This window comes from Embiotoca jacksoni, unplaced genomic scaffold, assembly GCF_022577435.1.
Source record: "Embiotoca jacksoni isolate LCO1_2020_lvr unplaced genomic scaffold, fEmbJac1.0.p SCAF_4, whole genome shotgun sequence".
Taxonomy (NCBI): Eukaryota; Metazoa; Chordata; class Actinopteri; family Embiotocidae; genus Embiotoca; species Embiotoca jacksoni.
The window spans coordinates 16,806,307-17,092,832 of NW_027185392.1; the positions used below are offsets into that span (position 1 = coordinate 16,806,307).

General features: G+C 41.8%; 15 protein-coding genes, 1 long non-coding RNA gene and 4 other non-coding genes across 29 annotated transcripts; 12 read left to right on the forward strand and 8 right to left on the reverse strand.

Moving 5' to 3' along the window:
- Positions 1–2,879: 2,879 nt before the first annotated feature.
- LOC138208629 (E3 ubiquitin-protein ligase RBBP6-like) lies at positions 2,880–16,606 on the reverse strand. Of its 2 annotated transcripts, none has more exons than XM_069166655.1 (20): positions 15,425–16,606; positions 14,714–14,813; positions 14,476–14,515; positions 11,863–11,904; positions 11,625–11,713; positions 11,394–11,490; positions 11,128–11,270; positions 10,760–10,932; positions 10,272–10,375; positions 9,833–10,173; positions 9,681–9,744; positions 9,316–9,373; positions 9,176–9,224; positions 8,758–9,081; positions 8,525–8,620; positions 6,801–8,403; positions 6,011–6,615; positions 5,809–5,879; positions 5,613–5,700; positions 2,880–5,047 (listed from the first exon to the last, which is right to left on the reverse strand). In XM_069166655.1, exons 1-20 carry the CDS (start codon positions 15,588–15,590, stop codon positions 4,057–4,059), a joined length of 5,244 nt encoding a protein of 1,747 aa, XP_069022756.1. In that variant the 5' UTR covers positions 15,591–16,606; the 3' UTR covers positions 2,880–4,056. The 2 variants fall into 2 exon arrangements, with proteins under 2 accessions (XP_069022756.1, XP_069022755.1); XM_069166654.1 differs by having other exon boundaries at positions 2,880–5,050.
- A 4,918-nt stretch (positions 16,607–21,524) lies between these two features.
- Positions 21,525–27,298, reverse strand: cacng3a (calcium channel, voltage-dependent, gamma subunit 3a). Its single transcript, XM_069167605.1, has 4 exons — positions 27,088–27,298; positions 22,833–22,916; positions 22,596–22,736; positions 21,525–22,107 (listed from the first exon to the last, which is right to left on the reverse strand). The coding sequence occupies exons 1-4, from the start codon at positions 27,296–27,298 to the stop codon at positions 21,536–21,538; spliced, it is 1,008 nt and encodes a 335-aa protein (XP_069023706.1). The 3' UTR covers positions 21,525–21,535.
- Positions 27,299–29,838: 2,540 nt separating this feature from the next.
- LOC138208596 (protein kinase C beta type) lies at positions 29,839–65,498 on the reverse strand. Of its 2 annotated transcripts, none has more exons than XM_069166592.1 (17): positions 65,047–65,498; positions 64,519–64,550; positions 46,757–46,839; positions 45,226–45,337; positions 42,455–42,583; positions 41,792–41,948; positions 41,287–41,421; positions 41,017–41,113; positions 40,778–40,921; positions 40,505–40,678; positions 40,178–40,269; positions 39,134–39,196; positions 38,350–38,488; positions 38,169–38,249; positions 37,971–38,078; positions 36,436–36,576; positions 29,839–31,620 (listed from the first exon to the last, which is right to left on the reverse strand). In XM_069166592.1, the coding sequence occupies exons 1-17, from the start codon at positions 65,208–65,210 to the stop codon at positions 31,468–31,470; spliced, it is 2,004 nt and encodes a 667-aa protein (XP_069022693.1). In that variant the 5' UTR covers positions 65,211–65,498; the 3' UTR covers positions 29,839–31,467. The 2 variants fall into 2 exon arrangements, with proteins under 2 accessions (XP_069022693.1, XP_069022691.1); XM_069166590.1 differs by lacking the exon at positions 29,839–31,620 and adding an exon at positions 34,176–35,830 and having other exon boundaries at positions 65,047–65,497.
- An 11,351-nt stretch (positions 65,499–76,849) lies between these two features.
- Positions 76,850–84,020, forward strand: socs1b (suppressor of cytokine signaling 1b). The gene is made up of 4 exons (XM_069167749.1): positions 76,850–77,234; positions 79,262–79,711; positions 81,873–82,060; positions 82,570–84,020. Exons 2-4 carry the CDS (start codon positions 79,487–79,489, stop codon positions 82,892–82,894), a joined length of 738 nt encoding a protein of 245 aa, XP_069023850.1. The 5' UTR covers positions 76,850–77,234; positions 79,262–79,486; the 3' UTR covers positions 82,895–84,020.
- A 1,297-nt stretch (positions 84,021–85,317) lies between these two features.
- LOC138208603 (caskin-1) lies at positions 85,318–125,630 on the forward strand. 5 transcript variants are annotated; one of them, XM_069166607.1, is made up of 22 exons: positions 85,318–85,915; positions 94,057–94,108; positions 95,743–95,840; positions 99,124–99,269; positions 99,490–99,585; positions 101,243–101,364; positions 102,908–103,016; positions 103,465–103,573; positions 104,203–104,297; positions 105,803–105,917; positions 106,510–106,821; positions 107,578–107,676; positions 107,785–107,969; positions 110,221–110,302; positions 112,623–112,690; positions 114,799–114,906; positions 115,460–115,561; positions 115,755–115,893; positions 116,397–117,202; positions 117,282–117,939; positions 119,363–120,023; positions 123,660–125,630. In XM_069166607.1, exons 1-22 carry the CDS (start codon positions 85,822–85,824, stop codon positions 123,754–123,756), a joined length of 4,353 nt encoding a protein of 1,450 aa, XP_069022708.1. In that variant the 5' UTR covers positions 85,318–85,821; the 3' UTR covers positions 123,757–125,630. The 5 variants fall into 5 exon arrangements, with proteins under 5 accessions (XP_069022708.1, XP_069022709.1, XP_069022710.1 ...); XM_069166608.1 differs by having other exon boundaries at positions 114,802–114,906; XM_069166609.1 differs by lacking the exon at positions 114,799–114,906.
- A 999-nt stretch (positions 125,631–126,629) lies between these two features.
- On the forward strand, positions 126,630–129,438 carry LOC138209008 (uncharacterized). The gene is made up of 5 exons (XR_011179132.1): positions 126,630–126,750; positions 127,850–127,989; positions 128,720–128,810; positions 129,021–129,084; positions 129,280–129,438. It is a non-coding gene; the product is annotated as an uncharacterized lncRNA (long non-coding RNA).
- On the forward strand, positions 128,853–128,941 carry LOC138209722 (small nucleolar RNA SNORD60). Its single transcript, XR_011179192.1, has one exon. It is a non-coding gene; the product is annotated as a small nucleolar RNA SNORD60 (small nucleolar RNA).
- Positions 129,123–129,206, forward strand: LOC138209723 (small nucleolar RNA SNORD60). Its single transcript, XR_011179193.1, has one exon. It is a non-coding gene; the product is annotated as a small nucleolar RNA SNORD60 (small nucleolar RNA).
- Positions 129,439–130,321: 883 nt separating the features above from the next.
- LOC138209007 (guanine nucleotide-binding protein G(I)/G(S)/G(O) subunit gamma-13-like) lies at positions 130,322–133,446 on the forward strand. Its single transcript, XM_069167309.1, has 3 exons — positions 130,322–130,566; positions 132,705–132,809; positions 132,889–133,446. The coding sequence occupies exons 2-3, from the start codon at positions 132,712–132,714 to the stop codon at positions 132,992–132,994; spliced, it is 204 nt and encodes a 67-aa protein (XP_069023410.1). The 5' UTR covers positions 130,322–130,566; positions 132,705–132,711; the 3' UTR covers positions 132,995–133,446.
- On the reverse strand, positions 133,372–147,125 carry chtf18 (CTF18, chromosome transmission fidelity factor 18 homolog (S. cerevisiae)). The gene is made up of 22 exons (XM_069167308.1): positions 146,910–147,125; positions 146,293–146,382; positions 146,067–146,217; positions 145,123–145,312; positions 144,931–145,023; positions 144,083–144,135; positions 143,832–143,973; positions 143,481–143,705; positions 143,306–143,403; positions 143,079–143,202; positions 142,856–142,992; positions 142,653–142,746; positions 142,470–142,568; positions 142,248–142,378; positions 141,340–141,454; positions 140,938–141,162; positions 140,660–140,809; positions 139,892–140,022; positions 137,936–138,080; positions 137,702–137,797; positions 136,210–136,279; positions 133,372–133,631 (listed from the first exon to the last, which is right to left on the reverse strand). Exons 1-22 carry the CDS (start codon positions 146,995–146,997, stop codon positions 133,510–133,512), a joined length of 2,769 nt encoding a protein of 922 aa, XP_069023409.1. The 5' UTR covers positions 146,998–147,125; the 3' UTR covers positions 133,372–133,509.
- A 3,185-nt stretch (positions 147,126–150,310) lies between these two features.
- slc5a10 (solute carrier family 5 member 10) lies at positions 150,311–171,538 on the forward strand. Of its 2 annotated transcripts, none has more exons than XM_069167973.1 (15): positions 150,311–150,484; positions 150,572–150,643; positions 151,126–151,230; positions 151,771–151,830; positions 152,313–152,417; positions 152,530–152,635; positions 153,023–153,103; positions 153,215–153,420; positions 156,896–157,031; positions 164,914–165,021; positions 165,181–165,331; positions 165,454–165,622; positions 167,960–168,175; positions 169,397–169,496; positions 169,681–171,538. In XM_069167973.1, exons 1-15 carry the CDS (start codon positions 150,377–150,379, stop codon positions 169,872–169,874), a joined length of 1,917 nt encoding a protein of 638 aa, XP_069024074.1. In that variant the 5' UTR covers positions 150,311–150,376; the 3' UTR covers positions 169,875–171,538. The 2 variants fall into 2 exon arrangements, with proteins under 2 accessions (XP_069024074.1, XP_069024073.1); XM_069167972.1 differs by having other exon boundaries at positions 169,397–169,490.
- Positions 154,588–164,155, reverse strand: fam83gb (family with sequence similarity 83 member Gb). Its single transcript, XM_069167970.1, has 5 exons — positions 162,923–164,155; positions 161,078–161,245; positions 159,963–160,087; positions 157,806–159,150; positions 154,588–155,664 (listed from the first exon to the last, which is right to left on the reverse strand). The coding sequence occupies exons 1-5, from the start codon at positions 163,412–163,414 to the stop codon at positions 155,293–155,295; spliced, it is 2,502 nt and encodes an 833-aa protein (XP_069024071.1). The 5' UTR covers positions 163,415–164,155; the 3' UTR covers positions 154,588–155,292.
- Positions 171,539–171,598: 60 nt separating the features above from the next.
- LOC138209410 (GRB2-related adapter protein-like) lies at positions 171,599–176,765 on the reverse strand. Its single transcript, XM_069167974.1, has 5 exons — positions 176,583–176,765; positions 176,394–176,491; positions 175,720–175,839; positions 172,773–173,082; positions 171,599–172,675 (listed from the first exon to the last, which is right to left on the reverse strand). Exons 1-5 carry the CDS (start codon positions 176,658–176,660, stop codon positions 172,496–172,498), a joined length of 786 nt encoding a protein of 261 aa, XP_069024075.1. The 5' UTR covers positions 176,661–176,765; the 3' UTR covers positions 171,599–172,495.
- Positions 176,766–176,916: 151 nt separating this feature from the next.
- Positions 176,917–186,063, reverse strand: brat1 (BRCA1-associated ATM activator 1). Of its 2 annotated transcripts, XM_069167968.1 has the most exons (12): positions 185,713–186,063; positions 184,820–184,968; positions 184,592–184,739; positions 183,941–184,394; positions 182,449–182,559; positions 182,199–182,290; positions 182,017–182,120; positions 181,718–181,925; positions 181,000–181,079; positions 180,256–180,340; positions 179,878–180,164; positions 176,917–179,271 (listed from the first exon to the last, which is right to left on the reverse strand). In XM_069167968.1, the coding sequence occupies exons 1-12, from the start codon at positions 185,837–185,839 to the stop codon at positions 178,345–178,347; spliced, it is 2,772 nt and encodes a 923-aa protein (XP_069024069.1). In that variant the 5' UTR covers positions 185,840–186,063; the 3' UTR covers positions 176,917–178,344. The 2 variants fall into 2 exon arrangements, with proteins under 2 accessions (XP_069024069.1, XP_069024068.1); XM_069167967.1 differs by having other exon boundaries at positions 177,125–179,271; positions 182,017–182,290.
- A 211-nt stretch (positions 186,064–186,274) lies between these two features.
- LOC138209407 (eukaryotic translation initiation factor 3 subunit B) lies at positions 186,275–194,069 on the forward strand. Its single transcript, XM_069167971.1, has 19 exons — positions 186,275–186,485; positions 187,694–187,886; positions 188,003–188,122; positions 188,224–188,281; positions 188,389–188,517; positions 188,626–188,783; positions 189,563–189,694; positions 189,826–189,892; positions 189,981–190,027; positions 190,135–190,345; positions 190,434–190,506; positions 191,022–191,144; positions 191,244–191,322; positions 191,562–191,700; positions 191,798–191,923; positions 192,172–192,249; positions 192,626–192,734; positions 192,826–192,938; positions 193,494–194,069. The coding sequence occupies exons 1-18, from the start codon at positions 186,386–186,388 to the stop codon at positions 192,924–192,926; spliced, it is 2,043 nt and encodes a 680-aa protein (XP_069024072.1). The 5' UTR covers positions 186,275–186,385; the 3' UTR covers positions 192,927–192,938; positions 193,494–194,069.
- LOC138209721 (small nucleolar RNA SNORD60) lies at positions 191,397–191,479 on the forward strand. The gene has a single exon (XR_011179191.1). It is a non-coding gene; the product is annotated as a small nucleolar RNA SNORD60 (small nucleolar RNA).
- Positions 191,969–192,054, forward strand: LOC138209720 (small nucleolar RNA SNORD60). The gene has a single exon (XR_011179190.1). It is a non-coding gene; the product is annotated as a small nucleolar RNA SNORD60 (small nucleolar RNA).
- Positions 194,070–196,778: 2,709 nt separating the features above from the next.
- On the forward strand, positions 196,779–205,701 carry LOC138209329 (carbohydrate sulfotransferase 12-like). Of its 2 annotated transcripts, none has more exons than XM_069167833.1 (6): positions 196,779–196,886; positions 199,841–200,470; positions 200,690–200,832; positions 202,991–203,119; positions 203,242–203,434; positions 205,071–205,701. In XM_069167833.1, the coding sequence occupies exons 2-6, from the start codon at positions 199,952–199,954 to the stop codon at positions 205,338–205,340; spliced, it is 1,254 nt and encodes a 417-aa protein (XP_069023934.1). In that variant the 5' UTR covers positions 196,779–196,886; positions 199,841–199,951; the 3' UTR covers positions 205,341–205,701. The 2 variants fall into 2 exon arrangements, with proteins under 2 accessions (XP_069023934.1, XP_069023935.1); XM_069167834.1 differs by having other exon boundaries at positions 203,988–205,161.
- A 946-nt stretch (positions 205,702–206,647) lies between these two features.
- On the forward strand, positions 206,648–224,164 carry ern2 (endoplasmic reticulum to nucleus signaling 2). The gene is made up of 24 exons (XM_069167653.1): positions 206,648–206,955; positions 208,568–208,685; positions 208,775–208,808; positions 210,092–210,164; positions 210,249–210,321; positions 210,581–210,703; positions 210,844–210,945; positions 212,179–212,238; positions 212,370–212,586; positions 213,415–213,493; positions 213,697–213,847; positions 214,178–214,329; positions 216,030–216,218; positions 217,488–217,641; positions 217,903–218,007; positions 218,246–218,336; positions 220,313–220,502; positions 220,596–220,692; positions 220,864–221,063; positions 221,313–221,460; positions 221,634–221,761; positions 222,026–222,149; positions 222,230–222,297; positions 222,425–224,164. Exons 1-24 carry the CDS (start codon positions 206,875–206,877, stop codon positions 222,605–222,607), a joined length of 2,940 nt encoding a protein of 979 aa, XP_069023754.1. The 5' UTR covers positions 206,648–206,874; the 3' UTR covers positions 222,608–224,164.
- A 3,744-nt stretch (positions 224,165–227,908) lies between these two features.
- Positions 227,909–250,211, reverse strand: LOC138209143 (guanine nucleotide-binding protein subunit alpha-12-like). The gene is made up of 6 exons (XM_069167525.1): positions 249,484–250,211; positions 243,631–243,849; positions 232,481–232,531; positions 232,189–232,389; positions 231,727–231,933; positions 227,909–231,167 (listed from the first exon to the last, which is right to left on the reverse strand). The coding sequence occupies exons 1-6, from the start codon at positions 249,799–249,801 to the stop codon at positions 231,006–231,008; spliced, it is 1,158 nt and encodes a 385-aa protein (XP_069023626.1). The 5' UTR covers positions 249,802–250,211; the 3' UTR covers positions 227,909–231,005.
- Positions 250,212–286,526: the final 36,315 nt, after the last annotated feature.

The window sequence follows — 286,526 nt, forward strand, 5'->3', positions numbered from 1 at the left end:
CGGCCTCTTCCTGTTGAAAGAACATTTACCAGTTTATTAGGTCACACTTTGTCACTACTAACACAGCCCTGCAACAGATCTAACCTGAATGAAGATGATACAGTTGTTGAAACTGCTTTAAAGAGGCAGTGACCACCTTTAAAGTTATTTTGAAAGCTGGAGATTTGGGTGCTTTGATCACATTAGGTTAAGTTTTTGTAATATTTAGTCTTCCCTTACTGACTTAAATGGTCTTTTCACCCTGAAACCACCAAGGGATCACTGATATGTAGTGTATAATTTACACTACATGGAGTGTAAGTTTGAAGTCCCTGTTAAACAGTTTTTATCCTGACTGCAAGTCGTTTTTTCAGACCTCTCCAAAGCATCACTTTGCATGCATTTGTAAACACAGTAAGACAAAGTAAAAAAATGTGTTTGAGTCATAAATCAAAGTTGAACGTAACTTCTTTTTTTTTACCAGTATAATAGGCTGCTCAATCACATTTGCTTTACTGTGTTATCGGCCCAGTTGGGAGGATTCTATCATGCAGCAACATTACTGACTCATCCTTTTTATTAACTCGAGAAATAAGGAAAATACATTTCCACTCTCCACTCCCTCTCTCTACCCTTTCACAGCGCTCTATACAAACACTTGGGCAGTCATGCTCACACAGCCTGCATCATCCCTCTGCTTTACATTGATGACGGAAGACGAGACAGAGTTCGGTTGTAAGCGAGTCGGTGAGAGGCATCTTTTCTGACAATCGGCAGAAAAGAAGTTGCTTAGCAACCTTTGGCCTTGATGACAGGAAATTATGTCATGCCTTTGGGAGAAAACACAAGCAGACACACCAATACACAGGCATGGAACAGGTGCACGCAGACGCACACATGCAGGGTGAACATGGCAGGATGGCAGACGGGAGGAATAATGAGTTCTGGTGATAATCTGGGCAATACAACAATATATTCATCTTCTCGAATGGTCTCACTGATCTCTGCATCCATAAAGAAGGACCATACTTATTTATTTGTATAAATAAATATATATATACACACACACACAGCGCATGGACTAATCTGAGGATGTGCTTTTATGTTCTGCTGTTTGATGAAAAATATATCTGCTGCTCTTCTGTTTCTCAGTGTTCCCTCAACTCATCTGTGAACCCATCTCAGCCTCCTGCCTGTTTTCTGTGATTCAGCGGTCACGCCAGCCCTCCAACAAGGTACACACTGACAACATACACACACACACTGACAACATACACACACACACTGACAACATACGCACTGACAACATACGCACTGACTCACAACAAAGCTTATTGCCGTGTGCTGTGGGAAGGAGAGGCAGTGACATGTGGAGTTGTGTTTTGGAGATGAGGCATATGAGAAGATTTTTTTTATTGCTAATCTGTTTCCCTCCCGTGTTCGAAGCTGTAGGACTTAGAGCGCCACAGTGTGTTCAGTATGTCTCACTACACGTCTCTGTGTGGGAAGTTTCACTTTAATTATTCATGTCCGTAAAGGAATGAGCTGCCAAAGACCCTGAAACTCACTATTGTGTCTGACAAGCTGCTTTTGAGGACATACTCCATCTTCTCTGAAAAATGAAGTTATTTCTAAATATATCCGAAATACATCTGATACTCCAGTGCTGCAGTATATCACATACTGTATATCATATTTAGACTTACTGTAGCAAATAACACGACTCAAATTTAAAAAGGTCTCGTGTTATAATTGTTATCATGCCCATGCAGCTGTAACTGCATTCAAAATTATTATCAACATCAAAGTCATACAAAACAAAAAATAAATTGAAACGGAAAAAATGTATACTTCAATATAATTTTATGCATCATCTTAATTCTAGCTTTTTATATAGTTGGCTGAAATACATTTATTTATAATTCCACCATCGGTCCATCGACAATTTTGTTTAAATTGATCAATATTAGTTTAATTTAGGTTGAAAGGATAATCTACCATTCTACTGAACTATAATCAATAATAATGACTTTTTTTTCTTAGAGTAAGAATGCTAATTATTTTTTAAATACATATAAATTAGCACAAGTTAAAATAAAACAAGAAAAAAGCTGCACATGGCTCATCTCAGGTCGAGTAACTTCAACTTTCTATCGTTTCTGTTTTTTTTTAAATCCATTTTCGATGACCATAAATGTAGACGTTTGATCTTAATTAAGCCAGATGTATTATAAAACATTTCCATTCAGGAAGTTTAAATGTGGTTACACCTCGTTAAGACGTCGGGAGCTCGGGAGGAATAAAATCTGCACTGGAAAAAAAACAGTAAAGTAACGTAAGGTCTGCACATGAATGATAGCCCAACTAATTAAACTTACACAAGAAATGTTATGTAAAGCATTCAGTAAACAGTCTGGATAGATGCTTATACACCATTAGCAGCATATTAGTGCGTTTTCTATCCTGGTGAAACTACTGCACCCTTTACATATAGTTTACATTATCTACCTTGTTGAAGCTCCATAATATATGGATGGATATTCTATCTTTTATGTGTAACATTTGTTGCTGCCACTGTTGACAGTTGTGAACGTAACATTGTCAAGTCTAAAGAGTCTCAGGTGTTCGTCCACAGCCCAGACAGAGCACCGTAAACTCCAGTGTTTGTACATTAAAGTTAACAGCACCGCAAGTTGTTACTGAATATTTGATTTTGTTAGCGGTGTCAGTGGCTGACGTTTCCACATAACCTCGTACTTTGAACTCGTTTTTATCTCTAGTTTTGAGTCCTAATTTCATTATTAAAATCGAATTAGTTGGTGAAAGCGCAAATGTCGTCCAGAAACGGCGTAGAAAACCGAGATTTCAAACAGCGATAAAATACAACTCAGACATTTTCATGAGGTCAAAACATTTTAATTAAAAAAAAAGAGGGAACAACTCATTTCTAAGAACACCTTACCTATAATTTGTTCCAGTTCCATCACATTTCACTTTCGCACCGGCACACACACTCACTCACTTGACACAATGGCAGATAGCTACTGCACCTTTGGAACAAAATACATGCAGACTGATTTGTCATTATTAATAAACAATTCCTAGATGTATACAATCCAGTGTAGCATGACTGCATAAAGGTCTGCTTTTACTTCAAGGACGATACGAGCAATTCTGTTAGTTTTAGCCCATAAATCACATATGTTGGGAAGTGACTGGATTTCCTTTATGTTGCGTTGCGTCGAGTAAGAAAATCTGAGATTTAACCTTGTTTAGTTAGGTTGTCAATCTAATATATACATACATATATATATTCAAATATTATGAACTCGAACAAAAAAGAAAACCTGTACTGGCAGGAACTCACCCAACAGCTGACTAAAAAGAAAAAATTCTCAATGTTGAAAGTGGTTTGAAATAATAGAAAATATACAATTCGCTGTTCATTGGCTAAAACGTGCAAAACTGCAGGTACAGTCCTTCGAAAAGCGCTTCCAACGGCCCTCATAGCAATGAAGGGTATTCAATATCTAAGCCTTGAACAGCACACAGGGATGTGAGCAAAACAAACTGAAGAGAAATTATTATGTGAAGCAAGAGTTCATCTCTATTTACAAATGAATCACGAGGCAGAGAGACAGCAATTCCTCCTCTACAAAGAAGCAATCACATCCCTGAGTACAGTGTCGGTTATACCTATCATTGAGATTCACTGCTGTGTGATCAGCTATTATCATCGTGTTCTTTCTGGTCAGCTCTAAATTGATCACAATAGTGCAGTACTGCATCACTCCCCCATTTTTCCTGACCCAGACTCAGCAAAGAGGTTGACATTAAACATTAAAGAGGCCTCAGCAGCTGTCATAATGCTGCAAGTCAGGCACAACAAAGTACCGTGTGGGTTTGGAGAGCTGCAGTGACAGTGAGTGGTAGAAGAACAGCCAGACAGCTCTCCATCAGCATCGCAGAGTGGTACATGGAGCAGAATGCCAGCGTTAGCCACCATTTCCAGATGCGTTCTCATGTCCTTATTAACAGAGAAAGTTGCAGCTTTCAGACATCAATCTCAAGTCTTTGTTAGCATGGAGCCTCTTCCTCTGCTTTCTCCGTCTTATTCTCTTCCTCCCCATCTTTGTTTTTGTTCTTCTTGTGTTTCTTCTTCTTGTGTTTGTGCTTATGCTCCTTCTGCTCCTTCTGCTCCCCCTCTTTGTCCTGGCTGCTCTGTTTCTTGTGCTTTTTGTGTTTTTTGTGTTTCTTGTGTTTCTTCTTCTTCTTGTCCGCCGTGGTGTTGCCCGAGCCGCTGTGGTTGCTCGCGGAGGGGCTTTGGGAGCCTTGGCTGAGGGACGGATCGGCGCTGCCGCTCCTGCCTCTCTCCGTCTCCGAGCCTTCGCCCTCACTGTAGTCGGGCACAAAGGCCGCCTCGTCTGTCTCGCGAGCCAGGTCGGAGCACAAGCGCTGTCTCCTGGGCTCTGGTCCACGACTCTCCTCTCGTCCTCCTCCGCCTCTGCCTTCTGTGACCCTGTCCTCCTTCCCCGTCACTCCTCGCCCCTCCTCTCTGCCTCCACCTCTTCTCTCCTCATCTCTCGCTGCAGCTCTGCCTTCCTCTCGTCCCCCTCGCCCCTCCTCCCTCACCGTTTTTGTTTTGGTTGGTTTGTCAGAATTGGTCTGTGATGTTCTGCCACCTTTGCCCTCTTCCCTCGGTGCTCTCCCTTTCTTCTCCTCCCTCACCCCTCCCCTCCTCTCCTCCCTTGTGGCATCGCGGCCTTCGCTCCTGATCGGTTTGGGTGCTTCCGGCTGCGCCTCTCTGACTCGGCTCCTCTGCGGCACTGGCGAGGGCTCCTTGGGGGCAATAATTTCACTTTCCTGGCCTTCTTCGTCATCTTCTCTCTCCCACTTGGAGCGAGGAGGAGGCTGAATGAGCGGCTCCTCTACGGCCGGGCTCGGCGTTGGACTGACACTGGGGCTGCGAGCACGGCTGGTCACGGGGCTGGACGGCGGCTGCTCTGCAGGTTTAGAGGAGACACTCTTCTGCTCTTTTTCTGAGTCCGGCTTCGTCTCTTGAGTTGACCTGCTGTTTAGGGAAACACATTTTCACATGACGAACACGAATGGTGATGTACAGCCAAACAATAACCAATAGGACTGGGAATAATTTGACATATTTTAAAACACCTCAGTTTGTTAGTTGGGAAATGACTTGTATGTTAAGAGTGACATGAGAGGATCAATACCAGTTCGCAAAAGGACCAAAAGAGAAGGAGACTCTTACACTGTCCAAAAATGACATTTAAAATATAGAAGACTATACTAGATTGTGATTTTGACTGGACAGTCAATGTCAGTGTTTGGTACTGAACAACTTTAAATACTCATTTTGGTCAGCACCATAAAATAACCAACTATCGACCATTTCATCTTTTCAAATGTAACCATTATTCACTATTGTTATCCTAAAGGAAATGGCTTGCAGCAAGCGATTTAGCACACATCACAAGGCACAAAAAAAACAAAACAAAAAAAACACAACCAAAATTATAAAAGAAATAGAATATAAAACATTAAAAAAAACCATTAGCCTTGTGAAAAATGAAAACCCAAAAGGTGGATAGGAAACACGGGCTCGACAGACTCACCTCGAGGAGCTCCCAGTGTGGCTCGTCAGAGCCTTTCGACTGATCTTGGGTTTGCTCTTCACAGAACTGTCCTGACCATCTTTGACCACTGTCAGGAAGGGAGGGAACAGGAAACGGGTTTAATGCTTAATTGGACAGCACAAGACAAAACCAAAATTAGCCTCAGTTGCTTTGCTTTTACAGTGCTTCCAATTACCTTCTCTGTGAGCAGCAACGGGTTTGTCTCCTGAGGGGACACTTTTCTCCGTTCTGTCCTTGGAGACACTCCTGGGAAACAAGAGGATATAATTACACCTATTAACAACTGTGTTTACAGATAGATACAAACCACTGTCATGGTTTCAGTCATTGATATGGACGCTGGTTTGACAAGTAGCACAAAAACAAAATGTATCAACCTGTCCGATTTAGCAGCTCTTTCGGACCCCTCCCCTCTTTCTTTGGAGGATGAGCTTGGTTTCTCCTGATGGCCTGTCACTTTCTTGGTGACGGCGGATTTCTCTGCGATGGTCATTTTATCCAGACAGACAGACCTCGCTCCTCCACTTCCACCGTTGGAGCTCTTCCGTTCTGTCCTCGTCGACCTCTCTCCCTCGCTGTCCCGCTCCACTGCTACCTTCTGCGAGCCTGAACCTGAGCCGGAGACCCTGTCCTTCTCTCGGTCAGACCCAGGACCTCTGTCGGAACCAGAGGGTCTATCTCGCTCTCTGTCCTGTCCGGAGCTTCTGTCCTGCTCTCTGTCTGAGCCGTGTTGTCTGTCTCCAGCACTGCCTGGTCTCTCCCTGGAGACTCCCCTTTCCACAGACGCCGATCGCTCCTTTCGCCCGGATCCTTCTGCGGTACTACTGGGACGGTCTCCCTCAGAGCTGTTGGCAGCAGCTGATCGATCTGAGGTGGAGGTCGTCTTCTCAGAACCTGACGGCGGTCTGTCGGAGGCTGCTGTCTCAGTGCTGCCTTTTCTCCCCAGATCTCTGTTCAACTTGATCCTCCTCAGTGGCTTCACCTGCACATGGACAAAAACACAAACAATGTTTCAAGAAAATTCAACCCGTTCATGGGATTGATTAAGTTCTGAAACTCTTGAACCAACGTGATCACATCATAAATTCACTGAGCTGAAAAAAAATTCTTTAAATATCATTAGTTGAAACAAATCAGTATTTCCAAGGACTTAAACAATAGACCCACCTGAAGGTCCATTAGAGGTCTAATAGATCCTCGATCGGCTTCTACCCGGCCCATCTCACGGCTCCCTGGTAAGGGAAGAAAACCCGGCCTGTCGGAAGGGGGTGGGAGTCTGTGGAGTGGAGGCTGATGAGACGGGTGGGAGTGGGAGATGACGTCACCTCCAACTCCGTCTATTCTCCTCAGCTTTCCAGGAGGATGTCCGAGCAACGAGCGGCCCTCCTCTCCCATCCTCCTCCGACTGTCCGCTGGGGATGGAGGTCGGTGGAGGAGTGGGAGTCCGTGTGGATGCGGGAGGGGAAGGAGGCCTCCACCTTGTGGAAGATCTCTTCTTCCCCGCATGTCGTGGCCGGATCGATGGCCATCATGAAGAGAAGGATGAGGCAAAGGCAGGTTCTGGGGGGGCAGTGGAGGAGTCTTCAGCAGGGCAGGCCTCATGGTAGAGCTTTTACCCTTTTCCTTTTTAGGAGTAGTCGAGTTGGGGGCATCTTCTGGTTTGGTTTTAATGGTCTTTAACGGTTTAGCAACAGAAGAGGAGGATGAGGAAGATTCTTTCTTTTTGGCCACCACTGTTTCTATCGTCTTTTTCTTTACCTTGTCACTCTTTCCCTTCACAGTCTCCGTCTTTACTTTGGCTTTTACCTTCTGACCCTTGTCTTTCTTTGTTTTATCAGACGGTGTCTTCGATGACGACTTGGTTGAGGGTCTAACGGGTGCAGCAGTGCTTTTAGAGGCCGGAGCTTTAGAGGTTGTTGACCCAAGTGAAGGCCGTGAGGAGATGGGAGGAGTTTTATTTTGTGATGGCATCTCGTCCATTGGTTCATCTCTGACTGGAGTAGCATCACCTCTGTCCACTGAGTGTTGTGATGACTCTGGTTCGTCTCCAGTCTTCTTCCTTTTCACTTTCTTTGTCTTCAGGAGTTTAGTGCTGGACTTGGTCCCTGATGAGGAAGAGGACGGGGGATGGTGAGGTGGACCACCTCTGTCTTCTCTCCCTCTTCTTCCTCTGCCCTGGGGTGAGTAATCTCTGGATAACGGGGACATTCTGTCCCTCTCCCTGTCTCTGCTGCCATGACCTCTGTGATGCATTGGAGGATGTTGATTGTCATAGTCTTTGTAGTACTTGTTGTACCAGTCAGCATACTCCTTCTCCCACTGTCGATACCTTTCTCTTTCCCAGCGATCATGGCCTCCAGGACTTGGACCCTTCAGTTCATACGGCGGAAGCTCCCGTGGAGGTGGCTTTCGTCCACCAGGGCTGCGGCTCCGGAAGCCACCAGGAGAGCGAGACCGTGACCTAGACCTGTAGGGTCCTGCTGCTTCTGCTCCCTCCCAGCCTGGTCCTGCCCTGTAAGGGGGAGGGGACCGTGGTGTGCCAGAGCGCCGGTATCCATAAGACCTTGAACGAGAGCGGGACCTTGTCCGTGAGCGTCCATAACTGCGTCCGTTACGTCTAGAATAAGGGGAGCGGGGATAAGACCGGCCATGGGAACGTGACCGGGAGCGAGATCGACTGGGGGAATAAGAGTAAGACCGGGATCTTGATCTGGATCTAGAGCGAGAGTAAGGGGAGCGGCTGAAGGGAGAGCGGCTGTATGACCGGGACCTACAAAAGGAAATGGTTGAGAAGAAAAGGATGAAATAAGAGGAGAAAGAAAGAAGACTGTACAAAACAAAAAAAATATTGAACTATAACCAATTCTGATCCGCCTTCCTAATGAAAGTACCTGGAATAAGATGGTCTTCGTCTCTTTGGTGCATTTCTGTACTTCATAAGCTCTTTGTGGAAGTCTTTCGTAAATTCATCCAGTTTGGATGTAACACTGTGGATACAAAGACAAAAATTCAGAAACCTTTTAAGTATGAAATCACAGCCCTGTGATGTTTAGTAATATTCTAATTTGGCACAGATGCTGCTGTACCTTCTTGAAGACTTAAAACACAAAAAGTAAGGACTCACTTGTCCTGTCGGTGGTGCCTCTGTCTGTAGAAATCTTCCTTAGAAAGAGGGGGCTGGGAGAGAGATGGCGGAAGAGGGACGAGAGGGGGCTGGCCACCAGGAGTGACCCAGGGAAGGTTGAGCCCTGGTGGTCCAGGGGCATAAACAGGCTGTGGCTGGTAATTAATGGCAGGCGGAGGAATGAGGCCGGGGCCAGAGGTGTACGGAGGAGGGTAGGGCTGAGGTGGGGGTGGGTACAGGGATGGAGATGGGTAAACGGGAGGACCAGGTGCAGGAGGTGGAGCCGTCTGGAGGTGAGCAGAGGGGTGCTCTCTACCTCTGTACCTAGTAGAGAGAGAGGAGCATAAAGCATTATGAAACTGGCACATATACAACACAAACATTTAATAGATCAGACAGTCCCATAGTCAGGTCTTACCAGTGTCTGCCTCCTCCTCTGTGAGAGGGGTTGGGCCGGGACGGGTGACCTAATAGAGGAGAGAAACGGCTTATTAGTTGTTGAATGTCTTTCCTTTATGTTCACCAAATCTCCTTCAGCTAATAAATAGAGCCTCTGACCTGATGGGTGAGGTGGCCTTGGAGGTAGCGGATGACCGATACCCAGAAAACTGTAGTTCTGTGGGAGAAAATACAGTGAAACAATTTAATTACCTTCAAGAGAGGTTACAGTTGCTTGTTTACAGGGATAAATTTCTACTAAAGATGTGCGTGTACAGTAATAACAATAAATAGTATCAATTTAAAGCTCTCTTAGCCTTTAAGTCTGCCCTAACAACATAAACACTCACCATTAGTTATTGCATTTACATTATACATTGTGATTAAGTTTAGTAATCAGTGACCCAGGGTTATCTGCAGTCATGTAGAGTCACTTGTAGAAACTGCTTTTGAAAGTCATCAATCCAACACATTATTGTACCCACCTTTGATCCACCTTCTGAGCTTCCTGATGTGTCTGGTGTCACCGCAGGTTCTGGATCCGATTCCCTAAAACATAAACCGAGGCCCATGATGACGGATAAAAATGGCTTCTCGAGTATGCATTTTAATGAGGACTATCTTGGACTAAACTTACCCCGGTGGAGGTGGTTCACCCTGACTGGTTGAGTGGACAGGAGAATGGTGGTCGACAACAGGTGGAGGGGTTTGTGAAGCGTCTTGTCCTTCATCGGCGGCCGCAACAGGAGGAGGAGTGGGAGCAGAGGGAGCAGGCGCAGGAGGTGGAGCCTGTGCTTGAGGAGTGGAGGTGGGAACGCTTGTAGATGGCGGGTGACTAACGTTGACCAGCAGCGGGTCCTGCTGTCTGGAGTGTAGCGGCCTGACCAACTGTGGGCGCGGTGGAGGCGGGGCTGCATGCTGGACCTGCTTGCGCACGTGTTTGGTGTATCCCGTCTCATTTTTGAAGTTGTTCACAGCCTTGAGGAAGACAAATAAATGATTCATCGTTCAAATCAAACAGTTCAAATTCGATTTACCGACATGAACATGAAGATCGATGCATTTGAAGGGGTTACCTGTCGCAGAAACTTGTTGGCAATGAGATTATCAGGTGAAACATCTGACTGTTTGCACGTGTAGCAGATGTGTTCCTCTGAGTCCAACAAGGCCGTCCTGATACCTGAAGAGACAGTCTTAGTTAGGCAAAGTGTCACATTCATTGTGCAGATAATCTACATGTTTAATGTAAAGAACATCCCCTCAAACTCTTTTTCATAATGAACTTCAATAATCACAGTTCACTGGTAGAGCTTCAGAAAATGACAACCATCAAAACAGAGAAGGAACAACCACAGAAACTAAACCATGTCGTGGGGCAGCATTTCTCTCGAGGCCATTCTTTGTTACATTTTTATTTTTTATTTTAATGTAATGATTGTTAAGTGTGACCCATACAGAAACAGGAATACATTTCAGTTAATTATGTGATTGGCAAAGATTACTTTTACATTAAGGGAGCAAATTCAGATTTTTGATTTCTCCTGCACAACGAGTAAGGACTCACAGTCATCACAGTAGCTGTTTCCACAGCAGGGTATAACTACGGCGTCGGTCATCAGGTCGTTGCAGATCGGACACAGGAGCTCATCGGGGATTGGGTCTGTATCATCCTCAGATGACGACTGGTCGTGTGGAACAAATGGAGGACGCTCCTTCTTTCCCTGGGCGTACGCCTCCCTGTAAATAGAGATTTGGTTTAAAATTTTGAGGAGCAAAAAGGAAGCAGCAGTAATAAATAATGAATGGAAATGCTTTCTTCGAGAGGATACAGACACAAAATGGGCTATGACAAAGATAAATATGACACTAGTCAATGTGCTTCACATGTACACTAAACAGTGTGTATTTGTGCTGTTGTTGGTTGACACATACGCATCGATAGCAGGTATAGCGTATTCTCCAGTGCTGGTTAACATGGCTCCCTTGGTGCCCGGCTCTGCTTTCACCATGAAGCTCTGCGGTATGCCCTTACTAATTCTTACTGGTTTGGGAGCCTCCACACTCTTATCCTGCACCTAAAACATTTTAAAAAGAAAAAAATCATCACCCTCCAAAATGCGAAGAGTACTTTTGAAGAAATTACATGGCAACAAACTAAAAATTGATAGCAGACAATGAAAACGAGACATGATAATTACCATCAGCATGGGGCACTGTCGAATGTAGTGACCAGCCTTTCCACAGCGGTAGCAGGTATAATGAGCAGGTGGCGGTCCGACTGCCTTCTTGGAGTAACTACAAAGACAAGTTCAACTTATTGAATCAATCTACAGTTAATGGAATAACGTTGAGTACAGATTAACAAGATGAAAATGCAGAAAGGTCTGGCTTTAATCAGGTGTAAAAATGAGGTTTGTGTGTGTACTAACTGTATTGGATCATATTCATGGTTTGACTGAGACATCATGGCTTTAATCTTGTCCTCCTCTGATGCATTTGCGTCAACCAGGTTAGCGGTCTAAACGACATCACGGAGAAGGGGGAAATAAGAGAAGGGAGGATGTCAACCTCTCAAGAAATACAAAGAAAAAAAAAAAGAAAAAAAACATGTATTCAACTTGGGGTAATCTTTTCCTGAAGTACAGGAAGCATGCATGGAAACAGTACCTTGGCAAGTTGGGCGAGTGACAAAGAAGGAGAAGAATCCGTCTGCAGGAGAATCAGAGTACATATATTAAAGGTGTTAACATAATATCATGTCGACATACAGTGGGAGATTAGAAGCCCCGATAAGAGTCCCCCACCACATCTGTGTCCAGTCCCTCAAGAGTCGGCGTCTAAATCTTCACAACAGAATTAGGGCCTTTGTTGAGTGCTGACAGTGCATGAAATAATGCAGGTATACAAGAGTGGGCATCTAAATCAAGACACGGATTACGAGTCGTATGCGCAATGTTCATTCCTCTACTGACTGTCATAGTTCTTTAAATAAAAAAAAAAAATACAAATAAAAAAACGTAACTGTTGTGAAAGCGTCTCTATGCTTGTCTTTTCTGACATGTTTACATGGAAGAGCTCGTTTGTTTGGAGAAGAAAGTTAAAAATCCAACAAACAGCAATGTCACAATCAAAAAAGGTGGTTTTTAAGAGCAAAGAGTCCATACTGAATATTATCTATTCCCTTGCCAAGTGATATACAAGGAGTTATTACAGCCAACATACAAAATACAATTTATGTGCATTTAGTTGCATATTTTAGAGAGATTTACTAAAGCCAACTTATGGATAATTTGAATGAATACATTTATGACTGTCAAAGTGTGGAAGTCATTCAGCACTGATAAGCTGCAAGAAGTTCTAAAAGGTCCAAGAGCTGCTGCTTAAACATTTCAAGCCTTCCTAACTATTTGGGCTTATCAGCAAATTCAAAACGGGGCACTTCCCTCTATATCCTAAAGCTGCTTCTGCTACGCAGAGGGCAATTTTCTCAAAGGAATACTTGACATTTCATTTTAGTGTGCAGTTTCTCTTCACCAGGCCACAGTGATTTACGTTTTTGCACCGCCTTGTCAAAAGCGGTTGACACGATTGTTAGAAAGTCATCAAAAACAGTTCAAGATTGTTTTCTGTGAATTAATGAGCCAGCATGGAGAGGTGCCAACCCGTTTAAAAAAAATGTAAAGAGAAATCTGTCAGATATTTGGGGCTGATAAGACACAAGTGTAAAGATTTTTCTCAAAAAATATGGCCTGATAAAGAAAAATGGAAAGTCAAAATTGTTGTCAAGTGTTCCTTCAAGCGGTTCCCTACAACAGCCCGACACCACTACAGAGTGAAGGGTGAAAGCAAGAGGAGGGATGTCTCTGTGATGCACGTCAGGCGTCAATGGACCACGAGAGTTAAGCTCAAAGCACAAGTCACGTTTTACACTGACAAAAATTAAACGCCACTCAGCCTAATTCTTCGGATAAAGGTCTGTTAGTAAATAAACAAGCGTGCAGGGTGGGGTGTCCATCATGAAATGCAGGGCTCGGAGGAAACACCGGGATTGCAGAAAGCTGCGGAGGGAACACACAGGGATCTGGTGCAAGCGGTTCTGACACTGAACCACTGAACAACTTTATTGACAGGTTCTGCAGCTTACAGCTTACAGGACACACTACACCAGTTCACTTCTCACTGCAGCAACCATGGAAGGTCTCCAGAGATTGACAGGATATTTAGTTTACTGATTATGCGTCTGTGCGATCATGTCACAACATTAAACGTCAGTGGCCAAGTCACAGCGTCTCACTTATCAAAACGAGCTTCTTTCTGATCCCCCAAACCACAGTTGTAACAATACGCTTCAAACGAGGACCCGCTTCTTTGCAAAACAGGCACTTAGGAATCGGAATGTATTCAGTGGAACTTAGCAGGGTAAAATATGTGAGCCTTTGAGGTTTAAGGGTTATGTGGAGTCCATACTCAAAGTAGAACACAAAATCTTCATGATGAAAGTGTACAAGACAAAACAATTGACATTGGTAAGTGTTATTAAACAGGTCGGAGGAAATTTAAGAGCAGCGTAAGCTGGTGAAATAAAAATCACTGGCAAATCTATTCCACTCACACAACTTTAGTTTTGCAATTGTAATCAAAGTTAATTACAATCAATCCCAGCCATACTTTACTTCTTTGGGTTCAGAAACCATATAATAAATCAGATATTTTCACAGAAAATAAATGACAATGGATTATTAATACAAAAATACCATATTTTACTTTTACAAACCCCTTTAAAAAAAACACATTTGCCTGGCCTGAAGCAGGCTACAAACCATTTCATTATGAAATACAGTCATTAACAGATTAAATTATTACCCAGTCAATTATACGTGGCAACAGTTTAACAGTTGGTCAGTTCAAAGCATTAAAAAAACAATGGTGGCTAGTCTGTTGTTTCTCTTAACAACCTCATCTTGTTCAGCCACAATGTGTTTTAATCTGCTAATTTTGAAAAAGAAACAGAAAAGCAGGCTTTTTAGAGAGAAACAACAAACTATTCTAACTGTGGTGCCTCAAGGAAACCCTCCCCAAAAAGACATCAAATAACATATAGAGGTCAAGATCTCAACACAAAAATGTAGCCAATACACAGTGAACAGAAGGTACAACTTGATCTTTGTTGACAGAATGTTCTTGAGAAAGGTGACTAAAGAGAGAAAGAGGGGGAGAGAGAGAGAGCGAGAAGTGAGGAGGAGGAGGAGAGTGTGTTGTTTTTGGGTTTGTTTTACATACGGGTCTTGATGATCCCACCACAGCTGTGTCAGAACGATCTCTGCAGGATCAAACACAGAAAGAAACCATCAGTTACCGACATTATTCGACAGCCAACGACAGGATCGGTTATCAACTGCAAATGTATCAGAAGACATATTTTCTTTAAGAGAAAAACCTCTTAATAATTCTGTATCGTGAGTGAACGTCCAGCTCAATCATGACTCGGGTACTGATAGCGTATTTTTAGGATACATACACAATGAACGTCCTGCCAGCAGGTTTTACTCCACCGATCGGAGTCCGGCGGACGATCACAGACGAGTGTTTCGGGATGTGGGCTTCATCATCCGTGTATTCTGTGAAAAAAAAAGAAAAAGAACAAAAAAAACAAAACAAAAAAAGACATAAAACATTATTCCATTTGATTAATATCACAGACGTTGGTTCATCAGAATGCAAAGCATTTTTGGATTAAGACAACAACAAAATGTGCAGAAAATAATAAAAAATGTGTTTCTAAATAAGAACACAAGAATTTCTGTCATTTTTCTTAGTCAAAGCCTGTGGGTGAATTTGCAGCAGCTTTTATTACCTCACAACTTAAACTAAAGCTCTGAAACTAATAGAAAGAACAGCTCAATTGATGCAATGCAGTTTAAATGTATAATTTCTCTACAAATCCTGTCAGTATTAGGCCTCAAGTCAACAGACTTAAATCTGCAAATTGACTAAAATTGGGAGAAGTCAATTAGTATTGAAGAAAATATTCCAGAAATTTACAAGTTCCAACTTGAGAAGTTGCATCTCAAACCTAAAACACATCCTCCCTAATATCTTCATCGTTGTAAACTACATAATCAACTGTCAAAACAAATCAGGTGGTTGCAATTTCCTGCACATCACTCACTGTTACGGCACAAAATATCAAATATAATGTTTGGTCGTGTGTGTTGCCCTGGTAACGTACCTTCCCGAGTCTGCGCATTGGTGATCTGCAGGTCGCAGTCTGTGGCCTTGAGGCGCTCCCTCGCCATAATCTGCCTTTTAAGCTCGTTGAGGGTGATATGCAGCCCATCGAAAGTGACTGTGTTGTAGTCCAGTTTGGAAGAAAACTTATAGTGAACACACGACATTTTTTTTGTTGTTGTTGTTGTTTTTTTGTTTTTTTTTTACAGGTCTAAGCACTTATCAAGTCAATCAAGCACAAGGAAGGAAAAAAAAAACACAGGCCTGGTATAAGAAAATGAAACAGCGTCAACACTGAACACAGGAGGCTAAATCTGGTGACTTTAATAAGGAAACCTTCTTTATATTCGCTGCAACACTGTGGACAAAGAAAGGACTAAAATGTGGTGGTGGTGGTGGGGAGGAGGGAGGTGGGGAGGGAGGGGGGGGGGGAAAGGTTCAGCTCGCAGATGATTGCCAAAGAAAAATAATCGCGGTACGAGGCCGGAGCGCCATTGAGCGGCCAAGTTCTTTAAAGTCCGACAAAACACAACAAGGTGCCGCCAAATCCAAGGAAGTCCATGCAGCACGGTGGGAAACCTATCACCTGGGTGTAAACGAGGCCAAGTCCGTCGTTAATTGTCCTTCGACGGGAAGCCCAGACCGCCGCGTCGCTAGCAGCGGGCCCGGGGTTCCCCCAGCATCAAGTCCTTGTGTGATGGTTTATTTATCGAAGTGACAAACACGACCGAGGCTCCACAAAGAGTCCACACAACAACAAACAAAAAAAAATAATAATAAAAAAAAACCTTCCGCAAACGAAGTCCACGAGTTGTTTTTTGTTTTTGTTTTTTTTTTACGTTACCGCCTCAAAAATAATCTCTGTGAAACCGAGTCGCTCCGTGTGAACGTCGGGTTAGCTGGCGGCCGAGCTAACATGCTACATGCTACCTCCTCGAGACGAGCTAACGGCTGGTCGTTAACGGCGCTAAGCTAACAACGTTGCTGTCGAACAACCGGACGGAAAAAAAAAATCCAACCAGTTACGTAGTCAAGACGCGAAGCTCCTCTTCGATCCGCGATTATTTTCCCATCGCGGAAAAACTTGGGGGGGGGGAGGAAAAAAAACTGTGAATCCGGATAAATCTTCTGTTTTAATCCATTAAATCCATCGCGGCGATCCAAAGCTGCTTCTCGTCCTCGCTGTTTCATCAAAATGGCGGAAGGAAGGAACCGGATGTACCCGTGGTTCCACCGGAGAGTCCACGTGACGTCACGAGGTTCGTCTCCGGAAGAGAAACGAAACGCGTTGAAACGGTTGCATGTGCAGTGACTTCAAATTGCAGAGACACTGAGACAAAATTTGGGATTACAAAGTAAAAAAAAAAATTAAAAAAAAAAAAAAAAAAAAAAAAAAAGGATCCCTTATGGTTTATATTAACAAGACGTTAAATGGTTCTGTGAGAGATGGTGATTATTGGAGATTTATCACACAACTCCCCAGTTTCCTTCGGCTCTATGAAGCATGTTAGTGACTTTTGTCTCTGTGTTAGTTTTGTAACCCAATTTTATTTAACCTCGTTTCCAGCAGCAGCAAGTCAGTTTACATTGAAAAAAAAAAAACCTGTACAAACTGTAATCTGTGCCAAACTACAGAGAGTTAGCAACTATTAATCCTAAAGGGTAGAGGAGAGGCTGTGTTTGTGAATGAAGGTGTAGATGAGAGGCTGTGTTTGTGAATGAAGGTGTAGATGAGAGGCTGTGTTTGTGAATGAAGGTGTAGACAAAAGGCTGTGTTTGTGAATAAAGGTGTAGACAAAAGGCTGTGTTTGTGAATGAGAGTGAAAGTACTTGGCCAAACCAAAAGGTCACAGGAGGGGGTCGACAACCTGTGGGGTCACATACTGTTGTTCTTTGAGGCATAAACAGGAACCCTGTTCCTGAGAACTCCAGGGTGTGAAGGAAGACAACCACCACCTCCACCAACCAACAAAGGACACAACAACACACATGACTTTTTGTTTTTAGTACTATAGGAAGACTGGGTGAGGGAAAGTCAGGAGGTCAGACTTCGTGAACAGACACATACTCTGTTGCGGTCAGGGAAACATAGTCTGGACCCAGAGCTCTGTAAACTGATTATTCTACGGCTGTTAAATAAATATCTTGAAGCCTGACATCTTCTCCTATTGCCTCATTAAAGAACACGCAGGACTGGGGGCTGACACATACTGGCTTTATACTAGCAGCAGCCCAAGTCCAACAATACCTGTGTCAAATATGTCTCTCAGAAGTTGGGGAAAGCTGGTAAAAGTTTCTTGCATAGCTAATTTAATTGCGGTAAAGGTTCCAGGTGTTGAACGAGGATCTGAAGGCATGTCACATTACATTACATTTCATTTAGCTGACGCTTTTATCCAAAGCGACTTACAATAAGTACATTTTAATTATGAGGGTACAAAACCCAGAACAACAGGAATCCAGAAAATACAATTTCTTCAAGAAATCCAAACTACAAAGTTCTATCAGTAAGTTGTCATTTTAAGTGCTACTAAAGTTCTCCTATTCAAGGTAAAGTCTGAAGAGGTGTGTTTTTAGTTTGTGGCGGAAGATGTACAGAGTTTCTGCTGTCCTGATGTCGTTGGGGAGCTCATTACACCATTTAGGAGCCAGGACAGCAAACAGTCATGATTTTGTAGAGTGTTTAACTCAGTGAGGAGCAACAAGCCGATTGGTAAAAGCAGAGTGGAGGGAGCGAGCTGGGATGTAAGGTTGGACCATGTCCTGGATGTAGACTGGACCTCTTGAGAGAGATGTCACAAAACAGGGACCCCTGTGCCAGAGCCTCCGTGTAAACGCCAATGTCAAGTCCATCAGCCCTCAGAGGCACAGGAAGTGTATTTCTTAGTTGGAAGTGGTAGGCAGAGGGTGGTCTGTACTGGAGCGAGGCCCAGACAACGGGGGTAACTGCCATTCACAGCTGGTCACAACCAACACCGGAGAGAGGTCTGCAGATGTAGACGGCAGCTACAAGAGGCCCAGACAGACAGCGTTGGAGACCCGAAACTAAACCATGGGGAGAAGGGTAAAGGGTAAATAGCCAAGAACCCTCCCTTTCTGACCTGAAAGAGGAGACGGCCAAACAACACCTCCGTCGTACCCGGCCGAAACCGGACCGGGCAAAATACCTTCAGCAGTCTGGGATGAAGGCAGGCAGGTAACAATGTGCATTGATAGGACAATAGAAGCAACATTTAAAATACCACAAAAGCCACTTTCACCATTAACTAATCCCAATTACAATTTACTAACATGGCCACCAAGCATTATAAGGTCATATTTAGGCCCTTTGGGTTTGTGTTTTGATCATTTAGCAAAAAAATCAACTAAAGTTGGATTTGATTTATAATAGGTTTGAATTATTGATAATTTTGAGTTCATAAGATAAGATAGTAATTCTAATATTACATTATCTTTTTAAAAAAAATACTAAACTTGTTTTCTGTTATAGCAGGTGCTTACTTAGCACGTGCAAAGTGTCTAGTACATTTAATTAATATAAATGTAATTCATAAATTAATTGATCCAGCTACTTTATGTGGCTTTGCCTAGTTTCCATACTTAATGTATCTCTCTTTGTACCAGCACATTCAATGCTAGCCTTACTGCTGACAAGACAAGGGTTAACAGTTGAATATTTCTGTACTATTGGTTTCCTGGTGCTCTTTGGTTGTTACATTTATCTCATTAGTAAACAAGTTACTCAATTGGTGCAGCTACAATCTTTAGCCCTGGTAGTTTTCATTCTTCAATTATGTATATGTACCTCCTACATTCTTTTATCTTCCTATAATATATTCTACTTTATAATAATTTGTCACTTCCTACAGACTGACTGGAATATCAAATCCCTCATGAGGTACTGTTGGCAGCATGGCGGAACTGTCTCCTTGGGGCGGTGGGTTTGATTCCCACTGTTGCCGGGATTTTGTCATGAATATTTCCAAAACAATACTAAAGTATAAGGATGTCTTAGTGGTGTTTTCTATATCTCAAGGATGCAGCCATGGTAGGTTGCATGGGAAGCAATTTGATCATATCTTGCAAATCACTAAGACGTATGCAGCTTTTAAACAGGGTCGAAATTATTGTGTCATGAGAGGAGTCGATTTGAACGCTGCTCTCTTGTGGTACAGACTCCACCGTTTCACAGCCACAACAGTAGTGATGGCTGTAGCTAGTCCAGAGTAGGCTACAGTGGACCAAAGATCTTTAATAGCCTGATAACAGTTCAGAGACATTTAAAAAAAAAAAAAAAAAAAAAAGACCCTACTGATCTGTAGCTCGGCTATAACGGCCTAATGTCCAGTGTCACTCAGGCAGTGACGCAGGGATTGTGACGATTCCCTCTGACTAATAGTGGTCTGCAGTGTTTTTACGTCACCTTTTAGTATTGGCTTAGCTGGCTTGGGACCCTTAGTAGAGCAGAGCCAAGCTGAGCCAAGCCGAGCTGATACTGCCAATGGAGAAGGGGCTGAAAGAGGTAAACATCTGTCAACATCATTTTTGTAATTACTCTCACTGCCAGAAGAGGGAGACAAACGTTTTAATGTTAATCTGTAGTTTTAATGGTGGTGTCATCAGGTAATAAATATACTGTGTGGTCATTGCAAACAATCACAACTATAAGATACTGAGAAAAAAAAAAGATATATTAAAGCAGGTTCAATCAATAGCTTATATAATAACAGATTCTGGCTTAGCATGTGACAAGTGTACACTGTCATTTGTGAATTTTGTGAACCCATTTTGTAGGTAGCATGGCCGAGCGGTCCAAGGCGCTGGATTAAGGCTCCAGTCTCTTCGGGGGTGTGTGTTTGAATCCCACAGCTGCCAGGATTTTTTTCATGAATTGCTTTCATACAGCAAAGTGCATGTACTTGTAAAGGCAGAGGGAGTGGACTCTCAGCTCAGTAAGTGTGCCGTCCTCCTGGGAAAATAGGTAATAAATGTTGGGTCGTACAAAGAGTCTATAGGTTAACTGAGGTAAGCGTGACGCCGTTGTCAAGGTAATCTCTTGTGTGAGCATATTCATTACAACTTCCTTGAACGTTAGCCTGAATGCATCTGCTGCCATGGTAACGATTATGATTTCTCAGCCTGCCTGCTGCTCTGCTGATGTCTGTTTGTGAAACTGTTTGTACCACTCTAATTCTGTAACACAGCTCATTCATGCATGTTCACACACATGAATAACTTCATATTTATCAGTACAGCGGGGTCAATTATATTTGATAAACTGTTTGTGCCTTTGTTTGTATATTTGTACTTGGTTTGGACATTCGATTCAGTGTTCACTTATGCACTGACAGATATGAATATTCTCTCCCTCCCATTGATTCACACAAAGAGACCTGAGATACCCTGTGCAACACAAAAGCAGCAGCACTACACCTTGAACCACACTTATTTCTCTCTGAAGCACAGTTTTTCAGATTCTCTTGATTTCTAAGTTTTATTTGATGTAAACAGAGACTCTGTGACATAACAGTAAGGACAGAACCTTTTGTTACACTTATGGATGCTCATATGCTTCTGAAATACACACTCAATCTGTCACAGTCATTCTCAGATGTATGTCGCATTCATTCGCACACAAACAACAGATATAGCTACAGTAATAGCATAGCAGAACCAAAAACAACAAAAACAACAAATATTAGATCTCAAAATTGTGTTTTTGTTTACTTCTGTGCTGGAGTGATTAGCCAATTGACAGAAACCTAATCTCCAACTACCTTGATGACTGATTGATTAATTTTGACATTTTTCAAACAAAAATGCCATCCATTCTTTGATTCCAGCATTATTTCTTTGCTTTATATTCCATTATATTTTGGGTTTTGCACTGTTGGCCAGGCTCCAAGATATTGTTATTCCACTTTTTTTTTTTTTTCCACAATTTTTGACCAAATAATTCACTGAAAAGATATCTGACAGAGCGATTTAGTCCTTCTGTGGTCTCCAAAGTCTTTCCTCTTTGTCTACCAAGAAAGTAAGAGGACATCTCCTCATTAAATCTCGTCCTGTCACTTAAGTTCTGTCCTGTGCTTTATATCCTCCATCTCTCTCCTCAAACAGGTGTTGTCCTTCTGTTGGAGGCACAGTTTCCAGGCAGCATCTCTGTGTTGTTGTGAGCAGCTGCAGTTGTTAAATTATCCACGGCCATGTCGATATCACCGTCTTTGAGAGGCGAGGTAAACGTGTAAAGCATGAAATCTGAGCCCACTGTCACTGCTGGTGGCAAACCTGCCATGGCGTTGACTTTGGATTCAGCTGAGATGGATGGCTCTCGGTCACGCAACAAAGTCGCTCGAAAGGAGTGTGGGGTGGAGTCCCCCAAACTGTGGTTGCTCCTGTAACTGTATCGGCGGCTGCGGTTCTGGTAGTAGCGGTTGCGGTAGTAAGATGAGCTGCGGGAAATGGGCGGCTTAATGAGTGAAGGCCGTCCTTTAGTGCGCAGCTGTCTGTGCTTTTCTATAAACACATGCACCGCCAGGACGCCCACCATCTCAGCCAGCACGAAGGACAGGGCTCCAAAATAAAAGGACCAGCCGTAGGAGTAGCTCTTCTTGTTGTCACTCTGGCTCGGGTCACCTGAGTTGGCTGATATGTACACAATGATGCCAATAATGTTACTGAGACCTGGAGAAGAGTTCAGACAGTCAATCAGATATCTGTTTGTACGGCAACTTTTACAGATGACTGACAAGCAATACGGTACAAAGAGTAAAATAATTAGACACTAATGCACACAAGAGAAAGAAATTTGAAAAAAAATCTGAAATCTCAACGACAAGAAAAACAAAGACAAACAAACAAACACAACAAAACATTTAAATCTCAGGGACTACTACAATTAAAATAAAAAAGTGTAAAGTTTGAAGTTTGCATTTAGTTATATCATCATTTTGGTCTCAGGTGCTTTGGCAGACTATTCCATCAACACAAAAACTGAAACATGCCCCACTAATGGTTTGAATCCCAGACTTTAAAAAAAACAATGACACTGATGTTTTTGTTTAATGATGCATATACTGTAATTATATGTGCTGTTGAGGTCTGTCTGTGTGTGTGTGTGTGTGTGTGTGTGTGTGTGTGTGTGTGTGTGTGTGTGTGTGTGTGTGTCTGACCTGCAGAGACGAAGAGTATACCCGCACAGAGAATGACATTGTAGCGTGACTTGTAGAACTCGCTGGCAGCCACACACAAGCCGCCGAGAAACAGTAACCCCACACTGAGGATGGGGAAGAGGGAGGAGGCTCGTACTGCTCCTGAGGAGAGGCGAGGAGAATCGTTACGTTTAACTAGCTGACACTTCCATCACTGTTGTTATGTCCCGTGGTTACGTGTTCTCATGTGTTACCCACGTAGTAAATACTCTGCGGCATCCTGCTCGTAGTCTCCATCTTCAGCAAAGTGATCGATGTCTTTGCAAACACCCCGAAATGTCCCTGCGGAGAAAGGGAAAACGTTGACATTTAATCAGTCATTTGACTCTGCAACACTCTGCTCTGTATAATTTTACAACATGACATATTGTACATACAGGATCACTTATAAAACTCACAGTATCTTTGAGCCAGTACATTTGCATACATTCATACACACAGTGGTTCACATATAGGGGTGCTTGTAAGTTTCTCTCGACATTCAGTTCACCGACAGTTGTCCTTAAAGTATAATTCAGATTTCACTGTTCCATCAATGATGACAAGTCTCTAAGATGGAGAAAAACATGCCCAAACCACGATACTACCATCAGATGTAATATGATCCTTATGCTGCAGTGGTTTCCTTTATCCAAACATAACAATTGTCATTGAAGCAAAAAAAAGTTATATTTTTGTTTTCATCTGTCCAAAAATTATTTTTCCAACAGCCCTCTGGCTTGTCCATCTGACCTTTAGCAAACTGCAGATGGTCAGCAGTGTTCTTCTTGGAGAGCAGTGGCTTCCTCCTTGTAACCTTTGTTGTTCAAAGTTCTCCTAATGGAGGATTTATGAACATTAACATGAACCAATGTCAAAAAGGTCTTTAGTTGCTTAGAAGTTACCCTTGGCGGCACAGTGGTGCAATGGTTAGCATTGTCGCCTCTCAGCAAAAAGGTTCCGGGTTCGATTCCGGGCCTTTCTGTGTGGAGTGTGCATGTTCTCCCTGTGCCTGCGTGGGTACTCCCGCTTCCTCCCACCATCCAAAGACATGTGTCTCATTGGTGGTTCTACAAATTGCCCTTAGGTGTGGATGGTCTTTGTTTCTGTGTGGCCCTGTGATAGACTGGCAACCTGTCCAAGTCGGACCCTGCCTTCGCCCTAAGCTCCAGCCCCCCTGTGACCCTGTTCAGGATAAAGTGGGTATAGATAATGGATGGATGGAAGTTACCCTTGGTTCTTTTGTGACCACAGGGAGTATTGCAGGCCTTGTTGTAGAAGTGATCGTTGTTGGTCGACCACTCCTGGGGAGGATTACAGTGCTCTTTAATTTCAACTGTGGATTGCTGGAGTCCAAACTCAGACATGGTTTTGTAACCTTTTCCAGTCTGCCGAGCATCAACAACTCTCTTTCTGAGGTCTACAACAATCTCCTCTGTTCATATCATGATAAACTGCTATAAAATGTGTTGTGAAGATCCGATTTTGATAGATCCCTGGGCTTAAAATAAAAAAGGTTGCCCAGTGACACCTGATTTTAATTTCACTTTCAAATGAACAGCCAATCCAAAAGGTTCATATGTTTTTGCCACCAACAGATACAGTATGTAATATTGGATCATTTTCCTCAATAGATAAATGACTAAGTAAAGACATGTTTTTTGTTTGTTTTGTCTCATTTGGTTAATTGGGTTCTCTTTATCTACATTTAGGACATGTGATTATGTTTCAAGTCAAAATCATGTGAAAACATAGCAACAAACTTTCATGCATCGCTGTAATGTTAAATGTGATGCCGTCTTTCTGTGGGGCTGTTTTGTATTTATTTTTGCCTGCATTTGATACATTTCAGTCCTAAACCCAAACTAGCAAACAATATTCTGTGGATTTTATGCAGAAGTCAGAGGACAGACTATAATATCTGTTTGAACTGTGACATCTTTTACAGAGATGAAACAAAAAGTATCATAAATTATAAGAGAAGCACTGGCTTATTCTCAGATTTGTTTATGCTTGATTTTAAATTAATGGTTCCCAATTTATTTGCCTTCTGACCATTTAACATGAACCAATGCCACTTCTCACCTTTCATCACAGGTATATTGCACATGCTTGAAGAATTATTTTGTTTAAATTGAAGTATTTTCAAATTGAAGTGGTGAAAATATTCAGTATGACACCTTTAAAAAGCAAATATTGAATAAGAGTTGTAACAAGGATTCAAATCAAATCTCAAACCAGTCCAAAGTGATTCTATGCAGGTGCTTGCTGCATCATTTAGCTGAAGCACAACATGTGAAAGGCTTCAATATGTTTTTGCTTCACAAAGCAGCATGAACTCTTTTCAAGTTCCAAAGAGCAGCGGGGCCTCAAAAAGCTGTCAATAATGCATTCAGTTATTTACTGGCCTTATAACAAGACCACAAAACATGGAAGCAACCATGCCCCATGTTCTGTGGTAACCAGAGCCGGTCAGGAAAGATTCTGTAGAGTTATGTGCTGGTTTACAACTGGACTTTTACCATCAGTAATGATCACCATCCCTTTATGCTACACTAGCAGCTCTGCACTAGAAGCCTGTATAATTTGGATTGAGGGTCCCAAATATTATTTTTGAGACAGTTGAGTTTCAGAACAATCTATATTTTTGTTGAGTTTAACACCATAATTTCTTCATAAACAATGAAAGACAGGGGAAACTGAATAATGCTGCAGCCTGAGAATAATTACCATCTCTAAATGTACTGCAATCCAGAGGAGCTGCTGATCCAAGCCTTTTCAGCCAATAACTGTCTGTAGTAATTTACCTATTTATCTTAAATATTCTCACTTTGTTTAACTTGACATCTGTGCTGGCTGTTATCTGATGTTTCCCACTGTTTTTTTTTATCTTGATTAACAAACATCCTATTGTGCACTATATCTTAACACTATACGACAAGGTCAGACAATCACTATGATGACGTGTGAGTGCTCATGTATTTTTGCGTGCATTTCATCCTGTTAAAATTCAAAGATCAGCTGAACTCATGCTTGCTGCTCTCAGTAACCTTTGGCCCAGCAGCCACATTCAACATTTGCACACCCACATTGATTGATGTCCCTCTATGTGCCACACTGATTGACCAGTATTGACGGTGTGACTCAGTCGCCATGGTTACCAAAACCAAACTCATTCAGTATCCACAACTCGGCCACGGAGAACAGGTCAGAGAGAACGGAACAGCATGTAGAAATCATCATGTAGAAATCATCATGTCAGCATACGAAAAGAAAAGTAACCACATGTGAAACTGAGTTCTCTTTAATCTCAAAATTAGATCTGTATCTGAACACTTGGATCATATTTTTCCGCCAGCTCAGTGCTTTCAGTTTTTTATATTGACTGTTTGATCTAGTTGTGGCTTGACATGAAAATACTCATCACTAAGCAGTGCCTTGACTTTTTAGTGCAGATTTTAAATAGTTTAAATATGCACGTAGCCGTATAAACCGGTGACTTTCAGCCAGTCCTCATTTATTTTCATTTTTTATGTCTCATTTGTTTAATCAGTTTGCACTGATACGAAACATTTTTATGGTGAATTATAAAAACCTCGTATAAAGATATGAAAAAGGTGCACACAACCCTCATCCTATAATAATGTATTGCACACAATGCCCAGTCAGCCACCAGGTTCAGATCTTCGAGGCTGTTTGGGGCTTTTTTTTGTGATGCAGACTGACACACACACAGACATTGTTTAAGCAATGGTGACCTCTGCATGCTTTGTTGCCTCTCCATTAAACCATTCTGGAAATGGGAGATAGTAGGGCAGCGGCAGAGGGAGATGCCGAGAGGAACAGAAGGATGAATGTGTAGTATATAATGAAGAAATAAGATAGCTGAACATATTCTAGCCTTGGAAAAAAAAAACTATCAGAACAAACAGAGGACAGGGAGAAAAATTGTGCTTGTAAAAAACAATGAATAATTCAACATGTCATTTCCATCACATATCCCAGACTTAATCTCTTCTGTATTTCTCTTTGAGCTGCATCTTCATGAATACTGCCAACAGTCAAAATCTAATCATAAAGGCATCTAAGACAAACTCTAGGAAAAGTAAAGCACTTTTGGCCTGAAGCCTTTCTGTGCTTAACAGAACCGTTTTTCCTCTGGCATTAACAGACAAAAACAAACCTCAAATGTATGTTTAACTGACTGTTCTCTCTGCAAGTGATGGCCATTAGAGGTTCGTTAAGGTCTGGTTTAGATCAAATATTTAAGAGGCTTACTTGAATGGCATTTCAATGGCCAAACCTGCAGCGATTTTTTATTTTTCTTTTATTTTTAATTTATTTCTCAATGTTTCATCATCCCCTGAAACTGAATTGTATCAGTTTACTGTGCAGAGTTTTTATGTGCACTTCATATGGTTTGTGCAATAGAAGTAGAGAAAGAATGCTAACTTATTTGCGATGTGTTTCTCACCCTCAGTGCAACAGGTCCTCCACAGACCGGAGTGGGTCAGGACCTCTTCGTTCTTGCGGACCGTCTCGTTGTCGTTCTGGCTCTTGGAGCGGCACATCCCACGGGAGTACAGCCAGTAGTCCGTGCCCACGGCGATGGTCATGAGGCTGAAGGCGCAGAAAGCCCCCGCCGTGGTCAGAAGCATCAACACACCCCGGTTACACAGCCTCATCCTCCTCCTCCTCCTCCTCCTCCTCCTGCAGACAGGAGTCCTCCGGTGGAAGGACACTAGCAGGGTTTAGAAACAGTCCAAAACTTCTCCCCGGTGTCCTCTCTTTGTGCGGATCCAGTCGGCTGAAGGAAGATCCGATTTTGAGCACATCTTCTGCAGACCGCGCTGAACTCGTTTTGTTGGAGAACAGGTTTTCGGACGGGTCATTTATCCCAAATAAAACTTGGTTGACAAAGTTTAGATTTTTCCATGTCAAAGGCGCAGAAGAGGACTGCGGGATGGTGCAGTTTTCTCGGTGGTACAATTTAGGAATCAAACAGGGAAGTAGGAGGAAAGCCTAAACTCTCAGTAATGTAGCTTGGAGACAACACCATCAGCAGCACTTCTCTGGACACACTCTAATGTAATAGCTCAACTCTGCATCTGCAGGATAACCCCGCCTGCCAGTGTGTGTGTGTGTGTGTGTGTGTGTGTGTGTGTGTGTATGTGTGTATGTGTGTGTGTGTGTCACTGAGCATAAAGGGCCTTTGGTCACAGAAACCAGTGCGTGGTGTCCTCAGTTCAGCACCACGGAGAGCAGCACAGTAGTAATATAACGTTGACACATAGTAGTCAGCAAAAAACAGAAAAGTAGAGCACATTATTTTACTGAGTGATGTTGAAATTATACATTCATCTACATACACAGGAAGGAAACAAAGAAGGAATTTATATTTTGTTTGGGATTTTGTTCACTTTGTTTCTTAAATTCACTGGTTTTTCATCTGCTTATAACCAACTGGATCCAAAACCTGAGCAGCATGTGGGCAATATCTACTTCCTACCTTGTAAAGTTTTTGCTTAACTTAAAAAAAAGACTAGAACTAGAATTACTGCCTCGTGGTTATCTGGCTCCAACCAACCAGTCAAGTTACAGTTTACGTCAATATCAGAAAATTTGAATTAGTGCCTCTTTGAGTCCAAGTGGAAATTGTTTGCCATATTAGAAAGAATTCCCTAAAGAGTTTCCTGAGATATTGTGTTTACAATTATGGAGTGGACATGAGTTCACAGCTATCTTTGACCACCAAAATCTTATCAGTTAAACCTTGAGTCCAAGTGAACATTTGTGCTAAATTTGAAAAAAATTCCATCAAGGCCTTCTTACTATATTGCATTCACAATAATAGGGTTTAGGGATAGACCAGACATGAGATCACAGTAATCTTGACCTTTGACCTCCAAAATCTATTCAGTTCATCCCTGGGACCAAGAAAACATTTGCACTGAACTTGCTTCCGTTGATACATACGTCCCACGTTTGTGAAACTGATATCGCAGTATTGTTTTGAGGGACTTTCTTCAGATTTGTCACAAACATTGTCTTGGTCCCAGGAATGAACTGATTAGATTTTGGGAGTCAAAGGTCAAAGGTTAAGGTCACAGTAACCTCACTTTGCTTCTTTCTCGTGAACATGATATCTCAGGAGCCCCTGAGGAAATTCCTTCAAATTTGGCACAAATGTTCACTCATAAATTGATTCAATTCTGGTGGTCAAAGGTCAAACGTCACTGTGACCTCACATCGGGAACGCCTTGAGTCTGGACAAACATGGATGTAAACTGCAACTTAAAAGGTTTATGAAAGCATACAACAGCGAGGCGGTGAATTTTAGTTCTTGTGTGTTTTCAATATTATAGCTACAAATATCAGCTGATGAGTATGACATCCCTCTGAGTTGCGTTTATACTTATATTTGACATTTAATTATTTTGCAAGAGTAATGGACGATCAAGACTTGTCTGACTACATCATATTGTAAAGTTTCTCTTGTATTGTATTTGTAAATCAGTTTAAAAAAACATTCTATTTAAAGCTTTGCAAAGCTGTGCAGAGGTAAAAGCAATCAACCTATAAGGTGCCTCATAGTAGCTGTAAGCTGAGCCAAATCTTAAAAGAATTACCGAACATTTAAGAAGTGTATCTCCGTACCACACGCCAACATAAGCCGTGATTTACTTTCAGACAGATCCTTCTTACATGGATCCCGTTATTGCTTTAGCCAATATAATCTGGGACACAGTTGGACATCCTCAGGCTTTGGACCATCACAAACAATGGCCAAACTGACATTGTCAGTTCACGAGCTCGGATTTGAAAAGTTTCATGTCCAGGTTAAAGACTAGTCCTAAAGGGACAATCATTAAATTTGTAGTTGTTGCTCATTGTATTTTAGTTTTATTTGAATAAGTGAAATACATTTATCAGCCACTTGATGCTGAGCAGGGAGTGAACGTTGGGATTTTATCATTTTATTTTACTCAAAACAGCTGTGGCCCGAAAGGACATTGTTAGAGCAGTGAGCATGAACCAAAAGAGCAAAGCTGAAACTCACCATTAAACCATGACGAGCTGAAGATTGAGGTGATAATTCTCCAGAGCCTCATCAATACAACACAGTACAAATGCTGCGTGATCAGAAGATGATATTTTATGTTTTAGTGTTTCCAAACGAAGACGGAAACACACGGGGAGAACACAAGAACCAGAGTTACAGAAATACTTGTATGATACTTCATTTTAATGTAGGTATCATTCTGTAGGTGTCTCTCACGCGCAGGTAAATACAGCGCATGCAACACATGTATACTGTCCTTTCACACAATATCCTCAGGTTGCTTAATAAAAGTTGCCCTCTTCTCCTCACCCTCTCCCTCTGCCTTTTGCATAGTAAACACTTAATTCTCCCCCCCCCCTCTTGTCTTATTATCTAATTTCTTTAAAGTGTGCTGATGTGGATGTTATCTGGGGAAGGGGAGAAGGAAAAAGAACGGAGATCATATGAAGATTTAAGGGAAGGAGAAGAGAAGATAGGAGGAGAGAAAAGTTGGAAAACAAAATTGGCAACTAAAAGTTCTGGCAGGGGTAAAGCGCAGACAGAAAAGGTATGGGGCAGTGAAGTATAGTAGAGAAGTGTACGATAACATGAAAAACACTTCTAGCTCTAGATCCCATTCCTATTTACACATACATTGAAACACAAGTCATACAGAAGTATTACATTTACTTTATATGTTCATTTCACAGAATTTGGATATCTTCTCGTCGAGTACAGCCAAACAGTCTTTGCCCCGTGCTTCGTAAACCTAACTCTTCAGCCACCCAGTTGTCAGCGGCGACGGCGTGGGCGGCATTCAGAGTGGAAACGAAAACTGGATTTGAGCGTGGATACTTCAAAACTGACTTGCATCCATAAACTCACGACACCTCTCGGGAGGGTTTTCGTCCTCCGTGATCTCAAAAGCAAATCTTAACAAACTACTGTACCAACAGATATGGCATGCATAGAGGAGCTGCACCACACAGACTGTACAGGCTTACACAGCACTAACCCACACTGCGTACACAGTGCCATAGAGAAAGGAGAAAGAGAGATTAAGCAAGAGAAAGAGACATTTTTAAATATCAGTGCCAAAGAGGCATTTGGGGCGGGGGTTCTCTTTTTTTTTTTTTTTTTTTTTTTTTTTTTTTGCATCAGTTTGGAAGACAAGACGTGCTTAAGACTAAGTTGAGGACTAACTTAGACATGAGGTTATAAATCAGGACTTTTACAATTCAAAATCTTCCCTTCCATCCAAACCGCAGCTTGCACAGACACACATACGTGTGTGTCTGTGTGTGTGTGTGTGTGTGTGTGTGTGTGTGTGTGTGTGTGTGTGTGTGTGTGTGTGTGTGTGCACGTGCATGACATATTGATCATGGAATGTTCATGACGCAACTTTTACAGGCTGAAGAGAAATAAATCAAGTAAACAAACACACTGTTGTAGATCGGTAGAGCACAAACACACAGCTACACATTCACTGGGACTCCTGGTCGCCGCCCGGTTTATGGATACTAACCAAGCCTGGAGTTTTTCTGGAAGCTGTAACCATGCGGTCACTGGTCAAACTCAGTCCCACTGTAAACGAAGCCATCTGCAGGTTTTACTCTGCTGCTCGTGTGTTCGTAGATGTGATCATGGAGCATGAACTGTGCCGTTTCGATGCTGGCGTGTGTGGAGTTTAAGGATTTGTATGTGTGTAAATGAGAGTCCCGGTCATGCAATGAGATGCTGGATGAGTCTTTCATGAAATGTTACTGTGCGGGTTAAGTCTTGTCCTGTCTGCGACGAACCAACGGGAACTCCTCAGACTTGTATGATATATTCAGGGTTGGTGTAAGAGAAGCCTTGAAACTCGTTCTGGTCCAGGTTCATGATGAAGAGCTTGTCTGTCGGCGTCAGCTCCACCGCCATCTTTGTGAACTCCTTGTCAAAGTTGCCGACATCTCGCCGAGATTTCTGCCACAGAGATGAGAAGGAGAAAGAAAGAGTTAGTAAAAGGCAGTTTGTGTGAACTTGTTCAGCGAAAACTAAAAGGCTGTTTCGAAGTATGACAACAGGCAAAGAGAACAATGAAAAGCACAAAGATGAATGATTGAAAAGGAGGCAAAAACTTGTAGCACACGCAAAGCCACATCTTAATAGTCTGCAGAGGTGGAACAGTCATTGTTTTTAAAACACAAGTCTTAAGTCTGTGGAGTGCAGTCGAGTCCCAAGTAATGTGTTTTGAGTCCAAACTCAGTCCAATCTTCATCAACCTGAATGTCAGTTTTAAAATAAACATGAATTGAAATACTGGATTTGAAATGCAAATATAACTTTTGTTTCTTTCCAAGTAATCTTAAGAAGTCCTCTTCAGGTTGCGTAAAACCTGGAAATTTACATTAACAATAAAGGACGTGACCTTAATGTGCTCAGTGGTGCGGAGGCTACTGCTCTGTTTGCATGTGTTTGCATACATTGTTTTGTTTACCACGTCAGACTCTGCTGTTCTGCACGAACAAACATACCTCTTCTTCCTGCTTTTGCAACATGATTGGCCACTGATTGACTCAAGAGTGTATCCATTGTCAGAAAAATTAAGTTGACTCCCTGCATTAACACATCTTTGTAAAGCTTTCAGTGAGATTATAAAAGCTTTTCACTAAAAGCAGCTGCCTGCTGCAGCTGGAAATGAGGTTGATGGCATCAGAAAATAAAACCGTAAAACCAAAACAGTGAGCTGAGAAATGCTGAAATATTTTGTAGAGGCAAGTCAAGTGATAATTGTGTGTTTACTACTACGTGACCCCTCTCAAGTAGTTATTTGACTTAATAACATATTGATGAGAGCCGCTTTAATCTTTGGATTCAGGAGCCTAATAAGTCATTCCAAGTCAAAAGGCTTAAAGGACAGTTTCAGTTTTTTCAAGGTTGTTTTTACACTATGATCCGGTGCTCAGATGAACATTGAAACAGGTTTTGTCTCCTGTAATCATCCTTTCTCTTTATACTGGCCTTTAAGATTTCCTGTATTAATGCATGTTCGATGTAACTGATTTTGCTGAAATGTATTCAAAAGCTCATCTGAAGCTCACAAGTTTAATTCTTTTAGTCCAGCGTTCGCTTTTTTTCTCCAACTCATTTCAGTGCTCAGCTTCAGTAGAGCGATCACAACAAATGGAGGGAATTTTATAATCAAAATAATACTGCTACTGAATTTGACTCTGAAGTATATTAACTTTAAATCTGAATTTATTTTTGCATAAAAGGACGACATTGTGTCCCAACATCCTTTAAAATGGATCCCTTAATGTCCACTTTGAACAGGAGGAATAGTTACAGCAGAGTTTGAGCCCCTTGGTGTTGTTGTAAGTCAGACTTGGAAAAGGGTGAAACTATCCTTTAAGTCCAAGTGATGTCATGAGTCAGTGGTGTCACGTTACGTGCGCGTTTTGATTTTGTGGAGTCAAAGTCGAGAGTAATCCGCACCTCTGATCACCTGTGAACGGAAGCACCACAAGGAGTCTAGACTCAGCAAAACACACAACTGATTCCATACAGGACTGGGGGACGCAAGTCGACAAAGAACAAACACACCCTGCCGACGAACCCAGAAACGACAGTCAAAAGACGGAAAAGACCCACCCAGACCACTTCAACAGCACAGATGCAGAAAGATCCAAGACAAACTTCCAAAGCCAGAGAGAGAGGACACAGTTTCCAGTGCAGAACAGACAAGGATCGATCAAACAGACCAGCTGCAGACCAAACCACAACCGGAAAGGATTTCACACAGGGAAGTGAAGCAGTGAGCCCCAGGCAAGACACGTATATCACACACACACACACACACACACACACACACACACACACACACACACACACACACACACACAGACACACACACACACACACACACACACAGTGTTTGGTTTCCTACCTCCTCCTTTTGTCTCATCACAGGGCTTCCAGCTGAAATGAGGAGCGGCTGCAACCTTTCCCATCTCTACCACTGGTCCACGTATTCACCACTAGTCAGCTCATAGTTGTGCACGAAGCAGGTGTGATGTTGCAAGTTTTATCCCTACAGTGTTTGTTGCTTCGTGGATAACACTTCATTTTAAGCCCCGATATGTAGCACTCGTGAGCACTGGATATGTGGTCATATCACCTGCACCCTTGCTGCAGCTCTTTCCTTAGCTCAAACTTTCCTTTTCTTTTGTTCAGAAGCTCGACAAATAAAATGACATCATCACTGGCGCAAAACAAAACTAAAAAAAAAATGCGAAGGATTGGATTATTTTGTTTCGGATTTGGTGTGTTGTTTCTGGGTGAAATTCGCAGGCACAAATTTCTCATATCTGATGTTTGGTTCGGACCCCCCGAGTCCAGCAAATTTGACTGCTGACAAATGTATCAATGAACACTTAGAACTACATTGTTCGATACTGTATGTAGCTTATAAATAAAAAGTATGTATTTGCCATGTTGGGTGGATAGCAGCAGCAACAAAGCAGAGGCAGCAGAAGAAGTCTGGTAGGCACCAGCGAGTATATTATCAGTTTCCAGTCATACAGGACAATTACACAATCCACAGAAGCATCTCTCCCATCCAGAGACAGTTTATCCACATGTCTCTCTGATATAGAACTCGATACATATTTTATATCTCAACATTTCACCATCATCACAATAAGCGCTTACTTTTCCCCCCCTGGTGGAGTCCTCGTGTGTTTCAGAGAGCATCAAATGCTCCATATAACCTTTTTGATACGAGGTCAAAGAACAAGATTTGACACATTTTTACTACCCTGCATCGTTACACAGTTACAAAAGTATAATACAACTCAGACAAATTTTTGTATATATGAAAGTGATGTTCCAAAGGTATCATATGGTACTGTTGGTGAACAGATAAGCTATACTGCATTTCATAATAACTATACATGTACTGCAAAATGGCACAAGATGGCTGCCCTTCATCACAGTTGTTAAGGACAATCGTTTCCCGCATCCTCATGATTCTGAACCTTATTTTGGCACTTTTGGACATCCTGTTTCTAAAAGCTAACAAACTACCAGCTGCACGAGATTCTAAACGGCTCGATCATATGTGAAATCCTCTAAAAATGGTTGTTTACAAGCGAGGAGATATGTCGTTAGAAACACAGTGTTAGGTGGGGAATGTTTTCAGAAATGAAAAGTCACGAGCTTCCAGTCAAAAAAAAAATCACTAAATTGACACAGACTCAAACTGACGGCAGGTCTAAAGATTTCTATCCTCTGACTGGTTACAAATTAGATCGGCAGATAAGCTCACCACAACACTGACTGAACAGAAAGTGGATAAGTAGTTGGTCCTAGAGACAAAAGTGAAGTCAACATGAGGAAACTAATTAGTACTCAAACAATCATAGCAAAGCAATTGGTCAGTTTTCACTTACAGCTTATGAATTACCAACATGTAATCATAGTACACTCATCAATATCAACGATAAGCTGTCATAGTCAATATGCAATTACAGGGAGGGCGACACAGAGACAGAGCAGGTTCAGGTCATTAACCTGCTGGTGTGAGCAGCTGGGAGGCATTCAGGAGCGAGAACACATTTCCGCCACTAAAGATAGAAATACAGCCGGTAGAGCTTTTTCAGGAGCAGCAGCGTAACGTGAAGTGCTAAACTACAGTAAACTGAGAACAGTGTCGCCGCTGGAAACAAGACCAGCTTCCTCCTGGCACCTTGACACATAATTATTTTCGCATGATTGTTATTATTTGAGCACCTGTCTGCATTTCCATCCGAACATTATCTAAATAGTTTGGCATTTTGGGAGACGCGCTTAGACGCTCGATTCTACTCGTCACACTTTGAGAAATAAAGCGAATGAGCGTAGTTCCTAAAATGTCAAGATATGCTGAATGCAGCCTGAATATGACATCATGGTGATTTTTTTTTAAATTGTATTTTTTTCTGAACTGTATGCGTGTGAGGTGTTGGGATTTATTAATGCAGCCCAGCGATATGTGGCATGGTCAGTGAGTTGTGTGAGTGTACTCAGGGTTAACAAATGAGAAGCCTTGGAATTCTTCTTGGTCCAGGTTGGCTATAAGCTCCTGATCTGGGGGGGTCAGCTCTGGGAGGTGGCGCGTGAAAAAGCGATCAAAGTTCTCCGCATCACGCCCACACTGCCATGGAGAGGAAGAGGAAGAGGAGAGGAAGAGGGAGAGGAGAGGAGAGGAGAGGAAAGGAGAGGAGAGGAGAGGAGAGGAGAGGAGAGGAGAGGAGAGGAGAGGAGAGGAGAGGAGAGGAGAGGAGAGGAGAGGAGAGGAGAGGAGAGGAGAGGAGAGGAGAGGAGGGATGGAGTGAGTTTGATGAAGGATGGGGAAAAAAAGGACAACAACAAACGACAAAGAGAAAAAAGAGAAATACAACTAAAACATGGTGTCAACCAATCAAATCACTCACAGCCGAAACTGTGGATTTCCATTGGTCCGTATGTGAGCCAGTGACATCTCAGCTTTATCATTAGTGACTGCTCTCACAAATCTCAGCTTGGCATTTGTCTGAGCAGTGACCAATGGCAGCGTGATGGTTGGGTTTCGGGGATGAGCCATCAAATCGTTTCTATAACTTACCGTGACAGTTCGTATGAATCAATGGCAGTGACGATAGGATAATATAAACAGCTGAGGAGTGTGTGTGTGTGTGTGTGTGTGTGTGTGTGTGTGTGTGTGTGTGTGTGTGTGTGTGTGTGTGTGTGTGTGTGTGTGTGTGTGTGTAATAGACTCACAGCCTTCGGTTTGAAAGGTGGCTGGACCTCTTTGTTCTCCAGTTTTTCCCAGTCTATGTAGCGGAAGAAGGCGTGTTCCTTGATGTCTCTCTCCCCCTCAGGACCGCAGCCCAGACGCTTACCTGGGTGTTTGGTCATCAGCTGGAATCACACACACACACACACACACACACACACACACACACACACACACACACACACACACACACACACACACACACACACACACACACACACAAGAGGTGAGCTCAGATGTGTCTGTGTGTGTTTGTGTATAAATTCCAAAGTGATTCATCCTCACTTCACAATGTCTGTTTGCCGTGTTTCGATTACAATAATGCAGCATATAAAACTCTTTATAAATGATTAGTAGTCTATGACATGTTTGATCTTTTGTTTTTCAATGTTTTAATTTGAATCATACATAAAGTAGTAATGTTTACTAATGCGTACTGATCCTGTTACATAAACAGGTAAACATATAAAATAAATTACTGATGAAGAGGCAGAGGGTAATAAGCAGGTAATGTAAACGGTCTGACACAGTCACTGCTTCCAGTCATGAAAAACAAATATTTGTTGCGGCTGGACGATAAATGCAATTTATTAAATTATGCATCACAGTATTAAATTAATCTGTGTTAGAGAATATTGGCGACAGCAACCATCAGCTAATATACCAATATTTTAAAAGGTTTTACACATCGATGTCGGGTCAGAGGTGTTGGTGAGCCGCGTTGTGTCTAAAAGATCTCTGATGAAAACATTTGGGGTTGTGGAGTTTGAAAGGTTACCAGAGCAGTAGTCTCTCCTCAGGCTGCATAACACATCTGAATCTCCTACCTAAGTGTTAGTGGTGGAGTTGCATTGTGGGTAAGGTAGGCGCAAAATATTTAACAAGGAATAGGAATGAAATATGATAAAAGAAGACTATATTACTGGTTCTGCATTGATGTTGCAATTTTTTTTTGACAGTCTACATTGAGTCCAACAATGTTATGTTATGGAAGTGCCATGTTAAGTTTGTGGAGCAGTGCACTTTAACAGTACAAACATTTCAACCAATGGAAGAACAAATACAAATTAGATAATTTATCTTGATATGAATTTCAGTTCATATCATCAAGCCCTAACATCTGTCACCATTGGCCGCCGAGTTATCGAATATCATGTATTTTTGGAGGCTATTATTTCTCTTATTATATAACGGGATGAGGTTCTGGGCCAGTATTGACACACAGGAGGGCGGTTCAGTTTTTACATGATTCACTGGACCTTTGAGGATTTCAAATCAACCACGAAAAGGCAGCGTTAAGACAGCGCAGCTTTAGGTTTATGTGCTTTAAATTTTTTTTGAAAAAGTAGCAAGCTGCAACTTAAATCCACATGATGTTTCTGTCAGTATCCGGCATCCACAGTTAGAGGTGGTGGGGGATTAAGTCAGCTCCGGTGTCGCGGACGGGCGGCGTTCAAAACTAACAGCCGTTAACATGATGTGGATAGGCAGAGGAGAAAGTGTAAGTATGTGTTCTCACCCCCTTGCAGATAGCAACAGCTTCTTTGGACATGGATTTAGGGTAAGAGACATGATGCTCCATGATTGACTGGAACAGCTCATCTTCATCCTCCCCATCAAAAGGCGGCTGGAGAAGCACAAATACACTTCATCATCTCCAATTCTCGTGTTCATTTTTTTTTTTAGTTAAAAAAAAAAAAGGGGAATATAAACTAACCTGTCCAGCAAGCATTTCATAAAGCAGTACTCCAAAGGCCCACCAGTCTACGGACTTCCCATAAGGCTGATAGGCTATGATCTACAAAGGAGAGAACAGAATCCCATTCAGAAGGTAAAAGATGTTGGGGAAAAAAGAAAAGAAAAGCAGCAATAAGCTACAGAACAACATGTGAACACACCTCTGGAGCAATGTAGTCTGGTGTTCCACAAAAAGTCTTTGTGGTGATGCCGTCGAGCATGTTCTCTTTGCACATGCCGAAGTCTGCGATCTTTATATGGCCTTCGGAGTCCAGCATCACATTGTCCAGCTTCAGATCTCTGCAAACACACACAATTCAGGCCGTTTAGACCAAATGTTTTCCCTCAGATGCCTCCGAACGCCACAGTAGAACTCTGTGTTGATAGTCTGACCCCGAGGAATAAATTCACAGTGCACAACCCTGCAAATGTCAAAGGAAACCAGCAGCATACCAGGAGCGCTTCTGAAATGACGCTTTCTTTGTCTTAGTGAGTGACGTTTTGCCCTTTATGAAATGTAAATGCCAGTCAAAACACCTCGCCCAACTCATCGCATCATCGTCATTAACTTTCTGAAGCTTCTCAAGGGTCTCCATTTGAAATATTATTCTATTTCTACTCTACAACACAAATATACTTTGAAATGACTGGTTAACTTTGAACCACGTTAGAGGTCTTCAGTATACGCCGTTTCCACAGTCCTGAAATTTTTACTTTACTAAGCTTTTTGAGACTTCGACATTGTTTCTTACCTGGTTATGAGGGTAATAGTGTAAGTTTGTGTTTTCACACACAAACACACACACACACACACACACACACACACACACACACACACACACACACACACACACACACACACACACACACACTCCTCACACCTGTACACTGAAATTATTATAAACTGTACATTTAGAGTCGAGCCGATTAAAAAAACGGACTCACCGATACACGATGCCTTTGGAGTGAAGGAAGAAAAGGCCGATGGCAATCTCAGCAGCATAAAACCTAAAACACACACAAACACCAGTTAGTACCAATGCCTGTATTTACGTAGATAAACACTGTAAGGTGTGTTAGGGGTCGACACTACTGAAATATGTTATGTATTTTTCAGCTTTTATAAAGTCTACAGGACGTTTGTGTCAGTCTTATGCTAATATCACCTTTTTTTTTTAATTTTTTTTATTTTAATCACCATGAATAGGATAAACAGAAGAAACACTTCTGCATAAAAATACACGATTCGAGTTACATGCAAAGTTCAAGAAAGAATAACCTAGATCTAAATTTTGCAGAGGAACAAATCTTTCTTGTGGGTACAAAGTCCAGCAAAGATCAACAAATCAGAAGACATTTTTTACTCTGTGTAAGAAAGTAAGAACAGAAAAGAAACAACAAACTTTAAAGTGGACGTCCACTCAAGAATGTGTTTTTTCTCTGGTTCTCATAGTTGCATTTTTGTGTGCATAATGATTCATGTGGAGAGTTTAAAACTAAAGAGCTCTTTTCACATTCATCTTCTGAATGAGGAAAGTTTCTCTGTGCTCCTTAAAAAGTCTGATTTGAAGCCTAGCAGGATTTCTGACATCACAACTCGTTGAAGCTTCAAGCCTCCAGTGCACAAACACTCAGAATGGACTTCACATTGAGGTGAGACATCTTGTGTCGAGCAGATAAACCTTAGAAATGAAATAATCTTGCCTATGTATAGATTCTGGGATTTTTAATTAGGGAGAAAGAGTGGATGTCTTTTTGTTTTGGTGAAAAAAAACATATCAGACTCACGTCACTGTTCCGAGAAGAGTATTTTTATGTGTTAATAGACGTCTGGGGGGGATCTTTAAGTGCCTGACGACCCGAAATAAAATTTAAGGAAGCCGAAGTCTGGATCACGTTTTGAGAATCAATGACTGATTATTTTAGTGGAAGATGTTTTTGATGAAATCAAAACTCGATTAATTTGTCAGGGTACGTAAGTGTACTCACACAGCATGAGGCTCCTTGAACTTGCCGACCTGCTGGATTTGGTACATGAGGTCTCCTCCATTAATATACTCCATGACAAAATACAATCGGTCCTAGGAGACAAAGATGAAGAGGCAGGAGATGAAAATGAAGGAATAAATCAATCAGTAATAATCAATCAAACTTTTGTACAGGTTAGTGCAGTGAGGTGCTTTACAGGAGATTGACAAACTGATCACACGGTTCAAATGTAAACACGATAACATTTCAGATGAAACATGGTGAGAAAGTAATAATAAAACCAAAATAAGAGATAAATAAGAAGCCATGTTTCTGCATGTGCCCTACCATGGTTTGGAAACATGAGTGCAGTTGAGTGAGAAAAGGTGGTTTTCCAGAGAGAGCGAGGACCCTCTTCTCCACCATGGTGCACTCCACATCGTCGTCCTGGATCACCACATCTTTTTTCAGGATTTTGATGGCGTACAGCTCATCTGTACCTTTCCTCTCAGCCAGCATCACCTGAAGGGAGTCAAAGAAAGGATGTAAAGCAACTTCAGACTGATTTGATGATGTTTTACACCCACTGTGCAACATCACGTGCCTACTAATGTGCCTCACCTTGCCGAAGCTGCCTTTGCCCAGAACCATGATGAAGTTGAAGTCCGAGAGCTTCACACGGTCCTGATTCCCATTGCTGTCGTACTTGCACACAGAGGAGGAGGAAGAGGAGTCGGTGGGCTTCCCTGGACCCACTCTCGCCCTCTGGACAGACAAGGAATTACAGGAAAAGATGAATAAATGAGCAGGAGCACAAATGAAAGCTGTTGTCACGTCGCTTCTGTTTCTGTTCATTTCACCTCAAACTTTTGTCGTAGCTCCTCATTACCATCCTCTCCTTCTGGCTGCACGGGAACATTAAAGTATTCTCCTTCCTCCTGAGACAGCAGCTTAAACCTAAACCATGAATGAAAACATAACAATGTCAGATATGTCAATATCCAGGATTATCACCAGACTATGACAACAAAGCCGTTAAATATTCATGCCCCTCCCTGTACCTTCTTCCTTTGTTATTTCTGCCAACACCTCTGTGATTTCCCTAATTCTCCTTCATCTTGACATCTCACCATCCATCTATCCCTTGTTTCTGTAGCTCTGAGATCCCAAAGGACAGCGATCCCATGAAGTCGTTCCTGCTGGTCAAATCCCAGTCCCAGATCTCCACCGACAGACGGCGGTCCTTGTCACTTTCTTTGAGGTTGCTGAGAAATGAGAACAAAGTGGAGGGCGGTCACATGAAAGATATAACAAAGGATGTTCTTAAAATAGGTAAAAGTGAAAACCGAGATCACAGTCCTCTCCTCTCTCGCTATTTAAACTTGTAAACATCGACGCAAATGACACTTTTTCATGCCTGTGCCTTTTCCAAGCACTCGCAGTAACCCAGAATAGCTTGAATAACAAACAGGAAAAAGAATGAGGACAGGGTCACTTGCATGAGCTCCAGTTAGCTTTGTGCTTATGTGACCGAAAATGGGGCCAAAGAGTAAAACTGAGCCAGTTACATTCAACAATGCCTGGAAATGAGTTTGTTCATCTAAAACTCATGGCACAGAAAGAAAGATGTCTCACAAAGTGAAGGTCTCGTTCCAGGTGGGGTTGAGGCAACATTTGATGGTCTTCGTCTTCTGCTTGCTCTCACTCTTGGGGTCTGGGATCAGCTTGAGCTTGACGTAGGGGTCTGAGAGGCCGTTGGGGTCCATGGGCACCAGGTTCCTAGCCTCTTTGACTGTGAGGGGTGGAGGACTTGGATTAAACATATGCGCCAGTGGGAGAAAACATCCCAAGATATAACACACTTTTAGACTGTTTAGTTTGGGCACTGTCCTTTCCAGAGGACAGCGGGAGGTGAACCTGCGAGTGTTACCGCACCACATCCACATCTAACGCTTTGAGTCCCGTTCCGATGTGCCCTAAATAACTCTGGCTACATTTGACAACACTTAACAACAGTTTAGTTTCTGTTCCATAATCAATCCACAGCTGTCTGACAGAGAGAGAGCTGGCACATGGATGCATGTCCCAGTGGCAATGTGGGTCAATCGTTGGATCATTGATTGACTAATGGACTTTCCAGTTTTAGTCTTGGACTGATAGAGAGCTTTGAGAGGTGCTTAGTGTGTGTGTGTGTGTGTGTGTGTGTGCGTGCGTGCGTGCGTGTGTGTGTGTGTGCGTGTGTGCGTGCGTGTGTGCCTGTCTGTCAGAGAAGAGAGGTAACAGACAGCGAGCCCTCACTGGTGACGGTGAGAGAGTCCACTGTAATCTGGGCGGTGATCTGGATGCGTCCTCTCCTTTCTGTGTGATCTGTCCCGCACAGGCTCGGGACGTTGGCCACACATCGCTTGTGGATGTTCATCATACAGTCTGAACACCGAAAGACAAAAAAAAAAGCACAAGTTAATTTGTCTTTCAAATCACAAATCCACCTCAAAGCCTCACAATCTAAAACCCTGTATGCTTAAAGCCACAATTAATTATTAGTAGGCTTCACATTATTGCCATATTAAAGGTATTTAGTGTTTTAGGGTTGCACTTAAACATGGGGGGGGCTAATAAGAGAGCATTGAAAAAGAAGGGTCAAAAAACAAATCATTAAAGGCGGCGATATTCAAACATCAAGTAAAAGAAATACAGGCTCTTATAAAGTATATATACGATGCAGTTAAGTAGCATCTTTTTGTTAGGTCCTCCCATCTGATACAAAAAAAAACGTTATTTTGAACTCCATAACAACAGTTTTAACACAGGCTTTCCTTAAAGTCGCACTCAGATTACAAGATGTTAGCTGCGATGTTCTTGTCCAACACCAACCTTTGCGAAATGAGACAAAAACTCCAGCTCGTGGCCACATCTCACTGTCGCTCGTTCAATCAGAGCAACCAGAGACGCATCCTCACCTGCTCCGAGAGCCATCATGGAGGCTCTGATATTATAAGATGCTCTTGTATACAGTTGCTCTTCTAATTAGAACCGAATACCTGACCATGAACATCACAGCTTCAATTTGAAGTGACTTTACACTTCTTATGCGAGTTACACGAGTACAGATTTCAGAAATCTGAGACCAAAAAAAACAAGTCACTCCTGTGATAAGTGCATCTAGTCTGAACTCAGTTTTGCAGTGTGCGCATCAAAATGCCAACAAGACAGAAGATAAAGTAGAGACGGTTGTGTAGTGAGAGCAGTGATTTTAGTATTTTTGAAGTCTTACAGCCTGAGCTTGGCATCACAGTCACTCCCTGATGGTATCACTGGGTTATCTCGTCAGATTTTTAAGAAGTCCCTCCAGAGATACAGAAGCCATTACAAAATACGCTGTACTTCCTCTGACTGCTAAACAACTTGTATATGTCTAACTGGTAGAACTGATATTTTCCATCCCTGACTCTTCAGGCAGTATTTGTTGCAAGATTACTCAAGATGGAAAAGTCTGCAGTGGGAGCAAATGTGACAATCAATGAAAAATATGTAAAGCGTGCTGGAAATGACACCTCGGTTGTTTACCAGCTTGTCATGACACTCGGTCAGAGTTTAATGAGCCTCCATCTCCAGTGCCTCTTGTGTCCCCACAATCCACTGAACACTAGTATATATTTTGTCCCTCTTTGTAGCCATGATGTTCATTTTGTTTTCTCCTCTCTTCCAATGATGCAACACTTTGACCTGCCTTGTTTTTTATTATCTTTCAAATACAATTTTAATTTCATCTTATTTTAATGTTTATATACCCTACTGTAAAGCATTTTGAATTTCCTTTTGTCTCAAAAGGTGCCAAATAAATACACTTCCCTTTCCATGTCTGGTCTGCACCGGCTCTAACTGGCACACAGTTAGTGTATTGTGTATTTTTTTCAGAGAGCACTTAATAACTACTCTTTTTTTTAAAAAGGTACACTTAAAGATGAAGTGAAAATAAAAATACAGCTACACAAGCAAACACAGCGAAAGGTGTATTTTCTAATGATAAGGAGTAATAAAAGATCGTATGCTGTTGCCAAGTCTGTCCACTAGATGGCAGACCGCCCTGCTGTACAAAGCTCCACTCTCAGATCAGGGGGTGTTGTAGTTCTGAAGAGGTGGAGAGTGAGAAGTTACTCCATTGCTTCTGTATGTTTTTGTATGTTTTCCGTTCAATGAGAATAAATCTTTTCATATGATAATTTCTTCTGGTGAATTTGACTTCACATCCTCCAGCAGGCTGAACACGCCTTTCATTTATGTAACTTCATCTGGTTGCTCTCAGCTCCGCTAACCATTAAAACTTTATACACTCTGAGGAGAGATGGAACAGAAAGAACAAGTAGCACAGCTTAAATTGTTTTAGGGGACAATTTCTAGAAGAAATATAAAATAAAAGTTCCTAAAGGACAAATTCACATTTTGTCAAGTATGTACCGTATTTTTCGGACTATAAGGCGCACCGGATTATAAGGCGCACTGTGAATTAACGTGTCTATGTTCACACATAAACTGCACCGGATTATAAGGCGCATTAAGCAAAACAACACAGTCCGGTAAATCAAACTCAGGGCGTGGGCTGCCTTACATGAATGCACTTTTAGTTTAGACATTACATTCCTGTTACGGGCCGATCAGGTAGTGACACAGCGTACCGTAATGCTCCGAATATCCATTGAGCGGAGCGGCTTCGTTGCTTACCAAAGTCGTACTTACACATTTCGACAGATTTTTGAGCGCATTGTACCACATAAAATCGATCAATAAGCACAACAAGTAACCATACATAAGGCGCGCTGGATTATAAGGCGTACTGTCAATTTTTGAGAAAATTTAAGGATTTTAAGTGCACCTTATAGTCCGAAAAATACGGTAGTTAAACAATAGCCGGCGGTCTATATAACCACTGAGACAGGTCTCACTCAACACGTCTCATGGTACAAACCTTCCACTATTTGTGTAACAAGCTTAAACACACACACACACACACACACACACACACACACACACACACACACACACACACACACACACATTTGTGTACGTACGGTCGCATTTCATGCCCTGGTGTAACAGCCCGTAGAGGAGAGAGCCACAGTGGTCACAAAAGGTGGGGCTGGAGTAAGTGTGCACCTTAAACTTGTGTTTACTACGAGGATCCTGCAGAAAAAGAGAGGAGAGAGGAGACTATTAATTAGAGTAATCCTGGTGGTTCCAGGCGTGTTCCTGCATCTGCATGGAGTCTGCAAAAGATGTAAAACGGCAGCTTCAGATACTCTCAGTTGTCATTTTAGGTGATTTTTAAAATCATGACTCTCCCAAATTACAAGAAAACATGTTCTCACGTACCTCTAGGGGTGTTAAACCATGCAGAGTATACAGACAGCAGATCATTTCAGCCATCTTTGATCGCTCAACATCTTATTTCAAAACCACCTGAATTATTATGATGCCAAAACCTTGTAACATTCATTTCTCTGGGGCTGCTTTTCATATCACTGAGAAACTGGCAGCAGCGATTGGCTCCCCTCCCAGGTAGAAGTGTATTGGTGAGGTCAGCCACTGATGTTGGGTGATGAGGGCTGTGGTCATACCACAGATGAGGTTGATGTCAGTGCTCCCTGAGGGTCAGCTAAATTCTTTAAAACCGAGGAAATCATTTCTTTCCATATGGACGTGGCTTTGTTCAGAATGAAATCATCACTCCACTTTTCCCTTTTCAGTGCTTCTGTCTGAGACTTGTGATGCCTCCCCAGCACAACAAAGGTAAAAGGAATTCACGATTTTCTCCTATTAGCATTAACCGATCTTTTAATTATTGCCTCCTTTATAACAGAGAGCAACAATAACACTATTGAGAGAGAAAGCAAATGGAGAATTGACTGATTTTGGACGATGCACAAAAATAGGAAATAACAAAACAGCTTTGGTGATATATTAAAAACAACAGAAGGCCGAGGAGTTAGAGATTAACACACATCAGTCACATGACTACAAAATCCATGCTGACTCATAAACGGTGTGCAAGTGAATGAGACATATTGGCTCATTAACCTGAGGCAGCCAGGGAGAATATTTTCCCTTTACGGACACGTCTTAATGGTATTCGGGGGGCTGAAGTCAGCAGGAGAAAGGGCAAGAGGTTGGGGAAGTGTGTGTGTGTGTGTGTGTGTGTGTGTGTGTGTGTGTGTGTGTGTGTGTGTGTGTGTGTGTGTCAATTGCTGACCTCGCTCATTTTCTCAATAACCATCATTCAACAGCAGAACAACCACATGCATAACCAAATATTTAACTTGGAAACAAGTGGAGCGAGTCGCTTCATTGAACACCAACCCCACACCCCCCATCCCCAACACACACACACACACACACACACACACACACACACACACACACACACACACATCCCCCCATAAAAGACTCCTTTTTCCGAAGGATTAAATGAAGCGATCTGTGTAGATCTTTTCTAAATGTGAGTAAGCATGTGTGTGTGTGTGTGTGTGTGTGTGTGTGTGTGTGTGTGTGTGTGTGTGTGTGTGTGTGTGTGTGTGTGTGTGGTTGTACATTTTCTTTACTTACATCGGAGGCAGGTCCCTTGTCGGCCCCCGGACAGGAAAAGGTGACGAATTCATGACAGCGTTTATGGACCACAAAACAGCACACTGCCAAAGGAGGAGAGAAAAAATTAAAATATCAACTCCAGCTTCTTGGCGGTGCCAAATGAAGCAAAACAATAGCAACACGGAGATGAATCAATACATCAATTATTTGGAATTAGTCATTGCACAATAGGCTCTTCATATTTCAGCATTTTGTTCATCTTGCTGTGGACGTCTATATTTAGTGTTGTTGCTTCATTTTAGATGGTTTTCAGTTGCATCGTAGCATGGTGGGACGTCTCACAATCACACCCCATAACATTAAAGCTGTGACAGGAAACTTCCCACGTTAGCGGCTTCAAATGGCAGCAGGCTCCAAACCTGGTGATTTGACTGCAAGTTCCTGCTCGCTGCCTGAAATCATTCAGGGAAACGAGTTCATACTCTCAGCCTGAAACAGCACATGGTTACAGAGCCCCTTTTTGTAAGATAACGAATCATTTCATAGGGAAATGGAAGACAGTAGTAATTCTTGAGCTCTGTAGACGCTCACTTGATGGTTAAACAAAAACAAAAATTGGATTTATTCGTGTGACAAATTCAATTAAACATCTGATAAAATGTCAAAATAGTAGTAAACGTTTATCACAGTTTTTCAAGCTAACAGTCGAGTCTCTTGTTCTGTCCAACCAGAGAGAAAAAAAATAATACCAGAAAATATTCACATTTCAGAAGCTGCAGACCAGGACAGTTTTAATATTTTTAGATTACTTGATCATTAAAAAACTGATGTCAATTAATTTTCTGTCAGTTAACTGATTAATAGACAAATCGTCTCAGATCTATACTTCTCTGTAGTGTAAAAGGAATAAAAGCAATCTCATGATTACAGGCACAATTTATACATTAAAATACATTAATAGGCACAAAAAAAGACACAATGACAAGAAAAAATGACTGTAGTTGTATTTCTGATCTTTTGACTAAAAATCAATAAATGATACTGCTAGTTGTTCACCCCACAATGTTAGGACCTCGTATGCTCTTAAGAGGAAAGTGAGTGAGCCACTTAGTCAGTCAACAGAAAATCAATCAGCAGCCCTCAGGTGATCAATAAATACTCTGGTTTAAGTCATTTTCAAGTAAAAATGCAGAACACTCTCTGGTCACAGCTTCTCAGTTGTTTATCGTTTTATATTATTGTAAATTGAATATTTTGACGTTTTAGAGCTGCTTAAACAGAACAAGAGATTTTAATATCACATGAAGGTCTGAGAAATTTCAGGAGATTTTTCTTTATTTCTGACAATTTATAGACCAAATACATGAAGAAAATAAAGTAAAAATAATTGCTAATTAAAACTGCAAGCAGTGATATGCAGGCCCTCGCACGGTGCACGTTGGGCAGCCGGTGGGTCGGGGCCAGTATGAAAAGTGTCATTTCCAGTTGCCACCAGGGGGCGCTATGACTATGAGCGAATATTACCATGCAGGTATCTTCAGGGCAGGGCTGTTATCAAAGATGTAATGTTTGGAGAAGGTCGGTCCACGTACATAAGATTTAAAGAAAGTTGTACTTTCATGGCGAGACGCTCAAAATGGCCGCCACGCCACGGGCACACCCATCGACGAAAACAAATTCTTTTGATAACTTTTCATCCCAAACATGTGAACTGACTTAATTTCAAGTCGGTCTGACAAAATCTCTAGGAGGAGTTCGACAAAGTACAAGTGTGAATCGCCAAAAATGGCGACTAAATTCAAAATGGCGGACTTCCTGTTGCGTTGACGTAATGGTGCAATGCAACTTTTTTGTACATCTCGGTGTGATACATGTGTCCACCGAATTTCGTGCATGTACGTAAATGGAGCCGCCGGGGCATCTGTGTAGGGGGTGCTAGCGAGCCATTTGGCCACGCCCACTCGCGACTCCACTAAAATAAAAAACATTTCGCCAGGAGACACGCGTTTACCAACTTTCATGAGTTTTTGAATATGATAAAACCTTCAAAATTGTTGTTCTTTGAGGAGAAAAATAAGGAATGAAAAGAATTACAATTCCTTGGATAACAATAGGGCTTTCGCACCATCGGTGTTCGAGCCCTAATTAGATTAATTTGTGATTATCTCCATCTTTGACCAGAGATCCTCCTGATTCAATTAGGGATGGATCTTAATTTAAAAAAATTGTTGAATAACTATTTAAAAAGGTAAAGAATCTAAGAGTTTATGCGACTATTGTCTTGTCCTATTTCCCTTGTTTTACCAGCGCCTGGTCGCAAAGCATTACTACTGCCAGAAGGTGGCGGTGATGCACCTACAAGCTGTTTGTCAATTGCTATTGTGCAACAAAAGGTGGAGAACGTTACTACCAGGCTTCAGAGTTTTATCAGCTAAAACGTAAGCAGCACTGGGAGATTAGATGCTACGGTACAAACAGAAGAAATATGCAATGACTTCTACAGCCGTCAAAATGTTCTGTGGAACTACTTTGAAAAAAATAAATAAAAATAAGGTGCAGTAAAAACCCTGCCAGGTAAAGCTATTATATCATGAATTTACCACATCTATGCAAAGTCAGTTGAGCGGAAAGCACCGAGCAGACGGGCCATACACAGCTCAATAATCAATGACTAGCTTTGTCCACCAGACGAAGTCAGTTTGAGGTTCGACGAGCAGAGCAGACAACAGCCCCCCATCTCAAAGGACCTTTGAATAACAGTCAAATAGTTCCCAGCAAAAATCTAACAGTAGTTTTGCTTGAAATGCCCATCCACTGCACATAAGAAACACATCCATGAGCTTGTCTCAATCTGGGTCAGATGTAAAAATTTATTTATATAGCACATTTAAAAACACAACAAACTTTGACCAAAGCACAGTGAATTAAACAGTCCAATTGATTCAATAAAAACAATTCAAATCAAAAGCCAGATCAAACCAACACGAAGTACACAATCATGTAGGAGCAGTAAATAAAAATGTAAATACTGCTTAATGTGGAGAAGCCAGTGAAAATAAATAGTTCTTTAAACAGCGTTTGAATGCTGGTATGGAGGTAGAAGGCCTGCTGTGCAGGGGAAGGTTGTTCCAGGGCTGCAACAGAGGAGGCTCGGTGGGCGCATGGAGTCAGTTTGGATCGAGGAACAGCTAATAGCTGCTCGTCAAGGAGCTGAGTGAGCAACATGAGGTATCGGGCTGCAACAGGTCAGACAGACAGGCAGGGGCTGCTGCATTTAGACACTTAGATACGAACAGTAAAAGTTTAAATTGAATCCTATATTGAACAGGTAGCCAATGTAGTGATTCCAAGATTGGTGAAATCTGTCATAAGTCATAAACCTCGCTGCAACAATCTGCACAACTGAAGCCGGGATATTAGAGTCTGCCCTATTCCAACATACAAAGAATTACAATAGTTCAACCTTTAAGTGAAACTCATGAACGACCTTTTCATGGTTTTTTTTAAGGAGAGAAAGGGTTTGACCTTAAAGCTCTTAGTTGAAAGAAACTGGCTTCAACAACAGATATAATTCGGAGATCTAAGTTGAAAGAGGACTCAAAAATAACACCCCGATTCTTTATATGAGGTTTACAGTAGGTTGCCATAGAGCCAAGACTAGATATAAATAAAGGACAATCCATCCCCTTAAATTTTAATCAATCACCTCCTACAGACAAAGACGTGAACAGGACCAACACTAGAACTCCATTTGGATAAATAGGGCAGATCAGTGTGGGACAATCTTCTCTACAGAAGCTTGACTTTGTGGTTTAACCTCATATCACTGCTGTAGTTTTACAGACAATCTTGTGTGGTGCTGATTTAAACCACTTCCACTTTACAGTGACTTGCAGTGTTTCCTAAAAATGCAATTGAGACGTTAATATACTTCTACCAAACTGACAAACATGATCAAAACAATATTAATATGCTGCAACAGTAGTCAGTCCCTAATAAAAATACACACACACACACACACACACACACGCACGCACGCACGCACACACACACACACACACACACACACACACGCACACACACACACACGCGCGCTGTGACATTACGCTCTGCTTTAATCTTAATTATTCACCTTCTCATTACATTTTCATGAGGCACCGTGGCAACGGAGGCACTTTCCACAGGTCTCCAGCAGTTAAGCAACAGAGTGCTCATATTTGTGTGCACGTGTGAGAGTGCGTGTTCATTTGTGCAGAAGTGAGGCCGAGTCACATCAGTCTGATTTTAACTCAAACAGATACCATTTGTGAGGACCAATTTGAGTTTTAGGCCCCGGGAGTGGGGACATTTTTTGGAAAGCGAGACTAGTAGGTAGGTATTTACTTTATTAATCCCCGAGGGGAAATTTTTTCACTACAGCAGCATACATACAGAAGCAATAAGACAATAATAGAAACAATAGAATAAAATAATAGAATAGAATAGAATAATATAATAATAGAAAAGCAATAAAATAAAATAGCAGTAAATAGCAGTAAAAAATATAAATATAAAATATAAAATGCACAGTATATACAGTACATTATATATCTATATATATTATATACAACAAACCAAGAAACACAGTCAACATATATATATATATATATATATATATATATATATATATATACACCTTCTTAACCAGTTTGTTAAGTCTGTTGGTGTCACCGGCTCCAATGCTGCTCCCCCAGCAGACCCCAGCGAAGTACAAAGCACTGGCCACAACAGACTGATAGAACATCTCCAACATCTCGCTGCACACATTGAAGGATTGAAGTTTCCTCAAGAAAACGAGTCGACTCATCCCCTTCTTGTAGACAGCATTGATGTTGGTCTTCCAGTTCAGTCTGTTGTCGATGGACACACCAGGTACTTGTACTCCTCCACCATGTCCACCTCCTCTCCCAGAACTCTCAGCGGTTGTGGAGCCGTCGCCTTCCTCCTGAAGTCGACCACCATCTCTCTGGTCTTGGCCACGTTCAGGAGCAGGTGATTTCTTCCCGCCCACTCCACAAAGTCCTCCACTACTGCCCTGTACTCATCCTCCCGTCCATCCCTTATACATCCTACCACTGCAGAGTCATCAGAGAACTTCTGCAGATGGCAGGACTCTGAGTTGTACTGGAAGTCAGTTGTGTATAAGGTGAACAGGAAGGGAGACAGAACAGTTCCCTGTAAAGCTCCAGTACCACCGACCACCGTATCAGACAGCACACTGCCCAGACGGACAAACTGTGGTCTGCCTGTCAGGTAGTCATTGATCCAGGAGACGGTGGGCGCGTCCACCCCCACCACCCGCAGCTTCTCACTCAGCAGCAGTGGCTGGATGGTGTTGAATGCACTGGAGAAATCAAAGAAAGTGATTCTCATAGATTCACCGGTTCCATCCAGGTGAGACTGAGCTCGTTGCAGCAGGTAGATGATGGCGTCGTCCACTCCCACACGAGGCTGGTATGCAAATTGCAGAGGGTCCAGAGAAGATTTCACCAGCGGCCTGAGGTGGGCCAAGACCAGCCTCTCCAGCACCTTCATCACATGAGATGTGAGGGCAACCGGTCGGTAGTCGTTGAGGTCAGATGGAGTCGTCTTCTTGGGGACAGGAACCAGACAGGACGTCTTCCACAGCACCGGGACCTCCTCCTGCTTCAGGCTCAGGTTGAAGAGGTGTTGTAGGACCTCAGCCAGCTGGACGGCGCAGGTCTTCAGGACCACGGGGCTGATGCCGTCAGGTCCTGCAGCCTTGCGCTGGTGGAGTCTCTCCAGCTGTCTCCTAACCTGGCCAGTCGTCACAGAGAGGGGGGTGAGGGGTGTGTGTGTGTGTGGGAGGGGGGGGTCGAGGTGTCGATGGAGGAAGAGCCCTTTGAGATTGAGGGCTCTATGCAGTTCACCAGGGGGCGCAGAGGGGGGAGGGGGGGAGGCAGCAGAGGTGTTTGGGAGGTGTGAGGTGTGGAGGAGACAGATGAGGGCGGTGAACTAAACCTGTTGAAGAAACAGTTTAGTTCATTTGACCTCTCCAGGGAGCCCCCTGGTTGTCTCTCTCTCCAGGTTCCCCCTGGTTGTCTCTCTCTCTCCAGGTTCCCCCTGGTTGTCTCTCTCTCTCCAGGTTCCCCCTGGTTGTCTCTCTCTCCCCTTGAACCCAGTAATCTCCTTCATACCGGTCCACACCTCCCTCACGTTGTTCTGCTGGAGTTTGGCCTCCAGCTTCCTCCTGTAGGAGTCCTTGCACTCCTTGAGCTTCTCCTTCAGGTGGCGCTGCACTCTCCTGAGCTCGTCCCTGTCCCCAGACCTGAAGGCTGCTTTCTTCTTATTAAGAAGAACTTTCAGGTCACTGATGATCCACGGCTTATTGTTGGGGAAGCATTTTACAGTCCGGGATGGTACGGTGGTGTGTTCACAGAATTTGACGTATTCTGTGATACAGTCCGTCATGCTGTTGATGTCCTCCCCATGTGGTCCAAACAGCACATCCCAGTCCGTGGACCCAAAGCAGTCCTGCAGGGCATCTTTAGCCTCCTGTGTCCACCTCCTCACAGTCCTGGTGGTCACAGGCTGCCTCTGCACCAGGGGGACATACCTGGGAGTCAGCAGGACCAGGTTGTGGTCTGATCTACCGAAGTTCAACGGGGATCTCAGGCCTCGCTCCGGGCAGCAGCAGTAGAGGGCTACTCAGCGCGATCAGCTGATCACGAGAGTAAACAATAACAGTGCCCCCATCCAGAAACGTGGAAAAATTACGGTCCATTACGGACCGTTAACTTAACACACGAGAGAAAGAAAAAAACAACAACTCCGAAGAGAGGAGAAAGGCTTAAAAAATACTAATAATACTAATAACAAGGGGAGGGGAGCTGCTGCAACAGGCTGCCGCTAGCGCGGCGCCATCTTGAAAGAGACTATTCTGATCAGAAAGAGCTTCGGAGGGCGGTTTGAGGGTTCAGGTTAGGACCAGGTTTAAGTCTGGGTTGGGACACGAGTTGGCGTTCTGTGAAGGTTGAGGTTAAGGTTAAGGGATTTGGGATTATGCCAATGAGGGTCCTCACAAAGACAGAAGTAGAAATGTGTGTGTGTGGGCAGGAAGGGATGGGGGCACAGCTGGGTTTGAAACAACGTGAGGGGGTGGAGATTCATTTGTGTGTTTGCAGCTTGTCAGAACGACAGAAACAGAGAAGTGGAGCAGCAGCAAACACTGAAGACTGTGGTCGCGCTTTAAAGCTTTTTGTTCATAAATCTGCTCTGTCACCCTGCGCATCTGCACATGGACACGCACATGGACACACGACTGAAAGACAGGCCTAGTGACCTGGCGAGGAGGTCTTTGCTCTGTTACTTAGCAACCAAGATGGGCCTTATCGTCGGGTCTTCACACACCGCCCCATTTCATCTGACTGACGGCTTCACCAGCCAATCAGAGCCGATCCCAAAAAGATTCCTGTGATGGACTGCCAGGCTGACAGCGGGCCGACACTTTCAACAGGAGGAGCGCTGGGCAATTCCTCCATGTTGAATGGTTAGCAGTTCACAAACCACAGACAGGGACACTTCATAATCATCACGCAGGCCTCAACATGCCTGAATAAACTAAAGCAAAGAGATAAAACTATGCGACTGAATGGCTGTCTTAAGATTCTGGCTCATGCCGCATTCATGTCAGACCGAAATTAAGAGCAGGCGGGTCAGAAAAAAGGTTCACGTCAACTTCACCTGTAATTAAGAGTTGGAAATATCAGGAATCTAAGTAACGATCTCTCCCAATATTAGACAATATGGCTGCTAAACCTCCTGCAGTTACACCAAACTAAAAGCCAATAATGTCACTAAACAATTTACTCAGCTGAATTAAAGAGGAGTTATACCCATTGTTTTTTGTATTTGCTTCTAAGTTTAAACAAACTACACGCAAGCAGCCCTAAAAGAGAAGACAATGTCTGGTTATTCAAATATAACATAATATCCTGGTTTTGTTTGTTTGTAGGGTTTTGGCCACTTGGGATAAGCAGCTCAACATTATCATTGTGTTTCTGTCCACTTGGAGAATGTAAGTACAACTTTCAGTTTAAGCTCTGTTTTTGGTCTCCACCAACTCCTGAGGCAAATATAAGGCTAAATGGTCAATTATGTTCACTAGCTACTCTCTGATTAAGCCTGTCGTAAGTCTGTAAGTGTTCAACAGTGGGTCTTTGGAGCTTTTGACTGAAAACAGGGCAATGACAGCAAGAAGACCAAAGCAAAACAGTCGGGTCACAGGTTCGCCAGTTAAACATGAGCAGAAACTCTGAAGCTAAAACAGACAATCCACATTTCCCTAATTGAGTCACAATCTAACCCCATGTTTCCTGTCGTCACGGCCCACTCTCCATTAAGGCAAAACTACCCAAAAAATCTTTTCACATGAACATGAGTTGTGAAGGAATTTCCCGGCTAGTAGGTGGACTAGAGGTCTTCAAAGGTCCGCTCGGTTCTGAGGAATTGAGACCTGACCCATTAACAGAGTTATTCCGGTCCAAGTTCAACTCAGTCTAATCAGGTCTTGTTTTACTACAGCAATACTCAGGTCGCCTGGTACATCACAATCACTGCAGGAGAAAATGGTGTGTACTATTAAGTGAAGAAAAAAAAAAATGGAGGTGTACTTTGTGGACGGTAGGAACAAGTTGAAGAAATAGGAGTACCAGGATGTTAGCTGGTACATCAACTGGTTGCTGCTGCTGCAGGTGTTTGTATTCTCTCTCTCTGTTCGGGTCTGTATGGGTCGACCACATTTTAGATCAGGTCTAATTACCCTCGGGTTTATTTGGGTCAAGTGCGGCTATAATCGTGTCCCCCTGGGATCTGCACTGGACAAAGTAACTGTTTGTTTTCACAGCCGCAGCCACGGCACCACCAGCGTATCGCACAATCAATATCTTAGAGTGGCTAGCATGTCATCCAATCAATAACAAAGACACTATTTCAACTGCTTGTTGGTGAGTGATCAGGATTAAAAAATCAACCACAGCCTTGATGCAATTTAAACCAATAGAGGCAAATTATCCTCAAGATTTTCACATTTCATCTTCCTTATGTCTCTTGACTGATGGACAACTTTATTTGGTCACCATAACGAAATAACAGTGGATACACAAGTCAGGCAGCTCACGGCAGATAACACAAACACACAAACTAGCTCACATTCATAGTTCATGTTAGAGCAGTTCAGGGGTCCACCTGACCTCCAACTATGAAAAACATAACACAACTTCAAACAATCAGTGACATTAATAAGTAAGATGAATATACCGAAACCAGCAATGCAGTCAATACGGCTTGAGATAAAACCTATAAATTAAATTTTTATTAAAGAACGCTCGTGAAAATATCACTCATCATTCGGAGTTTCCCAGCAGTAAGCACTAAAGACCCTTTAATCATTCTGTGAAGCATCTTAATGAACTGGTCACTCGCACCAACCAACAAACAGGTAAATTACCTTTAAACTCAACTATTGTTTGGACTCTCCTTCTGAGCTCTAAAACAGTCTAATGAATGAGGAGTCAGCACAATGAATAGAACCAGCCTTCTGAATGAACTTAAACAGAAAGGACTGTTCTTGTCATTGGCAGCGATGCTGCTGCCCCAACACACAGCAGCACAAAACAAGGCCCCGGCAGTTCAACTCTGATAAGCAGACCGAGGAGCAGATCGTATCGGCTGCCAAAATGTAGAGGCCGGTGGGGCGTGAGGTGGCCGGATCGGTGGAAAATCATAGGCTCCCTCGGGAAAGGCACAGACGATGTTTCACTTTTTGGTTGAATTACGAGAACAAATATGAGTCAGTAACAGTAGACCTGAAAACACACGATAAGAACATACTGAATAATGAAATACTGATTGCTTTCAATGCAGTTTAAGTTGCAACATGTTCAATTTCAACTGTGCGGTCCATCTGTTTTGGTATGTCCCCGTATGACCGGTCAGAAAAACAACACATGGATCAGATCCTTTGGTCCACACGGGAATATCTGACCTACTGGAAGGATTACAGGCGACAGTATGACTGACTTTGGTGATCTCCTCTCGTTTGGTTTATGACTTAATACCAGAAAAACAAACACGATAAACATCTTACCTGATAACCATCAGCGTATTAGAATTGTCATTTCAATTGCATCATAGTCATATGCGATTTAGATTACATTTTAGAGTTGTACTTTCATACATGCATCTGTCAGCCAGATCACAAATCTGACTGCGATGCAGATTTGTTTCCTGAGCTACAAGCAAACCAGGCCGTCCTGCAGTCTCGAAGGAGGAGGCAATGCAGCTGAAGCTGTTTGCCAGAAGAACAACTTATGCACTTAAGCAGTTTAGCTACAACCATTGCTAGTGTGTACACGCACACAGAAACCTCATCCGGCTTGTCAGATGTCTTTTTGCTACCATTATACTGCAGCAGGTTTGTGGTCAGTTGAAATAATGGAAAATGTCTGAGTATTGTTTCTGCTTTTGGATGTTGTGATAAAAGAAATCCCAAAACCTAGTAAAAGGGAACACGTACAATATTTGATTGTTCTGAACGTGCAGAATTTGCTGAAAGAAACAAGTAATGCTTTTGTTATGAAAGTGTCTGTTGATGCTACATTAAGTAAAGCTAATGTTTTTCTTTACCTTTCATTGACATTTCATTTTCACAATGTTTTTATTTGTAATTGTACAAAACCGTAAGATTGTTGTGTTCCTCTGCCGCTGTGCAAAACTCTGCTGATAGACCGTATGTGCAGTTCTTGTAAGTGATGTGTAAAAAAAGTTGCACTTTACATCTATGCCTGTCCATATATTAATAATAATATTGAGAATTAAAGCTGTTAAACGCAATAAAAAAGATCAATTAAATATTCACCAGGTTTCTTTTGCCCATAAATGGGAGTTTTTCTTCATCCGAGTCGAGGTTTGTATGATAGAGGACGTTCTTTACTGTATAGATTGTGAAGCCCCTTGAGGCAAATTTTTGATTCGTGATATAAATATTAAATTGATTTGACTTAACTTTGTCAAGCTTCTGCTGTATTTTTTTTACTGCATTAGTATGGGAATTCAGTGAGTGACATTTCTTGTGAGTACAAATGTTTGACCAATAAAGCTGATCGACAGCAGACGACGCTTCAAATGTGGATGTTGTGGCAAAAAAAGCGCCGCGTAGACGCTTCACACACTCGTTCAATCCAGAAGATCTGTACAATCAGCAGTTTCAAGATTAGCGTCACCAATTCAGGATCCGACCACATGTGAAATAACAGCAACAGGAAAGTTTTCAACAGCATAGTTAAACTCAAAATATCTTCCTGCAAGAAATCTAAAAATGTCAATAAAATAAATAATATACCTGACATCAAAACACTGAGTGAGGTTTAGAAAAAAAAGAACGCAGACATTATTCTTCCTGCCGTCCTCTGTCCTCCCCCCTCTGCTGCAGGTCGACGGGGTGAGGCTGGTGTGGGAGGAAGGTGCCGTCTCAGCCATCAGCTAACTTTACAAGAGTTTGACGAGCTCTAATAAATGTTGCAAACCAAGCTGAACTCAGGTCACACAGGTCTCTGCTCTCTGTCCGGCCAAGAGGGTCATTAAAATGAGACTAGATGGTCCACGTTAATGGTCGGTCCACCTTAAGTGAGCCTGGACAGGTAAGCCCCTTTACTTTAAACGGCGTCTTGAGGATTTTTAGCATTTATTCACTGACAAATACTTTAAACGGCACACACACAGCACTGCTAAATTTACAAAGCTCTGCACTGAAATCGTTTTTTGGGTTCATTCGACTCAGGCGCTGTAGAAAAGAAATAATTTGGGTGTTGCACCTAAGTGATTTAATTGTAGGAAAAACCCTGATTTGTGTAAAAAAAAAAAAAAAAATCACAAAAAGCGAATGAATTCTGGTGTTATGGCTACAAACATGTTTTTTTCAGGACAAAGTAACCTTGACCTTTGAAAATCATAATCTAAACTGTTCATCCTGGAGTCAAAGGGATGTTTGTACCAAATTCCCTCAAAGCATTCCTGAAATAACGCACTCGCTCGCATTGGACGAGCAGACCTGAAAACATCACGCCTCCAGCTGAAGCTGTCATTGGAGCGGAGCAGAGAAATTTACTTTGAAAATTATTATAAAATAGGAGCTTTTTAATAATGCAGTAAAAAAAAACGAATAAAAATCTTAAGTATGATACAAATAGTAATGTTAGTCATCAGAAAACAGTCATTTGACATTTTTATTCATACCGTATAACTGATACAAATCTGTTGTTGAACAAACAACTTTAACATTTATTGAAAATTGAGCGAGTTGTGATTGTTTTAATGGGGGACAGACCTCCTGTCCTGATAGACATACAGTACATCAGTAGGAGACGCGACTTTCCAAAAGCCAAACGGCGACCACACTAATGCATCACTGCGCTGAACAGCAGCGGCCGATGAGGCGTGTTTAAATGTACGAGTTACACCAATAACAGTTTATCTAGCGTCCTGTGCACAAACAAACACATGAATGAATGGTATTCATGAACAACATTTGGACGTTTTTTGTTTTTTTTGTTCTCGCAGCCTCGAACTCTCGCTGTCCCTCTACAGATTAATGCTCAGATGGCAATCCAATCTGCCCAAGTCTTGTTCCCAGTGTCTGAAAAAATGTGCAGTGGCCCGAGTTCTTTTATGTTCTGAGCTGCTGTCTTTCAAAAGTATTGGACGATGTAAACGATTTCAGCCCTGGTGCAAAGACGACACTGCGAGGCAACAAGCCTTTTACACTGGAGACATTTTGACATGTCACACTAGGATAAGCAAAAGATGTAAATAATGGAATTAGTAATGGCTGAATTCCATTTAGCTGCGTCTATTTCAAGGCCCTGGTACAGTTTTATATATGCTGGCTCAGTGTCAGTCACCAGAATTCTTGAACAGAACGGAGACATCGTACAGCACCACCTGTGCTTCTCCTACTATGACAATGTGTGCTGTGAAAAGGGCCTTTATAAAGACGTGATCATACCAACCACGACCAGAGCTTGTTTCCAAACGAATCTAAATATCTTCAGGTTCTATTAAATACTTAAGATGATCCTTTTATAACCGCTTTGCTGCATTTCAAATTTGTCTAATGTGTTAGTGTGGTTTTCGTGCCTCTGTGCTGGTAACAGAGGCATTGTTTTTTTTTGTCTGTCTGTCAGTGTGTCCGTTTGTCTGTCTGTTCGTTCCCATCCATGGGTACACAATATCTCAGGAATGCCTTGAGAAAATGTCTATAAATTTGGCACAAATGTTCAAACAGACTCAGCAATTAACTGATTAGATTTTGACGGTCAAAGGTCAAAATCTAATCAGTTAATTGCTGAGTCTGTTTGACGGTCAAAGGTCAAAGGTCACTGGGTCATCCAAAAACACGTTTGTGGCTGTAACTCCAGAATGTATATGCTAATTATGACATAATTTCACACTAATAGGGGAAAAAAAGATATGGAAAAGGTATACTGCAAAATGACTGGTTGATGGAGGCAAACAACCAGGAGGCCGTACTTCTAGTCATGGATGAATCTTTCCCTCGAGTCGCCTGGTCTGAAAACTAAAAGGAAATTGACCTTTAAACACTCAGTCCAAACTCAGATCACTCATTTGGGTGCCTTGCCAGCAGGAAATGACAAGAGAGTAACTTCCTCTTTTTGCTGTCAGCACACACAGGTGTGCAGACACCCTCCAACAAACATCAGTAAAACGATTAAAAAAAAAAAAAAAAAAAAAAAAAAAAAAGCTAAAGGCAAGAAAAAAAGCAAAGAAAAAGCAAAGAAATCTTTGACTATCTGATGAACAAGTATCTAAACACGCCCACAATGCGTGGAAGACATCTTTGTCACTCACACAATCCAAAAAGGCCTCTTTGCACAAGCACACACTCGGCCCTGCACGTCAGAACAGGTCTACACCACATCTCTGACATTCCTCTGAACCAAGTGGACATTTTTGATGATTTGTTTGTGTGTGTGTGTGTGTGTGTGTGTGTGTGTGTGTGTGTGTGTGTGTATGTGTGTGTGTGCTTGTGCAACTCCCATTCACACTGAACTGCATCTGCACCCTGCTTCTTCTTCTTCTACGGCTCCTTAAGCATCACCTTTCACAGTCTTCACCATTTCTTGTTTAGGAATCTCCTTCTTTTCTCTCATGTTAGTTTAGATAAAAGAAAGAGAAAGTCCACTCAATCTACACCTAAAGTAAAAGGACTCTGGAGGACAAAAGACATCGGAGTAAAAAACAGGTTAAAAAACATCTGTACATCATATAACCATTGTATCTATAGGATTTAAATGACTGTTTATCACTATTAAACAGGTCTTAACTACACTCATCGTATGTGGAACAACACATACAAAAGACTTTCCAACCAAAGTTTCCACAGTTTTAGCACCTTATGACATGCAATTCACCAAAACCTGAAATTCACAACAGGAACGTCAAAACGTCCCCAAAATGCAGACCCCAGTGGAGACAAATCTTCACCACATCTTCATCCTTTGTACTTGTCTCTGCACAGACTCTCACATTAAGTTTAATCAAAGGACAGAAAATCTAATAAATAAAAAAGAACTTTAAAAAGTTGTTTTTTTCCAGTTTTCTAACCGTCATAACAGTGGGATCCCTAAAAGATTAGGTTTGTACAGTATTTAAATGCTAGATGTCAATACTTATAGGTGAGGTAGGGTTGCAGTTAATGATTCATCCATCCATCATCTATACCTGCTTTGTCTTGAGCGGGGTCACGGGGGGCTGGAGCCTATCCCAGCTCACTTAGGGTGAAGGCAGGGTCCACCTTGGACAGGTCGCCAGTTCATCACAGGGCCAAATGGAAACAAAGACCATTCACACCAAAGGATAATTTGTAGAGCCACCAATGTCGGTGCATGTTTTTGGATGGTGGGGGGAGGCCCGTGTGGGCACGGGGAGAACATGCACGCTCCATGCAGAAAGGCCCAGGCCCGGATTTGAACCCAGGACCTTTCTGCTGTGAGGCGACCGTGCTAACCACTGCACTACTGTGTCCCCTCTAATGATTCATTTTTATTGTTAATTATTCTGTGATTTATTTTCTTGACTAATCACTTTTCAAATCATGACTGATTGATTTTTTTTTTTTTTTTTTTTTGTATGTGAAAGGTCAACTCAGGACAATGTGAAATGTAATGTACTGTTTGATTTCCAATAAAGAAAGATAATTGCAAGCCCCGTTTTCTGGATAATTCCAGTGGCCCTTTAGATGTTTGTTTTTGTCTTTCAATTTGACATAAAAAGTATAAACCTCTACCTGAAGTTATTTGTCACTTGATGTCTTAAAACTCACCTTTCAACATGATTCAATCCAGTTTGTATCCAGTTGTCTTTTGACTTGTTAATAAATAAACCAACACGTTATGAGAACTGCAGGTAAATGTTTGTTTGTTTATAAATGTCACTGTGTGACAGACCAAATGAACAGCTGGCGTATTTGAGGTGAGGATTGGTCTGACCCATATTCAAATTTAATTTAAATAAATCCTATATATAGTTCTAACGTGAACACTGACCACCACAAACAAATATTTGAGCTGTCAGCAACGGTTCTCTTCTTCCTTTTTCTCTCCAATAACTCATATTTCAACCAAATTTAGGTTTGAAATAAAGTTCCTTTGAACTGTAACAGTGAAGCTTTGTTTGATCCACTTCCACTACTTTTTCTACTGTAGTTTTAATGTAATCATCGATCCGATCACATAATCCAATTTACTTATCGTCTTAAAATGTAGAAATTAAAGGGGGGAAAAAAGATAAATTAACATGACTGACAAGTTGCTCTTTGCTGTTTTTTTAACAGCTGTGCAGTTCATTTGTTGACGTAATGATCAAAAGATATCAGTGAAATTACAGCCCTAACTACAATTTGATAGACTTTAAATGCAATGGTTACATGTAATTTAGAATATTAAAAAATGTATCATTATCATTAATCCCAATTCATTGTGCTAATTCAACCAAACCCACAGGGCTGTAACTCGCAGTTATTGTTGTTGTTATTTTGGGTATAAAACATAATAAAAAAAAAAAAAAAAGCAAAATCTGTCCATTGAATTTTCCCAGATTTTATCAAATGCTTTTTTATACCAACCCCAAAATATTTTATTGATATCACAGAAAACCAAGAAAAGCAGCATGTTTTCACATTTGAGAAACTGGAGCCGTCAGTTTTGCGCTGGTTATCTGCTTCAAAAAAAGTACTTCCAATTAGTCCAAATAATTAGTTTTCTGTTAATCAACTAATTGACAACTTGTTGCTGCTGTACTGATTTTTTTTTTTTTAGCAATTTAACTAAATTATGCCTCCAGTTTAGGTGAAAGCTCAGCAGAAAATAAATGAGTTTGTACCCTCAGATTTATTATTAACAGATAACTGCCACTTTGACCTCCAAATCAATGCTCACTGGGGAGTTGTTGTTGTTGTTGTTGATTTTTTTTGATTGATTTACTCCTTTTAATATCTTCAGTGTGAACTTTAGTCACCGACTCGCATCACAAACAAACCCGGTCCAGTTTGTTGCATAAGAGCCTTTCTATGTTTGAGAGTTATCCGTTTTCAGTTAACTGGTGGAAAATCACCACGAAACCCGATCTGACAGCAGCTCTACACGTCCAGGGCTCAGACTGGTCTGTGCTGTACACTGTGTGTGCATCAGCTCAGGGGAACTCGCCACACACTGGCTCAATGTCGTCCAGGAGGCTGTGCGCGCGCACACACACACACACACACACACACACACACACACACACACACACACACACACACACACTCACTCACTCACTCACATTACGTGGTGATCTTCTCATTTCCTGTATCACCACCAGAGCTGTTGACAAACCGGCAGCCTCAAGAGGATGGGACTTCAGCTTCTAAAGCAACGCGCATTTGCACAACTCTTCCCAATCAGTGAAGTCTCAAGTGAGAGACTAATGTGGAAACTTTGTTTGTCTTCTTCCTGAGCATCACATGGCCGGTCACATGACCGGAGCCAGATGAGTTCAGGTGGGTGTGGATGGACGCAGAAGAGGAAGTGATACCGAGAGAGCAGCAGCAACATTTGCTGCTAAAAAGTAGCACGCATGTGATTGACGGGTGACACTATGCTGTTGCATGGGCCTGTTGATAAAACCATTTTGAGCAGGAGTCCATGTCTAGACCCCCCCCCTCCCCCCCCCTCCCCACGACTGGCCGCCCACCCATAGACACACACACACACACACACACACACACACACACACACACACACACACACACACACCGTCTTACATCTCCAATCAGACTTCAGGCTCGATGTTCGGGGAGAGACAGCTCGAGAAATGTGACTTCCTGGTCCGTCTCCCTCCTCTTCCACCAAAACCAGTCATCTCAGCTTTCAGCACTTCTACTCTTACATCTCACACCGTCTCCTCTGCCGGAGCCTCTCCGGAGCGTTCTCTCATTTATCACAGTTGGCAAGCACCTGCTTCGAGTTTGACACCCGGCTGCCAACACCGACGCGCCGTCAAGGAAAGAGCCAGCGGGTCACTCTGACAGCGTGCAGACCCTGAGGCCCCCGAAGACAACAAACACACACAAACACACAGCAACACTCCTTCAGACAGTGAACATCCGTCCACACACCCACAGCCATATGCAGCAGAGGGATTTGTGAATGAGCCACTGCTCTTACCTTGGCACTGGAATCCCTGCTTGCCAAAGCCCCTGCGGACAGAAGACAGGGATGTGAAATTTGGGGGATTCAGAGGAGACGCCACTGACAATGAAGCACGCAAGATCACACATGGACACACAGATCAACATGCACAGCTGCAGCAGCTACAACAGCGGGGCCCTGTGTCTCCGGCAGCATTCCTCCACCAGACCTCCAGTTTCAGAGACGGGTGTCGGGGGTCGATGCGGTAAAACACCGAGCAGCAGCGACTGCTTTGCGGCTGCCGACAACGCATCTCCCCCCCACCCCCCCGACAGGCCCGCGGTTCTGTCGCATTGTGGAGGACTGGGGGAGATGGCGCACCGCTGTGTTTCTAATGACAATGACAAATGAATGAAACACTGCGGTGTCAGTGTGGAGGGAGGCCGATCAGAGTCGCAGCAGCAAGTGATTCACCTGTGTCCTTCCCCCCCCCCCCCTCCCTCACACACACACACACACACACACACCACAGACGCGCGCGCGCTCACACACCGTCTCACTCACCAGATGAAGTCCGTGCAGTGGCTGCAGAAGGTGGGCTGCTTGAAGAAGCGCGCGATAAACTTGTGGTTCTTCACCTCGTGCACATTCTTCTGGCGGAGGGCTCCCTGACGGGCGAAGCCGCGCGCGCTCTCCGGTACCTCTCCGTCACTGTTGGGGTCAGCCATCTTAACGAGGAAGCGGCGGCGGTCCGAGAACGAGGGGTGAGGAGAGTGAAGAGAGAGAGAGGGAGAGCCCACGGAGGAGAACGAGTCGCGGTGCCAGGTGCCTCCTCCTTCTCCTCCTCCTCCTCCTCCTCCTCGCCGCCCCGCTGGCCGCCTCGGTGTCGCTCGTGCTGCCGGTGTTTTTTTTTTGGTCGGGTCTGCGGCCAGCTCGCGCTAAAGCTGCAGCTGCTGCTTCTTCCGGCGGGTCCCTGTGCCGTGCGCCTGCTTCCCAGTTCTACCAATGTGTTGCTGCTTACAACTCTCTCTCGCGCTTCTCTCGCGCTTCTCTCGCGCTCTCGCTCTCTGATTGTCAAAACTACCTCATATGTGCGCGCGCAGATGTTTGCCGGTGTCACACCTATGAAGCAAACATCTGTTAACCCATAAGACCATCAGCAGCGTGTGACTACAGGAGACAGACCCAAACCCAGGACCCCCGGAGCCCTGGGTTACAGGGATTACAGTTCAGGCCTGCAGCATGTAGCCTACAGTATCAAGTCCCTCATTATGAGCTCAGTTGGTGACTCTTGTCTTATCAGGGAAACACGTGTCAAAGTTTTAATTAGCCTATATGAGTTGTTTCAACTTAAAAATGTGATTGGTGGGGCAACCTAAAATTTAAAGGCGAAACTAAAAACGTCCATTTCATGTGTCTTGATTATATATAGGCTATATATATATATATATCACCTGTTGTGTAAACTTTGGTCTTAGTTTGGTTGATTTCGATTTGTTCATTGAAGCGATTTCTTTTTTTCCAACGTTGCGGTTGTTTCGTAAACTTTGAAGAGTTAGTTCTTTTTGTCACACGCCCTTTTTACCTATATTTATATAAGGTTGCCACTGCACAATATCGGCACAAAATAAAGATGAAATACATACAATAATTTATTTTTTTATCCCATTTAGTATATCATAGTTGATGACTACAGCATCTGGGATGCCTCACTTTTTTTTTTTAACCTTCTTGTGTCATGTGAACATTTGTAGTGTTTGGCCATGACGCAGCACAGGGAAAGACAGACTAAAGAACAATTAATCTACAATGTCCTCTTGGTGTAAAACACAGATAAGTCTACAAGACGTAGATAATAGCTGTCATTAAAACTATTGTTTGGTTATATCCTTGTTTCCAGGAACTGGTCCCCTAGCACCTCCTTAATGATGACATCACACAGCTCGTGAAAGAAGCCGTGATTGGTCGAAGCTGGTTGTTTTATTTTTTTTTATATTTTTTTGCTCAAACCAATGAGTCAAACTACTGATCAATTTTAAAGTATTGTTGCAATTAAATTTTTTGGCAAGTGACAAATTGATTAATTGACTAATAACTTCAGCTTTGGAGTTCCTGTTGGTTTCTGGGGAAATGACAAGTACAGTGGAGGTCAATATGGCCCCAACGACACATTTCAACCCCTCAAGAGGTTAGGAGAGTTTTCTAACATGCTAGCCGACACAACTTTGATAATTTGACTATAAATTTGTTTTTAGGTTATTCTGTCCCCCAGTGGCTAAAATTAAATTTTTGCAGCTTTAATCATCTGAACTAAAAATGTGAGTTTTAAAGAGTGAATCTCATTTAGCTCACTAAAGTTGCTGCAACAGTTGTGGTCTGCTAGGATCATTCTTACAGTGATTCAGATTATCTAGTGTTGGCAAACGTTACATACAGATCCAGTATTTACACCCCGGCTTAACTGTTGTATTCAACTGGCAGTTATTATCACACATCTGTCCCAAATATATGGGCTTGTAGAGGCCTGTTAAACCTGTTGGCAGGTTAAGAAGGCCACTATTAACATCATAGGAGCATTACAATAACAGCAACAGGCGTATTGGACCTTTGTCGCCTTGGTAACAATAATAAACACATGGCTAACGTGACACTGTCACAGCGTGATTAGGTTAAGACCATAGACTGTATAAAAGTGGACGTAGCTTCCAGGTCTGACAAGTAAAGCAATACCACAGTGGGCCACTGGGGTATGCCCAAAGAGTCTCCGTAGACGCCCATTCAACTTCTATCATTAAAGTCAATACATTTTTTTCCACAAGTCATGATGGTGTCATTCACTAAAGTCACTCCTTCTGATCAGTATTCTGGAGATCCATCGGAAATTAATTCCATCATTGATTAGATATTAGGCCTCAAAAAGCAATAGTTTTTTGTTGTTGTTTTTTTTTTTTTTTTGGGGGGGGGGGGGGGGTCTGTTTGATTGACAGGCCTGTGGTGTAATAAGTGTTCTGCTGTAGGTGGGCGGGATGTAGTGTCCTCAGGTTACCAATCAGATCAAGTCGGATTCACCGCTCGATCCTCCCCAGAAAGTCCAAATAAGGTCACTTCTGGCTCCAAAATCTCAAGATGGAAACGGCAAAAATTACAAACTTGAGGCTTCAGAACAGCAGATCAGAAACCAATGGGTGACGTCACTGTTGGTTTCCTGGTTAAGGTACCAAAACTACTTGATTAGGATTAGGAAGAACGTAACGTTTCCTAGTAAATTAACTTCACTTTGCTTTGCTCTTGTCTTAATTACAACGGCCACTATAGGTTGCATAGTAGGTTCAGTAGGCCCTTACTGGCCCATATATTTGGGACAGATGTGTGATGATAACTGCATATTTTAAACACTAACAACAGTCAGACCCAGAGGTGTTTCTGTGTAATCTATATTTTGGCATTTGTAAAAGCACAATTCATTTATGATACTTTTCTTGTTAATCTCCATAAAACAATAACAGAGATTTAGTTCAACTGTGTGTTAAAAGTTCTGCAGATCTGTTTTTAATTCAGGTGGTTGGGTGGTCCCTTTGATTACATTTAAATCAAAGACTTTGCCTGCCTTGAATCTGTCTGGAACGACCACGTTATGTGTAGGAGGTTACTATATGTGTGAAGGATGGAAACCACTGCCTCACTGGAACATTTGAACCTGTGATGTCACAGGTTTCATGTGAGAAAGGGGGCTTAAAAAGGTGTTCATCTGTCACCTGCCTACAGAGTTTGGCTGTACTGACTCATCCAAAATATAATATTTGTATTATACAGATTACTGTCTTGTAGAAATCATGTACAATGTTTGATTTGGTGCACCAAACCAACTATGATAGATAGATATGAAGCTTCATTGACCACCTGTAATTTGTGTGCTGCTCTTGAAATGAACCCCCACCTGTCTCTGCGTCTGTGTATCAAAACACAAACAATTGCTTGCATTTGACCTCGTTTTGAGATTAAAATATAATCTACCCGGCTATGTTTACTGATATTTTTTCAGATATTTATGTGAGCATGAATGGTTGCCTATCTTTTTGTGTTGGTCCTGTGCTGCGATGGACTGGCAACCTGTCCATAGTGTACCCTGCCTCTCACCCAAAGTCAGCTGCCCCCCTGAGCCTCGACAGGATAGAGCAGGTAGATCTAAAGGGTTTATGGATTTTTAGATATTTGGTTTAATATATTTTGCAAAGGTTGGATAATTTACTGATATTTTTAGGATGTTTTAAAAAAATTCTGATATTTCACTGATGTTTCGGCATTACTTATGAATTTCTGTCTGCTTTTTTCCCATTTCTATACATTTTGATGTTTCTTTCAGATGTTTTACTGGTAATTTTTGGGATATTTTACCTGTAGTCTTTCTGATGAATTCCTAATTATTTTCTGACAATTTATTGATAATGTTTGGTTATTTTTCAGAAATTCTTTTAAACTTTTTTTTTTATATTTTCCTCATTTTTGTCAAATATTTTACTGATGTTTTTTGAATGTTTCACAAATAATTTTCAAATTTTATGTTAATCATGTTTTTATTATATTTCACTCATTTATATTTTTGTAAATATTGCAAAAATATCCTAAACAATTCAGTATAATATGAAAAAAGCAAAAGGTGTCTAAAATCAGTAAAATACTAATCTAATTAATCTAATAATATGTCCAAATTATTATCATTGTACAAACACATTTCCAAAGGCATCCCAAATTATTTGGAAACGGGGTTATAAAAATGAGGTCCATAGACTTAGACAAGTTATAACCTTGTGTAACTTCTCAAAGGATTAGTGGTCCTGCCTGTTTGAATGCTGTTTGATTTACTGATATACAGTTAACTTAAAAAGAACAAGCTTGTGTAACAGACATATGGAAAAGGAGGTGTCAGGATAAAGGCTGTTTCTGGAGCCTGTAATCCCCTTTGGGGAAATTTCAGATTTTGGCTTCACGATATAAATTTGACTTGACGAGTTGCGTGAGACACTGGTTGTTGCAGTGACTGTTTAATGGGATTATGCAGTCCGCCAGCAGCCATTGATACAAACGGGGAATAAATAGGGTGTGGACATCCAAGGATGTATTTCCAGGGAGGATGAAGAACTCTGTGCAGACCTGTCCAGACTGTTGTCCTGAACCTGATCCAAATTTCAGTCTCACCCCTCCTTTTTCTCTGAAAGCACACCTCACTCCTCACCACTGGTGGAGGTGACGGTGTAGTCAGCAGTTCAGCAGTGAACATGAACTGTGGTGGCAAGAGTGGGAAGATGAAAAAATAAACAGGGATGTACTTGGAGCTTTGCCAGTTTTCTTCCATAAATGACCAAATTCTATGAAAGGAGGGTGTGTTCGCTGTCCGTAAGTTTGGAAAACAACTCTTTAATCAAAGCAATTTCACCGCTTCAGACCTTTTAGTTTAGACCTTCAGTCACTGAACACAAAAATACTTTTAGGACAAAAAGCCTCAGTGAAATACAAAACCTAAAAATAAATCATGTAATAAAGCTAAAGTTCCAGTTTAAACCAGCATCTTTACTGTTCTCTATGTTGAGTTGGGCTTGCATGTTTTGCACTGATTTGCTTGTTTGCCCTCAGGCTTATATTCATTTTGATCACAATAGACTGCAGACTGCTAACCTTTGTAAAATTAAGGCTGCTTCATGTCACAGGTCCCCTTCATTTTAAAAATTCCAGAAATATTCCAATTTGCTTGTATGAAACTGTTAATTCTTTGGGCAGAAATGGTTATTGGTATTAATTATAATGAGATGGATGAAGATGGTTAATATTGTTGGTTGGAGTCTACCAGCAGCTGAAGATACTTTCAAGCTGTAGTTGCAGTTGTATGAACATATAAATTGTACTTATATTCCACCCTTTTAGTTATAGTTGCTAGTTGTTGTTTTTTTAAGTTAAGACTTTAGAAGAAGTTAAAAAAAAATGTGTTCCAACATTATACAATATTAACATCTAAGCAATAATAATCTAGAAATATGTTTCAGTTGTTTCTGTTTTGTGTACAAGTATAAAGCAACAATAGATCTTTTATTTAGGTAAGTGAGTAACACAGTGTAAAAATGTTCCATGGAAATTATGTATGTTACTGCATTTAAATATATTACAAGTAAATGCACTGCATGTAAAATCATACTTAAATAAAAGTATAGAAGTATTATCAGGTAAACGTACGTAATTTTTTTAATATCTTCTTTGTGAAATAGCCTGACAATTTTATCTCATTAGCCCTTGAACAGTCATTTAAATAAATCCCTCTGAGATGTTTAATAATGTGTTGTATTTTATAAGCTTGTCGTATACTTTTAATGTAAAAAGTAGCCTATACCATAGGTTTTAAATAGCCTAAATGTAACTTATGGTAAAGTACAATATGTCTTTCTGAAATGTAGTGGAGCTTGAGTATAAAGTAAACATCAATACAATATGCTATAGAGTCAGTAATAGTTGCCTCAAAAATTCACTAACCAATTCAAGTTAGGCTCTTTCAGATAATTTCCTGAGAATTAAAAGTTACATACAAGCTTCTCTCAAGAAAATATTGGGAATTTTTCAAGTAAATTACGGGTTTAATGTTCTTTTTAAAGTTATTTTCCTATTTATTTGGTTTCAAACTGTATGCAGGAGGACATGCCTTGTCATAAACTGTGATCTTGCGCCCTCTGGTGGCTCAATTGAAGAATAACGGGCACTGGTAGGCTATCTGCAGCTTGTGCAACCGACTGTAAGTCCCGCCCATCAGTCCACAGCCTATTGGTCTGTACTTTAAATAGAAACACGTGATTGGTCAGAATGTGCTGTCCGTCCAAAATACCGGAACACAGTCTCAATGCACGACAATGTTATTGTAAGTGTCTCGTCCTGCAGCAGTAAGTATCAGCCGGCACCTTCAACATGTTCCCTTCGGTGAAGACTGCAGAGTGAACGTGTGAGGAAGGACAAACAGCGTTAACGTTACGTTTTTATTTTTTATTTAACCTGTCTCCAGTAATGCCGACGTCTCCTGTTAAAACGCGGATCCCCCTCACCAGTTTCGGTCATCTGATCTCAGAGGTGAAGGTAGGAACTTAGTGAAGTCTGCAGAGGAGGGAGGGAATTAAAAAGAGCACTGACACAAGGAGAATGAAGATAACCCGATTTGAAAGATTTATATTTCTAATATATTTGCAGGCTATACGTGATAATGTTTATATAGGCTATTTATATTATACGTTATTTAGGTTATTTACAATGTCGTTGTCGATAAGCTGTAAATACCCTTCTTCCCTGTTTTTACTTCTCTTTTCCTCGAAAGGACCTACACAGCCAGTGAAGCACCTTTCATAAAAAAAATATTGCCTTTATTGCTTGTGGCTTTATCGTGCAGCTGTATTGATCTCCTGAAGCTAAATTCGCGCTGCAGCAGTAAAATACATCACCTAGGAAGCAGTGAAACAAATGTGAATAAAAGAATAAACGCAATACAATAACATATAAGGGCCCTCAAAATATATACGCTGTATAAACAACGCTTATTAACTTCACATATATGTATGATTTTTACTTTTTACAAATAGTGCAGATAAAGATGCGTCAATTAATCAATAATGAAGCTGTGGGATGCAGACCTAACTTCCATCAGGCAGGAGAGGATTTATTTATTTACTTTCATGAAGTCATCAAAGAAGTGTTTCTTACCTGCTTATATATGCATCTTTAAATTTGCGATGTCTTGCAGGATATCTGGTGAATTATATTATATCCACTTAGGGGCAGCAAAAACAAGCTGTGTGCGTGCTTCTTCTGCCCTCTAGTGGACATACGTTGTAGTTCTCCAGATATGCACTTAAGGGTGGAAGCAAGAATGTGAACTAATGACTGCAGCCGCTGTTGGTGAGTACGTGTTGGTAAAAAGAAAGTATATCAGATCAGTTGTTATCTGTCTCCTTTGTATTTTTCTTGTGCACCAAACTGTACTCTAAACTTCCCCACCATGCCACCATACCAACATGGCTGGGAGTTTTAGTGAGCTAAGAGTTTCTTTAAAACAGAGGTCTTCAACAGGGGGTCCGCGACCCCTAGGGGGTCCGCGTAGGTACTGACGGGGGTTGTGACATTTTTGGTTGATTAGACTATTTTTTTTTTTTTTTCCCCACAAATTTAAATGTCTTTAAATACACATCTGATGAATCCAACATCTTGTAGCGAATGGATAAATGGAGGCAGAAGATGTTATCTTTCAGTCAGAAATACACACATTCAGCAACACACAGCAGCTCTCTCAAGCTGGACACCGGTTCACTCACAGAGTCGGACTAGCCTGGACCCGTCCCTCCAAGCCTCCTGCACTCCTCCAGTTTAATATAAAACACAATTTTATACAATATATATATAGTAGGGGGTCCCTGCTCCATCTCTCTGTCAGTTTGGGGGTCCTTGGCCTGAAAAACATTGAAGACCCCTGATTTAAAACTCTGTAAAACCGAGGGAAGCTGCAGAGTCCGCTGATATTTGATGCATTGTAATCACTTAAAATATAATTTATAGAGGCTTTAAAGTTGATCAATTCTATCAAATACAAACATAAAAGGAAAATATGCGAGGTGATCACTTTTCAATTTAAGGTTTCACAATGATGAATGTAGTCTTTACATTCATTTACTGTCTTGCTTAAAGGGAATAAGTCCGTTTTCATTTAAATGTTATGCAATATCGTTTTCCTTTTGGTTTCTAAATAATAATGAATCTTAGCATTATGACATATTCTTGAGGTAGGCTATGACTTAATGTTAGTAACATCCTGTGGATTATACTTTTTTTTTTTTTATCATTGTCTATTAAGTACAGTGCAGGTTTTTCTTCTTTTTATTTCTTTTTCCTAAAAGAAGCACTGGTGATTTGAAAATAATCAAGTTTGTTTGCTCAAGACTTTAAGTAGAGTTCATGTTAATTTTGTCACATATAAAACTTATTTAAATCTTGTTTCTTTTTGTGAATTGTGAAGACACAACCTGAATGAAGTGCCGCTGATGAGCTGACCTCGTCCATCAAGCCATAACTTTTAATCATAAAGTTTTAGGGCTTATGGGAAATGGTGTTTGTAAAAGGAAGTTAAAAAACACAAGTATACAATACTAGATCATCTTTCAAAAAGATATCATCCCAATCTAAATATATGGAGCAAACCACATGACCTGCAGTTACAGTAAGTTATCAGAATGATTACAAAATGAAGATTTACTAAAAATGTCAGTGGGATTTTGAATGAAGAACAAAACCTTAAAGTTTCAGTGTTATTTTTGGCTCTTCCTCAGACTCTTGCCTATTTCAACACAGTTGGCAAGGGGAACTGTGAAATCCAGTCAGTAAGATACAAGCTTTTTTTAATTAGCTTAAGAAATAACAGCAACAAATTTATTTTGGGGGAAAAATCTCCTGTATGCACGGATGAAAAAAAAATGAAGTGATTATGTGTTCAGTGTAAAATGTAAGAGTCAGTTGTAGGGCTGCATTTCTGCAGATGATCCGTCGGGTTTGTCGACATCAGTGGAACATTGATCTACAACAGAACCATTCTTACTACGCTCTTAATAAAATCAGGAGAAACCCACAACGCAGCTGCTGTTTGTAAAAGATTGAAGCAGACATCTTCTGATCTGTGATGCTCCTGCAGACTGTGTGGTTTCATGTCACTGAATCTGTATCAGGGTTTGAGAGAAAATGGGATTTTCTCCGGACTCTGCTGATAGAAGAATCAGCATTACTGAGCGGAGCAGCTTTGTCAGCACTGTGCTGCCGCTCCGTCTCAATTCGCCCCCGGGCACATTTCATGCAAGTCGAATGTTCATGATGGAAACTATTTCCTTCTTCACATGAATTCTTGCATCTCCCCCTCGTGTGCTGTAAACCTACATGAATTCTTCACTTTATGGGATCCAAAGAAGACGACAAATGCCCAGCTACGTTTTCAAAGTGTTGATGGATGTTTTATCATTTTTTTGCTGTCATGTAGTAGGCCTAGGCTACACAAGACTGTCTGACGCATTAGCCAGGAGGTTTATATTGGCACAAATAGTGTAAGCTGAACAGCTGAAGTCCAACCAACACATGATCTCCTCTAAAACTACAAATTTGCTGGTTTAACACCTTGGTGTTTGTGTGCATGAAACAAATGAGATGTAACGTGTTAATTAATGAGTTTAAGAGATGCTGGTAGTCCGATTTGTTTGCTTTCAACAGAGCCGGGCTAAAGCTAAGCTAAACATCACCTGGTAGCTTTTTATTTACCGTACAAACATGAGAGCGGTATCATCCAACTCTTGCCAAGAAAGTGAACAAGCACATTTCTTAAAATGCCAAAGTAATTCTTTAGCATCTTCATTGTTTATAGTTTTTAATGCTAGCTTGAAAAAGACGTGAATCTTAAACAGCACTTTTAGTGACATGTAGCATATAAGTATAGTACAAAACTTTTTTTTTGTGTCTGTAGTTTTGAAAATATTATATGTATTTTGTTTTATATATTTGTTTTATATATATATATATATATATTTGTATATACATTATATACATTTTGCTCAGCATATGCGAAGATGTTTTAGGGAAATTTGAGCTTTCAGCTTTTCTCCCACAGTTTAAGACTGAGCTCTGTGCACAATATGTCCGGACTGATGAATAATTCAGTTTCATTCCATTCCAATAGCTTCTCGAATGTGATTCTCATGACCGTAAACCAGTCTGTCATCCCAGTTTTGCCCCGTCATGCTCGTCAGCCTGTTTTAACAGGTAAAAGTATTCAGCTCGGAGTTCTTTGGCTACTGCAAAGAAATCACTAAATTTATTCTCATAGTTTTCAAATTGCCGGCCGTGTGCAACATTTTCACCAAAGCAAAGATTATTATCGTTTGATCATGAGTTTTATTCCCATTATGACAATAATGGGAATAAAACTCATTATAGCCGGTTTATTGATGTCTGATAAGCTGAATACAAGTTCCAATCATTTAATGTGACACTTTCACATTCATTTTGACGGCAACATGTGCATTTTATCACTCCAAGGATATCTGACACGGGGTTGGATTCCAGGTTCCTTGAGGATGTGTCTTGATTTTTTTTTTTTCTTTCTTTTGTGTACTTCAATTCTTTTAATTCATGTTGCGTTTCCGTGAGATGAAATGCAGTTTGCCCTTAACCATTATTTATATCATGTCATGGAAAAATGTGTAAAACTATCAAGACTTCTGACTGCAGTGCTTCCTGTTACTCTTCCTGTATGTGTTTCAGAGGCAGCTGTTTGGCATTGAAGTGCCATCTTCTGTGGAACTGACTGGCTGGCGAAAGTACATTAACAGCTACACTCTGCAGGGTCGGCGAAATGTACGTGATGTGCACACTTACAGAGACCTACACGCACAGCTTTGTAAAGTTATTACATATCAAATCCTCACAGTCAGAAATATGTCCTTCTCTTGCAGTGTGTATTGGCTACTTACGGGATCTTGGCAGTAACAGCTGCTGCCTACTTGATGCACAGACAAAACAAAAAAGAAAACCAGATGACCACGGCCTGAAAGAGTGACCTGTTACAGTGATATTTATGCTCACTGAGCATTATTCATGATGTGAAGGAAATAACACAGCACCACTGAGCGTGACAAAGTTGACAGTTGACGAATAAATGCTTTCTCTGTGCTGTCTGATCATTATTTAGTGATATTATGAGAAGTCATTGTGGTTACTATGGCATCCTGGACATTGTGGTAAGATTGTCTCGCCACATGAAACCATCTATGGCTGACGAATCTGCAACCAATCATCCTTATATTTCATTTACTTTTAATATGCTATTTTATTGAAGACTCCACTTTGATGGTTTGGATAACTTGGTCAGTCACATTTTGTAAGATTGTTAAGGGGCATTGAAAGTATCTTCTGCAAGACATGTTGTCAAATAATCAGAATTCTTACACAGTTTGCATAATTAAGGAATGCAACAAAGATCACATCTGAGCTTTTAGGATTGTTGAACTCATTTAGATGAAATATAAGCTAGATCCACTCTCCACTTTTGTTTCACTGTCATGTTTTGATACTTAAAGTTGCAAAAACGTTTCACTCACCTGTTCATATGAGGGTGACGTTTTTTGTTTTTTTGCTACACACATTAATGAGCTTCTAGGCACACAAAAAAATTTTTTTTTTACTGAAATATAAGATTATTTGCACTCAGAAGTTAAACAATTGTCCTAATAAAGTATATGCCAAAAATAATAATTAAAAAAAAAAAAAATCTATTAATTTTGTGCATAGGAAGTAAATTGCATGTATTTTTTTGAGTAAATGACATATAACACACACACACACAGACACAAAGTACACACATAAAATACACACAACCTGCTGGCAGATCACGTGATTTAAAATAATCGGCGGGTCTAAACGAAAGTGAAAGACGAGCGAGTGTGCGTGTTGTGAATGCGCGAGCGCGTACTCCCTCCATCAACATAATTCCTCCTTAAATATCCGGCGTCAGTGACTGTGTTACAGCCCAGCATATCGCATTTTAACAAGTCATGTAATTGCTGGATGCAGCGGCTCCGCCCTCAGCAGTAACAGTTAAACCGAAAGTAATATGTTTCTTAACCAATCGAGCAGCAACCTTCTGCAGAGAAGGTGACTGCAGCTCGCTGCTGTTTGGACTCAACCAGGCGGCTGCTAATGTGAGTAGACTTTCTATGTCATGGCCTAATTAATCAATCAACCAGATTTATAACAAAAAGTTTGTGCTAAACTGTGCGCCGGTATTGCAAATCCAGAGAGCCAAATGAAGTCAACAAGGATCAAAAGTCAACCGTGTAACTGTAATCCTTTAATTTGTGTAATACTGAAATATAAACAAACATATCAAGAAAAGTTATTTTCCGTCAGGTATGGAAAGTTCTAACAAACTTTCCAGTGCAACAACCCAGCGTCATTACCACTTTATTAAAATTAAAATCATGTTAATTTGTTTTACAACAGAAAAAAAATATGGTTTAAGAATGACAGATGAATTTGTAGGGGTATTTTATCCACTTTTCAAAGTTTTGTTGCACTTTTTCTTTTACATGTGTCCCCTTTTTTCTGATAATGTTTTGCACATCTCCGCAACTAATTCACAGACTTTTCTTGTTTATGAACTCCTGCACATTTCTCAAATGTCTCAAATTAGACGTTTATTAGTTAACATTTTTGTGTGTAAGCATCCACTTCAGACCAACGGGATACTCCAGCTGTGCCTGGTTTGTGCTTAATTTACAGATTGAAGGTTTATATTTGGAGCTGTGCAGCAAGGTACTTAAAATAAAACTTCAATCTGTAAGTTAAACCTTGTTTCACCTTCATTTAATTTCAAATATTGTGTGATGGAGCACCGAACTATCACACTGAGTAATATTTATACAAAACTAACAGACTGCACTGTGTGATAGAGTGGGCAGAGGAATAGATCCAGGAGTTACTGATTACAAATCAAATCAAATCAATTCAATTAATCAGTTTACGTGCTGAAGCAGCTGGGTTGTTTAAGAATACAGGGTAATATTTTATCCGCACTATTCACCATTTAAGTGAAAATAAAACAAACTTAAAAAATAGGAAAATACAAATACTGCAGTTATATACTCATACAAGCACAGTATATACCTATTTCGTCCATACAGTACTACTTGAGAAGAAATAAAATATTATGGAGACTTACTTCTTGTAAAGTTTGGATCGATACGTTGTATTTGTATGTTTAGCCTGTTTTGTTTGTGTCATGCAACATCTTGACTTTTCTCTGAAAAAGCGTTTTAGCAAAACGAATCACTCAAACTTGAGTGCGTTCAATGAAAATTACAACATGTGCATAATTAGACAGCCTTACCGTGCAGGAAAACCACAGACTTTTTTTTGTCTCGCTTGACTGAGAAATTGAAAGTACTCTTCTGTAAATAACTGTGACATCTGTCTTTCCTAGGGATTTATGATACACAGACATGTGGCTTATTGTCAGCAACACACGCACACGCACACGCACGCACACGCACGCACGCACACACACACGCACGCACGCACACACACACACACACACACACACACACACACACACACACACACACACTAGGTGATATATGTTGCAACAGTTCGCAGCGAAACAATGAGTTCCAGCTCATTATTTGGCTGTTTTCGGTTCTAAGTCATGTTATTTGTACTTCTTTCCATTTATATTTGTAGGTTTCAACATTAACTTTTGAAATGATCCCACAACCGACAAACCTATCTGTCACTGTGCAGCAGCAGTGACAGATCGTACAGATAAGGACAATTGCAGATTTGGCCTTGTCATCGCATACTGCCCTAACACTGCCCCTATTGTTCAAGAATAACCAAGGCAGCCATTGTGGGCACAGAAATGTGTAGTTCAAACAAGTACAGGATATCTCCTTCCTTTGCAATAGTAGGTGTTGACAATAGTGGCACATTTAACAGGTAAAAAGCTTCAGGAGTGGCTAGAGACCAAAACTTAAGCTAAGAGACCTGGAGATTGGACTTACATTCATCACTGGGCAGATAAAACAGATTTGTTGACGTTGTGTTCACAGCTTTTTTCCACTGCCCCCAAATGACAACAAATCATTATATTAGAAAGAGTTATTGCAGGTGAAACGTGGAAAAATGAAGGGTTTTGACTGTAATTGTTGATGTTCACATTTCTGTGTTTCAGGTCATCAGTGTTTTTTTCATTGAGAGTCCCTCAAGAACAGACAGCAGAGCACTTCCACATCCGCTCCCCTCGTGCACTTCATGAATAAAACTTGATTAACTTGATCAACATGGAGTTTTGAAGAGGAGTGAGCAGATGACTGATGAGAAAGGAGTCAATGATGCAGAATCTTGCCGGTGAAAAGTGGAGCAACAGGCCGTCAAGAAGAGGATTCTCCTTTGTAGGATGGTCAGAGACAATCTTAATAAAACAGTTGTACAGAGCCAGAAAAAGAGACACGCAGCTGAGACAGAGAGCCAGAGCAAACCGCCTGAAGAACCTGCCGGGCCAGAACGAGGACAGAGCCCAGAGAGGGTCAAAACAGAGAGCCAAAAGCCGACGGACAGGCAACCAGATTTACTGCGCTGGAGCAAATTCAAGTTGGAGGACGAACCTGAATCCTGGGGCCAGGTTAGTACTCAAGGTTTACTCACTGTGAATCACTGTGGATTTGACTACTTCAGGATATCAGTTCTTAAACAGTGGACAGATGGCTGGAGTAAGATAACAGTTAGCTTTGTAACTGTTACACCCAGTAACCATAGAGATACGACTATAGAAATACAATGTACTCTGTTACAAGTAGAAAGAACATAAGTACTACTCGTCATGCAGAAACACCTAATTCAGAATTATATCATTATTTATGCATTCATGTCACAGTATCACTTTAATGCTGCAGCTGGTAAAGATGAGAGTAATCTTAACAATTTAATGCATCACAATTAATTTGATCATTTTTATTAATGATCTAAATCTTTAACATAATTAGCAGGCACAGCTGACAAATAAATATAGTGGCGTAAAAAGTAAAACTGTAGTTGATTAAGGGCATAAAGTTGTATGAACAAGAACGTACAGGTGCTTCAGAACTATACTTTGAGGTGTCACTGCAGACATATCTTTTGATATTTGAAAATCCTACTTAAAACTAAGAATATGAGCTGTTATAAATATATTTGTGAGCAATAAAATTCCATGAGATGATTGAACATATGTTTTTATTGCACTATAAAACAACAACAGTAATAATAATTAGGTCAAAATGTTAAGAATAGTGTTTTTATGTTATTATGCAGGATGAATTTTTGTTCCAGCCAAGAACTATATAATAATAATAATAATAATAATAATAATGATGATTAATACATATGATAACCACTTGGACTAATATTAAGGATAATTATTATTATATTTGTAAAGATACAACTACAAATGGCCCACAAACATAATATATAAAATAATATATCTTTCTAGCTGCAAAAATTAAAAATGATTTGTTTGTTGATCAGGACACACCTAATCACTGTTTATGATAAATATGGACTGTGCGCAGTCCTTGTTTTTATTGGGAACAGAGTTTATCTGCATTACATTTTTCAGAGAAAGCACTCTGATGTTCCCACACACTAAGTCTTTGGGGTTGTTACAGCATCATTGTTTGGAAATTCGACTTCAGAAGACAAATATCTGAGGTTTTCATTGGAATTTGAATATGAGCACAGGGTATTTAATCTGCATGTTTCTGTTACCAAGGCTTCAACAGTGTGAAGTTTTATCTGAAGGCAACTGGACTTGTTTGAGGTTTTTATAACCTCTTATGGTGAAGAAGTCTCTCGAGGTGGTAACGACTCCACCAGAGGTTAAAGGCTTACGACTCCCATTGAAGAAGCCATTTAGATAAGAAGTGAAACCTCTTGAAGGACCACGAGCGAGTCCAGCTGCCTTCAAATAACACTTAGATAGAACATGTTCTTGCAGCATTCCTGGTTGTCACTTAGGATAATTATTTTTTTTTAAAAAGGCAGGTCTCATATTATGAGATTAAGAATAATAATAATAATAGAATTGTGTGACCCAAAAGCAAAGTAGTGTCACACATACCAAATGGGTGCAAATTGCAACAGCAGGGAATCCCCAGTTTGATTCCCAGTCGGCTTAACCTTTTAACGCATTTCCTTTCCCTGCTTTATTTTCCCACGTCCTGTCTGTCTCTGCTTCACCTATCTAATAAAGGCAAAATGCCAAAAATACTCCTTTAAGTTTAGATCGTTTTGTAGTTAGAAAAGAAAAAGAAAAGAAAATTGTTTGCTACTGTACAAACACTACTTCAAATTATTGTTTGTCTGTTACCTTCTAATAGATGATTGGTTTTGCATGTTTACTGTAAAGAGCAGTATGCTTTACTGTTGGGTCTGGCTAATGTACAATTCTAGCATAATTTTAGAGGAACTGTAAGTACAAATATTTTGCGTAAATATAAGAATGATAACACTATAATATAAAACTTTGGTGACTTCCCTTTCAGGCTGCATATAGCCTCAACAACCTCAACTAATTTGTAACCTGAGAGGCAAACGCCAGGGCAAAAAAAGTCCGCAATTCTCTTTATTTATTCAGAATCAGAACATTATAAGAGCAGTTTTGTGATTTCTGTGGGCAGAGACATCAGCTGTGTTTTGACTGCAGTTAAAAAGCCTCCAGAAAATAGTTTGATTTTTGCGCGTTAAAAGTTTTTTTAGATCTTATCGTCTATACATGTTGATTATTTCTGATACCATTTCTGCTGTAGCCAGTGACCGGAGCTGACGCTGATAGCTTGCCAACACACCTCCATCCATTCAGCAGCCAAGCAGAGTATAAATTAGTGAAACGCACTTACCAGCAGCTCCAACACAGTGGTTACTACTGGGGGCCAATGACCATGGAGGAGGGACATGAAATACTCAGACAGGCACTACTGGGAACCTTCCTAATCAGGTAGTCTAACGCTTTTCATAATTTTCTGCAATTTTATGTGTTGTTTCCTCATAAAGGTTAATTTTTTTTTTGAAAAAAAGGTTTTTAAGCTCACCCAGTGAATTCTATTGAATTTACCCATCAACCCATCAATTACGATGTGAAATCAGCCCCTCAAAGAAACACGCGATCTTACGATTGGAGTTTTTGGGCATACAGTGTATTGAATTTATATCATTAAAAAAACATTTAAAGCACTTATTTCCACAGAAGATGTAACCTACTTTGAAAAGCTACCCCATTTTTATTATTTAGGACTTTTTTTTGTACCTTCAAGCCCATTATTTTTTTATTTCAGTAAACAGGAAAACACAGCTATTTCTGTGATTTTCAATAGACTGACTATCACAGGAAGTGATTGCCAAATCAATTTTAATCTTGTACTATTTTCCACTACGGCACGCCCAATAGTACAAGCAAAAATATACAGCAGTGCACAAAGTGACTGTGTAACTGCTGTGTTGTTGCAGAGACAGCGGCCAGCGGGACATCTTCTTCACTCTGAGCTACCAAAGCGAAGACGGCCCAACTAGTGTTCGTGTCCAGCTGAACAACCTGCTCTTCAGTTTGTGCGGCAGCCACAGGACTTTTGATACACTCTTTGCTCTGCTCACTTATTACACCGGCTCACCCTGTAAGCTGACAGAGCCCTATCGCAGGCAGCGCCCGGAGTGCCTGAAGCAGATGTGCAGGAGGGCTTTTATACGCACATATGGAGCCGAAAGTATAAGCACCTTACCTGGACTCAGCACTCAACTCAAAGTTTATGTTCAAGCGTACCCTCACTGTATATAAACACATCCGTGGAGAGAGCACCTGTTTCTGTATCAAGTTATTGTTTGTGCTATTATAAGTGAAGTAAATTTATGTATTTGTGTTTATATAAACAACAAATATTTTGGTACTTTTATGTACGTGACACTTGATATTATTTCGTCTGCAAGCTCTTCGATGGTTATTTGCACAGATGATCAAAATGGTAGATTTACTGAGAAAAATGCAGTTCAAGCATTTATAAATACAAGACATGTTTTCAACAAATCCTGTGGAAACTTTGCATCACTTTTTGGCTGTTTATTAAAGCTGCATTAGCTTATGTTTGACCATTGGGAGGCCAAAGAGCACCAAAGCAAACTCACAGACCATCATCTTACAAAGTTATGGCTGAAGTATTGGTGAGCGTTCATTTAGGGCTTTGTTTCCTGGCCACATATTCTAATATTCTCTCTTCTTACACTGTGTCTTGAAGCCAAGAGTGACCATGATTTCAATGATGTCTTCAATCCTGTGAGTTTTTTATCTCCTTATGTCTGGACAGAAGAGTTGTTTTCTGATAATAATGTATTAATATATCATTATTTTGGGAAAAAATAACTTGTTTTCTCGGTATAATGGGGCAAATATAAAATTATCATGGAAGAGCAACGGGTTCTTGACATCAATTATGGATGAATCACAAAATTAAAGCCCTAAAAGTTACAGTTTGTAGTCTAGTTACTCTGCCTGTCCCCTGCAGTGTTTGGTAACAATTGCAGAAGTGTCACTGTAATACTCATCTTTATGGAGTTGTATGTATAATCTGCTCATTACATGAGATGGCCTCATTTGAATTAGGCCGGCTAAGACTTAATTATAGAGTAAATGTGCTGTGAATCCAAAACAATCAGCTAAACAAGGCTAAAAAGCTTCACAGAGCAACATAGTTATTTTTTAATGTGGGTTCATCACATAATAGATGTAGTTATTTGATTCAATTTTGATGTAACAATATTGATTAATGCAGTTTTAAGATTTGATCCACAGCTCATCAACACTTTAAATCATTTTACAAGTGTTGTCAGTCGTCAGTCGTGTGGTACTACAAACAACTGTACAGTGTGTGATGCTTTTCAAAGATTTGTTCATGTTGAATAAATTGTAATATTTTGTTTGAAAAACAACATGCATGTGAAGGCTTAATTACTGACAGCTCAACAACTAAATTATGGACATAGTTTAGATGTGATGACAGAGAGAAGCGACTGTTCATTCGAACACAACTATGGCGGCTCCTATAGAGGTCGGCATGGATGCTGCTATAGCGTCAGCAAACAGCATCAATGTCTACCAACATGCTAACCAACTATCTTCATACTGTAACATTATGTGTTTCATTGACGTGATTGGTTAATGTCAGCTCATGATAGATTGTGAAGGACACATGGCTCGTCCTGCCAACAGTTTTCAAAGCTCCCTTTTCCAAACAGTTACCAAAGACAAACTCTCAGATGGCTGTTCTCAGATACATTTTTGTGCAATCTGATTGTAACCACCAACTTAATGTGTGTGTGTGTGTGTGGGGGGGGGGGGGAGGGGGGGGGGGGTGCTAAATGGAGACCAACAGCTCATTCAGGCCCTTAAGACGTTAATCGGCCCTGTTTAAAAGAAGCTCACTGTAACTGAAAAGCTGGCCAGGTATTGGTTCAGTATAATTCACAGGCAAATCGTATACTTTTTATATATTTTTTTCTTTATTTTATCAAGTCTTCTTTCATCTGTTCCACTTCCTGTCCTAAATCTGACTGGCATTGGCCCCTTTTAGTCTAAATTAGCCCTGCACCAGGGACACACACATACACACACTTTCCCGGTCCTCAAATTATCTCTGTCTCATTAACCTTAAACTTGTTGACGTAACACCATTACTACTGTGACACATATTGAGGCAAAGGCAATTTACTTGTGCTGCACCTTTTAACAAGTTAAAGTGCCTTTTATAAAAGGACGTCATTAGGTCTGAGTTGAATTAAAAAAAAAAAACAAGCACCTATCATTTTTTTGAAAAGGTTAAAATAAAAGAGAAAATAATGTGAACAAAACAAAGTTAACAAATTGCGTAACATAGCCTACAGCTCGAGAGAAAAATGAACACTAGTAGTTCAATGAAAAGCAGTCAAGTCAGTTTCATATTTGATTCAATCTATCTATTGAATGTCCCGTAAACTCGCCTCCAACTGTCCTGCGCTCTGAATGCACCTCTGGCACGCGACTGAGTAGCCTCCATAAATATTACAATCTCAAGCGACCTCTCTTGACTTGTGACCCCCACGTGCACGTAGGCTGGGGTTACAACAACTGGATTGGCGCGCGTACAAGTGGCTCTTGTTTATGTAAGACCATAAGTGGCTGTGACTGCGTGCGTGTGTGCGACCGTGCGTGTGCGCGCGCAGAATCTGGCGCGAGCTGGTCCAGCACGGCGGCGGAGACAGCGGTCACACGTTCAACATCAGCGACCCGCGCGTGTTATTCTGCGGATTGAGGGCTCGTCAGATTTCAGCGGTGCGGGCTTGACCCACCGTGCGGGAGGGCGCTCGAGCTCCACCGTTTTCACGCACGGCACGCACGTAGACCCGGTGAAATCGTCACGCGGATAGAATCTGTGGAATCTGTCGTGAGTGTTCCTGCGCGGCCGGAGAGCATCCCGACAGAGCGCGAGGTCCGGTCAGTCGGTCGGTGCGGGTCGGTCGTAGCCCTGCTGCGTGGAGGAGACGGAGAGAGGGATTTGCGCTGGACTCCTGGCCGAATCGGTGCATTCCAGTCCCGGCAGCATCCGTCCCTCCGCGCCTCAGCTCCAGCGGGAGGCCGGGAGCGGCGGCAGGATGTAGCAGCGGATTAACGGAGGAGAGAGGGGCGCTCAGAGGAAGAGAGCGGGACCGACCGGACCGAGGCGGGACGGAGGGGACATGGGGAAGGACCAGGAGCTGCTCCAGGCCGTGAAGACCGAGGACTTGCTGACAGCTCAGCGGCTTCTACAGAGACCGCGGCCAGGAAAAGCCAGTCAGTATCTGTCCATCCTCCTGTCTCTGTCACACACACACACACATACACACACACACACACACACACACACACACACACACACACACACACACACTACACTACCCGTCATTACCAGGTCAGGACAGTGCAGGCCAAATCTGATGCGATGCCATTTAGCCTAAATGGTGCACTGTGTGTGTGTGCTCACGCGCTCTCCTGCTTGCACGAGTGTGAATGTGTGTGTGTGTGTGTGTGTGTGTGTGTTTGTGCTATGACGTTGAGTGTGTGATAGTGATGACGTTGCACATGTGTGAGAACAGTCATCAGGATGTAATTAGAAATCAAGAATGCTCCTCACCCCATTTCCTACAATTGAGTATTTGTGTGTTTGTGTCTACATAAATGCACAAATATATGTGTGTGTGTGTGTGTGTGTGTGTGTGTGTGTGTGTGTGTGTGTGTGTGTGTGTGTGTGTGTGTGTGTGTGTGAATGTGTACGTGCCGGCTATGTGCACACCCGAGATGATGTCTGTGTGCGCGTGTGAGAGGGAGGTGGAAGTACACGAAGGTTCGACTCTGCTCTGGGACAGGGGGATTATTGGTGTGTGAAGACGCCAGATGTTATTAATGTGATGATTGTAAGTGCACACGTGCATACGTCTGCGTGCACGCACATATGTAGCGCTCAGACGTGCATGTGCGCCTAACATGGAATCAGCTGGGACTTGAGGTGATAATTAGATTTCAATTACAGCCTAGAAACTGCTCTCCTCCTCTCCCATTTCACCACAGGGCACGATTCCTCCTCTCGATTGCTCTCCTCATCGCCTCTTCTCTTTTCTGTCCTCCTCCTGTCCTCTCTGCTTTCCTTCTCTCCTCTGCTTGTTTCATGTTGTCTTCTCTTGTCTCATTGCGTCTTATCTCCTCCTCTCCTCTTTTTTTCCTTTCCTCTCCTAGTTCCTCTCCCCTAGTTTCCATCCATGTCTGCTCCTTTCCCGTCTCCTCTTCTGTCCTCTCCCCTATTTTCCTCTTTGCTCTTTTTCATCTTTTCCCTCTCATATTTTCTTTCTCCCCTAATGTTTCTTCCTCTCCTCTCCTCTCCTCTCCTCTCCTCTCCTCTCCTCTCCTCTCCTCTCCTCTCCTCTCCAACTACTCTTGAGTGTGCACGTTTGCCTCTGAACATTCCAGCAGTGCCATGGAAAAGAAAAATGCTTCTCCTCAAATGCCAGAACAGATCAGCTCTGAGTGCTCAGTCCACTGCACACTGACAAAGAGAAGGGGGGAGGTGGGTGGTGGGTGAGGGAGATGAGGGTGAGGAGGAAGGCTCGCATGCAAGAGTGCAGGACAGAGGGAGTGAAATATTGAGATATGGATGCAGGGAGGTAAAGAGACAGGAAGTGTTAGAGGGAGGTTAAACAGTGTGTTGGAGGCTGTGTGTGTGTGTGTGTGTGTGTGTGTGTGTGTGTGTGTGTGTGTGTGTTTGTGTGTGTGTGACTCGATAGGTGTGAGAATCTAGGTTTGTGTTTGAATAATTAAACAGGAAGCCAGGTTTCTCTGCAGGAGGATTGTTGCCTTCACAAACACACACACACACACACACACACACACACACACACACACACACACACACACACACACACATATCCTGTCACCCCTAACACACAATTACAAGCATGCACAGAAACACACCTGACACACTGAGTGTTAGTCATGTGCCCAAGTGTGTTTGTATTATTAATAGGATGTTAATGAAGTTTAGAGCAGCAGTGTGGCAGGTCCGGGGGAGTTGCTGTGGTGATTGTTTGCTCTTTCAAAATGTCACAAATTGATGTTGGGGATTAAAGGAATTGAAGTGGGGACAGGACCATGTGTGGACAAGACCATGTGGGGACAAGACCATGTGGGGACAAGACCATGTGGGGACACTTGGCTACGCAGACCCTGTTGGTCAGTGTTCGACAGTAGAGCTGTCACCCCTTCACTTCTCCAAATAATTAAAGAAAAAGTTAAATATTTTGGGAGATACGTTCATTAGATCTCTTGCCAAGAATTAGAGAGAGATTTCGGGACTCTAAATATGCAGCATTGAGTTAGCGTAGCTTCGCTTAGCCTGGCTTAGCTTAACGTAAAGACTCACGCGGCGTTCGACCGGAACTCGTGAGCTCGTGGTCACAACATGGGAAGCCGTGTGCACCGTATGTATAGTGTTCAAGTGGTCCGTCAAAATCAGCAAACGCGTCGCAACTCGCGAACTCAAGGCTCAAGGAAAACGTCGTCATCACTACCACAAGAGGGCGCCGTTCCTACGGACTCCACTCGTGTACGTGGTAAACACGACCCCATTTGAACCCAGCATAACAAACAGGGGTAAACAGCTGGCCGAGCTCTGTCCGGTGTCAACCAAATGGGCGGTGGCCTGAAAGTGGGAAGTCGGAGCTGAGAATGACATCACACCTGAGCTGACTGCGTTCCAGTGCGACATGTCGGAAAAGCCCGGTTAGCCATTTTGTTGTTAATAATACCAGTTGATGAAAACGCATTACGTGATATTTTGCGTAGCAACATGTCCACAGATATGAGTCAGACAGTACGACCGATTTACTGAGCCGCAAATAGGACAGAAGTGCCAACAAACAGCATTACCACAGCTGTCGGTAGCTACTGGCATTGATGTGCTGAGCAGCCGTCGGGGTTGGTGAAGGTTTTTCCGACTTTCAGAGTCAGAAATTTCACTTTAAGGGCCGTTCAAGCAGATATTGATCTACGTCAACTCGAAGCCTCAGTTTGATCCGCTACCGTTAGCATTGGACTGGACTCTTTGACCAGGCGTAATAACTTCTCTGATCACTGGTTGTGTCTAAACTTTTCACACGCACCGTAACACAAGGAAATGATCATTTTTCCATTTGATAACGAGAGTAATTTAAGCAGCTCTGCCTGAATGGGTTTGTCCTGAAAGTGTCAACAAGATCACTTAGTCTACAGAAAATGTTTTTTTCTGTAACGAACCATATTCACTCTAAATGCATCTTTAAAATAATTAAAAAAAAAAAAAAAACTTCGTACAGCTTGAACTTGTTTCCAAGAATGTATTTTGGTTATTTTCACAAAATTTTTTAAATACTGTGTATTGATAATTAAGACATTTTAAGCATTTAGAATATGTAAGTAATTTAAATGGCTTTCAGAACAATGCCGGTGTTATTCTTCTTCTTTTCAACAAATCCCATTACAAGACCAACAGCTTAAGGGGCTGTTGGTTCCCGCTGAAGACATAAAACTTTAAGAATTTATCACAAATGTATGCTATATATTTTTTAAAAGCCTTTGTTATTTCCTAAAATAGCAGGGAACTGTAGTTTTCACTGAACATTTCTCAAACCAGAAGAGAAGGTGCATCTGCTGAGGACTATTCTCACTGTTGGATTAATTCACATTTGGTGCTCTGGTCAGTATTTTAGGGAAGCGGAGGAGTGTATGTGAGTACGACTCACTTCTACTGAGTGTCTTGTTACAAAAGGTTATTTGGAGTTTGAATGAATCCCTTCATACAAAGAGACGTTCACTTTAAAATAGATGACATGAAAAGAAAATGCCTGCTCACAAAGTAAGGCGTGTTCCTGAGCCATTTGGTAATGGTTTTCTTATCTGTGACTCAGTTGAAATAAAGCTCTTTATCTTGGAGATATGAAAGTATCCTTATCATAATTGTATCTTATATTGTAGCGAACCAATGAAATGGCCTCTATCAGTGATCAAAGAACAATGATAAATCTTTTGGCACAGGGAATAGCAATCCGTAATGGACAGAACTATAAAGGTTGCTTTTCCCTTTCCATCAAGCAAACACATAGTACTGTCGTAGACCAGCAGAGAGAATATATGTCTTATCATCAGCTTTTTTGACTGAAGAACAACAAGTGTTTTAACCCTAACCTTATAGAAAATGAGCTGTGGGCCAAAAAGAGGAAAGGTTAGAAATCTCAGTGTAGTTATGTTTCACTGGTCCTGAGCAAACAATAAGCACCAGGTGCAGTCTGGTGTCTCAGGTTTCTTGCTGTTAGTTGGACAAAGTTGCTCTCGGTTCTGAGAAATTGTGATTTGCATTTTAGATTGCTATGTAGTCAAAATGATCAATTCATTAACTGTTTAAATAATTTGCAGACTACGATGAAAATAATCAATCGTCATGGTTCTACAATTTCTTTTTTGCTGAGTGCCCCCTTTGAAGATGTTGTCTTCTTTATTGGTAGTCGTACAGACATAAATGTTTGTGATGAGTGTAATAGGCAAGAAGGCGTTGTTTATAGCTTAGTTTTGGTGACTCGCAAAGTCTTACTATTGCAGAGTAAATCAAAATGTAACCATATATTTCTCTGACATTCGTTAAATATTTTGAGTATTTCATGTGCTGTGAGGTAAAGAGACCTTTTTTCTTTAAAGATACCGTGCAGCCAAAAAGTCTCCATCTTGGCCACTCAACTTAATTTGTCTTTCCTTTATCTACAGAAAAGTGGTGTCATCTTTGGCACTTGTCGTGGCACTCCTCTCAGTTTTCTGAATTAAATAGACAGAGTTAAAGTCTATGTTTTTAAAGCAGTGATCTGACGTAATAAATCTTCAGGAGGTGGAAACGCCAAAACTCCAAATGTTGGTAACTTTCAAAAGGCGGCATTCCTGTGGTCAAAAGCCTGTTCCTGAGTAATCCCTGGGTCAAAATGGAGGGAAGCAACAAAACTATATACCGAGGGTAGTCTGACTCACAGGATGTTGGTATAAACCTGCCGTCAGCAGAATATTTCAATCAAAATCCTCATCGTCCACTGTCTGTGTCACTGTTTTTACAATCCCTATTGCAGCGAGAGAAAAGAAAAAAAAAATCTCAGAGCAGCAACCTACACGCTGAAAAAGGCAAGTTTTGCAGAAGATTCGGATCACGCCGTAAGACAGGCCTGCTCGCTTCTTTTCAGTCTTCTGCAGGGATTTAGACTTTTTAATGACAGGGCTCACCTCCCCACACGAGCAAACTATCCACCAAAGTTCCCCCAACCGACTCTATTTTAAAAGGACACTGTCGCTGCATCCTGGGTTTAGCACCGCCCAAGACGATTGTGGCTCGTTTAAAGAGATACAAACTCGCCAGGTCTTTTTTCCCACTATAACAGAATGATATAGTTGCAGCCAAACCATTCTCCAGTGCTGGCACAAGTGTGGTGGAGACTGGTCTGCATATGCAACACTATGGGGTACGCATGGATTTAAAAGAAAAACCTCATATAAGTGTCTGGAGGTTTTTTTTTTTTTTTTTTACTAAGTGTTATTTTCATACTGAAATGGGTTCTTTACTCAAAATAAAATGAGGTATTTATAGTCTACTGTTGCTCTCCATAAAGTTTCTATCACTGCTTGTAACTGATTACTTGAGTGAAGTTAACTCAGCAGTGCATCAGATCCATATTGACCCAAGTGAACTATCGTCCTATGAATGGTAAACAATGGACAAGAGTCTAAAGATCGAAAGTGGCTCAATCTGGAAAGCAATATGCAGATATACTGTGCAAAAGTTTATGTTTTTTATGACACTGTCTGCATGTTATCTGTCATTCTGAACTTTATGAGAAAAAATGTCATACCTTTCCTGGGCTGTTGGGCACATTGTGACCCTGACTCAAGTCACTTTCACATATGTCTGCAATTGTGTGAAAACAGAAATAGAAAAGACATCCCAGTGCTGGCATTTGTTCTAGGCTATGTGTTACATTGAAACTCTAAATGCATAATGACAGGCGAAGTCAGAGGTGAAGGAAACAGGACTTCAGAATATGTCTTGTAATGAGAACCCCTTAGAAACCCTCCACTTCACCTCTCCTGAGGTTTAGGAATCTGATCTGTTATATTCAAGGCTGCTTTTCCAGCCAGAAGCTACAATCTGATTGGATACTCTCCATTAAGACAAACGAGTTTCAAATTAAATGTAAATGAATGTCAGATCATTTCTGCATAGAACTATTGTTCAAATTTGAGCGAGATTCAACAAAAGAGTATCATAGTAATCCCTGCCAAGTGATTGACAGTCTGTGAGAATGGCACATTGAGTGGTTGCCATGGCAACCGGGGCTCAGTTACAGTGTAATACCCAAAATTATCATAAAAAAATATGAACTCCGGTCCAAGGACACCATCGGCTCCCAAACAAGCAGTTCATGTCAGGGTAGGAAAATAAAATTAATTCAAAATTTAATGCAACAAAATTCAAGCAACTGATATAATTAGGCTGAGGGTTATGAATTAAATAAGCTCCTAAAACAAAAGAGAGGCTGTTTGAGGGTAAAGTAATACCCTCTCTTCGTCAGCTGCATCTGAGTATTTGATTAATCCTGGTTTGGAGTGTGAGTGCAAGCAGCGTCGTGTAGAAGCATAATCCATAAAGAAAAAGTTGGGAGAATAATTACGGATGTTGCCCTGTCATAAGACTGTGGTTTGGGTGGGGGTTCATGTGGCTGTGTGATATCTGATGGTGACACAGATATCTGCACTCATTGATTCATCAGCTGGGGGGGGAAGGGGCGGTTCTTATTTTTAATCCAAGATAGAAAAAGGGGGAACCTACACGTGCACGCAATCACACACAAACGCACACATGCATGCAGGAAAATGATGTCATCTGCAGAGTGTAAACAGAAACAGCAGAGCTACCAATCAGCACACACTCTTTAGCAAATTACAGGGGAAATTAGAGTGTGAGAGCAGGATGAAGGGATGAAGTGCAGATAGAGCTGCAGGGAGAGGGAGAAGCTTTTCCCCAGATTACAGAGCAGCTACAGATTACGGCCTGTGGATTATGAGGGTTTGACCAAACACACACAAAAAAAAGTCGAGGCAGAGAGACAAACAAGATGCTTTTTCTGCTCCCGCTTCACGGGGTTTGTTGGATTTTGTGAGTTTTGGTGTCTCCTTCCAGCCGTGTGCTGTCTTTAACTTTCTGATGCATCCATCAAAGACCGACATTATCTCTCTCACTCACACCTGAACATTCACGATCAATCACGTAATCACTAGCACAGAAGCATATATAAACCGAGAGATCAAATTACTCCAGAGCTGCAACAACACATCCATTATTTGATTGAACATTGACAAGAAATTTATCAACTATTTTTTTAACCAACTAATTGTCAGTAAGTAAGTGATTTTTCTGCCTTTATCTCTTTAATATCATAATAAAATGATTATCTTTGGTCAGACAAAACAAGAGTGGTCATCTTGGACTCTGCGGAAAGGCAACGGGACATTTTCTGACATTTTATATCCCAAACATTCAATTTATTAATTGGAAAAATAATGACATTTGCTAATAATGCTAATTCCTTACAACTACCATCAATCAGAAAGAAAAAAAAAAAGAAACGTTCCTGAGGTTCCTTCAATGCAAATTATTCCCAAAAGAAAGTTTAATTTGCTGAACCGCAGACTAAATTTGAGGTTAACATGGACTGTAACATTTTAAGATTTACATAAATCGGGTCTCAATGAAATGCATCCATTAGCAAAGATGTCTGCTGCATAAATACAAAAACTCACATCCAAATTTGAACCAAAGAAAGCATTAAATTCTAAACTCTTCACACTTCGACCTGCTATCACTTTCAAATTAAGAGACTTATAAGAATACTCAGCAAATCTGCCAATTTACCTTTTTCCAAGAGTTAGAGGGGAGGATCAATATCACTCTCATGGTTGGGTGTTAAATGTGAAGCTAAAGTCTCAAGCAAAGGACGTTAGCAATGAGAAGTTCAAAAAAAATGTATTTATATAATCTTTAGAAAAATACAACTTGTGAAAATGAAAAAGAGGTTATGTGGTTTACTTTTTCTCAGCCAGATAGCAGTTCTCCCATGCTTTTAGTTTTTATGCTAAATTTAAGTGCCTTCTGACTCCAGCTGGCCTCCCTGAAATTTTTATGTTCAAAATAGTACAAATTGAGCTTTTGAATATTCTTGTTGAAAAGGACTTTTCTTAGTCTTCATTAGAGCTTCGTGGTTTTTGAATGCTTACCGGTATGAAAGCATGGTAATTAAATATTATAATACGTACAGGACAGAGGGCAGAACATAGATTGATCACTGAATTGAAGTTGTGACTGTTTGTTTCTCTTTCAGAGCTCCTCGGAGCAGCAAAGCGAGTGAACGTCAACATCCAGGATGCAGATGGGTGAGAGAAACTACTCTTTAAACTCACGACCTGCCGCCATCGCTCCATCACGCCTCTTTCCTTTCAGCACTCCCCGCCTTCCCTCCTGCATATTAACCCATTCTCCTTTTATCAGGGGCCTAACAGAAATAATAATTACATGACAGCTACACAGTTGAATCCTTGAATCAATGTTACATGTGATCTGCTCTTTTATCAGATCTAGGCAGTGGTTCCCAACCTGGAGGTCAGGACCCTCTGAAGGACCCCAAGATAAATGTCAGGGGTTACAAGATATTTATAAACATAACGGAAAAAAGAAAGTAACGTGTTTTTTTTCTGTATTTGCCAAGTTTTACTTTTTGCTGCCGAACTACTGATTACAGAAAATAAAACTTGAAGTCAACTCGAGGACGGTCAAAAAGAAAACTTGTATTAAAAGTAATTATTTCGTCTGGCCTAATGGTTTGGTAGTAATTAATATACTTAACCACATCAATGTATATAATATAACTTCAAAAGGAACTTTTTTCCTTTCTGGGAAGTTTTTTTTTTCATCCACATAAACGCCTTGAGGTTTAATAGATGAACTATACAAACACTTGGCTTCAGAGATTACGTGAAATAATGGATAATTTTGCATCTATATGCATATATAAATTATATATTAACTGAATTAATTAAATTGAGAAAGATCAAAAATATCACTTTTTGGTTGAACGGTTTTTAGCTCACGTCTTACAAAGGTAGATCCTATAAGGTCGTGTCACCTTACAGCCAGACTTTGCCTCATTTTAAGGGGTCACAGGTGAAGAAACACTGGGAACCACTGGTGTCTACGTATCGTCCTTCAAACACAAATCACATATTTGAACCATGACACAGGAAACATCCACCAAACATAAATTAATCTGAGCAAAACACAAAACTCCTAAAACCCCACAGGCTTTATTCTGTTGCTGATCCATGTTTTGATCATCTAACTAGGCAAAAAGGGAAGAAAAAAAAAGTCCTTTATTAGCTGCGAGTCACATTAATTCCTGCTTAAATCTGTTCTTATGATGTAAAGCCAGCTGAAAAGCTCACATCTAAAGACTGTAATTATTACCTTATGGCAAAGCCAGCATTTTGTGGCTCTTAATTTGCTCAGAAATGTTCACTTATCTACACTGAATGCTCAACAATGGATTTCGGCTATATTTGGACTCATGATTGGTTAAGCTTTTTGTGTGCACATGCTTGGTTTACGACTGGGTTCCATTTGGCTCCATCAGATAACAAAGATCTTTTTATTATGATGATTGGAATCAGATAATTGGAATCCTTGTGTCATGACTGATGAGTCGTTGATTTGACTCCAGGGCCTGGCTCTTATATTCGGCAGGGATCCATTAGAGAGACACACACACACACACACACACACACACACACACACACACACACACACACACAGATGCCCTGTGTGTATGCTCGACTCCGGGGTAGAGAGATTGCTTATTAATGGAAGTAGGTCATTTCCCCCCTCCTGTCGCTCACACAGAGCTGAGGGGCGGAGCAGCTGTATGCCGAAGATTAATTCAGCAAAGTTATGCTCAGGTTTTACACTACGTATATGAATATGTGTATTTTTATACATAACCTGTGTCTGTGTGAAGGCTGTCTCCAATGCACCATGCTGCTCTGAGTGGTAACAAGGAGCTGATCTCTCTGCTGCTGGAGGCCCAGGCAGCAGTGGATATCAAAGACAATAAAGGTAAAAAGTCACACAGATTTTTCACCTTGTCACTTCAGCTCACCATGTTGCCACAAAGCAGGCGCAAAACACACAAAGCTGCTCAAAAAAACAAAAAAAAATGAAAACAAACATATCTCCGGCTTCCCCTGCGTGACAAATAATACCCGCTTATGTAATGAAAGGTGAGCTTGTTGGAAAAGCAATAAAAGAAATTCGGTGTAGTGTGTACTTATGAGAAGTGGCAGATTTGTTTGTGCAGCAAACAATGGAAAACAGAGGAAGACTGCTTCACGGCTGCAGAACTGAGAGCCAAGTGGAAGTAGAGCAGCGAATATCTCCATCCCTCATTGGCAGATTCAAGTAGAAGAAGAAATCTCAGGGCAGATGGGAGTTATAATCCCTCCAGGATGTAGGCCTACTGTCTGTGCTCTCCCAGTCAGTCGTGCCCAGTGTGTCTCTAAATAAAGGCACTGGCAGATATCTTTACGAGGTGGCCCTACGTCCACAAATGAGGTGCTGGAGGAACCTCAAATCAATCTTTCAGTATCAAACTAAAGGTCACGGTGAGCACGGGCAACCTTGGCTTTGTGCCTCCACTTCCAGTCCAGTGCAATTCTCACATTATGCTACACAATGCACCAATTTAAAGTTCAGTATTTAAGCTGGCACAATGAATAGTTTTATATCAACATTGGATCAGTTTACTACTTGTGGTCTGTCGTATTGATGAACCCAAAGATCCTCATCACTACTGAGCCTTTTCGCATCTTTCAGCACTTTCTTTTGGTTTTCCGGCCAACTTCCCTGTTCTGATTCAGATTCACCAACGTCATTTACATTTTTTTCTTTGTACTCTGTCTGCCCAGCACACATGGCAGATAAAATAGCGACAAATCGGTGGAGCTTTTTGCAGCTAAACAAATATTTTAATTATGAATTAATTTGCAGATTATTTTCTCGATTAATCGATTACTTATTATGACGTCACAGTCCAAGAGATCATCTTTAAATCGTCTTTTTGTGTGGCCAACAATCCAGACCCCAAAATATTTCAATTTACTGTTATGTATGACAAAGGAAAGCATAAAAGGTCCTTGATCAATTAATCGGAGTATTTCCTGTCTGTGGAAGATTTAAGCATACGTATCTGGTGCAATTTTCAATACAAGTATGCAAATTCACATAATTTGTTTAATTTACCAAAAACTTGGGAAAGCAACACCCAGAAAACTTTAAGACAAAAAGAGCTAAAGAAATCCACTGAGGAACAACTAAAACAATCAGACCTTTGAAAAGACATTAAATGGCTTCGGTGCTAAAAAAAAAAAAAATCATCAAACTTTATTTCAGTGTTGTGCTCAGCTTGTTTCATAAGTGGAGTTCACTGACCTGGACATCCTCTCGGCTTCAAGAATTTTCATCCTGTCTAAAAACATCATAAATAGGAAATGGGGGCAAACAACTATGTATTCAGCAGTTCTTCCAGGTTAATCATGGGAACGCAGTTAAGGCTATTTTCCAAAAGCAAAAAAAAACAAAAAACCTTCTTGTTGTTGGTGAAGAACTTTACCTTGTGATGCCTGTAAAAAATTGAATATTTTCTGGGTCCTATAATCCTCCATGATAAACTGAATATCTTTAGATTGTGGACGTGACAAAACAAGACATTTTAGGTTGAACCTTCAGCTTTGGACATTATTTTTCAATATTTTTTAATATGTTAAAGACCAAACAAATAATTGATTGATCGAGAACATAATCGACAAAATAATTGATAAGGAAATTAATTGTTATTTGAAGCCACGGATTCAAATTCACGTGACATGTTAATCACAATTTGAAACTTTTTCCAGGATTCTTGCACAGAAACCTCCTGAAAGGAGACTGTGTCCATTAAAGTATTTCTTTAGAGTAAGTTCACGTCGGTCTTTGTCTGCAGTCCTCCATCCAAATCACAGAGACACTATCAGGAAGACCTTTAAGGCTGCTTAAAAGGAATTTGACATGACAATCTCTTCATATATGGAAGCTGTAGATTCTGTAACTCTTGCAGCTGCTGCGCTTCTTTCTGCTGCCAGCACCTCTCCTCTGAGTCAGGCCTTCCTCATGCCAGCTGAGCCTGGAGGGCCTCTTTATTCGGCTCAACGACGTGGCTCATCTCTGGTATCAAGACTGGGGGTCTTGGGTCGCTGCCATGAGAGGCTCATTGCTTCTTGCAGGCACTGCTGCAAAGTGGTGGTTATTGTATTCTGCTTAGAGGCATCAATGATGACTCCACAGTTTTTTTTTGCACTATGTGTAGTGCAACGTGGCATCACCTTGCATTTTCTGCATGGCTCCAGGAGTACACTATGTTGTCCAGTTCCCTCCAAAGTTCCCCTTAGGCCATGTTAAGAAGCTGACAGGTTTTTTTTGCCCTTTGTCTGGAAGCTGTTTGTCGCAAATGTCCCACGAGTATGATGCTGGCATAAACAATACTTGAAGGGTTTCCAAAGGGTCAAGAATGTCAACCACAATAAGACTGCATTTCCAGGGAGGGTACTGAGTCGGTGCCTAAAGCTGGAGCTACAGTAACGCAGATAGTAAACATTAAAAAACTAATTAAAAATAAGAAAATCACTGGGCTGCAACTAACTACTGTTCTAATTATCAGTGAGTCTACTGATTGTTTTGGCAATTCATCCATTAATCATTCAGTCAACAGGTTGTCAGAAAATAGCAAAAATGTCCTGCGTGCCCAGAATGTTTTGCTTGTCGGTCCAAATAGTCAAACAATTTTTCATTTACTTTATCACAGAAGGCTGACATAAACAAAAAACAATGTTTTTTTGAATTTTGAAAATTGTTTTTAATTCATTAAAATAAATCCATTTTCAGTATAGTTTCTGATTAATCTTCTCTCAATCCACTAATTGCTTTAGCTGTCACACATCTGTATTTCCAACTCCAGACACAGCACTTAGGGTTTAATTGGCTCTCCCAGCATGAGAAGCACAATAGAGTAAATTAGCAATGAGAACACTTACTAATAATTGAGTTTTCTGATGTTTGTGTCAAATGTTGAGACAGTCTGAGGTATTTCTGTCTGCTGGGTGTCGAACAGCAAACTGTTTTGTCTGTAAAAAAAAAAAAAAATAGTATTTGCATGTGTTCATGTGTCTTCATGTTCTCGTTTTCTGTATGTATCTGTGTGCACATCCTTGTGGGGTCTTGTATGTCTGTGTTTTACTGTGCTGTCATTTCTTTGGCTGTGTGTTTTTGTGTGTGTTTGTCTTTGCGTGTGTGTGTGTGTTTCGTGTAGGAATGCGTCCTCTGCATTATGCTGCATGGCAGGGGAAGACTGAACCAATGAAAATGCTGCTGAAGGCAGGCTCGTCAGTCAACGGACAGTCAGATGAAGGACAGATCCCTCTCCACCTGTCATCTCAGCATGGACACTATGATGGGGTAACTGTGTGTGGGTGTGTGCGCGTGGGTGTGTGCGCGTGGGTGTGTGTGTGGGTGTGTGTATGTGTGTGGTTACTGTAGGTGTTTTTTCTGTGTGTCTTTCTGTGAGCCCATTGTGTGTGTGTTTATCTGTTTTGTGGGCCTGTTGATGCATGCATGATATGTGGTTGTTACAAACGAGGAAATTCAGATGTGGCAGTAAGATTTATGCGTGTTACAGTCGGAGATGTTGCTACAACACCAGTCCAACCCGTGTATCTCAGACGCAGCCGGGAAAACCCCCCTGGACCTCGCGTGTGAATTTGGACGTGTTGGAGTGAGTGCATTTGACGAACAGATTTTTTTATTTTTTTATTCCATCTTTACTTGAGGAGAAAATCCTCTCTTTGGTCAACAAGAAAAGAGTCGATAGTAACAGCTCTTTGAGGTTTTATAATGTTGGCCAGGTTCATCATCTTAGTTTATCATGTTGCCATGCTAATATCTGCAAACTGTAAATACAAAGTACAGCTGAGGATGATAAGAGTGTCATCGAGTATTAGAGAAAATAGCATTTCGATCTGATGAAAGCGCAAGATGAAAATGTAGGGATCATCAAAGTTGTGAAAATGTATCCTAAAGGGAATCGTGAGCGTCTCAAATTTTTTTAGTAATCCATCTAATAGTTGTTGAGATCTTTTAGTCTTGACCAAGCGGCAACCAACAGTGACGTCACCCATTGGTTTGTAAACGGCCGTAATGAAGCCTCGAGTTCGGATTTTGTCCGCCGCCATCCGAGCCGTTTGGAGCCGGTAGTAACCATATTTGGACGAGCTGGGGAGGAGCGCACGGTGGATCTGGCTCAGTCTGATTGGAAACCCGACATTTCCACGCCCCGCCCACCGATAGGAGTAACCTGACTGCACCACAGATCTGTCAGTCGAACAGACACGCCCCCAAAAACATGGCTTTTCGAGGCTTATTGTCTAATTAATGACAGGATTATTTTCAAAAGGAGCGATTTTAGCTAGCAAAACCAAAATCACCTTGTAAAACATGTCTTGACCTGGAATTTTATGAGACTAGTTGGATGAGAGTCTCTGGAGCAGGGGGCCTTTTGGAGCCAACCTCTGGCGGCAATCTGTGGTATCGCAGTTTAAGGCACTTCTGCATCGGCCTCATTTTTCTGAACTGGAAGCTACGTACACCCTGCCCACCGGTATCATAAACCTAATATCTAATAATGATAGAATGGACCACCAGAAAACTAATAAGAAGGAGTGACTTCAGTGAATGATACCATAATGACTCGCTTAACTTTTTATCTCATGAAAGAAGTTGAATGGGACTCTAAGGAGACAAAGCCTTTTTAAAGCCAAACCCTAGCAGCCCTTAAATCTATTGCATTTTATGGCCTCACTTGTCAGACGCAGAAGCTGCATGATCTGCATTGACAAAATATCACTGCCTTTCTTTAGTCTGGTTTTCAAGAGTCTCCTAGTGAAGATAAGCAGCAGTAACATCCAATTATAGAAAAGGAACCTAAGTCAGACGACACAAAATAAACATTTAAATGAAAAAGATATGTAATTGTAGTTATAGAGTCATGAGCAAAATGTTTTCTACAAATCTCACATAAAGACAATATAACCTAGAAACAGCTTAACTGCAACCTAAAATAACCTAAATAATGTCTAAAATCCTAAATCTTAATAGGACCAATGATCTAAAACAATCCTTTAATGAGGCAAACACATTTCAATGTTTCAAATCAGAAAAGAGAGCGCACACACAGTGCAACAATTATCCACAGTCCACAGAGACCAAGTTTTGCCGTTTTAAATCTAATTTGCAGAAGGTTATACACAGAGGGAGCGGCACACATTAAAGCTTGTTTACCTAGTTTGGTGCAGACTTTTGGAACTTTTAATGCATTTGACTCCACGATCTACGTGAATGCGTAAGCTAAGCTGTGTGTCTGTCTGTGTGTTTAGGTGGTCCAGCTACTGCTCAGCAGTAACATGTGCGCAGCCATGCTGGAACCGAAACCCACCGACCCCAACGGAGTGTCACCTCTGCATCTCGCTGCCAAGAACGGACACATAGATGTCATACGGTCTGAACTGTCAGCCCCTCTCAGTGTTTGTCTGTCTTCATTCCCACCTCACCTACTTTTCTGTCACATTTATCATTTGAAATGTTTGTTTTCAAGTCTGGATGAAAGTGAACACGGAAATTAGCCACCTGCTACCTGTTTTAGAGACGACACATTCATCAGCGAGTGCCTGTTTGTTTACGTGTTTGAGGCAATTGATGTCTTTTTTTTTTTGCCATGTGCTGGAGAGGTCGTTGCAAACAAGATATCCAGCACATAAAATGATCAGATAAGATAGAACTTTACTTTCATCCATCTTAATGATGGTCAATGGAGTAATCTTCCTTTACATTTAGTTCCCAGAAAGTCAACCACACACGTAAACAAACCGTCACCCATCAAAGTTGTTCCTGGGGGAGATCTCTGATGCAGTTTCCAAAATGGCTGTTACAGGCTGCTAATTTCTGTCTCGTCAGACTCGCAAACAAACAGCTTAAGTGATTCGTGTAAAAAAAAAAAATCCTGTTTCTTGGAAAAATGCAGAGAGGTTGTTCTAGTTGCGCTGATATAAGTCATTCACACACTGTTTTATGAGACACCTCATTTCTCTGACTCTTTAAAACAAAAGTAGAGAATTGCAAAGTTAGTTTGACCCACAGAGCCACAATACACATTTATTTGAAATATGCCAAGTTGAAATAAACTGGAATAATCCTTTAAAGTTCAACTGAGATTAAATAGTTCCTCTGTACATCAATTGCCTCATGTTCTCCTCAGAAAAGAAAATGTAGAAATCAAAGCAGTATCATTCAGTGCTCTATCAAAGGCAGTGCAGACAGTGACACAGGATCAGCCAGCAGACTGCTACACAACACAAGATTCACAGACTGTGAACGACAATCCACATTAGCTTCCCTGCTAAAGTCCACTCCTTAGTTAATTGACATACATAAACACTGGCCTTGTTTGCGTCTTACTGTGTTCCATGACCAACCAACCAAACATTTACTGGGAGAAGTGAACTGTTACCATCTCCTGATTAGCTGTTCAGCTGCTGTGCAGCATGTGACCGCAACCACAAACCTCATGAGTCTGGTTAAATTTTGGAGTGGTTCCTACTTAAGGGACTTGTTGCTATAGTAGAAGTTTGTTTTCTTTGTTTTCTCGCTCCTATGGTGAACATCAACAATCTGGCTGCCTGCCAACTGCTGCAAGTCAAACACAGAAGCAAACCTGCAGCCTGCTGAGACAACAAGCAGAAACTCTAAAGAACAGATGATTTATAATACACGGCACATAAATGGAAGATTAATCGCAATTTATATTGAACCTAAACTTCCAGTCCGCTGTTGTGATTTAAACCTGTTAAAATAGTTCCACATCCACAAACGTATCTACAGGCACACTTTTATTGACTTGAAGACATTTTGCTTTTCTACCTTTTTGTGGACATTTTGTTTTGTCATTTGTACTATTTTATTGAAACAGTTTGGTAAAATGATGTCACAAAAGAAGCTTTCCAGTTGAAATAAAGGTTTAACATCATGATTATTTTGTGCCGCAGGTTGCTGATTCAGGCCGGTATAGATATCAACAGACAGTCGGAGTCCGGCACAGCACTACATCAGGCTGCCCTCTGTGGGAAGACAGAGGTGGTGCGTCTGCTGCTGGATGTAAGTCTAAGTCTGTCTGTTTAATGTGTTTACATAAGCAGCTGTTGTTAACGCTGCCTCCCTCTCCTCAGCTGAGCGAATTTACACCTCAGCATTTGTCATTCATCCCACTGAGCTGTGCGAGGAAACCTGTGGGATATGTTAGCTTGTTACATAAAGCTGTAGCAGACTGGCTCGCCTCCCGCCTGTCATGCAATATTCAAAGCGTTTGTTTAGTTTTTTTAGCCCTTTTGTTGCCTTCAGATGAAAACGGATGCGTATGCTTAACCCTGCTTTTGAACAGGGCCTGCTTGCAGCGCTCTCTCATCCTGCTGTATTTCACTTTTGATTTTTATTGCTGAGGCAGCACACACAACAAAATGTGACGGCAGGCAGGTGCACACAGCCACATCCCTATTGTGATCTTGACATTGCAGCGTTGAACATTGTTTTCCTCCGCTTCCATCAGAGTGGCATCAGTGCAGGAGTGAGAAACACTCTGAGTCAAACCGCTCTGGACATCGTTAACCAGTTCACCACCACACAGGCCAGCCGGGAGATCAAACAGTTACTGAGAGGTGAGACCACGAGTGTACGAACGCACACGCACAAACGCATGTATGATACACATTTTTAAAACCCTCCTTCTGGATGTGGGCAGAACCACAAAATATGCTTTTGATCCAGCACCAACTAATCCGCCTGTCAAAATTGTATTTTTCCAAACCCATACGTTTTGTTATTAAAAGCAGAAAGCGTGCACAGTAGGAGAGAATTATGTGTTCACATTTATGAGGGGGAAGCATTTTAATACTGGAGCTTTCCTCTTCACTACTTCACTACCTCTTTACTATATTCTGTTCGCTAAACTGCACGCATGTAAAGTGAAGGTCAAGTTTCAATTGTAAACACCAACACGTGTGCATTTTTCAGAATGAGGAGAGTGCTTTACACAATGACAGATTACCACTCAGGATTTAGAGACCCATCCAACAATAGTGTTTATGTACCAGCCAATAGAATATGATCTGACCTGACACGGACCGCTCATTTTGCTTTGTGTTGGTGTTTTCTTGTTCCCGCTGACACCAGTAGTTATACTCAAAACAAGACTTACTATTTGTTCGATTGGTAGTACTGATCTGCCCTCCCTCACTGCCTCCCCTTCCACTCTCTTGTCTACACTGTCTGTACTGTCGTGTTGTAGATGCCTCGGCTGCAATGCAGGTGCGAGCACTGAAGGATTACTGCAACAACTACGACCTCACCAGCCTCAACATCAAAGCTGGAGACATTATCACGGTACAATCATCTTAAGATAGACGATGATGATGAACCAGTCTGTCGGCTGAACTTCTTCTGCCCATGTAAATATCCAGTGTAGTTAATCAGGATATAGACATTTACACCTAGTTTAACATGGGGGATTCCTGCAAGTTACACATCACAAAATTTAAACAGGTTGCGTGACACAAATATTGTTATTACATAGAGGTTAGTGTTAGTTACGGTGCGTTCATGAGCAACTGGGAAGTTGTAAAACACACCCGAACGCCTGTCGAGCTGGAAATATCCCACAGGGAAAGTGGGAGGTTTTTGAAAGCTCAGATAAGTCGTCACTTGACGTGTCAGCGTTTGCGGTGAAATGAAGAAATGCACTTGCTCTGTAAATAAGGCGAGATAGCCCGACTGGGTTAGCCGAGCCCACCGCGTTAGCTCACTGTGTTAAATGTTAAAAACAGCAGTGCATCGAAACACGTAGAAATGCAGTGTACAAACAATATTGACCTCCTGAACTCCCTGTGTTGGTATAAATTGATGATGACGAGGTTGGTTTGTCACTTTTCTGTATTCCATCAGCAGAAACAGAGCACATTTCCAGGGGGCTGCAATGTTGCATAAGTGTGAATGACGTTGACTGAGACGTGGGACGTTCCTAAAGCGCAACTTTCCCCAAACCAAGCTGCCTGAACACAGGATAATTAGCCAATATTTTAACCCAGTAAATGCTGGGTGTAACAGTTCACTGTTTTGTAGCTAACTGACAAAGCAGGACCCCAGCTTGCTCATACAGTACATAAACCTGACACCTTAATTATGTTTCACAAAAAATGACAGGATAGACGTCGAATTACAAAAACCCTCAAATGTGAGCTCAACTAAATGATCGATGGTGACAGGTTAGCGTAATTGGAAATTTTCCGCTCATTCTTAACTGCATACTCACACAAATTTCTCCGTATATGCAGATAAAACTCAAGCAAAGATACAACTTAATTTCCAAAGAAATCTAAAAAAAAACAGTTATTTTTGGCAGTGCCTCATGATGCTACTGTGTTACATTGTTTATTCCTTTTGCCTAGACGGCACTGCAGATGTTTCCTACCACCCTATTTAGATGAATCTAGCGAAGACATCTAAAGCTTTGATGGTGCTATCATTAGTGAATCACTAGTTTGAAATGAGCTGGTTCTGTGAACTTCAGGAGGACTTTACACACACTGCGATGAGTTTTTATGTTTAGCTTGTACGAGTGTTGTTCCAGAAATGTCAACAGATTATAATCTGTGTGTGTGTGTGTGTGTGTGTGTGTGTGTGTGTGTGTGTGTGTGTGTGTGTGTGCGTGTGTGTTTGTGTGTGTGTGTGTGTGTGTGTGTGTGTGCGTGTGCGTGTGCGTGTGCGTGTGTGTGTGTGTGTGTGTGTGTGTGTTTGTGTGTGTGTGTGTGTGTGTGTGTGTGTGTGTGTGTGTGTGTGTGTGCGTGTGCGTGTGCGTGTGCGTGTGCGTGTGTGTGTGTGTGTGTGTGCAGGTTTTGGAGCAGCACTCTGATGGCCGATGGAAAGGCTGTATTCATGACAACCGAACTGGAAATGACCGTGTGGGCTATTTCCCCTCCAACATGGTAGAAGTCATCAAGAGGGCAGGTGACCACCCACAGCACAGCTGTGTGTGTGTGTGTGTGGGTGTGTGTGTGTGTGTGTGTGTGTGTGTGTGTGTGTGTGTGTGTATGGGTGGGTGGATGTGTGAACTTTTGCGTGTGACTTCAGCAGCTGTTCTGTAGCTATAGCTGATCATTAGTTGTAGCTAGCTGCAGCATCATCGGCCTCTATGGGCAGCCCATTTGTTAATCCCCGACCTGTCAATCATCTCCATTGATCAAACACTGTCCTCTACTGGCTGTCAACCCTCCTTCCCTCCTCTATATATCTGCTCCTTCTGTCACCCTCCCGAAGGAATAAACCCTCCAACCTTCCTGCTCTGCTAGATTGTGATGCTTTTGTTCATATTGTTTGTTTGCTTTGTTGCTATAGTGATATTATATTTTAATTTATACAGATATATTCCCTGTGGATATATGGATGCGTTCTTTTGTCATGTTTTGGTTTTTAATCAGTTATTATTTTATGCATTTTCAGAATTTTTCTTATAAGACTTGTTTTGTTTCAAGTTGACTGATCAGTTGTTGTTGTGTTGTTGTTGTTATTTTGCACCTCCCTCCTCCTGGCTTGTGTCCAGGCCACTCCCCCTCCCAGCAGTGCCACACCCTCCTGCTCCGCAGGCCCAACCCCTGTCCCATTGCCTCGGTCAACGGACACTCATACCCCCCCTCCAAAGTCCTCCCCCTGCATCTGCCACCCCCTCCTCCCCTTCACCCCAACACACAGTCTCTCCCTCGGTTCTCCTCATTTGGGTACGTTCCTCTTCCCATCTCTCCTCCTTCTCTGTCTACTCCTCTGTCCACTACTGTTCCTCCTCCTCCTCCTCCTCCTCCTCCTCCTCCTCCTCCCCCTCCTCTCTCCACTTCTCAGGAGCAGCAAAGTCAGACAGGTACATAATGTAGTGTCACTCTAAATCACAGATAAGCATCCTTTTCATCCGTTTTGACAAGACAACATATAGAACATGCTGTATCTATCTGCTTGTTGCTTCATTTAAGGGACAGTTCACCCAAACAACAAGAAAGAAAGAAAAATGGATAATCCTAACTGGTCAGGGCTTTTTTTTTTTTAATTTTTTTTTTTTTTTTCAGTTTTCAAGATGCGATTTCTCTTTAAAGCAGCTTAAATGAAATAAATTTGAGTAACCTTATTTGTTCTGGAATAGATTTCTTGTAATTTGAGTGAACTGGACCTTTACCTGAAATATTCCAATTGAAAGCACCGTTTTTATGACTTCACATGCAGAACGTCCTAACGAAAATTTGAATTAATTAGCCAACATTTTAGATACTTTTTGTGCTATGATTTAGTTTTAAAATAAAAATAGTCTTTGAGGTTTTACAAGTCTCAGAATCACCACTACGATGTTTATGCATGTGTAGGTGAATGAGTGTATCTCTGTGTGTGAGTCTGTGTCTTTGACGGTGTTCATTTAAGAGTTGGACACTCTTACATATGAAAGTATGAGAGACACACATTGTTTGTGTAGCTGTTGGTTAGTTACTTAATTGGTGGCAATAAGAACGTTATTTGAAAATACCAAGACTAAAATAATATCAGTAATAAACGTGTGTGTGTGTGTGTGTGTGTGTGTGTGTGTGTGTGTGTGTGTGTGTGTGTGTGTATGTGTGTGTGTGTGTGACAGGTTCACGGACTGCAGAGCTGAGTCCTCAAGGCTCCCCAACTCTGGGACATCAGAGCAGCACCAGTGAGGACATCTGGGTGCTGCGCAAACCTCTGGCAGGTATACTCTAAGCGTGTTTTCGAGGGGACAATTTGAAACTGTGTGTTTGAGAAATGTTCCCTATATGATACCGTATACTGCAATGTGTGTGTGTGTTTATGTGCGGAGGCGGCGAGCGCAGTGGCAGCGTGGGCAGCCTCGGCAGTGCTCGGTCATCAAGCAGCCTGCAGGGCTCTGGAAACACGCATGTTCTGACCACACCTGCACCCAGTCCACACCCGGCACCCACACCGGGAGTCAACACTCACGGCCTTAATGCTCCAGGCCTGCACGCACAAGCAGAAGGGGTCAAGGTAACGAGACTCCTCGCATTTTACCCGCTTACATGCTTTATCGCGTTGCCACTGTACCTCAACCAAACAACAGACACATCATTTCTGGGAAACAGCGAAACATCCTCAGGAAACAAACAACTCTAGTTACTGAGTTAACCACAAATGTGCTTCCTGCTCAGTTTGTTCTTCCGTTGGAGAGATCAGCACCTCTTCTTTTCAACACTACACAAGGTGCACTGAGATGATGGCCTCCTGGTTTGTTTGTTTTTTAATCACATGTTAAATTAAGCCTGTAAATGCCAACAACACCCTCACCTGGGCAAACTGTAGCTAAATCCTACTATGTCTATCTTTCAATCCTCTTTTTTGCACCTCACCTTCACTCATTTGTTTCACACTTAGTTAACTTAGTTGTTTATCCATCACTGACAATGATGTGTCAATTACTACACGGGCTGCCCGCGACTAAAGACTCACCTAGTTGACCAAATCCAAAAATTGTTCAAGTTTCAGGGCTGACAAAGAATGTAATAAGTCACATTGTCAACACTGTAAAACATGACAGGGAAATACAAAACCACAATAATAAGCTGAATAAAAAACGCTTACGCTTACAGACACACACACACGAGGCGAACAGTCTGTTAACGACAACTTTAACAGCAAAAGCAATACACAATGTGTTACCTTTCCAGATATGCACCACCAAATGGTGGTCCTGTTTTTACTCTCACCTCGCTCATAGCTGCTAACTAGCCTTTACTGTCTGGAGCAACTCTGCAGAGATGAAGAGAAAAAGAGACATGGTTGTAACCATAGACTGTATATAAAAGTGGACGTAGCTTCCGGTTCTGAAAAATGAGACCGATGCGGAAGTGCCTTAAGCTGCAATACCACCGGGTGCCACTGGAGGTTGGCTCCAAAAAGCCTCCAGCTCCATAGACTCCCATTCAACCAGCCTCGTAAAATTCTGTCAATAAAATTTCTCCACGAGTTATCACAGTTTTGCTAGCTAAAGTTGCTCCTTCTTATGAGTTTTCTGGCCCTTCATCTGAAAATAATCACGTCATTAATTATGAAATAAATTCAAAAAGCAGTGTTTTTGCGGGCGTGTCTCTTTGATTGACAGACCTGTGGTGCAGTCAGGTTACGGCTATCGGTGGGCGGGACGTGGTATTGCCGGGTTTCCAATCAGATCGAGTCAGATCCACCTCTCGCTCCCCCCCAGCTCGCCCAAATATGGTCACTGCCGGCTCCAAACCTCTCGGGACTGGCAAGATGGCACCGGCCAAATTCTGAACTCGAGGCTTCACTACGGCCGTTTACAAACCAATGGGTGACGTCTGGTTGCCGCTTGGTTGTAGCGTTGCATGAACTGGGCCTTAATTTCCTTTTCTGGCGCAGCGAACACGGTGCACAACATTTAGAAAAATGTAAGATTGAAACTTGGGCTTATCTGGACACTTTAGCTGTCAGCATGCACTTCAGTGGCAGTGGCTGCATGTTGCAAATGTTTCTTCTCACGTGTGGGAGGCGCTCACTTCCTCACCTTCCTAAATGTAAAACCTTTGCCAGTAAAAAATATTTCTAAAAGTTATTTACAACGTCTCAGACCAGGCACAAGGTTATTTAAAACTTGTTCAACTTTGAGTTTTCTCATTAGCGGAGTTTATTCAACTGTTTGGGGGCAGCCCCAACTGTAACAGGTCTATGAAAAGTATATCTTAAGAGAACACTTAAAGTCATACTTCCATGTGTCATGTATTGTATTTGAGTGTAAGTGTATGTGCTAGAAATAGGAAATAGTGTTTTTTATTTGTCAAGTGAAGAGTTTGTGCATTTTATTTTTTGTGTAATGTTATTTGTTTGCTTCTTCCATTGTCTATATTATATTATATATTAACTTATAATTAGTGATATGGTCTCTGCAGGTCTGCTCTCTAACGCATTAAGTTAATTCTAAATTTATTCTTAGCACTGGGCGTGAGTAGTGTATTTATAGGTGGTGTCTTAAAAAGCACTCATTCGGCAAATTGGATGATGCGTCCATGTTGTGCATTTAGGAAATGTTTATTCTCGTATTTCTGCTGTAGCAGTAAATTGGAGGAAATACAGGAGGAGGAGGGCGGCAAGCCTGAGTCTATGTTATGTGTGCTGAGCTGAGTCACAAGGCACCTCTGGGATTTGAATGATTACGCTTGAGTAAATGTTTCTTTATGTGAGTGTGTGCGCGTATATGAGCGTATTTGTGTGTGTTTTTATGTTTTAGCTCCTGGCCACCGTGCTGTCTCAGTCTGTAAAAGCCAAGGAGCATCTCTTGGAGCAGTCGCAGTCTGTGGAGCAGTCAGCAAGTAAGCTCACACACTGAGACAACCTACAACAATATCTTAGTCTGTACTTGAAGTGATCATTCCTGGCAGTGTAAAGTTTGTTTTGCTGCTGGAGTGATTTGAACGAAGATCTAAGCTTGTTTTCGCTCGCTTATGAGAAAATTTGTCTGATCCGCTGATTCAAAAAAAGCACTTTGTCTGTTCTAAAGTGACGACAATGAAAAATGATCAAGGCCGTGTTCACAAGTACAACAAGTGCCTGAGGGCTTGTTCAGATCGCTTTTATGAATAATTTGTTCCTCCTTTTCACTTTTAGTCAACCTGGCCCTCTAAAGACCACCTGTCTGCTCACATCAGAAAGAAGTAGCACTTCCCACCCCGATTCTTGTATAATCCTATTTTAAGTTCTGCTTTATTTATTAAAGCTGCTCTAAAACGCTGCTTTGAATAAGCAGGGACAGATCCTCCTGGGATAAATCATTTTTGGTTCCCTGTAATCTGTGAGCTCTATGACTTAGCCAAGTCTCACATCAAAGTGTGTCACAGCGACGTTGGTCCACAGCACAAAATATATTAGTTTCACAATGACGGCTCGAAGATTGTGAGATGCCTTCGTTTATGACGCTTGTCAAAGGGGGAAGTCGGAGGACGCGGTATCGATGAATAAAGTCTGCGTAGTGAGGAGGTCGGGGTGGTTGGATGGGTCAGACACAGGACCTTCACACAGGAGGACTGCTGTTTGTGTTTGGATATATTTTAGGTCGGTAACAACGTACATAACTTAGCTAACGTTTTTAGTGTACTTATTTCAACAAAGCAAACCATGATCTTTTCACTTTGCTAAGCATGTAGTTTTGATGCCTAAACCTACATCACAGGTGTAGATGAAACTATTAAGCTTTAACAAAACAGCAGTATTTGATGACCGGGGATAACAACGGGTTGGAGAGTCACGTGTTGCAGATCAGTAGAAAAGAGAAGGCAAAGAAAAACGTAGATGTCTCACAATATTTACAGCCAGTATTGTAAAACTAATGTTTAGCGCTGTGAACCAACGTGGCTATTACACACTGGTGACAAATGTTTGCTGGTAATAAGCAGAATAAAAACTGTCTTTGCCTGAAAAGCTATAAATATGAAGAGAGATCCAAATACAAATCCAGAAAAAAATGTCCCCTCGGGGATTAATAAAGTAAATACCTACCCATACCTACCTACCTAAATAACATCCAAAAAATGAACACAGCAAAGAAACGGGAAAGCACAGTAGAATAAGCTGTGTGACCATCAGCCTTAACATAATGCCTTAAAACTGATATTGAAACGTATTCTTTAAGTTTGGACCGGGCAGTTTTTGTTATCCTTTACTAACCACAGCCTATATCGAAAAACCTCATTCATAAATCTACTGTATTAAGGCCCGCTTGTAACTTATAAACTTTATTTGATATAAAATATTTGCGTTTATACTGTATTACTGTAAACATCTTTTGTTAGTATCCGATTTAAGGCGATGAAGGCAAGTACGGTTACAATCTGTGTATAAAGACTGTTTGATGTATTTATATGTCGTATAGACATTTATTTGGTGTGTTAGGTATCCCACTGAAAATCGGACTCTATATTTGCAGTTGTACTTGAATAACTAATCTCACTTTGAAAGAAGCACATTAATTAGCATATTTAATCTGCTGTCATTCTACTGGTCTAAGTGATATGTGGGAGGTGTGCAGTTAAAACAACACCACAAAGCCTGCCAAGCATCAAAGCTGTTATCAGCATTATTATGAAGGATTTCGTAGGCAATGAAACCAGTCTTAATTTATTATTTTCACTGCTTCTCACCTTCTAAGAATGCTATTGATCACAAAATAACACATATTCCTGGCTTTGCAGCATGTTGAGAATCAGTCGGGGGACAAAGTACCATTATGATTCCTGAGTCTCTTAATAATTTACTGGAACAGAGACATAGAGGGAAATGATTTCGGAGGGAGCTCTTAAATACAAGAAATATTGAAAGATTGACTAGAAATGACTGCGAAAGTGGGAACTTCAGTGATTATTTCCATGATTACTATAGTTTGTAAATAATTAAATGTTCCTGTGCAGGTAATCATCAGTTACAAATAAACGACCAAGAAGGAGCCAGGATCTAAAGCACTGCTCCGGCTGGCATTTTATAAATAGCTAGCTTGTAGGATATATTCACGATATGATATTCATACTGATATTCACCATCAGGTGAAATAAAACTGTCCTTTATTGCTGAAAGTGACATATTTGATTATTTTTCCTTCTTCTTCTTTTCCTTCCGTCACGTTTTCACCTCAACCCAAAGGCTCTTCGAGTTGCACAGTTCAACAACAGCGGTCGTTTGAGCGCAAGGCAGAAGAGGATGATGGGAAAGTGAGTTCTTGTATGGCAGATTGGTCCAGTCCGGGGCCACCTTTTACTGTTTGCTTCTTCTCAACCAGCGCTCTGGTTTGGGAGAGAGACATCTACATGGGTGGGGTTCAGTGGGCACAGCGAGGTATCTGGCGAGGTGGTTGTGTTGCACCTGAACAGATGACCCCCTGTGGATGGGCATGTGAGTGTGTCACCATGGAGACAGGCAGACACATCGAGGAGTCCGTTGCTGTCTTGCCTTCTGTCCCTCCACCCACCCCTTGCCCTCACACCACACTGAGACACCCACATGCTGCCACTCTGCTCTAGAACCTGCCAGCAGCGCTGAGTGCTCTGTGAGGCTGAGGGTTAAATGGCCTCGCCCTACTCTACAATCAAACACCTACTGGTCGCCAGGCGACAGAGAAGCAAAAGCTGTAGTGTTGTAGTGTGTCCTCATTGGTTGATCTCAACCAACATTCTTTGACACTAAAGTCATTCACAACAAAATGTAGGTATACCAATATTTTAAAGAAAATGATCTAATTTGACCTTTAAAGGGAAGGTTTACTCAAATTAGAAATATTCTCACCTCCCCGCTTACTCTCAATGGTATCTAGCCATAGTGGTACTTTGACTTTTGAGATCTCTATCACAGAGACTCCTGCCGCTGCTACATACGATACAGGTGAATGGAAATTTATACAGGGGCCCTAGCTGTAAACAGTTTTCCCTGTTTTTACCTTCTGTAGAAAGTTGTTCTTAAAGAAAACAGTACACAGCAACGTGAAGCCTAATTAACCAGCAGCAGATCAGGTGGTGATGCAGGATTGCCTATAATTGGAGGATCGGTTGTTTATCTGGCTCTGCCAGCCGATTGCTCACAGCTTGAGGTTTGACAGTGATTATATTGTGGAAATCCTGTTTACATGAGGGTTTGCTTGGCAACTCTGAAGACTGGACCAATTAGTGACCAATGCCAATGGCTGAGAGTGATAACGTTAAGGGTTGGTGTTTGTTTTGAAATGACGTTCCAGCAAAGGCGGCTATGGTAGTCAGATGAAGTGATATCATAAATGTAATTGTAAATAATTTTATCAACACAAACAAACATCGAGGAACAGCAGATGGACCAAGAACAATGCTCCTTGTATCCTTAAATTTACTTTACAAAGTCTGCAATGGTCATTTGTTGACGCAGTCTTCGTCGTGTACAGCTCATTGAGTTTCGCCGCACAGCATACATCATAGGGTGTTCACTGCTGACTGATTAAAAGCTGCTCCAGTAGTTTAAAAATAAACCAGAGGTCTACGCTCAGTAGGATGCAACGAACGTCTCAAAACAATCCCCAATGGAGCCGAGCCAAACCCTGTCTGTTTACGCAGTGAATTTGGGTCTGGGAATACCAGGCTAAATATGTGTGTAGCAAAAAATTCAACCTCACTCACGACGAGAGACTCGGCCAATAAAAATTCAATGTAATGTAGCCCTTTCCGTTTTTGCTAAACCATATTGCTCATAAGGTTTCTCAAAGGAAGTGTTTTATTTCCATTTACCGCCTTTGTATTCAGAAGGTGACAAAAACCCAGCGGCAAAACATTATCATTACCTTGGGAGTAAGTGGGCACTTAGTTCCTAATTTGCTCTCTGCTATTCGAGCTGCATTGTTTGGTAGTAATGGTTATCCAAAACAAAAATCCATTGATATTATTATTCCAGAAAACCCTGAAGTGATTTTGCTACATATTTTAGTAGCAGCATGTTAAAAAAAAAAAAAATCTTGTTGGTGTTTTTTGAGCATAAATGTCAGCAGCATACTGCTTCACATTTAGGAACTATCGCAGGGTTAACGCTGCATTTAACATTCTGTTTTGTAGAAAAGCTCTCTATTATATTGCAGAACAGGTTCCCATTCTTTCTAGATCTTGATGTAGGCGCAGGGTTAAACTTTCTATGCTGTTTTCTAGAACTTTTCCCCCTTCTGTGTTCTGGAACCAGCTGCCATGCTGAGTTCCAGAACAGGCCTGAGTTCTGCGCTCTAGAAGAAGCCTGTGGACTCTTCTAGAAGAAGGCGGGACGGTTCTGTGTTCTAGAAGCAGGCAGTAGTGTTATGTGTTCTGTGTTCTAGAAGCAGGCAGTAGTGACGTGGCTGGGTGAGTTTCAGCTGCAGTTCTACACCACCCACTTCCTCACCGCGGGATATGATCTAGACACCATTAGCTGCATGACCCCTGAGGTAAGGTCATGACCCCTGACCCCCTCACGCCCCGCCCCTTGTCTGTCGAGGCTCCGCCCAGCGAAGCTCTCAAATCAGCTCCCCGCCGACCTGGATGATGTCATCATGACCCTCCTGTCTCTGTCACATGACCCCCCCGGTGTGAGTCCTGAGCCTCAACCAGTCACTTCTCATACTCTTGTCTGCTTCCTTTACATACCTGTGTTCACACATGGCCGCGTGTTCCAGTCTGTGCAGTAAACGCTACTCTGTGTTCGTCCCTGCGTGTTTTTAATGCCATTGTGTGTATGTATGTGCGTGCGTGTGTGTGTGTACTGAAGCAGACACAGTGGTATGACGTAACCCCCCCCCCCCCCCCTCGGGGCGCGGGACACTCATCAGAGATTATCCTAAACACAGTATTCCTGAAGGCATGTCACACGCAGCTTATGTATAAATGTCAAACTTGCACATAAAATTGTTTACATTTAAGAGAAGGGGGAAAAAAAAGAAAAAAAAACCTGCAGTAGTTGTGGTGTATTTGTGATGTGACTGAGTGTGCTTTCTGCTGAAGGACCTGACGGCAATTGGGGTCATGAAGCCGGGGCATCGAAAGAAGTTAACATCAGAGATCAGCAAGCTGCCCTCCACAGACTGGCTGCCAGACCACAAGCCTGTAAGCCTCTCACATGTACTACACGAACTACAAAACGGGGGAGATGTGCAGTTTTGGCAGCTGCACGCACACAAGCATATACATGTGCAGATCTGTCTGCTGGCTAAGAAACTTCAGTCGTTGTTCAGGATAAGAACGTAGAAGAAATCTATTACACCGTGCCCATGTTTGTGTGTCCCTGTGTGTATTTTAGGCCAATCTGGGAGACTGGCTGTCTCACCTGGGCCTCAGTCAGTACTACCAGGTTCTTGTGCAGAACGGGTATGAAAACATTGACTTCATCTCGGACATCAGCCTGGAAGATCTGCAAGAGATCGGCATAACTAAGCTCGGTAAGACACGGCTACATCATAAAGATGGGAAATAACCAAATGGGACAAATCAAACGTTAACGTCAGGAGAAGTTTCAAAGCAGCTGTAAAATAAGAACAAACCTAATTTAATTTTTTCTGTATTTTATTGTGGTTACTTTCCAAATTTTAAAAACACAGACACCTCAATGACCTGAAGTGAGATAATTACTGCCTCTAAAGTAGCCTCTAATAGCCGATAAAGTTGTGTAATTATTTTACTTTTTGACTGTAACAAATGTTTAAAGGTCGTGTAGCCGTCGCAGCCTGGAGGCTGTGTAGCTGTGGATTCGTTTTAATGAGCATGACCAGGGCAGAATCAGGCTGCCAAGAAATTTTCCAGAAAATTGAAGCGTGCATTTCATGGCTACTTTTTAAAAACAGTAATAAATACTCTGGAATTTCTTGAACTCTAGTCTTTATTCTTTTTCTACCTCGGGATAAGTTCTTCCCTTCTTTTCCTCCACAACCCTGCCTCCCCTCAGGCCATCAGAAGAAGATGATGTTGGGCGTGAAGAGACTGAAGGAGCTACAGAGAAGAGAAAGTGGCTCCGAGCCTCCTCAGAGCCCGTCTCCGCCTCCACCCAGCCCCGGTGGCAGCACCTCCTCAGATCCCCGCAGGGAGGCGAGGAAGCTGAGGGACGGTGCCCCTGGCCCACTGGCCAAACCTCGCCCAGGTCTCACACATTCGCAGACCCCTCCCCACACACCGACCCAGACCCCTCCACAAACCCCCCCTCACGGCCGGAACCAGCAGGCCTCCCCCAGGGCTCGGCCGCGTCCCTCCACCCAGATGTCTGCAGCCGACATGTTAGTACCACTTCTGCGTCTGCCCTGTCAGGAGGAAGAGCGACGGAGAACTCACAGTCTAATTGGCTCTGAATCAGACTCTAGATACGCCACGGTGTGCCGCAGCAGCTCCTCACATACTCCCGCCCCCAATGACGTCACTGTTAACCGCAGCCAATCATCGGTGACCCTCCGTCCACGTAGGAAAGGCCGGCCGCCGACGCCGCCTAAACGGTCCTGTTCTTCCATTACTGGTGGTGATGGAGAGGTTGAGAGACAGGCGGAGGGGCTGCTCGGCCCTCCAACCTATCGAGAGCGACGAGCCAGTGACTGTGGCAGCCTGGGAGCAGCTTTAAGAGCTCAGGACACAGGAGGCCTGGAGAGGTCGGAGGGGGCTTCCGGAAGTGTTCGCAGCCTCGCAGCCATGCTCGAAACATCCATCGTGGGTGGAGTCAAACCCCTGCAGAAGAATCTGGGTGGTGGCAGCACCAACTACCTACAGGTGGGTGGGTGTGACTGTGAGATTTGGGTTTTACATTTTGTAGCTGTGTGTGTGTGTGTAACAATCATGTGATCTCCAGGTGAGTCCGCCGCTGCTGCGTCGCCAGGCAGGCGCAGGAGGTTTTGGATCCGAGGAAGATGATGTTTTAAATCGGCGCAGGACCATCAGTGGACCCGAAGGCATTCCTGGCGATGATACAGACCAGTTGCCATGGCAACCGTCTCAGCAACGTCCGGAGCCCCGACCCCGCTCCACCATGGTCACCTCAGCATCAGAGATCACCGACGGCACAGCGACACTCCGAAGGAAGCCGCGTCCCCTAGCAACAGACTCTGAAGCGCCCGCATCCGTGGCTACCACTGTCATTACCATGACAACCGGCACAGACACTATACGCAGAAGACCACGCACGTCTGAGCATGCAGAACGTGTGATTCAAAGCAATAACCAATCAGATTCTCCCAGCAGTCCAACAGATAGCAGCTGGAAAAAGGAAGGCGAGCCGCAGCAGAACGGCGGCGTGGTCCTGAGGCGGAGACCCGTGTCTGAGGTCTCTGACAGGACGGAGACCAACAAAGAGACCTGTGAGTGGATGGAGGCCAGGAAGTCTCTGAGGCCACCGGTCTCACCCAAACCCTCCACAGTCACCCTGAGGAAGACGCAAGCTGACCCCCCAACCCCGACCCGTAGGGTCCCCATACCTGGGCCTGATAACACTGAGATGGCACAGAGCCCCGGTGAGATACACACACACACACACACACACACACACACACACACACACACACACACACAGAAACTTTGGTAATCAGTCACTGAGTTTAGCCTCTGTGTTAGAACTGTTTGCATTAATATCTGTAGTCCTGCAGCAGTTAAAATCACTTCAAAGCCGCTATGTAGACTTTTGATGGATTGGATCATCAGCGTCCTTCTATTTGAAACTTTGGGGTTAGAGGGTGGGATTATTCATCTCCATTTCTGTCTATCAAAGTGTTGTTATTTTCTACCCCCGAGAAGAACCAAAGTAAGACGATTTTCAAATCCTTTAATGTGGGGCTTTACATTTGTGTTATTTGTTAGATATTTAATTTTATAGAAGAGCAAACGGGGCAAACACATGCAGCAAAGGTCTCCGGCTGGAGTTGAACCGGGACAATGTGTTTAAATCAGAGCAGTACAGCGACAATTTGTGATGAATTTTCTTGATTTTTATTCAAATGAAACACGTAACGTTTTTTTCACAATTTTATGACATTCTAAAAGATCTTAATGAAAGTAATTGGCAGATATATTAATGATGAGAAATTAAGTGCAGCCCCATAATAAACCAATTTATTCAGAGGGAGCATACTCTCGCCCGACATGTACTACTGTATTTAAAATTAAGATACACAGACATTATGATGCATCATATCATACAATTCACACATCTTTTAGCTTGTTATATTTATTTATTCTTTTTAAGTATAAATTACATCACTTCTTTGTCTTCACTTCTAAGAAAAGAGTTATTTAGTTGAGTACACAAAATGTTAAAGCTACTATTAAAAAAAAAAAGTATGTGTACAATTATTTATTTGACCTTTATTGAATCAGGTATGTAATTCTCATTGAGACCAGGTTTGTATTTATGACACGTGGGTTTTTTTTATTGACTAAAAAGACAAGCGACATATTTATTGATCCATATATTACGTGTTTGCGTCCATGTACATTTCTGCATGGTGCTGCATCCTGTGAGAAAACGGTGGGCGGAAAAAGATTAAGAAAACAAAGTCAGACCATTTCCCAGATGGTCATTACATAAGCCTATAGTGTCGTTATCCAGAAGACTCATGTTGAGGAAGATCAAGCATATAATAAAAAAAAAAAAAAACGTGTGATACATAAGTATTATAATCTACAGGCATCCCGTGAAATTCTATCACGATTATATGATCATATATTGTTTTATTCCTCTGCAAATGGCTGTTACCAAAATGAATTATTCTGAGGGAGTTGTAGTTAAAAAAACTAGAAAAGTTGTCCTTTACCAGCATCACAAAGCTACTGAGTGGTAAAAGATTACATAAAGTAATAATGAACTATAATAATAACTGTCTTTGATTTGATTTATTGGCCAGTTGTCTATAAAAAAAACGCGTGATTTCTTCTGACCAGAGCCGAAGCGTGTCCCCCCTCCTGTATCACCGAAACCCCGCGGGCCTCCAACAGCACCCAAACCAGGCAAAGCAATAGTAACTACAGCGACGATGAGCCCGAGCTCTGCTGCTACCAGCCCAGCTGCAGCCAGCCCCACCCCGGCCCCCAAACCCTCCTCTCCGACCTCTACCGCCCCTCTCCCAGCTCCCGACACCCCCTCTGCTCCCTCTCTCTCTCCAGGACTCCCTCTGGCCTCCCCCTCTCCGGCCCAGAGTCCCTCCACCCCCTCTCCACACCCAGTCAAGCCTCCCCGCTCCTCCATCGCCGGCCTCTCCATCGACCTGCTGGGAGGACGGGAAGCGGAGGAGGAAGAGGAGAGGAGGAGGGAGGAAGAGGAGAGGAGGAGGGAGGAAGAGGAGAGGAGGAGAGAGAGGGAGCGCAAGAGGCACCAAGAGCAGGAGGAGGAGGAGGAGAAGAAGAGGGGAGAGGACGGGGATCTGAGGGAGCCGGAGAAAAAGCCCTCAAAGAGGGAAGGAGCGAGAGAAGAGGTGGAGAGTAAAGTGGAGGAAGCAGAGCAGGAGGAAGAGGTTCAGCATCGTTTGGAGGAGACCAGCGCCTCCTTGGCTGCAGCTCTGCAGGTTGTAGAGCACAAGATCAAAGAGGATGACGCACAAAATGAGTGAGTATTCATGAAGTACATCTGGAGATTTTGCGACTGAATGTAGATTTATAGCCAACAACAACTTCTCAGGGCGACATGTTGGCATGCGGGTTAATAATAGAGGGATCGAAGCTTAAATGAACTTTTCTTTGTGCGTTAGAGAGCTGAAAAATACAGGCAATACAGCTTTCCATAAACAGGCTGTACTGGTTCAGTCCGCCCACTTCCATATAACGCCCACTTCCATATAACCATTGTTTCCACTTATGTAAATCTTACATTAGAACACCTTATTTCACTCTTTTCTGTCGACTCTTTTTAAGTTTTGTCCGAGTTGTGTGCACTGCATTAGCTCGCTAGGGGTGACTCATGGCATGTGTCCAGCATTACCTTGCATGTGAAGCATTTAGGGGACATCTGTAAATTGTGGCAACAAATCCACTCTCCCCCTCTAAAGTGCATGAAAACTGAAGATTTGAACAGAAATGTGTGATGTCATTTACTTTTAGTTCAAATGGATTAAAAAAAAAAAAAGTATCATTCAGGAACCAAGAAAGGTTTTAAACAATATCTGACCCCAGACAGGGGGGCTTAGCAATACTTCTAGCAACACCTGTGTAGCTCACTAATGAACAGTTTATATCCCGAATCCATGTAACGCCCTGAAAAACTGCACACGTGTGTGCATAACATTTTCTTATAGTTTGCCAGACAACAGTATGTGTCGCATGTTAACATAGATTTCCATAATTTGTACTGCTTATTTCATTTTTTGTAATTAATATTTTGCATAGTGTGTGTTAGAAAGGCCTTAATGTTATAAAGCTACACTGCATTTCAGTTCACATGCTGTTTGTGAATGTGATCTGAATCCTTCTAAGCTGAAGTGTAAAAACAAGAGTTTGTGGTTTCAGCTGTTTCTGGGAAATTACAGTTGTGTTGAGCAAAACCACAAATTCTGCAGAAAAATCTGGTTCCTAAAATACTGACCTTTTAAAACATTCAACATTATAAATGACTTTCCTTTTGAATTCTGGGTCAGAGATTGTCTTTGCAATGACAAACGGTTCTAAATTTGCCACAGCTCTCATTTGGCATCTGCACCATAGCAACGGTTTTTAAGGGATGATGTGTACTATAGTATTTGGAGCCTTCACAGCAGCCTATAACAAATAGTAGGAAACAAGGTTGGACTATTTATAACTCTTTATGTGACAAAAACATGAAGCTGAAATTGTTACCAAGGTAACAGGAAGTGTGTTTTAATGCCACAACAAACACTCTTTGAGCAGCTACTTTCTTCAGAGACACAACAAGAGGTTTAACTGGTGTACCTGTTTACAGCACAGCCAAACAACAGCTTTACAAAGACAACAAAGTCAGTAAATAGCAGGTGAACATAGCAGAGTATTTAGCAGCTAAAAAGGCCGCTGCTTCATAAGAGACCAAAACAGAGTAAAAAAAAAAAAGGAGAATATTAGACTTCAATTTACCAGGCGGACAGAAACACGACTGCAAATGAAGGATGATATTTTTCTGTACCAGCCGGATGTGTAAATAAACAGCTTGTTTCGAGCCGAACCAAAGTTCCAAACATTTAAACTGCTTTGGTACGATCCACGATTAAAATATCACTCATCCTTCGTTACCATAGTGACACCTCCCATGGTGTTGTCTCGTTTACGCAGCGGTAAATATCATCAGCGTCGGAGAGTCCGTTTTTAGGCATTTACAAACACAAAGCCGGGACTTTTGCGACCTGCCCACATCGACAACGTCGCGCTGTTTTCAGAAATCTTCCATTTTTGTTTCACTGTTTTTAAACTTAGTTTTGGCCACACGGCTACACACCAGTGAGGTGTTTACAGAACATCGGTAAATCGTAGCGTCGAGCGATAACTTGCAGGTGAATGTTTAGGGGACATTTGTTAATTGTAGCTACAGAATACAACCTGAGATACACTCTCCCCCTCTAATCTCCATGGAAACTAAAGACTTGTACTACAATGTGGGATGTAATTTTGTTTTTATTAAAAATAGATTTTTATAAAATTGACCAGAAAAAAAAGGTGTCACTCAGGAACTGGTAAAGAGGTCAAGGCATCAGTACCATTACCGGTGTCCAAGGTTTTTGTACGATACCAAAGTCTCATTGCAGGTTTAGAGAATATTCCTTCTGATCCTGAAAGATACACCGGATATTCCTGTATATCTGGATATTGTTGTGTATCTGGATATTGTTGTGTATCTGGATATTGTTGTGTATCTGGATATTCCTGTATATCTGGATATTGTTGTGTATCTGGATATTGTTGTGTATCTGGATATTCCTGTATATCTGGATATTCCTGTGTATCTGGATATTGTTGTGTATCTGGATATTGTTGTGTATCTGGATATTCCTGTATATCTGGATATTCCTGTATATCTGGATATTGTTGTGTATCTGGATATTGTTGTGTATCTGGATATTGTTGTGTATCTGGATATTCCTGTATATCTGGATATTGTTGTGTATCTGGATATTGTTGTGTATCTGGATATTCCTGTATATCTGGATATTCCTGTGTATCTGGATATTGTTGTGTATCTGGATATTGTTGTGTATCTGGATATTCCTGTATATCTGGATATTCCTGTGTATCTGGATATTGTTGTGTATCTGGATATTGTTGTGTATCTGGATATTCCTGTATATCTGGATATTGTTGTGTATCCGGATATTCCTGTATATCTGGATATTCCTGTATATCTGGATATTCCTGTATATCTGGATATTCCTGTGTATCTGGATATTGTTGTGTATCTGGATATTCCTGTATATCTGGATATTCCTGTGTATCTGGATATTGTTGTGTATCTGGATATTCCTGTATATCTGGATATTGCTGTGTATCTGGATATTCCTGTATATCTGGATATTGTTGTGTATCTGGATATTCCTGTATATCTGGATATTGCTGTGTATCTGGATATTCCTGTGTATCTGGATATTCCTGTATATCTGGATATTGTTGTGTATCTGGATATTCCTGTATATCTGGATATTGCTGTGTATCTGGATATTCCTGTGTATCTGGATATTCCTGTATATCTGGATATTGCTGTGTATCTGGATATTCCTGTATATCTGGATATTGCTGTGTATCTGGATATTCCTGTGTATCTGGATATTCCTGTATATCTGGATATTGCTGTGTATCTGGATATTCCTGTATATCTGGATATTGCTTTGTATCTGGATATTCCTGTGTATCTGGATATTCCTGTATATCTGGATATTCCTGTATATCTGGATATTCCTGTGTATCTGGATATTCCTGTATATCTGGATATTCCTGTATATCTGGATATTGTTGTGTATCTGGATATTCCTGTATATCTGGATATTCCTGTATATCTGGATATTCCTGTGTATCTGGATATTCCTGTATATCTGGATATTGCTGTGTATCTGGATATTCCTGTATATCTGCTCAGACACATCGGGGTTACCATTGAAATAAATCTTTAAAATGCTTTCTAACCGTCGGGGGAAAACACCCCTTGCGTCACATCTCTATTCTACTACTGTACTGGTGCTTTTCCTGCCTCATTACCAGCTAAACTCTTCTTCTTCTTTTTTTCTTTTTTTTTTTGCTCTCCATCTTCCAGCTCTCATTCTGGCAAAAAAGCAACAGTCTCCATCTTGGACGACATCGGCAGCATGTTTGACGACTTGGCAGACCAACTGGACGCAATGCTGGACTGATCTCCTGCCCACATCTCATTACCAACGCGCCCTTTCCCTCTCCCTCATCATGTGTAGGTGTATCAAGAAAACTCTCCCAAGGCTGGCGCTCGCAGAGCGGGTGTTGGAGCTCGTGTCCCTCCTGCGTGGGCGCTTCTCATGTAGCCTCGTAACAGCACCGAGGAGCGAGTCCCTCTTTGTCTGGTACAGTAGCTCGAGTCCGCCTCATGACGCGAGGAGGCCGCTCCCACACAACCTCTGACCTCTGCAGCCCAAGCGAGCCACCGCCGCCCGGCCTCAGGCGGCCGCGTGGACCGAGAAGCACAATCATTCTGCTCATCCTCTTTATCTCCACGGACTCTGGCGAGGACGGCGACGCTAACTCAGTCCGACAGACAGATAAGCATATTGCTTGCAAAAAAATAAAGCACATTAACTATCTGACCGGCAGATAGATAGCTAGATAGATAGATGAGATAGATACCGATGAGATACCGGACAGAATTTTTAAAAGCACACGGCAAGACGGGCCGCTTTCCGACTGTCTCACTCCTGCAATGTCAAAAAAGATGCATTTTTCCAGTCGAATCGTAGCCTATTTCTCTTCTGTATGAGTGGAGGATTGTGGTTAGCTGGACTTCCTGATCTGTGTGTTGTCTCTGTTCATGTTGTTGTTGTTGTTGTTGTTGCTGTTGCTGTTATTGTTGCCGTTGTTGTTGTTTACGAGTGTGTGTAGTCCCTGCTGATGCTCATGTCGATGTCCTCCCACTCGTACAGTAGTTATGCTAATGATCAGAAAGACGATATAGATGTGCGTCCATGACACACGCACGCACGCACACACACACACACACACACACACACACACACACACACACACACACTACACTGAGTTAAATCTTGCTGGTGTTCTGCTTCGTTGGTGTTTAGCTCCATCTATGGAGGTCTGCTTGGAATTGAATCTGCACACACACAACACAAGACACTGACACACACACACACACACACACACACACACACACACTCATGCGGTATATCCCTTTGTCCTGCTGCAGTGAACAGTGTTTTTAAAAGATACTCCTATATTTCAATGCTTTATATAGTACATCCAGTATACATACATACACACATAGAGTTTATAATATACCTGGGTATTTGAGCTGTTAGAGCTCCCTCTAGTGTTGGTTTGTGAAACTGCCTCTGACCCGCCCACCTTCCATTTTGTCTCCCTCATTTCTTATCTCCCTCTGTGTCCGTTTTGTTAACTTTGCATCTCTCTGTGCCTTGGTAGTGTTCTTTCATATATTCCGTTTATTTCCCATGTTTTTCTCTCCAAAATGTATAATGATTTTTTTTATTATTTTTTTTCTGTTTCCTCACACCCCCGTGTGTCTGTGGTGTCAAAAGTAGCTTTTAGGTTGAGTTGTGAGTTCCTGTATGATCCCTAAAAATCAATCACCCTGTCTGCACCCTCCTGCCATTGAGCAGCTCTGTGCAAGCTCATACAGGCCTCCCTGTAAGCTGTAATAAATTGGCTCCGCTCCTCCTCGGGTCCCTGGTTTTCAGTGGTCCCCCCCCCCCCCCCCCCCCCATGTAAGCCAGACAGGTGGATCGACCACCAGTGTTTATCCCGATGAAAAGTCCACTTGTATTTTTATGCTCTTTGAAAACAAAGATATATTTGAGAGACAGATGGTTCTATGTGAATAATAATAATCTCGATGCTGATTATAAACATTGATTTGAGGTGAGCTGATTGAGTCTGTACATTTATGGTCGAGTTCTGGATGTGTTGTGACGGCTGTTGTGCCATGGTTGGGTTTAGGTTGTGTTTCTGCTGTGACGATGCATTCCTGTACAGCTGTGATCAGAATAAATGTATAAATTAAACCTGATGCGACTTCTTAAATGTGCTTCTTTTCCATCTCATCGACTCGGAGATTGTCAAAGACATGATTACAACTACATCATTTCCCCCCCCCCCATACGGGATTGTTAAACAACTCGTTCCAAATCCTCTGGGATTAATCTGCTGCTTTTGCAGCCCCTGCTCATCCGGAAAGCTTTTCCACAAAACAGTGACACCTGGCAGCGGGGATTTGTTCCTGTTCAGCCACAGCAGCTTTTGTGATCATTAGACCAAATACTTCGAATTTGGACAATTTTAGGCAACATTTAAAAAAAAAAAAAAAAAATTGTTTAAAGAAAGGACCTCATTGTTACCAGAATCACATACCTGGTGTAAAGACAGCTTCGAAAAATGTACACGAATAAATTGTACAATTAAATTAGGCAAATTTTGACTTAATTTAATAGTATATTTGATCAAAACTCCTTCAGTCATGCTCACTTTTGTTGCAAATATCACTGAATCAGCTCCCAGATGTAGATACTGACTTTGACTACCCCGGGTCCCCAACCAGACCGCGCAGTATCATTACCCAGGCTACTTGAAAAGTTTTCAAGGATTATATTCAGGGCGTTTGTGTTCATTAGCAGCTTTCTACCAGATTTAATCTGATATGTGATCCTGCCTGTAGACACAATTTAAACTTTTAATAGTTTTCCAAAGGGCTTGAAAAGTTATAATAGAATTTTAATCTGATTCTCACCTTGTATTCAACAGCGATTCGTTTTTGTTTTACACCACACCCACCCCCCCCAAAACTACAACTCCCATGATGCATTGTGACAGCGCTGAGGCTCATGGGAGATCTCGTCCAACGCTAGCCATGCTAACAGACAGAAGCTGGAGCCGAGAGAGAGGGGGCGGGGCGTGGAAAGAGGGGGCGGAGCGTGTAGAGAGGGGGCGGAGCGTGGAGCGTCCCGCGGGACGGGAGCTCTATAAATTCACCGCTGGAGGGTCGGAAGGTCTTTTACCCGCAGCCCGGCGAGAGAGTCGGGACCGCCAGGGTCGTTAAGAGTCGGTTGTTATTTAACCATTGCATCATGGCAGAGAAAAAGGCCGAAGCTGAGCCGGTTTCTACCGCCGAGTGTTTAAAAGGAGCCTCGCCGGTGAGTACGGTGGTCGTTGTGACTTCTACCGCGCTGCTCCGGTCAGACACGTGGCTGCTCCGCGCTGCAGGAGGAACCACGTGGTACCCAGAGTTACTGCTTAAAACTAATATAAAAATAAAATACAACCTCTTAAACGGCTCTATTGAGCCAAATGTATCGTTGGTATATTTCGTGGAGCCTGACGACTACAAAAAGTTATATAGTATAAAAAAAAAAAAAAGTTTGTTCAATCGACTGCTCTGTTTTACCCTTAAAATTCTGTTGGACATTTTTATGAAATGTTTTTCAAGTCTTTTTTTTTTTTAAAGTAATACATGCACACATGAACACTAAAACGGGTTTTTACTTGCTTCAATCACTCTTTTTTTCTCAAACTTGGCTATTAAAAGATTTTAATCTTAATGCACTGTAAATTTAATCAATAGGGGACAACAATCCACGTCCTCATTCAGTACAACAACAACAAAAAAAGATGCACTGGTGGGAAATTTCAGGTCCAAAAAAATACTTATTGTAAGATTATTATAATCAGTACTGTAACTTTTAGCATTTTTTTTTTTTTTTTTTTTTTTAAGATGAATCATTGCCAGGCATGTTAGGTAGTTACTTTATTAATCCCCAACAAATTGGAACAAGTTTACATGCTCTTGGGGTTGATTAATGCTTATCTAACCTTGTTGAACTCCACAGCTTAGAAAGAAAGTAATCCACGTGCTTTTAAAAGCAGAATAACAGTAATTCCGTTTCCTCATCATCTATGTACATGTTGTACAACTGTTGAGTGAATATATTGGTATCTAACCGTCCTTTTTATGCAGGTTTTAACAGGACTTTCTGAGAACAAAAACAACATAAGCTCGAAGGCGCATTTAATTACACTTTAAAGTCTGTGCCTTGAGGCTTGCACTAATTGGACTGAGCATCTGTTTCTCTCCCTATTTTAAAATATGGCAAAACTATTACCATGCGGTCTTTCCAAACGTATCTCCCAGCCAGTATTACTCGAAGCCCCCTTCCAGCCGCCACTGGTTGACGAAGTATGGTCGTCTTCACGATTTCAAATCCACGTGTTTTTTTCTCTGCTCTTTTCATTCAGTTGAGGCTGAATCGGATGACGGCAGAGACTCTGGAGAATGGATAGTGCTGCCGTCGGCAGACTGAAGACGTAAGCGCTGAATGAAAGCGCTGCAAGGACGCTGGATGAGCCCGAGATCACCGGCGAATGCGGAACAGCTGGTGAGTGACTGAACTTATCTGAAAATTAGTATTTAAATGAGTAAATTAGAGTTGTGTTTTGCAATAACTCGCTGCTCTACATTCCTTGAGCCGAATGAGCAGTTTGTGTGTGTTGGTCCAGTTAAGGAAAACACTGCTGCAGATGGAGAGATTATGACACTACATGCTGCATTTAGTGCTCATTAGTCATTTTAAAAGGCTGATGTGTGACTGTCCAGCTGCTGGCTGGAAGCAGACTCTATGAAGTTGTCACCACACACACACACACACACACACAACCGCTGCACGTAGTCAGTGTTACAACCATTTAAAAACAAATGTCACATCTATATAATGACGAACAAAGCGGCGCCATAACTCCGGTGACAGCTGCGTCGTCCCACGGCTGCCGTCATAATCAAACAGTCGGTGAGAGAACTGCTGAACCAGCTCCTCTAGTTTTCTTTCTACGTGCAGCAGCACGCTGGTGCCTGGCAGACGCCGCTGAGGGTGCACTGGCACTCAACCAGCAGCAGTCTGCTGTAAAACATGACTGCCTTTCATAATGCAGAAGAGGAAAATACTGCGACACAATGCAAAAGTAGTCTTCAAAAAAAAGTCTCGGTGTGACCTTTTTAAGTGGCGCCGCAGAGCTGAACTTCACTCTGTGACTCCGTCGCTCACCTATCGAATCGGTCTTCACCTTAAAATGTCACTTTCCCTCAACTTAAAAAGCTTGTTTACGTCACAGGTGCAGGTGAGAGGCTGAAAACGCGCGAGCTGTCTGGATGAAGGTGGTCCGTGTTACAGACGGTGCCGAGACGACCGCTCTCATTGAGCAGGTGGGTCCATTATAATAACATGCTGGTACTTGAAATATTTACAGCCACTGATGACAAACTAAAAAATACTTTTCTGACACCTACTATGAGAGCTGAATCCAGCTCCTGATTATATCTTCTGTCTGAGGCTCCTGCAGCAGCCGTGAAGATGCCAACAGTTTCTTTCATGGGAGTCATACCAGTTTGTTTGTTTTTTTCTTTTATAAGCAGACTATTGACTCAACAAAGATGACGACAGTCCCGCTGACGACAGATGGTTCTAGCTTCTTTAATGGTAAGCTCGTGTGAGTATATGTGGCGCATGTTCAGTACTGCCTGTGATGACAAAATAAAAAATTATCTGACACCTCATATGAGAGCTTCCAGCTCCTGATTACAACTTTGAATCTGAGGCCACATGGATTATGATTTCCTTTTTGTTTTCCCGTCACAAGAAGTTCTAGTCTAATCTGCATTTGTCTCTTTTCAGGTGTCTCAACATGCTTTATTCAAATACTGTGACGGGACAGCAAACCGCTGACAGACCAAACCTGAGGGAGGCCACTCGATGGGACCAGAGACTGACTTTTCTCTTTATTATCCACGTATCTTTATCTTTTTTCCTGAATAAATGTTCACCTTTATGAAATGAATGGTCTCTGTGTGGTTCTGTAATTTTGTGAAATTGTAGCTTTGACTGTGTTTTTGCCCCTTCCTTAAATACAAACCATAATGTGACTTGATGGCAACAATAAGACGTATAAAGTTGATGAATCAATGGTGTATTTTAGCCAAACACCGGAAGTTCATGTAACAACCGGATTTCATATTCACCTTCTGGATGTTTCTTGCTTCTCAATTTGTCATAAGATAAAGAGTCCTGCCTTTTGGAGTTCCAACATGGATGTATTTTAAATAATTTAGTAGCTTTATATTTGGGAAGGATGGCAGCATCCATTCCTGTTTTCTGACCCCCGTGTTGCCATTTTGATCAGCTTGTGCCTTTACATGGGGTTTTGAAGCTGTATGGCCTTACATGGTTAAAAAGGAAAAATGTAATTTAAAACAACCAGAGATGTGAGGCATAATCAGGTTTCAGACCTCTAGACGAACTTTAAGTCGATGTAAATCAGATTTTGGCTCCAACACAAAGAACTTCGATTTTTGTTTTTGTTTTTTGTTGTGGCTTGTTGGGCTGAGAAAACGAAACAAAATGGGGCATAGGACTAATGTCATTGTGCTCATTCTTGGTCTTAATCCTCTTATTTCTCCGTTTCCTGTCCGCCTGCTCGGTAACTACCACAAACCGACATCCTGAATAGACAACGAAAAACGGCATGTTCTCCCTTCGGAGCGCGTCGTCATTTGCGTTATTTCCTGCCTCGGCCGATCCCCCGGTGCCCGTGCATTTCCATACAGGTGCGTCCTCGGCTCCAGCCCTCGTTTGACTGTCAAACGAGGCGGTGCGGCTCCTTCCCCCCCCCCCCCCCCCCCCCTCACTCCCCCGCCCGCCCTGTGCGCATCCCGCATCCAGTCGCTAGCAGAGAGGAGCGCAGGGGAGTGCCTCTGCGCCGCCGACAGCCGACACAGCCTCCTCCTCCTCCTCCTCCTTCTCCTTCTCCTTCCACTGACGCCGGACTCCTCTGCCGGGTAAACGCCACCGAGTCTCCGCTCTCCACGGTTACCGACAACTCCGAAGAGCCCCCCCCGTCTGCATCCTCTGTCCAGCCGGCTGCGCACGAAATCGACCCTCGGTCCTCGTCCGGTAGGCCTGAAGGTAGGAAGCGGCTGTGTTTGTGCGGCGCTTTGACGTCTTTCTTTCCGCTTTATTGTCACGACACATCCGCGCGTGATCCGACGTTTCCATGTTGTAGGTAAACAGTGGCCACCTGTACTCCCAGTTATCCTCCTCCACAGCGACGTCCACGTGAACGGCGACTTTAAATACACAGTTTATATGAGAAGCGGTCAGAAATCCTGAGTGATGGAGACAGATGTGACCGTAAGGCGTTTAGAGGATGTTCTAATGAAATGATGAAGGGGCCTTCTTCATGGACCGGCTGGCTGCAGGAGGCAGCAGCAGCAGCAGCAGCAGCACGGATGCCGGTGGAGGAAACGAGCACCGGGCAGCCCGACCTACTTAGAGCCATTAAAACGATGAAGAGGATGAGAGATGAGGGGGAGGAGGAGGGAGACGGAGAGATACTGAACTCATCCTTGGGTAGCCTGAACTCTCAGCTGGGCCGTCTCTCCGTCTTCCTGCTGTGGCAGGGTGGGGCACACTTTACATTAAGCAGGAATAAAAGACAGCAAACACAACCCGTGTGCTCTGATGGAGGACTGCAGGTTGTCTTTTTCTTTTTTTCTTTTTTTAACTGCCAGAGATGCAAAACAAAGTATTTCCTTAAATGACCATCAGGAGCATGAAATTCGACTCCAGTATTATGATATGGTGCTACTTGACCAAACTGCTGAACGTTTTAGGTATTTGTACTTTATCTGAGTGTTTCCTTTGTACTTTGAAGCCACGACACGAATCTGACAGATACTACTTTCTCTGCAAATATAGGAAGTATACAGATATGTAAACACTTTACATATTATCATCTTTTGAAATAAGATTCAAATGGATAAACCCGACGATAATAAATCAAAATATGTTTTTTTTCCTTGGCACTCCAGGGATCAGCTATGATCTTATAAATAATCCGTATTTAACACTCCAGTTCCTCATCAACGGTTTCATGGTGCTTTTTTTTTTTCTCTTAAAGACATTTTGCTGCTCAACACATTTCTATTTTTACTTTAGTACAATTTTAAATCTCTATGAAGAGCAAGGCTGGTAATAAGCTGCGTTTTTCTAATTGTCAACAAATACCACAAAGCCGACACCAAAACGAGTCCACCAAAGTGGAGCCCGATCGAGCGTCCGTCCTTCCACCGCTGCCCGACGGCGATTAAAACTTCAATGAGGTGAACTGTTTCCGACGTGCTCGTTCATTTTGACGGACGTGGACTCTGCAGTTTATTTGGAGACACGCGCACCTTCCTGCTGCTGTCAAAACTCAACGAGGCAACGAACGCAAGTCATTCCGCTGCTCCCCGATAAAACCTTCTCTTTTTTTTTTAAGTCACATTTTGAGTAACGTATGCTTAAAAACTAGAGAGAATCTACAGTGGCCACAAAACTCGTAAAAAACACCAAAGCTGGTTTGTCCCTTCTGGGCTACTGTAGAAACACGGCAGACTCCATGAAAGAGGACCAGCGCTCTGCGTAGATATGGAGGGTTCGTTCTGAATGAACAAAAACGCAACGATTCTGAGTTTCAGGTGATTAAAACTTAATGAAAACATCTTTTTTTTTTTTTTTTTTTTAACATATTATTCATTCCTCTGCAAGCTCAGTGACGCTCTACAAAGTGGCGATCTCCGGCTTTTTATTACGGTTTTCTCCAGTATTGAATTATGAACAAATCAAACGGAGCAGTGGTTATCTGAGGGGCCGGAGATTACTTAACACGAGAGGACAACAGCAAACTGCTTCAGGCTTTTAATGCACTGATCTGCTTCTACTTCTGAGGGACTCTTAAAACGATTCCCGTAAAGCAAACGGTCACAGCTGATCTCGATCATCGCAAAAGTGCAGGTCCTTTTATGAGAGAATTTTTTTTTTTTATCAGATATCTCCTCAAGTGACAGCAGAATTACTGGACTTTATTCACACAGAGGAAAGCGCTGCAGAAAGCCTTTACAAGCAGCTGAACTTCACTCCGGAGGCGAACGGCTGCTCTGATGCAACAAAACGTGATTCATTCGGATTCGGAGGTAGTATCTGTGTGTCTGTAGTGAAGCGTGGTTTTTTTTCACTATGTTGTGTGTGTGTGTGTGTGTGTGTGTGTGTGTGTGTGTGAGCAGCAGCATCATGGAGGAGTTAGACGTCCCACAGATGAGGAGAGAGGTGGAGAGCCTTCAGTATCAGCTGGCAATCAACAGAGAGAAATCCTCCATCACCGTTACTGAGTGAGTGTTTAACACACACACACACACACACACACACACTGTTAGTCACTGGAATCTGTGCTGACTGTTTTTTTTGTAGGTTGGTGAAGTGGATTGAGGGTTGCGTTTGTGAAGATCCATTTCTGAACCCGGAGCTGATGCGAGCCAACCCCTGGGTGGAGAAGGGCAAGTGTGTGATCCTCTAATGGTCGCACACGCACGCACACACACACACACATGCACACACACGCACGCACACACACACACATGCACACACACGCACGCACACACACACACATGCACACACACACGTGCACGCACACACACACACACACACACACACACGCGCACACACACGCATGCACGCACACAATCACAGATGCATATAAACTAAAGCATCATGCACTCCTCCACAGTCTCGCTGCACTGACTCACACACACACACTCTCATTATTATTACTATGTTCATGATTATTTATTTGGAGACTCCTGAATGCTGTTACTTTATGTGAAGACTAATGTGTGTGTGAGTGTACAGCACAGAGTAGCTTTCTAGAAGTTTGATTTGACGGGACTGCTGAGCATCGTTCAACAACACCTTTTTATTGGCTCTTTACACTGTCAATCCAAATAAAGACTGTTTTGAATTTAACACAAAGTTTGTGGCTTGATTTGGAGGTTTCACACAACGCGAGTCATCGTGCGAGTGCGTGCGAGTGTGTTACAGTAGCTCTCTGACGTAGACGTTGCGTCTGACAGCGTTGGACATGCCCTCGTTGAAGCGGAACCACACGTCACTGTTGCCCACCGCCGTTCCCATCGCGAGAACCGCACACTTCACACCTGCGGGCCGAGGAAACCGGGTTTAATACATTCATTCACGAAAAGGGAAGAGGAGCAACTGGTCCGACAACTCGACAAAGATCAATCACTTCATCTAATACAACTGATGGAAAACAAAGCAAATCATTGTTTAATCAAGGGGAGAAACAAAACGATTATTTCCATAATTGATCCATTTGTCGACTGCGATTTGACTCGTACATGAAATTTCAGGCGTCATCATTTTCAAAAGGCTTATCAGCAACAGACCAAACCTTAAAGATAACCCCTTAATTATCTCACAAGTTAAACAAATATGGCAAATATTCATATTTTAGAATCTGGACCTGCAGAGTTTTTGGACATTTCAGCTTCAAATCTTAAAAAAAATTATTCCATCATCAATATCCTTGCTGATAATTCAATCAAGTTACCGTTTCAGCTCTCGTTTAATAGTTTAATGTGATAACAAACTTCTTCTCCAATGTGATTTGCAGCTTTATATCCTAATATATCCTTACATATGACATCCGTTTGGGTTTTTTACGTGTTGTTGAGACAAAAATGACAAACAGAAGACCGACTGAGAACTTTCAATGAGCCTTTTTCCTTATTTTCTGATAATCTGTCAATTTTTTTTTTTTTTTTTTTTTTTTTTTTTTTTTTTTTTTAAGCAAGTTGTGAATTGACATATCATCTCCTTTCAAATCGATATGACAAATGTATGAGCTCACTTTATTTCATTTACACATCCAGCAGGTAGGGAGCGACATTGTTCTTCATTTTGAGCAGTTTTTCTTTCCCCTGATGATTGTAACTCTCTTTTTGCTCGGTTTTTGGTCTCTACGAACTCCTGAAGGGAAAAGTCCTTGAAATGAAATCCTCTACAGTGTTCAACAAGCTAGTCTGACCGTGCTTGTCTGTTGTTGTTGTTGTTGTTGTTTTTTAGAGCTTTCTGCTGAAAACAGCAGCTTCTTGCAGCTGAAAAACAACACAGTACCGTGCAGTGAGAGTAAAACAGAACACCTGAGTTTTAAACCGGACAACTAAACAATCAAACTCGCGACGCAACTAAAACTCGGCCTACAGCGTACGACCGCGCCAACTGCTTGTGCGTCGGCGTGTGCGGTCACCGCGCCGTAGCGGATACGGACTGAAAACACGTCCGCGAGTGCATCAGGTCAAATTCGTGCAACTTCCGTCGCATCCACGTATAGATGCACTCAAATGGAAGCCCGGGTAATCGACGAGGATTTGGAGATGTGCCCGCTCACAGAGTCCTGACGTTGTTTCTGCTGTGACCTACAAACAGACGCAGCCAGATTACTCTGCTCATCATTCTCCGGGCTGTTGTTCATATTAATGGCTTCACCTTTAATTGCTACGACCACGTAGCGTTGAATATCTGACGTGGGTGTTTTTTTTTTCCTCATGTTGAAAGGAACAAGCTGCACTTTGTTTATTTAGTATACGAGAAAAACTGTTAGCGAAAGTGTAAACACTTTTTTTTTTTTTTAGAAAGTATTTACTCCAGGGGGGAGGACAAGCCATTCTTTGCTGCAGTGATGGTCGTGGGACCATTTTGAGAGAGTTGCAGATGTGTGGAAAAAAAAAAAAAAAAAAAAACTAAGAGGAAAAAACATGCAAACTTTTATTTTGAAGTCTACAAAACTTCTGCTGCTGTTTCTTTTATTTTGAAGAACATACGTTTGCCGTGCCTACAGCAGGTGAATGCTGCCGGCGTTGCCATGACGGTAACGGCCAATACTAAGCGACAGCATCACATCAGTAGTTATCTGTCATTCGTGCATTCATAAACAGGATCAGGATGAAAGAAAATGGACTTTTGGATTCAAGATAAATCTGATTTGTTATCTCATGTTACAGAGTTTGGTTTAGATTCTTGAAACCTGTTGACCATCAACAGTTTAAAGGTGTTTGAAAAGTACATATGCCTGTAGTTCAAGATAAGTCCGTCTTTTTATTTGATTGGGTTTTCTCCTTTGTTGCACTTTTCTTTATCGGCACTACTTTTCCGTGAAAGTAATTTGAATGGATAAATGTGGGTCCAGAGGGTAAACCAGCTGATAACGACTGCTCGCTTGTATACTTAAATATTTTCTGTGTGAAGGTTCAGTGCATTTCAACACAGCAGTCACGTTTTGTCTCTTGCGACACAAAGCTTCAGTGCAAACTGCAATAACCCCTCTGAAAAGTTAAACTAGGTTTCTGGAGCTACAATGAGTACAGGACATGTAAATAGAATATGAAGATAGTCTACTCCCAGGCCTGAAGATTGTTTATTGTATTGGCCCGTGTCCCAAGTACGAAAGGGTGTAGATCAGACTGTGTGTCAAGTCTTTTAGGTTTTTGACAGAACTATGACAATGCTGCTGAGGGAAAATGCAGGAGGCTTCGCTGCTGGCAATCCAGATCTGCTGCCCGCAGCCCGACACGTGAGCACTAAATTAGAAACGTTACATAACACACATCAGGTGTCAGCTCTCGGTGTGCTTGGATGCATTTTCACCCAGACAGCTCGTGATGAACAAAGGTTTGGATGAGCGAAGCTGCACTGATGTCGCAGTGTGAACAGTACCTGTTTCTGAGGTCGGCTGAGGTCTCTCAGGTTTGGGGGCAACCACTCGACCAAAGAAATCCACCTCCGGCTGTGGGACACAAACACAGAGAGACGAGGAGGCTGAAGTCAGTCGGGGAGTTTCTCAAACGCTGTCCTCGATAACAAGGTCATTATCACTGAACAATCACCTCCTCTAATTAGCCTCATTTCCCAACTTCACCGTCGGGGACTGGAACCCAGTGGCTTCTCATTATCCTCATTTCTGCCCTCTAGAGGCTCCATCACTGAACTATTACAACACCGCAGCTCACTTCTGCTGTTCATTGCACACGGGCTGCTCCTCTCTGGCTCCACCTGCAGGTATTAACGAACACATACATGTGTGGGCAGCTCGGTACCAGCAGTTCTTTTCCAGTGCTTTTAACCACTCTACTCTGCGCCCCAACCACAGTGGAGCCTCCAGCAGTGAGTCAGTTACTGTTGCTGAATTATCTTTCGGTGGGAACCTGTCTGGCTCTCTGGTTGTAGCACAGTCTGCAGGATTGAATGTTTCTTCTTTTAGGTCTTTATAAGCAGAGCAGGTATTTCTGCAACTATGTGCACCTCACTGATCCATCCAGCATGCATTTAACATCAGCCATCCTTCATGAATCACATGAGAACAACAAAACTACATGGCTGCAGCTTAGCTCTGGTCTGGTTCGTATTTACATTGAATTTCTGCAAAGAAACCCAGACTGTAAAACATGAAGTCAGACAGGCTGATAATGGTGATGTCATCCTGCATCATCAGGATCAAATCAAACTCTGGTGACTAACAGCAGGTCAGTCGACTATTAAATGCTTTCTGTGAGAATATTTATGCTCTCCGAGAACTCAAAGGAAAAACTGATAGTGAGCATCCTTAGCTGGTTATTACTGTGGGCTGCAAATGTGAATGAATAATGTCAAACAGCTCCAGAGAGAATGAAAATGTGGCATCTTGTAAGGAAATATTCTGGGATGGTAACTGTGGGATCGTTCTGTCTTTCTCGTGGACTTGATGAAGTGACACAGAGGTCACAAACACAACGCTGGATTTTGACAGCGATTCATCAGGATAAATGAAGTCCACACTCACGTGCACATGTTTGATAACCATTATCACCAAATGATTTACATTAACATTGTCTTATCAATTTTGATTATAAAATCCACATTTGTTGAATAACGGATGGATTTATTAGTAGTTTCAAGCTGAAATCACAGATCTACTATTACAGTTCTGTGTTTTTTCCAGTTACTTTATACCATAAATAAACCACTCCAGAGTCCACTTTGAACCAGACCAAGATTTTTCAAACAGTCCCAGTTCAGTTCTTTTGGTCCACCAGGGTTCAACTGTCAGCTTACTAAACCAGGCCAAACACACCGCAGTAATGGAGCCGAGCTGGCTTTAAAGAAAACTGAACTGTTCAGATATGAAAACATCCTGAGTGACAAAAACCCATCTGTGTGTTAAGAGTCTCACCCTGGTCTCCACCGTGGTCTGTTTCACGATGTTCTCCAGCCTCTGCTGATGGTTCCTGGTCGGCTTAGGAGCAGCGCTCTTTTTTTCTTCCTTTTTCTGCGTCACACAGACACAGCAGATTATAAATACATTAGGTTATTAACACACACACACGGTGACCTGATTGTCAACTGTGCTGTGCTGTATTAAACAAGCCAACAGTCTGCTGGCTCAAACAGGTTTTCGATGTCTCACCACTACGGGGTTTCGCTGCAGCAGCACTTGCTCGGCCCTCCTCATCCTCTCTTGTTCCATCTCCCGGCTGATGGTTTGTTTGGCCTGATACGTCAACTGGCGGCGCGGAGGCAGGCCTGCAAACCTCACCACCTCCTCAATACGCCTGCAAACACGCGCACAGTAAACAGCTCAACACTCACGTGGTTTAAACAAAGACACGTTAAACACACTCATAACGTGTAATGCACTTGACACCGAGGGCGGACCTTGTTAGATGGCAAACAAAATAAGGGAAAGCTTCCAATTTTGGTGCCACAGTTTGTTTTTTTTCCAAAATAAAACCCTGAATTTGTCATTCTATAAAACCTTAATCCTCTTAGTGCTGATCTCCAACTCCATCCAACACACACAAACCCACGTTAATAAACTCCCACTCAATGCCTGATGAACCAACATCAATAAAATCAAAACAGTTGCATGGTTATGTGGGCTATTTATTGCACATTATCACTATAATATATGATATCTGTGGAAACACTGCAACGTTATAGCAAACTATAAAGAAAAATATACTTGGTTTAAATTCCCTTTAACATGATGGATTGTAATCTATGCAGCTGATATGAAGGAGTATGAAATCTGGTTAAGACATCTACAGCATCTGATCAGGTGGAGCTGAAAACACAGACAGACTTATCATCTATGACATCCGAATGTACCGTGTGTTTCATATTGTTAGAAACTTCAGGTAAAATCAAGTTACATCGGTTTAACTTTACATTATGTACTTTTAGCTGTCGTACTTTTAAATACATTTCCAGCCTACTCACATTCATCAGAATAATAAATAAAATCTACTGCACATACAGAAGTGACTGCATTCACACATTGATCATCCACAGAGCGCTGCGATTATTGCAACAGACCACAGATTGAAGTACAGTACGAGCAGAAAGCAGATCGAGGCTTTAAACGTCTGTAATGAGTGACTTTGCCTCATCTTTTCTGCTACTTTTCTTTGCAAGTTTTTCTCATTTCTCAAAGCCTCCAAAACCAGGCTGATGTCAATAATTATCCCAGAATCTGACTAATCAACAGCTGTGTCCAAAAATAAAAGCAGTCCAATCAAATAACCCCACTGGGACCAGGCGTCTCGGGCTGTCTGTGATGTTGAATATTTATATCCAGACGTGTGTCTTTATCCGTGGGGTATCAGAGGGTGGTGTTGTGGTGTGCTAGAGAAGGCAGGTACAGAAAGATGTAGAGCAGCAGAAGCAGCAGCAGCGCCAGCACCAGAGGCAGGCACCAGTTGCTGGTGAACAGCACTTGGTCACAGCGAGCCTGTAGGAAGGAACCGTCCTCGGTGTCCGGTTGGTTCGCGGCCTGGGACAGCATGGCTCACAAAAACAGGCTGCTTATCTAACAATACCCGTCTATGGAGTCCAAAAAATTAGGGGCGACAGTCGACAAAGGTCTTTGAAGTTAAAGCGTAGTCCAGATTTGAACCAAAATATGAGTTTTCTTCTTTTATTCAGGCAGCCTTCTGCTGCTTTATATTATTCCCTCCGACTGTTACTCCTCTAATCATTCAAACTTCACCTTGCTGTCCTTTCATCTGTTTGTCCAGTCACCTCTACTCTGCTTTGACACTGCAACCATCAAACACACACACACACACACACACACACACACACACACACACACACACACACACACACACACACACACTCACACCAGGTGTTCAGGGGATTATTGTCTTAGCCTTCATGCAGAGAACCACAGTGTGGACAAGAGCAGTGACCTTCAACACCCCACAAAAACACATCTGCTCTGCGTGTGTCCACATACACTCTACAGGGGGCTGAAGGTGAAGGTGTGTGTGTGTGTGTGTGTGGTGTGTGTGTGTGTGTGTGTGTGTGTGTGTGTGTGTGTGTGTGTGTGTGTGTGTGTGTGTGTGTGTGTGTGTGTACTCACGGCTCCAGTACATATGTGTACTGTCCTTCAGGTGTGCGGTCCTGCCTGTACGAGAGGTTGTAGGCCAGCATGGTGTCGATCAGTTCACGCATCTGCTCCTTCTCTCTGCTGCTGAACAGCTGTGGATTCACCTGCAAGAAATACAACAGATCTGAGCAACAAGCACTGAAATGTTTACTGTGACATTTATTTTTCTTCCGCTATTTATTTTTATGAACACCCAAATCTATCAAACTTGTCAGCCAAGTCTCAGAGCGCTCCACGCTTTAGTACAATGATTTTTAGCTATTTTGGCTTCATCAGTTTAGTGGACACCCACCCATGCATGCAACAGGGATTCACCAAAAGAAAAAAGTCCACATGTCCATTTGAGCTGATAATGAAACCTCAGAGCCTTTAGTGTGACAACTGAACAGCTTCCAAAGCACTAAAACTATCTGTACACATTCAGTTTCCAGTTTAACGGGTACACCCGGCTAAAACGAATGTAGTCTAAGACAGCAGCGCTACAATAAATCCTCACTTAATGACGATTACAATGTTCAGTTTTTACTGAAACTGCTTCAGAAAGACATTGACTGAACTTTCGGGTCATTTTGCAGGATGCAGTTTGAGCTGCTGTGGAACTATAAGGAGGTCTTTCTGTCTTTCGTGTGCGTTTTCTCGCAGGATTGTAGGTGTTAAATAGACGCAGCGGTGCAACTGAGACTCCAGGTGCTACATTTACAAACAGACATGCCCACATGTAGCACATGTGCTTTTACATACAGGCCGCAGTTTGGGACAGATGATGTCGAGAAGCAGGGTGAGAACATCAAGGGACAGGCTGAGCTGGCTGATCCTCGTCCTGACGCTCGCTGGGATGTCAGCCAACATGGTGGATAAAGCGTTCCTGCTGCTGAGGAGACGGGAGGAGGCCTGGAGAGGACAAAACAGCGGCACAGTGACGATCCCTTTTCTTTCATATGGCTCCATATTTTCTTTGTCCATATTCAGTGTGAAACTCTTTGTACGGCTCCATATGGGTGTGTGCAGAGGATCGGTACCTCGTGCTGGCTGTGGGGGTAGCTGATGCGAGGCACGTGGGTGTGAGCAAACAGGAAGTGAAACGTGACGGACAGGAAGGGCAGGTACTTCATCAGGGTAAAGTTCTGCCCGTGCAGAATCACTTGGTTCAGCCTGTCTGAGAACGACAGCCAATCGAGAGCCTCGCACACAATCAGCAGGTTGGGATCCCTCACACGCATGGACAGGTAATTATCATACAGACCCTGAAGAAAAGAGACGCAGCTCATCATAACGGAGTCTTTTACAAAACATGAATGTAGCCGTTTCAGTATTTGACTCGTTTTTGATGATAGTAAAGCACGGGACTGTGGTTTACCTGAGCAGAGCTCATAGAAAAATGTTGTGGTAAAGTAAGGTACATGGGCAGTTTATTTTATTACCTGAGAAACTTTTTCATACTCTCCACTCGATAAAGCCAGATGTAGAATGTGCTGGAACCTCTGAGCTCCACCTCCTGAACCCGGAGCCTCCTCAAACCCCTGACCGATACGTTTCCTGAAAAACAAACCAGGACGTTTACTCAGCATCCAGTTAGTGACGACCAGCAAGACAGATAAGGCAGTCAGGCTGCAGATAATGTCCTCTTTGATTTGAAATTGCAAAAAACATTTTAATTTGCCACATATTGCCCTTTACAAACCTGCTATACCTTCTTAAAAACTAAAAGTCTTTCACAGACAACAGAAAGGACCCTGTGACTTCTGAAAACTGAAAAGACTCTTCTAAGCTGTTTTCTTGTTTTGACCAGATTACAATTACGAGTTATTTAAAAAGCCTGTATATTTATTGATATTTGTAAAATTTTTGTCCTTACATTTCAACAATGAACTGCAATAATATCCCTAAATGTAACTCAAAAACACAGCAGCAAAAAGGATGGATGAAAGAAAGAAATAACTAATCAAAAATGTACTCATGATCCACATATTTTTTTTTTCATACGATGTGAGTTCTGGAACAATTACTAGTTATTAATCAAACAGTCTTTGCTAAATTCACATACAAAACATATTGTTTCTTATTTATAACTTCGTTAACAAGGTCCTATTGATGTTTAAAACCATCTGTTTTTCAGGAAAAACTTAAATCAATGCTTCTTTAAAAGCTTCAAGACCTGCAGATACGTCTGTCCACAGAAAAATGCAAACATGGATCCCACTGAACTGCATTGTAGCACGAACAGCATGAAAACCTCTTGAGCTTTTTTGAAAAGGTAAAAAAAAAACATTTACAGTTTAATGAGACAAGGAAAATTGGCAGGACAGAAACAACGGGGGACATAATGCACCGTTTTGTACGAGGTAACTGGAAGATCTCCTGCCACAGATGGAACAAGCCTTTGTTCTGGTCCTTCTGCCCCACAGAGATGCACTGAATCGTCTTGGCGTCCAGCTGCTTGTGGCCACGACTGTGAAGGAACTGCACAGACGAAAAAAAAACATACCCGTGTTGTGACCTACTGAACTGCTCACGCAACAGACAGAAGCTCCTTCAGAGCGCTGCCACACACCTGTAGTGTGTTTATGCACGACCGGATGTCGTTGTCCGTCTTCTCGCACAGTGACATCAGCGCGCCCGAGTCTGCCTTCAGACCCTGCTGGAGCGAGATCTGCACACAAAACCTCACTTTAAACTGGGATATGTTTGGAAATGAATGTGCACTTCCTGTGAATATGGCCGTGTGTGTGCTGACCTCTGCCAGTCTCTGCGTGAGGCGGGAAGGCTGCGTTTGTGGGAAAGTCAGAAGGAAGGCCTGCTGCCTGAGAGGTCTGAGAGCTGCAACATAACTAAAAGAAAAGAGAGCTCATCAGAGAAAAGCTGTAAATAAAAACACAAAGGAAACATAATTGACATATTTAACGACAATGTACAATTCCCATGTCGATGCTCTCTTACAGGTCGTTACAGATGCAGATGATTGGTCGAAGCAGGATGGACTCCTTCTTCTTTTTCTTCTTGCCAGTCTCTGTCGCGGTTTCCCCGCCGTGTCCGTCTTTCCTGTTCAGAACTGCCAGCAGTATGTTGATGGCGGTCTGCAGAGCAACAGAAAACACTTCAACTACCCGACTTACTAAGTTATTCAGCGGCTCTTCACTGATTTAAAACGTCCAGGACGTACCGCGGGCGCGCCGTCGATCTCATCGATAATAAGGCAGTTGGGCCTCTCATTGGCTCCTAAAACAGACTTCATCTGCGTGGCCGTGTCGATGCGTTTCTGGAACACGTCTGCGCTGCGATCGTCACTGCAGAAACAGCAACAGTACCGCTGAGGTCACATCAGGACGGCTGCAGTAAATTTCATTTTTATGCTTTGCTGCTATATTGTTTGGATGTATTTTGTCTAACCTGGCATTGATTTCCACCACGTTGTACCCAGCATGCTTTGCTATGACATGAGCCAGAGTGGTTTTCCCCAAACCTGGAGGACCAGACAGCAAAGCCACCTAGAGATAAACAAAACCAATTATATCTTGTAACAACTAGAAGTCTATAAACCGACATGACAGTGCAGCTGCTCCACCTTGAATTTGGGTCGTTTGTACTGGTCCAGCTCGGCCTCCAGGAGCTCCTCGGTCAACTCTATCTTGGTCTTGAAGCGATTTTGATTCTGATTTCCTTGATTGGGTTTGAATGAGTTTTGGTTGAGAGCCTGTCTGTCGGGTCGAGGGGGGCGGGACATCCTCTCTCTCCCGAACACCACAGTGTCCCACAGCTTCAACCACTTGAGCAGACAGCGGTTGGTAAACTGCAATAAAAAAAAAGTCGAACACGACAGGCAGTGTTTACAGAAGCCTTTGATTCATCCATGAGAGGCAGGATTCATCGATTCATAAAGCCTTGAAGTCAAACAGAAACCCTTCGCATCACTTACGTCATCGCTCAGCAGCTCTGTGTAGTGGCGGGGAGAAAATCTGTCCACCCACAGTTGAGACGTTCGGCCCTCTGTGTCTTCAGGATCCTCGGTCTCTTCATCTTCTGTGTTTTCAGGCTCAACAAACACATCGTTCGCACTGCTGGAAGGCAACACAAATCCACAGTCCGGTAAAACCTCCTGGTACTGCATGGAATCACGTCATCAGTGTGTTTGTGCGTCTGTTAGAGAGACAGGTAGTGCTGAGTTACCTGGCCAGCAGCTCAGTGAGACGCTGTGATTCCTCCACAACCTGCTGGTGTCGCTGCACGATTTCAAAGAGAGACAAAACATTCAAGTGGATTTACAATCTTGAAAGTCTCAGAGTTCATTCCTCTTTTATGTTCTGCAATTACTTTACAAATCATTTTTTACAACACAGGACATCTGAAATAGAACTAAACAAATAAATAAATAAAGTAAATTACCGTGTATACACTCTGCTGCTTTGGTATATTTTACTTTGGTGCTGAAGTCAATACATATTATCATCAGTTATCAAATAAATGACAAACATAAATGATAATTTGTAGTTATAGGCGTCATATGAACAAATCAAATATTTGCAAGTTTGCTCATTACAAGATCTGGAGGCCAAACAACGAATAGAGTATCTTAACCAGCTCTCTTTGGGTGTCGGGTTTTCCTGTGTAATAAAGCTGTTTCCCTTTTAGATGTGAACTGATGCTGCACGGCTAAACTGTTATAGAGCGAGTCAACTTACAAACGGAACAAAACCTGCTAAACGGCACGACTGACCAACCAGATCACTGAATATACTGATTTTTAAAAACAAAGAACTTCTAACGAATATATAATGATAGTTTTGTGAACGTATTGTTTCCATTTCATCCAGTGGAATATTACTTTTAGCTGCCCCTATAATCAAATCTACCTGTAGCAGACATATAAAAGTGGCTGTTTTTCCAGCTACATACAGTTGATTCTTTATTCGGAAGTGGTTTCTCCTATTCATTGTATTTGGTTAATCGCAAATAAATGTTTGGCTTCGGGGATTCACGTTAACAGTGTGGTGCAGAGCCGGCGACGAGCCACTCACCTTCTCTGCTTCTTGTTCTCTCAGCACCCCTATCGGCACTGCCAGCAGCCCCAGTGCACCCTGGGAGTTTGGTACCATCCTGCAGTCTGCTACCTGCAGAGACACACGAGAAGGCAGAGCGATACAGAGGTGTCACCCAAACCGATAGAGTACATTCAGCGTCACAGATGAAAGACTGCGGGAGGGTTTAACCTTTGTCGCTGTGTCGTCTTCCTGTCTGAGGTAGACCCGACTCCCCGATGAGTCTGTCACACTGATGTAGTCTCCCTCTAAAGGAGGCCGCTTCAGCACACACAGGCTCGCTGGCGCCGCGGTGGGAGGTCGCTTCGGGGTCTCTGGGATCTCAGCGAAGCCACTGATATCCAACACGGCAAGAGTCGGCCTACAGCACACGTCGTAAGATTAAGTCTAGAAAACTGTCTAAATAACAGAATCAGCGTTCAACAATGATAAACGGCCATCACAAGTTACATTTGATCCATGTTATGTCTTTAAATTTGGACTTTTTTTTCTAAACAACCATCAAGAATTCCAGTGATATTCAAACTACATTCATATGTGACAGAAAAACAGCAAATTCTCAGATATGACGGATTGTACCGAGCAAATGTTTCGTATCTTTACTTGATGAATTCAAAATTGTCACAAATTGTTTCTCTGTCAATCCAAAAATATCATCTAACTGTACCATTTCAGTATCAAAACAGAGTGCCTGAAATCACTACAATGCAAACGATAAAAGTACAGAAAAAGACGTACGGGCTCCACAAGTGGCGTGTCACCCCTCCTCCTCCTGTGTGGCTTCACAAACACACACAGCCATAAATCATTCTGGTGATTTATTATTCTTGAATATATTTTGTGGGACTTGACAATAATTTCTTTTGCATTCAAATGTTTTCCACTTCCTTATTTTGTGAAAGATATGCACTTTTTGGAGCCTCCTTTTACTCTGCTTATCGGTGAGGTTTTGAATCAACAGTCACTGTGTGCACAGACATGCAACAGCTATAAAAACAAAGTTATTGTTTTTTTGTGTACAAATATGCCCTATTAAATTAACCATTTCCCCAGTCAACAAAATCTGCGCTTCTCACTGAACTGTAGCTGAGTTTTTCACCATGTGTCTCTCCTACCTGAAGCTTTGAGGGAGCTCATAGTGCTCTGGAGAGGACGGTGGTGTGACGTCACCTCTCTGCGACGGGACTCTGCTCTCTTGAGTTTGTGATGCATTGAAAAGTCGCTTGACCACTCCAGTATCGTGCTTCTGTCGCTTTGCCTTTGGAGCTGAAAGGAACAGTTTGGATTTGAGGCACAAAGTTGCGACAATTAAACACAACAAGGACTTCGGGGTGAACTCACTGACGGGCCGATCTTCCAGCAGGTGCTTTACGTCGGAGATGTCGTCTCCTGGACCCCGATTCTGACATTTCCCCGGCTTGGAAGTTTCTTCTGAGATTTTCAAGCACACACACACACGCACACGCGCACACACACAGTCATGTTTTCATCACTTGAGAGGACATTTTATTGACTTACATTCATTTCCTGGAGACTTATCCTAAATTGTAACTAGAGCTTGACTGATACTGGATTTTTGGGCCTGATGCAGATATTGATATTAAGAAGTACCAAAATTCCAATATCGACATATTGACCGAAATGTGTTTATTAAACACTTTAGTCTTCATAATAAAACTTCATTAGTCAATTAATCAATTTGTCAACTGATTCATCAACTCTATCAATAATCATAATCAATATTTCAATTGTTCAATGAAATAATCAACAGAATAATCTTTGAGGAAAATACCTATCATTTGCTGCCCAATTTGGATTTGTAGTACAATGCAGAAGATTTAGGCGCTTTAAATGTTTTAGATATCCTGCACTGACTCTGGCTCACTTTAGTAACTGGACACAAAGCTTTTGATACGCAGTCTTAAAGTACAAACACACACACGTACGTTTTTCCTTACCCTCCATCTGAGCCAGCACCTCCAGCTCGTCGGCGAACTGGTCCTCGAAGTCGTCCTGCACCTCGAAAAGTTCGTCATATTCGTCCATTTCGCCACATACGGGTCCACGACAGAACCAGACACACGGCCGCTACTTTATCTGACGACAAACACACACACACACACACACACACAAAAACCCCGCTGTTTTTAGGAATATTTTCTTCTCGGTTTCAGCGACAACCTCTGACAGGCGATTTCCCGGCAATTTTTTGTTGTGAAGTACTACATCCGGGTAACGCGAGTCCTCCGCCTTCTGATTGACTAGTGGAACTCTTCCTCCTGTCCCATAATGCACCACGCAGCTAAGTAGCTGAATAATATGGGGAATATTTTTTTAAAATAATATAATTAAAGGAGCTTTGAACTGCAAACAACACTACAACTGTTCAAGCAAATGTATTGTTGTTTTAAATAGGTTAGCTTTGTGGTTGCTATAAACTTTGTTTATTCCGCTTTGACCAGAGGGTGGCGCTGTCCGAGGACGAGGGAGCCTAACTTTATCTGTCAGCGTCTGTTAATGGTTTCGTATATTATTATCAAAATTGATTCGTGTAAATCCCTTTGAAAATGTCTTTTGTTTGTTTTGCTTTGCAGTTGACCGCCAATGATGTTCGTCACTGGGCTCATACAGTTTATATTTGAGATATTACAATACACATTAGTGTAAACTAAAAGTAAAATGCTCCATTGGTGGTGCCAGATGGATCCTTAACAGATCAGTCTGCACAGAGTGTGCCCGAACAGCATCATCTGTGTCTCTGCCTTTGAGCTCAAAGGGAAATGTGTTAAACCTTTTAATATTGATAACCAAGTTGTGATTGTGAGCCTTCTGCTGATTATTTATTCTGAAGCGCAGATAAAGCTGGTAGCTCTGAATAAATGTCAAGTATTTAATGTTTTGGTCAAATATCAGCAGCTTCCTAAATGAGCAATTTTGATATTGCTCTCTATTTGAAGAAATGTTTGTACACTGAGCTTTAAAAATATTTCTAAAGTCATCTTCATATATAAATCTCAGATAAATCATAAATTTTCACTGACATCTAAACATCCATACTCTTTTATCATGTTCACAAAGAGACTCTCGGGCACAGTTACGTATAATTCTTTTCTCTCTGATTACATGATAGCTCTAATAAATAACCTAGTTTTTTTTTTTTTTATCTATTCATTTATATTGGATACTTCCCCTGTATTGATTTTACTATGGAGTAAAATTAGCAATGTTAAAATCTTTGGCATGACAGACTTTATTTAGTTATTATCCAAGTTATTAAACAACAATTTCACATTAAAATTCTTCTAAATGCTAAACATATATTGCATCTCTTTGTGTTATAAGCCTACATATTTTTTCTGTATCTATTTTCTTCCACAAAACCTTTTATTCATAGTTCATGGTGTGCATATATGCAGGGCTATTATTTTTACATTTAGTGAATGCAGTTGTGTGACGTCAAAGCTCCTTCAAAAGCCAAATATGATACTGACATCATTGTGATGTGGAAACTTGAAGCATTTGTTAGTCATATACTGAGAATTAACTTTTTAGTGATATTTCTTGAGACGTGTCTGATGGTCTTTTACATTTTGGTGTGTGTGTGTGTGTGTGTGTGTGTGTGTGTGTGTGTGTGTGAGAGAGAGAGAGATTAATGATAATGTGTGTGACGTCAGGGTGGCTTCATCACCACCATCTGCTCCTTATAGCAGACAAACACTGGCCAGCAGTTTGTGTGTGACACTGAGTTAATTTCACATCAGGGGACAGGAAAGCAAACTTACTCAGCTCTCTTTGCCTCCTCCACTTGGACTTGTCGTTCTCTCATGAAAAATGTACAGATATGCTCAGAGTGAAGGAACATGTTTTCATTTTTAGTTTCAAGTCCATCGCTTCAAAAAAATTTAGTATACTGTTAAAATGAACGAGTGTAGTACAGTGTGTCTTGCATTCATGGAAATAAATGTTCTCTAATAAATGTCTTCTCAATTATGAGTACATTGAATTATATCATAATGTGCAGTATGTCATGGTGATTTTAAAATCACATGAATAAATGATGGATATTAATATGATTTTTTTTTTTAGTAAAGGAACAAACGTCTATCATTAAATAGAAAGAATTACTCAAATAAAAAAAATTACATGAGAAAAAATGAAGCTTTTTAAAACTGCGAAAGAAAATCCATCTTAAAATATTAATATATTAAGATTTATATGCATTCAAATAGGAATAGAAAATATTTTTTACAAAAAATACAATGTTAAGAATTCATTTTTTCAACATGGCTTTTCCAATATATTTTTGAACAGAATATAAACAGCACAGTATAGAAATCAATATAGTCCTTACTGTCCTCACTTTCATTTCTTGCCTGTTACACACTACAAATAATTGATAAAAAAGAAAGAAAAAAAACTTGTGACAACACATACAAAATATAGAAATTAAAAGACAACTAAATAAATAACAACAGCCCTTATAAATCATACTATTATATTTGTAAGCAAGCCTCCAGTTCTTAGAAATATTCCCAACATTACCCTGCTGCTGTTATAAATGATAATTATTGCTGTATTTCTTCATGAACACAGTTAAAATGTGTGTTATTATTTATCATAGACATCAATATTGGATCATAACTTTTCTTACACTTGACAGAAATAATAATTTTTTGCACGTATCATACCCTAAAAATCATTACAGTCAAGCCATAAACAGCTCAGGAACTGTTCCTCACACACTTACACGGACCCTACTTAGCACTTAACAGAAGATGTTTGTGTGTTTAACCGCTAATGATTAGAAACTTGTCATTGCCGATGATTGACCATGTGTGTGTGCGTGTGTGTGTGTGTGTGCATGTGTGTGTGTGTGTGTGTGTGGACTCTGGTCCACATGAGCATCTGCTGTACTCCACTGCTCACCCACACCGTACACTCCATTATCCCCTAGCAGAGTGTGTGTGTCAGCGCTGCAGGTGCCACATTAAGGTTATGTGTTTAATCATCAATTCAACCAAAGGACTGCCCTCCTCACACTTCCATGTAACACTCTGTCTCGGGCTTTTCAGTAACACAGAGGTCAGCTTGCAGAGGGGACGTTAACTAAAGGCTGGAGTGTGTGTTTGAATGTGTGTGTGTCAGATGGCAAGTGAGCGTTTAAAGGAGACGGGTCTTTATTAGACAGGGTGGTGGTTTACAAGTTTTTGGGGAGTGTAACTTGTTCATCTTGGTGTTTGTGGTGTTTGCAAAGTAGTGTGCAGTGTCAGATAGAGGGAGCGAGAGTCAGGAGTCTGATGACACTCTTGTTGCACAGGTGTACGGGTAAGATTCAACAGGGGTGTATGTGGCTGCAAGGAAAGGTCCACACAAGAAGCAAACCAGTCTGTATTTGTAGTTGTGTGCATTGCTGTGAGCACCGAGGATGTCTAATTCCACCAGCAACTTCTACGCCCTGTCGCAGTCCTTCAGCATTTCTGACATTATTGTCATAGCGACCTACTTTCTTCTTAACCTCGCCGTTGGCATCTGGGTAAGAGTCACAGGTGCATGTGTGTTAGTGTGTTTCTGTTAATTCAGTTTGTGTGGATGCTTGATGTGTAACAGTTTCCTCTGTCAGTCATCATGCAGGGTGAGCAGAAACACACTGAGTGGATACTTCCTCGCTGGGCGGGACATGGCCTGGTGGCCGGTGAGTGTCTGTGTGGATAAAGCCTGAACTTGGGATTGCAATGTTTTACCAGTGCTCTGAGTGGCTGAGATTTGTCCAATACAGTTTGAACAGGACAATAACTTCAGTTGAGTTTTCACATCTTAGATGGTAAAACTTATATGTAGTTACATACACAAGTTCCTGGTGATTTTTTTTTTTTTTTTTTTTTACCATGAATCAGGTACCAATTAAATACATACTGGTTTCTAATTGTACTTAAATGTAGTTACAGTCCCATGTACTTCTGTATATTTCAGAGGGAGGAACAACTGGACTGTGTCGAAGAAAGGAGAAATAAATCATTCGTATTATTGTATTTTAAATTGTGTGTACAACAGTTAAAAGCACTACTAACAGTTTTACTTCAAGAGTCAGAGACTGAGTATTTTTTATAATTGTTGAAGTGGAACTTTTAGTTAAGTAGAATATCTGAATCCTTCTTCTGTCACTGGTATGCACAGATTGGATCGTCTCTGTTCGCCAGCTCAGAGGGCTCGGGTCTGTTTATTGGTCTGGCTGGCACCGGAGCTGCTGGAGGCATCGCTGTCACCGGTTTTGAATGGAACGTAAGTACACATCCATTCAACAAACCAATTTATCTATGAATAGGAACTAAAATCATCGTACTGTGGAATGTTGCAGAGCCAGCCTGCTAATCCGTCTACAAACCACATTTATTTTGTGGTGTTACTGGACAAAAGAAAAACAACGTTAATTAGGAAAACTAATTTCCCATTTCATTCTAAAAAAAAAAAAAAAAAAGCTTTAGATAGTAATTTCTGCAATACATATTTTCCTTAATTTCCTTTTTGAACATGGCTGTCCAGACCGAGAGAGATTAAATTACTTGCAATGTGAGTTTAAGAACAACAGCAGCAGCAGCAAATGTACCAGGTAGTGAGCAGCAGGGGGCAGCAGCACAACTATTTTATATCATGCAGCTGTGTTATAGGAAATCAGGTCAGTCTGCAGCAGTCAGTCTGCAAAGGGTTAAAGGTTCTTTGGCTGTCTGACCAGTGAGATTTTTCCTCTCGAGTTGACTGTTGTGGAACGGTCTGGTTGAACCTTTTTATTTTTATTCTGTCTCCCTCCCTCCCTCCTTTCAGGCCACCTATGTGTTGCTGGCTCTGGCCTGGGTGTTTGTGCCTGTCTACATCTCCTCAGGGGTTAGTTTGCATGCACACACACACGCACAGACACACACACACGCGTGCGCGCACACACACACACACACACACACACACACACACACACACCCACACACACACACGCGCGCGTGCGCGCGCACGAACAAACATACACTCACATGTCTGCTTGTTAAGGCTGGTTCTGCAGGTACATTTAGGTGCCAGCAGACTTTTCCCCAACAAGGATTCCCCGCCTTATAAATTCCCCAACAGGGTGTTACACTTCACTGCACTCACAACTATCTTCTAATAACAAAGACCATAAATTACTCTATATCTATCTGTCAGTAGATGATCATATTAAAAAAAACTGGGACCTGTGAACACAGTAAACGTCTCTACAGTACACATCTGCTAACTGGCAGATCATACTGATTTCCTAAAACTATCCAAAGCATCTAAAGTTCTGCGTCTGTAATCTACCTGTGCTGTGTTGAAGATGTTCAAATGTGCGTGTTCAGATTGTGACGATGCCGGAGTACCTGGGACGTCGTTTTGGAGGAGAGAGGATCCGAACCTACCTGGCTGTCCTCTCGCTGATGTTGTCCATCTTCACAAAGATATCAGTACGACAGAGTTGCACACAAACACACATAAAACGTCTTCACAAAACTATCTGCTGTTACTTTAAAATCTTTGCTGGTATTGTTGACAAATGTGTTGTGTTTGTGCCACCAGACTGACCTGTACTCTGGAGCCTTGTTTGTTCAGGTGTGTCTGGGATGGAACCTCTATCTGTCCACTGTCCTCATGCTGGTGGTCACTGCTCTCTACACTATTGCCGGTATCAACAAACAACCACACAAACATAAAATCACATCGGTAATATCTTAATCCATGTGTTCTAGTTACAGAATAATATACAGGACTTTTATGGGCTGATTGTCCTAAAATACTCCTTCATTTATAACTGAAGAAAAATAAAGTTAATGATAAAATAATCTTTTTGGTTATCAGGTAAGCAGTCATGCCATACATGTACTGGTTAGGTTGCTGCTTAGATGGGAGAAAAATACATTTGGGTTATTGGTTGGGAAAAACACAACAGGCTATTTAAAGAAGTCTTTTTCACTCTTTTCCTACAGTTTTAGACTATAATTATTTGCTTTGTTGACAAAATTAACCAGAAATAATTGATTTAAAAAATGTTTCCATACTTCCTTCCTCTCAGGTGGTCTTGCTGCTGTCATCTATACAGACACGCTGCAGACATTTATCATGATTATTGGTGCAATTATCCTAACAATTACTGGTATGTACAATTTCCATCATTTGAAAGCAAACACAAACTATGCATGCACGTTTTAAACCATGAGACAACCGTTGTGTTAACAGTTGTTTGGTTGAAAATGTGCGTCGATAGCTTTCAACAAGATTGGTGGCTACAGCAACCTGGAGCGTGTGTACAGCATAGCGGTGCCCAGTAAGATTATTCCCAACAGCACCTGCCACCTGCCACGGCAGGACGCCATGCACCTGTTCAGAGATGCCGTCACAGGAGACCTGCCCTGGCCCGGCATGACTCTGGGCCTCACCATCCTGGCCACCTGGTACTGGTGCACCGACCAGGTACGTCTAAATAAAGTCAAAAACACAGTGTATGCACATGCAGTCGCTTCAGAAAGCATTCAAACTCCTTCACTTTTTGCACATCTATTGTGTTGTAGATTTAGTTTTGAATAGTTAAAACTTACATTTTGTCCCTCCTATTTACACAATAACCCATGATGACAAACGGAAACACGTTTTAGAAATTCTCTAAATATTCATTCTACGGCAGAATCTGTCGTTCTCGCTTTAATCCTGACCAGTGTACCCGTCATGATGCTACCACCACCATGCTTCACTGTAAGGAAGGGATTGACCAAATGAAGAGCAATGCCTGTTGTTTTCCAGACATTGTGCCAAAATAGTGCCTGATAGTCATGTGCCATGAGTTGCTTTTGTCTAGCTGCTCCACCATTAAGGTCTATTTGATGATGAAGTTGGGATCTCTTCAGCAAGTTCTCCCAGCTCTCTGGAGGACTTCTAAGGCCCCATTGGAGAGACCACTGGGTCCTGGTAGGCCAAGCCTAGGAAGAGTCGTGTAGTTTTAAACTTCTACCATTTCAGTTATTGAGGCCACTGTGGTCCTGGGAACACTTAACAGTCTACGTAGGAAGGGTTATATACTTTTGGCCTGATCTATGCCTCACAGTTTTATTGTGAAGATCTACAGAGAGTTTCTTGAACTTCATGGCTAAACTGTAAATGCAGCATGGCTATGCAGTTAAATTAGGATGTTTCTGATTCATGTTCCATCACTCTGCTTTTTTTTTTTTTAATTTTCTACTTCCAAATAATGATGGTAAACTTAGTTTGGTTTAAATCATATAACATGCACTTATATTCTACGATTATTGTACTGATCTCAGCAAAAGAAAAAAGGTCAGGCTCCACTCTGTTGCCCAGATGATGATTTTTTTGCCAAACCAAAACTTCAGGCTTCCAAACTTACTTTAGAAACCAAAAAGCTACAATTTCATCTCTCTGCAGTCTGAGGCCAAAGCAGACCTACTTAAAAATACCTTGCTGTGCTCATACATGGTCATTAGACTGAATTACTTCCAGATCAGTTGTTTGGGTTTTCAGATGGTGGTAAACTAGAGTCATGTATTTTCACTTTCAATATGATAAACTTTGTTCTGTATATTTCAGCTGATTAATCGGAACTGGTCGAGGCAGGAACAGAGATAATTCAGCACCAATCTGTCTTTTTATTTACAACATTCAGTTTTGGTCCCGTATCAGTGTTTAACATGTTTCTACATCTGCATAGGTGATCAACAAATATTTAAAAGCAATCACCATGGTATCCCCGTTCTCTCACCGTCAGTAATCAATCACAGTGGTATCAACACTCAAGCCTGCTTGAAGCAGTGGGTAGACATCATCTAATCTTACATGTCCCAGACCCCTCATATCTGTGCAAGTTGGACATGGAAAAACATCACAGTACAAAATCTACAAAAGAAAAGCAGTTGAGGTCATTTAGAAATATTTGTTCAAAGGATTGCTTACGAGACTGAAGAGCCTGATTTGGCAGAAAAGAATATCACAACTGCCCAAATATGGTACCGCATCTGTTAGGACTGATTAATTCATGCTATCCTGTTCAAACATTTGTTTTTACACACAAATATCACCTGATATATCAGTATCAGAGTTTATTTCCTCATAGACTCCTCAGTAACTGCTTGTAAAATTAATTATTGGCCAGGCACTTCCCTCCTGAAACCATCTAGCAAATCAAATCGAATCTAAAAATCCCAGTTCTTGTATGTTGCGCCTCATGCTTTCAAAACAGGAAGGAGACATGAAAGATTCCAAACTGAAGTGTCACCACTTTCTCAAAGAAGTCTGCCAACAAACGTCCTTGTGTACCTGAACCGGCCCACAGTTCTACCGAGCAGCCTTATTGTCCTGAGATGCTTTCTTTTGCGGCGCCCCCCCTTGCGCCCTCATTTGTCTGAAATTGCTGAGTTTTGAGAAAGATACTCCAAGTGTTCCTGACTGGTTGCCTGGCAGTTGTGGTGATGTGTGGTCCGTCTTCCTGTAGCCTGGGCTGTGTCGTCGTGGTGACCGCCCGGAGCGGTTCACGACACGCAACTGGGCCGAGTCAGGCTGCAGCAGTTGGCTTTGCCAGTAACGGTGTCCTCCTATCACGGGGCCAGATGCTCGGGCAGGGCGATGAAAGCTTCCTGGTTTAGCGATGACTACTTTGGGTCCTTTCAGTCTCACATCACGACCCGGAGATCTGGAGGTCTGAAACAACTAGACAGAGAGAGGAAACAGGAAGATGAATAGAACTGTTATTGATTTCACACATGGAGTACCTCAGAGATTAATCATTGATCCTTTAGTATTCATTACCCACGTGCTCAAACGTTTCAAAAGCATCTTATCTGTTTCTATTTTTATGCTGATGATTTCCACATTTACTTCTCCTTAGATTCAGATGACACTACAGTACAATTTAAAAGTTAGTTATCGCAGAACTTCCCTCAGTTAAACTCTGATGGATCCAGTTTTCACCACAGTATCAGACTCTTCAGTTAATCACATTTCCTCACACTTAGCTTCCCTCTCTTAAAACATTTAGCCTAATTGCACAAATATCAACTAACTGAGTCACATTTGATGGGTCCTCCCAGGTATTAAATACTTTAACAAGTGGGACAGCTTAAACTGTCATTGTAAACATGTAAACAAAAGCCTCTGGGCTTCTTAAAAAATGGGGAAAAATCTTGCTGAAGTTGGTAGTACATGAAAGTCTCTGGTAATTTTGGGAAAATGAAAATAAACCCATCAGAAACCTAAAACCTATAATCTGTTTCCACAAATATGTTTGAAAATGGTTTTATCCTCTGGGAACATTGAAAAATATCACATTAGACAAAAATGACTTTACATTTTTATTGCCAATGAATCCTGTTAACAAAATGGTTTTATCCTCTGGGAACATTGAAAAATATCACAGACAAAAATGACTTTACATTTTTATTGCCAATGAATCCTGTTAACAAAATGTCCAAAATGTATTCTCTTTGTTAAGTAATTGGAAACTGTAATCCATTGTTTGATTACATTCCCATTGAACAACATAAGCTCTATACATTACTGACTGAGTTGATGAAACCCTTCCAGGCCTAAACTAAAGAGCCCATAAGACTATTTACCGGATCCAACAGAAGATTATCTCAAGCTCAAAATCTTCTTATCTTCATTATCTGCTGTGAAAGCAGTAATCTATTAACACATCCAGACCTGGACAATGATGATCGTTCAAACCTGCTAAATCCTCTTCTAGAAACACTTTTTTGGAATTTTATTTTGTAAAAACAAATGCTTTTAAAAATATTTTTTTGTGCAGGAGTTGTTTTTGTCATGTTACATACACTTTAAAAAAAAAAAAAAAAAAAAAAAAAAAAAAAAAATCATTATTTAAAACATTGTTTTATTCCGTAATAAGTTCTAAATATCATTTGTGTTTCTGTATTTGAAGGTTATTGTGCAACGGTCCCTGTCTGCCAAGAACATGAGTCATGTGAAAGGAGCATCCATCCTGGCAGCCTATCTGAAGATGCTGCCCTTCATCTTCATCATCCTCCCTGGCATGATCAGCCGAGCTCTCTATCCTGGTGCGTGCACACACACACACACACACACACACACACCTTTTAAGAGGAAAACAGTATGACATGTTTACTGTAAGCAGGTCGTGGCTTGCTTTGATGAAACACACCCATTTTGACGTAACAAATGTTTGAGTGTTTTTCTTTCCTGTAAGTCTGCAGTGTCACTGAACTGTGCCGCCTACTTATTCATGACAAACATAATGTCTAGGAACCCCTGCACTTGTTTTTGTCAGTGATTACTCACTTAGCATTAAAAAGGTTTTAAAAGATTAAGACAAGCATTGCTCTTACTCACGATTTATTTGCATTAAGGATTCATCTGTTTAATATTGTTTTCATCGAATAATAATTTGGCCACAAAATGTGAGAAAAATAAAAATCACAATACCATAAAGCTCACAGCAATGTCTTCCTAGTGCTTATTTTGTCCAAACAACAGTCCAAAAACCAAAATATAAGTATATTTACAAATAAAGAAACAGAAAAAAACAGCATGTTCTCATAACTGAGAGGCTGGAACGTCTCATTTTAGCTTGAAGAATTACTTGAACTGTTAACTGACCATTAAGTACCTGATTTGCTGTTCAATTAAACAAACCGTTTAATTGTTTAGTTTTCTGGACCAATCATCAAAAAACATACAACATAATAAACCAAAAAAGGTAACAAATTCCAGCATTTACAAAACTTGACAAATGATTTAAAAGATTCATTGTTGACTTATTGTTTCACCACCCGGGGCATAGTAATATTGAAATGATTCTCCTGGCTGCTCACCTGTCCTATGTGCCTGTGTGAGGAGGAGTGTCCCAGTCCGCGCAGCTGCTGTGACTGGCGGATAAGGGCGGCGCTGTCCTGTGACTGGCTGGGCTCCCGCAGGTCCACCATGCTCTGAGAGAGGCGGGCCATCATGTTGACCCCGTCTACTTGACGAATCCCTCGGCCCGACCCAGTGGTCACTCCATTGGACAATGGGTCACTTGAGTCAGGCTGGGAACAATCATAAAACTCCTCCTCTGATGCTGTGGAAGCACTCGAAGGATCATCAGTGGCTGCTCGGTCACAGATGACCTTGGTGCTGTCTTGGCTGTCGTCATCGTTGCTGCCAGAGTCCCCGTGGTCATCTTTTGATGATGTTATGCGGCCACGGCTTGGCGTCAGCTCTTTCGGGGTTCTATTTTGCTTAAATGAGCCATCCAGACTTTCCAGTTGGTCCATTTTTATCAAAGTTACCTGTGCTTCGCCTGGATGTAGAGAGGGGGAGGGGTCTATGACTAACTGCAGCGTGCGGCGTTTAGGAACAGGAGGAGCTGCAGTTTGTGTCTCTGGAGTTTCTTTCACATTGTCTGTTGCCTCTGAATGAGCAGTAACTTTGGATGGGATTACAGAAGTGTGTGCATTCGGTTTGTTTGTGTCCTGTGTTGCCGGTGTGTTGGGCTGTTGAGCGGAATCTGTTGTATCAGCTTGGTCTTTATTTGGTTTGTGGGTTGGACTCACAGGAGTAGAGGCTTCAGAGCTTTTATTCCCAGAGGGATTTTTGTCCTGACCTGAAGCAGGTTCCTCAGTCTGGGCTGCTTGTATCAGTGGTGAGCTGAAGCGTATAGCCTGACTAACCTCAAATCTCTCCGACCTCTGTAAGTGAACCTGATTGGATCTCTTTTCATCCCTGATGTTGATGAAGCCAATCACATCACTCGAAGGGTCTGGCTCTGGCCAGGTGGGCAGGTATGGGATCAGGTACACTTTCTCCAGGTTGGCTAATCCCGGATGTAACGGTGGCTGTTCAAACCTCTCCTTAACGCGCACTTTCAATATTTTGAGCCCAGTGGGATTCTTGTTGTTTGAGTTTTGGTCCGAGGAGGTGGGACTTGTGTGGGTTCCCGTGGCAACAAGAGCATATTTGGGATTGATGAGCTTCCTTGCAACAGCAGCTGACACGGGAGCAGGAGCCACCTGAGGCACCGGTTCACGGATCGGTTCGTCCACCATGGCAACCTTGCTGAGAGACACACCTCTGGACATGAGATAAAGCTCACGAAACTGCAGGTCAAAGGTCTCCACTGCCTGTCCTGTGATCACGGTGATGAGGTTACGGTCCAAACGAGATGAGGACCAAGTGAAACTAGAATAACACAGAAATGGAAGCATACATTTAAAGCAGTGACTCCCGTTAATGTGCTTGTTTTTTTCTACTAAATTAATCCTATTTTCTGTTTGTCGCCTCTAAACCTATTATTCTAAGTCACAACTCCTACTGAGAATTTTTTTTTTCTGAATGAATTATATTATATCATTATTATTATTATATTATATATTCTTTACACCAGACCTTTGAGCCCTGAAGTCACGCATCACATTATGTTATTTGATCACACTGCATAATTGTTCCTCCTCAACTTCTTGGCTGATCAAAGCTACAGTCTTTGAGCATATGCAGAAATATTAGCAAAAAGGAAATTATAGATGACAGTTGTATGCATGATTGGAAAATCTTTCTAATTTTGACAAATCAGCGGTGGCTGATAAGAGTTAAGCATGAGGAAAATGTTTGGCTCTGAATTTGCGAAATTCTCCTCTTTGATCACCAGCTAGTCGCTAACTAATTCTGTCTGCTGGGCAGGATGTGCGCAGTTGATTAATAGGAGATCTCTGCTAATTGGCAAACAGCTGCCACACTGGGAGAGACTAGATGAGCGTGATTAAGACTAACCCAAACCAGTAAAGTCACAGACCTGAAAACCCAAAACAGAGAGCTGAAAGGCAACAAAATGCATCATAGAGTTGAAGGAAACTGTAGAGTTGGGTGATAATTTTCTGGGTGCGGAGGGTGATCGCTTCCTCGTAAAAATTGTGATTAGTGCAGCTTTGAATACACAAATAAATGTTAAACTGTGTACGTGCACACTCACAAGACATTGACTCGTAACTGCTCACCTGTATGAACCGGAGATGGCTCTGTCTCCATCTACCAGGAGAAACTTCTGGCTCAGAGATCCACGCACCTTCTGTGCAGACCGCGTGAAGAACTCCACACCTCCACAGCAGCGCACCCGCAGATTCTACACACAGAAACACACATGCGGGGTTAATGCCACGTAAAGTACGGCTCTAGGGGATTTAGTATTCATGTTCGGAAGGATTTGAGCAAACAAAAGGGAAATAAAGGTGACAAGAGAATGGGGAGACGTCAAAGAACGAGTTTCTTTGTTGCTCAAGAGTTGACGTTCAGCTTTAATACGACCATAACCCCCATGCTTGGTGACTCTGCATGTTCCAGCATGGATGGTATCTATGTAAGTGCATGCTTGTATGACACGCCCTGCGTTGTTTGTCTGCCTTGTGATAAGGGTGTGGTTCCAGGGTGAGCGTTACCTCGCCAGTAAACGTTCTGTGCAAAAATCTCACAGGAGATGCTAAACATAAGAGTCATAAATGCTCACAATAACAGCGCTGATGTCAGATAAGAAAGAAGTAGAAACGGAGAGGAGGTCTGGTGGTGAATGCTGTGAGGAAGGAAGAAGGAGAAATGAAAGAAAAAAACTGTGGTTTATTTAATTGCCTGCAGCACAGACAGGAATGTGCTTAGTGTCTTTCTGGCCTCTGGTTAAAAAATATTTAGAAAATTGCCCATGAAGCACTTAGTATACTCTTGTCAGTGCTTCGACCAGTTTAACTCAGAGAGACAGGATATAACTAAAAAATTCAGCCCACGGCGAACAACTAGCTGGTGCATGCACCTTGCAAAGGCCTGCAGGCAAAAACCTGTCGACCTACATGATGTGCTTTCCTTTCAAATCTTTCCCATTTATAGTAATATTATTATCAAAAAATGAGTCTTTAATAAAAAAAATAAAAAAAAAAGATCTTATTTTAAATATTTAAACTGGAGCTTTTCAAAACAACAATTTTCCATTATTGTATCCTATCAAGAGAAACCATCTATCCAACTGGCTCATCTCCCAGCTTATCAAAACATCAGCTGTGTGTGTGTGTGTGTGTGTGTGTGTGTGTGTGTGTGTGTGTGTGCGTGTGCGTGCGCGCACACAAACCTTTAGGTGTCCACGATGCATATCAGCTCGGCCACACATGGAAAGAAAGCAGGGGACTGCTGCCATGTCGAGGATTATGTACACAGGAATTTTGCGTTTATAGGCTGCATCCAGGAGGTCTCGAAAGATATCCACATCTGTAAACACATCCATCACCACGGCAATCACCTACACACATGCGCACACACACACACACACACACACAGGAAACCACACAGTGTTAGTGTTTCCTGTTCTCTGAGGGTGGGTTCGATTTAAGCTGTTCTTATCAACTACATTAAATCCATTTAATCCCCAAAGGAAGTTGAGCATTCATGAGAACTAAACTCAAACAATAAATTAAAACAGAATATTCTTGCTGCCCTGAAACTACATGTTCATTCAAGAGTCTGCTAGAAACACAGAGCGCTTTGCAAGGTGGTGATAAAATGTGAAGGGATTGGACAGTATGTGTTGAACAGCACAGCAGCACAAGGACAGGATTGTACTCGTTACTTGACCCAGTTTCAGGTTTTAAACTTGGTACAGTTCAGACACCAACAACTGTTAAATAGTGAAGAAGCTGAACAAAGAAATAGTTTTGGAGAAAGATTATCAGTAAATCTTGAGGTTTGAATATTGTACTGCAGATTTCAAAAGAATTTGACTGTCAAATACTTGTGTATAATTAAACACTGTCTTGGATCAAGTTATAAAAACAAGAAGAGCGCCATGCTTTTGTTGCTCTTGTGCAAAGTGAGACAACTTTATGGGCACATGTCCACATTTATGTATGCGAGAAGTAAAAGTGATGTAAGTGGTGATGGCATGTAAAATGTTCAGTGACGGCAGACTTTTTTTTTTCCACTCGCGTGTGAAGCTCAGACTTATTAAAACGTTGTTGTGTGCGTGTGTGAGAATGGCACAGGGAGGAAAGGGAAGTAGGTTTGTGAGACAAGTCTGAGGCAAATAATGACATTTAACGGGACCATTGAGAGACACCGGCTTAATTTCAGTCCAAAGAAGCTCATGTCAAAGTACTTTGGTAGACAAAACAAATTAACAACTGTATAGCCGTCAGTATTAAAAAAAAAAAAAAAAAAGGAAGTTGAACATCCTTAATCTATCAGTGAAACAAGAACATAACATAAAACAATGATACTGAGCTACACCTAAGAACTTAACACAATTATGTCTGCAACAACTGTTTAACTTTTAATCCGCTGATTGTCTTTTTGTGATTTGTTCTGTACACTCTCAAAGAAAAGTAAAATTTGCCCTTTGTAACTTCTCAGACCCCAAAATGACATCTTTTGATGCCTTGTTTCATCCTAAAACATTCCCAGACATAGACACACCGTCATCTTGAAAACCTGAATAACATGAAGCTGGTACCAGGAAATGTTTGATGTTTTTTTTTTATTAAAAATGGTCACATATTAACTTCTTGTCAATCTGATTGGGAGTTGCTGTGTGAGACAAACTCTGCTTTCAAGGTTGTTGCAGTGAACTGTATTAAACATGGAGCAACCAGAGAAGTAGACTCACTGTGGTTGTTAGTGTCTACACAGCGCTGCGGTGCATTTCAAGCCTTTTTATTTTGATGTCGCAGCCTATTTTAATATAATAATATTATTTTTGGAATGAATGAATGAGGGAGCTAAATACAGACACCAGACATCATAATCCCGACATCAACAAAGTATTAATCAGTACTTGCAATTCAAAATTTTAAAAAAAACACACACACAAAAATAACAAGCTATTTTATTATGTTTAAATTGTGCTGTTTCTAATATGGTGTGAGTTTTGGTAGTTTATTAATCATTACAGTGTAACACCACCATCATCTTCCTCGATGCCTACCTTCTGGGCTGATGCAATGCTCTTGCGCACCACCTCCTTGATGTGCGTGTGCGTCTCGGTTGGAGGTTGCGTGTACACGGTCACGCGCGTGACCCCTCGGTAGGAGCTCGCCTCCGGCCAGCCCAGGTCCAGCTCCGCCACGGAGGCCTCGGACCGGTCCGGCCAATACTCGAGTGACACCTCGCCGTCTTCGGCTTCCTCCGCGGGCCCCGGAGTGACGTTCCCCTGGCCTGGCGTCTCTGGCCTCTGGTGATGCTCGTGCCCCGGCCGGTAGGCCTCCGCCGTGTCTGCAATCCACTCCAGCTCCGGTTCCGAGAGGAACTCGCGGACGCCGTTCTGGCTGATGAAGTCCGTGAACCCGTCTCGGCCCTTGGTGATGAAAGCCTCGAGCGCGAGTCTTTGATCCTCACTGTAGAAAAACTCGGGTTTGCTCTCGCTCACGCGCCAGTTGACGTGGTGGTCGTCCAGACACTGGATCTGGGACAACGCCATGACCCCGATACACCCGCCCCCCACCCCCTCCGGGTCAGTAAAGAGTTAAGCTCCGGAACCACTCTGACCCAGTTTCCACTCGTCGGTCAAAGTTTGAAGAAGAGCGAATTGTCATTACGGTCGACAGCGTGTCCGCATGACTCGGGGCCCGTGAGCTGATTATCATCAAGGAGAAATAAACCGTTATCAGTTCCTCCACAGAGGCTGCGGGTCAGCCCGGCTCTCGGGTTACTCACTCTCACTCAGGTGTTGTCGGAACAAAGCTCCCCCCGCCCAGCGACACGCCTTTCACCTGACGGGGGCCGATGGCTGCGGCCGCGGCCCGGGCTCCAGCTGCTTGCAGCTGCGGGGCCCGACAGACGCGCAGACCGGCAGCTGTCTGGGTTGATGAGTGTATCTGCCAGTGAGTCAGCCCAAAGCGGAACACGCAGTCGACTTAGAGAAACGAGTCATAAATCCTCCATTTAAAACGTGTTGCAACTACGTGTGACTCAGGTCCAGTGTTGCGCTGACTAGTTAGTTACCTTTCCTCTGAATGAGTAGGACGGCAGCAGATGTTCAAAAAAAGCGGCAACTGTTGATTCCCCGAAACACAAAAACAAGTCGTGCGAGTTCCAACTCTTGAGTCCGCGGCGCTTTTATCTGCTCGTCTTTCCTCAAAAGCGTCCGGCACCGACACAAAGTCCACAAAGAGGTCCGGCAGACTGGGTGGAGGAGCTGCCGGTGGGCGTCTGACCCTGGAATTCGGCAACGGAAGCTCGGTTACCGGAGACGGAGAGGCGGGGTGTCCGGTTATGGGTTAGAAAAGAGAAGCTCTTAAACTCCACCCCCCGTCTGGACGGGAGGAGGAAGACAAATCTGCTTTTTCACCCCAAATCTGAACCATTACCAAACTAATCCAGTATAATATCACTCACAAACAGTAACTTCATTTTAATCTGATGTGATAAAGACTACTGTCTTATGTTCTGTCAAAAATGTTCATGTAAAATACATTTTTAAGGAGAAATATTACATGCAGTGCAACTTTTTGCGCTTTGCTGTGGGGTAATTACTGGTTAATGATATATCACTGTAGATCTTCTGGATTTTCCACTGATAAAACATTATGAGAAATAACTGATGAATCACTGGATGTAAGACGAGTGTTTAACAGGAGGAAAGTTGAAACGAGCATTAACCTCCCCTTCATTTCCTCACCCAGTGTTTCCTTGTTGAGCTGCGGTGAAGGCATAGTAACACAAAGAGGACATGTTGTACTACTAAGGTTACGCATTTAGAAAATCCCCACTTAAAGCATAATTTCAGGTTAGGCTGAATGTCAGAACGATCTTTGCACAGATTTGATCCTCGTGAAATTTCTTTGAGGAGCAGCCAGTACGGGCAGAAGGAGCAATTTTGCAACCTGCAGTGCTTTCAGTGCGAACACGAGCATGTGAGTGTTGTTTTAGGACAGACTTGGAAAACAAGTGATGTTTCACTGTGTCTTCGTGTTTCAGACTCTGTCGGATGTGTGGATCCAGAAGAGTGTGTGCGTGTGTGTGGAGCTGAGGTGGGATGCTCCAACATCGCCTTTCCCAAACTGGTCATTGAACTCATGCCAAGTGGTGAGAACATGGCTCCTATTCCTAACAATTGAAAGCGTTCGTCAAATGCTTTCATCAGTTTTAGCAGCACACATCTGTGCGTCTGTGTGTGTGTGTGTGTGTGTGTGTGTGTGTGTGTGTGTGTGTGTGTGTGTGTGTGTGTGTGTGTGTGTGTTGCAGGCTTGCGAGGACTTATGATAGCCGTGATGATGGCCGCCCTGATGTCTTCGCTGACCTCCATCTTCAACAGCAGCTCCACACTCTTCACCATGGACATCTGGAAGAAGCACCGCCCACGGGCCCCCGAGAAGGAGCTGCTGCTGGTCGGCAGGTGTGACACTCGTGCGTGGAGGGACGGTGGTCGGAGAACATCTGTCCTGCCGGAGTCCTTATTATCAGATTTCATGAAGAAAAGAGGCACTGGAGTGAAAGAGATACTTGTGTTTGTCCCAGGATTGTGACTGTGATCCTGGTGGTGGTGAGCGTGGTGTGGATCCCCATCCTTCAGTCGGCCAACAGCGGGCAGCTGTATGTTTACATCCAGTCGGTGACCAGCTACCTCGCTCCACCCGTCACTGCTGTCTTCACTCTGGCCATCTTCTGGAAGAGGACCAACGAGCAGGTAGACAACGGAGCAAACGCAAACATAGAGACAACAAACGTCTTCCAGGAGTCCTGATGATATGATGGAAACTGCAGCCAGCATTTTAAATTTGTTTTATGAAATATCAGAAAATAGTTCCCAGTTGTCCTAAAGTTCAATGGTATGTCCTCAAATTGGTGAACTTGGCTGATCAGCCGTCCACAAACTAAATGTATTGAAGATACAATGATAGAAAAGCAACGCACATCTGGGAAGTTGGAACCAGATGTGTTTTACTTGATCAATGACGTAAACAACATCAGCAGAAGTTGACTGTCAATTATTGGATGCGATCAGTTGACAGCTCCATTAATCTACTAATAATTTAAGGGTTGCCTTAATAAGAAAAGTTTCATCTTATTCTAAGAATACACTCTTGAGAGAGACCAAAAAACATTTCCTCTCAGTACACACATAACACATTCATTAGATAACCAAAGTTAACTCCATTCTGGACACCAGACTGCAGAACTTTCGAGAGCTTTGTGTTTTTCCTCTGAATTGTTTTTCCTTCCCCCAACACTGTACAGTTTTATTAGTCTCACATGGGATCCAGTTTAGTGCAGCAGTCTCTCTCTCGCACTGCTTTGACGTGGAGTCCCTTGTGTGTGTGAAAGTGTGAGCACACTTAAAAGTTTGTGTTATTCAATCGTTTTATGAAGTGCATTGTTTTATATTTCCTATGTACAAGCCAGCATTAACAAACTGCAGTCTTTGTTTTTGTCTGATGGGGATGAGAGAAAGTGTGATGATTATAAGATAAAGACTACAGAGGGAGGATAAAGGAGAGATACAAATTTTGTAGTGAAAGTGTGTGTCAGCCTGCAGCTAATAGCATGTGTTGAACCTTTGTTTGACTGCAAGTAAAGACCAGTCTGCTGGATAGTCAAGATCTAATCCCTGTTTTAATAGAGCGAGTCCTGGGTGTGTCTGTTGGCACGCAGTTCAACAACTGAAATAAATGTTTTTCACAATGATCAGGATATTCCCCTTTACTGTAAAGTAAATATTCCCCTTTTACCATTTTAGATAACCTACAAAGAGTCTCTTTTAGTTGACTTTTATGACTTTATATTTACAATTTGCCTTAGGTAACAACATGAGTTCACAATAGCCATGCAAACACTGATTCAATGATTTGCAAGTCAGAGGCCATCTCTGTTACGTAAAGTTATTTTTAGACACGCCAGCATTGTAAATCAAAATATTGCTCTGATAGTCGGATCGGTCTACTACTTCAGCCAAGACTCAAATCTCTCAACAACTGCTAAATGGGTTGCCGTGAATACTTGTACAAGTAAATACACTCAGGGTCCCCAGAGGATGTACCCTGCTGACTCTGGTGATCCTGTTGCACAAGCAGCAGGCTGACACTTTAGGTTTTTGAAGAAATGTCTGAACAACAACAGCACCAGATGGATTACTATCAAATTCTCATGCCATAATCTGGCCAATTGTAATTTATTCTGCATTTTTAGTTTGTGTCAAAAAAATAAAACTAAACCAACAAGATTCCCATTAGCCTCAACGTAGCTCTCTTTTTTGGATCAATTAGCAAATAACTGTGACACAAAAGGTGTGAGCTTTTCATGTGTTCAGATAAACACGTCGAGCATATCGCTGGAAAAATCTTAATGGTGTTGACTCGGGGTCAAAAGACAAACGTTACCGCACAGGATGTGTCACACCTGGATAGTTTGACACTGGAGGCTGCTAACAATACAAATGTGTTCACATGGGAACGTGACATGTGCACTCTTTGAACCTGATTAGCAAATACAACCCAATGAAATGATGATTAGTCACTACTGTAATAAGTGTCATTACATCTATTTTCTCTTTACGTCCTTTTGTGTTAATCCTTACAATTTACAGTGAACATAGGATTTAATTTACATCTGTCTGTCTATCTGTCTGTCTATCTAGGTTTCTATCTACCTGAAGTAGGTCCATAAACACATCGTTTAAAGACTGTGTGAAACAGCAACAACGAAAAGACAGAAAATATGAGAAACAAATGTTTTCTTTGTGGGTTGTGACGTGACGATTTTTCACCCGTAAAGTCCAACCGCACCGATCACATTCTTGAGTGAAGGTTTAACAGAAAAAGAAGGACACAGAGTGATTTACGTCGCTGCTCGTGTGATTACTTGCAGAAAGTGATATGTGACATGATGGTGACAGATTATCATGATGGGAAATTGAGAGCGTTTCAAGCTGAACACACCCGAGGGTGACCCAGAGGTGCTTCAGGAATCGCCTGACACTTCCAGCAGCAGGAAGTATGTGAATATGTGTTTGTTTGTGTGTTTTCAGGGCGCGTTCTGGGGCCTTATGGTGGGTTTGGTGGTGGGCGTGTGTCGGATGGTGTTGGAGTTTGCCTTCCCTCCTCCCAGATGTGGCGTGGTGGACTCGGCACCGATGGTGCTACGTGGTGTCCACTACCTCCACTTCGCCATTCTGCTGTGTGGGCTCACTGCTATCGTGGTTGCCGTGGTATCCCTGCTCACTCCGCCGCCCAGCCATGAGCAGGTGTGTACACAGGGATACAGTAAATAACATACAATAGAAATATCTGTCATGTTATCTTCTACAAATAAAAGAGATGACTCTGAGGTAGTAGAACAGGTAGCTGTACATTTGAGGGTGGATTATCTGAAGGTCAGCCTCCATGTTGGAAGACTGAGGTCATGCCTGTCTAAATCCAAAAGATCAACAATAAACTGTGGAGAATAATCCTACTGTGCAGCTGAGCTGTTGTTGCACTTAAAAGAATGACACACTAAATGCTTCGTATCTGAACATTCACATTTGTCACATCTCATGTTACTTTAGCCTGTGAGTGAACTCCAACTGCAAACATGAGCCTTTCTGATGGAAAAAAAAAATAAAATAAATCATGAGACATTTCAAGAGAATTAACCAGTTCATAAATTCACCACTTTCATCTGTAACCTCTGACTAACAAACCACACTGTTACAGTCAACACACTTATCTGGGGCCTCCCTTTTACACACAGACAACCAATCACAATATACTTTATATCTATTTAAATTGAATACCTACACTGGTATAAATAAAGAATTATTGCCCAAAATGAAAGAAAAAAAAAATAAAAATTAGGAATGAGATGGAATCCTACATGACAATACCGCTCAACACCTTGTTACCTTCTGTACACAAAATTGCACAAATGCTTAAATAATGTGACAGCTATTAAGTTTACACCAAAATGAACCGGAACTAATAAAACCACCATCCTCCACCCCACAAATGAACTAAATGAAAATATTATTAATGGAATAGTTAAATGTCTTTCTGTTAATATGAAGCTACATCCAGCAGCCTGTTAGCTTAGCTGAGCATGAAGACAGAAAACAGGTAGAAACAGCTGACTTCCAAATGTAAAAACATGTCTCCCCTGACCTCTAAAGCTTATTGATGAACACTTTGTTTCTAGTTGATTTATACTCGTATCGAGCTTTAGAAGTGCTAGTTATTGGGTTTGACAAGGGCCACACTACCTTCATATGTACTACAGTATACATAAGAGGTTCTATTGATCTTCTTATCAAACTATCTGTAAATAAGCAAAGTGTATTGTTCAAAAGGTCAATCTCTTCCTTTAAGTCAGCATATTGTCAATAATGACACACATTCACACACACACGTGTTATAGATTGTATTTATGACAAAATCTAATCAGTGAATAAAGTACATTTTGTTGCATTTGCATTTTTTTTCCCTCCCAGATATGTAACCTGACCTGGTGGACAATAACTGAAGAGCCACAAAGAGAAATTCCTCTACAGAAAGTGTCCTCTGTCAGCCACCGTATCTCGCAGGGTGAGAGTCTGAACATTCACATTCAATCAAACCAGCCATCATGTGATAAACAGTCATCGACACACACACACACACACACACATGCTAACTTCCTCTGTGTGTGTGTGTGTGTGTGTGTGTGTGTGTGCGTGCGTGCGTGCGTGCGTGCGTGCGTGCGTGCGTGCGTGTGTGTGTGTGTGGTGGGTTGCAGGCTCTCAGCCAACACGGCGGGTGACATGTGGTCAGAGTGCAGGATTGTGTATCTCAGCACTACGGCGATCAGAGGAGACTCCAACTCCCAGAGTTCCTACCATTCGAGAGAGTGTGTTTTGGTCCAGGTTCTGCTGTATCAATGCGCTCCTGCTGGTCAGCATTAACATTTTCCTGTATGCATACTTCGCCTGAGTGGAGGAGCAGATGTAGCATCCTGCCTCACCCTCCTGCTGAACTCTACTCTCTCTGACATGAACTGATTTCTCAAGAATCCTTAAGACAACATGCATTTCATCATGTAAAGCCTGTAGATATCTGGTGCTATCAAACATTAACATGTAGAACTCGAAAATGCCCACAGAGCACAAACCCAGAGATTTATTACTGTGTTTTTATCAGGAAAAATATCAATCTTCTCTTCATCTGGATCCACATCCACATCTGTATCACATTAGTACACAGGGAGAGACAACAATGGGATGCACATGCCAGACATTAGTTAAAATCATAAGCATAATAATAACTTTTATTTGTATAGCACATCTGATGCAAAGATACAAAGAACTCAAACATCTTCACAGAGAAGATAAAAAAAGCAAAGGTCAGAGAAAAACTACTGTTAAGATGATCATAAATATGATAAAAATAAAAAAAAAAGTTAATTTGATTACCAATAAAATCCATAAAACTGACCCAAATTAAAACCCAAATTAAAAAGATAGTTGTATAATTTATTTTTAATAATGCTATTCTCAGGGAAGGGCGTTCGACGGTTTAGTGCCATAAAAAGAGATCAGCCTCACCAGCTGGAACATCTAAGAAGAAGGCAGGGAGAGATGGGAAAGCTCCTGTTGGAAGAAAAAAATGAAAGGCAGTCATTGGAAAGGAAAGGTGCAGGGTTATGTAACGCTCTATAGACAGGTCAAAGGACTTTAACATCAATAGTGAATGATCCAGGTACCCAGTGCAGTGACATAAGTGGTGGGTTGATGTGATTTTTTTTTTCTTTATTAATCAAAATCCCGTCTGCAGCAATCTGCTCTTTCTGAAAAATGTTTAGGAAGCCCAGTAAAAAGAGAGTTACAGAAAACTCAGTGGCTAAATTGCCTAATCACAGTATGTGTCTGCATTTCAGCATCACAGGAAAACTGTACAAATGTTCAAAAATGTACCCTCTCATAACGTTTTGAAGTCCTGAACTGCACAGGCGGGCACACTCAGTGAAGTCATTACCATAACAGACATATATATATATATATATATATATATTTTTTAATCTACCATACCGCTACAGGTTTTTGACTTTTGCATGAAAACTTTTGTCCTCTGGTCATTACTTTTATTTTTTTTATTTTAGAAGGGTAGTATATAAATAATTATGAAGCTCATGAATTGTAACATGCTGACATGGCTGCAGTTTCAGCTTGATGAAAAAAAAAGGCATCAAACGGTATCTTACATTTAAAGTTTAACATATATATACGTATACATGCGTGTATATATATATACATATAAATATATATATATATATATGTATATATATTATATGATAATAATATGGCTTAGGTCATACTGTATGCTACTTTTTTGGGGGGATTATATGCTTAATGTTCATCACATAGTTGTGTTTAAGGCCTTATGTGTCTGCCAACAATGATATTGTGTCTCTTTGTGCTGTTTAACTTGTTTAAAACATAAACTTTCCTGGACCACAGCCCTTTTACAGTTAATTTATCATTTCTAAAAATAACCTTTGACTCCTTTCTGCTTTCTGAAATTCAGATTGTTGGATGTGAAGAATTGCATGTCAGCCAAAAGCCAAAATATCTTCATAACTTATCCATCAAGTGTGTTTTTTTTTCTTGTGATATCTTTTAATAATGTGAATAAAAATGTGATGAATCAAGGTTACAGTATTTCTAACCAGATAAAATCAGTCTTTATTCAGTTTACTCACATTTATTACAGAGGAAGTCAGAGGTAAAGACAAGATGGTAAAACAAAGCAAACATGAAATTTGTTTTACTTTTAATTCATATTTTCAATACATGCTAAAGCAATTGTTCTTGTTATCAATTTATCGTGCAGTTAATTTATAATGGACCTATTAGTCTGCAAAATCTGAAACACAAGGAACTCAACAATGAATTCAAAGATGTTACATCTTTGAATTCATTGTTGACGAGCCGTTCAATATACAAAGGTATTCAGGTAATAATGATGTAAGACACGTAACGACACATAAAATCCTCTAATTTGAGCCATGAGACGAAACTGAAATCATAATGAAAAGGTGGCTTAAGAGAACTGCAATTTTGCATTGAACTCCAGCAGGATGGCAAAAGGTCTGGTAAGATGACTTCTTTTTAACGCCACAAGTATTTATGACTAAATAAGTGAGAATCAACAAACATCTGTGGGCATGATTTAGAGCTAACACTCAAAAAGTAATCGGGATGACGTGTGTGTGGTTTGATTGTGATTTTGTGAGTGTATGTGACATCACTTTTTTTTCACCAACTGTTTTTACCACAAACGGTGAGAATAACAGCAAAAATAGAAACAGGAATCTCTCATGTGAAATAGTTAAAGCCGTACCAACTTTGGCAGAAAGTACTGCGACCACAGGGCGCCGCCCCTCACAACTCACAGTGAGGAGCTGATTGGTAAAGGGCCTTCAACCAATATTGACAGTTGCTGCTCTGTTCATTGATTATGTGACTAATTGTTTCAGCACTTTAATCATCGGATGTCACTACAGCCTGACCGATAAGAGTCAGGACACAGCCACAGTATGAAGGGTTGATATGGCGTCAGTGGTACAGCGGCTGGACGTATTCTGGTGGAAAGACTCCGACGCGGCCTCGACAGCGCCCCCTCCAGCCCAGCGAGCTGGAGCAGTCCAGCAGGTCGATGATGTCGCCGCGCAGGAAGTGAAGGTGGGCGGTTTGAGCGGGAGTGTAGTCGCAGAGAGCGTGAGCCAGACGGGGCTTCTGCACAGAGACAGAGCCAAAGCATGACATCAGACAAACAGGTGTGTTTAACAGGAGCTGTTTATGAAGAAAAGTCACACTTCGTGGTTTGTAATACCTCTAGAAATGGTTCTCGCTGACGCGGGGAGGTTTGTCGCTCCAGGTGAGAGGGTTGGGAGTAGAGGCGGGCGGAGGGGATGGACTCCTGGGAGCTGCTTTTATAAGGGTTGGGGTAGGGGTTACGACCGTGGTGTGACAGCAGCTGAGGGGACGAGGGAGGATCTCTGAGGTAGACCACTTTCTCCACGGCGATGCTGTGAGTTCTGTAGAAATCCACCAGTCGGTTGAGGGAACAAAACCACTCGTCCCAGATGCAGTACTGACCGCTCCCCTCCAGGACCCGGAAATGCTCCACCCTGTCACCGTAGCTGCAGAATAAGATGATGTGGGCAAAAGAGAGTGAGAAAGGCGATGGGAAGAAAGGCAGGTTTATACTGCCACCGCTTTATTCCTCGGCCTGTTTCTTGGTTTGGGAGTTCACTCGGTATACCTCTCTGTCAGTGTGAGAAGTCAGACCACAAAACTCCAGAAGTGTGGGTGTGTCTCCGAAATCCTCACATGCTTTGAGTTAAAATGTCGACACGCACCCAAACAAATACATTAAGCTCACAGCGGTTAGTGTTAAGTCTCAGACCGACACAGTGTAACTCAATGAGACTAACTATGACAATACAAGGTGAAAGGTGGATAATAAACAGGCCCTGAAATTATAGGTTGAGCCATTTAAGTCATCAAATAATTGTTTCAGGGAAAAAATAATCCCACTCAAGAGTCCACAGCTATGTTACTGCTCTGTGAGCCTGAACATAGCTACAGTAGTACTTCGAGATAACATGCTAATGTTTAGCAAGTATTTATATTTGTGCATCTTTGTTTATTACAGAGAATGCTGACATTTGATACTTGGCACTAAACACAAAATACAGCTAAGGCTGACATTCAAATTTAGACAAATAAAAACTGTAAGCTATTAATGGCGCATGATGTAGGATCCCAGGAATCACTAAATATGTTAGGATTTTTTTTATTTTTTTATTTTTTGTCATACATCACCTTGATCTTTGGGTTTTGGACTGTTGGTTGGCCGAAACAAAACATTTCAGGGCATCACTTTTAGCTCAGGGAAGAAGTTTTATCACAATGTTTTAACATTTTATAGACATTATAGCAATGAATCAATTATTAACAATGAATATAACTGTTAGTTGGAGCTTCAATAATACACCACAGCCTGGTATTTTTGAGGCAAATACAATATGTTTATAACCATTGGAAATCTGACAGTTTGCATCATGTCTGACAAGCTGACTTGGGCAAAGCACATTCATTTTTGCAGTTCTTGACAAACCCCCCTTTTCTTTTTGTTTAGTTGTGCTGGTTATTACCATTAAAAACAGACAAATGAAACATAATGGTGCCTTCAGCTGTGAAAACCCTTATTATGAACTGAAAACCCTTATTATGAACTGAAGTGTCATCTAACACCTTTCCACTTTGTACATGATTTTTGTTGTGTTGTACCTTTTTGTTGGGAGTTTTGCCTTTGTGTCATTTTGTTTGTGTAACTATGTACACACTGTATTATACTTGAGTTTCAAACATGCACAATATACTGTTGCATTACTTAAAGGGAATCTGCTGATCTGATGTGCAACTGGTTGTCACATCAGTCCTTCCCTCCCTCACGCACCTGAAGATAATCCCTTCATTACTTAAAAGGGGCGACTGTAAGATCACCGTGTCCCAATTCCGTACTATTTACTAATTGTTTATGGTGTAATGTTCACCAAATACTCATATTTACAGTACAGTGGCAAAAAAAACTGTTTCTAAGCAGCAAATAGCACAATAACAATAATCAAATTATTACTTTGACAGACCAGTTTAACTGAGAGCAAAATGTTTTTCAAAAAAATTCAAGTTTTATTTTTTCCAGGGTTCCTGAAGCTGCTCAACAAACAACTATTAGTTATAATTTTTGGTAACTGTCAGAAGCTCACTCATTTCCTTTGTGCATCACAATGTGGAGCATCGAAAGCACACCTTAAATCAAGTGTTTTTAAACATGCATAAAATCTGTATGGTGTAGTATTTGTAGTTTTAACACGCGTGTAGTGTGTAACTGTTCCTGTTTTCAACACTTACACTCTGTTCTGAGCATTAACACCCTCAGCTGATTACATTCAGTATTACACTGTGGTGTTGCATTGTGTAAATGTCTGTGCACATTAATACATTAATAAAGCACACCACTTACCTCTCAGCCCTTGCAGGCCGACAGATGTTGTACCTTAAAAAATTCATATATGTGCAGTATGTACGTGCACCTCGGTGGTCTGTGTCGATTGCATAATGTACCTGAGTATAATTAAAGACTGTGGGGTGTTACGCAATGCCCCGATTATTGAACACGTTTAATTTAGCCGTAGTGATTAAATGAGTCCCACGTCACTTTGGTGACCCAATTTACACATCGTCCTCTCTCTCTCCATCACACACACACACACACACACACACACACACACTGTAGTGGTATCACGCAGCTGTGATATTTTTAGTGCAACGGCTTCTCATAGACCATATTTAAATAGTCTGACTGCCCACCGTGACACACACTCAAAGACACGTGGACGCTGTAACTTGCAAATGTGCTCGGTGAGATGGAAAATAAAAACCCGACTGCACACATCATATTATGAGGAGAATCAACCCATGTGTTTCATGCAGCATTTCTACTTGCACTGCATAATTTATCAACGAGGTGTGAAAGCTGTCGCTTGGGTTTTGAGATTTTGGCTGTAAAGACACGCTGTGGTACGAGTGGTGGGTGAGGGGGACATTTCAGCAGGGCAGCAGATTCAACATGTTAATCTAACTGGTGCAGCAGAGCGCACAAACTTCACAATATGGAAACAGACAACAGAGGAACGTTACGTCAGTCTCAAGCTTGAGATCTAACCAGATTCTGTATCAGTGACCTGAGCATGTGTGGTGCGTTCACTGACCTAACAGAGACAGAAAACTCTCCGGGAGCTGATTCACTCTCCCTCACCAGAAACACTCCAGTGTCCTGCCAACGCAGACGCTGCTCGGCCTCGTGCCTCGACACCGGTCCTGCAAACCACCTACGAGAACACACGCGAACATTTCAATTATTTCCTTCCTTTTAATGTACGGGGACATTTTGGGAATTAAAGTATTACTGCTGCTATTTAATCTGGCACATACAAGGGTACCCTTTAAATTAAATATCAACTCAGTTATGAAATCAGTGTTTCCCAAAATAGGGATGGGACCCAAAAAGGGGTCACAAAAGGATAAAAAGCACATCATTTTGTTAGTTTTTTAAAAACGTTTCTCAAATCTTTTCTTTTCATCATGTGAAATACCAAATACTTTCAGCTCAATTGACCCCTGATATACATTGAAATTATTAGCATTTAAATTAAGATCAGACCAGGGAAAAAAAAATCTCTTTCTGGTCAAAACACAGAGGGGTCACAAGTGGACACCTCGTCATTTTAAGGGGTGACACCACAAAGGTTAGAAACCACTGATGGTAAAAGAAGCAATCCTTATAAATTACATCAGATTAGCAGGAATGAATGCCAGTTTTCTACACTAAACAGATTTGTTGTTGTTTCTAAGTGTAACACAAGTGGACAAATGATCTCTTTACGGATGAGGGAGGAGAGACATGTAGTTCTCGGGCACGTAGCCACGCTTCCCCTGGATCTCTGCTGTGAACCAGCAAGAATCCTCCTCCATTTCTGTCACCTATAATACACATGCACACGCACAGTTACTCTACGTAAACATGCAGAAAAATTATTATCAGTGCATTAATATCCAATGTGCAGCTGCGTACCTTGATGATGTCTCCTTTGTGGAAGCTGATCTCGTCTGCTTCTGATGCTGCGAAAGAGAAAAGAGCCACAGCCTCCATCCCAGGCAGAAAAAGTAAGAGTGAGCCTCGACAACTGTTTCACTTCATGAATGAAGAGAGAGAGTACAGCGGAGTGATGATGCTCTTTGATAGGATGAGATAATCACTGTGTGTGTGTGTGTGTGTGTGTGTGTGTGTGTGTGTGTGTGTGTGTGTGTGTGTGTGTGTATGTGTGTGTAGCCGCTGATATCCTGCTCTTTAGTTAATGAGGAGAGTTTTCTGTGTGCATGTGTCTCTCTGTTCGTCCATGTGACCGAGTCAGGGAGTGTGGGAACACGTGGAGAAGCCGGCTGCCCTCTACATCTCCGTCTCTGCCGTCTACACTCTCAACTCTGGGGCTTTAATGAATCACTCCCACCAGGGAAATCAGTGACAGTGGAAGCTAGACACAGCGAAGGAATGAAGAGAACCTAAAATAGAGTGCAATGACCCTTTTTTTTTTTTTTTATTACAGATCTGGGCGGGAGTTAACTCAGTGGCTCCAAATGATTCACTCAATTCAAAATCTGAAAAGATACAAAAGGTTTAAAATGACAGTTTATCATGAAAAACAAAGGGGAATGCATGTTTCACAGCTATAACAGAAAATCAATGAGTTTCACCTTGTGATCGGAGTGATTATAAACGTCACATTACTCACCAGCTACAGCAATTAAGATCACTGTTGTCCCGAGTTCCCAAAACTTAAAAAGCAGAGTTAAAAACCTGCCCGGGTGAGTAATTCCCAAACATGATCTGAGCACAGTCACAACAACAGCAGATTGAGAGGACGCAGAACAGAACAGTGTGCTACAGATTCTCTGTGGTAAATGGGGAGGCAGTAAAATGGCTTCAATTACATCCACTTACAGTGTATTTATGTTTGGACAATTTGACAATGTGTGACAAACATTGTTAAAGGTCAGGTTGGACATGGTGGTGGTGGTAATTGTCTTCGGTATGGGGTTATGTTTGTTTTAAGTGTCTTACTCTTTCACCGAACACACTGTCCACACATTGTGTCTGTGAGAACAAAAACACTTTAATTCAGATCAATACAGCTGTCCACTTCCTGCTCTCCATACATGGTCTGTATAGACGGGGTGTGACTGTGTCAGCTGTCTGTGCTCATAGGGGGATGAGCAAAACAGACATGTGTGGTAGCCAAAGAGCTGCATCCACCACATAAACCACCAAAGAATAATTAATTAAATGAAGCAACAATAAAGATTTGGGTTTACAAAGACACAACCACGTCAGAACTCTGCTGATGATTTGTCAGTCCTCTGCTCAAAATACATACGACTGCAAACGTATCAAACTCCATCAAAGTCTTATAAAAGCAACATGGTATCATAAAAAAAGCCCCAAAATGTCAAAAAACCCTCCTTCTAAATCCTGTTATTTTCATATTATGTAGTATTAAATATTTTCAAAACTGCTGAGGTCCTTAACAGATGATCTTTTAGTCAATTAATGTCCTTTAGATTTTAATAAAAAGGGATTATACAATGCATTGCAAGTGTTTCTTGAAAATGTGACCTTGCTCAGACTCAGGTCTCCCCACTCGTGTTCACAACATACAAGTATGAATCAGCACAATCAGAGTGATTCCTCTCCAATACGAGCAACCTGAATATCACAGCATCATGAAGGCTGTGTGTGTGTGTGTGTGTGTGTGTGTGTGTGTGTGTGTGTGTGTGTGTTAGTAGCAGTCCACGATGACCTCCTGCCCTGCTTGTCTGTCCGGATGAGTGTGAGCAGCACTTGCAGTCAGTATGTCCTGCAGCAGGGAGAGGGGAGAGTTGTGGACGTGGTCACTGCTTTGTGTCAGGATGTCCAGCCTCTCGTCTAAACCCAGAGACCTCAACACGTCACACACACTTACACACACAGCGTGACCTTCTCCTGCCTCACCACAGTCTTCACAATCAACCACATCAGCTCCATTAAAACTTCTCTGAGCAGTGGAGTCTGCCTCTTCAGGCCTATTCTGCACCCCAAGCATCTTTCTGATCTCTTGTGCCCAACCCCGTCCAGGAAGTTCACAGGACACTCTGGCGACTGTTGCCATGGCAGCAGTTGCATCCAGGGCCCCGAGTGACAGAGGACAGATTGTCTCTCTGAGTGCTATCAGCAGTTGACAGGCTTTCAGACCAACAGGTCGATCACAGTCAACCAGACCACTCAACAAGGCTGAGATGACTCCCTGCTCCACCAGATTGTTCAACACACCGACCAGATCAGACTCCACATCCTGTGTGTGTGTGTCCGTGTGTGTGTGAGGTGTGTAGGTTTGGTTAGAAATCACAGCGTAGGGGTGTGGGTGGGCGGGACGTGAGTCGGAGAACTTCCTGTCACCGCAGTGACCTGAAAATGCTTCATCCAGCAGCAGCTCGGCCAGCTCCAGAGTGTGAACTTTGACCTCCCAGTCCAGATCGGCGCTGCCATGTGAGAGGATAGAGCGTACAGACTGCAGGAGGAGAGAGCAGTCGGAGGAGGTAGGCGGCGATGGAGGCGAGTGTGAGCAACGTGAAGAGAACCAGGCGATGATGAACCGCACAACAGCTCTCCTGGCAAATCCCTCGGTGTCCTGGGAGAGAATCTCAAGCAGCCGGGTCACTATTTCGGTCTGCAGGGACACACAAGTTCAGCTTTTCAATAGCAGTCACGTTTACATTGTACTATAAAGACCTGCCCTACACACTGACACGAGTGTTTTTCTAGTGTCATTCTGGCTGTTTGGATCAGCTCAGGTTAAAGTTGGGTGCTGGTGCGCTGAGAGTTACATGGGAACACGAAAGCCAGGATGCCAAAAAGATATCATTCAGACAGTCTGAAGAGACGCCTAACCAGACAAACAACACCGTGGGGAGCATCACGGGTGTGTGTTTGGTCTGAAATACAGATAAGTTAAACCCCCTGGGGTCTTTCCAGTCATAAATAACTGCAAAAGCACTCAGTTAAGATTTTTGATTGGCACCTAAAGCTTTGGGCTACACGTCTGAAGAAACCAAACACCCACATATTTTAGTGACAAAAAAAAAGAAGACTAAAATGCTAGAAACTCTTGTAATTTACTATTTACTAATGTCTACAGAGCAACAAGTTTAATGTAAGGGACTTACATCAAACAATTAGGGAAAAAAATAATTTGATGTAAAAGAAATGTTTATCCTTCTTTCCTATCCACCACAAATTTATTGTCAGAGTCAAATGTGAGGTAATTTCTGCCCACCTGCTCCGGTGAGAGTGCTGCCCCCTGCTGCCAGCTATGCGACAGTGTCTGTGCCAGTGCGGAGATGGCGCTGGCTCTCACGTAGCTCTCTGGATCCTGCAGCGCCTCCTGGAGGAGCGGGATGGTACAGCAGCGGCCGCCCAGCAGCGCCTCAGACGCGTCGCACGCTTTCTCGGCAGCGGTCTGATACACAGGCACCACAGCCAGGTGTCCCAAAAACTCCACGGTGGAGTCTCTCACCTCCCAGCGCATGTCACACGCACGCTTCCTCACCACCTGGAGGACATCTAACAGGGACACGTGGACAGTGTCAGCCCCGTTGTCCGTGTGAGGATCTGATGTATTAACTTCAGTGCAGAGGCTGCTGGTGGGCTTTACCTCGTCTGAGCTGCTCTGTTATAGAGGAGAGGTCGGTGCAAACACTCATCCACTTCACTAAGGCCTGGTAGGATTTATGCAGCACCTGACAAAAAAACACAGATACATGATACAAAACCTCATGAGGGACTTTTTTTTTCCTGAACCATTCCCCGTCTCGCTTTAATTCAGGAGACTAACACAACCAACATACATCATGCACAGCACATGCAGCCTACAGTATCTATGCAAGCTTCTATGCGTATCTCTGTGATGTAAAGAATCTAACATCCAATAACACTGTGAGAATCAAAGGTTTGGAAGATCTAACTGTGAGGTGAAGAAGTTTAACATGTTTAAAAACAGCTTGAGACACTCAGACTCATGAAGTCTTCTGCTGGTTGGTTTGACCCTTTTTGTTTCAACCGAAAAAGTAAATCATAATGCTTGAGTGCACGATGATATTTTAGACAATCATTTGGTTACAACTTAGCGGCAACAGTTGTGTTTTTTTTTTTCCTTTTTTAACAGGACCTGGCCTTCTGCTCTGGATCTCCCACTTTTCTGTGGAAAAACGTTACTAGCCTGCACAAAGCCCGGATCTCAACCTCATCTAACGCTGTTAGGATGGAGTGAAAACCCCACCACAAGCAGTGAGGCTCTGATGTTTGAGTATCCAGGTACGTATGGATGTAAAATGTAGGAAACTGTTCACACAATATCAATAAAAAAAAAAAAAAAACACATGCAAACATATAAACTTACAGTGGGGTCAGAATCAGGATTGTTCAGATATTGTAAGAGAAGAGTGAACACTTCTATCAGCTTCACTTCAGCTCCTGAAACTGAAACACACACACACACACACACACACACACACACACACACACACACACACACAGGAAATATTCATGATAACATTGTCATGCTCATTTGGTATTTCTTTTCGATTATATTTTGAACAGGAGTGTAATTAAACTTTTCTAACTGAATATTAATACCTGCATAGCAGATACATCTGTACTGAGAAAAGACCTCTTTTATAATGTACAGTTTCACTATTCACTTTAGGTGTTTCACAATTCAAACTGGATTTGCATAACTCCACATTTTATATTTCCTAGTTCAGGTGAATTCAGGTGAAATCTGCTGGCGCTGACTTTGCTTAGTCCACCAAAGACATTTTATTAGGCTTAAAACTTTCTGATAAAGCTGATAGTTACATCTGGCCCCGGTGGCTCTGAACCACCCCTTAGTTCTGCTCTCTTTTACTCTCCATGCATGTTGTTTTAACATCTCCTTAACATCCATGTTTGAAGTGATTGTTCATGATTTCATTTGCTTGCTGTCTGTCCGGGTCTATGTATTGTAATTGTGATTGTGAAGTGTATTGGCACCGTGATCCATGGTGATTGCACTTCAAATAATTGATTGATTAATTCTGTCTGAAGAACCACATATTGTAAACTATATATAGTTTTACCTGGGCTGCTACTGAGAGCCGTCAGAGCCTCTAGAGCACATTTCTGAACTTTTCCATTGCCAATGACATTCCTGAAAACTTCACTAGAGCCAGCAGATGAAGAGGAGAAAGAGGAGGAGGAAGAGGAGGAGTCTCCGCTGCAGAGCCTCAATAAAGACAGAACTGCAGTGACAATTAAACCAGGAGGACAGGGGAGGCAGTCACGATCCTGAGGGAGAGAGACAGAAAGAAAAGTCTTTTCATGCATAAGAAATACAGCAAATGCTCTCTCTGCTACTCCGTCCTGTCACTCTGCTCACCATGAGAGTGATCTGTGGTGTGTTTGTGAGACACACACAGATCAGGGAGATGCAGGAGGTTTTACTCTTCAGCTGCTGCACCATTGAACACCGATGCTCGTCCGCTGCAAAGACAGAAAATATACTCAGTCGCATAAAAGCTAAATAACAGACTTCATTAGTTACAAATATGTACGTGTTACCTGCACTGTTCGTGCCCAGCAGAGTCAGGCCGGTAATAATGTCGAGGGGTAACAGCAATATTCTCACAGACTGAGCTGTGTGGACTCGGTCACTTGAAAGCAAACCAGAAGAAGGTAAATAAACACGGCATCCGGGAGCATTTGTGAATACATATGACATTGGCAGCTTGTTTTTGACAGACTGAGGCTGTGCTGCTGAGGGAGACGCCACAGTGTGCAGCCGAACGTGAAGCTGTGAACAAATGCTTACTGATGGCCTCTGCGGAGAGAAGCAGTAGCAGCACGAATGAGGTCAGCAGGCTTCTTCATGTTCAGCATGAATGATAGAAGACGAGTGAGGCGTTGGTCTGGTTCATCAGTGCTGAGGAAGCAAACATGGAGAGACATCCGAAACTGAAGCCACACTTCAAAAGCTCACTTGATTTGAGTTATTACGTATTTTCTTTCCTCCTTTAAATGTTTATGCAGCAGCAGTTTTGATAGTCGACAGCTGTGACAAATCCAAACTGAATATTCTTTTCTCAGCAGGGTTTCTGGATGTAAGCGACAAAATTAAGTTTAGTCAAAATAGTCACTCTGCATAATAAAAACAAATACACTATTGCCATCAGATTTTAGACCTACTGTACATTTAATGTTAGTATAAAATAGTGGCGTATGTAGTGCATACAAAATTCTGATGTACAGAAGTATAGATGCCTCTAATGAACATGTAATTTTTTTAAATCTTGTATTTGCTCTCAATACAAACTACGAAGAAGAATATTTTTTGGCATTTTTTCTTTTATGTGTATAATCGAAGGGTCAAACGTAGGGTGAGATACAGGGTTTGACATGAAACACTGGTATCGGCCTGAAATTAAAGGAGGGACATTGCAGTTATTGTATCCTTTCTACTGAGGTGCTTCCTAATTTTTTCATGCATTTTTAAATGCTGGTTTTCATATTCTTTATAGTTTAAGCACAATACAGCAGAGAGTTAATGCACATCTCCCAAATTTGCCTCTCTGAGTCACTCTGGTAAACATAACTCACTTTTATAACTTTATATTTGGATAATTGCAGATCTCCGACAGATGTGGATTTGAGGTGAGGTGATGGAGCTATTTAAAAATCTAATGACTGTGTTTATAATATTGTGACATTTAAAATTTTGATTTAAAAAAAACCCATAAGAAACGAATCAGCACTAAAATACTCTGTGATGTTACTGTAGGAAAACCATCGGTGTAAATAAAATCAGTGACTCCTTTCAGCTGCTTCAGTCTCACGCTGGTTCACTGGTACACCGTCATGGCTTACTGGGATATTTATAGAGAACAGAGAGATTATTTACTGTAATTTGTAGCGGCTGTGCATTTCCTACTCTGACAAATACAAATTTGTGCTATAAAAAAAACCTCTTGTAGTATTCAGCCTGGTAGCTCCTTTCTTATCAATATAAATGATCTACGTAGCATCCAGCAAATCAGAGCAACACAACATTAGACTTCCAGGAGGCCTATGAGGTGTTTCATCCCGCTTTTACCTATTTAAAAAAAAAAAATTGTCCCATTAGTTCCTGTTATTATAACATTGTTGTCTCTTAGTTTTGTTTCCTCTTGTTGCTTTCTTTCAGATGGTCTTGGTGATCAGTCGCATCAGCTTGTGTATTATGTGTAATGTGCATCTTTTACAGTTCATATGACGAGTGTCTTCACGTCAAATTATCCGGAGGAGACAGCAGCAAGAGAGAGGTTTACCTGTACGCAGCTAGAAGGACGTCCATCAGAGGCAGCGTGAGTTGACTGTAGTCTGCTGTGACCAGTTCCTCCAGAGAGTCCACGACTGTCTGCAGCAGCTTGTCCCTCAGAGGACGCCCGGACTGGTCCAGGAGCAGCGCCAGCAGTTTGAGAATCTGCAGACTCTGATGAAGCTGTGTGTTTTCTTTGGGAACCAGTGATTTTTTTAGGTACTCTGAGATCGTCATGACCATCGCAGTGCTATCTTGGTTGGTTTCCATGGTGACACCTGTTTCTATGTCTGTGATGGAGGCGCATGTCCTGCTGTGGTTTTTTTCTTTCTTATCTACACCGTTACATCCTCCAGACGAGACAGGCTGACAGAAGAGCAGGACTTTGGCGAGCATCTGATTGGCAGCTGAGGCAACGAATAGACTTGTGTCTGTCTGGAGTTGCAGCAGCGGCTCGATGAACTCTGGAGAATCAAACATAAAAAACACATGTATGACAATGTGCCAGAATTTAAAAAATGAAATGATAAAAAGCTCAGTCTGAACTATGAATTCATGCCCATCGTACATACAATATTTACTGTTGAATACAGCACATTTTCCTCTTATTAAATTTAACTGTGAGGTGAGATGGTTTTAATTTTCTGACATGACAGCTCACCTGCTTGTACAAAGAAACTGAGAGCCTTTGGGTGCTGCAGCATGGTCCTTAAGCCCTGAATCCAGCCAATCCGTAAACAGGGATCCTCCCAGAGTCCTGCTTCCTGCCAGTGCTGAAGGTTGAAGACCCGGTCGAGAAGTGAGCACTCCTGCAACGGGGGGCATCATCACAGCGGCGGGTTAGAGATGGCTGGATTTACACCAGTTTAGTAAAAGAACCGGGTGTCACCTGCAGAACTTTGAAGCCATCCTCGTCGGCAGCCACTAAGCCGGTGAGTTTCAGAGTGAAGGAGAGGACGCCGGGGTCCGAGGCTGTGTCGTTAACCACAGTGGATACGAATTGAAGCAGGCATGGACAGGTCTCCAGCAGAGATGCGCCTTCATTGGGTGAAAAGACAGTGATACAGATTTACTATCGATCTACAACCCCAAGGAAAATACCCACTCTTCCTTTTACCCTTTGTACAAGATGTATGCATCGCCACACATCATAGCTTCATTTGTAAACTCACATTTTGTTTTGGAGTATGCTTCTAAAAGATAAAATGATAACAGCTGTAAAAGGTATCGAGCTAACAGGTAACAATGCGGGAGCCCTCTGAAGGCCCTTAGCAATTCAGTTTAGTGCTGAAACATTTAGTGATTAGTTGATCCTCAGAAAAATAATAGTTTTAATCACTTTCAAGCAAAAGTGCAGGAATTCCAGATTCTTAAATGCGCTGATTTACTGCTTTTATTAATTTCATGTGATGTTAGGCTGAATATTTTTGACCTTTGGAAATTTTGTTGTACAAAGCATGCAACATTTTTATGCAGAAATCAATAAAAATTATTGAATGATTGAGGGCTCAAAATAACCATTTACTTCACTGTAATTCAGTATATATTGTATATATTGTGCTTTGGTTGTGCTCAATAAACAAAACACGGTCAACTGTGAGCTACAGTGTTTGTCAGCTTTGCTCAGTTTACATCCATCTGGCTGTTTCTGCAACGGAAAAGTCCCCCAATTCACCACAGAAACAAACACGTGAAATGTCCACCTGACAGGTGAGGGACGAGGAGGAGGAGGAGGAGGAGGAGAAAAGACCATACTGTCCCACCAGGTTCAGTTCTACTAACCAGCCTCGGTTCGCGCTGTGAACCAGTCCAGCAGTTTCTCCAGGCTGGTGTCATCGGGCAGAGAACTCCCTGAATCCGCCAGCACCTCACAGACCCGGGGCAGCAGTGACACACACTCCCGGTCCATGGTTCCGACACGTGTGTGTGTGTGTGTGTGTGTATACGTGTTTTATTAAATCGTCTCTTTATATCTATCTTTTACATTGCAGCCGACACACCTACCACTGACTCACACAAATAAAAAAAAAATTAAAGTAGAACCTAAATTATAATAAATTGAACGAGCTAAAAGTAGTTTGTTTCCGATTACTTTTGATATACGTCCATCTCGCGGGAAATTGTTTCGGATCGACCCGCAAAGCAGCTTCGCTTTACTTCCTTATTTCAGCGCGTGTCCTAACAACGGCAGCGGCGCTCTTCACTGATCTCCAAGCACACGTCGAGGTGCGTTAAGCTGCTCCCTTCCGGCTTGATATCGATCCGTATGGTTTACAGATCTACTTGTCCTGCGCAGCCTCCCCGCGCACCCGCGAGCAGGTTCCGGTGTTGAGTTTCCGTCTCGTCGTCCATTTTCACCGATTCGCACATGGTGTCGCACCGGCCGAGCACCGCCAGCCCCTTCATTTTTTAGGATTTTTGCTCCGTTGTAGCGAGAAATCCGTCTCGTAGTTAAATGCAAGATACTGTGGATATGGTGGACGACCCCGAGTACGACGAGGAGGAGCCCTCCTTCAGCGACCCGGAGGACTACGTGGATGACGTCGATGATGAAGGTGAGCGGGAGCAGGAAACGCGCCGGCTTTCGGGCCCTGTTGCTAACAGCTAGCTTCTCGCTCAGCTGTGGCGGCACTTCAGATGCTGCAAAGCCAGCCAGCGTGTCGCTTTTTCTCGCCGGGACTTAGAAATAGTATCCGATGAACAATGTTTACATATTCAAGGATAAGTAACGAGAATAATAATAATAAAAAATAAAAAAAAACAGCGACATAACCATTTATCCACGAAGGTAGCCCCGACATGACGTTATCTCGCTTCACTGGACGTCTGTTGAAGCCTCACCCACAGCTCGGACACTGTGGCCTCGTCTCTGAGCTGGAAAACTGAAACAACTCACCAGTACAGCGAAGCTAAAAGGAAACACGACCATTGAATAATCTGTGAACAAATGAGTAATAATAAAGACAAACCAGACCCTGCAGGCTGAGGTGATTATAACTAATACTAACGCAGGTTGGAGGGCAGCTTGCTCCTTAAAGCCTCCCAGTTATTAAGGTCATTAAAATACCACATCAAACTCACCCTTTTTCTTTTTCTTTTTTTTGTGTGTGTGTGGATGTTTTGTAACTAAAATATAATAGTAATGCTTAGATTAATTTCCCAGGTTATGTACATCACCGATGGTCTGTCTTTGGAGAAACGTTTTAAGAGTATTTCTGTTGAATTGTACTTCATTATATTGAAATAATATCTAGAGTTGCAATGATTGGTCAATCTTATCAGTTGATTGACAGAAATTAATAATCAACTTTTTTTTTATAAGGGAGAAATCATTTTGAGTCATTTTTAATGAAGGAATTGCAAATAAATCTGATTCCAGCTTTTCTGAATGTGAAATTGTTCCTTTACTCCACTGTAATAACAACAGCCTCAACATTTTGTCCACTCATCTGCAGTTCTTTTCAGCCCTTTTGAATCAGAATACATCATTTTGTTGTACTTAATACACTCGTAATACATTAATCTGTTTTCTAAAGTAAGCCCTTCAAGCCTCTGTATGTCTTAATCTCTCACCGTACATATGACATCTTGGAAATTAGCTGTCAATATGTAGTACTTTCCATTAAAATCATAAAGTAAGTTGAACTGAGAGTTATTAGGGCATACAAATATAACGAGGAGCTCAGACCAACACAGACTGATAAGAAACTGCTGTTATCACTGCTCCATCTAATCCTCCCAACCCTCCTCCTTCACTCTTCAGAGCTGCTGGAGGACATCCTGAGGGAGAAGCCCCAGGAGGCTGATGGCATAGACTCGGTGGTGGTGGTGGACAACGTCCCTCAGGTGGGCCCGGAGCGTTTGGAAAAGCTCAAGAACGTCATCCACAAGATCTTCTCCAAGTTCGGCAAGATCACGACCGAGTTTTATCCGGACGCTGATGGCTTGACCAAAGGGTACAGTGACCCTGTCGTTTCAGATGTGTTTTCTTCTTCACTCTGTTCTGGGGGTTTACTGTCATACCGTTGAATTGAAGATGTAAAACAGACTTCTTCTTTTTTCCCCCTTGTAGATACATCTTCTTGGAGTATGCTGCTCCTACTCAGGCCCTTGAGGCGGTGAAGAGCGCAGATGGATACAAACTCGACAAACAGCATACGTTCAGAGTCAACCTCTTCACCGACTTTGACAAGTACGTTTGCAATATCAGCCAAGACGAGCGATAAACTTCTACAGATATGCAAACAAATGTGGGCTACATGCAGATAAATATTGTTTGTTTGTTTTGCTCAGGTATATGAACATCAGTGATGAGTGGGAGACTCCTGAGAAGCAGCCTTTCAAAGACTTTGTGAGTTTTTTTTAATTACTTTTTGCTCTCAATCATAATTCAATTCATTGGTATATTATTCTATCCTGTGAGCTCCATTAACTCTCTGTGTGTGTGTGTGTGTTCAGGGTAACATGCGTCATTGGATTGAGGACCCAGATTGCCGGGACCACTACAGTGTGATCTACGAAGCTGGAGAGAGGACCGCCATTTTCTCCAATGACGCTAAAGAGCCAATCACAGCTGAAGAGAGAGCTGTAAGTTATTTACTGGGCACACAGTCAGTGTAGGACTAATAGGGTCATGTTAATCATAATTCACCAGTAGTCATTGGTTACCTAATTTGCTTTGGTGCTTTGTTCCAGCGCTGGACTGAGACGTACGTCCGCTGGTCTCCTAAAGGAACCTACCTGGCCACCTTCCACCAGCGGGGCATCGCTTTGTGGGGCGGCGAGAAGTTCAAGCAGATCCAGAGGTTCAGCCATCAGGGCGTGTCCCTTATCGACTTCTCACCATGCGAGAGGTAATCAACACTGTCAGCCAGTACTGATCCACAGAAACACATCCCCCACCCAGCCGTTACTTCTTACCTTGTTTGGTCACAAATGATGATCCCATTTACATATACATACATATATTAATAATCTTCTGCCCTTCTTCTCTCCTGTAAAGAAATTAGAAACTTTACACTCAAATTATATTCTTATTTAGGTTATATTGATTTGTATTATTTTCCATATTTTTCAGCAGAGGAGACATGTATAGATATTATAGCTCTTATCTTTATCAGCATGCAGCCACATCAGGATGCAAATTGAAAATGCAATGCATCATGGTGGCTCAGTGGTTACTACTATTACCTTACAGCAAGAAAGTCCTGGGCTCAAACCTCCAGGGCCTTCCCCATGTCCTTTCTGTGTGGAGTTTTCATGTTCTTCTGTGTTGGCATTGGTTTCTGCCAGGTTCTCTGGTGTCCTACTACATTGACAGTATGTCAGGGTTAATAATACTCCTGTCTGAACCCTTGGCCAAGGCACTGGCAGAAGCAACTGGAGTTGGTCCGCAGACACTCCCCCCTCTCTTTCCGGTCTGTCTCTGTACCTTTCAAATAAAGGCAAAAATGCCCCCAAAAACATCCTGCGCATAATGTGCACCATGACCTTGTGACAGCACAAAGATGCTTCATGTGCAGCTAAAGCCTTCCGAAGATGTGCCGAGGCGGCGTCTGAGCGATGGATAATTTTAGATGAAGTGTGTGAGCGGAGTGTCTGAAGCGTCCTGTGTGGTTGTGATTCCTTTCAGGTACGTTGTGACCTTCAGTCCACTGATGGACACCAAGGAGGACCCACAGGCCATCATCATCTGGGACATCCTGACTGGACAGAAGAAGAGAGGCTTCCACTGCGAGAGCTCTGCACACTGGCCAATTTTCAAGTGAGAACATGACTTTTTTTTTTTTTTTTTTTTTTTTTTTTTTTTTTAGTTCTTGTTAAAATCTCATCTGCTTCACATTTGCTGCTCCAGCAGTGTTTGGATGTGTGTTAATGATACATACTTGTTCTCAGATGGAGCCATGATGGGAAGTTCTTTGCCAGGATGACTCCAGACACGCTGAGCATCTATGAAACTCCAGTATGTAGACTTTTAAAACCAAATACAATTATATCTAAGTCAATTGTGAAAGAGATATTAAAGGCTTTTTTTTCCTGCTGTTTTTCAGTCGATGGGTTTGCTGGACAAGAAGAGTCTCAAGATTACCGGAATCAAGTAAGAGTCCTTGATTATGCTTTTGTGACCTGTGTCTAATAATTACATGATTTAAATTGTGGCAGCTGTCTATATAGATATATTGATAAGAATTTGTGTATGTACAGGGACTTCTCCTGGTCTCCTGGTGACAACATCATAGCATTCTGGGTACCTGAGGACAAAGACATCCCAGCCAGGGTGACTCTGATGCAGCTGCCTTCCCGTCAGGAGATCCGTGTCCGCAATCTCTTCAATGTCGTCGACTGCAAGCTGCACTGGCAGAGAAATGGAGATTACCTGTGTGTGAAAGTGGACAGGACTCCAAAGGGAACACAGGTACTCCGAGCAAGACAGGAAACAGCTGACTCCTCGCTGGAAAAAAAATCAAATGCTAATTGTTTTTTTATTGTTTTTTTTTTTTCAGGGTGTTGTTACCAACTTTGAAATCTTCCGCATGAGAGAGAAGCAGGTTCCTGTTGATGTGGTGGAGATGAAGGGTATGAACACGTGTACGTGTGTGTGTGTGCGCATTAGGGCTGTCACTTCTTCACATTTAAACCAATATCGAATGACACGCAATTTATTTGAAATAATTTGACTGAATTAATTCACTTGTCAATATCTTTGTTAGTTCCTTTGTCGTCTACTGATAGAAGCCAAAATACTTACACGCACTGCTTCTTGGAGGTTTTGGTTTTGTGATTGTCTGCTCTGCACAGGTTTGAATGCTCTTTGTCTGATCAACAACTAATAATCATATCAGGTCAAATAGGGGCTGCAATAGATCAATCTGGTGGTGATTTGTTAGAGCGCCCTCTGCTGGATGACAAGGCAAACTACTTCAAACGGTCTGCTGCACATATGCACTGTAAATTTTGAGTTTGAACGTTAATAACGTTTGAATGAATGTTTGAATAAAAAGTGACAACCCTCGTGTGCATACAAACCAGCCATTGGTAAGTCTTTCCCACGGAAAAAACCTGATGTTATTCTTATGTTGTTTTCCTTTTAGAAAGCATCATAGCGTTTGCATGGGAGCCCAACGGCAGCAAGTTTGCTGTTCTCCACGGAGAGTCTCCCAGAATCAACGTCTCCTTCTATCATGTCAAAAACAATGGCAAGATTGAGCTCATAAGTGAGTAGATCAGACAGATATGCCAACTCATGGCTGAATGCTGCTTCGTCTGAAGGCTCCTTTCAACTTCCACTGAATGTGCCCCTTTGCCACTTGCAGAGATGTTTGACAAGCAGCAGGCCAACAGTATCTTCTGGAGCCCCCAGGGACAGTTTATGGTGCTGGCTGGACTCAGGAGGTCAGTTTTATGTGTGTGTGTGTGTGTGTGTGTGTGTGTGTGTGTGTGTGTGTGTGTGTTTGACGGATAAAAGAAGCCGATGATGATGAACTTAAACAACTTTTCTGACACCTCGTATGAGAGCTCAGCTCCTGATTCTAACGCTCATCTGAGGCTCATGGTATTTTAAATCTGCACTGATGAGTGCTTTTGTACGTGGGAGTAACCTTCACCTGTTCCGTGTGTGTGTGTGTTCGCAGTATGAACGGAGCTCTGGCCTTCGTGGACACATCAGACTGCACCCTGATGAACATAGCAGAGCACTATATGGCCTCTGACGTGGAGTGGGACCCGACCGGTCGCTACGTCGTCACCTCCGTCTCCTGGTGGAGTCACAAGGTAGATGCTGCGACACTGGCAACACTCGACTCTCGACTTGTGTCCAAACTTGTCCTGTCCCTTCATTCACATTTACTTTACCTTCATGCGTGTTTAGGTGGACAATGCGTACTGGCTGTGGACGTTCCAGGGCCGTCTCCTTCAGAAGAACAACAAGGACCGCTTCTGTCAGCTGCTCTGGAGGCCCAGACCTCCCACCCTGCTCGGCGGTGATCAGATCAAGGTACATTTTTTGAAAGTAATCTGTACACTGTGTGGGTGTGGGTGGAGCCAGTGATGACAAATAAAAAATTTTCTGACACCTCGTATGAGAGCTGCACTGCGGCTCCTGATTCTAACTCTGACCTGAGGCTCACAGCAACAACATCCCTATGCAACACATATAAATGAGACTGGGATTTTTGTTTTCATTTGCAGCTCTGAAATCTTCCTTTACACTAAATATGCTTCTGTTACACTCTTCTCTTGCAGATAATCAAAAAGGATCTGAAGAAATACTCAAAGATCTTTGAGCAGAAGGATCGTTTGAGCCAGTCCAAGGCCTCTAAGGTTTGACCCGTTGCTGTTCTTTAACATATGCTGTTCACGTTTATATATTAACTTTTTTTTGGTAGAGTCTGTTGGGAGTGGGGGGGGGCTCTCGCAACTATCTGGGACCTTTCGGTGTTTCCTGCTGCCTCATTGACCAGTTAAAACAGTGTTAATATACATTTCTGTGTGTTATTTAGACTAGATAGTTGCAGTTCAATCATCTTTGTGTCTCATCTGAAAAGTCCAACTCTCTTTGTAGCATAATTGTAAAGTCAACCCCAGAGGGTCATTCACTGGGCTTTAGTTCAGTGGTCAAGTGATACAAGCTGCATGTTGATGATCCCAAACACAAGTCTTGTGTTATGAAGCTGAAAATGTTTCTGTGTGTGAGTAGGAGCTGGTGGACAAGCGCAGGGCCATGATGGACGACTACCATCGCTACCGGGACACAGCGCAGCAGATCTATCAGGAACAGAAGAGCACCCGCCTCGAGCTCAGAGGAGGTGGGACCTTTCACTTCAGTACCGCTCAACCGTCACTTCACCGCCCAAGTCTTCATTAAAGAGATATTGACCTTCTCTGTGTGTGTTGCAGGAGTGGAAACCGATGAGCTGGACAGCAATGTGGACGACTGGGAGGAGGAGACCATTGAGTTTTTTATCAACGAAGAAATCATTCCCCTTGGAGATCTGTAGTCCCCTACGCAGGTAACATTTGAACTGCACATGGAGGCAAACACAAAGCTGGATTTTTTTGAAACAGCTTTCTGTCTCAACTTCATCATTACGTCGTCTGTTCTCGGCATCAAATGAAAACTTTTTTTTTTTTCTCATTTTACTTTGTTTTTATCTATCAATGTAGATAGTTTCAGTTTTATGTGCTAATGATTTAAATATCTTCCTATGAAAATTCAGTCACCGTCCCAGTATAGTGAGGCTGAATGCATTTTAGTTTGGGCAGCTCAAGGCACTTAAGAAGCTGCTGCAAATCTTAATGATGAAAAATGTGCCATCACTGTAACCTGAAGTACACGTTGTCATCAGTTGTCAAAGACTAATAGAAAGTGACTGCATTTTGTAACTAGTGTTATTTTTCTATACTAAAAAAAAACAAAAAACTTTAAACAAAATACAATTATTTCGTAACATTTTGAAAAATGTGACATGATCAGTTTTAGTGTATCCCTCCCTCTTTCCCTGTTCATAATATTATCCCTAAACACTGACATCTTCTCACTGTACTGAACCTGTTCTCTCTCTCAGTCCATCCGTTTTTGTGTGGAAGAAGGAGAGAAGAACTGCGTCATTGATCGGAGAAGGACGACAACCACGCAGCGAATCTTGGGGGATCAACTTGAGCCTCAATATTCAACTTTAGTGACATCATCAAAGCACGCCTCAAGGATCTGCAGCCACATCGAGGGACAGGAGAGGATACTTAGTATTTTATATTTTCTCTTTGTCTCTCACCATCATCTACCCTGATTTTTTTTTTTTTTTTTCCTTCTCTGTGGAACTTGATATTTAGTAATACTGGCTCCTCTTTTCTATTCATTAGTTGGAGACGCTCGCTCTCTAATCTCAACCCCGTCTCTGATTGGACCTTCTTCCTCCTGCGGTTGTGTCTGAGCTAGCCTCACCATGCTAGTCTGTTACTACCGGGCAGCACAGAGTGCCATTCCAGTGGGGGGTGGAGGTGTTGTGACTAAACAAGTAGCCTTGTTAATTAATGTGCTGATGGGGCGCTATAGTGGCCTGTATCCTCCTCCTTTCAGACTCGGCTTTCACACAGGGAGGGGGTGCGCAGTGGGAATAACTTTAAATAAACATTCAAACACACCTGGCTCACTTTGGTTCTTTATTATAGTGGGAATCCTGGTGTGTTCAAACCTGACACTGAAATCCAACCATGATACTAAACATAGAGGTGGAGCTGATTAGTGATCAACGTATCAGTCGCCAACAATCTTTATCAGTTTCAAGTCATGTGCCAATTAAAACTGCTTAAGCTTCTCATTTTTTTCACTATAATATTGTAAATTCAATATATTGGGTTTTTGACAAAAGAGTTTTGGTTATATTACATAGACCTCTGGGAGATGGTCATTGCTCTTTTTTTTTTTTTTTTTTTTTTTTTTTACACTAAAATAACCAACAGGTTCCATTGCAAGCAAAGATATTTGCACCTTTAAATAAAGTTTTGAATTGACAATGATCCAGTGAGCATTTGAAAAGTTTGAAAGTGGAATTTGAATACTTTCTGTCGACTACACAAGCATTCAAAAGGCAATGCACATATCCAGGGCACAGGCCACATCATTTTGATATTATTATTTTGCTCCTTTCACTTTGGTCACATATAATCAGAATTAATCCAAAAGAAACTACTGCAACGTTGCAGCCTTTAATTGTCCTGTTTGCAAACATGCAGCCTATAGAGTTTATTGATCGTTATCCACCTCCTCATTTGTCCAAAAATATTTGAGGATTAGGGCTATGAAATGTAGGGAAATAGTGCTCAAGCTAAAACAATTCTATCTGCTCAATGACTTTATGTCTGCCTTTCATCGTAGTTCAAATCATTTCTACGTGAAGATCAGTCACTCTTCCACATCTGTGTTTTGTGGCTCTCTATTCTTGTAGCTTGTCATTAAGGTGAAAATGTAGGTTTGACTTTTTTTTTCTCAGATTTAAATGCCATCTCTGCTCTGACTGGAAAGATGTGCTGGCAGAAAGTGATCAAACCATTTTTGCAGAAGTTCAATATGCAGGCAACTGAAAGTGTTGATATAATAACAGCGTTTAGTCTGCATGGTTAATCCCTAATGAAAGTGTGAGGTCGGCCACTGTTGATCTTTTACCTCATTAACCTAAGTGGAAGTAATGCATGTTTACACTCTTGTAAAGACTTTCACTGGTGTTTGACACGGTGGACAGAGCAACAAAACATTTCTTAACTGAAGACATAATCTTGTCAGAACGGTCCTCGAATCTTCCTTCATGGTTGCACAGCAACTGAACCATCGCTCAGATTTCTGCACTGTCAAAAGACTGTCTGTTTCTGACCTTTTTTGGCATAAGGGCCGCTGTGATCCACGTAAACTGGTGCTTAGCCGGCTGGTCTGATTGACGTGGACACAGCAGCCCCACTGTCATTTCCCCATCTGTCACAGACGTTATAAACACTCCTGAAGGACACAGCTGTTGAGCGCTCGTTCAAACATCGTTGATACTTTGTTTAATTTTATGACCAATAAATACCTCCAGAAAATTAACACCTGTACAGTCTAATGCAATTCAGCACAACAACCCTGCAATAAATGTTCATCCATTAATTCATCTTATTCTTCCGTGGGTAGCCGAGTGGAGGAGATCATGTGTTTGTATTTTTGTCTTCTCTATTCAGGCTGTGCTTTATGGTGTTGTTGTGTTGGACTGTATGTTGTAATCCAAAAGCAAAACCAGTTTAGAAAATAACAATGAAGATTCAAGACACTCAACATATTTAATGTTTACTGCACTGACGTGGAGATTGGGTGAGATACATTTCTGTTGAAAGGCTCACATTTTACTCCGTGTTGATTGTTAAATTTCATTTATTCTGAATTTTATTTTCCAGCATTTTCAATCAAAGTCTTCTACACACTACTGTACTGCATTCTGTATGGTTTTGTTGGTCTTAAAGTAGTCTAATGTAAACATGATTAAAAACACCATGGACCTACTAATAAGACGCTTGGTCTCATGTATGTTTTCATTGGATTATTCCCCAGGATAAAACCCACGCATTAACAAATTAATTAGTAACTTTACAAGTTATTAAGAAGATGTGGCTTCAATTAGAAGATCACTTTTGCAAAGAAATTTAAAAACCATTGACGAGCACAACGGACATACAAGTAATAAACTAATAGTAAGCCAAAGTCATGAATTGCTTAGTCAAAATTCTCACTAGTTAAGAGTTAAAATAACGTTGTTTTTTTACTTTGCCAAAATGAGTCCAAATTCCAACCTATTGAGTGAAGATAATTGGATTTTTAAGTGAAAATGGTAAAATAATAACATTACCTGGCCCAAATGACCTGAGACTCAGTCCAAATTGTAATGTATGAGTAGGACTACAAATTATGAAGTCAAAATTATGGCTTGCTGAGTAAGCAAACCATGATTGATTGAATTAAATAAATACCAAGATAATTTTCCCATCATATCTTATAATTATTTTTTTACATGCTTACTTTATTTTCCTATAATTTAAATATGATTTAGCTTTGCAGACATGGCCTTCCATAATTTCTTCATTAGCACCAGCATAGTAACACCATTATTCCTTCTTTTGGGGCCGCCTGGAGGTCCCAAGACCATAGTTTGGGAACCGGCTTCATAGGCGTAGGCGGGTTTATGGTTTTGCAGCCCAAACCCTGGCGATATACTGAATATGGAGTGGTGTGTAAAACGAGAGCGTGGAACAAAACTGTGGCGTTGGTGGCCGGATCCCCAAATATCGCGAGACTTCGCTGGCTCTGTGCAGAGCAGCGTAGACCGCTACAGCCTTGTCGTGCCCGCCCGGTCTCATCACCGGGCAGACGGACAGACAAGAGAGGCGGGGGACACCAAGCGGACTGACCGACCGGCACCATGGAGCTCCTGTGCAAGGTAAGATAAAACACCATGTGTCGTGTTTTTCTCACAGACAGAATTAATGTTCAGACCGGCTTAATTGTCGCCGTGATGGTCCCGGTGTGAAGGGCATAAAAGGGAACAGAACCGGGCTTTCTTTCACCTCAGAGAGAGAGAGAGAGAGAGAGCACCATGAGGAGGGACGAGGGGAGTTAAAAGAGATGAAAGTGGGGAGACAAATATGTCCAGTGTTTCTGTCGTCGTCTGCAGGGGAGAAAGAAGTGAAGAGTCTGCATGAGAGAGGGACGGTGTCCGGTGAAAGGGCACATTGTAACTTGTGTACTGTATAAATTAAGGTTGTTTCCGACCGGGGAGGGCAGGGAGGAGGTGATGGTGAGTCCCCGCCGAAGAAGGAAAATATGAACTGAAATACAAAACTCCAATAACCGGAACATCCCTTTAAAAATAGCTCCCTTTTTTTTTTTTTCTTTTTTAAAGCAAATTAAAATTCAACTTGTCTCTGAGCTCCTCATTTGAAGTTCACGCAGGAATGTGTTTTTCTTTTGTGCGTGTTTGTGCGCGCGTGTGTGTGTGTGCGTGCGTGTGTGTGTGTGTGTGTGTGTGTGTGTGTGTGTGTGTGTGTGTGTGTGTGAGCGCACGCATGCGTGTGTGCAAAGCGTGCCAAGAAAGAAGAGAGTTTGTGGATGTTGATTTTTCCCAACAGGCTCCTCCTGTCAGTTTTGAGTTTAGATTAAAAACCCATTTCAATAGTCAATAATTATTTTCTCTGTCAAAGCACGAGCCGGAGAATCCTCTGCTTTGCTCTGCCTGCAGTCTGAATGTATTTTTTTCTGTGGTTTTATATGGACCGTCATTTTTTCCACAGTTCACCCCCCCCCCCCCCCCCCCCCCCCCCCCCACACACACACACACACACACACACAACAGCAGATGTTTTTATGGGGCAGACAATAAGCGCGGGGGGGACCGACCCTCCTGTAGGCTCTGGTCTGTTGCTCCTTCCACCCCCACAGCCCCGTCTGTTCACATCTCTGTGACAGCTGAGCGCCCCGGGCGGAGCCTCGGGTTCCCACGGCCCCCGGGCCGCTTCACACCGGTCAGCCACTCAGCCGGGCATATCATATAGCGCCCCAGCTTGTTATGGTTATTTTTAAATTAATAGGCCTTTATTATAAATGAAAAAAAAAAAAAGACAAACGTTCAGCACAAGTTTAATTTAAATCCTGAAAAAGATTCAGATCCATTAATAGGCTACTTTAAATTTTACATGAAGTACAATATTGAAGTAGGCGGTGAGAAGATGGTAATCAAAATGAAGTTAAAAAATAGGCTGTAATACTATTACTCATTATGCAGTGGGGATAAAGGGATAAAATGATACAGCATAGCATTGCAGTATTTTGCGTGGCAAATATATTGTGTTGGTACACTTAGTGTTTTTGTATTGTATAAATAAATGTATCCATTGCATGCAACATTTATGACCAGTGTTTATAACAGTGTAGGACAGTCTGTCTGCTTCGCAGTTTCATTTTCCTTCAGTGGAAATGATTGAAGTGAGATGAAGAAATTGAAAACTTTATTTTAGTATTTTTAATACAAATCTTGACAAAGTTTCCTTTTGCAGACTTGATTTGTAGCTGAAAAAGGCCGCGAATCCCTAAATAACAGCCTCCTCAGCCAATCACAAAATGTTCGATATGGAAATAATATCAAATCATAACTTAAGTATTGTTATAATATTGTATTGTGGGGGCTCTTGTGATTCCCACCTCTTATAATTTAAAAAAATTTCCCCTCGGGGATTAATAAAGTAACTACCTAACCTAACCTATAAGTAGTTAATGTTTTCATGCACTCAGTAGAAATTTTGCGACGATATTATTACTCTTTGTACTTGAAGAATTGTTAAAAGTAACAGCTCTTTTACAATGAGTGCCTAGATTTTAGTCTGCTCTACCCACATGTCATTATCATACTGTATTCACTGTTGAGTGGGTAAATCTATACAGTTCATCGTATTTTTTAATTTTTTTTTTATTATTGTTTAACGTGTTACTGAGTTACTATTACCGCACGCTTGTACTTCAGCTGCTCAACCTTATTGAATGTTTCGGGAAAAATGTAGCCAAAAGTCTCAATTTAAAAAAACCTCTTTAAAATAACGCTTTAAAGCTGAAGCTATCACGATACAAAGAAGACTATTTCACACTTTTGATGTCACAATATGTCAAAATTTATGCAAAATTGCACTTCAAATATTCAAACTAAGGTCCACATCTACTACTATTACTCTCACTGTGCTCCAATATTTTTTTTATTAAGATTAGATAAGATAAAACTTAACTGATCCCTGTAGAGGAAATTCAGGCATCATGTTAGGGACGAGCAGGGAAAGGACTGCAAAGGACTGCAAAGTCGCAAAAGTAAAAATGTGCTAAAGATGTAGGAGAGGGTGTGAAACCATAAACCTGGAGTCTTTATTTTATTTGTATGTGGTGAGACTGGATGTATATGACCATATTTCTATTTCACTGCTGTGTGATGGACACAGTCAAATGAGATCTAATCCATCTGCCATAAATTCTGCTTTTATGAAGCTTATACATTGTTGGTTTTTGTTGCAATTGTCAGAAAGGTGATGATTGTACTTTGTGTTTATCACTGAGGTTGTAGTGTACTGGACTGCATTAGATTGCCAAGTGTTTCTAATATTTTGCCACCCCCCCCCCCCCCCCACACACACACACACACACACTCCTCATGTAGGTTAATGTTAACTGTATTAGATGAAGAGGTGGAATAGTTTTCTGTTTGCTTAACTTGTGAAATGAGGTTACTGAAGATGACATCTGGCTTCTTTTTTTGTTGTTGTTGTTCTTAATTTCAACAGCAGTGTACACTTGCTTAACTTGTTGTCGGGTGCAAAAAAAGAACAGGAGTTGAGTCACATTTCCTGTTTCCTTTAGTTGCATCGGTCGAGCAGGAAGTGTGTTCTTCCGTTATAGAGGACCACCATGGAGCTGAGATAGCCTCGTCCTCTTTTCTTCACCAATCACGGCTATTGATGCAGTATAACCATGGGAACCTGGCGTGGTCTACGAGTGGCTTTCATGCTGGGCTCTTTGTTTATGATCCTGCTGATCATTGTCTACTGGGACGACGTTGGGGGCTTCAACCTCTACCCGCTGCAGGACCCCAAACACGAGTCGCTTCACTCCGGCTGTTGCGCCAGGACGACTGCAGGCCCCTCACCGTCTGTGTTCACCAGAAGAGCCCAGGCCAGTTCTTCCCTCACTGTCTCCACCACCACTGCTACCACTAGACCCGTCCCAAAAGGAGCAGCTCAGAAGGAGGAGGAGAGGAAGGAAAAACAGGAGCATAGGAAGGAGGAAACAAAGGAGGATGAGAGCGGTCGTGCTTCTGTTGACGACAAAGAGCAGGAGGCGAGGAAGCAGAGTGTCTTGGACGTGTGTTCAGGAAATGACGGAGTGGAATTCCCCGGGAGGACTCGAGCATTTGAGCAGATCCCCAACAGGGAACTGGATCACCTGATAGTGGATGACACACACCAGATTATCTACTGCTACGTTCCCAAGGTACAGCGGCCTTGTGTGTGTCTGTGTTTGTGTGATCATGCGCGTGTGGACGTAAGTAGGAAAAAAAACAAAAACGTAAGAATGTAAAGAGGATGAAATCATGTTTAAAATCACAGGGCTTCATTGTTGTTCTAGCATGATGACACAAATGTTCACTCCCGTCTGTCTGAATGTTCTACCTTCTCTTTCTTCCTTTCTCTCCTCACGTTCTCTGTTCAGGTAGCGTGCACCAACTGGAAGAGAGTGATGGTGGTTCTGTCCCAGTCTCTGATCTCGCCATCCTCAGGGAAACCTTACACCGACCCGGAGGCCGTACCTCCCGACCTCGTTCACAACTCCTCTCTCCACCTCACTTTTGCTAAGTACGACACACAAATATATGCACACGCTCAGGGCCAAACGGAAAACTGTTATTCTTAAAATTCATGTTTTATGCATAGGTGTTGGCCAGGACCACAGACAAGAATACAGCCTTGAATCCAAACCCTTCCAGTGCCAAGAAATGTTTAACAAACCACCTTTAAAAAACGCTTCATTCTTTAAAAAAACCATTTGAGGTTTTGATTTTAAAATGAAGGTCTCCTCTGTCATCACAAATTTAAAGTCATGCGGTCTTCACCAGATGAGATGCAAACTGTTCTCAGAAGGAGAGAAAAAAAACCATTTTAGTGCAGGGACAGAAACAGCAAAACACAGCAGGGGGAGGAAACACCACCAGAGGACAGGCATATCTTCCTAAAAAGAATACAAATATATATGTCCATCACAAGTTGAATTGAAAGTTAATTTGGTTTGGTACACACCAGGGATGGAAGACGTTTTGAGATCTTTTACTGAAGTAAAATTAGCAAAGTAGCCAGTGACAATGTGAAAATTCGTATTGTGCATAGTAGAATAATGGAGTGAATATATTAAACAGCATAAAATAGAAAAAAGTCCAAGGCACTCTTCTGGCAAAAAATTAAAATGCAAAAATTCTAAAAACAAAGTGCTTATACATGTTAAAACAAAACTGGGGTACAACCCTCGCGTAGTGGCACAAACATCCTTCTTCAGGGTTTAACCCTCAGCACACAAACTACTCTTTCCTTATCTGAGAAATATAGCAAAAAAACAACAAATAATTTGAATAATATTTTCTAAATTCTGTTTAAAAATCTTTTCCACACGGCACCGACGGCCTTGTTAATATTCTCGAGCTGAACTTGCCCTGCTTCGTGTGATTTATTGATATAATTGCACAACGACCTTGGTGTCCTCAATGATAATTTTTTTTTTCATACTTTTAAAGTGCAGCATTTGCACCTCTAATAATCTCTGCATTTTCATGGTCACGTCCTCAATCCTTCCTCCTAGGAAAAGTTAATGAATGAAGATAAATGAAGAGACTGAAACTTACAAAAGATTGACCTTTTTTAATTAGTGAGCAGCGGACCAAGAAGAAGGATGTGTTACTGCTCTTAACCTTCATCAGCATTTAACCGAAAAATGACCAAATGCCACGCAGGTGATATCCATGAGAAATCAAGACTGACTAAATGATTAAGCTCAAAGTGCAGTCAGTGTCAGGCTGACTATAAATACATCACTTCTGATTAATAAGAGCACCTCATCTGCTCAGTTTGTCTGGAAAATGTTGAAATTATCATACAAGACAGAACTGTGAGTACAAAAAAAGTCTATTCAATCCAAACTCGTTCACAAAAAAACAAAATCTTCTATAATTCTCAACAACTCAATAAAAGTCCAGCTGCAGCTCAACATACAAGACAGAGAGACTGAGAGTGTCTAAACAGGAAGACTGAACAACCAAACAAACCACATACTTCTGTACTTTAATGAAAACAGGAAGACAATCTGCCAGACAGCTTTACAAATGAGAGAAAGTCAGTGCTGTCATATCTAGACAGCTCCTTCTTTCCTGTAAAATCTATTTCAACAAAGTGTGGTGTTAAGAGTTTAAAGAGTTACTAAAACTGTTGCAGTAATTATTTCTTCACTTTAAACTCATTTTTTAAATTACTGCATGGTTTTTCTTTGCATCTCCCCTCCTTTCTTGTTGCTTTATTCAAGGAGATATTTTTCTTTTTCAGATAGTAGAAGTAATGTTTCAGCCATAACATTTAGATGTTGAGTTATACTGTGTTTGACAAACTGTCTGTGGGCTAAAGGAGCTATTTACTGAGCTGACACTTGGACGGGAAAGTGGAAACGACAGGCGGGACTTGGTGCTGCAGCACAGACAGACCTTTCTCTACCTCTCGGGAGCTGAGCATGTGTTTTTCTATCTGTAGCCTGATACAAGACAAGACATATTTTCCCCCTTCAAGGAGAAATATGGCTCAGTTTTCTAGTTCGCTCCTGACATTACCAAATGTTTTCACTATTGCATGAGACTAAACATCTGAAGGATTTCGACTTTATCCCGGAAAACTCAAAAGCATAACAGTCACATCGTGAGAAATAAGACTGTAACACCATTGTGCTTTATGTGTCTGTGTGTTCATTCTTCTTTACCAGATTTTGGCGCCATTATGGATCGCTTTCCCGCCACCTGATGGCACTCAAGCTCCAGCACTACACCAAATTTCTGTTTGTCCGAGATCCCTTTGTGCGTCTCATCTCCGCCTTCAGGAACAAATTTGGAAGGTGTGTGTTTAGTGTGAAATGTACACTGCTTTGAGGCAGAGGAGTGTGCTTCACCTCCGATTAAACAGCATTCCTCTCATTCTTCAATTATTTAAAGTGTGTGTATTTGTGTGTGTTTTCAGGCCAAACGAGGAGTTCTACAAGCAGTTTGGTTCGGTTATGCTGCGTCGTTATGGTAATGTGTCTGGGAGTTTGCCAGAGACAGCGGCAGAGGCGTTCGCAGCTGGAATCAAACCAACATTTCAGCAATTTATCACGTACCTGCTTGATCCAGAGACTGAGAGGGAAAGCATCTTCAACGAGCACTGGCGGCAGGTATTTGTCTCAAATACACAGCTGCACACACACACACACACACACACACACACACACACACACACACGCTAACACATGCCGGCTAAGGATATATTTTACGTTATATGGGTTTTTAACTATAAGTTTTCAATTGGAGACTCATCAGTTCCATCTCTCTCTTACCATTTCCACGTTTCTTATTAAAAGTCATAAATATCTTAATGCAACTGGCAATTTCATACTACACGTTATACTACATGTCAGTGTACTAATGTTGACTCTAGGTTGGCTATCAGCGCACAACAAATCATTGTACCACTATGTACCATTATATATGCGAAGTGGAGTCATATTTTCATGTAAACCTGGAAATAATCGTAAATTTCGAGGATTAAACACATTTAAAAAGACAAGAGGTTGTGACATGTACAATTAAGAAGAAACATATCAGATTCTGCATTATTTCTTGGTTTGTGATCAAACTGCAGCAGATTCGTGGAACCGACCATGTTAAGTCCTTTATAACTGCTTGTACAAACGATCAGATGATGTTGAATGTATCTTTCCTTTGAAGCAGCGCTCAGATGACACTCGGGTGGATTATGATCAACTCATCGGAGGTTTGTTTTACTGAGTAGATTCACCTGTTATAAGTATGTCTGAGCCTCAAGTCTCCAGCAGAAGATTGTTTACAACGTAGCATTGTGATAGTTGGAAACAAGGCATCAGAACTAAGTGGGAGCGTTATGAGTCAGACTGTTATTCTGAGCAAAGATGGGCTCTCTCAGTGTCAAATCATGGCTGATCTGATGGTTTGTTAGGGAGCGGTGTATGGAGCTCTGAAATGCCTTGCGGAAACTGGACCAGTTCCAAAGCTAAATCAAATGCGAGCACAGCATCAGAAGATCAATACATTAGGCTTTGTTCACTCAGAGATAAAGATTAGCTTCATTACATGCAGATTTTGTATTTCAGAGACATGCTCCACCCTCTGGTTTGCATCTTTGTGAAGAAGGAGTCATGCTGCAGCAGGATAATGAGCCCAAACACACCTCAAAGCTTTGAGTTCGAGTGCTGCTGTCATTAAAGCAGATGGGAGGCAAACAATACCAAGATATCCTGAAATTCATATTCCTGAGATTCAACATTTCAAACACACTTTACACTATTATACTATTATAGACGATTATAAGGAGTGTGCTGATGGATGTTTTTAATATTGGACATTTTGGGTAATAAACGTATAACTAATAGAGCTGTGTGACCTGTGCTTCATCGATGCCAATGTACAGTATGTTCACACACAGGGGAATGTGGTAAATTTTTTTAATACCCATTTATATCTGATTACTCAAATATTAATTTTAATGCTAGTCAGGGGTCATCAATGACACGTCAGGGGGTCTTATCAGGTGAGAAGACCCATTGTGTCAGCACAGAGGCAGCAGCAGCTGATGGGGGATAGCTTACTATTTTATTAAACTGAATAGGACATGTGATATGTGCCTGCCTGGGAAAGCCCTTCCAGCCCGACTGCTCTCATGAGAACACTGGGTTTATTGAGTCCCTTGATTTTCAATAAATCTACATTGCATCAGACTCCGAAGACCCCGTGTTAGACATTAATGCAGTTTTAAAGTGGCTTTTTCTGTTTCAGGTGTACCGTCTGTGCCATCCATGTCAGGTGAAGTACGATTTCATTGGACGGCTGGAAACCCTGGAAACAGACGCCGAGAACCTACTGAAGCTTCTGGAGGTGGATGATCTGCTAAGTTTCCCTTCAGGGGCCCGAAACCGCACAGCTGCCAGCTGGGAAAGAGACTGGTTTGCACAGATTCCCATTACGACACGGAGAGAACTGTACAAGCTGTATGAACCGGACTTTGAGATGTTTGGCTACCCCAAACCTGACAGCGTGCTCCACTAGTAGACCATAGAGCCAAAGGCTGGGGCACTGCACTGTGTGTAGATCCCACACCTTTCCTCCCCGCACACAGCCAGCACATGCCTTTAAAGACGGATGCTGTTTGTTTCATTTGTTTTGTGCATACCTCAAATGACAGAAGTGCCTGCCAGTATATTTTTATTTTTGTCATCATGTCATATCCGAAGCACACCTGCTTAAAAGTTACATTATTTAAATCTGTTTTCCCATGTAAAGGCACTTAGGAAAGTATTTTGTGAATACTGTATTTTGGTAAGTCAGGGTTAAAGGACTGGGACTAAATGTTCGCTGACATTTCTGAAGGGAAACATGTTGCAGAAAAATAAAGTGTTTTGTAAATGTTTTGACTTCCATCCACCCTTGTAAGTATTTTCTATCCCCACTTTATCCTGAACAAGGTCTGCTGATTTTGGGATGAAGGCAGGTTACACCCTGGACATGTCACCAGTCCATCACAGCGCCACCACAGACAGAAGACAGACAACCATTCACACCCACGTCCACTTTAGAATCCTCAATTAACCTAACCTTAACAGTCTTTGGACGGAGAAAACCCACACAGGCTCAGGGAGAACAGGCAAACTCCACACGGAAAGTCCCCAGCCCAGAACTTTCTTGCTTTGAGGTGACAGCAACCACTGCACCACTGTGCTGCCACATTGATAAAAGTAGTAATACCACATTGTAAAAAGATATACAAGAGCTCCATTCACAATTGTATATAAAGTACCAATCTGGGACTACTGCTCAGCTCTTAAAAACATTTGTAAATCTCTGCTTCGGCTGTGGTAGTTTTTGTATTAATACTCGTATATATCTATACTATACTCAACTATTAATTTTAATGCCTAGTCAGTAGGAATATAGGTTTTGTGTGATTCACAGTACCAAGTGTCAGCAGCTGAAGGGGGTAGGAAACAGCTATAGCATCTCTCCCTTAAATATTAAGTGAGTACATTACAGTAATTAAAGTAACTGAAACACAAATGCAGTTCATGAGTGATGTAAAAGTACTTTTCACCAGTGATGTATGTGTTGGAAGTGGAGAGAGAGAAGGACAAATAATGGCGCTCTCCACCACTTTCTATTGCACAAAAAGCCTCTATTATTGCGTTCACGCTTGTCTTGTTGTCAGTTTCCACGTGTTCCAGTCGTTTCTTCATCCCCTCCCCTTCTGTTCCAAACGTCTTTTGTCATTGGCCGAGGCGCCCGTCACTCAGCTCGGAAGGGCCCCGCCCACCTCAGGATCTCTCAGTCCGCTTCCTGACGTCACCGGTTCTGTCCCAACACGGAAATATGGAGTAGTGACAGGAGCGGTTGCGTTGCTGTTGTTATGGATTTAAAGCGGTACTCCTATCTTTAGATTTCACTGCGTTTGCTAAGTACCCGCGCGGCTTTACCGATGTCGTACGCCCGGTCTTAACTTTCTGACGCGGACGCGGTTGCTGGAAATGGAGAGAAAATTGGATCTGTGTTGCTAGTTCAACAGCTTTAGTCCTCCGGGTTGTTTGGAGCCATGAAAGAAAGTGGTTTAGGGGTCATGGGGGCTCTGGGACGTCTCCTGCTGTCTCTTCTCCTGCTGTCCTGGTTGTTTCAGGTACAACTTTGTAACTTTCAGCTGTGTTTCTGTTGTCGTTTTGAGGACTGTTTGTGTCCTGATATTTATCCTCTGCGGAGAGCGCTGCTGGCATCTGTGTCTATTTCAGGCTCCAGGAAAGTGTCCATGATATGACGGAAAGTTTTAAGAGTGTAGCCAGATCACTGGTCAGTCCACATTACCTGGAGAAAGTTAATACGCTGTGTGTGTGCGTGTGTGTGTGTGTGTGTGTGTGTGTGTGTGTGCGTGTGTGTGTGTGTGTGTGAGAGAGAGAGTGCGTGTGTGTGCATGTGTGTGAGTGTGCGTGCGCGTCTTGATTCAGTGTTTGCCTGGTGTCAACAGAGAGCGGTGGACACACACACACGCACGCACGCACGCACGCACACGCACACACACACACACACACACACACGCACTATACATACAGAGAATTAATTCTTCTGCCACTTCGGGGAACTTTACATTGACTTACTTTAATCTTGCAATGATCTAATTTCAGCCTAAATCAAGGATAATGTAAACCTAACTTTACCTTAAATTGATTCTAACCTCCCTTAACCTTAACTAACATACTTAATGCTAATCCTAACCATAGCCTTAACCTTAACTACCACTTCCTAATCCTAATCCTAACCATAGCCTTAACCTTAACTACCACTTCCTAATCCTAATCCTAACCATAGCCTTAACCTTAACTACCGCCGTAATTTAAACCGAACTTTATCTTAATTTGAATCTAATCTCTCCCAACCTTGACTACCACTTCCTAAACCTAAGGCTGAATTTAAACCTAAATTTACCCTAATTTAAACCTAACTTTGCCATAATCTTAATTTAAACCAATTCTCACCCTAAGCCTAATGTGAACCTAACCAAACCATAACCTAAATTAAACCTAACTTTACCAAAACCTTAACTACTACTTCCTAAACCTCGTCCTAACCCTGACCTTTACTTTAAACCTAATCTTAACCTGAGGCTAACTTTACCCTAATTTAACTTAAACCTACCTTTGCCATAGCTTTAACTTAACCATACTAACCCGAACCTTGAACCAAGTCTTCACCCTAAACCACGTTTGCTCATGTTAAGAGGCCTTTGCATGTTTGCACCCCGAAGGAAAATCAAGTCCACGCAGATTGCACACGCACATTTCTACGCCCATGACATGAGGAATAGAAATACACACAGACAGACGCACACATGCAGACAAACACACACACGCAGACAAACACACACACGCAGACAAACACACACACACGCCCTCAGCATACGCTGTAGTGGCGAGAGGGCAGCGAGAACAAGGATATCCTGCTCAATGAGAAACAGTACCGGGCCCAACGATCAACCCCTGACGGACCGGACACACCCACTCACATAAACACACACACACACACACACACACACACACACACACACACACACACACACACACACACACACACACACACACACACACACACACACACACACACACACACACACACACACACGCGCGCTGTCGCCCAGCTATGCTGAAATGTTGGACATATGACACGACCGACCTCCCTGTCAGACAGCTGGCCTCAAGCGTTTCTCTCTCTTCCTCTCTTTTTCTCTGGCGACCCGTCAGGTTGGAGGGGTCAGATCAGTCACCCTCCCAGAGTCCCTCCTGTTCGTCTCGACCCTGGACGGCAGTCTGCACGCCGTCTCCAAGCAATCAGGAGACATCAAGTGGACCTTAAGAGAAGGTTCATAAACACAGACGTCAACACTGTTAGCCGATATTTATTTCATTTTTAAACATTGTTCACAAGATGTATATTTTTAATTCTTTCAGACCCCATCATTCAAGTGCCCGTCTACCTCACGGAGTAAGTAGCACACACACACACATACACCTGCATGTGCACACAGGGCTTCTTTGTTTGAAGTCACTCTGTGGTAGATTTACATTCGTGTTTAGGACCATAGTCCTGCTGCATCATCCGAGTTCTTCTGAGCTCCATCTGGACAGTGACGGTGATCCCGTAAGATATCTTCATGAGTTCAGGGATTCACTTTTCCCTCGACGATGGTAAGCTGTCCAGGCCCTAAAGCAGCCTCAAATCATGATGCTCCCTTCACTGTCCTTTACCTTTGAGATGATGGTTCTTTGATGCAGTGTCCTTTTTACCCCAAACATTGTGCCACGTGCCCCCCCCCCCCCCCCAAAAAAAAACCCAACAACAACAACTCAACCGTAGTTTCATTTGTACACGAAACAATTTCTCACTAGTTTTGGGGAACTTTCACTGTGATGTCTTTTCCATGGACACCATGCATCCAAGCACTGGGATTTGCAAATGAGCAGTCCGTGTTGTTCTTTTGCAGTCATCTCACTTAGTCGGATGCCCACTGCTAGGAAGAGAGGCCGAAGTACTAAATCGTTTCCATTTATTGGACAGTTTGTGTCGCTGTGGACTCATTATTCAAGGCTACCAACTCAATTGGTGAACAAGGACTGTCATTTCAATTTAGTTATTTCTTTTTCACCCACATAGACCTTGTGAAGCAAATATCAAAAATCCATTGTAAATACTTACTGATTTTCTTTTATATATGTGTGTAGGTGATTAGTGTGCTGTTCCAAAAGATAACATTTTTGATAGCAAGATCCACTTTGTCTCCACTTTTCAGTTTAATTTGTTTTATGTGTTGGAGGTAAACATGTTGCAGGTGTTCTCATGCAGCTTGTTCTTGGAATTGGGCTCCATCAGAAATGAGCCAACTTGTATATTTATGAGATTTTGCTATCAGATTGTTTTCCACCTTTGCACAAATCAACAGTTATGAATCACTTCTGATCTCCTTCGTTTAAGGCATGGATCACATCAACAGAGGCTTCCCATGAATACAAAATAGAAAATGTTTGAATTAGTCAAACCCAAACCTCCATTCTTGTTTCATCGAGAGGGCTCCAGCTTTTCTAACTCCTGACTCCATCTAGCATTTGTTGATGTCATTATGTTTGAATGATGTATTAAATATGGACATGAGCGGATCAATGATGTCTGTCTTATTAGTTAAAACAGATCGTGTTTGTTCATAATTGAAACATAGATGATCCAAATGGTTCACTGTATGATTTAATCATATACATGTGTGTTTTACGTAGGCCAGGTTTTCTCCCAGACCCCAATGATGGCAGTTTGTATGTACTCGGTGGAAAGCACAAGGAAGGCCTGATGGTGAGGACTGCTGCATGTGTGTGTTTGTGTAATGTTGTGTGTGTGTTTTCATTTTATGACTGCATTGTTTTGATGCGTCTGCAGAAACTGCCTTTTACCATCCCAGAGCTGGTTCAGTCAGCTCCCTGCAGAAGCTCAGATGGCATACTCTATACAGGTCAGACAGTGTGTGTGTGTGTGTGTGTGTGTGTGTGTGTGTGTGTGTGTGTGTGTGTGTGTGTGTGTGTGTGTGTGTGTGTGTGTCTGGGAGACTGAGATGTGCAGGGAAATATATTTTCTGACTGTGAGATAGACAGTTGTCATAAAGGACATAAATCTTTGACATACCTCATTTCTGTTGGTTAATAATTTTGTATATGTGTGTGTGTGTGTGTGTGTGTGTTTGTGTGTGTGTGTGCGTGTGCATGTACATGCAGGTAAAAAGCAGGATGTGTGGTTTGTAGTGGATCCTGAAACAGGTGAGAAGCAAACCAGTTTAACCACCTCCTCCTCCGAATCCATCTGTCCCAACACTCCTCTGCTCTACATCGGACGCACAGGTACGTCACAGACAACTGCACAATGGCGTGAATGAGTGTGTGTGTGTGTGTGTGTGTGTGTGTGTGTGTGTGTGTGTGTGTGTGTGTGGGGTGGGGTGGGGGGCCTTTAATGTTTACGAGCCGCGCTGTTTGTTTTCCAGAGTACGTGGTTACGATGTTTGATACAAAGACACAAGAGCTTCGATGGAACGCGACGTACAACGATTATTCTGCTCCTCTGTACGATGAAAAGCAAGATTACAGTACGTCCCTGCACGCACATTCATTTACACAAAGTTTTATCGCTCGCCGAACTGACGAAACGGCATTAGAGCATTAAAGGACAGAAAAACGGTGTCTTTGGACAGCTGTTCATCAAGGAAAGGTGTATTTGAGGTTAATGAGTATGATGAGAAAATACACTATTGTTGACTCCCATCACTAAAGTACAACATTTAAGTCAGTTAACAAGTTAACTTTAATTTGTCTAGCTGCTATTTCTAAAGCTGAGATCATGCTTTTACCATCAATGTCTTAGTTGTTCATGAAGGAGTTGTTTCTTTTTGTTTGATTGTTTGACAATATCTTAAAACATTTTAATTGATGTTTTTAACATTGGGATATAAAGTATTTTTAAACAGTTCATTCATAACTACTTTATGCCTACATTTACCTTAAATATAATTTGTATTTGCATTTATTGATCTATCAATGTATGTATTTATTCATTTATTTTAGATTTTGGCTATTCAATTCAATTCAATTCAATTCAATTCAATTTTTTTATATAGTGCCAAATCACAATTTAGGGTATTTCATGGCACTTAACACATTAAAGTCCTTACAGCAGAACTTTACAACATTAAACAGAGAAACTCAACAATTCAACAATTCCCACATAAGCTAGGAGGGAAAAACTCCTCTTTAAGGGAGAAAAACCTCCAACAGAGGGAAGGAAAAACTCCCTCTTAACAGGAAGAAACCTCCGACAGAACCAGGCTCAGAGGTGGGCGGCCATCTGCCTCGACCGGTTGGGGTGAGAGGAGAGCAGAGAGAGAAAAGGACAGCATAGAAATACAATACTGAACTGTTGGTGGGCCCGAATATCACAGAGCAGAGACATCAGAGACATCGGCAAAAGAAAGAACAGTCCTGCATGGCTACTGCACTTTATTGAAGAACAAAAATTATGTGTACAACTCCTGTATCTCATGGTTGTCCATCATTGTGTATTTTGATACAGTTAAAATATAGATTTTGCCAAACATTTAAGAGACATTTAAAAGACAAATTTTGTGGATTGTGCAACCTTTTTGGAGGCATATTCTTTTTTAATAATATGTAGTTTAATGACTGTATGACAAGTGGTCAAAGAATGAGCACTGCAAAGAATGAGGGATTCACCAATGAACATAAAATCCCAAAGAATATGTTGGAAAAAGTTTGAGTGCATCTCCACCTCCAAATTTAACCTGCTGTACCTGCTTTCCCTCCAGAAATGGCCCATCTGGTTTCAAGTGGTGATGGCCTCGTTGTGACAGTTGACAGAGAGACAGGTAGGGGGAGATGTGTGGTTTGTGCTATGCGAATATTTGATCGCCTTTATATGTGTGAGCGGTTGATGCGTTTCTTAATTTTCAACTCCGCCCTCCAAGCAGGTTTGTAAGTGTTGCGTTGTGATTTCCAGGTGACGTCTTGTGGAGTCAGAACTACGGTTCGCCCGTCATAGGGGTCTACCTGTACTCCGGGGACTCGCTGAGACACGCCCCTCACCTGTCCCTCGCCATGGAAACGCTACGCTTCCTCACCTTCTCCTCTGCCACCGACGAGACAGACGCACACTCCACTCTGAAGTGGAGCTATCAGTTTGTAAAGGAGCAAGCCAGCGCGCAAACACAACTAGTGTAAGAGAAATTGTGCACTCTCAGGGTCCTGCATGCACACGGAAGAATAGACGCCTGTTTTGTTCACCGCTGAGGGGAAATCCTCTGCTTCGGTTCCTTCTGAATTGTTATTTATTGTAACGAGAAAACTCTTAGAAAGCTCATAAAGCTCAGCCCAACTTGCAGTTATACCCATGTTGTTTATGCACATGCTTCAGATTCACTTGATAATTGAGTCTTCTCATAAATGTAACTAACAGCATGACAGATGCCCAGATTTGCTGAGCCTTTTTTTTTTATCAGGATACTGCAGGTTAAATTATCACATTTTAACTTGCTACAGGTGACAAAAATCCCCAGACTCAAACTGCCGATGCTGCGGCTCATGGTTGAACTTAACACTGAAAGCATTTTGTCATCTAGGGTTTATTTAGGGTTTATTGGGTAGCAACAGTTAAAGAAACAGACAGAAATCATGAGGACAAAGCCACCAGTATGACGTGCAGCAAAGGTCCTAAGGTGGAAGTGAACCAGAGCACTTTCCCAATTTGGTATACATTTTTTAAAAGGTCAAATGTCACATGTTGTGTATATGTTGTGTCATATGATTTTAAGGATCACCTCAAAAAAATATTTTCTTTACCAGTGGCATGAAAATTCCATTTTCAGATTGAAAATGAAGTTTGTGTCTTAGATTTACAATTGTCAAATAAACCAAATAATATATGATCCTAAAACTCCGTATCATAAAAAATGTTGTGTACAGCTATACAAACAGGCAAGCAGCTACAACAATTAAAAACCAATTTCATTAGCCGAAGAAATAACCCAGCTTTTTTTGTTTTTAAGACCGACTCTCTACGTAGGAAAATTAGACTCTCACCTCTACGCCTCGACTTCCCTTGTCCACCACGGAGTCTCGCTAGTGGTGAGTTCAAATATATAATACATTTTTATTATTGGCAAGTTTCCTCTAACATCCACCTCTGAAATAATTATCCTTCTGATTTCACAGAACACTCATACAGTATATCAGATCAGGTTTATCAGAGAGTAAGGAGCGGATAATTATCGAGTTAATGACGAGGTAGCTGATACTTGACTGGTTTGTGCTTTTTGTTGCCATGGCAGCCTCGGGGACTGGCCTTGGCACGGATTGAAGGTCCAGTGACGGTGGGGGTGACGGTCAGAGAGAGAGGGGAGTGCGAGATCACACCATCCACCGATGTGCGCTATCCGCCAGGGAGCACAAACAGCCAGAAAAACCACTGGCTGCTGATTGGTAAGCGCAATCGGACACGCTCGGCTTACGCAGATAGTTCACCTCAGCTGCTGATCCATTAATGTGTCAAATATGAAGAAATATACATTTAAACTTCTCAGATGAGCTTTCAATAAACACACCTACAACAACAGCAAGTAAATATGAATATGAGTAAAAAATGGCACTTCCAAATCTCAGAGAATCAAGCTTCTGTCATTTTTTTTTTAACTTTATCTGAACCTTAAAATAACAAGTAACTTTGTGCAGAGAAACTGCTGCTCTTAAAGAAATCCCAATTCTGAATTCAGCTGTAAATGCATTGGATATCTGTGTGTCCCTGTGCTGTAGGTCACCATGAGCTCCCTCCACTCGCTCACACCACCATGCTGAGGGATTTTCCAGTCACCCTGCAGCACTCTGGTGAAGCGGTCATCCCCCCTCGATCGCCAGCGTCCTCTGCCTCCCCAGTCTCTCCCTCCTCCTACTACCGTCAGCGCTACGTGAGTGATAGCAACTTCTGTGTCACGACTGAAGTCGACACCTGAGGGGCCATAAATTACGCAAATGGAATCAGACTATGATTCTTTTCAATCAGGCCATTACTATCCATTATATGCTTCAAGCTGCGCCAGAGACCAAAGAATTGACGTCATAAATGTGATGGAAATCATGGAGATGAGGTGAAGAAAGTAGAGGAGACCGACTTGGGTGTCAACGCAGATTTGTTTATGGAGCCAATTTCCTGCCAAAATCTAACAAACAAACAAAACCCTGTTTTATAAATGCCCTATAATTCACTAAGGAACACAGCGTGGTTTGCAAATACAAAACGCCATTAACAAACTCATGCGTTATGTTTTGCAAATAAAAAAACGTACCTTTTAAACAGATACAACTACAAATTAATACTGCAAGCAGTGATATGAGAGCCTTCGCTCGGTGCACGTTGGGGAGCTGGCGGGTCGGGGCCGCCGGCTCCCCGACGTGCAGCGTCTCCAGCAGGGGGCGCTATGACTATGAGCGAATATTACCATACAGGTGTCTTCAGGGCAGGACTGTTATCAAAGATGTAATGTTTGAGGAAGATCGGAATATCTACATTTGTACAGTTACTTGTAGTTTCATGGCGAGACGCTCAAAATGGCCGCCACGCCACGGGCACACCGATCGACGAAAACAAATTCATGATGCCGAGACACTTTTTGTTACATCTCGGTGTGATACACAAGTCCAACGAATTTGGTGCATGTAGGAGTAACTAGTTGCCAGGGCTGCAGTTTAGGGGGCGCTAGCGAGCCATTTGGCCACGCCCACTTGCAAAACACAGTTGTATCGTCTCTCCACGCCGGATGTATGTGCCACATTTCATGAGGTTTCAAGCATCCTCTGACCTTAAACATCAACTTTCTGTGTCACCGAAACATCAAACTTTGCCGCATCGCCATGGCGATGCTCTTTGACAAAGTCAAACTAAATTGTCAATATATCATTAACCACATGTTTAGGCTATTCTGACCCCATTTTAGGTTCATGTGATCAACCAGCTCGATGACGCAGGTGGAAGTATGAAATATTTAATTTCCAGTTGCCACCAGAGGGCGCTCGAGAAAGCGGAGGAGTTCGACAAAATACAACATGTGCGAATCGCCAAAAACGGCGACTAAATTCAAAATGGCGGAGTTCCTGTTGAGTTGACGTAATGGTGCAATGTAACTTTTTTGTACGTCTCGCTGTGATACACATGTCCACCGAATTTCGTGCATGTAGGTAAATGTGGCCGCTGGGGCATCTGTGTAGGGGCCGCCAGTGAGCCATTTGGCCACGCCCACTCGCGACTCCACTAAAATAAGATTTCGCCGGGAGACATGCGTGTACCAACTTTCATGAGTTTTTGAATACGATAAAACCTCCAAAAATGCAGTTCCTTACGGAGAAAAACAAGGAACGAAAAGAATTATAATTCCTGAGATAACAATAGGGCTTTCGCACCATCGGTGCTCGGGCCCTAAATATGCTTTGTTTGTTTGTAAGGTTTTGGCAGTAGATTAGCGCCATACGTAGATTATCAAAGGCCTCTTTAAGAACCACTTTGACCTCAAACCGCTCTACAAAAAACAAAACAAGATGGAAACACAGATTTGGCAAAAAAGTGACTCCTCATATTTCTATTGTTTCTTCTCGCTGTGCTTGTGTCCTTCAGTTTCAGACAGTTCCTGGTAGCCATAGCGACAGTGATACTATCAATGGAAGGGCTGGTGGGAAGTCATCAGGACAGGATCAGAGGCCAGCCATCGTGCGGCCTGTGTACATGACTCAGGACTACCTGACGCTGGCTGTCCTGACATTGCTGCTGGGAGGATGGCTTGCTTTCATGTACACGTATCCCATCGTGAGTTTATGTGGATTAAAGTGCAGCTTTTCAGGTTTCATCTTCAAAGGAGAAGTGTTTGAAATACGTGTATTTACATGAGATTGACACCACTCTCATATAACAGATATGTAGCCACAGCCAGCAAGTTAGTTTACCTTAGCATAGAGACTATAAAAGGGGGAAACAGCAAATTACATAATGTTTTTTTAATCCGCACAAAAAGCCCAAACTGTTCGGGGGGGAATTTATGGCTTTATCTGAGTTACATGCCAGGGCCAGTGGTATCAATATTCTCTCTCTCTCTGCAAGAAAGACCTTCAGCATTTTTCCAAACTGATTCACTTTTCATCTAGATGTGCAAACAAGGTACTGACACTAAAAGAATATTTCCTTTTTTAGCTGCTGTTTACGTGTGTAGGCGGAGGAATCAGTAGTTTGGGTTAAAGCAAGAGATTAACAGTTTTTCCACTTGAGTAAAAAGTTAAAGCTTAAATCTCATTAATATACAACTTTTTTTGTGGCTGCGTTTCAGTTTGAAGCAAATGAATAAATATATTTACTCATAGATTTCTTGCCAGATACAGTTACTTATATTGCAGCCGTTATTATGTCACACCACCGTAGCACACATCATTATCAGGACATCAAGGCCTCGCAGTGGTTTAATAACTTAATCACAGTATATGATCGACACATCATATTCACAACAAAGCTTTTCCCTCCAGACTCACTGATCTCATTAGATGTTATTGCATCTTCTTGATTACATATTCATAGTAATCAATAAGCAATATTAAATGAATTTGTAGGTAACAATTTCGCACAATATTTTGTGATTTACAGTGTGATAAAGATGCTGTGTTTCCGAGCCTGCATGTGCTTTGGTTACAATATGAAACTCATTAATATCACCAATGTGGCACATGAAGAAAATCATTTCATAGAAAGATTTTCAAATTCATGCATTCATAAGCTCATCTAATGGAGCATTAATTGTTACTAAAATATTTATGGGCCGACATACATGTTCAGTTGGCTCTTTTTTTTTTGTTTTTATTTGTTTTTGGGGGCAGTTTTCTTTCACTACATCTGGACTGAATTGAATTTTCTGTGTTTTATTGACAATTGCAGCTGTGTTGCAAAGAAATGTTTTCTAATCTTATCGTCTTTCTCAAAAAGTTCTTTATTTATTCATCCGCTCCAGGGTTCCCCATATTTACAGCAGACTTTGAACTCCCCCCCTCTAACAGCTTTTAATGTGGTCTGTGTCTGTGTGTGTTTCTCCAGCGTGCAGCACAGCAGCTCAAAGCTCAACGGCAGCTGGAGGAGGCTTTTGAATCTCGTCTGCAGCGCATGCAGACAGACATGCAGAGCAACATTCAGACTGTGACCTTAGGTCCTTTAGACGCGATCCTTTCAACTGACACGAATGTCTCCAGTGGTACGTAACCAAAAATAAATGTCTCTATTATGTTGTCCTGTATTTAATGATGTGATCGAGCTCTATTATTTACCATTTTTCTTTCCATCACATTTGGGAAATGAAGGGTTGTTAAAATCAATTTTGTAGTGTTGAAGATGTAATCTTCTCAAAGCATAAAGTATGTTATTCATTCCTTGATTAAACTGGGTACAGACAAAGCTCGTTCTATTACTGCACGAGTCCCATTCATGCTGTATATCTTTACTTTTCTTTATCTAGACTCCCCTCCTGGATCTGCTGACCCCCCACCGAGTCCTCACAGTCAGAGCAGCAACCTCTCAGATGAAGATAAAAATGGCACATCTGGACTCAAACCCACAGCAGGTAAGACACCAAACTGTGTCAAGTCAGGTTTATTTGTACAACCCAATATCTTAAATCACAAATTTACCTCAAGGGGCCTTAAAGTTCATACAGCATAGAATAATCCTCAACCTCTCAATGTGGATGAAGAAAAACTACCCAAAAAACTGGGCATGGGGAAATAAATCTTTATCTGTCCTGCACCTTCAAGATGAGATGAATTCCTCTTCGCCTCCGTCTTTATTTCTGCCTCTTTCAGAAGGAAACAGTGAGGAGGTGCACGTGGGTAAAATCTCCTTCAACCCCTCTGAGGTGCTTGGACACGGCACGGCGGGAACCTTTGTCTTCAGGTACAGTATGTGTAATATTAACAAAACCCTACTGCAGCTGTTAGTGGAACAGACCTTAGTCAAAGGACTGCATCAGAGGATTTGCATGTTTTAGATCATTAGTGCAAAGACTTCACTTTTCTGTCAAAGATTATTTGAAGGATATTATAAAACTGGTTTCCTACCATCCAAAAAAAAAAAAATCCTGGAGCAGTATATACTTCTACAGTGTAGGAAGTGAGACTCCCAGGCACCACCACCAACAAACATTACAGCCCTTTGTATTCTTTGAAAGAATTTTCCATATTTCTGCGTGAATATGACCTAAAACACCTAAATGTTGATGAAGAAAACTCAATAAAAGTTGACAGATTGGTGAGACCAAACTCTTTTCAACTTTTTTTTAAGGTCCTCAGAAATCTGTTATGATACGCTTCCACAACCTTGTTGTGAAGCTCAGACTTACATCGATTTGTATTACATACAATTAATCTGCTATTAGAGGGTTGATTAAGTTTTTCCACTCAGATAATTAACATTGGATCATTTTATTCAATAAATAAATGACCAAGTAATTTTTTTTTTGATATCATTTGTTTGATTGGGTTCTCTTTATCTACTTTTAGACATTAGACATTAGACTTTAGACATTTTTGGTCATAATTATGCAGAAAATTCTGAAGGGTTCACAGACTTCCCAGAACCATTGTATTCATCTCAATTATGGAAGGACCTTATGGCTTCAGGGTGGGCTAACTGCAAAATAACGAACAAAATGGACTGAAGTTGATTGTACAAAAATTACCCATTCTAAAAAACGGCAAGCAGAGATCAGACAGCAAAATGCTACCCACCCCCTCAGATCCCTGGGCTGCTGTAGATAATTGCACGATGCTATTTTCGGGGTTTAACAAATCTGTGGACCACAGCTGACTGACTGGAAGTGGAGAGAGCAGATGCGCTGGGAAAAGCCTCACCTCAATCAGTCAATCAGAGAGTCTCCCCTGTAGGTCCTCACGCTCAGAGCACGGCCACGGCAGATCCACCAGTCGGCACGCAGAGGGGGTTAAAGCCTTGATCTGTCGTAGGTGTCTGACTGTTAAATGGTGTTTTTCCTTCCAGCTGGAGCTCAAGGTTCTGTTGTCAGGGCCTTACTGTGCCGAATCCCGAGATGATTTATGTTCTTCTATATAGATAGAATATAATTGAATTAAATTAAATACAAAATATACAAACACCTTGTCTCTGCGTCATAACAGTTGAAAAAGATGCTTTTGGTCGACAGCTGAATGTCAAATCTTAGACGCAGAGTACGTTTAATATTCATTGCATGACCACAGGAACTATTTTACAGTTCACAGAACGGTAGGAGGGAGTTAAGTTCCTGTAACTCCATTCTGTGGTACTTTTTTAGCTCCTACCTCCGGCTGGTTACTCTTCCCGTTACGATAGGAACACTGATTGGTCGAACACAGGAGCACAGGCAACCGCCATGTTTAAAACACCCTGTATGGTGCTATGAGAATTCACAGTTCCTATTGGCTGTGTGAATGCACACAGAAAAAGGCCTTAGAACCTATTTAGTTCTGGAGGAAACTCTCTGGGAGATAGTTCCTGTCAACAAAGTCCTCAAAACTGTTTGGTGTGAAAAGGCCTGTAAATGATGTCTCCATTCGGCCACAGTAAGGCAGCAATTCAACCATCATTCACTTCATTATTTGCGGTTGTGCTCATCTTACTATGACATGTCAAAATATTAGTGAAAAGATCACATATGAACGGCCTCACTGGCAACGGGTAGAAACTCAAACTGAACACTTGTGGCATGCTTTAAAAAAACGTCAGCGTTAACATACAGAATTCACATCTTAGAGTTATTCACAACAAACATACTTCACTGTGTTGACCAACAAGAGATGAACTATATTGATCTGAACTGCATACATGTACATATGTTCTTAATGTGTTTGGATGTTTTTTTTTTGGGGGGACTTCAGGGGTAAATTTGATGCTCGCCTCGTAGCCGTGAAGCGAATCCTGCCCGAGTGTGTCGAAGTGGCAGAGCGAGAGGTGCAGCTTCTCCGGGCGTCCGACACGCACCCCAACGTCATCCGCTACTTCTGCACAGAGAGGGACCGCCTCTTCACCTACATCGCCATCGAGCTGTGTGCTGCAACCCTGCAACAGGTCGGCACCGTGGGCGTCATTAGCATCTCAGCCTCCGATGTAATTTAAATTCAAACTGAAATATTGGTTTTGATTTCTTTCGGTTCATTGCAGTATGTGGAAGATCCATCTTGCTTTGCTGAGCTGAATCCTATAACTCTGCTGGAGCAGACCATGTGTGGCCTCTCACACCTCCACTCACTCAACATAGGTCAGACACACACACACACACACACACACACACACACACACACACACACACACACACACACAAATGGACAGATACAACCCATGATCACTCACAACAGAACTAGATGGAATTTCAGTTCTTCTTAATCCCCACAGCTTACACAGAACATTTCTTCGTCCTTTCTTCTTCTAGTCCATCGGGACCTGAAGCCCAGAAACATCCTCCTGTCCGGTCCGAGCGCACTGGGTCGGGTCCGAGCCGTCATCTCGGACTTTGGACTCTGCAAGAAGATCCCAGACGGTCGGTGCAGCTTCTCGCTGCGGTCTGGAATACCGGGAACTGAAGGGTGGATAGCTCCCGAAGTGCTGCGAGATACTCCTGGAAATAAACCGGTAGAATGCGCGCACACACACACACACACACACACACACACACACACACACACACACACACACACACACATTCAAATTCACATCCATTACATTACTTTTTCATTTAGCTGACGCTTTTATCCAAAGCGATTTACAATAAGTGCATTTCAAAATGACTACAGTGAGAAAAACGTTTTTACCCCTGTTTTCGAGTCCTATGACGTTCAAACGGTCTTTAGTTTTCAATTGTTTCTCCTCTTGTCTGTTCAGACAGCAGCTGTGGACGTGTTCTCAGCAGGCTGTGTGTTTTACTACGTGGTCAGCAGGGGGCAGCACCCCTTCGGCGATGCTTTAAGACGACAGGCCAACATCCTGTCAGGAGAATATTCCCTCTCACATTTTATGGAGGATATACACGGTGAGCGGGATGAACACGCCTGTGTCCCAATCATTATAGCATACGGAAAATAATCCATGCCTTCATGATTTTACACTGTTACAACTGCAAGAAGAAGAATCAAATCACACTGGGACATTAAAAAAAAGAGACAAGACTAATCTGACCACAATGTTTGTATCTCTGTTCTCCAGATGATGTCATAGCACAGGATCTGATTGAGCAGATGATCAGTCCTTTCGTGGACTTACGCCCCTCGACCGCCTGTGTGCTCAAACATCCGTTCTTCTGGAGCCCAGAGAAGCAGCTGCTCTTCTTCCAGGTGTGTTAAGTCAGTTCTCAGTGGTCATTTGTACAGCTCGTTCTCCAGTTATAAAACGTTCACATCTGTCGGGGCTACTTCTTTATATTATTTCCTTCTGCTTTAAAATACCCAGCTAGATGTTTATTTTTAAGTTTGTAATAATCAAGAGTGTGAGTATATACATGGCTGGTGTAGTTTTTCCTGTTCCCTCTCTGCATGGCCTCTCATCTCTGTCAACTCTACGAATTTTTTTTTTTTTTTTTTTTTTTTTTGTGAATAAAGGACGTGAGCGACCGCATAGAGAAGGAGCCGTCAGAAAGTCCGATTGTGGTCAGACTGGAGACTGACGTCAGAGCAGTGGTTCGAGCCAACTGGAGGCTGTACATCTCCGAGCCTCTACAGTCAGGTACACGCACACAAACACACAGCACCGCTCAACAAGCCCCTCCACGGTCTTTAAACCTGCTTCTTCCGTGTGCACTCCAGACTTGAGGCGGTTCAGGACGTACAAAGGAAACTCGGTTCGAGACCTGCTCAGAGCCATGAGGAATAAGGTCAGCTCGCCATGCTTCCGTCACGTCTGTTTGATTCATGTACAAGCAGAAACATTTTGACACACTCGGTTTGACCTTTTTCTTTTCTTTTTTTTTTTTTTGCATCTGTGCATTATGAATGTTCCAGAAGCATCACTACCACGAGTTGCCACCGAAGGTGCAGGAGACGCTCGGCGAGCTGCCCGAGGGCTTCGTCAGCTACTTCACCTCGCGGTTCCCACGGTTACTGATGCACACACACGCTGCTCTGCACATCTGTGCCCATGAGAGACTGTTCCACCCCTACTATCTGCCCCCTAATGCCAAATAGCTCTCCTACGCCGTAAACAAGTGAAGGACATCCCTGACAGTAACCCGTTATTGCTTTTGTAAAGCCCATACTGTTTTTTTGGGGGAACTTACAGCTGTGTAAAAGTTTTTATATGCCTCGGGTTGTTTTACAAATCAAATTTATTCTATTTTGCTCTTTCCTCCACAGAGGCTGAACACATTTGTATTAATAATAGAAAACGTTTTAAACTACGTCTTAATGAAAACACTCCCTGGTGTGTGGCCTCCGGAGAGACACTTTTATCTGAATTTGTTTTGGATAAATGAAACTAAATAAGATAAGAAATGATATAAAAATTTAATATATAAAAACTTCATGAACATTTTCTTCGAACTAACTAACAACAAACTGAAAACATAACCTCTTTGACAGTGGGAATAATTTTATATTGCATGAGAATAAAACATTTTACATAGAATAAATACACGGAGCATAATTAAGGAGTGTTTGCTGAAGTACTGCACTCGTCTTGTGTCACAACCAAAGCTGCTCACATCTCAAGTTCAGGTTGTCGATTACAGGTTGAAACTCAGAGAGCCAATTACACCTGATAATAGATCTAAATGAAACCTTGTTTGAATTTAATTTTGAGTGTTGAATTAGGTGCACAAACTTTGTCGCAGCACTGTAAGTAACACCGAATGTTTACAGCTGGTTTCCTAAAAAAAAATAAAGCGAGCGTTGCTGTTACCAGTTTCGTGTTACAAGGCTGCGTGTCACAGAAGAAGTCCCTGCTGTCTGTTTAAGTAGTTAGTCACACAGTTCACATCTTAGCACTTCAGTGAGTGGAGTTTATATACCATGTATGGCTTCTTCCCTGCTTCCTGTTTCTGCTTCTCTTTGCTCGTCTGTACAAAGTGCTAAACACTCCTCGGTATTGACCTGCTGTTTGTTTGTACTTGGTGTGTTTGTGTCTGGAACCTGCACTGCTGAAGGTAGCTACACTGACTTTTACTCAGCCGTGTTGTTCAGTAAAGGTGGCACACTGAGCATCATAGTCATATATCATTAGAGCAGGTTAAAATGTGGGTAATGTTGGGTATGCTGTGAAAATCGGATTCATGACCAGTGTGAGGGGGGCAGAGGTGTAGAAATGGACGGTGGATCGCCCTTCTGATTTGAAGTTAAAGACATCTGAGGACAATTTTAAATTGTTGACTCATTTTGAACTGAGCTGCAGTTGTGTGTTACTGGATCACCACTCCTGAATGTCGACATTTCTACAAGAAATGTTACTGAATTCTCTGTGACTGTGATGAAGGTTATTTTATAGTTATGGTTTTATAGTTATAAGAATGAATGACGAAGAATCCAACTTTTGTACTTTTGTTTTTTGAACGACTGAATTAAATTGATGCTTTGGGTGTGCCAAAGAACCAAGCACAAGTCTCGTCTTCAGTTTTGTAAGCAAACTAAGATTATAGTCGGTGTTGACGTCTTTCTTACGCCGCTGTAATAACCTGTAAACCCACCTGAGTGTGTGACAGTAGTAAAGGTAAGGCTTAAAGGTAAAATAAAAATAACCTTAAAAACTTACTTTAAAGGCTTTGAATACATATTTTCTCAACTAGCATCTCAATGTGAACAGTCTGGTCTTACATAAGCACACATTTCTGCCAAAATTAGAACCGTTTGGGTTATTACTTTTATAGCACATTTCCGTTTAGCCCTGCCGAGAAACATTGAGGGGAATTTCAATAGATTCACAATAACAGATGTGGCACTTAATAAATCCAATGATATATTTATCTTGTTAGTGTGACCCATCAGTGACTTCAGTCTGTTTGATTTTTCCACAAAGATTGCATCTACCACACTGGAAGCATCTTTCGGTTTGACGTAATACCCAAATCATCTCGGTCTCTGGAGGCTCCAGTTGTGTGGCCCGTTACCAACTTATGACGGGCCTCTTTTTAGCAGGGCTTTTTGTGGAAGGGTCACACTGGAGGATTTGTCCATTTATTATAGACGATCTTAATTTGGTCGGCTTCAGTACTGAAACAATTCACAAACAAGTTTTCTCACAGACAAAGTTTTTTTTTTTGGTAATATATCAGACTTTTTGACATTTTTCATTACAAAGCCGACACAGACATTCAATTCTCTCAACGGTTTATGCTGGTGTAAAGATTCTACTTTTGAGCAAGTGTGAATTATTGTACTCACAATTTTTAAATCTCAGCAGGTGTAACAGACTTAGAAAACGCTGCTTCGCATTTATTGTTATTTACCTATTAAACGTTGAAAGGCAAAAAAATGGTGCAGAACTTCTCTTATACCCCCAGAGGGAGACGTCGGCCTGGAAGTATTGCCGAGGAAGCAGGCACATAGAATATTCATTGGTGCCTAAATTGTTTTCATGCATTAGATCTGATTGTTATAAGAGTTGTAAAGTAACAGTTTAAGTTATTTGCATATGTATTTTTTTATTTATCATATTCTAAACATGTAAATATGTTTGTTCTCTTACGTTCATCATCCCCTGATTAACAATCTGCCTCTTGAAGAGGCGTCCTGTAGAGCAGATACGATGTCAGACACCAGTTAATTCCACTGTCAGTGTGAACTAAAACAGAAGTGATTTAATGATGTGACGACCCGGGGTGCAGCGATGTCTCATGGCCAAATCATCAGCTAATGAACCTCTAGTTGTTTATATTTTACTGTATGATTCAGTCGTTTGGTCAGTCTTCGTGTGTGTGTGGGTGTGTGTGTGTGAGGGGGAAGGTGGGGGGTTGGGGGAGTACTTGGCTCATTATTAAATATCAGAGTTCAGCTGTAGGTCCAATCCAAACAGCCGTAGGGAAACATCAGCTTAACCGGAGTCATGAGACCAAACTCACAAACACACATGCAGCCGTATACACACTCAAACCCACAGATAACAAATAAACGTGTGTGTGTGTGTGTGTGTGTGTGTGTGTGTGTGTGTGTGTGTGTGTGTGTGTGATGGCACTCAGGTCTGCGTAGACCAGCCAACAGACTTTTAGGAAGTTTCACTCTCTCTAATGCAAAACAAGTAATACATAATATGACCAGTCGATCACAAGTCGAAAAAGCTGATTAAATCTAGACAAGCTGAGCCACTCGGAGGGGTGTTGCTAGAATCTAGGAAGGATAACTAGGTGGTCGCCTGGCATTGTGGGTAGTTGTCGAAACGTACAAAGTTGTTGAAATAATGTTTGTGGTGGTTTCTGTGGTGAACGGTTGCCGAGATATTTAGGGTGTTATCGGCACTAGGCAGTTGGTATGTGACTGCTAAAGGGTTGCTATAATATCGTTGATTTACATGTAATGCTGGAGTGTCACCGTGGTTTTATTAGGTGGTTACAATAACGTTTTAAAAGAACATAGCAGGTTATGTGCAAAAGTACATTGAGCCTTTACAGGTGGTTACTAATGGATTTCTATCCTCTTTAGAGGTGTTGATAAGAGGCTGCTCTGGTGTGGAAGGAGTTTCACCTTTTTTTTTTTTTTTGCCTCACTACTTCATAACTTTTGGACTGGCAGCATTTGTTTTGTGTGTGGAAACAGAACTTTTAAATTGATATTGATAACCAACATCTGTCAACTTCAGGCCAGATAAACGTCAGTTGGACTGGACAGCTCCAAAGTGACAATGATCAGCATTAAACACTAATTTTACACCATGTTTTCAAGTCAATCTCCAGTCAGTGATACACTAAATAAATGAGTTTACCGTTATTTATTTCATAGCATCTAAACTGCCGTTCCAAGAATTTAAACCAGCTTCTCTGAGTTCGACATTTTTTTTACATTTGAGAACTTATATGTAACCATTTTGAAACATGTGATGAACAGCTTTATAGTCAAAGACAGTGATCCGTCCTACATAGAAAGCTGTGGACTTCACATCACCAAGCAGGTTGAAGAGTTAAAGTAAAAAAAAAAAAAAAAAGACAACTCATTCCTGTATTTTTTCCCAGTATGACAAGCTGACTTATCTGCTTTTAAAAAGGTCTGTCATGTTGAGAGCTGTCTTTTGTTCAGTTTTTGAAGATAAATAAAGTTGTATGCAGATATGTGAGATGTTACAAAATCAAAGCATTATTCTAAAATAGAAAATAAACCACTTCAGGAACAGATTAACATGATGCTGCACGAGTTTTAGTAATGACCAAAGCGCTGAGTGTACACACACACACACACAACTGTATAGGCTGCCCGTAAAACACACATGTTGAAGTGCAACTGGAGGACAGAATGTCCTGCGTCTCTCTGCCTCTGTAAACGAAGGCTTCCTTATGTTTCAGAGACCACTGGGGAGATATTTTTCTGCTCCCTGCTTCTTCCTCTCATCTCCTTTGTAGGATACCGCAGGAGGCTGGTTTGGGTTTCTCTGATGTGTGTGTGTGTGTGTGTGTGTGTCTCAATAGAGGGAATGGAGGTGGGGGGCCATTGAAACAGGCAGAGGGATGTCGTACTTACAGTCTCTCCATTTTGGGATCAGGACAGGAAGTGGGCTCAACAGAGGAAACATGACCCCCCCTCCCTCCCTCCATCCTCTTACTTTTTCTTGTATTCCCTCTTCCTCCCTTTGTCTGGCCCTCCCCCCAGTCTGCGCCTGCCCATTCACAAGGTCATTTCTGTGCGTTTTTGGTGCCAGAGATCTCACGGGCTGTCACATGAGTTTCTGCAGTGTGCATGCGTGGACCTGAAATTACATTCTACTCACTTCCTGTGTAAATAAATGTGTGTTAACCAGTGATTTCTAAAACAACACTAAAACTCTGGTCTAGTTGGGCTCCCTCCCTCTCTCCTGAGACTCGGAGTCTGTTATGTAGCAGCGCCCCCTCTGATTAAAAGCCAAAGCAAAGGTCAGACTCTGCTGGGTAACGGAGATATCGCCCGACTTCAGCTTTACTCTCATGCCCAGCGGTCTGATAGCTGGAGCTGATGAGCTTCATATTACATTATGTGGAATGAGGCCCCGTGGTCAGCCGGGGCTGTACATCAGTATGACTTAACAGGAGCTTCAACTCTGCTTTCTGGCTTTGTAGGAGAGCTTCTCATGTTCATAAATACAGATTAAATTGCCCCAGGACACGAGAAAAATATATTTGAATTGATCCTTTTCCCCAGAGTTTCTCCTTCCTGAACTCAAAACATTTTTCAAAAACCCTCCGCCATCTCCCCTTCCTCGCTAATCTTCCGACCACTTCTCGCTTTGCAGCTCGGAGGGTCTCGACTTCTTGCTTTGCCACATACACACTCGAAAACCGGCAGACACCCACACTGAGAAAATAAAGAAACAGCATGTCAGCAAACGGCAGTGTATTTAACCACAGAGCACAGAGCCAAGGCACTGGGAAACAAAAAAAAAAACGACAGCAGAAGACTTTTCATCCTCCATCCTGCTCGTCTTTCAAAGTCGGTATATTTGTTCTGTTGCCTTTCTTCTTTTTTTTTTTTCTTCCCCAGACATTTTTTTGTTTGTTTTCCTTTCTGGTCATTTTCTCTCAGACACACACATCCAGTGCAATGACGACACTTACAAAAAAAAAAAACTAAAACAAAAAAAACTTGTGTGAGTGGAAAATCTAGGTTAGTTAACGACAAATGTTACAGCAACATACCAGTTACAGTGATAACTTTCAGACAGAGTGGTGTTTGTATTGTAAGGTGTACACACAGTGTCAGTCAAACACTTACAGTATTCTATGTACAGGAAGGATGAACGAGCACGACGTCTCGATGAACACGTACAAATGGACACCGTTGAATACAGTATGACAATAAGGCGTGTGGAAGTGTTCATGGATTGCCTCATTTCCCCTCGAGGCCATGTGGACTGAACACTCGGGGTGGGAAGAGCAGCCCAGCTGTGTCCTACTGCTGCGTACCAAAAAAATGCAAATCGGGCAAAAATTGGGAATCAAACCAACATTTTCATTTTACACTGGGAAAAAAAAAAAAAAAGATTTTAAGAATGTAGCAACTATGTGAGATATTGCAGATGTTTCCGGTTTACTTGCGGGCGACCTTCAGAATCACGTGAACAGAACCATCTTCTGGTCGCCAGTTTAACCATCATTTTATAAATCAGTGCTCAAAGTATGTTAAACCGCAAGTAACCGTAGCAACAGCCCCTTTAATTTATTTTCTACATTACCAGTTAACGCCCACTGGTCCGACAGGGCAGCAAATGATTATTTTCATGAAAGATTGTTGTTGTTTTGATTACTTGGTATATTTCCGCTATAAACCCACTTTAGATAATTCAATGCTGTGGCCACCCCGAGGCGTCGCAAAAAGCCATTAACACGACACCGAAAACACCGTTATAAAATGTGTCGGCAAACCGAGGCGTATTTATACATCAAGTAGATGCAGCGGCGCATTGTCACTCATTTCGAGTCATGATTATGGCCTCCTGCTGCATGTTAATCTAATATTCGCTCTCTTTTACCTTTTTGGTCTCCACCGACTCGCCCAAAATGTCAGTTTTCTTTAGCTGCGCAGTACTTCACTGTTTTCACTGGCTAGCTGTCCGTCTGCAGTTTGATGTTGGGCAAGTAGTGTACAGTGGTTTTTAAGGGTTTTTGTTTTTGGCTGAAAATAGCTGGAATCAAGTCTGTGAGAGAGATCAGAGTGAATCAAACAAGTTGGAGGCTAAAAAAAAACAAAACTAAAAAAAAAAAAACAATGACCTGAAAGACTCTAAAATGTGGCACACGGTCATTTTTTTCTGTTCAAAAATATTGACCAGCGTTGCTTTTAAAATGTTAATAATAGTTACATTTTCAAAGTTTTTGCTTTCAGACCGAAAATACAACAAATTTGAATCCAAAAGCATATCGAGAAACTGGAAGCAGCAAATTTTGAGTTGTTTAGGTGGAAACCAATTTAGCTTAATTGTCTGTAGACGAAAAATAAAGAGAAAATCCCATTTCCTATAATAAATAAAGAATGCATGAATAGTTATTTGGATTTAAGTGGCGCAGTTCTTTATAGGTATTTCATGCTTTTCCTAAAGTGTCAAACTCTTTTCAGGAACATAATAGGAAATAATTAGGAATTTACAATAAGAAAACGTGTTACCAGAACTTGGATAAGTTAGTTTCCCTGTGATTTTGTTCAGTCTGGCTCGTTTCAGTCACTTGTTGTTGTTTTGATGTTTTTTCGGGGAACACTTCCCACCCCATCTGCTGCAGAAGTACAAAGTGGCTGCCGGAAACATGGCGATAAGTTCATTTACAGTTCAACCCTGTCATTTACTGCTGTTCCCTTTGTGTTGACAGGACAAAAGAGCAGGAACAAGCAGTGTAACCACGTCTCTGAGCCTTCTTTTAAATACTTGTAATATGCTGCATGCTTAGTCCAGGCTAACGTCCTGCAGCTACAGGGGTGCTGGTGGGACGAGTGGAAAAGACAAGAAAGGCATAGGGATAGAGATGAACCATAAATCATGCAACGCCAGGAGCGGTGTGTTTCTGTGTGTGTGTGTGTGTGTGTGTGTGTGTGTGTGTGTGCGGGCGTTTCCTTAAATCAAGATGAGTCTCTAAGTTTCTGCTTGAGAGGGAGGAGGAGACTAACAATCTGTCTATTGTGAGGAGAGGAAGAAGAAGAATAAGACTTGTTCTCTGCAGCTGTTCATCTCTTGTACGATGGCAGGAACGAGAGAATAAACACCAGAAGAAGAAAGAGAAGACAGCGCAGGAGAGGTCAGGCGGAGCTTCTCCCCTCTGCTAAAGTTCATTGACAGGAACACTTGTGCAACCTTATCACATAACACAGCATATGACCAGTATGGGCCCAAACCCTCTCAACCCTCTCCCTCTGTCACGTGTACTTTAAGACAAGGCATTTTTCAGTTTGCTCTTAACTGCTCGTCTTTCTTTCCGTCTGTCTTTTTTTTCCCCTTTCTTTCTTTCTTTCTTTCTTTCTTTCTTTCTCTCTCTCTCTCACACATCTTCAACAGGCAGCAGTCTGACTTGGTTTAGTGACAGGGCTGTCATTAGTCTTATATACAAAAAAAAGAGGAAAAACACTTTCAGTGCTCATGTCATGTAGTTGGTGCTTTCCTCTACGTTTTTCTTTTCCTACATTAGCTGAACCTGTGTAAGAAGGCGACCGTCTTTCCAGCATAGACATATTTGTACAGGTTGAATGCAGGGTTTCCACGGGGGCTAATATAGGTCAATGGGTCCAGAGTCACTTCACGGCTCCTCAGGCTCAGAGTTCAGTTAGATCCACTCGGTGTGGGTCGACTTGACTGTTCCACAGGTCACCGTTAACACATGTTCGTGGGCTGCAGGGTCAAAGCAAAGTGGACCTTCTCAGGAGTCCTCCGAGTCCCGATCCACGGCTGGTTTCACAGTTATAGTCAGCGAAGCCGTCGTCTGCGGCCTCAAGGTCACTGCAGCATGATGTCCTTGAGGTTTTCCTGCAGGATCGTGTCCTTGACGGCGTGGAAGACAAAGCGGATATTTTCTGTGTCTATTGCAGTGGTGAAATGGTGGAAAAGTGGCTTCCCCCGGTTTCTCCTCTTACGACTAAACGACGTCACCAGGAATGCCTGGAAGAAGCAGAGGACGGACAGTCAGAGTCTGTGTGTGTGTGTGCATGCATATGCAGCACATTAGCTCAAATACAAGACGAGCGACTGGGGATCGTAGCGGAAACCTGACTGCACCACAGGCCTGTCAATCAAACGGACGCCCCCCAAACATACCGCTTTTTAAAGGCCTAATATCCCATCTATTCTGGAATTATTTTCAGATGGACCATGAGTGACACCATGATGACTTATGGAAAACATGTATTTCCTTAGAGAAGTTGAACAAGGGTCGATTGAAGCCAGCCCCTAGTGGCCCCTAGTGGTATTACCGCTCCAACGCTCTTCCGCTTTGGTTTCACTTTTCAGAACTGGAGACTGTGAACATTTTTATCCTGCGATTCATGTTCATACAACTAAACAGGTGTATGCTTGAAACTAAACAATTTGTCATCTGTCAAATTGCCTGACTCGAAATGGGGCGAAATGCGATAATTGTACAAATGGGATGATGCCGTACGTTTAGGTACAGAATGTCCTTTAGTGCACTACTGCCGTTACATTGAAAATCTCTGCGTACCTGTACGTCCTCGAGCCTGCGCGAGTCTCCTCTGAACTCTGGAAAGTTCTTGCGAATGTCCACCGTGCGAATCTTCTCCACCAGCAGGTCTGTTTTGTTGAGGAAGAGGATGATGGACACGTTCAGGAAGAGCTTGTTGTTGACGATCGTCTCAAAGATGTTCATGCTCTCCACCAGACGGTTCGTCATGCGGTTCTCCATCAAGACCTGGAACCACACATGCGCAGCATTATCCTGTTTTGTTTTGATCTGTGCACCAATTACAGATTCAGTCGTCATCATATGACCGGTGATTTGAACTGGAGCCACGACTGTGGGAACAATGAAGTATCCTCAGCGTAATACAAAGAGAGCTTTGTGTAACCTTGTGTCTCTCTAGTGCCTCTTGTCCATTTCATAGTTGTAAGAGTCAAAAGACTGCCTGACACACATTTCATCAGCATTACTTGATCAGAAATATACCTGATCGTACTCCGACGAGGACACCATGAAGAGTATCGATGTGATCCCGTCGAAACACTGAAACCACTTCTGCCTCTGGGACCTCTGCCCTCCAACATCCACCATCTTGAAAGGAATCTTTTTGATGACAAAGTCGTGCTCCACGATCCCTTTCGTCGCCTTCCTTGCAAACAAAATGTCTTGCTTGCTTGGAATGTAGCTCTGAAAAAAAAATAAAAAAAGATAGAAGTTTTCCTTCAAGCTGAAATGAGTGAATCGATACGAAGACGGATTCAACTAGTGAGTGACTCACCAGTTGTCCAATACGATCCAAGTTATCCAGGAAGTATTTGACTGACTCACTCTGCAGACAAGAAAGGGGGAAAAAAAAAAAAAATCCATTAGAGCTGCAACATGGCCCTGAGCCATCTTATTACGCATGAACCAAACTTAAAAGATCCAAAGTACAGCATTTAATCAGATTTTTAAAGCAATTTTATTTCTTGTATTTCTCTCCTTTATGTAATTCAGATTTCATAGATGCCGTCATGTGGTTATTGATTTAATAATACATCAATCGATGCAACAAAGGGCAGCTGTGACCAACCATAATCTTATCAGTCCTGTTATATTTCTGTGACTTACGTTGCCACTTTAGTGATCAACCTGTCCACACGAGCAGAAACTCTACCTACAGCCTTCAGTGTTAAAACGGGGTCATTGTGTTTATATGACCTGTGTTTTTATCAGTGTTACCACATCATTACGTTAAGCGTACCTGCAACACAGAACCTTTGACTCGGTGACTCTTTAAAGCTCCATAAACGGCATTAAAGCTGCATGAAGCAATATTTTACTATTTAAATTGGCTCAAACGGCTACGTGTAATTGAAAAAGGGCTGCTTGTAGTTACAAACCCACAGAGAACGATCACCAGACTTGGCATTTGACCTTATTCAGCGTTTTCGCTTCTTTCGGCTTATTGTTTTGGCGTGATGGGCCACAAACCCCACTTTCAAGAACTGAACAAAAGTTCAGAGTGGCAGATGTAGCAGCTAAACAAATGGATATTTATTTAAGGAGCTCGTGGAGACCAAAACGGAGCTAAAAGGTACAATCAACATTGGGCTTTAGATGCACCTACGAACTACCAAACGAGCGCTGATGTAGCTCCGTGTCTACTGGATTCATAAATGAACAATTTGCCATTTGTTTGGCTTAATAGCTTCATTGGGGAATAATAGATCAGCGTCTTGTTTAGAGCTTCTGCTTCACTGCAGCCAAAAATGAACAAAACCTCCAGATAACAAACACTGAACAGCGGAGAGAAGACGACGGGCAGGCGGCTGCATCACAAGGCAGCAACTGAAAACCTGTGATGAATTCATGAATCCCCACATTTATTTGCATCAAACCAGAAACAGACTTCCACATTTTACTCATATTTGAGTTCACACAGAAAAGGGAAGGAAATGGAAGAAATAGCTCAAATGGTGAGCTATTTAGAAAATGAGATCAACATGATTCATCTAAGAGGAAGGAGAAACACAATAAACTGGGTTGTAGAATAATGATCGCGGCATGCTGCACTGTTTTACTGAGCTCTGGGAGTCTTTAGAGAGCAAATGATCAGAATAATTTTATTCTGCTGACTCAACATCCGGTGAACCAGACTGGAACTGGCCTTCCTTCTAATCATGTTTAATGTGTGAGCAAGCCATCAAATCATATTAAAATGATCCCTACTTAAGACTATTTTTGACAGTTTATGTTGTTGGATGTTGTTTCCCCTCAGCAGCTGTTTGAAAATCAATTAGCGAACTAATGAAACTTGAGTTGTGTAATTCATTACAGCGAACATCATGTCTGCATTGTCCTGCTGAGTATATGTCTTGTGAATGGGCTAACACCCTGGTTTTAAGATGAAACGGTAGATATATAACATTTTAATTGATATATGATTGAAATCATCTTTTTAAATTGAACCTCTTTCTTCCTCTCGCTGTCTCTTAAATACACTCAACAGGAAACAGCTGTGTGTGTGAAAACAGTGGGGAGAGACATGGGGGAGGGAGGGGATTAGTGAGTCAGAGAGAACCCAGTTACAAAGTCGTTTTAGCACTCCCTTCACACACACACACACAATAAGACTATTCCAGTTTTTTTCCCCAACTTTACAGAAGTTTTGTCTTCTCCAAACACGATCGACCAGAACCAGTAAAAACTCGTCCTGCTGTCCCGCCGACATGTCGCACAGCAACCAGGAAACGTGACCCCTGTGCGAGTGAGATGTGAACTCGCGACCCCGTCGCTGACCTACAGTGTCACATCGATAGGAAACACAAAGCCGGGGGACTCCGATTGGCTGAGCGGGACGTGAACGGCAGGAGGGGCTGGTCGCGGGGAAAAGCAGGGAGAGGGGAATTCCCAGAGATGAAGGGATAGGCGTACGCAAACAAAGACACACACACACATACATACATACATACATCTTTTATACATATGTTCTAACTGCCAACAGTGTGATCATTCATGCAGTGGAACCATCAAACTAAATTCATTTCATCAAACCAAGGATGAATTATAGTGCCTTGTAATGCAGAGCTGTAGGTAGTTAAAGGTAAAATGTAGCACAGTGTGTGTGTGTGTGTGTGTGTGTGTGTGTGTGTGTGTGTGGTTGAGTAAGGCAGGAGGAATGTCTCCATTCATGGCGCGTATGAGCAGATTAGAGGCTTTACTACAGCAAAGACCTGAATAAGCTCACATTCTGCAGTGTGTGTGTGTGTGTGTGTGTGTGTGGACACAGGTATGTGTCACTTGCATTAACTGATCAATAATTTTGTATTTAAAATGTCCATCCATATAATACTGTTATCAGAGACTTGCTGAAAGTAAAAAAAAAAAGATTGATTACTTCCTTTTATACAGACGGTTGTGAATGTGTTTGTGGAGTGAGGTCCAGTGGGAAGGAGCAGCTGTGGTGAAAGGTGAAAGGTCACCTCAGACAAAGATCAGGCCAAAGATTATAATATAGTCACTTTACATTAATACAAATAGCAAATTATCAAATATTTTGGCTTTTTGCTCGTTAAATTATCAAAAAGTAATATTCTCAAAGGTTTCCATTAAAATGAATGTCTGCTACGCCACTGAGGTAAAACAACAGCCTGCGGTCCATTTATGTTTATTGTGATATTAAGGACTGAACAAGCTGGGTGCACAGTTAGTGACGTGTTTGAAGGCACCCAGTGGTGCGACAGGATCGATCCTCATCTCGTTTGTATCACAAAGATGACACTGTTTGGATCTCTTTAAAGTCCAAAAAGCTGCAATTACCACTTATCTCCACAGGTGGTGCCACAGATAACAAAACTGACATCTTTGAGATTGTAACTTTAACGTCTCCGACAGCAGGTGCATATCAGCGTTTTGTAAAACCAAATCTCACAAAACGTTCTCGTTTTTACCTAATTAACGTAAACGCTGACAGGTAAAAAGGAAAAATGTTGTTTTAGTTAGATTTTAGTTCAGATTACGTCAGAGAATAAAAGGAGCAGTCTGTAGGATTTAGTGGCATCTAGTGGTGAGGCAGCAGATTGCCTCACCCTCGCCCTCCCTTTCCAAGTAGGAGAAACTCGTGGCCATGAAACGCTTGAAAAATTTGACAGTCCCTGTCCAGAGCCGGTGTTTGGTTTGTCTCTTCTGGGCTGCCGTAGAAACACGACGCTACAACATGGTGGTCTCTGTGCAAGAGGACTCTCTCCCCATGTAGATTTTAAGAGCTAAGTTAATGAAAACACATCTACTCTTAAACTCTTCAACCTGAATATTATACTTTATTTCCTTGACATAAAAGGAAAAAACTGTTTATACAGTATGATGATTACTTTTAGGTCGTCATGAGAACAACACGTGCACATTAGCCAACGTTAAATGGACGGGAGCTCCTCATTGACAGCAGCAGAGACTTCCAGGCTGAAGTCAGTGTGTGTGTGTGTGTGTGTGTGTGTGTGTGTGTGTATTTATTGCCTCTTCACACCTTTGTGGGGCTTAAAAATTCCACGTAAAAGTCTAAAGTCTAAACCCATAGCTCCTTTATTCAGGGTGCTCTGTGCTGCTGCAGACAACAACGGCCACAGTTTCCTGTCACTGCTTGATATATGGTCTTGCTTTTGCCAAGCGAAGAAGGTTTTGGTGTTTCTGTCCCATATCAAACTGTGTTATCTGGGTGTGGTGGGAACACAGAAAATCCTGCACGTAAACAAAGTCCTTGCATGTGCTCCCGTTCGGTTTGTTTTCCCCTCACTGTCTGAATCTCTCTCCACCCCCACTCCGCCCCCTCCCTCCCTGCTCATCTCTACTTTCTGCTCCGTTTCTTTCTTCCTCTGTCCGTCTCTTTCCTCCCTCTCCCCATCTCCCTGTGGCCCAGCTCCAGCTGTGCCTGGGAAAAGCTCACTGTGGTATCCCCGGAAAAACTCTTGAGAGCGTGGAGAGAAAGGGGAGGCGCTCGGCACATTTACTCCACAGGAGACATTTTCGTTTTTCTTGCTGTGAAACGATAAGGGTGGCGCTGCTTAATATTCTTCATATTGTCAACAAATGCCGCAAAAAGAAGACCAAAACCTAGAGTTCACTTATTGAGCCATTCCTACTGAAGATGTTAATGCTAAACAGAGCGCATAAATATATGGTTTTAATTTAAAAAAAAAAAAAGAAGAAAAAGGCCATTTAAACTAAAAAAAAATAAGAGTGTAGTGCTAAGTGTGCAGACACAAACACTGTTGTGAGTTGTGTAACCACTGTTGCAGCAAATTGAGGCTAAGGTGTTATCAATGTCTGATTTCAGTCTCAATACGTTCCTGCAAATGTTTCACAATAAAAGCCTTGTTAAGAAATGAAGGGTTCCTGTCTACTGAAACCGTACAGGGCTTTTAATTTGAAACAGATACAGGAAGTGTTGAGTTTGTACTAATGTGTAATGCAGTAACTTCACCGGGGCAAATGGCAGCGGCTAAAAACGAAGCTCACAGCAGACGAATCAATCAATCCACCTTTAAATGTCAATACGTTAACTTTGACAAATTCATTTCTTTTAATTGTCTCTATTGCAAGACATATACAATTCATTTAAAAAAAATAATAATAATAATAATTTCAACCGGAAACTCTCCATTTCCTCACTTGATGTCACAGCGTATTCCAGTGTGCTCCTTCAGCAATACAACTGTGTTTATAAACCGCTAGACACTATAGTTTTTAAGGAACCAGACTTCAACACGTGTTGGATACAATTTCCATCTGTGGATTAGTGAGTACTCAGGGGAGCCGGATGGTGGATGTGGGATTGACTCGGGAGATATTACAGTTCTCATGTTCCTCGGCTCATTGATATGCGTTTTACGTTTCAGTCGATCTAACGGCGTTCTCCACCACTTTGGTCCAGACAAAGAGGTTTTCTAACAGTGAGGTGTTGCTTCCCGGGGATCGTTGAAAGGGAGGCACCGAGAGAGACGCGAGAGAAAGATGCTTCGCGAGGTGAATGAGACGGTGCGCCACGCTGGTATTATAAAAACCGACAGAAATTTAGGCGTAGTTTGGTCTGCTGATCGGGCCAGTTTACGGACGCAGTCAGCTGCTGCAGCAGCTTTATGGGGCTTTAAAAACCAATCGTACCCGACTGCAGCAGCTCATATCAGAACTCAACCATCCACAGGGAATAGACATTCAGAAATCACAGAGAAGAGACACCCCTTAAAAATACAGACCTGGGCTCAGAGCCAATAAGGTATTCAGTAATAGCTGTTTGTAGCTCCAAGTGGGCTATATTGCATGTTATTGTTCGATCTAGCAAGGATCAGATTAACTCTATTAAAATGAGCCTAGGAATCACATCATTAGCTGATAAAATCCCAGTTTGAATGCATCATCACCAATAAATCAAGGGTGCGGCTGCCTAAATATCTGCTATGAGCTAAAAAAAAACAAAAAACAACAAGATTTTATTGATGTCCAGCCCATCATATTTTGCAATTCCAAATGATCACACATCAAATTTCACACTCAATTTCCTTATTACTTTTAGCACTTCAGTGGTTTGTATAACCTCATAAGTGCCAACAAGCCATTTTATATCCATAATTTGGATTCAAAATCTCACAGTTACTGGACATAACTTCAGTTCTGTGAGCATGTGCGTATCCTGTTAGAGAACAAAGCACGTACATTATAGAATAATAATTTAAATTCCAACAGGCTGTATTATCATGTCAGGTCAGAGTACATGGGATGCCAACACACGAAGTTAATACAGTCAAAATAAGGCTAACAAAACTTTCTCCGGACACAAAGTGATGCACAGAGAGATTACAATGAATGGGATTTGTCAGTTGGGGTGACAAGTACATTTTTATCATGGGGCCCCCCGTCACCCCCTTTGAGGGCACCCATGCCTACTGCAAGTATAGCCTCACACAGCTGCTAGCATGGCTTCAGATTCAGTGTTGACTGATGCTAATCTAAAATAAAAGTCTATGACACAGAGGATTAAGGCGAACACACATCGGCTGTTTAACGCATCGTTCGGTCTCTTTATGGGATTTGCTGACAATAAGAAAAATATGCAGATATTGCCAGTCTTACAGGGAATCCACCTTAAAATAAAAGCAAGACGCGAGAGGCCCATCAGGTGACCTGAAGCATTCGGTCAAACAGACTCTGGACACCGTTATAAAAGTTCACCGCATATAAACAGCAGCAGATCTGCGTGACAGCAGGCATCTCGGAGTCAAGAGTGAATCGATACACGTGATCAAATAGAAGCAGGCGATGTGACTTCTCCACATGCTTTCTAAGTGGACTGGCTTTTAAGACCGAGTGATGTCTGCAGGCCTGTGCAGCTGCAACATGCTAACTTTATCACACAGCGGCTCCAGATAAGACAAAGCAGTCTGACCCAAAGCTGTACATCTCTTTTTTTACACACACACACACACACACACACACACACACACACACACACACACACACACACACACACACACACACACACACACACACACACACACACACACACACACACACACGCACACAAAGTATTTTAAGTGCGGGGGAGACGGAAGTGGCTTCTGTCTGACTCCAGATTGTTTTGTCACTGATAAATGTGTAACAGAGTAAAAGGTCAAACTTACAGCCTGCAGCAGACAGTAGAGCTGCCGTGTCACTTTCAATGAGGTCCAAGTAACCAGCAGCTGAAGCAGCCAATACAGAGCGCACTGACAACGAGCCCAGCTGGTGATGCCAAAGCTGTGAGACATTCGCTCTGTTGACAATATGGTCGTTGGTCATTCTGAACCATTATGTGTCATTAACAGTCTGTCGGGCCCGTCACAGCGTATTCGTAGACACTTGTTGAACTCAGCGTTTCTCTGGCTGTTCCGTTTCCCACAAACTGTTCGTTAAACTATAGAAAGTGGCTGCTTTCATGGAGATTTAATTTTTGTGGTTCTCCGACGACAGCAGAAAAAAAAGAACTTAAGACATCTGGGGGGGAAAAAAAAAAGGATGGTCTGACTAAAGACAGCAAGAAAAGAGCTGCCAGGTTTCCTGTGTTATTCCTTCTGGAAATGTTTACATTATTTCTTTGAGATTTTCAGTTCTTCTGTAAAACTAGTCTGGTTGGGAGATATAGTTTTATGCCATGCTTGTCCTTTCAGCCTCAATTACAAAGCATACATACTCAAGCTCTCAAATCTCTAACTGACATAATATATATTTGCCCTGTTTGACATGAAATGGGCCCTGTGATGGACTGATGACATGTCCAGAGTGTAGCCTGCCTTCGCCCAATGTCCGCTAAATAGGCTAAAGCTCCCCCGACACCCTGTTCAGGATGAAGTGGGTAGTGGATGGAGATGAAATGGTAAAACAATTTGCCTTGTAAAAATAAAACAACAAGACCAGTGTTTCCTCAACGATTGTCCTGGGAGGGCGGGCTGCCCCGCCAACAGGACCTCCCGCCCCCCCGAAAGAAACAAAATACGAATGTAGTCATAGAACTGCAGTTACGACCAGTAACTCATTGTTGACTTAATTCCTGTGCAATCGTTTCATTTCAGCTCAGTGTGACAGTAGCTTCATTTGTTTCTTTGCTCTGTCTGTGTTTCACGACTCATCCCGCCCTCCCAAGGCTGTCTGCAGAGACATACTGAGGACGATGAGTCTGCAGAGACACACTGAGGACGATGAGTCTGCAGCCTTGGCTTCAGTGGGCAAGAACACACATGAACCGACGTAGAGTGCAGCTGAGGATGTTGAGAATTAGTTTTACGGGTAGTTAGTCATAAACCAAAGTATTGGACAAGCTAAAATTTTGGAAAAGCTCAAATTTGGATTGGAGGAGGTGGAGGGATCACAAATTTATTTCAGTAACTTACTAAAAAAACAAAAATGTTTACCTAACGAGAGCAACAGAGAAAAAGTCAAACAAAAAGTCAGGCGATTATCAAAGTTATCCAGGAGTCACAGGCTTCAGAGCACATTTTGGGCTAATGCACTTAACATAAACGTACTGGGATACTTTTTTATTGGATAAGTTAAATCTGGTGTTAAATCTGCTGGTGGCACATGTGGCAATCCATCCAATCATTTAAACTATTTCTGTCCTGACCAAAGTGGATGACTGACTGACACACAGACGTCGAACAACACCACGAGCATGACAACGAACAAATCAACTGCGTGAGCAAAAGGGAGCGATGAATCAGATCTTAAGATACATTCAGGAAAGAGTTGGACTCTTACTTTCATTACAACCAGTCCTCTCCTCTCTAACAACAAAACCTGTAGGTCGCCAGTGTAATCTTATCATGTGTTTTGAAGGTGTTTTTGAAGCTTTTAAATGTTTAAAAGAGAACATTTCAACAGACCCCGTTTTAGAAACACCTTGATTTTTCATAAAAATATAACTATTTTCCATCTAATCTCCGTTTATAAATGGAAGATAAAAAAATAGAAGACCTTCAGTGTTGTGTGCCCCTCACTGGTATTGACTAGAGTGTGTTTATTTTATTAGAGTTAAAAGGAAAAAGATGCCGTCTACGAGCCGATTCAGATTGTGTTCGCTGTGTGTAACGTGGCAGATCAAACTCCACAGGGCTCCACTTCACCGCCGTCATTTCCACTACAGAGAAAAATAATGACGCCGTTGGAAAGTCTCCAAACAAACAGCGAGAGAGGTACGTTACGCAGAGAAACAATAAATACTTCCATCAGCACTGTGCAGTTCACTGTGACGTTTTTTTTTTTTTCCAGCTGACGGGTTTGAACATTTGTGATATGATCCAGTTACTTTCTCTGATGTTTAGATCATTAAATCAGTGGCTGTGGAAAATCAGTTACCATGCAGATGTCTGCTGCTCTCCACTGCAGGAGGAGCACGACTGGAAAACACACGGAGTATAGCTTTTTAGGAAAGGTGATTTTTTTTTTTCTCCTTTGGCATCAGTTCGACAGCTCACAGTCGAGGAGACAGAAATGATGGAGGGGAATGATGGGTAACAAAGCTGCTGACTCCTCCGAGTCCTGGTTATTTAGGGATTTAAGGAAAAGGAAAAAAAAGCCACAAATTGCTGTTTGCCATGCACTGATATATGTATAGTAGTAACATCAGAATTTACCATTTTATGAAGTGGTTTATTTGGGAATATTTGAATATAATAACACTGTTCAACAATATTGTCACTATTTTTTTTTACCCCACAAACTAAAATAGAAAAACCTTTTACGCTGAATTAGAATCTGTTTTTAGAATTTTTCTATCTAGCAAGGTTTTAAAGTGACACCATTGTTATTCACAAATAATGCTGTTGGTACACTTAAAACACAGATAAACTTACTTTTAAAATGTACAAGTGTTTTCACCTGCATTTGGCCTCAATAACATCCCTCTTTATTGTCCAGAAAAAAACACCATGAGTGATGGAGAAATTCTGAAAACATATTTGGATTCAGGATCTATAAATATACCAGAGACAGGTATTTTTTTTTTTTGCATGATTGATGAAATTTTGGTGAACCAGTTCAACGAATAGATGTGGCCGATGATGATGATGATGATGGGTGAAGAGACAAACATATCTGAGCTAGAAAACGGACTCTGTCATGTACACCTGAATTTTTTTGTCCGACTTCACTGACATTTTTTGAACTCTTTTGAATAATTCTTTCTTTTCAGACTTGTAAAAATACAAATAAGCAATCAGTTGACGTCATGTCGTGTCAACAGGTCTAAAAAGATTGGGAGGGATTGCTTTAGATCGCTGCATGAGTGGTTTCAGATAATAGTGAAAAGCTTTGATGCTGTTTTTCTGTTGTTAAAACAGGTCACTGATTGGGTTAATCGAACACAGCTCGTACTTTGGGAGACTTTTCTCTCTGTAATAGAATAATGTGACAAACTTTTCCCCCCATTGTTTCAGGTTATGGTTAAGTGGCAACCCGTCACCCACAACTGGGTGACGGGTTGCCACTTAACCATAACCTGTGTCTGTCACCATTTTGACTTTTTGGAGCCACAAGTGACCAAATTTAAGAGCTGTGAAGGAGCAAGAGGTGAATCTGACTGAGAGCCTGAGGACACTGCATCGAATCTAACTATACTGGAAACCTGACTGCACCTCATGTCGTGTCAACCAGGGACATCCCCAAAAATACGTCTCTTTGAGGCCTAATATTGAAATAATGATGGAATATTTTCAGAAAGACCACCAGAACACTGATTAAAAGGAATGTTTCTGCGAATGACACTATAATGACTTGTGGAAAAAATAATTGACTTTGCATTTAAAGAGAGAAGTAGATGCATTTTGAATGGAACCAGAACGTTTTTGGCGCCAGGACCGAGTGGCCCTCAGCGGTGTTGCACTTTAAGGCATTTCCATACTAGCTTCACTTTTCAGACTTGGAGACTTTGTTCATTTACTGTAACCAGTGTATTGTTAGAAGAGCGAACAACAGATTTAAATATTACCATTTAAGTATAAAATATGTATTTAACCGTCATAAAGAGCTATTTACTTCCCAACAGAGGTATTTGGACAACAGGAGGCACTTCTGCAAGGTATGAAGAAATATTGACCAATAGCTCAGCTTCTATCAGCCATCCACGTATACATGTTCAGGAGTGAAAACAAACACGAGTCTGATTAAAATTTGTTGCGAGGCCGATCTTTAGTTCACCATCTACCATTTTAGCTACAACAGTGCAAACCCTGACATCACATGTTGAACCTGAAAGTGCATGAAAACCAGCACGTGAGCAGAAAAGTTCAACTAAATGGCGTTTTGTTAAAAGCTGCTACGAAATTTAAAAAAAGAGTTGAAACACATGTGGGATCACTGCGTCGAGCATGTTAAAAAAAAACCAATAAAATAAAAAAAAAAAAACCACGTCTCTGATCTGCTCACCAGCTGGAACTCGGAGCGCCGAGCGTAGGCCTCCTGTATGCCGGCGTCGGCCCACAGCGCGCTCAGCGCCATCACGTACAGCTGAAACTCACTGGGCTCGACCCCCGAGGCGCCCACTCGTCCCTCCCACGACATCACCAGCATGCCCTGCTTCTCGTTCTCGCAGCTCTGCCAGCTGATGCCCAGCTTGTCCCGGGCGTCCACCAGCACACGCATGCCCTGCAGAAACACAACACACACACACAATCAGCACAGTGGAAGAACAGCTGCTTTTCTTAAATGTCAGCAATATTGTATGGAAAAAAAACAAAAAAAAAACTTGTGTGCTTCTTCCAGGGAAAACCATCAACGCTGAGCGCAGCATTACTTGTAAACACAGTAGTTTTAACACTGAAGCACATGTGTCTAACACACAAACTCATAACACGCGTGTTTGGCTGCAGGTGGTTTTCTGAAGAGAACCATGTGGACTGATCTGTGTGGGAGGTCTCAGGCTGAACAACACACCACACAGATATTCAGATATTCCTGCCACCTACGTATTTGAGCTCAACAACTACTAAAGTGTTCTGCAGCCATTTTGACATTTTAGTGACACCAAAACAACTTTAAGACATCAGATTCGAGATCTGTGTCTCTTTAACTTTCCAGAACTGACGACCCGACATTCACACCACCTTCACTCAGCGATTGGCCAGCTGTGCAGAGGCAAGAAAGGAGCCATGGTCTTCTTTTTCATGCAGCTATTTTCCGTCACTCTCCACTTGAACAACAAAGTGCAATAACTATGAAGGTCCTCCTGAAGACAAAACTGAAAAATGTGAACTAACTCGGCACTTCAGATTTCTGATGTAGTGGGACAGGCTGGTTCTGATGTATTAAACCCTGCTGCTCGCTTAATAATTTACTGCAATGGGAAGCATGTATCAAAGCAAAGTTCAAAACCTGTTGAATTATTAAAGTCTTTTTGCACAATTGCGTCTTTTACAAGGCTGACATCATGTTGGACTGAAGCTACAAGTGTCTCAGGGGGTCACAGTAGGTTAAGGGATGAGAGAGTGTGTGTGTGTGTGTGTCTTTGTCAGTGACTCATGAACACATAAATCACCTTGTATAAGCTTTAGCAGCACCTGACCCAGCTCAACCTCAAGACAAGGAAAATCCTGCAAAAACCAAGAGCAATCTCAGACGAGAGATTCACCCTTTGAAGATAAATGGTTGTGTGACAGGAGTAAGGTTATATAAAAAAAAAAAGGGGGATATAAAGAAAGAAGCTAAAATGTGTGTGTGTGTTTTTTTTTTTATGGTGTGTGTGCAGCCTGATTCACTGCTGTGCTTTGAAGTCTGATACGGGATTTGATGTGTTTGTTTCCAGGAATGAGTGAGATGGAGGACAAACTAAACAAGTGAGGAAATCCCAGACTGGTGTTCAACACAAAGACACACACACACACAGATCCAACACCAGCATGCTGGCAGTGAAATGACTCAGTGTCAGTGAGTCCTGACTCGCATCCAGGCTGTGAGCTCTGCTTCTGACGGTGAGCCAACATGAACCTTATCAATTTACTAATCTGTAGCATTTGTTGCATTATCCTCCATAGTCATATGTCTCTTCCTGTGTGCCTAACACGTTTACATGGCTGGCTGTCTTCCTGCCGCTCAGCCTTTGCCTGTCCGTCATATAAGTTGGTAAATGTGGCTCAGTTCTGCCTTAAATAACTTCATCATAACAAGCTCAGCAGATCCTTCTTATTCTCTTATGAGAGCAAGTATCCAGAAGTATCACATGATGACCTCATACTTATCAGGCATTGTGTTTGTACTCGGGTGTCCACAATAATATAAACTAGAATTTCCACCTTATGGTTGTTTGTCTCCACAAGCCAGGCAGGCGTCAATTTGCATCCATAATTTGTGACGTAAGAATGTGTAAGTAAAGGTTATTTGACTTTAATATTGTTATGGTAATTTGCTTTATTAAGCTTTGATGTTCTTGTTCTGCTTTGCGTCTACTGTTCAGCTGGCAAACTGGCACCGGCAGCATTTCATTTCAATGTACATACGCACATGACTTACCCACAGACGAGGCAGCTACTTTCTAATAATAACAACTACTTACTCTGGTGAGTTTTCCATATCGTCATTCTGTTTTTTTACACAGCTAATATCTTCTCATTTCGAAAACGAGCCGTGTAACATTTGCTTTTTGCATTTGGAAAGTCATCATCAAATGCAGTGACAGGTATATATTTCACCGTCCTATTTTATACACGTATTGGTTTGAGTCACAGCTTATTTTATGAAGGATATCTGAATTTGTCTTTACTTAAATATTCCAAAACTGCATGTTTAAGAAAAAAGGAAAAATAAATCTTTATAAACACCACCATTTATTTGACTTGGTTGCTGTATTGTGCAAAGTTACAAAGGATGAGAGCATGCTGGGACATGGGAGGGGAGGAGCCCAAGAAAAATATATGCACCGGGGCGATCACAGTTATATTACTGTGCTGCAGATCTGTCGACTATGAAAGCAAGTGAGTGAGAATGACTCGTGTTCTTTTGCACAAAAATGACTGATGCAACACCGCCATAAAAAGTGTTTTACGTAACATTTTGATGTGACAGGGAAGTTGACCTAATTTGTTAATTAAATGTATGAATTCTTAATGTATGGTCACAATGACCTTTGACCTACGAGTACCAAATTTTAAATCAGATCAACCTATAATCCAAGTGAATGTTTGTACCAAATTTGAGAAAAGTCCCTGAAGGCCTTCCTGAGATGTTGCGTTCATTAAAGTGTGTAAATAATGGAAGATACGAGTCTGAACATGCTCATAATTACACAGACAAACATGTTTTTATCATTGATTTGGTTCCCATGTGTTGAAGGTAAATTTCAGAGCTTCTGTTGTAAACTCGAGTTTAATTGACTTTAATCTTGATTTAATCGTGGTGGTGGTGTTGTTGTTTTTTTTGTCTGCTTAAGGAGGATTGTTTTAGGTGATGAAGTCAGAGTTCACCTCCTGATTAGGACCACACAAAGGCAACTTTAGATGTGTGATAGTGTAGGTTTAATACTCCAGTACGAGGACGGTGTCCTTTAACAGGATGCAGCCTCTGCCTGTACAACTTCGAATGAAGCAGTCTGTGACATCATGTGCAGCAGACGCAACTAAAAGTTTCCGAGAACTATTTCACAAAACTAAATGGGGTGATTTGGCATTTGAATCTCGCCATCAAACTCGGCTTCCTGTTGACTTGACCTCAACAAAACTTCACCCTCATCCAAACCACGAGGAGCATCGCTATGAAACACGACTTTGAAAGGTAAACAGACCATGACAGAGGGCCGGGGTCTTGGTATTTGTCTTGTGTGCCTTCAGTATCTGAACACATGGGCATGAAAACCATGAAAATCTGATGTCTGAGCTGATGACTTCTCACAGTCATTGTGTGGTCTGCTGCATTACTAAGACTGGCCTGAAGCACAGGTCTGGAACTGGCACAGTCCGGTTTCATTTATCAGAGTCATAATTACAAGTTAGCTTTCCTCCTGCATTGATATGGTCCACCCAGTGAACAGCACTGAACTCCTCCTCGAACACGACACCCGCCCCTCTGAGCCTGCAGAGTCCACGAGGGACCGGACTCTGAGTGACACAAAACACAGCACCCGAGCATGCCAGCAGCGCCTCGATATATAGCTTCATTACCAGTTTTATCCAGCAGGGATAAGAGAGGAGATTAGCCATCACGTACTCAACATATAAAAGACTAAATTAGCACTAAGCATCTTTAATCGTCGGTATTTACTGGTGTATTCTCTTCTAGGGAAGAGATGGAGCTTATAAGTAAGCGGATGGGCCAAGAGCAAAGTAACTCACCACACCCACCTTAGATGTCTGAGGCTCGACAGACTGAGACCAGCAGTTCTAGTTTAATGTGTGAGAAACAAATGGTTTCAGTCTGACCTGGATTACACCAGAGATTTATCTGTTGGTGAAGGTATGATTACTGAGATTCAATGAGCAGGACCACACCTGGACTCAACCTCCATGCTGTTTGTGTTCATAAGCCTAACTGGGCCACACACCTGTTCTCTTTCAGCTTTATCCTTCCTTCTTTTCCTGCTTTGTTCGCTCTCTCATTAGGTTCCCATGAAGTGGAAATCTGCTCCACCTGGCAGGCGAGCTCTAACCTCCACAAACACTTCAAACCACAGAACTATTTGTTTTTCTTTGTCTTGTGTGATTCTAAACTGAACATGAGCAAATTAGTGACATTTTATTTGTATTCGTGAACTGTAATGGGCATTTTTCACTATTTTGACAATTTCCAGTTACAACCCTGTAATATTTATCATTATTCAGACCTTCAATGATTAGTTAAATAATTAATCAGTTAATAGAAGGAAAGCAATCGCCAGCCGTTTAGATAATCAATGCATTGTTTTGAGTCATTTTTATTAAATGAAAATTGCTAAAAATGTTCAGATTCCAGCTTGCTTTTTTAAAATGTGAATATTTTCTGCTTCCTTTAGCACTCCACATAATAAACTGAATATCTTTTGGTTGTCAAGCAGGACATTTTAGGCTTTGGTGAGTCGCTGAGTGACATTTGTTACCATTTTCTGACATTTGACAGACCAAACAACTAACAAATTCATTTAGAGAATGATATACAGATTCAATGATAATGAAAATAATTGTCATTTACAGCCCTATTCTTAGTATTCAAAGAATTATTAATAATGACAAATTAGGTTGGAGAATGACAGGCATGTGGTATGTTAATATTTTTTTAAATTTAAATGCACATATGTGGTTTAGTGATTATAGTCTAAAGACATTTTATATCCTGTAACTTTTTCACCCATCAGCTCCCACACATCGTGCATTGTGTGTGTTTTCCGGAGGTTGGGGGGTGGCAGAGCGTGGGTGTGTGTGGAGGGGGATTGTGTTCACGATCAGGCCCAAGACAGGACAGGACCGACACTGTTGTACTTGGAGGGGAGGGGGAAGGTATTGAATACTGTCTTGTCTGTGGAGGAGTGCAGGCTCTTATCATCCTTGTCTGGGCTGTGTGGCACTCGGGCGGATGTGCTCATCCCTCAGGAATAGTCTGGTATTGTTAGCTGGTGAAGGAGGCCCAGCGATGACAGCAAACAAAGGGGCAGCGCACACACACGCACTTCAGGATAAAAAATATGCACTATGTCAACAGACCTCTCTCTCTCTCTGTGTGTGTGTGTGTGTGTGTGTGTGAGAACTTCAGCTGCAGATAAAAACAGCATAGGGCTGCAACTAATGGTTATTCCCCTAATCAATTGTCCAATTTATTTAATTGATTAAGTGGTCAATCCTTTTATCAATATCAAAATAACACCACAGCGTCCTTAATTTGATACATGGCTGTTTGCTTCACTGTCTAATATTAAAAAAAAAACTGAAATACATCCAGTTTCCCACCATTAAAAAAAACTAAACCAACACTTAAACGAACTTGATATTCGTCTTGAAAAATGACTTTATCATTTGTGAAAACTGTTACTGATTACTTTTCTGTCAGTCACCTTCTCAACTAACCGACTAATCTTTAACCTCCTTTCAACAAGTCTCCAATGATTAATTGATTAATCGACTACCCTGTCAGCTCTTATCAATATACCTCCTTAACGTTGTCCTTCGCCTATTTAACATGAATTCACAGGTTTTACAAGGTCGACAAAGTTCTGAATGAAGAAAATATCACTGAAATAGAAAAGAAAAAAAAAAAAAAGTGAAATGAGCTTTTTCCTGAAGGCCCCAGGCTGTTTCTTCTTCCCCCCTGAAACCGTGCTCTTACCTTCAGTATGTTTTCATAGATAGTATCCCGGAAATCCAGAAGTGCTTTCTGATCAAACTCTTGTCCATTAATGATGCGCATCTGCTTGAGGAATGTGGACTTTCCACTCTCTCCGGCCCCGAGCAGGAGGATCTTCACCAGCCGGCGAACGGCTCTCCTCTCCCGGGCGAGCATCGCGTCTATCTCCCGGCTCCGGCGCCGCGCCTCCCGCTCCTGCGCCGCGTCCCTCTCCCGGCTGCCCTCCTTGCTGCTGCCCGGGTCCCGGCTGGCCTCGGCCGGGAGCAGGCAGCGGCTCAGGGTGCGGACCACTCCCGACATGGCGAGTCGTGGGAAAAGTTCACCGAAACTCCAGCGGGAAAAAGTTCATTATAGGTTTGCGTGACCTCCGGGATGGAAACGGGCCCAGTCCGGCTACATCCACCTAATAGACGACACGTTTCCAGCGGTTAATACATGAAGGACACATCCAGTGAGTGAAGCCGTTATCTAGTCTCCAACCCGTCCATCTTGGTTAGACCGCGCCGTCAACAACAACAAAAAAAAAATCACTCTGGTCAGAAAAACAAAGCCAGAAACTTTTTTTTTTTTTAAAGTTGAAATGACGAAAGGTTTGAGACCAGAATATACAGCTTAAAGTAGAAGTGAAGTCGGTGTGTCCATCCAAAGCACAACAGGCTGCGGTACCTTACGCAGCGGGCCAGTCCACCTAAACTATGCAGACAGCCAGCGGTTTATGAACTTGAGAGCAGCTAGTGCAGAGGCGGAGGGACGGAGGACTGATGAGGGGGGGGGGCGCTGCTGCACTACCGGAGCTCACCGTCAGGGGGCGACCGCGGCCAGGCAGGGACTACCATAAACAGCAATGACAGAAATGTATTAAAGGACTTTGCACTGATTGGTTATATTTTTTTATTTGCTGTGTTGGAAAGTAGCTAAGTACATTTACTCAGATACTGTAGTTAAGTACAATTTGAAGGTACTTATACTTTACAAGAGTATTTTAATTTCATTTTTTTTTAATACTTAATCATCACATTTCTGATGGAAATATTGTACTTTCTAACCCATTACATTTATTTGACAGCTTTATTTACTTTAAGATGAAGATTAGACACAATAAACAGGAAAACAAGCTTTTAATATACAACAGATAGTTAAAGAAAAAATGGTTCCCTCTATTTTTGGCTTCTGATGTCTTGTAAAAAGCCGTGTATAATCGGGGTCTCATTTCAGATGTCTGAGTTGTTAACAGCTCCACCAAACAGTGTTTTTTCCCTCTAAACTACCCATATTTTTTTTCATTTAAATAAATGTTCAAATGATCCAATATCTCAGAAAAAAAAAATCTAAGATTAGAGGCAGAACCATGAAGAAATTGCCTGAGTTTATTTATAATTTATACATTTTTAAAGGTAAACAGAATAATTTGTAATTGAAAAAAAAAAAAAATACTTTTTTAAAAACTAAAAACCTGAAGCTAACACAGGTGACTTGATTCGGCCAATGAACGCAGCACATTATGAACGTTGACTTGACTTCTACTTCCGGTTAGCCCGAGCGCAACATTTCGGTCGGTTTTACGTGCGTTTTTAACTCTATGAACGTCTCCGTTTGGAGACTCAAGCCAAACATTGAAACGAGAGTGACTGTGAAGCTAGAATAATTAATGCGGGCGATGTAGTAGGTTAGGACACAAAGTTAGTCATTGAGTGGGACAAATAAACGATGAAGAGGAGCTGCCCGCGTTGATCACATTTCAGAAAGAGTAGAGAAGTTGTATTTAAAGCTGGTTGGATCAGTGTGCTGGATAATACAGCATGCTCAAAGGCCCGTTATAAATGTAATTCGTTTGGTGTTTGAGGCAAAGCTTGTGACTGCTATGCTCATCACTAACATTAGGTGTGTGGATTCGTTCGTCCCAGTGTCGGTGGCTTTTTGAGTTTGTGACGTCTGTCAGGAGTCCGGTTTTTCCTCTGTTTTGCCCCCGATCACCTCTCCTCCTGTATCCCCTCAGTCCCCTGTCTGCTTGTCTGTGGCCACGCCCCTCACCAGTCCCAGCAGCTGCAGCCACTCACCCCTGATCACCACCTGCAGGTGTGCTGCATCTCCATGATCACCTCCCCGGACTATATGTACCCTGCCCCTGCACTCCTCTGGTTGTCGGTTCATTTGTTAGTCACCCGTCCATCCTCCGTCCTGTTCCCCGTCCGTCCTGTTCCCGTTTATGTTCCCGTTCCTCCGGCTCCTGTTCCTCCTGCGGAGCTCCCTGTCAAAGTCACCAGTCGGTGGAGTTGCCCTCCCGACTCGGAGGATTATTGACGCCGTTCCTTCCGCTGGTCTGCCGGCTGCCCTGCCAGTCGTGTCTCCCCAGATCTGTCGGTCGAGTTGCCCTCCCGACTGGAAGCAAGTGGACACGATAGGTGCCACCTTTTGGTTTGTTTGTTTTTGTTTATTGCAATAAAGACTGTATTTTTGAACTGATACCTAAGTCTGTGAGCTTGCATTTGGGTCCTGGTAAACACCACCTCATGACAGAATGAACCGACCAAGGAAGGACCCAGCGGCCACAGACTCGGGTCCGAGGTACATGACTTTGTTTCAATATTTTGCCAGTCAGGCCCGCCGGAATGATCCTGTTTCCGCTGAACCCAGGAGTGGGTTCGAGGGAACCAGCCTGCCCTTCTGGGACCCCCCCCCCAGAAGAAGGAGGAGGCGGCGACGCCGGGGTCACCGGCCATCCGTTCCTGCTACGCCCTTGGTCTCTGGACGTGAAGCCGTCAGTTGCCAAGAGCGAGCCTACAGCCCAGTCAGTTGCCACTACGGACTCTCTACCCCTGCAGCGCCAGCGAGCGATCCAGACGCCATTTGGGACGAGGAGTTGGTCCACAGGATCATGCAGGCCCTGCCTCCAGCTGCGGCCAATGATCCAGACACCATCCGGGCCCGGGCGTTGGCCCGCGAGGGCCTGCAGCGTGGCCTACGCAGCAGTAGCACTGCTCCTCCGTTTCCTGTCGCTGGACAGGTCGTCGACGTCCTGTCTCCAGCTCCTGCATCGTCCATGCGCGGTCGACACCCCGCCTCCAGCTCTGTCCTCCGGCACGCTGGTGTGCTGCATCTCCCTGGACTATATGTACCCTGCCCCTGCACTCCTCTGGTTGTCGGTTCATTTGTTAGTAAACCGTCCTGTTCCCCGTCCGTCCTGTTCCCGTTCCTGTTCCCATTCCTGTTCCCGTTCCTCCGGCTTCTGTTCCTCCTGTGGAGCTCCCTGTCAAAGTCACCAGTCGGTGGAGTTGCCCTCCCGACTCGGAGGATTATTGACGCCGTTCCTTCCGCTGGTCTGCCGGCTGCCCTGCCAGCCGTGTCTCCCCAGATCTGTCGGTCGAGTTGCCCTCCCGACTGGAAGCAAGTGGACACGATAGCTGCCACCTTTTGATTTGTTTGTTTTTGTTTATTGCAATAAAGACTGTATTTTTGAACTGATACCCAAGTCTGTGAGCTTGCATTTGGGTCCTGGTAAATATCACCTCATAACAACGTCAGTCTGAGACTGAAATCTGAGCACGCCTGTCTGTTGCTTGCTGCTTGCTTGCTGGTCTGTCTGTGACATGTTACGTTCAGAGGTGTGTACGTTGGCAGGCCTGTGAACCTTACAGCTACTTCCCTTGTGTTTAACACAACATTACATGAAATGGCAATTTAACTGTCGCTGGGAGTGAGTGTGTGCACGTGTGTGTATGTGCGCGCGTCCGTGTACGCGTGTTTGGGGTGTTGCAGTAGAAATTGTGGTTATTAGCACATTAATGGAAAACTTGGATGTCAGAGCAAACCCACAGCACCAGGAAAATAATGTCTTGGGCCATCAGGAGATTAGAGAAAAACTCCAACTGAAAACAGATTTGTGCATCAGAATCAATTTTTTTTTTCTTCACCCTCGACTGGATGAAATAATTATATTCGGGTTTGTTTGGAATAGCAGCTCATTTTTATTTTTTAGCTTCTAGCCCTTTTATGAGCAGGATTGATCTTCAGATTCTCTAAGGGTCTTTTAGTGACAATGCCTGACATTTCTCATCAAATTATACTAATGTTGTTTAGTTACTCTTGTTTGCTGTGAAAAATCTCAATGAAAAATAGTTTTACAAAACAATGGAATGTTAGTGATTTTTATTCATTTTTATCTGCCCTGCATTGAAGGCATAACAAATTTGGGCACTTCTTGAACCATTGCTTTTGCAGCAAAATGTCTTCTCGGCTTTTCTTTTCCAAAATATTTTAGGAAGAATTTTTGGACACATTAGTGGGCAGCTAAAGCATTTTCATAATCAATACACCAGGGTTCCATGTGAGAATAACCAACTCAAAGTATCATCGATAGCAAAGCTATAAAACTCGATTTTAGATTGTTTCCTGGGGGAAGTTTGTTTTCACAATAATTTGTCCTACTTTCCGACAGAACATACTGTGGATACGCACATGAATACTGTACATATGTAGATGCATCCATGCTTGCATACATACAACAGTTTGATACATATACACACACAAGAGACTAATACTCTGATCATGTGTTTAGCAGATGATAGTGGAGGGTACGAACCGTTTTGCTAAATGATGCCTTTGGTAATAGAATAAAAGCTGAAAAGGTAAATAATATTTCATGTTGATTCACAGTGCATCAACAGGGCCTCAGGATCAGGGAAAAAAAAATGCAACAGCAGGATATTTACTGTTTCAGTTCTGTAGGCAATAGGGATTAAATATATTGCCAGTTGCATTAAAAGAATATCATATTTCAGGATATCTGCAATAACAATATTCTTGACAAAATACTGAAATTTGTTTGATTATTAATTTTAACAAAATACAATCAAAATAAAGGAAAAGTTATATTCTTTTAAACCGAAAAGTTTGCCTTCAAGTGTTTGGTAAAATATTACATACCATCTTTGTAACCAAACCACTCTCACATTGATGGAACCAACTCCTCCACGGCGGAGATGATTTTAGACCTGCTTGTTGTTGCTGTGACGAAGCTACAGACGTATCATATGTTATGCTGCTGCGCTGTGTAACAGTCTGATGTAATTACAAGAAAAGAGTCAAGAATCAACAAGGAAGGAATATTGCCATTTATTACCATATGATTTTTTTGTTACATTGAAAATTATACCAATATTATAGTGAGTGGTACAGTCTGGCACACCTGCTGTGAGCAAACATAGTTGTAACTAATCAAACAGCTGCAAAGTAATTCAGGAAACCTCTGGTCCTGAGTGGCCCCTGCGAGTCCAGGACACCTTTTCCCAGCCTCTCCCCGATGGCTTCAGCAGAGCTTCTCATTAGTCTTGTTAAAGTGACTGGTGGACCGACCAGATGTTTATTCCACCAGCCGTTAACACAGTAAAGATGACAGAGATGGATCACAGTACAAATACAGCAGCCCTTGATACCAACTGGCCGCTGTATATAACCACTAATACAGCACTGGCAGATCTCCAGACCAAAAATACACAAACATAAAAATCAACATTCACACTTCACATATCTAGTACTTGCATTATTGTATTTCGGTGCACATCACGCTGAAAAATAGGAAATCTTAACTTCAAATTAAAGTACAGTAAACATTAAACAGCTCTCCACTAATAACTACTTTGTGTCTTCCAGAAACTTTTAAATTGGTTTCCTGGCACCAAAAGGATGTTTCCAGCTCCAAACACACCAGAGAGCAGATGACAGCGGAGGTATTTTAACTGAGAAATTGCACTATTATCTTAACAGAGAGCATCATTTAAACATTCAGTACAATTAATCAAATGACAATGGAAATGTCATTCTAAGTTGAAATAATCAAACTTGAACGTTTTGTTTCTCGTCCATCACTGATGGCTGACAGTTGTCACAATGAGAGCGTAGCATCGTAATTTTCACCTGACAGCTGCCGTTATTAGCATTTTACGCATAAAACATGAGGTGCTTATAAAATGTGACACTTTCTTGTAATTTAAAGGAGCCATCAGTCTCTGCTCCCTCTGTGCAGTCATTATAGCGATGCGTTGTAGCAACTCCCAGCACACTCTAGTTACATCATATTAAAAGACAACTTTTTTTTTTTATTAAAAGAGACAACTTTTATTAAAACAAAACTAATCCTACACGAAGAAAGATAACAATATACTTCAAAGCTTTAGTGCTTTTTAAGTTCTAACTAACTGTATTTCTTTCACAACAACCAACAGCCTTAGTGTGGTGTAGTTGTATTGAACTATGTTTATCCAGCAATGCAAATACTCGCAGAAATATGTTGTCTTTTTCTATTTCTATATTTTTTCTTTCATTCCCCCCCCCCCCCCCCCCCCCCCCCCCCCCCTGCAATAATTTAAGGTCTTATCTACAGTTTAGGGGGTTAGGGTGTCTGCCTGACCTCCTGCTTCTTGTTTTGCTTCTCCATTTCTTTCTTCGCCTCCTCAATTTGTTTCTCTTCCTCCAGAAGTTCTTTATTCTGGTCCTCTCCTTGCCAGCCAACTGGTTCAGTACTCTGATGACAATCTAATTGGTTGTTTTGTTTTTTTAAGAGAAAAAAACACCACAGCATGTATTGTGTATAATTCATATTCTTGAGTAGCAAACTGCAGCAGCATTATTTTAAACAGGACTTTTTCTTTGACAGTATTTTTTACTGGACTGTAGTTTACCTGCAGCCCTCTCATCACTGACGAATGATCCGCCGCTGCTCGGGGTGACGCTCTCATAATTTCTGACCGAATTTATGAAAGCACCCATAACAATCAGCTGGTTAATGGTTAGTTTAATGGTTAACCCATGTTCGTATTTAGTTGACTGTGTGTGCGGCTGCAGGCTGCTTTCATACTGGAGTATTGACACATGGCCTTCGAGCTAGTCTGAGACTTTCCATCTCTCCGCCTGTATGTGACAGACTTTCTGCATGTCTCGACAGATTGCTCGTGTTTCAGCCCTTATATACAAACGATTGTCAGTATCAACTGTAGTAAAGAGTATCGGCACTTTTGTACGTTTATTCTTTCCAGAGCAGGCGGGACTCTCTGAGGTTCCGACACCGATTTTGCACTTTCCTCTTGAACAGATTAAAAAATAAATTCGAAGTGCTGAAATGGGTCGCCAGACATACCTGGGCGGTAAAATAAAGTATTTGTATGGGAAACACTGCGTACTCTGTTATTGTCTAAATCTTTGTAATGTGCTTCAAAACAGCTGATACAGTCTTTGCGATGGACAACAGAGTAGAACCAGGAAGAGGACCTTCATTACAGGACTGCAGCCCCACTGGGCACTGTGTAGTTTTCAGGTGCACATGTTGAGGAACTGTGGACATTGTTGCACAACTAAATAGAAGTTGAGAAAACAGTAGTTCCAAGGCATCTGGAATTTCCCACCAACCCTTTTCCACGGCCTGCGTGTCTTTACTTCATCACAGTCTCCCCACACTTTCTCCCCTTCTCTGACGAGCAAGCCAAACCGTACCGTCTACGCTTGGACAAACCAGTCCGAGCTTCTCGCTCGGCCGAGCCAACAGGAGACCCTCTGCTCGACAGCCTCCCTGCCAGAGAAACAGGAGCTTGCCTGGGACTAATCAGCCTCAGGATCCAGGCTGTTTCGGGGCCAGTTTCACTACAAGAATAATATGCCTCGCACGTGCCAGTTGGGTGTGCGGGCCTTGAGCACTCCAGCATCCCTCTCTCTGCCCACCAACTGTCCGCTGTTACCAAGATGGTGTCTGAGTCAAAGGAAGTGGACCCAGCAGAAACCCAGCCAGCTGGATGAAGGAGCAAACACTGGTTGGAGGCGGCGAGGAGGAGTGAGGTCCACCAGAGAGAATCCATTTGGACGAGCTGATGCGAGGCTACGCCAACTAATCAGCATGTGGACTCTAAGTGTTCTCAGACACGGTTTAAATTTGATTTAATTTTTGTCATTTTAATTTGGATTGGCATGGCCTTATCTAAATGTTACTAAAACACTATTTCTCTGTTTTGCGGCCCATGATATAACACACATTTCCAAAACATCAGAGTTGAGTCATTTCATAGAATGTCCTTTTTTAAAAATTTTTTTATTTATATGTTAATGTTTTACAGAGATGAAAAGGAATAAAGGTTTTGCTTATATCGAGTGAACACATGTCTAACGTTTGCTGAGAGCCAATGAACAGACAGGCTTTGATATTGGAGTGAATATGTTGACTACTCCACTCTTTTCTTCTTGTCTTCCTGACTGGAGACGGTACTATGACACCTGAAGTAAAATAGCAGGATGATTTAAGGTTATGAATCCAACAAAAGCTGCGTAAAGACGACAGACCTGAATCAGAATAAATATTTGGGAAAACTGTTTCTTATCTAGTTTGACTTTGAGGCAATTTTAATTCCTTCAGATTATTAATCCCTTTATTAATTCTGATTTGACGTAACATTTAATTGACTATTTATTTAAATTGGCAAAGATAATAACACTGGAGCAAACTTAAAATCTCTACTCATTAAGAACAAGTTAGTGTTCAGATTTGCACATGTATGGCTGATATTTTCCCAGCAAATTGTCGACCAATATGTTTTATTATTCTGTTTCGCACACATTTTGACCTTTGGGGCTTTTAATTTGACTAAAAACACATCTCTTAGTAATTACATTCACAGTGCTCTTCTCTAGTAAAACCATGACTGTGTGTGACAGTCTGTACAATACCAGGACTCTGAAACCGAAGCAGCTAATTTCATTATTTCTATCTTTGCCTTCCCCAGTGTGACTTCTGAGACCGTAAAGACAGGATAGATTAACCCAGAGCACGCTGGATAATTAGTGTTTTTTTTAAAGTATGTGGAGGAAAATGTTTAGACCAAGCCAAGATATTTGGTCAACGCATTTGTGCTCAGTTTGAGGAGAGAGACAGAAAAATGAAGAACTTGACAAATATTTCAGTGGAATAAAAAAGATATATAAAATTCCTCAAACCTGAAGCACAGAATTGTTAAAAAGATTGTAAAACTAATTTAGTCAATTATTTCCTGCTTTTCAGTGAGAACAAATAAGCCAAAACTGCAATAACACTACACAGAAAAGCATAATTGAATCATTTAAAGAATTGGTTTTTTGTGTTTATACTTTTTGTGTGTATGCAAGTTACTTGACATCCTCTCTGATCCACTATGTAAATACATTATTTTTGTATTATTCGTGTATTATTACCACTGTTTTATACTTATTTTGTTTGTGTGTTTATCCATTTTTTCTGCTCGGAAAAATGATGTCTCGGCTGTTTTATACAAAATAAAACCAACTATATCATTTAACAGTTTTTACTCTCGTCAATTTTATTTTTATCCCAATATATACTTGCTATTTGTGTTTTGTATTTATGTTTTGTTGTTTATCTGTTTGCTTTTGAAAAGGGATCCTTCCTCTTTTGCATTTCTTTATTTTTTTTTAACCTTTTAAGAAGTTTTTGACCATATGAATAGAGGTACAAGGGATAAACGGTGCTGCATGTTGTACAGATTGTAAGGTATTCAATTTGTTTTTTAAAATTGACCTGGATTGGCTTTGAATCTTTGATTTCAGAGATTAAAGTTTAAAAAAAAAGAAAAAAAATTGTTTTCTAGAAGTCAGAGGTGTTGCAGTTCTAACCTGTTCTGGACAGAGGGCACTGTTTGATCAGATTTGAAAAACAAAAAAAAAAAATGTATGTACAGTATATATATATATAGTGCTTCCACTCTTCCAAATCCCCTCTTTATCCCTCAATTAAAACAGAAAAGGAAGAGACAGATGCTGAATAAAATGCACGGTCAGCAAGCAAGCTATCAGCAGCAAACCACGACGAAGCAGCGTAGGTCACACTTAGAGCATCGTGGTCTTTATTGACTCAAGCATAGAGTTTAGTGTTGTTGAAGACATGACCACACACACACACGCACGCACGCACGCACACACACACACACACACACACACACACTTGTACATACATATGAACAAATTATTCTGTTGAAATGACGTTCTAATTTATAAATTCAGCAGCAGCATACTGGTCCACACAGTACTGTGTGTGTCTGCACACAGTAGTTGTGTGTGTGAGGACAAGAGAAAGATTTAAGAACAAGATTAAAATTCATCTAGATAGCAACACACTCTGCTCATGTAATTAGCCTAAAAGCCTTTTCATCAGGCTTTGCATAACACACACACACACACACACACACACACACACACACACACACACACACACACACACACACACACACACACTCTCTCTCTCTCTCTCTCTCTCTCTCTCTCCCCCACTGATATTCCACTATAACCACTGGAAAATGGATCTGTGTGATAGCACTGTTGTCTCTGTGTGTTTTTCTCAGTGTGTGTTTTGTCTTTGTATGAGTTATTTATATGCTAATGAATCTGGGAGGGCATGTTGAGTGGTAACTGTATGTGTGTGTGTGTGTGTGTGTGTGTGTGTGTGTGTGTGTGTGTGTGTGTGTGTTAGAAGGAGGCTACAGAGTCACTACACCCAAAGAACAGATGATGGAGGAGAACCGTACATACGTTGCCTCTGTCAAAAGTCATAACAACACGACTGCAGCTCCATCCTGAACTATGTTTACCCCCCTCTTCCTCTCTCTGTTAGTCCCACTTTACCTTGATGAAATATTGTTATTCAGGTACACTGTCTGGATGCCTGTCTGACTTGAGGTACTTTGGCACAAAACACCTTTTTGTACCTGCCTGAAATGCCAAATGCAGCTGTGAGCAGTGATTGACAGGCCCACACTCCAGTCAGCGCAACAGGCTTCTTCTATTCTTGCCTCTATTGGCAGAGCAGTGCTCACCGCTCGGTGGCGGTGAGATGAGGCCCGGTGGGCTGAGTGGCAGTCATTTGCAACTTCTGTTTGTGTTTGAATTTGGCTGCTTTTGCAGTCTTTAGGGCAGTTCTGGTGTCTTACATCTTTGGTCTTTTTGTAGCGAGGTCATTTCTATTAGTTTTTAAAACATTGGAAAAAAACCACGTCAGTATCGTAGACCTTGAAATACAAACACCTGACTGCGACAAGTACGAGTGGGCAAGTAAAACAAGCAAGCAGTCAGACGACCAGACCGCCAACAGTTTCTCCAGATTATTGTCTCGATCGCCATGTTTCCAGCTCCTAGCTCACACCTTTCTCCATCCATCCACCACACATGCTCAGAGTTTCCTTCTTGTCCTGACTCCCACATCCAGCTGCCCTACAGTGACCCCTGAACTCCTCCTCTTCCCTGCCCACTCTCACACGTGTTCCCATTTTCCCTGTTGTGCCAGCCTGAAACGATACCAGCGCTCTTTCCCCCGTCATTTGGTTTTTGACCACACGTTCACGTAGATACCCCAGATGTGTCGTGTTACTGGAGGATTCCACTAGAGGGCATACAAGAGAATTTAGGATATTGATAAAGCTTCTAGATTAGTATGATTTAAACAATAAACATGGTGACAGTACTGCAGTATTTCTTGGAAAATCAATCTCAGTCAACTTGTGAGCGGTGATTGATAATGGTGATCAGACGTTTGATGACTGGGGAACTAAACACACCACCGTCACAGATCCCACACAATGTTGTGACGTGCATGACCTCAACAGTCTCTTGAGTTGTCTCCATTTATTTTTGCAAGTTTCCAGATCAACTTGTTGCTCGTGCCAGTTGACCTTGTCACATCCCCATACTGCTGCTACCGTGCTATGTGCTCCAAACAGATGCAGGATACGTGCGTTAAAAGCAGATATGTCTCTGGCCTTAGACGGAGAGATAACAGCTATCATGTAATTTTATCACGTACCACGCTCTGAGATGGCTCTATTAAAACCTTGGTCTCCATCATACTGAACAATATCAGTATGATGCGTGTCAGATTGCACAAGGATTACTTGGTGAACTTTAGCGCTACATTGTAAGCACGCCCGGCATTGTGGGTAGGCCTCAGGGGGCCTGGTGCTTTAATCATATCAGGCTCATTTCAGATGAACCAGGCCTGCGCAGAATCAATCACTGTCATTATGCGGACAAATTAGACCTGCTAGATTCCTGTTGGACTTGCTCTGATGTCATGCAAATGCAGTCAACGATAATGTCATGAGATCAAGTTGCTTCTCCACCAACGGTACAGCCTGGAGGCATGATGGGAAATCCCTCTCACCTGATGTAATTATCATCATCCATGATGCTGGTGGTGATGTTTATCAATGACAGAGGCTGAATACTTATTACAGATCATAAACCGCATACAATATAAAATAGTTTGTGTCTTTCATATATTAACGTTACACTGATTTATCTGTTGAAATCTTTCACAACTCAGGGATGGTTATGCTTCGTGGGATGTAACATTTGTTGTGAAGTAACATTTGTACAGGTGTGATCCCCTGACAGTCTAAATCGCTGATAAATCAGTAATGAAAGCTATTGTCTTGTTTTCTTGCTGTCTGCCTGTAAACTGTGTTCTTCCATTTCCTTGCTCCTACCTGCCTGTTGGTCTGGGTTTGGCTCCTCCGTTCGTCTGCCTGCACACCCATCCGTGACAGATTATCCAAACCACTTTACTTGAAAACAGTCACACGCTAAAATGTCCATAATAATGCCTCATTGCGCAACTATAAACTCTAACATGTATAGATGGTCAAAATTGAACCTGAAAATGTAATCCTAATCCAAGACAAAAATGCTGACTGACTGTAATTATGTTCCGTGTTTGCTAAGATTTAATTGCAATAATTCTTTCCATCTCTCCATGGCCATTACAGCGTGGTTATCAGAGTTAAAACATCTGGTCATGTTCAGTGAAAGATTGGGGTTATGGTTTAAAAAAAAAAGAAAAAAAAAAAGGAAACATGACAGGACCAAACACAATAGGTACCCAAAAAACCAGGGAAAGCCTTGTGTTGAGACTAAAATATTATTAGTGTAGTGGATCGTGCATTTTACAGTGCTATGTTGAACACATTCTCGACCTGTACCTATTTAGGCAATAAAAAAAAAAGCCCAATCCTCCAGGTGACAACTGAACTAGCCAGTTTCAGTGGGTGTGCTCAGTGATGTTCACGAGCGAAGTCTTTCAGCTGCTCTGTTGAATGTGACTCTTGTCTCTCAGAAGTTGAGTCATACGACAAAGATATGGAGAAGGTCGTCGTGGATCGTTGGTACAGCCAAATGTGTGACTTTTGACACATAGAGACTGTTATATTTTCCTGTCTCTGACCAATAGTCAACATTATTTTCTTTCAACTGTCACCACAGTTTTTTTTTTTTTTTTTAATTTAGGCCTTAATCTAACCTTTGCCCTGTAACACAATAATATGGGTAATTTTGGAGGATGAAGACAATTTACAAGTACAATTATCCAGCTTTTGTTTCTTCTTCTGAAATATGCTTCTCCCATTGCCAGTAGGCAAACATTTAATTTATCTCATTTTTCTGTTTTTATGTCACTGTGAACTAAATAAATGTTTGGATTTTAGACAGTTGATCAGACATAATGAACAATCTGAAGACATCACTTTGGGTTCTCGGGAAACTGACCATTTTCTAACATGATATAGCAAAAACAATTCATGAATCTGAAATGTTGAAACTACGTGTTTCATCCATACATGGTTGGATTTTTACTCGTTCGGTCATACCCGTCGTTGGTCACTGCAGAGTTGAACTCTGTTTGATGATGCAATTATTCACTCAAACATTCAAACTAAATGTGAAGAAAACCTTTCCAGGATGCCAACAGGTGCAGGTCCATTAATTGCTCACAATGACGCCAAGACTCGAGCTGGGTCTGGCTCCCTGAATATTAGTACACTATGTTTGAACACCATCTTTTCCATGTCTGCAGGCCGGAATTTTACGTGTGAGTAATTTAGCTGGTACTGTGACTCAGTGTGAAGTAGCCTGCATGGAACAGCACAGTGAGCTCCAGTTCCCATACATGTCAAATAATAGCCATTGTACAAATCGAGAATGCAAGCCTTGAATGGTACCATGCAATTTTCTTTTGTGGCATTTTTGCAGTCATATAAAGAGTAAAGCATTTTTAAAGACAGTAAAAGAAAGGAGAACAAAGATTATATGATCAAGGGGCAAGAAAGTGATGTGAAGTGTTTCTAAAGAAATGGATTTTATAGAAATGGAGAGTAACTTTGCAGATCTGATTGTTGAAGGAGAATAGTTAATCTACCATTAGGGAGGCAGTGGAAGAAAAAACCGGTCGGCGTGGATTGATTAACAGGTTGGAACTTAATAAATAAGCTTTGTAAAGCAGAAATACCTTCTCGTCCTCGCTACCTAAAATGGCACAAAAGAGTCCAGGAGGGCTTGATTTAATGTCCCTACACTCACACAGGTGTTTCCACTTAATTTGACAGATTAGACTTTTTGGCACTTTGTAGACATGATTGTGTTTGTGTGAAATCTCCATCATTCTCTTTCTTTGTTGCACCTGTTCGGGAAGGACAACACCCACAATTATCATTAATGTCTCACTGGCTCCTGTGTAATTCCACCGGTGTTCAATGGTCCGGCAAGCATTTTTTTCTAAAGTAGACTGAGAACTGTGCAGACTTTCTTCACTGCAGGTATTTAAAACTCATCAGACAGGTGTAACCAATCCCATCATTTATGTGTTTATGTGTTTTTATTAAAAGTTCATTTAGCACAGCAAGAAATAGCCCAGGTGTAATTTTTAACCAAGCGGCGACCTACAGGACTTAAAATGAAGCCAATGCAAAACAGCACTTTCTCAAATGACCAGTTGAAGCTGTATTTGAATTTACCTGTACTGTCTCATGTTATTCTGTATTTCAGACGTGGCTCTACATGTCAGATGTAACCGTTATTTCAGAATGACATACATGTGTGTTCGGTGGCGACTCTGCTTTACTGATGCGCTGAAACAATATGAGCATTCACGATGTCAAACAATTGTGAGCTTAAAAAACAGCAAAGGAGACATTATATTTGTTCTCTTATTAGCAACATCTCTTTTCTGCTCTAACTTTATGTACAAATAGTGAAGTATGGAGTTAAATTACTTTTGTGCAGTTGCAGACAAACCAGAACCACACTAAGTTGTACCGATACTGTAGAAGACCAGAGGTCTGTGGATGAATAAAGGGGTTCTTCATGGCTCCACAAGATGCATCATAAAGCCAGAGTGAAGTGAAATGCACTTTCTCGGGATTATTCCCAATCTTTCCCATAGACATTACTTGGGCATCCTGCCGAGGTATATTGCCTGCTGCCCAACGGTGTTCGGCGACCCATTTCAGCATTTTTGTATTCATTTATTTAATTTGTCCGAGAGGACAACGCAAGATTTGTGTCGGAACCTCTGAGTGAGCTGTTGGTTGCCACTTGGATCCAGGTCAAAATTCATGAACCTTTAAAAATGGGTTTAAACACAACTTTAAAATGTAGACGTTAAAAAATGGAGAAGAAGAAATAATGCTTTTTAATTTCCTTGGTCGCTTTGCATCTCTGCTCCCACTGACCTATCAACTGCAGAATTATTTTCCAGTCTTCGGTCGACCGTTACCTATGGTCACCTGTGGTGACTGCTGCCTCCTTTCAAATGTAGATTTTGCTCCACCTTTGGTGTTCAGGTGGCTGCAACCTGCAAGCTCAGTGCAAGATGCAATTAAATCCTGCACACTGTTCCTTTTAGGAGAAAATAGAGAAAAAGTAACTGCGGTTGTGTGCAGCCTCACTCGCTGTTCCCCAGCTGTCATGGGGAACCAGAAGCAGGGGCACTCATCGTCTGGACCACCTATCAAACCTGTCAAACTTAAACTCACACTGAAATCACGTGTGCTATGTAACGCAGTATCTTTAGCTGTGTGCTAACTCACCTTTTGATTTGGTAGCTAATGCCAGCGAGCTAAGTTAGCTGCTTCGCTGGTGTAAATTTAGCTGTGACAAATGAAAGAAACATAAGCTTTAAATGAATTCATTATTTCATTTTCACTACAAAACATTTGTAAGTCTTCTAAATCATGTATAAATAATTGTTCCACTTTTTAGAGTTCATACATTTTAGACCGGTAGTGTTTCTTTCATCCTCAGCATGTATTCAACCAGAAGAATGAAATACATCTCGGTGGGTGTACACAACCTTTCCTATTAAATGCGCCTTATTAAAGGTCTCTCTCAAAATGGCCCTTTAAAGGGAAAGGTTGGCGGTAATTTTGTTCCTTTTTTTTCCTTTTCTTTTCCAGACCCAGGCAATTTGCAGAAACACTTTAGATCTTAAAGCTTTCTGAATTTTGAAGGCTTTCTTGAATGGCAAGTACCATTAAATCTCTGGTACATTATGTCACACATACTGTAGGTTTTTTTGGTTCTATATGGGAATATAAAAATCATACTTAACTGACATTTCCCTGACAGTCTCACTGGTAGGGAAGGACAACTTTTTCTGTGGTTTTTATTGTCATGCTCCATTTAGGTATTGAAGGACAGACGATCCTCTGTAAAGCTTCACTCAAAATTCAACCAAAGCAGAGCCGTAATCAGGCAGAATAACTGAAATCACTTTTGTTGGTTTGTTGGGATTTTGATACCAGTGGTCGATAGTTAGAAAGCATATGATTTAGAGTTGACGACAGTAGAATTACACTCACCCTCTTGAGTCTGGGTTTCCATTTGTGAATTCAATGAGGATGTTTGTTTGTAGGAACATAACTTTTCTGAGCCATCATATGGAGGCAGGCTGAGAAAACAAAGATGAAAGTGATGATGTTTGACTTAAATGTACAATTTGTTACAAATCGAATTTGTATGTCGACGGTGAAACGGGAAACTACAGAAACTAGGTTATTAATATTATTTATATGATCTACAGGCATACATATGCTTTCTAGGCAAATAAAATAAGTTGGAATAAAATTACTTTGCATGCAAATGAAATATATATATTTGAATTTCTTAAAATATCTAGTGTATTTGTTTGTCTGTCTAGTGAAACATTATTTTATAACTGTTATACAATACTAGCTGTAATATCATTTTAAGTCCCTGCCACTCAGGAGTTGTACATTTTTGTAGGCATCTGTGTAAAATGTGAGTTTGTATGGGGGGGGAGCATGCTTATGAGGTGGGGTATGTTTAGGAGCCAGACAAAAGGCAACATTTTACCCATCTCCAACGACAGTAATACAATTAACTGAGGAACTTGTAAGCTTGGAGTTGCTGCAGGTAGTTAACATAAAGGAAAAAGATCTCACACACACACACACACACACACACACACACACACACACACACACACACACACACACACACACACACACACACACACACACACACATCTATGTCCGTGCAGCTGTGTGTCTTTGCATGTGTGTGTTTGGTAAGTGTGTTGACTTTGTGCTTCCACTATCTGAAATGACATCTTGTTGTCTTACCCTTTATTATTGTGTGCTTGTGTATTTGTGCGTGAAAGTGTATGTCTGCGTGTGTGTGATGAGGAAAACTGCCATTTGGGAAAACCAATTACCACAGGTAAATAACATAACCCCTCGCATTATGATTTAGCCAAACATTGAATTTTAAAGAGGAAAAACGTCCTCTTATTCACAGTTGTGTTTCCATCACTTTCGAGGACATTACATCGACTTCCACTCCTTTTCAGGAGACGTCTTCCCACCATAACCAAACTACATATTATAACCTACTTGCCTAAACTGAGCATTTTACCCTAAACTAATCTTAACCATAAGCTAACTTTAAACCAAGGGACACATGTCCCCAAAATGTATGCAGCACAAATACACACACACACACACACACACATGCTAGTTTTATTGTAATTTTGAGGACATTGCATTGACTCATTTTCATTCATTCCCCATAGCACAGTCTTAAATTTAACCTTGTAAAATGAACCCCGAGGCCTCATGTCTTTATCTCTTAAATCTGCTGTTTGCTCTAAGGATCAGCAAGATTTTGTGTGCTTACATTCCTTTATAAGTCCCCACAAGTATGGATAAACCTGAGCGCGTGCCTGCATACTCACATTTCCCCCTTGGGAGTGTGTAATTATGAGTTTCTCCTGGAATGGTTTGATAACTAATAAAATAGAGATTTCTGGGGAAAATAAGGAAGAGAAAATTAAAGTGTTGGAGTGTACAAATCCTAATTAAAATAACGCAGTGTTTATGGTGTGCAGGACACACGCAGGGGAGGAGGAGGTGGAGCAGAGGATGAAAAAGTATTGGCATTAGAGCTGGGAGGGAGGGGGAGGGACACAGTGCAGCGGGGGAAGGCGGGAGGGTTATCATATTTTCACAGAAATTTCCTCATTTAAAATCTTCATTAGGCGTTCACTCACTTTATATTTGTTCGCCGCTGCTCCATCACTTCACTGCAGCCTCTGGTCTTTGGCTGTGCGGAGCGATATACTCCGCCTCGTGTGTGTGTGTGTGTGTGTGTGTGTGTGTGTGTGTGTGTGTGTGTGTGTGTGTGGCAGTGTGAGTGAAGCCTGCATGTCCAAGTACGTGTGCATGCAGGCTCCTGATTATCCTTTGAGTTTATTAATTACAACTCTTTGTCATTCATCCAGGTTCTATCAGTCGCTGCACAGAAAACGCGTCCCTCTTCTCCGCCATCTTTTGCTTTAATTTCATTAAGTTCCTGTCTCCACTCCTCCTCCTTCTCTCTCTCTGTCTCCCTCACTGGAGAAGCAAACACCAGTTTTGCATCAAAGGACAAGAGACTTTTGCGTATGAGCAAATAATTCTACTCTTCTCCACAGTCTGTCTCTTGCAGCTGTCACTCCAGGAGGAGCCATATTTACTTCTGGGTAAATAGGCCTGTCTGTCTGGAATCGTTTAACACACAAACTCTAGGTATAGATCTTAATCTGATTAATCTTGGATTACAACTCAGATATCAGACGCTGTGTGTGAGCGTGTCTTTGTCTGCTATTTGGATGAGTAAATGTGTTAATCTGTGCTGTGATCCCCATAAGCTTTGATAAAGTGCTTGCTCGTCTTCTTGAGGAAATTTAAGATCAATATGACAAGAACAGGCAAGGCAATTGAAACAGTTGCTGGTTTATACTGAAGTCCTCAATTGTTATGTTTGGTGGGTGTTTTTTTTCTGATCGGCAGCGTCTGGTCATTGTGCACATAATCAGTCTGTCGAAACTAGAAGTGGAAGTGCTGTGACATCAAACCTCTGAGGGGGGAGGTCAGGGCGGATGGTTGAGTTTCTCCAGCGCCCCCACCGGCCAACCAACAGGCAGCGGTGGATTGTTTGAACAATGAACATAGTCTCTTTGAACTTTAAAAGTGTGGTCCTTACTCTTCAGTACACACTGTCTGCCCATGACGTTCAGCTTTGCAGCACAGTTTAATTACTTTGTTTCTTGTTGTGGAAACCTGTCCGATGCAGTCATTCAAACACAGACACCAACACGTCCTTCAGCCCTGCTGAGACGAAAAAGGGCATTTCTGACATTTCCCCAAAGACGTTCTTTCTTTTAATTGACACAAAAGTATTTACACTCATTTGAAGACGATGGGCCTCATTCACTAACAATGCGTGTGCACAAATCTATGCTTAAACTGTGCGTTTGAATATTTGACGGACATAGGGAGGCTGTAGCTCGGTCGGTAGAGTGGGTCGCAGACTAATCAGAAGGTTGGTGGTTCAATCCCCAGCTCCTCCTGTCCACATGCCCAAGTGTCCTTGAGCAAGACACTGAACCCTAAAAATTGCTCCTGATGGTGTACCATCGATGTGTTGTAAGTCGCTTTGAATAAAAGCGTCAGCTAAATGAAATGTAATGTAAACATATCAAGGGCTCATCAATATTTTCCTTCCTGAATTTGTTTGTGCTCTGCGATCAAATTTAGAATGAACTCAGACCCTGCATACGAACAAATAATGACTCCCTGGCTGTCTTAGAAAATGTAAACACACCTTTTAGCGTATTAGAACTGCATTCATTAAAAAATAATTTCATAAATGACAATATTGAACATCGTTAATTTACTAATGCATTGACCAAATATATCAAATACGCTAACCATTAAATTGACGCCCTCTAATCCTCATCAGTTATTGTCTGGATTAAAATATCCACATACATTCACATATTCAGGTAATTGCAAATGCCATATTAATTATGCAATAAATTGCCTGTGGGTGACGGTTCTCGCTGGATTTTTATTACTTTCACCCTCATTTCTCGGGCATATTCCGCTTCTGTTGGATGTTTGTCCAATAATGGCTGCCAGTGTTTCATTCCTGGCTCCTTGCCCTTCACCTGTTTCCTTGCCCTTCACCTTTTTCTTTTGGTCTGTGATGTGTTTCTTTACATCAACTTTCATATCAAAACCTTTTTTTCTCAGCCTGTGCCACAGTGCGCACTTCAGGGGACACAGCAGCCTCAGCAGCCCACGCTTGATTTTGTTATTTTTTTTTTATTAACCACAGTCACTCATGAGGAAACACTTGTGAAAGGTGTGCCTTTTCTGGCTTCTACCTCAGACACTATTGTTTAAATTTCCACTGTTTTCAAATTTTTCATTTTAATTTTTGGTGCCATCTCTCAACTTCTCTTCACTTCACCACTTTCTTTATGATAAAGCGCTAGACAAACATATGTCCTTATATGGAGAAATAGGGGCGTGACTATGCTAATTTCAGAGCACATCAATTTAGAATGATTGTGATTCACTAACACAGGCGAGGTGGTGAGAACAAAATAGGGCGGTACGCACGTGTCATGAATCCGTCTGTCATTTTGTGTGCACTGACTTTGTGCGCAAAGTAAGAAAAACCCACGTACATATTAATGAATGAGGCCCAATGACTTATTTTAAACTGGAAAAGGGGATGACTAGATGTGATTTTGGTTGATTTGTAACCAAATATTGGCCTAATCAATTATTAAACAAATATGGAGGAAATCAGCAAATTATTTGATCATGTCATTTTTATGTGTTGTTGAGAAAACAATTATTAGTGACCTACAGTGGATCCGGAAAGTATTCACAGCGCTTCACTTTTTCCACATTTTGTTGTGTTACAGTTTTATTCCAAAATGGATTAAATTAATTTTTTTCCCCTCAAAATTCTACACACAATACCCCATAATGACAAAGTGAAAAAAAGTTTGTTTAAAAGTTTTGCAAATCTATTAAAAATAAAGAACAAAAATATAACACAACTATTCACAGCCTTTGCTCAATACTTTGTTGAAGCACCTTTGGCAGGAATTACAGCCTCAAATCTTTTTGAGTATGATGCTATAAGCTTGGCACACCTATTCTTGGGCAGTTTCTCCCATTCTTCTTTGCAGGATCTCTCAAGCTCCATTAGGTTGGATGGGGAGCGTCGGTGCACAACCATTTTCAGATCTCTCCAGAGATGTTCAATCGGGTTCAAGTCTGGGCTCTGGCTGGGACACTCAGGGACATTCACAGAGTTGTCCCGAAGCCATTCCTTTGTTATCTTGGCTGTGTGCTTCGGGTCGTTGTCCTGTTGGTTGTCCTTCTGGAAGGTTCTCCTCTCTTCACAGAGCAACGTTGGAGCTCTGTCAGAGTGACCATCGGGTTCTCGGTCACCTCCCTGACTAAAGCCCTTCTCCCCCCGATCGCTCAGTTTGGCCGGGCGGCCGACTCTAGGAAGAGTCCTGGTGGTTCAAACGTCTTCCATTTACAGATGATGGAGGCCACTGTGCTCATTGGGACCTTCAATGCTGCAGACATTTGTCTGTACCCTTCCCCAGATCTGTGCCTCAATACAATCCTGTCTCAGAGGTCTACAGACAATACTTTGGACTTCATGGCTTGGTTTGTGCTCTGACATGCATCAACTGTGGGACCTTATATAGACGGTGTGTGTCTTTCCAAATCATGTCCAATCAACTGAATTTACCACAGGTGGACTCCAATCAAGTTGTAGAAACATCTCAAGGATGATCAGTGGAAACAGGATGCACCTGAGCTCGATTTTGAGTGACATGGCAAAGGCTGTGAATACTTATGTACATGTGACTTTTTTAGTTTTAATAGATTTGCAAAAATTTCAAACAGTTTTTTTCACGTTACCATTATGGGGTATTGTGTGTAGAATTTTGAGGAAAAAAATGAATTTAATCCATTTTGAAATAAAGCTGTAACATAACAAAATGTGGAAAAAGTGAAGCGCTGTGAATTCTTTCTGGATGCACTGTAAATGAAGTGAGATCAAAAACTTCTGAGACTGAAGCCATAACTTGTGTACATTTTCAAGTTACGTCGCTTGATCAACATCAGCATCTGTGCTACACATGCTTTTGCAACATGCGACTTAAAAAGGTGCGTCTGCTCTGGAGAGCAACCAGCTGGGTTTTCTTTGACATTTGCAGGGCTGTGCACCGTGAATTTGTCCTCACAGGACAAACAGATGTAAACATCTGAGGGAAAACATTTAACACAACCGATCTGAACATGACCGATGTGCACACGCTAGTAGTAACAAGAGCGTGTGTAACACGGGCGGATGTTTATTCAAGACTTAAGAAGTGAAACGGGGAACAATAATAGAAAATACAGAATGAAAACTAAGTCACAAACTGTCGAAAGCAAAAAAAATAGATGAATCTGTCACAGCTGGTTGCTTCAGGAAATTAAATCACTCAAAAGAATGTTTGTCAGCAGAACATTTATTTGTTGACAATGCTGTGTTTAGGGGATATTCATCGGGCACCAAATTCATAATATGAGAACACATTTTTTAAATCTAAATATGTATCTAAGGTGTTTGTGATTTGACAATTTCTTTATTAATTCTGAAGTTGAACTGTTTTATATTATTGGCTCAATGTGGCTGGGTGGCATAAAACCTTCATTAAGGCCGATGTGATGAGCTGTATTGGAGGACTTACCTTTGCAACGTGTACAGATTAGATTTAGATTAGATTTTTGACTTTATTGATCCCACATTGGGGAAATTCTGTTGTCACAGCAGCATAGAAAGAACAATTTAAATCCCTTAATGACTGAGCACTGTGGCCAGGTGGAGTAGCAGGAATTAGCTGTTGCTCTGTTGCTGGTCGTCATGACAAGGACCATCTTGAATAAAGTTCAACTGTTAAGTCAGTTTTTTCTAATACAAAATCTGATAAATCACACAGAACACCATACTATAATAATGTAACCACAGGACCAAGACCTCATTTTTTGTATGATAATCTGTCCGTGTGCATAAACGCTTTAATAAATGAAACAGAAAAATAAAACGTCCCAAACGAATAACTAAAACAATGTAACATCTGTGTGAAAATTATCCACATATTATTTGTGAAATCTTTGGACATAAACCTGTTTTTGATCTTTCTTTTGTTTGCTACTCAACCTAAGCTTCATAAAGAACTTTTCTTATCAGTTTGTTTGTGGACAGAAACAAAGACACGGCCTGCTGTGTGTTACACAAGTGGCAAAAACCAATGAATAAAAATTTTTCTTGAAGGAAGTGTGTTTTATTATTTTCAAATGACATTTCACTTAAATACCAGAATATATGCAAATTGTTCTTTAGACTCAGTTGGTTATAAAAGTCATTCTCACACAGTACATTCGCACACAGAGAACAATAAAAAACTAATGTGGCTCCTTGCTGTTATTCTGCATGGGTATATTCATGTGCGTGTGCGCGTGTCTGTGCGTGTGCGTGTGTTTTATTCTCTAAATACTGCATGTAATGTGGCAGTATATTTGTATGGATGCAATGTGACAGCATTTGTTTTCATTAAGAGCTCTGACATTTTCATTTTTGAGGGAGCTGGAAAAAAAATCGGTTTTCTCTTTTCTCCTGCAAATACTTCATCTCTGACAGCTTAATACTCCACTTTAATAACAATGTAAGAGCCCTCTTTGTGTGCATTGTTGGGGCTTTCAGTGTATGTGAGCATGTTTGTGTGCAACTGTGTGCCAACTATAAACACATATATGACCTCTTTCCTCCTGTCTGCTCTGCAAGGGCTTCAGCTTTCCTGCATGACTGAACGCACACAATGCATCTGTCCAAGTAACCCGCGGTAACCAAAACACGCCGGTCCTTGACCCACATATCTGTTATTCATGTCTGTCGCCAACTGGACTGTACGCACACAAAAACACATCCAGGCATAAACAGCTCAGACACAGAGGTACCCGTCAGTCGCTCCAGGATGTCAGAGTTTTTTTGTGATTGTTGCGATTTTCTCAAAAATTGCAATGTAATTTGCAGAGTTTTAAGGGTTTTTTTTTTGCATTAAATTGGGGGAATTAGAAAAAATTGCAAGTTCAGAAAGAACAATTGAATTTTCTTTTAAGCACTACCTGATGAAGGAATAAATATGTAATCATTTCCTGGGATAATAATCATGCTGCACATCACAGAAATATTTTAGTTCTAATCTTTTTTTATATTTATTTGTAGGACTTAGAGAACCATGGGGCTAAAAGTTACAAAAATAAATGATAAAAGTGATGCAGCTCTACAGAACAGACAGTCTGTGACTGTAATACAGAATACAACGACTACATCAGCCGTCAGAATAAAAGCTTTAGATGCTGTTTAATTCATGTTAATTCAACACGCCTACTTTATTCACAAAAACAAAGGGCAACCTCTTACAACTTGATGTGTGTATATATCTTCTGTAGCATACAGTAATAGGTAATCACTTCCATTGACAATAAACATTTCATTCGAAAATTATGTCGTAATGGCTCCATTTTCCGCAAACCCCGCTACTTCTGTTTTTTCTGCTTGTTCCGGTTTCCTCCGGTGCACGTAGTTTGTTTTGGTGAGGAGATGAGAGGAGGAGATCCGAGTTATTTGTGTTACATTACATTACATTTCATTTAGCTGACGCTTTTATCCAAAGCGACTTACAATAAGTGTTAATAAAGCGAGTTTTGTCTGAAAAGACGTACTTTATGCCCGAATACTTTCAGCACAGCTTCTGCTAATGTAAATTTTGGCAGAAACATTTGTGGGAATTTAAAAATATTGCAAACTCCCACAAATATTGTGGCATTTGCTTGAAATTGCGTTAATTATTGCGATCAATATTTGTGTGAGACCGGACAGGATAACATTTTCTAACGTGTAATAATGTAAATCTGTTCAACTTATAGACGAATACATCATATTCAGGAGGTGGAATAATGATGGAACAGGCACTTCTGACCTTGAACTTGAAATCCCCCCTTTACACCCTTTACATCTTTATTTCCCTGCGGTGCTCTTGAGGATCATCAAGTTGATCTTAAACCCAATTTACACCCTGATAATCACAAAAGAAATCCGAGGTTAAGACCGGTCTTAAATGATAACTTTCCGAGATAATCACAACTCTCCAAACATGTAAACAGGCTGAATTTGAAATCCTGCTTTATGAAAGGAAGCTCAACCGTCACACATACAAAACACTCTCATTGTTGAGTTTGAAAGACGTGCATGTCTCTTTTAGAGACAACGTCCCAGCGTCTTGTTTACAAATGTGAAAATGCAGTAAAAGATAAACGATGTCTACACAGGCGCTTTGCAATCACGGAAGAGATAATAAGTAGAAATAGAAAAAAGTAGCAATTATCTTGTAATTTTGACTTACTGTCTCATAATTACAAGATGAGAAAAGATTTCAGTGTTTTTTTAATCTGGTGCTGCATTTCTATCTGAATTCAATTCAACTTTATTTATATAGCGCCAAGTCACAACATAGGTTATTTCATGGCACTTAACACATTAAAGTCCTTACAACAAGACGTTACAATATTATACAATATGCAGCCGACATCAGCTTGAATATCAATGAGTTCGATTTTTTTTTTTTCAACAAAGCATTATGGAAAATGTCACGTTACAAATCAGTAAGTATAATGTTGCCATGGATACAATGAGTTACACTATGGGCAACAACACAAGCGCCATTTTTCATCTGTATTTGTTTACATTTTGGAAAATCAAATACGGAGGATTGGCCTGTGGAGTTTTCTCATAAACAGATTTTTTTTACTTACAAAGCAGAAACCATGAAAATGGATAAATAGTGCCACTGGGGTCAAAAACTACTCAGATTATCTTGAAGATGCGTACAAATAGTTTTTCTTTTTTTCTGTTATGTCCAAATCAATCTTGTCTTTTTGAAAGAGGGCCAACAAGAACAATTTAGAAGGATCTAAAATTTTTTCCTGAGCTCTAAATTACATGACATTTTGTACACATCTCCTTACAACTTGAATACTCAAGGTTACCCTTTCAAAATGGAGTTACCTGATTAAATGAAGAATCACAATCTAAATAAGATAATAATATATTTTTTTATTTTTGGCCAGTGTGAGCAGGTACTCTGTGTGAGAATTATGGATGTAATCTTCTAATGTGTTCTAATTCTGTTTAACATGTTCAAGAGTGCGGCTCTTATGACTGAAGTCATGCGCTGATGTAGAATTATATCCACATACAGCACAGTTTGTCCAACTAGTTTCTTTACATTGATCGTTCCACGTGTTTCTAAAAAATAAATTCTTATCACTCTTTTTATGACCACTTCTCACTCCTCTCACTTTGCTTTATTTGCTTTGTGCTGTACATGAATGATGATCTTGCTGATGATCTAAAACGTGAAGGTGGTTACAGTACAACAGGTGAACAACCTGTTGTACTGTAACCACCTTCACGTTTTAGTTGGCACAATATATTCAGTGCACATTGGATGTAATTACATCTGTAATAAAGTCCCAAGGTGCATGTATAAGAAGCTTTTGAAAGATGTGTATTTTAAAAAGAACCTCTTAGATGAGAGACAAACAAACAAATGGGCGAACTCTGACATGAAGAGCAGAACCCCTGCTGCTGGTGTGATACATTTGCTGCAGGCAGTTGTGAAAGACTAAAAGATGTAAATAGCTTCACTGTTTGTAAAAGACACAACTAGGTTGAGACTTTTTTTTCTTTTCTTTTATAGAAGTTACCTTAATATAAAACTTTATCTGCTTCTATTGTTCACCTGTGTTACATTATCAAGTTCAGCTATACACTGTGTGCACAATTATTAGGCAAGTTGTATTTTTGAGCATTCATTTTATTATTGAACAACCACAGTGCTCTCGGTCAATCCAAAATGTTAATAAACCTCAAACCTGAATATTTAAGAAAGTAAGTGAGGTTTTGGCTTTCTTTGGAGAATATCTGTGTGCACAATTATTGGGCAATTATTAGTGTGCACAATTATTATGCAGCTAAATTAAGAACGACAATTTTCCCATCTCACTTGTTTATTTTCATCTGTCAAAGTGAGAATATTAAACAAACAACTCGAAATTTTCAAATAAACATTTCTGACATTTAAATAATAATAATTAAAAAAAAAAAAAATCAGTGACCAATATTTCCACCCTTCCTTTCAATAACAGTAATAAGCTGTCCATTCATGGATTATGTCAGTTTCTTGATCTGTTGACGATCAACTTTTTGTGCAGCAGCAACCACATCCTCCCAGACACTGTTCAGAGAGGTTACTGTTTTCCTTCACACCGTAAACCTCCCGGTTAAGAAGGGCCCATAAGTTCTCAATAGGGTTTAGGTCAGGTGAGGGAAGGGGGCCATGTCATTATTCTTATATCTTTAAGGCTGGCTAGCCACGCAAGAGTCACTCTCATCTCATCAGTCCATAAAACCTTTGAAAAATCAGTCTTCAGTATTTCTTGGCCCATGCTTGACGTTTCAACTTATGTGTCTTGTTCAGTGGTGGTCGGGTTTCAGCCTTCCTTACCTTGGCCGTGTCTCTGAGCACTGAACACCTTGTACTTCTGGGCGCTCCAGGTAGGTTGCAGTTCTGGAATATGACAGCACTGGAGGATAACGGCTTCCTGGTAGCTTCACGTTTGATTCTTCTCAAATCTTTGGCAGTTAATTTGCATCTTTTTTTCTCAACACGTTTCTTGCGACCCTGTTGACTATTTGCAGCAAAACGTTTGATGGTTCTGTGATCACGCTCCAATATCTTAGCAATTTCAAGAGTGCTGCATCCCTCTGAAAGACTTTTTATAATTTTGCCCCATTTTGCCTGAGGAAAAGAAGCTGCCTAATAATTTGCAACTTATAAATTTAGACTTTAACCGGCTGAACAGTGGCCACTTTGGCTAAACGTAGCAAAAGGTATGCTGGTAAATGCCAAAAACTGTGTTTCACAATAGCACAAAGAGAGAAAAGTTATTTTGTCATTTTTCTTGCAGGCAATATCTATCTAATGTTACTTTTAACATAATAATATCAGTGTCATTTACATTGTTATCAGTCCCTAACGCTACCTGCCTACAAAAATAGCCCATATGAATTAAGATTACTGTATAGTTCAGTTGAGAAAGTCATCTGAAGTGAAAGAAGAAAGCAGAGCATTTATTTGGTAAAGACTGTGGCATCGACGCTGCCTATAGATCTACACACACAAAGCTTTCTGAGCAGGCCTGGCAGTGTTGGAGGTGAGGTTGTAGAGGGGCAAAGCTGTGGAGCATCATGAAAGTCAAACCAGTGAATGAATAACTGTAAAATAGTTTGAGAATAGGCCCTAATCTCCAGTCTGACAATCCTTTGCTTAACATGTAGGTTTGTATTGTTTCCGCTGTTCTCTGCTTGTGGACGAGTTCTGGACCAAAGTTTGGTTCTGGTCAGAAGGTGACATTAAAGTTCCAGGTACTCTCATGGGGAGGTGTTAAACCAATTTGTACACAGTGATGGGGAACACATTACAATTGTAGCTACAATGAAACAGAGATTAGAGCGTCTTTAGTTTCAGTAATGTGACCTATTTCTGAGTGGACGGAATAGGTTGGCAGCCCTTACTTAGAAAAGTGAAAAAAATGAAATCACATCCTCCTTCGAATGTTATTAGATCAATATGGAGTCATGTAGAGATACAGTGCTGTAGACAATTGTTCACTTCGCCCACACCTCCCCTACCAGCATTGTTTGATTATAAGTGGGAAGATGAGAGTTAAATGAATAAATTAGACTCAAAACACATCCTTTAAAAAATTTTAAAAAAAATTACCAGCTGAATTCACAACATACAATGATATTGTTCTCCCAGGTACGCAGCAGCCAAGTGTGTGTGTGTGTTTTTTTTTTATAATGGGCAGGGTTAGCTTTTCACATTTGACTGGTTATGTCATTAAAATAAAAATAAAAATCCAGATTCACAGGAAGAGAAAAGAGGGATTTCAGGATAAAAATATAAAATACAAATCTGTTTAAATTATTTTGGACACATATTTATTAGCAAGCAATAAGAGTGGATTTTACAATTAACACAAGGGCACAGGATTAGATCGATCTTTCATTTCTTTGTCTACATTGCTTAATAATGAGCAGTTTAACTATTTTCCAGTAGTGAAGTGTTTTTTCCACTCAGTAATGGGTTAGCACAAGCAGACATTCAGAAATGATGTCGTAGAGAAGCAACAGAGCAGATCCACGTCTGTCCACTAAATGCATTAAATGGGCAAGGAATGTTTAGTTAGTTGCTGTCTGCAACCTCGCAACTAGATGCCACTAAATCTGACACACTGCTCCTTTAAAATAACTCGACCTTGACTTTTGGTTTTGCACGGGATGATCAGGATGAACACGACCAGCGGTAGCCTGGCTGGGCCGACGATGGCTCACGGCTTCAGTTTTCTTCGCTGTGATAACGTCTGGTAACTCGGCTCGTATTAGCGTCTGCACAGCCACTCTGAACGGGGTGGACCAATCAGCAACCAGTGTCGGTGGCTGACCGCGTTTGTCCCGCCCCTCCTTCACTGTGATTGGACAGCTGGTGAAAGTGACCAACGGAACTCTCGGTGACCGGAAAAAAAATGCTGTTCAACGTTGAGCGCTCAGAGCAGAATGAACGCTCAGTGACGCTGCTGTCGTTTATTAAAAACAACTTTAAAAATAAGCTGTGCTCAGGAAAAAAAACGCTTTGGTGGATACGGTAGGGAGTTGCAGCGGTGGTAGAGTGTCGGACGGTTTCGGCGCATGCTGATTGGGTTAAACTCACCCGAGGTCTACGCCCAGTTGGAAGGAACGTCCGCAAATGATTCTCTATGGAGCATCGGTAGACCTGTTTATTTACGCAGTGAATTTGGGTTGGGTTCGCACCGGGCTAGATCCTCCCGGTGGAAGTCCTGTGTTCGATCCATGTAATTTAGGCAAGCTACAAATAAGTTCAATAGGCCCCTACTAGCACATATATTTAGGATAAAGGTGGGGTGATAACCGTTTATTTAATAGTGCGAAAACAGTCAATCCCGGTGAGCTGTCCTTCTTTCAGTTCACTCAGTTGCCTTCAACTCAGTGTCTGTCCGTCCGTCCTCTCTCTGCGCTCCTGTTTTTCTCTGTTTATGTTTTAATCAGTTAATTAGTGCTGGAACATCATGACGACTGTTATCAGACAGCTTCAGGCGTTATATGTAAACACCACCCCGAAGACTACACACACCACAAACACACGCACACACGCATGCAAAGGTACACTTACACACATAAGCATCAAATTAACATTTGGAAAGAAAAATATCAACAAAACCAGGACAAGAGAGCATGGTACTGAGCCAAAGTCTTCAAAGACAACTTCTGACAGAATTCTTGATGAATCAGAATAAAACAGCAAGAAAATGAGAGGGTGAAAGCAGAAAAACAAGAAAAAAAAAATCATTCTTTCTCTCTATCCGTGTGTGTGTGTGTGTGTGTGTGTGTGTGTGTGTGTGTGTGTGTGTGTGTGTGTGTGTGTGTGTCAGTCCTGGCTTTCATGTTCACAACTATGTCAACAGTAAGTAGCAGAGATTATTCTTTCAATTTTCTGTGATCAGCACTCTTAATTATTGAGGCTGCATGTTTGTGCACGTGTCTGTGTGTGTTCTTTTCTCCTCTGAAGAAGCCCTTAATATTTTAGTCTTCTTCAAGTGAATGAATAGCTCTGCTTTAATACTTAATTATGTGTGTGTACTAATGCGTTCTTTAAAAATGAACAGCAAATTGAATGGTGAAAGTCACATTAAAGTGTAAAGAGGAATTAAAAACCATTAAAACATAAAAAAAAAAAAAACGCGCTTGTTTGTAGTGAAACAGAACATTGATTGCTGGGATTGAACACTTGAAGAAAATGAACAACAATGTCAAGAGTAAACGAGTACTTAAATGATATAAGGAGAAACAGCCTTGAAAATGGACCACGATATCTGACTCATAAACACGAATGGCCTAAAATATACAAAAACAGGGCAAAAGCCTTCCAATGACCTTGAGGAGTTTGACATTTTGGTTTGTTTGACAAAGTTGTGAGATGAAAAGATGAGAAGACACCACTTTCACGTCTGTCAAACATGAACCGTTAGCTTAGCCAGATGACATCAAACCTTCCCACCTTTCCCCGTCATCTGGGGCCGTATTCATCACAACTCCTACTACTAAGGCCGTGTGTCCACCAAAGTGTTTTCCCAGCTGAAAACACCAGACCCTCTTCTGAAAACACCCAGCTGGGAGCGCTTTGAAGCTTCACCATTTGTTTTTTTAGTCGAGACGCCTCGGTTGCTATAATACCGAAATATCCACATACGTAACTGTTAATTTGTGTTTAAAGTACAAATTCTATTTGCAGCTCACTCAGTTTGTTTTATCAATTTATACTGAGTATAAAAATGTAAGCACGGACTCAAGTACTTTCTCTGAACTTCCTCTGTATGAAGGCAAGACTGAAGCTCATAGCGAGAGGACGGAAGCGCCGGTTTATATGGGTGCATGAGATTTTTAGTGCGAGGAAACATCTCGGCAAGTAACAATCGTTTGGTTCAAGGCCAGAAGTTGGATGGAGCCAGTTAAGGGAGTCGTTTCGTATGAACAGGACACAGTTTGAAGTGTTGGTACGGCAAACTGGACCTTTCATTTCAAGGGAAGACGCGTTGCTGAGAGGCCATCAGCTCGGAGGAGCATCTCCCCATTCGTTTGAGGTGGGCAGAGATTTAAAACCCAAATATTACGTTATGTCTTTGTGACAATACTCTCGCCGCTCCTTTAACGTGATTGGACGGCTGGGTAAAATGTGATAGTGATAACCCCAAGATGAAAAATTGTAATCTCTTATCGACCAGTAAAAAACACTGAACGCCACTCCCATTAACAACCTTTTAAAAGATACACTGAGCTCAGAGAAAAACGCTTTGGTGGACACGGCCCCTCACAGTTATTCCTAGTGACGAAAAATCTAAAATAAATCCTTAGAATTTTGACATTTTAAGAATTTCCCCTTAAAATTAAGAGTAAATCTAAATATAAAAGGATTTCACAAAGCCCTCGATAGAGCCACTAAGGTGAAAAACAGCTAAGAGCAGGGAGGAGGACCTTCAGGAGGCCGAGGAATTCTTAAGCAGAGGAGAAAATTGCTACACACAGCAGTGATGGCTATCGCAACCTTCATCAGCAGACTGATGACACAAACAGAAACAGCGCTTTGACAGCCTCATATCTGGACACAGTTCATTTCAATTCCACTGGATGTCAATGTCCGACGTCTGTGCCATTACTCCAAAGAGGTTTTTCATTTTGATCAACAAATCATATCTTTTAAAAGTATGTGTCATACCTCGCAACAAATCCTCCTCACTAAGATGAAAGTTTCTGTCCTTTCTTTATTCTAGAAATTCTCACGCACTCGCTCATCATCCACCTCAGTGTGTTGCCGTGCTGCATTCACTGTCAGCAATACTGAGAAATTAACAAATAAACAATGACGCAACAAACTGTCCTTTGTCAGTTTAATGAAACAAGATAATGTAAGAGTTGATATAAGAAACAACGAGGATCACTAAGTATTAATAATTCTTATCAAGAATTACAGACTCAATCTATTTCAGCTGAAAGGACAGGCTCGTGAACACAGAGCGTGCCCGGTGACTCTGACAAAACTCACACCTCCAGCAACACATTTATATGAAGCATATGGTCAAAACATAGCACAAGGACATCTTCTGCCGTGATAATGGAATGTTTTCCTCTTCACTAGACGAAGCCAAGCAAGCTTCTCACACACTGATAAAATGTGCTGGAGGTCAGCTGCAATGTTACAGAGAATCTTAAGAGCATGTAGATTTTTACAAATGTATGGTCATGATTAATTTTGCTCTGACACTGTGGAAAATTAGTTTCTATGAATGCGGCGTTATAAAGACTTCTTCACCACAGTAGCAGTAGTGTCCAACCCTCTGTTCTTGTCTGTCTGCCTGCACCCCTTCTGGGTTTGTTTGGCCTCACTGATTGGCTGCTCTCCGCTGACCTTGAAGCGAGACATAGTTAACCTCATTTAACCTTACTTGCTTGCTTGATGCAAACATCAACTACCACCATTTTTACGCTGCCGCTGATCCAAGAATGGAGCAGCTTTCATCGTGGCATCATTAAAAAGAAAACTTGAAAGGGGAAGCTTTGAATGTGACTTACAAAGACCAAATAAAATCTCAGCAAAAATTTCACAAAATGAAAATGTCTTCCTCTTGCAACAGAGCACTAATAATTTTTTTTTTTTTTTTTTTTTTTTTTTTTTTTAAATTGATCTGTTTTCCCCTTTTACCTCTGTAAAAAAAAAAAAAAAAAGTTAACACTGAATATAAACATTATTGAGACACTGATGGCGACCTTTTCTCCAGTAACGGGGTATTTCACTATTGAAAACACTGGTCATGTCACACTCTCACTCGTAATCACAGTAAAGACCTCCTTCTCCAACATTATTAGCTTGCTATTGTTGAAAGGTCTGTTAGATGTCTGCAAAGTACACCTTTGTCATCCAAAGAAATCAGTGAAAAGCTGAATTATTGGCAGTTGATTGCTGTATTGAAGCACAAGCGGTGGACTGTCGATCACAGCTTGTCAATGTGCCACATTTGTTGTACAAGTCCTTCATTAGGAATCACACGTCTCTGCTGCAGTATCACACATACATATCGCATGTGTGCGTGTTTATTCTATGTCTTGTAACGTCTTTATGCTCTGTCGCTACATCGTCTGTGTCTGTTTCCAGCATTCAAGTACTGTGGTCATGAAACCATGTTTAGCAATTTATATGCAAAGCAGAGATGGAGAACCCATCAACTAGAATGATACACGGTAAGACAGGGAGAGCTGTAATTGGACAGAAGGCTGCTGATTGTGGATGTGTGAGATTGCTTTGCAAATGTAAAAAGAGGTGCGCTTGTGTACATGCCCACCTACAGTTTAGACACTTAGACAAAGACAAGAGACCCGGAGAGAGCTCTTTAGCAAGGGTCGAAGGTAAAGCTGGTGCTCGGTGAGGTCTATTCATCAGATCTGTGCGGGGGCTTGGCAGTTCTTCCACTGTCTACCCCTGCAGGCTACTGAGTGTGGAGGAGGCAGAGGATTTGTTTAAGGATGTTTAACACAGAGACTGAAGAGTGTGTGGTATCCTGTCATGCAAGTTTGGCCTCGGATGTGTATTCAGGAATTATTGTGTTTATTTTGAGTGCGTACCTATGCCTTAATATTAGTGGCTATGTATGTGTGAGAACAGAGGGGATGGCAGGTATGTGCAAATGGATAACTAGCTGTACAGTGAGTCCCCGCACAATGTTAATGGTTGACCTTGTTCGACAAACAATGTCACAGATCCATAATAATTTCCATTAAACCATTTGCCTAATTTGTTTCTGCAGGTCTGTCAGAACAATGTCCGTCCGCCCTCTGTAAAATAAACACACCCCTGTAGTCACGTCTCAGCATTACACCATACCCATGACAGTAGATAATATCCTGTAAGTACACACCGTGCAGATTGTCCACCTATCAGACACAACAACTGGGAGCTTTGAACCCGAGGAACCTTTTCACAGTTGTAAGAACCTTTGGAGGACGTGCCCCCTTTTTTGTCCACACTGCAGGAACTAAGAACCATCATAGAACTGGAGGACTATTTAGCCCAGACTTCAGGATGGGTACTTTCCCAGTTTAAAAGAAACTATAGTGATGTAATAGTATGGTGATTGTTTCACTGCTTTATATTGCCATCAGAGAAGACTTTCACACAGGGGAACTATGCTGTTATATTGACTTCAGTGGTCGCGTGTAGTCTATACCTCAGTGGGTAAGAGCCGTTTAGGTGGCAGATGGTTTTGACAGGTTATTTTGGACCAAACGGTTCTGCCAACTTTCTGAAAGGAACTATGTGCTGGGGAGCTTTTCAGAGAACTAAATGCTTTCATGGACTTTTTTTGTTCCTGTTTGCATTCTCAACACCAATAGAAACACCGAAATGACGTAAACTGGACGGCGGTTAACATCATCTTTGCCCAATATGATGCTCTCTTTAAAGCTACAAGACTCCCTCGACAGAAACACAGACTGATCGAAGCAGCTGTGCACCAACAGCTCCCGTGGTCTGGAAGGTGAATTTCACTGTTTTTTTCTAAGGTAATCTTGTAGCCATTTAGACAGCAATATAGCAGGTGCCCTGTGAGAAAGGGCTTTCCGACTCAAGGCAAAGCTGTAAACAACAAACCTAGCTGTGAACATAATGTTAAGAAAAAAATATGATTCATCATAGCAGACCATCTGTTATTATCTCTCCATGGTCCAGTTTCTGAAGTTCATGTTTGGACATTGGACAAGGGTTAACGTGCACTCTGACTGCCTCCGTCATGCACCAATAACTAGGAACTGTAGACTGGTTCAAGGAGAGCCCATGTGTTCTTCTTTATTTTTATTTTTTTTTATTTTCTCAGCAATTCCAGTATATATTCTATAGAGCTTTAATGGCTGTTTTTCATTGTATGAAAACCAACCCAACCAATCAGGGCTGTGTAGAAGGATTTTTATTTCCTGTCTTTGTTTTGATCCATTGCAAACAATAGTGGCCAAAAGTGTGGATGAGACTGACACAGCTATTGAGGTTGTTGTAAGCCAATTTATACAAATGACAAAGTTTAAATGGACTTCTTTGATCGATAAAGCAAACTAAACTAAGTAACCCAACTTTTACAATATTCTATCACAGATATGTGTTCTCAGGGTCAAAAATGAAACTCTAGGTTAAAGAATTAATTGTACGATCATTAACTTCTATTAATCACCAAGAATACTGAATATGAGTGATTTTGTTCCATTCTAGAGGCAGTAAGGAGTAAAAATGTTTGCGCTTAAACAGCACTCAAACATCTTCAGCTGCAAAATATAATCCATGAGGAGATGACACTTCTCTGATGGCTCTTTAAAGCAGCCCTCTGTAGAGGTTATGTAACACAATGACTTCCAGATGGTTTCTGCCAGTGACCCGAAAATGTAAACCTCACCACAGATTGAATGAATCTATGAGCTGATATCCATTTCAGCCAAAGAGGGATTTTTTCTTCTCTGAATGACTGGTAGGGATCTAAAGAAAAAAAAAAATCTCGTATTAGACATGTATTTCACTTGTATAAGACGGTGTATTTTACAAGAACAAAGCTATTTTTAGAAAAACACCAAAGGAGAATCTAAATTTGAGTAACAGAGCATAATTTATTTTCTATCCCATTAACTAATCTATGACCTGTTAAAGTAACTTTGTAATAAACATATGGCTATCATTATTCCAATGTTAACTACTGATTCATAATCACTTGTTTTCTGTCTTACGTGATGGGTAGCTGTGCTTGGACTCAGACTGTGTCTCCTTTGGTGTGTATTTTAAAGCTTGACTCAGCTCAGCACGATCTTTAAACATGGGTAAAAAGTTAAAGGCAGAGGCCCAGGTGGTAAATTCATTACAATGCATATGTTGTAGGAAATGAGTTGCATACTGTAATTTTGGTTTCATAATCATCTATACATGGTTCGGAAAACAATGTGTTATGTATATCTGACCAATGGAAATGAAGCTCTGAAGTCTCTGTTCAGTATATAAATGCTGTACCTGAATGCATAATCAAGCAAAGACAATACAGTAAAAGCAAAGACAATAGGGGAAAAGCAAAAGCAATGTTCTTTTA

Coding starts and splice junctions, on each gene's coding strand:
- LOC138209143 (XM_069167525.1), bottom strand. CDS start 249,801: ATGTCGGGAGTGGTCCGCACCCTGAGCCGCTGCCTGCTCCCGGCCGAG. Junction 243,850..249,483: donor TCTATGAAAACATACTGAAG/GTAAGAGCACGG, acceptor GTGTTTCTGCAG/GGCATGCGTGTGCTGGTGGA. Junction 232,532..243,630: donor GGCGCTCCGAGTTCCAGCTG/GTGAGCAGATCA, acceptor TCTTGTCTGCAG/AGTGAGTCAGTCAAATACTT.
- LOC138209407 (XM_069167971.1), top strand. CDS start 186,386: ATGCAAGATACTGTGGATATGGTGGACGACCCCGAGTACGACGAGGAG. Junction 186,486..187,693: donor GGATGACGTCGATGATGAAG/GTGAGCGGGAGC, acceptor TTCACTCTTCAG/AGCTGCTGGAGGACATCCTG. Junction 189,893..189,980: donor TGAGCATCTATGAAACTCCA/GTATGTAGACTT, acceptor GCTGTTTTTCAG/TCGATGGGTTTGCTGGACAA.
- socs1b (XM_069167749.1), top strand. CDS start 79,487: ATGGTCAGAGACAATCTTAATAAAACAGTTGTACAGAGCCAGAAAAAG. Junction 79,712..81,872: donor AACCTGAATCCTGGGGCCAG/GTTAGTACTCAA, acceptor TTTCTGCTGTAG/CCAGTGACCGGAGCTGACGC. Junction 82,061..82,569: donor CTGGGAACCTTCCTAATCAG/GTAGTCTAACGC, acceptor GTGTTGTTGCAG/AGACAGCGGCCAGCGGGACA.
- chtf18 (XM_069167308.1), bottom strand. CDS start 146,997: ATGGACGAATATGACGAACTTTTCGAGGTGCAGGACGACTTCGAGGAC. Junction 143,706..143,831: donor CAGAGCTGCTGAGCGATGAC/GTAAGTGATGCG, acceptor TTTTTATTGCAG/TTTACCAACCGCTGTCTGCT. Junction 140,023..140,659: donor TCTGTCCCAAACTGCGGCCT/GTATGTAAAAGC, acceptor TATTTCTTGCAG/GTGAATCCACAGCTGTTCAG.
- LOC138209329 (XM_069167833.1), top strand. CDS start 199,952: ATGGGAACCTGGCGTGGTCTACGAGTGGCTTTCATGCTGGGCTCTTTG. Junction 200,471..200,689: donor TCTACTGCTACGTTCCCAAG/GTACAGCGGCCT, acceptor TTCTCTGTTCAG/GTAGCGTGCACCAACTGGAA. Junction 203,435..205,070: donor TCAACGAGCACTGGCGGCAG/GTATTTGTCTCA, acceptor TTTCTGTTTCAG/GTGTACCGTCTGTGCCATCC.
- brat1 (XM_069167967.1), bottom strand. CDS start 185,839: ATGGACCGGGAGTGTGTGTCACTGCTGCCCCGGGTCTGTGAGGTGCTG. Junction 184,395..184,591: donor CAGTTTCTTTGTACAAGCAG/GTGAGCTGTCAT, acceptor TTGATTCTCCAG/AGTTCATCGAGCCGCTGCTG. Junction 181,080..181,717: donor GGCTCTCAGTAGCAGCCCAG/GTAAAACTATAT, acceptor TGTGTGTTTCAG/TTTCAGGAGCTGAAGTGAAG.
- cacng3a (XM_069167605.1), bottom strand. CDS start 27,298: ATGAGGCTGTGTAACCGGGGTGTGTTGATGCTTCTGACCACGGCGGGG. Junction 22,917..27,087: donor GAGGACCTGTTGCACTGAGG/GTGAGAAACACA, acceptor CTTTCTCCGCAG/GGACATTTCGGGGTGTTTGC. Junction 22,108..22,595: donor TATACTCTTCGTCTCTGCAG/GTCAGACACACA, acceptor ACTCTTCTCCAG/GTCTCAGTAACATTATTGGC.
- LOC138208596 (XM_069166592.1), bottom strand. CDS start 65,210: ATGGCTGACCCCAACAGTGACGGAGAGGTACCGGAGAGCGCGCGCGGC. Junction 45,338..46,756: donor ACAAGGGACCTGCCTCCGAT/GTAAGTAAAGAA, acceptor CTTTTTCTGCAG/GATCCTCGTAGTAAACACAA. Junction 41,422..41,791: donor TGGAACGAGACCTTCACTTT/GTGAGACATCTT, acceptor CTCATTTCTCAG/CAACCTCAAAGAAAGTGACA.
- slc5a10 (XM_069167973.1), top strand. CDS start 150,377: ATGTCTAATTCCACCAGCAACTTCTACGCCCTGTCGCAGTCCTTCAGC. Junction 153,421..156,895: donor GGTACTGGTGCACCGACCAG/GTACGTCTAAAT, acceptor CTGTATTTGAAG/GTTATTGTGCAACGGTCCCT. Junction 168,176..169,396: donor CGCCGCCCAGCCATGAGCAG/GTGTGTACACAG, acceptor TTTCCCTCCCAG/ATATGTAACCTGACCTGGTG.
- LOC138209007 (XM_069167309.1), top strand. CDS start 132,712: ATGGAGGAGTTAGACGTCCCACAGATGAGGAGAGAGGTGGAGAGCCTT. Junction 132,810..132,888: donor TCCTCCATCACCGTTACTGA/GTGAGTGTTTAA, acceptor TTTTTTTTGTAG/GTTGGTGAAGTGGATTGAGG.
- LOC138209410 (XM_069167974.1), bottom strand. CDS start 176,660: ATGGAGGCTGTGGCTCTTTTCTCTTTCGCAGCATCAGAAGCAGACGAG. Junction 175,840..176,393: donor ATGTCTCTCCTCCCTCATCC/GTAAAGAGATCA, acceptor GTGTTCTCGTAG/GTGGTTTGCAGGACCGGTGT. Junction 172,676..172,772: donor AGCGAGAACCATTTCTAGAG/GTATTACAAACC, acceptor GTCTCTGTGCAG/AAGCCCCGTCTGGCTCACGC.
- fam83gb (XM_069167970.1), bottom strand. CDS start 163,414: ATGGCGTTGTCCCAGATCCAGTGTCTGGACGACCACCACGTCAACTGG. Junction 161,246..162,922: donor GCATTGCATCAGCCCAGAAG/GTAGGCATCGAG, acceptor GCATGTGTGTAG/GTGATTGCCGTGGTGATGGA. Junction 160,088..161,077: donor TGCATCGTGGACACCTAAAG/GTTTGTGTGCGC, acceptor TTCTGTGTGTAG/AATCTGCGGGTGCGCTGCTG.
- ern2 (XM_069167653.1), top strand. CDS start 206,875: ATGAAAGAAAGTGGTTTAGGGGTCATGGGGGCTCTGGGACGTCTCCTG. Junction 220,693..220,863: donor CCTCCACTCACTCAACATAG/GTCAGACACACA, acceptor TTCTTCTTCTAG/TCCATCGGGACCTGAAGCCC. Junction 221,762..222,025: donor AGCAGCTGCTCTTCTTCCAG/GTGTGTTAAGTC, acceptor TTGTGAATAAAG/GACGTGAGCGACCGCATAGA.
- LOC138208603 (XM_069166607.1), top strand. CDS start 85,822: ATGGGGAAGGACCAGGAGCTGCTCCAGGCCGTGAAGACCGAGGACTTG. Junction 117,940..119,362: donor TGAGATGGCACAGAGCCCCG/GTGAGATACACA, acceptor TCTTCTGACCAG/AGCCGAAGCGTGTCCCCCCT. Junction 120,024..123,659: donor GAGGATGACGCACAAAATGA/GTGAGTATTCAT, acceptor TCCATCTTCCAG/CTCTCATTCTGGCAAAAAAG.
- LOC138208629 (XM_069166654.1), bottom strand. CDS start 15,590: ATGTCGTGTGTTCACTATAAGTTTTCTTCCAAACTGGACTACAACACA. Junction 11,491..11,624: donor CATGAATATGATCCAATACA/GTTAGTACACAC, acceptor TTGTCTTTGTAG/TTACTCCAAGAAGGCAGTCG. Junction 5,880..6,010: donor AGAGCTGCTAAATCGGACAG/GTTGATACATTT, acceptor CTTGTTTCCCAG/GAGTGTCTCCAAGGACAGAA.